At 45.5% G+C, this 216,522-nt stretch overlaps 4 protein-coding genes and 1 long non-coding RNA gene across 47 annotated transcripts in view; 1 reads left to right on the plus strand and 4 right to left on the minus strand.

Moving 5' to 3' along the window:
- Window positions 1–40,496: 40,496 nt before the first annotated feature.
- Drd2 (dopamine receptor D2) lies at window positions 40,497–108,314 on the plus strand. 2 transcript variants are annotated; one of them, NM_010077.3, is made up of 8 exons: window positions 40,540–40,861; window positions 95,722–96,037; window positions 99,873–99,982; window positions 100,881–101,017; window positions 102,202–102,392; window positions 103,331–103,417; window positions 104,889–105,219; window positions 107,038–108,305. In NM_010077.3, exons 2-8 carry the CDS (start codon window positions 95,753–95,755, stop codon window positions 107,229–107,231), a joined length of 1,335 nt encoding a protein of 444 aa, NP_034207.2. In that variant the 5' UTR covers window positions 40,540–40,861; window positions 95,722–95,752; the 3' UTR covers window positions 107,232–108,305. The 2 variants fall into 2 exon arrangements, with proteins under 2 accessions (XP_006510059.1, NP_034207.2); XM_006509996.4 differs by lacking the exon at window positions 103,331–103,417 and having other exon boundaries at window positions 40,497–40,861; window positions 107,038–108,314.
- Gm46111 (predicted gene, 46111) lies at window positions 104,545–111,053 on the minus strand. Of its 4 annotated transcripts, none has more exons than NR_168535.1 (4): window positions 110,991–111,053; window positions 108,401–108,668; window positions 107,441–107,618; window positions 104,545–104,912 (listed from the first exon to the last, which is right to left on the minus strand). It is a non-coding gene; the product is annotated as a predicted gene, 46111 (long non-coding RNA). The 4 variants fall into 4 exon arrangements; NR_168534.1 differs by lacking the exon at window positions 110,991–111,053 and adding an exon at window positions 110,664–110,987 and having other exon boundaries at window positions 108,401–108,642; NR_168533.1 differs by lacking the exon at window positions 110,991–111,053 and adding an exon at window positions 110,664–110,987.
- Window positions 111,054–115,330: 4,277 nt separating this feature from the next.
- On the minus strand, window positions 115,331–127,178 carry Ankk1 (ankyrin repeat and kinase domain containing 1). Of its 3 annotated transcripts, none has more exons than NM_172922.4 (8): window positions 126,908–127,178; window positions 121,804–122,098; window positions 120,462–120,613; window positions 120,128–120,177; window positions 119,503–119,658; window positions 118,798–118,916; window positions 118,180–118,216; window positions 115,331–116,984 (listed from the first exon to the last, which is right to left on the minus strand). In NM_172922.4, exons 1-8 carry the CDS (start codon window positions 127,126–127,128, stop codon window positions 115,777–115,779), a joined length of 2,238 nt encoding a protein of 745 aa, NP_766510.1. In that variant the 5' UTR covers window positions 127,129–127,178; the 3' UTR covers window positions 115,331–115,776. The 3 variants fall into 3 exon arrangements, with proteins under 3 accessions (NP_766510.1, NP_001363880.1, XP_017168875.1); NM_001376951.1 differs by having other exon boundaries at window positions 115,331–116,987; XM_017313386.2 differs by lacking the exon at window positions 126,908–127,178 and having other exon boundaries at window positions 115,331–116,987; window positions 121,804–122,206.
- Window positions 127,179–137,097: 9,919 nt separating this feature from the next.
- Window positions 137,098–186,412, minus strand: Ttc12 (tetratricopeptide repeat domain 12). 5 transcript variants are annotated; one of them, NM_172770.3, is made up of 22 exons: window positions 186,283–186,362; window positions 184,807–184,879; window positions 172,520–172,680; window positions 171,999–172,020; window positions 171,263–171,340; window positions 170,366–170,487; window positions 166,909–166,968; window positions 160,527–160,598; window positions 158,787–158,847; window positions 158,133–158,321; window positions 156,970–157,039; window positions 155,998–156,086; window positions 153,461–153,629; window positions 148,064–148,156; window positions 146,662–146,722; window positions 145,879–146,016; window positions 145,322–145,420; window positions 144,805–144,873; window positions 143,239–143,340; window positions 141,974–142,073; window positions 140,294–140,519; window positions 137,098–138,593 (listed from the first exon to the last, which is right to left on the minus strand). In NM_172770.3, exons 2-22 carry the CDS (start codon window positions 184,862–184,864, stop codon window positions 138,518–138,520), a joined length of 2,115 nt encoding a protein of 704 aa, NP_766358.1. In that variant the 5' UTR covers window positions 184,865–184,879; window positions 186,283–186,362; the 3' UTR covers window positions 137,098–138,517. The 5 variants fall into 5 exon arrangements, 4 of the variants coding, with proteins under 4 accessions (NP_766358.1, XP_030100185.1, XP_011240812.1 ...); XR_003947876.1 differs by lacking the exon at window positions 153,461–153,629 and having other exon boundaries at window positions 138,401–138,593; window positions 186,283–186,363; XM_030244325.1 differs by lacking the exon at window positions 184,807–184,879 and having other exon boundaries at window positions 138,401–138,593; window positions 186,283–186,412.
- Window positions 186,413–202,265: 15,853 nt separating this feature from the next.
- Ncam1 (neural cell adhesion molecule 1) overlaps window positions 202,266–216,522 on the minus strand; it is a 297,265-nt gene continuing 283,008 nt past the window's right edge. For 15 of the 33 annotated variants that reach the window (XM_017313194.2, XM_006510059.2, XM_006510067.2 and 12 more), the window contains 4 exons: window positions 209,842–210,049; window positions 208,726–208,842; window positions 206,990–207,790; window positions 202,271–205,700 (listed from right to left, as the gene is read on the minus strand). In XM_017313194.2, the coding sequence (XP_017168683.1) occupies window positions 205,580–205,700; window positions 206,990–207,790; window positions 208,726–208,842; window positions 209,842–210,049 (1,247 nt within the window). In that variant the 3' untranslated portion in view covers window positions 202,271–205,579. Of the gene's footprint in view, window positions 205,701–206,989; window positions 207,791–208,725; window positions 208,843–209,841; window positions 210,050–215,265 lie in introns of those variants that run through there. The other 18 variants (XM_011242413.2, XM_006510071.2, XM_017313195.2 and 15 more) reach the window with 6 other exon arrangements.

The raw sequence follows: 216,522 nt of genomic DNA on the forward strand, positions 1-216,522 counted from the left end.
CCATGAAGTACAGTTCTGCACATGACATTCTGTTAGACATGAAACAAATATCAGTTTTTACTATAGTGCTTATTTGTCAATAACACTATGCCAAGAAATTTAGTGAGGAGCATTGTCTAGTGCTTCTAATGTTTAATCCATGAGAATTTTGTTACCATTTTGTCCATTAGTATTATCAAATATTTACCAAATTCCTATGATAAGCCCAGTGAGGATAAAATGACCAACAAAGACCTTCTCTCACACAGCTATTCAAATAAAAACACAGAGATAAAAAGCAGAGGAATGATGGGATTTGCGTCGTTAAGAGAACAATTCTTTCCCCTAAGTAGTTGGAAAGTGCAACCTAATGCCATTTTTTGCTTGCTATGTTCTTCTATCAAACTTGGTGCCCCTAGATGAAAAACATGCTCTGGCCTGTGGATTTGGGTTTTGTATATACTCCTGAATATCCTTTTACTCCTGTGTAGCTCTTAGCATGATGTGTCTGCACAGGTTCAAATGCTCCACCAGGCTGTCAGGAATCCAACCAGTGTTCTTTTATTTGTATCACAAAAGGTACAGGTAGTTGATAAGTACTGGTTGGATAAAGCCTGTGAAGAGCAGGTTCAAGGAAGTGGGGAACTCAATCAGACTGCAGGAAGGTGAGGCAAGAAAGACAGGTGAGTCTGGAAGACAGTAAGAAAAGACATATCTCACCAGGGAGAACAGTGAGATGGTGGTAGGTTGATATGGCCGTGGCAGCTGCTCTACCTTGCACACAATCTTGGCAGATAGTCCCACAGTCCCTAGAGGAGAGGAGTCTCCACTCTCAGGTGCTCTAACATGCCCAGGATCTTAGAATCACCGGTGAGTAGAACACAACATCTGTTCCAACACCACTGGGAGTAACAGGGACAAGTAGGTTCCAGTGAAGCAGGAACCATGCCAGACCAGTAGCTAAGGTTTCCTCTGGTCAGTGCTGCTCTAACTTGGGCATGATCTCTGTGGACAGTCCCAAGGTGCCCAGAGGAGAGGAGTCTCCACCCCTGGGTGCTCTAATAAACCCAGGATCTTAGGATTCCAAAATCCCAGGATCCCAGGAACTTGGTCACACAAGCATCTCAGGGTCTCAGAGGCACTTGACTCCCAGGGACTCTGACACACCAAGAATCTCAGGATCACAGGATCTCCGAATCACAGGATCACAGAGAAAGCCAGACTCTGAGGAGTTATGACTCAACCGGGATTACAGGAAGGATATGCTCCAATTAGATATAGTGAGGGCAGGGAGCCCTTGAGATAATCATATGGTGGGAGGCAAGCATAAGAACAGAAGCAACAGAAACCAAGGTTACTTGGCATCATCAGAACCCAATTCTCCCACCATAGCAAGTCCTGGATACACAACCACACCAGAAAAGCAAGATATGGATCAAAAGTCACTTCTCATGATGATGATGATGATGATGATGATGATGGAGGACTTCAAGAAGGACATAAATAACTCCCTTAAATAAGTACAGGAGAACACAGGTAAACAAGTAGAAACCCTTAAAGAGGAAACAAAAAATCTCTTAAAGAATTACAAGAAAACACAACCAAACAGGTGAAGGAACTGAACAAAACCATCCAGGATCTAAAAATAGAAGTAGAAACAATAAAGAAATCACAAAGGGAGACAACTCTGGGGATAGAAACCTAGGAAAGACATCAGGAACCACAGATGTAAGCATCACCAACAGAATACAAGAGATAGAGAATCTCAGGTGCAGAAGATACCATAGAAAGCATTGACACAACAGTCAAAGAAAATGCAAAATGCAAAAAGATCCTAAATCAAAACATCCAGGAAATTCAGGACACAATGAGAAGACCAAACCTAAGGATAATAGGTATAGAAGAGAGTGAAGATTCCCAACTTAAAGGGCCAGTAAAAATCTTCAACAAAATTAAAGAAGAAAACTTCCCTAACCTAAAGAAAGAGATGCCCATGAAAATACAAGAAGCCTATGGAACTTCAAATAGGTTGGACCAGAAAAGAAATTCCTCTCATCACATAATAATCAAAACATCAAATGCACAAAACAAACAAACAAAAAGAATATTAAAAGCAATAAGGGAAAAAGGTCAAGTAACATATAAAGACAGACCTATAAGAATTACACTAGATATCTCACCAGAGACTATGAAAGCCAGAAGATCCTGGGCAGAACAGACCCTAGGAGAACACAAATGTCAGCCCTGGCTATTATAATCAGCAAAACTCCCAATTATCATAGATGGAGAAACCACGGCATTCCATGACAAAATCAAATTTACACAATATCTTTCCATGAATCCAGCCCTTCAAAGGTTAATAACGGGAAACCTCCAACACAAGGAGGGAAAGTATGCCCTAGAAAATGCAAGAAAGTCATCTTTCAACAAACCTAAAAGAAGATAGCCACATAAACAATTTCAATTCTAGCAACAAAAATAACAGCAAGCAACAATTACTTTCCTTAATATCAATGGACGCAATTCCCCAATAAAAAGACATAGGCTAACAGACTGGTTAACAGGACCCAACATTTTGCTACATACAGCAAATGCACCTCAGTGACAAAGACAGATACTACCTCAGAATAAATGGCTGGAAAACAATTTTTCCAAGAAAATTGACCCAAGAAACAAGTTGGAGTAGCCATTCTAATATTGAATAAAATTAGTTATCAGAAAAGATAAGGAGGAACACTTCATACTCATCGAAGGTAAAATCTGCCAAGATGAACTCTCAATTCTGAACATCTATGCTCCAAATGCAAGGGCATCCACATTCATAAAAGAAACCTTACTAAAGCTCAAACACACATTGCACCACACTTAATAATAGTGGGAGACTTCAACACCCCACTCTCATCAATGGACAGATCATGGAAACAGAAACTAAACAGAGACACAGTGAAACTAACAGAAGTTATGAAACAAATGGATTTAACACATATCTATAGAACATTTTATAAAAAAAAAAAAAGGATATACCTACTTCTCAACACCTCATGGTACCTTCTCCAAAATTGACCATATAATAGGTCACAAAACAGGCCTCAACAGATACAAAAATATTGAAGTAATCCCACGCATCCTATCAGGTCACCACAAACTAAGGCTGATGGTCAATAACAACATAAATATTAGAAAACCCACATACACGTGGAAGCTGAACAACACTCTGCTCAATGATAACTTGGTCAAGGAAGAAATAAAGAAAGAAATTAAAGACTAATTAGAGTTTAGTAAAAAATGAAGCCACAACATACCCAAAATTATGGGACACAATGAAAGCAGTACTAAGAGGAAAAGTCATATCTCTGAGTGCCTCCAAAAAGATACTGTAGAGAACATACACTAGAAGCCTGACAGCACACCTAGAAGCTCTAGAACAAAAAGAAGCAAATTCACCCAAGAGGAGTAGACAGCAAGAAATAATCAAACTCAGGGCTGAAATCAATCAAGTGGAAACAAAAAGAAATATACAAAGAATCAACAAAACCAGGAGCTGGTTCTTTGAGAAAATCAACAAGACAAACCCTTAGCCAGACTAACTAGAGGGCACAGAGACAGTATCCTAACTAACAAAATCAGAAATGAAAAGGGAGATATAACAACAGAATCTGGAAAACCTGGATGAAATGGACAAATTTCTAGACAGATACCAGGTACCAAAGCTAAATCAGGATCAGATTAACCATCTAAATAGTTCAATATCCCCTAAAGAGATAGAAACAGTCATTAATAGTCTCCCAACCAGAAAAAGCCCAGGACCAGACAGGTTTAGTGCAGAGTTCTATCAGACCTTCAAAGAAGATCTAATTCCAGTTCTTCACAAACTATTCCACAAAATAGAAACAGAAGTTACTGTACCCAATTTGTTCTATGAAGCCACAATCACTCTGATACCTAAACTACACAAAGACCCAACAAAGAAAGAAAACTTCAGACCAATTTCCCTTATGAATATTGATGCAAAAATACTCAATAAAATTCTCACAACCTGAATCCAAGAACACATTAAAATGATTATCTATTATGATCAAGTAGGCTTCATCCCAGGGATGCAGAGATGGTTCAGCATATGGACAACCATCCATGTAATCCACTACATAAACAAACTCAAAGAAAAAACCCATATGATCATCTCATTTGTTGCTGAGAAAGCATTTGACAAATCCAACACCCCTTCATGATAAAAGTCTTGGAAAGATCAGGAATTCAAGGCCCATACCTAAACATAATAAAAGCAGTCTACAGCAAACCAGTAGCCAACATCAAACTAAATGGAGAGAAACCTCTTACTCGCGTTCGCGACCGGCCAGGAAAGACGCAACAAGCCAGAATCTTCTGCGGCAAAGCTTTATTGCTTACTCAGGAGCAAGAGAGGAAGAGCGCGGCAAAGAGAGGCAGAGAGAGGGGCAGAGAGGGAGAGAGGCAGAGAGCAGAGGAAGAGAGCAGAGGAAAAGACGAAGAGAAAGAGATGAAGAGGTGAAGAGGTGAAGAGACGAAGAGACGAAGAGGCGAAGAGAGGGAGTGCCAGAACCCCGTCCCTTTTAAGGAGAATTATCCTCCGCCTAGGACGTGTCACTCCCTGATTGGCTGCAGCCCATCGGCCCAGTTGTCATCACGAGAAAGGCAGAGCAGGCGGGAAAACTGCCCCTGCACATGTGCAGATTATTTACTACTTAGAACACAGCTGTCAGCGCCATCTTGTAATGGCAAATGTGAGTGCGGCTCCCCACAGAAACCTGAAGCAATCCAACTAAAATCAGGGACTAGACAAGGCTGCCCACTCTCTCCCTACCTATTCAATATAGTACTTCAAGTCCCAACTATAGCAACTAGACAACAAAAGAAGATCAAAGGGATATAAATTAGAAAGGAAGAAGTCAAAATATCACTATTTGCAGATGATATGAAAGTATACTTAAGTGATCCCAACAATTCCACCAGAGAACTCCTAAACCTGATAAACAACTTCAGCAAAGTGGCTGGATATAAAATTAACTTAACCAAATCAGTGTCTTTCCTCTACACAAAGGATAAACAGGCTGAGAAAAAAATTAGGAAAGCAACACCCTTCATAATAGTCACAAATAATATAAAATACCTTGGTGTGACTCTAATTAAGGAAGTGAAAGATCTGTATGATAAGAACTTCAAGTCTCTGAAGAAAGAAATCCAAGATATCAGAAGATGGAAGATCTCCTACACTCATGGATTGGCAGGATTAATATAGCCATCTTGCCAAAAGCAATCTATAGATTCAATGCAATCCCCATCAAAATTCCAACTCAATTCTTCACAGAATTAGAAAGAGCAATTTGCAAATTCATCTGGAATAACAAAAAAATCTAGGATAGCAAAAACTATTCTCAACAATAAAGGAACTTCTGTTTGAATCATCATCCCTTACCACAAGCTGTACTACAGAGCAATTCTGATAAAAACTGCATGGTATTGGTACAGTGACAGGCAGGTAGATCAGTGGAATATAATTGAAGACCCAGAAATGAACCCACACACCTATGGTCACTTGATCTTTGACAAAGGAGCTTAAAACCAAGACAGCATTTTCAACAATTGGTGCTGTCTCAACTGGCAGTTAGCATGCAGAAGAATACAAGTCGATCCATACTTATCTCCTTGTACAAAGCTCAAGTCCAAGTGGATCAAGGACCTCCACATAAAACCAGATTCACTGAAACTTATAGAGGAGAAAGTGGGGAAGAGCCTCGATGATATGGGCACAGGGGGAAAATTCCTGAACAGAACAGCAGTGGCTTGTGCTGTAACCTCAAGAATCAACAAGTGGGACCTCATAAAAATGCAAAGGTTCTGTAAGGCACAGGACACTGTCAATAAGACAAAAAGGCAACCAACAGATTGGGAAAAGATCTTTACCAATCCTAAATCCAATAGAGGGCTAATATCCACTATATACAAAGAACTCAAGAAGTTAGACTCCAGAGAAACATATAACCCTATTAAAAATGGGGTCCAGAGCTAAACAAAGAACTCTCAACTGAGGAATACCGAATGGCTGAGAAGCACCTAAAATGTTCAACATCCTTAATCATCAGGGAAACGCAAATCAAAACAACCCTAATATTCTACTTCACACCAGGCATTAGCGGTGCATGCCTTTAATCCCAGCACTTGGGAGGCAGAGGCAGGTGGATTTCTGAGTTCGAGACCAGCCTGATCTATAGAGTGACACAGAGAAACTCCGTCTTGAAAAAACCAAAAACCAAAAACCAAAAACCAAAAACCAAAAACCAAAACCCCAAATAAATAAATAAATAAATAAAAATAAAATATTAAAAAAAGAAAAATATTCCACCTCATACCAGTCAGAATGGCTAAGATCAAAACCTCAGGTGACAACAGTTACTGGCAAGGATGTGGAGAAAGAGGAACACTCATCCACTGCTGGTGGGATTGCAAGCTAGAAATCAGTTTGGCGTTTGCTCAGAAAATTGGACATAGTACTACCTGAGGACCCAGCGATACTACTCCTGGGCATATACCCAGAAGATGCTCCAACATGTAATAAGGACACATGCTTCATTATGTTCATAGAAGTCTTATTTATAATAGCCAGAAGCTGGAAAGAACCCAGATGTCCCTCAACAGAGGAATGGATACAGAAAATGTGGTACATTTACTCAATGGAGTACTACTCAGCTATAAAAAACAACAAATATATGAAATTCTTAGGCAAAGGGATGGACCTGGTAGATATCATCCTGCATGAGGTAACCCAATCACAAAAGAATACACATGATATGCACTCACTGATAAATGGATATTAGTCTAGAAGCTCAGAATACCCAAGATAGAATTCACAAACCACATGAAACTCAAGAAGAAGGAAGACCAAAGTGTGGATATTTCAATCCTTCTTAGAAGGGGGAACAAAATACCCATGGAAGGAGTTACTCAGACAAAGTGTGGAGCAGAGACTGAAGGAGTGACCAGCCAGAGACTCTCCCATCTGGGGATCCATACCATACATAATCACCAAACCCAGACACTCTTGTGGATGCCAAAAAGTGCATGCTGGCAGGAGCCTAATATAGCTGTCTATTGAGAGGCTCTTACAGTGCCTGACAAATACAGAAGTGGATGCTCACAGTTTTCCACTTCCACTGTACACATGGTGGGACTCATGGCTCCAGCTACATATGTAGCAGAGGATGGCCTAGTCTATCATCAATGGGAGGAGCCTTGGTCCTGTGAAGGTTCTATGCCCCAGTGTAGGGGAATGCCAGGGCCAGGAAGTAGGAGTGGGTGGGCTGGTGAGCAAGGGGAGTGGGGAGGAGATGGGAGTTTTCAGAGAGAGAGACCAGGAAAGGCCATAACATTTGAAATGTAAATGAAGAAAATATATTAAATGAATGAATGAATGAATAAATAAATAAATAAATAAATAAATAAATAAAATAAAGGCTGTGGTGGGGGCTTGGGGTGAGGTGGAATTAGGCTTGCTTTGTCAGATGGGAGCGATACACATGTTCCAATGTTGATGGGGAGGGTCTGAAAGGAATAATAAGATCCCTGATACTTTATTAGTTGTGGAAGCAATAATGTCATATTATAAACTGCTTCCAATCTCAGTGGTGTATAGTAATAATAAATATTTCTTTAGTTAGTTCGTGTGTCTCTAAGCTAGCTGTGTGGTTCTGCATTCCTCTGCAGGTCTTTGTGTATGAGTCTGTTCCACTCTCCTCAAACTCCAAAAGACACATTCTTTTCCTGGTGTTGGTGAAGGCTGAAGAAGGAGGGCCAGAAATATCTGAGGTCTTCTAAGGCCCTGGCTCAGGACCAGCACATTATCACCACTGCCCACACTGCTATCTAAATTAAGTCACATGGAAATCTCAGTCTCAAGCACCATAAAGCAGGGGGAAAAAAAGTCCTCTGCCTGCAGTGAACCATAGCAAAGAGGGGGAGGAAGTAAGAATTGTGGGTTAATAATAGAGCTCGGAATGGCAAGAGAATAAAATGTTGGCAGGGAAGTAAGCAATTCAAACGATAAACCACCAAGTACAAGCTAGATGGCGAGGGAGGAGAGTGTAGGCTCTGGGGAGGACACGGGGAACAAGAGATGGTGACCAGGGCAAAGATGAATGAGGATACAAGTGGCTGAGCAGGAACGGTGAAGTAAGAGACCGAAGGAGCTGTTGAGATGATGCCCAGATTCAGGCTGTAGTTAGAGAGTTGATAGGAGATGAAGGAAGTGGAAGCTAAGGAGAATCCTGGTGGAGGCCTAGAAGTGAGCTAGGTGGTCCATGCAATGGATAGACATGCACTGAAATGACAGCTGCACCAAGGGATGCACGGAGGGAATCAAGAGTACCCAGTGAAGAGAGAGTGTTGCCAGGGGATCTGGGAAGAAAAGATGGGGGTGTGATCCTTCCACCCTGGGATTGTTGGCTGATATTGGGCCCCGAGGGCAAACGGAGCAGGGACAATAGACAGGTGTGTGTGTGTGTGTGTGTGTGTGTGTGTGTGTGTATACACACATTGGGGGGAGTTGGAGGGTTGTTCCAAAGCCTTGTGAGTCTCATTGGCATGGAGAGGCATTCCAGGCATCTCAAGTGCTAGCTGAACAGATTCTTATTAGAAGAAAGGAAGTTGAGCCTGTAATCTTAACCGAGGCTATGTGATATTCCACAGGTAGAGGTATGTGGGCTAAGGTCAGAGAAGGGGAAGCCCTGTTAGTAAAGAGACTCTTCCATTTTGCAACAAGCCCAGAAGACTATTGGGAAAATGATAGATTTCAAATCTTAATTAACAGAGTTGTCCCACATGGAGGAAAGGTGCTACCCTTATCTGAGAGTGGAGGGAAGATATCTGTGCATAATATTGGAGAGGGTAGAGGATGCTACCCTTGGCTCCTAATGGAGATCTCTGTGTTGAAGTAGGAAGAACAGACCCCAGTGTGAAGTCTGCAGGGGAAGCAACAGCCTCAAAGCGAGAGCAGAGTTGCAGTTGAGGCAAAGAAGAGTCCAATTGATGCATCTTCTGGAAGAGCAGTCATTGTTTACCAGAGACTTAGTTCTAAAACAAACTTTGGGATCTGGTGTTGGGACAAAACGAGTACAAGGCAGTGGAAGAAAAGCATTCAGTCATGGGGCAAGACAGCAACGGTAGGAGGCATGGCTGACTCAATATGAAGAACATTCCAGGCCTCTTGAGAAGAAGGAATTTAAGGCCCACTGAGCATACAGACAATGAAATAGTTATTTCCAAGATTCTTACTACACAGGGGGAAACAACAGATAACCTTGGAGGATAAAACTGTCCTAAATCTCTCTCTCTCTCTCTCTCTCTCTCTCTCTCTCTCTCTCTCTCTCTCTCTCTCTCTCTTTCTCTCTCTCTCTTACACACACACACATACACACACACACACACACACACACACACGTGTTTAATATGTACCCCTGTGAAGCTGAGGTGGGGAGTAGAAATGTACAGAGAGGGAAAGAGATGCTTTATATGAGTGAATAAACTAAGAAGCAAATGGATCCATTTTTTGTATTGATAAGTTTGCAGCTCTAATCTTCTGATGGGGCAAAGGGGAAGGTTAGCATTCCACAATGCTAAAGTCATAGAGATCAGCTCCGTAGTCTCCAAAGCACAGCAATAATTACCTGCCCAGAAACCTCAGAATCTTTGCTTATGAGTTTTCATTTCTCATTAACCTTCATAGGGCTTGCCCTGATAATTAAATCACACATATTATGTACCAGTTCATCTTCACCAATTAAGATGATAATTAGCTTTCACATTCTGCCAGGTATTTACCAAACACTCTATGAAAAGGCGCTTAATGAAACAATCACCACGTGTAATCGCATTAGCAAGGGAGGAACCTGTGGGGAGGATTTGAAAGGTCTAACAGTAGAGTGGAGAATAATGGGACTTCAAGGTAAACACAGACTCTGTAAGAGCTGCCACAGTCTCATGGCATTTGAAGAACACGGGACATCTGGGCATATGGTGCTCTGGCAGGTCATAGAAACAGGAAGCTGGTGTCCACAACAGTATAGGTTGTGGGCTTTGACATTAATAGAATGGCAGTCAACAAGTGCCACTTGATGAAGGCACGCTTGTTGTAAGGTAGTGTGCCTGGTGCTCTTCAAGCTTCGTGCCAATTTGTTACCATTTAAATCCTAAATGTTTACCACAGGCACTATCCTCGAGGCTCTGGAACCTTCTGGAGGTAGGTAGAAGTAGATCGCTAGGAGAGAAGTGCAAATGAAGGTTAAAGCCCTAGCCCTGGTCCCAGCTGCTCCTCTGCTTCCTGTCCTACCACAGTTTGAGGATCCTCCATCACATGCTTCCTCCATTGCAGGCTCCAGCCTTTATATCTTCCTCAACACTGTAGACAGAAGTTTCTCTAAAACCCTGCAAATTCTCTAACATCCTTCCAATCCCCTACAGTCATTTGTGGTGTGTCTTTTGTTCATGATGAAAGGAAACTATAGAGTAGATACTATGCATAGCTGTGACTTCCAAATGACGGTGACTCAAAGAGGCTAAAGTGCTTGCCAAGAGTCCTGTGGATGGGAACAGCAAAACTGAGTCTTGAATGCTGATGGGGAAGAGGCATGCTCCTCCTTATGGCGGGAGACTGACGGGAAACATTTTCTGAGGACATCAGTATCCAATACTACCATGTAACATTCTCAACAGCTTAGGCCACAGGGCGTAAATACAGGGCACATATGTAGGCTATCTCTCCATGGAGCTAGCCTACTCCCAGACATCTCTAGTCTATGATGAATTTTTCCCACTTGAGCCCAGATGAGGCTTACTTGCTTTTTGCCACAGCATTGCAGGTAGCCAATCAAGACTGACTTTGGAGGTAAAAACCTCTTTGCCATCACTGACTTAGAGGCTCCATAAAAACATAGATTCCAGCATTTGTACGAGTTTAGGATCATGCTTTTTGCTTTTCATGTGATTCTCAAAGCTGTTTCACTGTCAGTGAACTCTGAAGGACAGCAATGTCTCAATGGGATTTTTATCTGCTAATGAGGGAAACCAGAAAACCTAAAAGCAGTGGTTTCCAGAGTAGGTGCTGCTTCCTTCTCTCACAGTAGCCACTAGCGAATTCAGACTTGGCTTAGAGCCAAGTGTACACTTCATAAGTTCTTAGAATCGCTTGTGTTAGAGAAAGACAGTAAATGAGCCAGTCGCCCAGATTCTAGGGAAGCAGAAGGCCTGGTGTCAGAGACTGAATGTGGCTAGATGTGTACCAAAGAGCAGTCCAGCAAAGGCGTGGAGAGAGGCCCCCTGGAGTAAAAAGGTCAGCAAGTCTATTCTAGAGGACACTGAGAATTCTGAGCCAGGCCCAACCTGGATACAAAACTCAACCTTAAGTGACCTAGGCAGGAGGCCCAAGGAGCCCTGGGATAAAGACTGTGTACTAGACAAATAGAATGTGTCTTGGTTGGCCTTTTCATTATTTTCCATTTCATTATTTTTCTGTTGGGGCTCTGTTTGACTTTCTCTTAGTTTTCCACAGTTGTAAAATATCAACTTCTTTATGGATCTAAGTGGAAAAAAGAACTGCCTACGACAAAGAAGGAAGGCAAGGAGTTGTGAGTGTTGTGGAGGCCACTGGCCATCTTGAGAAGAACCATGGATCTGGAAGGCATGGGAGGACACTTGGGGCTGGGGGAGGGTACTCAGGGAAGAGCAATCAGTGGCCTTTAAGATCTTCCTATGACTATGACTTAGGGTTCTTTATGTATAATTAAATGAACTATTTAGCTTTAGCACTGTTCTGTCTCATTTACCCCCTTGAGGGCTTGGGTCCTGGGGAGAAGGAAGGAAATGGCTGCTTAGAACTAGGTATCAGGGTACCAGAATTAGGGTTATGGGGATGTTAGGCTCCTTTGAGGAAAGGATTGGAGACTTTCTTAAGCCACACCAAGTAAGTGTAAGGGAGGGGACGAATGGCTGAGAGGAAGGACATAGCATTTAGTTATTAGAAATCTCAACCACAGAGTCAGGCCTTAAGGATGCCAGGAAGGGTTCTAACCTAGCCTCATAAGAAGGCTAGACCAAGTTCAAAGGGCTCTAGCTCTTCACTGGCGTGTTTCCTGCTCTGTACAGCTTCCCTTCTGTATTTATCTATTTCCCAAGCCATGGAACAATTCTCCCACTCTACTCTCATCTCTTCCCCATTTATAATTTTAGATTGCTCTGAAATGTCACTTACTCATGTTTGTTCATGGTCCTGGACTTGTCCTGGCTTCCTTCTGAATTAACTTCTGTTCCCATCACCAACAACACAATCCTATCTATAGAATCTCATATTGCCAATTTCTGTGGAGAACACTTTTAACTATCCAGTTTGATTGTAATTGTCTCCGGTGAAAAAATTTTTTGAAATCAGACCATCTCACAAATTAACTGTTCAATAACGAGAAGAGGGGTTTCTCACTGAAGACAGCATGGCTTGCCCGGCTATCTGTCCAAGCTGGAGGCTCCAGAAGAGTGAGTCATCAAAACAGTTCCTCCATCCTAAGTCAACTTCAGATGGTCCTGAAAATGATGAAGTGGAAATAAGAGTCCAGAATCCTCTTGAGGTGGTTGAATAAGAACTGCTCCCATAAGCTTAGATCTTTTAATGCGTAGTCATCAGGGAGTGACACTATTTAGAAAGAAGGTGTGGCCTTGTTGGAATAGATGTGTTCTTGTTGGAGGAAGTATGCTAACGAGGGTGGGCTAGGCCCAGTGGCTCTTTCTCCATGATGCCCACAGATTCAGATATAGAAATCTAAGCTCCTTTCCAGCACCATGTCTGTCTGGATTCTGTCATGCTTCCCACCACGCTGATAATGGACCAAACCTTCAAAACTGTAGGCCAGTCACAGTTAAATGTTTTCCTTCATAAGAGATACCATGGTCATGATGTCTCTTCATAACCATAGAACATTGACTAAGACATCTCTACGAAAAAGAAAGAAGCAGGCAGTGTCAGTGCATTAGTCATCTGAATCATTAGTGCATATAGTTGTTTAGGTGCTGAGACTGGATGCTGGTGGATACCATCTTCCCAAACTTTACATTTCACAGTGTAGGAAGAGATTTTTTTCAGAGTAATAACATTCCCGGGCCATTTCTTAGACTGTCTTACAGCCATGCATCTGAACTGGATCTTCCACCTGTCTAGATTGGCAAGATTTGATCTTTGAGCAGTTCTCAGAGCTCAATGCCTTTATGCCTTCATAGGGCATTCAAATTTGTGCAAAGTCCCTGTGTACACAGAGAGAAGATGAATGATCACCACCATGTGACACAGATGGGCTTAGGACATGGATGCAGCTGGATAAAATAACCAGTGAGGAGTCTCCTCACATAAGTAAAAGGACTCAAGTGTCCTAGGCTTTAGATTAAGTTGGTGTGGTAGACCTATGGTCCCTCCAAGGATGAACTCAGCCTAGCCATGAAGTACCCTTCTTAGGATTCCTTTTCAGAGAATCTGGTCCTTGCTTATGGGCCACAGGGTTTGATGCTGGCCAGTATGAATAGGTTAAGTAATTCAATAGAAAGGTACAGTGACTCTGAAAACAGAAACAGTGGCATGATGATGCTCAGGCACCAAGGCTGTTGTGAGAGAAGGAGACAGATAAGAGACAGTCTGTCTAAAACATTACCATAACCTACAAGGTACCCCCATCAATGGTGTGGTGTTCCTAAAGCACTTCACTGTAGGGTCACTGGCTTCAAAGCCTTGTTCATCCCAGGATACATGGTACTGCCAAAGGGGAGGGAGAGAGAGAGACTCTACATTAGCATGTTTGAGTAGTGAAACCCACCCAATGTAATCATAATGGAAGATTATTCTCCAATAAGAAGCCGAATTAGCCAAAATCAATCAATCAATCAATCAATCAATCAATCAACCAATCAATCAAACCAAATATACTTTTATCTCCAAATTATCTGTTTGAAAGAGCTTTTTATACTGTTGAGTGTTCCAACATTTCTAAATCTTGTTTGGTTGTATGAGGTCTTGACCTTCTTGGTTCTCACTCATATTCTGACTAGGCTCACTGACTTTTTGATAGAAGCTCCTGTCTCTGTACCTTGATCTTCACTTTGAGCTTTCTGTTCCACCTGTCAGATCCCCAGCAGAAAACAGACAACAGACTCAAATGGGAACATTTGGAAGGAATTTAGTAAGAAAGATTACTACAAATGTGTAGGTAGCATGTAGAAGGATCAGAAGGAATAATGTTGCTTTCTGGGGCTAGTGACATCAGGACTCCATTGCCATTTGATGGGGTCAAGGGGGCTGGCAGGAAGCAGTTACTGTCAGAGAGGAAGTTGGCAAGGGGAAGGGGTGAGAGAATGAGAGTTGGGAATAGTGGCCTCATTGATCCAGTGGAGGAGTGATACAAGCTCCAGGAGTGATTGGCTAGTATCCCAGTTAGAGTCCTGGAAGGCAGACGGCAGCATCCTTGATGCAATCCATGCTGGAACATGAGGTGGAGAAAAGAGGGGGTACCTAGCAGGGTAGATAAGAAAACTCCCAATTACAGGATAGTTCTCCCCCACAGCCATCTCCAATCCAGAATTAGAACATGCTTCAGCTGGTACCTAAATTTCCTGCCTTGAATTTTACTGATCTATGTCATGACTGGCAGAAATCTGGGAAGATGGAAAGGAAATTTATATGACAATAAAGGCAGGGTATAGGGGTAAGGGTTGTGCAGTATGGATAGCTGGCTCATCTAACTAGTAGAAGATGATGTTTGGAGGACTAAGAAAAAGGCATCAAGACTGCAAACATGGGCCTAGAGAAGTCCAGATGGAGGGGCACAGATGATCTAGCCAGTGGGTTAGGAAGAGCAATGTGACTCTTGGATAAGATTAATAGACTTCAGCAGATAAATTCAGCTCAATGTTCATAAGTATCTTCTTCTGCAGCTCCATGCTAGACATTAAGAAACTGAAGAAGAAAATTCTTTCCAGAGCCAGGTATGGAGAGGCATGCCTGTAAGTGCTTACTTTCAGAAGATGGGGAAGGGGGATTGAGTTCTAGGCTAGCCTGGGATACACAGTGAGGCATTCTTTCTAATTAGAAAAAAAAACACCCTTTGTAATAATTTCAATATAATATGACGTATGAGAGGTTTTAAGGGGTTTTTGAGGACTTGCTGGAGAGAAATATTCTAGATCTACACCAGAGGATGAGAGTTGTGTCAAGGAAGGAGGGACAGGCAAAGCCTGAGAATTGCAGGGCTGCAGCATGGACAGGCATTGCTGTGGAAGAAAAGGAGAGGTAAAAAATAGTGAGAGATGTGGGTGAAGATGGGGTACAGGCATGCCTTTGCAGCTTGGGTACCTTGACCAAGAGCAAACAAGAAGGAGTACACACCACAGTGAGACCAACAGCCAGGTCTTGTGCATTTGTGTGATCTTCTCTAGAGGCTGGGGAAAACTGGATCTGAGGGGCAACTGAGGACACAAATGTAATAGTACAGGCTGGTGAAAGCGAGGGACCAGGCTAGGTAAGAATGTCCGCTAGAACTGACCCCAGAGAGCCCCAGAGAGTCCCTCAGAGCCTCTTAGAGCCTCACAGCAGCAGCCGTCCTCAAAATCCATCTCACCCTGACACCTAACATGGGGCTGAGATTCCTCCTAGCAAGGCCCATACCCTGCAGCCGCTGTTCTTCATTGCTATCTGACAGAACATCAATTGGCCCTGAGCTGCTTAAGAGTCATAGATCTCAGCAGCTAGTTCTGTGCTGAGCTAATTAAGGATTTCTGAAGTGCTCAGGAAGCCTAGAGAGTTCCGAGGTTTCCAGCCTAAGTGGCAAAGGAATGTAGGAAGCTTAGTGAAAAGGCCTAATTCTTTAGGGAAGGTCTGTGGGATGTTGGAAGGAGCTGTGGATGATGGGGAAGGATTGCTTTCTCCTTAACTGGGGAGCCTCACCTGTGAGAATGTGATACCCATGGAACTAGATAGGTGTACTCCACAGTTCCTGCTACATCACACATTTGAGTTGGTGGATAAACCCAGCCAACTTTAGCTCAGGGCACTTGAGCGTGGATGTTCTTGGACTTCCACTGCACCATCATGTATGGTCCCCACCATGACTTACAAAAATAAATAGCTGCCTTCATCTTGTAGTAAAGGAGGTTGACATTCCATCAGGTAATGTGTTCCACACCACAGAGCCAGGCCACGCCTGTGAGACTGATTAGGGAAGCACAGACTCCTGCTGTAGAAAACACCAGGTCTCCAGCTCTGAGGGGAAGACTAAGACACAGACAAGAAGCTCAGACTACCGAATACATGTCTTCTATGCTTTCCCTTCCTAGCCCAGATAGGCCAGGAGCTGAACTCCTCATGGGGCATGAAGTGATAATGCTGAGAGCAAGGGGATCACATGTCAATAAGAGCCAGCTGTATCTCTGGTCTCATCACTCTTGCCTTTTTACAGCCTTCTCTGATGCTCTGGCTTCTGTCTCTTCTTTCCTGTGATGTCTAGCAACACTAATCTGCCTTTCAAAGCATGTGTACATGGGCCTACTCTGTCTAGACATTGAACTGCAAGTCCCGCATTGCTAACTTTCCATCCCCACTCCCTGTCAGGAGGTCCAAACCTCTAGAGCCTCTCAAGTAGGATGTTAGAAAGCAAGCTCAGGAAAGTAACCACAGGGTACAAAACAACAGTCCACAAATCCTCAGAGATGTTTGCTCATTAAACCAAATGGATTACTAGTTGGGTAGCTTCCTTTTGGTAAATGTTTGTTGAGAGTCTATCTCATGACAGGTTCTGTGTGGACAACTGGGATAAAGGGAGACAGAAGATCCATTTTTTTTTTAGCCAAGACAGAAAGGTAGGTACATGCAGGGTGATGCAATTGATGTCTTGAAGTGGTACATGTCTCCTTTAAGATTGAAATGAGATGAGGAAAGACTTTTTGGAATGTTACTGTGTTTGTGTCTTAAAAGACTTCCAGGTATATATATACATATATAGATATAGATAGATAGATAGATAGATAGATAGATAGATAGATAGATAGATAGAGATGATATAGATATAGATATAGGTATAGATATAGATATAGATATAGATATAGATATAGATATAGATATAGATATAGATATAGATATAGATATAGATATGAGATTATCTTTCTTGTCCTGGTAACTTAAAACCTACCAAGACCCACATTAATGGAGGAGAACTTTTTCTGGTTCACAGTTTAAGGGTATACACTCCACCATGTCAGGAAAGGTATGGTGGTGGGAGTGGCTTGAGGCTGTGATTGAAGGAGCTTGCTCCCATCTGGGCATCTCAGGAAGCAGATAAAAGAAGAATGCTCAATGGACTCCTTTCTTTTCCATTTCAATCTGAGACTCCAGCCCACCAGATGGTGCTGCCCAGTTCAGGGTGGGCATTCTTTTTTTCTTGAGATGCCCTCACAGACACATTCAAAGATGCACCTCAATAATGCCCTAGATGTTTCCTAGTCCAATCACATTGACAATAAATGGGCAATCATACAAGGTGACTGCATTTCAGGTGATGGGTACAGATGGACCTGGAAGTTGTGGTTGGTTCGATCAAAGCAGGGAGATGCTTCTGCTGGACATAGACATAGATTGGGATTCCCATAAATCCCATGTCCCAGTTTACTCTTTGCGTGGAAGGACCTGATGCTCACAATGATGACCTTCTCTTCTCCCATCATTCCTGCCCAGTCTTTAAAAGAAGGGGCCAGAAGGTGTCGGTCATTTGCCACTGTTGCTTGAAGGCTCTCCTTGAAGTGTCCCCTGCCATGCAGTTCCCACTTGATTCAACCCCACTGCAGATGCACCTGACTTTGGATCTGTGAGAATGCAGGTGGCAAACCTGGGTGGCTCTGTGGAGTTTCAGGGCAGCATCTATTCTTTACCAATAGCTCCATTTCCCCTGAGCTGACCTTCATCCCCTAATACTTGGTTTCTATAATGATAACAACAGACCTCACTCTGATGAACTTATTCACCTTTATGCCTAACCATCCCATGGCACAATAAGGAGTATAAATAGCACTAAATGTGTCAAAATAACTTTGCTTGAGTTTTTGTTTCATTATGCATATACCTTCAGCATCTAACCTGCTTAGCCTAAGCTCCCACAAATGTAAGCCAAGAGGCAATAGATCAACGTGTCTTCTGTGTATCCCTGGCAGCTGGAGCTTAGAACCACTGGATGGCTATGTAAATAGGGAGCCTTAGCTTCTACCATTTATATTCTGATATAGTAGATCTGGAATTAGGACACTAATTATGTATACTTTCTTAGTCTCCAGGGTTTTTTTGTTGCCTTCAACCTAATTACTGGCCTTAGGAAAATTCTAGCATAGATCCTCTTTGCTTGCCTTTCCAAATCTCATTCTCTCATTCATGGATTCATCCCCTCACAGGGAAAAGGACTGGTGAGAACCTGGAGATAGGCAAGGTGAGCTTTTAATTCACTTCAGTAAGATTAGAATTTATCTCAGTGGCAACAGGAATGGCTCTGAAGGGTTTTAAGTGGGCGATGCAATCAGATTTATGTTTTAGAGCCAGCATTCTTATCCAGGGCAGAAGATGAGCTAGAGGCCTGAAGCAGTCAGAGACTGATCTGAATATGGAAGGATGCTGGACTGGATGAAAGTGGCAGCAGTAGGCGTGGCAGGCTGGGTGATTGGTTTTCTGTTAATAAAGTAGAATGAACAGGACTCTGGTGTCCCCACTACACTTTGGATTGGGGTGTGTGGTTTGATACTGTGGTACCTTTTGTCCCATTCCTATACTGATAATATGTGGTATGTGGCTCTTGGTGCCATTGAAAGATGCTCACAGCTCAGCTCAGCCAGTACAGGCAGCTACTCTATGCTGCCACTGAGGAGCTCATGAACCTCAGAAGTGCAAGGAGTGTAGAATCAATTACCTATGTAGCAGAGACAACTTTTAGTGTACTAGAAGTACAGAGTGCCTGGAGGATGTCAGCTTCCAGTGCCAGCAACCATAGACATGCCATCTGGAGCCTTCACTTAGCTACAATAACTGACTTCTTGCTGGGTACTGCTCAGATGTGATTTTGCTGGAAATAAGTGTCTAAGCATTTTGTTACTGTCTGCTTTGCAAACCAGGTTCTCTAATCTCCCCTGTGACTTGGCAAGCTACAATGATATTTTCAGTGAAACTCATTTCTGCTCAAATTGCCAGGACTCTTCCCCACATCTGTGGTCCCTGATTACACCCCAACTGTGCTGGAGGAGCAGAGAGCCACAAGCAATTGGATGCTGTGGTCCTCAAAAATGGCACTGCATATTGGTAAACAGGTTTGGAGGGGCAGAATCTCCTTGGCTACTGGTTACTTTATAGACTAAAACCACCCTTGTTCCTTATCTGCTCATTCTCAATAAATCAAGCTGGGATGGAACTTTTCTTCGCAGCAGAAGGCTGTCTCTGAGCTGCACAACTCTATTCAGAACCCAAATAGTTAACAGAGCCTTGTATTTGCAAGCCATTGTGAAAATTGTCCTGTTCTTGCCTGGTCTTACATTCTAGAAGGGAAGACCTTTTATAATGTGCATGGCATCCTCCCAAGTTCATTGTTGACATCATGAGGCTACTGGAAGGTCATGGAAGCATGGATTCGAAGGGGAGTGGAGAACTTAAGCTCTAGGAAGCAGAGTGGTGAATGTAAGGGCTTTGTACTACTCTGAACACAGTACAACTTCTTTGCATCTACTTAGCAAGGTTATTTGATTTTGCTTTTTAAGTATATTGACAACTGTAGTGACCACTGGCACAGAATGTGCATATTTGCAATTGTGGCAACATACAAAGAGGGAGATCAGGCGTGGTGACACACACTTTTAATCCTAGTTCATAGAAGACAGCAGCAGGCAGATATCTGTGAATTTAAAGCTAGCCTTAATTTCACTTTATACACATGGGTGTATATAGTGAGTTACAAAATATCCAGATCTGCACAGTGAAACCTTGTTAAAAAAAAAGATGGACAATGGCTTTGTGGGAGGGTCGAGGTTCTTGATATCACAAATAGGCACTAGGGGAAAAAAGGAATATTAAACACATCAGGTTGTCTCTTCAAAGGGAGAGGCGTATAACCTATTTTCCTCCCAGAAGTGTTGGAGCAGACCTGATTAATAGCTTGGTGACCTTTGCATTATCTGTATGGCAGATCCCACCCAGATCCTCTCCCGGATCCATTAGCATGAGCTTGTTTTTTCTCAGTCATTCTATAGAGACCATCTTTATGGAAGATGTCACATGTACTTTAGTTTTGGTGTAGTCATGTCTTAAACTTTGCTGTGCACACAAGACTGACTTAATTATCACCAGGAACCTTTTCACCAAATTGTACTGTGCTTAAAGATGCCCCAAGTAATCTGCTCAGAGTGGTCAGATGTGAAGTCTGATACAACACCTACCGAGTCATGTTGAACTGAACCAACCACCTTCTTGACTCCTGTGGATTGAGATTCTGCTGATCTCGGTGTTTGCAGAGACCTCCACGACTGGTATCCAATGCGTGAGTCTCAGCCTTCAGAAAAGGTGAGAAAATGTTTCTTTCAATAGAAGCAAAGGGTAGGGTTAGGTGGTGGTGGTGTTTGCCCTTAGTCCCAGCACTCTGGAGGTAGAAACCGGCAGATCTGAGTTCAAAGTCAGCCTGGTCTACAGAGCTAGCTCCAAGATAGCCAGGGCTACATAGAGAAACCAGGTCTGGAAAACCCCAAAACAAAGCAAACCAACCAACCAACCAAAGCAAACCAAGCCAAAACACCCCCCCCCCAAAAATGGAAAAAAAAAGAAAGAGAAAAGAAGTAAGGAAGTAGAGGGTAGGAATTTGATGAGAGAGTGAAATTGCACAGGCTCTCCTCAGCCCACTGAGGCAAAGCATTTTATCCAACTATTGAGGTATTTGTTGGGATCCGCAGGAGCAAAACATTCAGAGCAGCAGCTCTGTATCTTTGTATAAGTGACTGTAAACTTTAATCTTGTTTTCCTGAACAAGAAACTGTAGATGCTGATTTTTGAAAGCACATAGGAGCTAATGTAAAAATAGCCCATGGAAAAAGAGGATAAGATCCCCGTCGATTATTTGCTAAGCCGGACTACAGTAATGTATTGCTTGAACCCTCTCAGGAGGCTCATAAAAATTTCACACTTTGGCAGGTCTTGGCAGAGTGGGCAGAGTGAACTTCAAGGCTGCTCCACCTTACCCATGATAACTGAGCTAGATGCAGCTTATGATTTTCCCTCCCACATGATCTGACTTTAATTCATGGTCCTTTCATGGGGAAAAACTTAAAATAGGTCCAACTTCTGGTACAGAGACAATTGCACCTAGGAGATGGAGATCCTTCAATTAGTCTTTGGAATTCCCCTAGTTTTTGGTAATTAAAAAAATAAATATCAGTGCTACTTGGTCTCAGGCACATAAATGTTACTATGCACACAATGGAGACCCCCTTCAGCCAGTGGTCACCTGCTCCTACTATGATTCCTCAAGGGTAATACATTATAATACTTGACCTTTTCTCAATTCCTTTACATGCTGATGTAAAGGACTTGGGATAGCCTGAGTGGTCAAGACCCCTGGCCTTCAGGAAAATGGGGAAAAAAATTAGAGGCAGAAATGGCTCTTCAAACAATAGACTGTTATTTGTTTAAATTTGGATGGCAGTTTATTGGATGGACTGAGGAGGAATCAGTCTTCCAGTCACAGTGGAGCTTTGGAGTCCTGGTTTATACATTCTCAGTGGGTATCATGAAGCTCTGAGGACCAAATACTGACCACACATAAAAACTAGCACATGAAGGATGGACAGAGAATGGGAACTGGCCTCACCTAAGAGAAAAAGAATGTTGCAGAAGGGTTGTGAATATGGAGAGGATGTCATGGAAAGATGGCAACATTTGGGGTGAGATCCTCCAGTGTGGAATTTAGTAAATGGAAAGTTGGGGTGGGCAGACATGGAGACAGAAATGAGAGAAAGAGTTAGTAGGCTCCTTCAGCTGAGCTGCTTTGCTTTGAAAATAGAAAGTGGATAGAAAAGGGAATGCAATCCTGTGGAAACATGACAGCAATACCAAACAGCTGGTACCTCTGTCTCAAGAACAGAAGCAGAAAGAAACTGCCTAGGAGGGAAGCCATGGACAGCCATGCCTGTCGCTGGGAAGAGACTGCTCCAGAGGGTGGGTGCAGTGAGTCGTCTGCTACTGAGACTGTAGTTGCTTTCTCTGCTGAAGGTTGGTCAAATTAGGAATCCATTCAATGGTATGCTTGCAGTATTAGCTGAGTGCATTAGCAAAATAAGGAATTTCATCTTGTCCTTTATATTGGAAGTAGAGACTTTCCCACTTTGGGCCCTTCATGAACTGAGAGTCCAAACACCACCCAGATTCCCTTGTATTTATGATTACTAAAACTTGATTTTTAAAAAATTTGTGTTTTGGTTAATATAACAAAATTTAAAAATAACAGTGTGAGCAGGTGAGAGATGGGTTTTAAAAGGAAAAAAGGATGAATTGAAATAAAAAAAGTCTTTTGAAATATTTCTTTTTTTTCAGGTTTCAGTTTTTTATTAGATATTTTCTTTATTTACATTTCAAATATTATCCCCTTTCCTAGTTTCCCCTCTGAAAATCCCCTATCCCCTCCCACCTCCCCCTGCTCCCCAACCCATTCCCATTCCTGGTTCTAGCATTCCTCTATATTGGGGCATAGAGCCTTCACAGGACCACGGGCCTCCCCTCCCATTGATGACCGACTAGGCCATCCTCTGCTATAAATACAGCTAGAGCAACAAGCTCCACCATGTGTTTTCTTTGATTGGTGGTATAGTTCCAAGGAGCTCTGAAGGTACTGGTTAGTTCATATTGATGTTCCTTCTATGGGGCTTCAGTCCCCTTCAGCTCCCTGGGGATTTCTCTGGCTACTTCATTGGGGACCTTGTGCTCTGTCCAATGGATGACTGTGAGCATCCACTTCTGTATTTGCCAGGCACTGGCAAAGCCTCACAGGAGACAGCTATATCAGGCTTCTTTCAGCAGGTTCTTGTTGGCATCTGCCTAGTGTCTGGGTTTGGTGGTTGTTTATGGGGTGGATCCCCAAGTGGGGCAGTCTCTGGTTGGTCATTCCTTCAGGCTCTGCTTCAAACTTTGTCTCTGTAACTCCGTCCATGGGTATTTTGTTCCCCATTTTAAGAAGGAACGAAGTATCCACACTTTGGTCTTCCTTCTTCTTGAGTTTCATGTGTTTTGCAAATTGTATCTTGGGTATTCTAAATTTCTGAGCTAATATCCACTTATCAGTGAGTTCATATCTTGTGTGTTCTTTTGTGATTGGATTACCTCACTCAGGATGATATCTTCCACATACATCCATTTGCCCAAGAATTTCATAAATTCATTGTTTTTAATAGCTGAGTACTACTCCATTGTGTAAATGTACCATATTTTCTGTATCCATTCCTCTGTTGAGGGACATCTGGTTTTTTTTTCCAGCTTCTGACTATTATAAGTAAGGCTGCTATGAACATAGTGGATCATGTGTCCTTATTACAAGTTGGAACATCTTCTGGTTGTTTTGATTTGCATTTCCCTGATGATTAAGGATGTTGAACATTTCTTCAGGTGCTTCTCATCCATTTGATATTCCTCAGTTGAGAATTCTTTGTTTAGCTCTGTACTCATTTTTTTAAGAAATCGGATTATTTGATTTTCTGGAGTCCAGCTTCTTGAGTTCTTTGTAAATATTGGATATTAGTTCCCTTTCAGATTTAGGATTGGTTTTTGGAATATTTCTTATGGATAATGCAATGAGCAAGGAATGCCATATAATAGTGTGCTTCTCAAATTCCCTTGGAGGCTAGAAGGGGTTAAACCAAAAGAACAATTAGTAGCAGTTAGATTATTTTGAAGTTTTCATCCAAAATTATTTTAGCTGCAGCCAGAGAACCAGACTGTGTATAAACTGTAGTGAGAATCAGCGCCCTCCAGCGAGTTCTTGCATGGAACGGCTCTGTTTTGGTATCATTCCTGCTTGTGTTTCATTTACACTATCAGCTAGATGTGTAATTTCATGCTTGCATGGGAAACCCCAATTGTTTCCCTGAAATTCTCCCGAAGTGGAAACTTAAGGGTTCTTTGGAGAGTCAGTTGTGTTCAATGGTGTTTTGCTGGGGCACACATGTGAAAGGAGCGTTTTTTTTTTTTTTTTTTTTTTTTTCTGAAGTGGACATGGGTGAAAGACTAAAGCAGACTCGTGAAGGAACGTTTCATTGAAGCAGACACAAGAGAGAGGATGTTCTGCTAAAGCAAGGATGTGAAAGGATGAAGGATTCTTTGCTAACAACATGCATGTATTGGTACACCTTTCATTGCATTAGTTGAGCTTCATTTGTCGGGACTCTGAAGACTCACACTGATGGATGCATGTGCTGGGGCAAGATCTGTGCTGGGGCAAAGCATGTGGAGGACACGTGATGTTTGGAGGGTATAAATCGGACTTGGCAGAGTGACAGAGAGAGAGCTTGGCTTGTGTTGCAGCTAGCTGTGCGATTTTGTGGGTCATGTCTTTACTGATCTTCGCTTCCCTGAGAGAAGCACCGATGAGAACTTCTCCTGGTGTTCCTGTTGGTCCCTCCTGCTGACTCAAGCTGAGGCTGAGGCCTGTCTGTCTCTGCTAAGTCATGTCATCACTGTTGCTAACCTGACTCTACCGAACTGGACTGCTGGTGTATCCATTAAGTGTTTGCTAGTGGATTGAGCTGCTGCTGCCTGCTAACCTATGAACTGAACTGCTGATTTCCAGACAACACAGAAGGAAGATGCTCCAAACAATCTTTTTAATCCTGTATCCTTTCTTTTCCACTCTCTCTGGTGGGTGGTGGGCTACAAGGGAGGTTAAAGCATTTAAGAACCATCATTAAAAGTAGGATTTGAAAAAAATTAAAGTTAGATTTTCCCCCTCAGAATTTTCTGTGAGCATTTCTCAGGTAGTTCTGTGTATTCTTTTACCTACTAGGAGAGTCTCCTTGCATTAAAATTGCTCTGAATACAGAAGATCCCAAATCTTATGTAAATAGCCTTAGGTTTAAATCTTTAGAAATTAATGACTATTGTTCATTAAGTAGGTTTTGTTTGGTTTTTTTAGTTCTGTTCTTTTACTTGGTCTGACATAAATGATCAGACTCTGTCAGGGAAGAAAGTTAGAGGATGCTCACAGGAGCCTATCAGTTACTGCAGACACATTTTATACAGCCTCCCAACCTCCTAGTGCATAATAAGTAGTGGATGGTTCCCACATCTGCTTCACACCTGGAACTAGGGTGTCTATGTCTGAGGCCTTCTCTGCTGTCAGTTATCCAGAGATCTGTGCTTGGAGTTCACTATGTGTGTGCACAGTGTCTCTCCTTAGCTAGTCAGCTGTAGAGTGTGGTCCCAGGCATGGCATGGGGCCCTGGGGGCCTCTTGGAAAATACCATTGGGTCAACTGTGGAACTTGACTTTGTCAAATAGCTCTTCGTGCATTTTCTTTCTAGGACTTCCACTACAACAAAAAACTGATAATGGTCCTGATTATATTAGCACAAGAACTTAAAGGACTTTTGCAATTATGGACATATTAGTCATGTTACAGAAATCCCTTACAATCCACAAGATTAAGCTATTGTAGGACTCGAGACTCGAGCCCCGGGCTACCTTGACAGCAGAGTCTTGCCCAACACCCGCAAGGGCCCACACGGGACTCCCCACGGGACCCTAAGACCTCTGATGAGTGGACCACAGTGCCTGCCCCAATCCAATCGCGCGGAACTTGAGACTGCGGTACATAGGGAAGCAGGCTACCCGGGCCTGATCTGGGGCACAAGTCCCTTCCGCTCGACTCGAGACTCGAGCCCCGGGCTACCTTGCCAGCAGAGTCTTGCCCAACACCCGCAAGGGTCCACACGGGACTCCCCACGGGACCCTAAGACCTCTGGTGAGTGGATCACAGTGCCTGCCCCAATCCAATCGCACGGAACTTGAGACTGCGGTACATAGGGAAGCAGGCTACCCGGGCCTGATCTGGGGCACAAGTCCCTTCCGCTCGACTCGAGACTCGAGCCCCGGGCTACCTTGACAGCAGAGTCTTGCCCAACACCCGCAAGGGCCCACACGGGACTCCCCACGGGACCCTAAGACCTCTGGTGAGTGGAACACAGCGCCTACCCCAATCCAATCGCGTGGAACTTGAGACTGCGGTACATAGGGAAGCAGGCTACCCGGGCTTGATCTGGGGCACAAACCCCTTCCACTCCACTCGCGCCCCGGCTACCTTGCCAGCTGAGTCGCCTGACACCCGCAAGGGCCCACACAGGATTCCACACGTGATCCTAAGACCTCTAGTGAGTGGAACACAACTTCTGCCAGGAGTCTGGTTCGAACACCAGATATCTGGGTACCTGCCTTGCAAGAAGAGAGCTTGCCTGCAGAGAATACTCTGCCCACTGAAACTAAGGAGAGTGCTACCCTCCAGGTCTGCTCATAGAGGCTAACAGAGTCACCTGAAGAACAAGCTCTTAACAGTGACAACTAAAACAGCTAGCTTCAGAGATTACCAGATGGCGAAAGGCAAACGTAAGAATCCTACTAACAGAAATCAAGACCACTCACCATCATCAGAACGCAGCACTCCCACCCCACCTAGTCCTGGGCACCCCAACACAACCGAAAATCTAGACCCAGATTTAAAAACATTTCTCATGATGATGATAGAGGACATCAAGAAGGACTTTCATAAGTCACTTAAAGATTTACAGGAGAGCACTGCTAAAGAGTTACAGGCTCTTAAAGAAAAGCAGGAAAACACAGCCAAACAGGTGATGGAAATGAACAAAACCATACTAGAACTAAAAGGGGAAGTAGACACAATAAAGAAAACCCAAAGCGAGGCAACGCTGGAGATAGAAACCCTAGGAAAGAGATCTGGAACCATAGATGCGAGCATCAGCAACTGAATACAAGAAATGGAAGAGAGAATCTCAGGTGCAGAAGATTCCATAGAGAACATCGACACAACAGTCAAAGAAAATACAAAATGCAAAAGGATCCTAACTCAAAACATCCAGGTAATCCAGGACACAATGAGAAGACCAAACCTACGGATAATAGGAATTGATGAGAATGAAGATTTTCAACTTAAAGGGCCAGCTAATATCTTCAACAAAATAATAGAAGAAAACTTCCCAAACATAAAAAAAGAGATGCCCATGATCATACAAGAAGCATACAGAACTCCAAATAGACTGGACCAGAAAAGAAATTCCTCCCGACACATAATAATCAGAACAACAAATGCACTAAATAAAGATAGAATATTAAAAGCAGTAAGGGAGAAAGGTCAAGTAACATATAAAGGAAGGCCTATCAGAATTACACCAGACTTTTCACCAGAGACTATGAAAGCCAGAAGAGCCTGGACAGATGTTATACAGACACTAAGAGAACACAAATGCCAGCCCAGGCTACTATACCCGGCCAAACTCTCAATTACCATAGATGGAGAAACCAAAGTATTCCACGACAAAACCAAGTTCACACAATATCTTTCCACGAATCCAGCCCTTCAAAGGATAATAACAGAAAAGAAGCAATACAAGGACGGAAATCACGCCCTAGAACAACCAAGAAAGTAATCATTCAACAAACCAAAAAGAAGACAGCCACAAGAACAGAATGCCAACTCTAACAACAAAAATAAAAGGGAGCAACAATTACTTTTCCTTAATATCTCTTAATATCAATGGACTCAATTCCCCAATAAAAAGACATAGACTAACAGACTGGCTACACAAACAGGACCCAACATTCTGCTGCTTACAGGAAACCCATCTCAGGGAAAAAGACAGACACTACCTCAGAGTGAAAGGCTGGAAAACAATTTTCCAAGCAAATGGACTGAAGAAACAAGCTGGAGTAGCCATTTTAATATCGGATAAAATCGACTTCCAACCCAAAGTTATCAAAAAAGACAAGGAGGGACACTTCATACTCATCAAAGGTAAAATCCTCCAAGAGGAACTCTCAATTCTGAATATCTACGCACCAAATGCAAGGGCAGCCACATTCATTAGAGACACTTTAGTAAAGCTCAAAGCATACATTGCACCTCACACAATAATAGTGGGAGACTTCAACACACCACTTTCTTCAAAGGACAGATCGTGGAAACAGAAACTAAACAGGGACACAGTGAAACTAACAGAAGTTATGAAACAAATGGACCTGACAGATATCTACAGAACATTTTATCCTAAAACAAAAGGATATACCTTCTTCTCAGCACCTCACGGGACCTTCTCCAAAATTGACCATATAATTGGTCACAAAACAGGCCTCAATAGATACAAAAATATTGAAATTGTCCCATGTATCCTATCAGACCACCATGGCCTAAGACTGATCTTCAATAACAACATAAATAATGGAAAGCCAACATTCACGTGGAAACTGAACAACACTCTTCTCAATGATACCTTGGTCAAGGAAGGAATAAAGAAAGAAATTAAAGACTTTTTAGAGTTTAATGAAAATGAAGCCACAACGTACCCAAACCTATGGGACACAATGAAAGCATTTCTAAGAGGGAAACTCATAGCGCTGAGTGCCTCCAAGAAGAAACGGGAGACAGCACATACTAGCAGCTTGACAACACATCTAAAAGCCCTAGAAAAAAAGGAAGCAAATTCACCCAAGAGGAGTAGACGGCAGGAAATAATCAAACTCAGGGGTGAAATCAACCAAGTGGAAACAAGAAGAACTATTCAAAGAATTAACCAAACGAGGAGTTGGTTCTTTGAGAAAATCAACAAGATAGATAAACCCTTAGCTAGACTCACTAAAGGGCACAGGGACAAAATCCTAATTAACAAAATCAGAAATGAAAAGGGAGACATAACAACAGATCCTGAAGAAATCCAAAACACCATCAGATCCTTCTACAAAAGGCTATACTCAACAAAACTGGAAAACCTGGATGAAATGGACAAATTTCTGGACAGATACCAGGTACCAAAGTTGAATCAGGATCAAGTTGACCATCTAAACAGTCCCATATCACCTAAAGAAATAGAAGCAGTTATTAATAGTCTCCCAACCAAAAAAAGCCCAGGACCAGATGGGTTTAGTGCAGAGTTCTATCAGACCTTCAAAGAAGATCTAATTCCAATTCTGCACAAACTATTTCACAAAATAGAAGTAGAAGGTACTCTACCCAACTCATTTTATGAAGCCACTATTACTCTGATACCTAAACCACAGAAAGATCCAACAAAGATAGAGAATTTCAGACCAATTTCTCTTATGAATATCGATGCAAAAATCCTCAATAAAATTCTCGCTAACCGAATCCAAGAACACATTAAAGCAATCATCCATCCTGACCAAGTAGGTTTTATTCCAGGGATGCAGGGATGGTTTAATATACGAAAATCCATCAATGTAATCCATTATATAAACAAACTCAAAGACAAAAACCACATGATCATCTCGTTAGATGCAGAAAAAGCATTTGACAAGATCCAACACCCATTCATGATAAAAGTTTTGGAAAGATCAGGAATTCAAGGCCCATACCTAAACATGATAAAAGCAATCTACAGCAAACCAGTAGCCAACATCAAAGTAAATGGAGAGAAGCTGGAAGCAATCCCACTAAAATCAGGGACTAGACAAGGCTGCCCACTTTCTCCCTACCTTTTCAACATAGTACTTGAAGTATTAGCCAGAGCAATTCGACAACAAAAGGAGATCAAGGGGATACAAATTGGAAAAGAGGAAGTCAAAATATCACTTTTTGCAGATGATATGATAGTATATATAAGTGACCCTAAAAATTCTACCAGAGAACTCCTAAACCTGATAAACAGCTTCGGTGAAGTAGCTGGATATAAAATAAACTCAAACAAGTCAATGGCCTTTCTCTATACAAAGAATAAACAGGCTGAGAAAGAAATTAGGGAAACAACACCCTTCTCAATAGTCACAAATAATATAAAATATCTTGGCGTGACTCTAACTAAGGAGGTGAAAGATCTGTATGATAAAAACTTCAAATCTCTGAAGAAAGAAATTAAAGAAGATCTCAGAAGATGGAAAGATCTCCCATGCTCATGGATTGGCAGGATCAACATTGTAAAAATGGCTATCTTGCCAAAAGCAATCTACAGATTCAATGCAATCCCCATCAAAATTCCAACTCAATTCTTCAACGAATTGGAAGGAGCAATTTGCAAATTTGTCTGGAATAACAAAAAACCTAGGATAGCAAAAAGTCTTCTCAAGGATAAAAGAACTTCTGGCGGAATCACCATGTCAGACCTAAAGCTTTACTACAGAGCAATTGTGATAAAAACTGCATGGTACTGGTATAGAGACAGACAAGTAGACCAATGGAATAGAATTGAAGATCCAGAAATGAACCCACACACCTATGGTCACTTGATCTTCGACAAGGGAGCTAAAACCATCCAGTGGAAGAAAGACAGCATTTTCAACAATTGGTGCTGGCACAACTGGTTGTTATCGTGTAGAAGAATGCGAATCGATCCATACTTATCTCCTTGTACTAAGGTCAAATCTAAGTGGATCAAGGAACTTCACATAAAACCAGAGACACTGAAACTTATAGAGGAGAAAGTGGGGAAAAGCCTTGAAGATATGGGCACAGGGGAAAAATTCCTGAACAGAACAGCAATGGCTTGTGCTGTAAGATCGAGAATCGACAAATGGGACCTAATGAAACTCCAAAGTTTCTGCAAGGCAAAAGACACCGCCAATAAGACAAAAAGACCACCAACAGATTGGGAAAGGATCTTTACCTATCCTAAATCAGATAGGGGACTAATATCCAACATATATAAAGAACTCAAGAAGGTGGACTTCAAAAAATCAAATAACCCCATTAAAAAATGGGGCTCAGAACTGAACAAAGAATTCTCACCTGAGGAATACCGAATGGCAGAGAAGCACTTGAAAAAATGTTCAACATCCTTAATCATCAGGGAAATGCAAATCAAAACAACCCTGAGATTCCACCTCACACCAGTCAGAATGGCTAAGATCAAAAATTCAGGTGACAGCAGATGCTGGCGAGGATGTGGAGAAAGAGGAACACTCCTCCATTGTTGGTGGGAGTGCAGGCTTGTACAACCACTCTGGAAATCAGTCTGGCGGTTCCTCAGAAAACTGGACATAGTACTACCGGAGGATCCAGCAATACCTCTCCTGGGCATATATCCAGAAGATGCCCCAACAGGTAAGAAGGACACATGCTCCACTATGTTCATAGCAGCCTTATTTATAATAGCCAGAAGCTGGAAAGAACCTAGATGCCCCTCAACAGAGGAATGAATACAGAAAATGTGGTACATCTACACAATGGAGTACTACTCAGCTATTAAAAAGAATGAATTTATGAAATTCCTAGCCAAATGGATGGACCTGGAGGGCATCATCCTGAGTGAGGTAACACATTCACAAAGAAACTCACACAATATGTATTCACTGATAAGTGGATATTAGCCCCAAACCTAGGATACCCAAGATATAAGATATAATTTGCTAAACACATGAAACTCAAGGAGAATGAAGACTGAAGTGTGGACACTATGCCCCTCCTTAGATTTGGGAACAAAACACCCATGGAAGGAGTTACAGAGACGGAGTTTGGAGCTGAGATGAAAGGATGGACCATGTAGAGACTGCCATAGCCAGGGATCCACCCCATAATCAGCATCCAAACGCTGACACCATTGCATACACTAGCAAGATTTTATTGAAAGGACGCAGATGTAGCTGTCTCTTGTGAGACTATGCCGGGGCCCAGCAAACACAGAAGTGGATGCTCACAGTCAGCTAATGGATGGATCATAGGGCTCCCAATGGAGGAGCTAGAGAAAGTAGCCAAGGAGCTAAAGGGATCTGCAACCCTATAGGTGGAACAACATTATGAGCTAACCAGTACCCCGGAGCTCTTGACTCTAGCTGCATATATATCAAAAGATGGCCTAGTCGGCCATCACTGGAAAGAGAGGCCCATTGGACTTGCAAACTTTATATGCCCCAGTACAGGGGAATACCAGGGCCAAAAAGGGGGAGTGGGTGGGCAGGGGAGTGGGGGTGGGTGGATATGGGGGACTTTTGGTATAGCATTGGAAATGTAAATGAGTTAAATACCTAATAAAAAATGGAAAAAAAAAAGATTAAGCTATTGTAGAATGATACCACCAAATACTTAAATGGCTGACTTTAAAAATAAGAATGGAGCATAGGCACCCACCTAAATCCCCCTATACTATGCTATATTTAGATATATTAACTTTTGTTCTTTATTTTTTACTTTTTCCCTTTAAAGGACAATGCTTTTGCTGTTGCCCCAAAGCATTCTGCCCTAAAGGAGACACAAACTCAAGTATATGTTCAACAAGAAGTTCTAAAACACCATCAGTGAAAAGGGCCAATGTTCTTCTAACATTGGGGCAAGGTTATGCTTGTATTTTTCCAGAAAATGAACAAAGTCCCGGACAGTTTCCACTCGGATGCATCCAACCAGGAGAATACCCTAGAGTCCTCTGGACAGATGAAGCTCCTGAAGACAGACAGCAAACCCATCAGGAAGAGATGTTCCAAGACGAAGAATAAGCCAGTGACTTAGGGAGAAAACAAGGACACAATACTACTGACCCAAAAATGATGCTGCGTTGTTTACTGACCACGCTGCATGCCCATTCTCAGCTTGTCCATGCAGAATCCAAATGCCATTTGTCAGCAGTGATAAAAGGTATGAGTGTAATAGGAGATAGCATGATGTTGTTTTTCCATGCTAAGGATTGTGTTTTTAATCCTTTGGGACCAGTTGTCTGGACAAACTATGGTTTGCAATATGTAGTCAAGTCAATGGTGGATATTTTGGTTTGACTAATCTAATTGATAAGTTCAAACATAATAAATTTTAGGAAAATTCAGTACTATTTAGAAATCTCTGATACTGTATATTATAGTTGTATCAAGATTAAAAAAAGGAATATTTGATATATTGCTTACTCCAGTTGTGTTCTTGAATGCAGAATAGTGTTACCTGTTGCCAGTGGTTTAGAAAATAACCTCTGGCTTCATTTTGTGTAGAACAGCCAATGAGAACAACCCTTTTTGTATCAGAGGAGACCTGTCTATTCCTGGTCTCTTAAAAAGAAATTTATATGGCATACGAGTCACTCATATTCATTATGTACAAACAGAAAGGGACAAAAATAGTATCCTACAACTGCATTCATAGAGCTTACCTGATATTCCTGTCAATATTTTAAAAGTCACATTAATGCTTTCAACATACTTATAACCCTTCTTATTGCAGATCTATATCCAGTCATACTCTTTCCTCTGGTAAACACCTGCTTTTAGGATGGAACTTTGTGTGTGTGTGTGTGTGTGTGTGTGTGTGTGTGTGTGTGTGAGAGAGAGAGAGAGAGAGAGAGAGAGGATGCTATTTATACTGCTCTTCCTGTGGATTATAAAAGTTTTTGTGGGATAGGCCCACAAAACGATTTTGTTCAGTAAATCTTTGCAATCAATCAATAGAATTAAGAGAGATCATTTGGAATATTGTGACAATTCTCTGATCTATTGTACCCTGTTACATCTGTAGCCATAACTGCTTCTTAAAAAATAACCAATCACTTAACTGTAATCCCCAAAGCAAGACAGGAAACCAGCTGGGCAAATTTCAAACTCTGCATCTCACCAATCAAAGAAAACACATGGTGGAACTTGTGGGTCTACTAGCTGTACATGTAGCAGAGGATGATGTAGTCGGTCATCAATGGGAGGAGAGTCCCTAGGTCCTGTGAAGGTTCTATGCCCCAGTATAGGAGAATGCCAGGACCAGGAATAGGAGTGGATGGGTTTGGGAGCAGGGGGAGCGGGGAGGGGATAGGGGATTTTCGGAGGGGAAACTAGAAAAGGGGATAACATTTGAATTGTAAATAAAGAAAATATCTAATAAAAAATCCAGATATTCCCTCATCAGAGGAATGGATACAGAAAATGTGGTACATTTACACAATGGAGTACTACTTAGCAAATAAAAACAATGACTTCATGAAATTCGCAGGCAAATGGATGGAACTTGAGGATATCATTCTGAGTGAGGTAACTCAGTCACAAAGGAACAAATACGGTATGTACTCACTGATAAATGGATATTAGCCCAAAAGTTCTGAATACCTAAGATTAAATTCTAAGACCATATGAAGCCTAGGAAGAAGGAAGAACAAAATGTGGATGCTTCAGTGCATTCTGGAAAGGTGAGCAAAATACTTCATGTCTGATTTCAAAGTGGTCTTCAGATCTCCAACTCCCCTTATCATCTTTGTTGACTGCAACAAACTTCTTTCTCCTGGGCTGGTTCCACTCTCAGCAGTTTTCCTGAGCAGATATACCACAGCTCTGGCACCTCGAACATCTTGGGTCTCTAAGACAACTTCAACATTACAGCTTCTTGTTTTAATGTCTGGGATCCACACATGATTTTCTGAGCTCCTCCAAAGGGCTAGGGTCACTTCTCCAGCTCTGCCTTCTGTAGCACTCTAAGCTCAGGTTGATCCACTCTACTACCACTGCTGTTCTTGGTGATTACCTCATGGTACTGGCATCTCCAATACACTGGAGTCTTCCACTGGAGCTAGGCTTCACCAAAAGCCTCTCATAGGCTCTCTTTATGGTGCCAAGTCTCAGCTCCATTACATGACCCCTTCAGTCCTGGGCCATCAACTGCAACTGAGGCTGCACCTTCCTGTTTTGCTTTGGGGATAACAGTTAAGTGATTGGATGGATCTCAGGAAAGACTTGGGACATTGGACTTTTACCATTGTTGAGACTGCTACAGACTATGTGGATTTTTGAAGTTGTACTAAATGTATTTTGCATTATGCTTTGTTTAGGCATGGCCCCCCACAGACTCATAAGTTTGAACAAGTCTATGGGAGCTAGGGAGTAAAATGTAGTGGTTTGAATATGTTTGGCTCAGAGAGTAGCCCTGTTTGCAGGTGTGGCCTTGGAGTAGGTGTGTTACTGTGGGTGTGGGCTTTAAGACCCTCTTCCTAGCTGCCTGGAAGTCAGTCTTCCACTAATAGCCTTAGGATGAAGATGTTGAACTCTCTGACTGCAACATACCAGCCTGGATGCTGCCATGCTCTTGACTTGACAATAATGGACTGAACCTCTGAACCTGTAGGCCAGCCCCAATTAAATGTTGTCTATATAAGAAAAAAAATAGTCCCAGAAATGATTACTGGAATATAAAGAGAGGTTTCAAATATGACCCTTAGGTTTAGTAAAACTAGTATTAAGCAAAAAATACTAGCAGAAATTAGTCAAGAGATAGGCAAATTTATAACCACAGTTTTACAGAATAGAGCTACTATAGATTGTTGCCCAATCCTAATCTTGGTTGTTAACAACTCACTGGTATGTGTTGCTTTAATGTGTTAGATTTTTCTCATACAATTGATTGTCAAATTAATTATCTGTATACATTGACAAATAAGATCTCTCAGATGACCTTTGAATGGCTGTCATGGTTAAGATGGCTTTCCCCTTTCTTGGTTCTGTTAGCTACCTCTCTGGATCCTCCGCTAGACCCTTGTCATGAGCTTGTTTTTGTCAGTCAATCTCTAGAACCCATATTTATGGAAGATGTCACATGTACTTTACCAAGAGTTTGGATGTAGTCAGGTCTTAAGCTCTGCTCTGCAAACAGGGTGGAGTTAATTATCACCAGGAAACTTTTCACCAAATCATGCTGTGCTTAAATATGTCTAAAATAAACTCAGGGTCAAACTTAGAAGTTTGAACCAACACCAGCTACTTAGTCATGTTGAACAGAACCACCTTCTTGCCTCCCATGAAACATTGTTCTTTTGGCCATGGTGACTGCAGAGATTCCTGCATGACTTAGTCAGTAAAGTGTTTGCTATTAAGTATGAGAACCTGAGTTATATGTCCAGAACCCACATACAACAGTTGGGAAATACCAGAGCTAAAGAGCAGAGACAAGGCAGATTTTTGCAACTTGCTGACCAGACAGACCCCGTCTCAGTAAATAAATAAATAAATAAATAAATAAATAAATAAATAAATAAATAAGTTCCAGGACAGCCAGGGCTATACAGAGAAACCCTGTCTTGACAAACAAACAAACAAACAAACAAACAAACAACATCGTAAAAGGTTCCGGAGAATGATACCAGAGGTTGTCCTGTGACTTCAACATGAATATATACACATACATACACATGTAACCTATACACACACATACATACACATGATATGTCTTTGTTATTTTCCTATTACTCTGAGGAGACACCATGACCAAGGCAACTTAATGAAAAAAAGAGTTTATTGGGGACTTTCAGTTTCAGAGGTTTAGTCTATGACCATCATGGTGGAGGGCACTGCAACAGGTGTGCATGCCTGGTACCAAAGCAGTAGCTGAGAGCTTACTCTGATCCACAAGCTGGAGTCAGAGTGGGGGTGGGGCATAGACTTTTGAAGCATCAACCCCCAACCCCAACCCCAGTAATACATTGTCTCCAAAAAGGCCACATCTCCTAATCCTTCCCAAACAGTTTCACCATCAGGGGAACGAGTATTAAAACATATGAGGCTATGGGAGCTAATCTCACTCAAACCTCCACAGGGTCAAGAGAGATAACTTCCTTATAAATTCACTGTTACATAATTATACATTTGCTAATACATTACTATGTAAGTGTCCAGGTCCCTAACACGAAGTACATAATACCCTTGTGAAGTCAGCCCCACCAACCACCTCTAAAACTTCTTCATTTTCCAAAACTGAAACCATGAGCCTTTCAAACACTCTCCATTCACCTCTGCCCCCAGTCTTTCCATCCCCGTCCACTATCTATATGAACTAGCCTCTTTGGCCATCTTTTATATAAGTGACATCACACAGTATCTGTCCTTTTGTGAATGACTTATTTATTTAGCATAATGTCTTTATAATTCATTCACATGGTGCATTCATGAGAAACTACTCCTTTAAAAGGCTGCATAATATTCCATGTATACACATTTTGTATTTTATCTATCCATGTTGATATCATCTCTCCCTTTTGGCTACTACTATTAATGTTACTGGAGATGTGGTTTAATTTAGAGAGTGCTCACTTGGCTTCTATGCATGTAGCCCTGGGTTCCAAATGAAGTCCTACATAAGATGAGTATGGAAACAGACGTTTTGTAATCCCAGGACTTCAGGGATAGCGGCAGGAGGATTAGCAGTCCAAAGTCTTCATCTACATGAAAACTTCAGGTATTTGAGCCCCCATGAAAAGAAAAAATACTATTTCTGTGAGCACAGACACATAAATAAGTCAACTACTTTGACAACTGCTTTCCACAAGACAAGCAAATAGACTCCATGGGTCTCTTCACTCCAGTTTGTGTGTAGGGGAACAGTTGTATAGTTGAAAATTTTAAAGTGGGTCACACCTGTATTTTTATTGTTTATCATTAGAAGGATGCAAGAAACGTCAACAAATGTCCATTTCGCACTGAGGTGCAAAGCCCCATTAGAATCCTCTGGTAAGGAAATTGGTCTGTCCGGGTGACTTTCACACACAGCTGTTGAAGCTCTCTGGTAACTGCTCTCCCATGTCGGTGAAAAACAGTGCCCTGAAGCTCTGTCCTTCTGGAGGAGCTTTCTTTTCCCTCAGGGTGGTTTGTCTCGCCCACCACCAGTCCCTTCACTAAGTTTTCCCATGGAAGGCTATGGCTATCTCAGAAATTCTAGTAACTAGGAACACTGCGCCTCTCTAAGTGTTTCTGTACCATGACAGACACAGTCAAGCACAGAAGGCTGAGCTCATTGCTTTGCTGCATACCCCTGACCCAAGAAGCAGACCCACCCCAGAAGCCGAATCTGCCAGCACCTTAATCTTGGACTTCACAGAAAGTTCAGTCAATAACATGATTGCAACACTGATAGATAGAAGAGCATTAGCCTAGATTCCTCAGGAATCACACACAGAAGCAAAGTCAACAGCTCAGGCCTGTAATCCCAGCACTGGGGAGGCAGAGACAGGTGGATCACTGGCCAGTCAGGTTAGTCAAATTGATGAGCTTCCGCACAATGAAAGACTCTGCCTTGAAAAATAAGGCGGGGAAAGATTGAGGGAGACCTTTGATGCTGACCTCTGGCATTCATAAGTACACATATGCACAGGCCCACACAAATATGTACGTTATACTTAACCCACACATCAAAGATAGAGGTAAATTAAAGATTTAAGAGACATATATGGTAGAATATCTCAACTCCCAAGCTCTGTAACATACAATTAAGGAGTTAAAAAAACAAAACAAAACGATTGTATCTCTTTTTCCAAGAAGCATATGAGGGTAAAGGGTGTCCCACTCCCACCTGATGTACTTGGGTTGAGTCCAGTTCTGTCTGGTGGTTGGGGAGGCACTGAGTGACCTCCAGAGGGCCCTGGCAGCCAGGAATCTGGGAGCCTGGTGCAGCCATTGCTTAACCACAGATGTTCCCTGCCATCAATCACCCAGAGCATCTGTTTTCTGCACTGCTTGTTTAAAAAAGCAAGGCGTTTGCTAATTGAAAACTAAAAGATCCATCCGTCTCACTCACAGCCAGCATGAAATCACTCAGCCATGCATGATGTGGGTAAAAAAGGCAGCGCAGAGGTGTAGTGTCCATTGAGGTCATTTGGCTGGCTCCTGCTTCTGCCTCCTCAACCAGCAAAGCCAACCTTACCATTTAAGGGCAGCCAGAGAGCTTATTCATATATAGTTCCTTCATCGAGAATTCACCTATTATTCTCGGTGCACCCCAGAGAAATAAGCATTGCTTGGACCAATGTAAAGATATGAACACGGAGACCCAGAGAGATTAAACAATTAAAGTAACATCTACAACTGGCAAGTGATAGAGGCAGGACACCAGATCATGTGAGAATGCATAGAGGTGGTGGGTTGAACAGGACACAAATCCTATCTAAGTGGGTTTTTTTCTTGGGATGAACATATCCAGGGTACATAGGAAAACAGTGGAGATTCAACCCTATCTTAATGTTTGAATGCCTTAAAAGCAAATGTGAAAAGTTCTAATGTTTCTGGTAGTTCTAATACTTCCCTACCATGCCTAAAGGAGACCCACGAATAGACCATATCCAAAGACTAATGAAGAGGGACAGAGGAGGCTACATCATGTTCAGGAAGTTTCCACTCCTTTAAATGCCTCCACAGATGGCCATATCTAAGGAAAACGTGCCATGTATCAGGGCTGTTCCACTGCTCAGTCCTCGTGGGGCTTGGAAGGGCACACCTCTTTGGGCCCCAGTTTCCACCTTTACATCAAACAGTGATTAATTGAATATTAAGGTCTCTGCTTCCAATCCTAATTTTCCAGAATTGTGTGGATCAATGGAAGGAGTTTCTTCTTTGTGGCTAAGTGGCATGGCCGCTTGCTGTATGCAGAACGTCCTCTGTGCTGCTGTCCGAGGAATTCTGTGGTGCCTTCTCCTTGGGGACTTGCGTTGGCCCTTCAATGCCCAGCTCCTGTGAGGTCTCCCTGTTGGTACTCCACAGCACCTGCTTAAGCTACAAGTGTTTGGAAGTCTCTACTCTGGAGTGGCCCCACGCGAACGGGACCCTGTTTTTATTCCTCTGTTACTCCTGAATCTCATATAGAAGCTGGCGGAGGCAGGGCAGAGGGACAGAAAGCACCAGCTGGATCGGAGAGAAAGAGGATGGAAAGGGGAGTAGGTTCCCTGGCTAGGGCCGAAGAAGATCACATTTCTCTTCCTCTCCCTTCTCCTGCTCCTCAGTGCAGAGGGCAGGGTGAGCTGGAACTCCCAGGGCACTCTTTATCATTTCCACTTTATCATTTCCATCTTAGATCTGCTCTGCCCAGGTCTTCCTTTGGGAAAGTTCAACAGCGAAACTAACCGCTGTGATTTTCAGACGTCTGTACACGGACCCTGGATGTCTTTCCGGAATCTATTTCTTCTTTAAAGACTTGATGTACCACTGGTAGTGCTTCAGCTAGCCCTTGGCCCTGATTCCTCAAAGGAGGGGATCGACAGGCTAATGTTGTGAATGCTAGACCAGAATAGGTTTGATGGACAGGGTGTTACTTAATGAGTGTAGGGGGGACACCGGCGAGCAGTCCAGAGCACAGGTTATCCTCTACTCAAAGCCAGAAACGGATGCTGTGTCTCAGCTCTCCTGGGTTCCTTCCCCAGGCCCCGCAGTGCAGAGATAGCACTGGGGCCCTGGGTGGGTGGGGCCTGTCCCAGGGGCGGGGTTCCCGGGCGCCTCGTGGCCAGGGTGACCCCGCCCCCTCCCTCCTGCGCGCGCGGCGCTCTGACTCCACGGAGCTGTCCAGCCTCAGTGCCGGAGCTGGTCGCCTCTCGCGCGCAGCGCCGACTGCCCGCCTCCCCGCCTGGTCCCCGCGCTGCGCTCCCGCCCTCCCGCCCCGCCTCGCCCTGCCCCGCCGCGGCCCGTCCACTGCTCCCCGCGGGCCCGAGCCGGCCGAGCGGCTGCCCGCCGGGGATCTGAACGGCGCGGCGGGGCCGGGAGCCGAGGGACCCGCAGAGGGGACCGGCGGCCCCGGACGGCTGCCGGAGGGGCGGCCGTGCGTGGATGCGGCGGGAGCTGGAAGCCTCGAGCAGCCGGCGCCTTCTCTGGCCCCGGGCGCCCTATGGCTTGAAGGTAAGAACTGGTTGGCTGGAGCCAAAAGCAGTCTGTGGCCTCTGCACCGGTCGAAGCGTCTAGAGATGACCGGCCGGGAACAGAAGTTTGTCCAGCCACTCTAGCGCCGCCTGTCCGGGAGCACCCTTTCCACTGAGTCTCCGTCGGGGAGATTGCGTTCCGGGCGTCGGAAACCTGAAGGATGGCCATCCCCAGTCCTTCTTTCTTAGCGTTCTTCGCGCTTTCCTGTCTGGGCGGGAGTCCTGATCCTGGCTAACAGTCGGTGTAGCTGTGGCTTCAGAGGGTAGGGCATTGTCCTCCTGGTATTCAAGACTAGGACCCCAGGCGCGCACTAGAGTTTCCCACCACCCAAAAGGAAGAAGGGTTGTTTTTGACTTTTCTGTTATTGGTGCAACCGGAGACTTTTGAAAGGGCTAAAGCCAAGGTTGATGGTGAAGCTGCTTCCGGGAGCGGTCTTCCATCCTTAGGCTTTCTGCTGTCCTTGGTGCTGAATCCCGTTCTCTGTCCGCTGCTCTGTCACCCAGTCCGAAAGAAAGCCGGGTATTTTAGACCCATTTTCCCCAGGGAGTGTAGGTGACAGTGGGGGCGGGAGACAGTGATAGAAGGGGACTGTCCATCTCTGGAATGGATCAAGAGCCTCACTAAGTCCATATGCGAAGAAGCTTCTCTAAGCGTCAAACAGAGCACTTCCCTTTTTCCTTTTTTTGCGGCGGGCAGCCTGTGAGGTCTCTCTTGAGGAGCAGAGTTAAGAGAGCCGGTTGCCACCTACACAACAGGCTTTGCCATGGACACAAGGAACAGCATTGCAGCTCCCTGGGGATAGGCCCTTGTTCTCAGCCACAGGGAAACTGCTTCAGCGAGTCATCTTTTTCCTCACTGGGTACCTCACTGGGTTCTTTTCTGGGGCTCCTGAGGTTGGATGAGGTGCAATCCAGTGTGTGCACTCCCTCTCTAGGTCCCTTTGCACACTCAACAATTTATGGATTCTGACTAGGCTGCAAACCTTTGAGGACAATCTTGATTCTCTCTTTGGGAACTAGATGTTCAGCGTTACCCCAAACCCTGCTTCAGATGCAAATACTGTGTTTATGCCTGACCCACCCGGCCGCATTAGAGCTACTTGAGAAAGCATTCTTTTCATCTTTCCTGTGTGCTGTTGTTTGATGAGGGTGGGCAGAAAGCAGCCTACACGAGTGCAACTGATTTAAAGAGAACCAGGAGGCTGATTTACTGGGTCCCTGCCCCCTGGCTTGGACTTTGTGGTTTCATGTTTGCAAATGCACTAAAAATCTGTTTTATTGGGGCTTTGATAACATTTTTGAAGTCAAATGTGGAAGAGGGAAGAGATTTGAGAGGGTTAGCTCCAGAAATAAGTGGAACCTCCCAGCTGTGGTCTTCTTGCTTGTTTGTGCAGCTGGGGACCAGTTCCAGGGTCTTGTATCCACTAAGGAAGTGCTCTACTATTGAGCTAAAAAATCGAGTGTTTCTCAGCTTTGGTCTCCTAAAGAACGCCCTGAGTTCCATCAACCTTCCTTGCTTGGGACATGAAGATTCTGATCTGCTGTAGAGGTCCTAGGCAGTATTTCCCTAAGGGATTGCAAAGAACCCTCTGCACCTGAATCATCCGAGAAGCTGGATAAAAATTCATATTTCTGCCTCTTTTCCAAATAAAATGCTGAATTAGAATCTAAATTTGAGGCCCATAATGCTATGTTTCACTGGGTGATTCATTCATACATACATACACACACACACACATGCTTTAGGGAAAATACCTCTCATGAAAACTAGGATTTCTAAGAGAATCTGTGCACATTTTTAATGGATACAAATTAAAGTCTCTCATTTAATTATCAAGCTGTCTCCTAAAGTTATTCAAGTTAAATTCTTCAACTATGGAGCTGGGAATGGGAGAACCATTCACCTGATTCAGTCCCTTTCTTGGGTCCAAAAGTGCAACCCAATTTCCCCTCTTCCACAATTCTCCTGACTTTGATTTTCTCTTACAAATTTTGTTTTGGTCTTCCTAAGACTCACCAATATGGATGCAGATAGCCTTGTGTAAATGCTATCGTTCTCTGGAGGCCAGCCTAGTGTGTGCCTCTTTCCCACCCTCTCTTTTGAGTGATGGTCCTTTCTGCTACCAACAACTGCTCTTGAAATGCCAAGACAAGATTAGTTCAGCCTAGTAGCACACCCTGCTTCCCAAGGCTGGTAGCCACTCATTCCTTCTTGGCAGTGACTTCTTAAATCTACTGTTTTGAATCTTTGTTCCATAAACTGGAAGGTTTGTGGGGATGAATCAGCCATCAGTCATCTACCTTCCAAGTCAGATTATTTCTGTTTATAACATGCAAACCTAGTCTCGAGAACAAGTTAGAAGAACCTCAACATGAGAGAAACTCAGCTTCTCCTCTGATACAGAGACAGAGGAGACAGAGGGGAGCTCAGAGTCACATAAAAAACCATTGCCTTAAATATTCCTGAGATCAATCTGCCGAGGCCAAATGGGTCTCATGCCACTGTTCTCTGAGAAACAAGGGTAAGGGGAAAGATGCATGGACTCTCATGGGGAGAGCTGTCTCCATCTCCCCTGCTAATGAAAACTGCACTATGAAATTAAGAAGTATGGCTGTGATACAGTGATTCTCTGTGTGTGTCTGTGTGTGTGTGTTGCAAACATTCATACCTACATGAGCACATGGGGTGAGTATGATGTATAATGAGACATCCTTGAGCCGACTCTGTCTCTTCCAGAGAGTTATCATAGGTTTTCAGCTGATGCTCTCTACAAAACATGAGCGTGGGGTGCTTTGGCATCTTCACAGGTTGTGTCGAATCCAAGCTGAGATTTTGCAAAACCTTCTTTATAGAACCTCAGAGTCAGGTTTTGTATCAAACTGCTCCACTGTTACCTAAGATTATAAGTCTTGGAGAAAACTTAGAATATGGCCCAGTCATCCATATTTCTCCCAGATACTCTTAACAGGACTTTAGAGCCTAAGAGTCTTTGGGTTCCATGGAGGTCATCCTGGATGACCTTGTTTCCAAACAGGGCAACTGTCCCCAAATACTGAGTTTCCTTCTATTATTCCCCAAAAGAGTAGTGTCAAGTTACCAATTCCTGGACGCTTGAGTTTGACTTAGTGACCAAAGCAGCTGGATCTTACCAGGTTCTCTGGTCACATAGGAAATGTGTGAAACCCACAGATGCTAGAAAGTGTTTTGCTTCCTTGCATTTCTCACCAGAAACTCTCCTGTGCGCCTGCGTTTTTAGTCACTTAGCTGAACTTCAGTATCACGGTCCCTTCTCTTTATCCACAAACAGGCATCTTATGGCCCTGGAAGGATGCCATGGCTTGTCTTTGGGCCTGTGCACTCCCACCTCCAGATTTCCATGATAATTTATGGAGAGACTGGGGATGTGAAGGCTGTTTATTTGCCAAGTCTGGGTGGCAGACTGATGTTATCACTGTACTTTTCAGTACCTCTAAGAGTGCTGGAGTCTAGTGGTAATACTCTCTGCCTCTCATTTTCCCCCATCATCCATGTAATTGAAGATTTTTTCCTTATTTAAAAAATATAATAGAATCATATTATCATACTATCTACATGCATAGGCTTGATAAATAGCTCGATTATAGTGTTAGCCTGTGATGATGAAAGAGAGAAAAAACCAAGACCCAGAGTCTCAGTTTGCAGATGAGTCCAGAGAAAGGTGAGATACTTGTCTTTTGGACAACACACGTTGCCTCATTTTTGTCCCTTGGGGTAAACTCAATGGGTTAAAATTGACACCCTTGGCAGACAAGCAGCCCCTGGGAGAGAGTGCTCCGTTCTTTCCCTAGGAGACACAGAGATGTTCTTCAGAGGAGCCAGGGCTCCTGTTGGCTCAAGTGTACAGGGAGGAGTCAGAGATGAGTCACTGGGGCCTGGGGACTTCCTTGGATAGAAGAGGCTATATTGTTGCAATGTTTCAAACCCAGAGACCTGGAGCTTGATTGGAATGTTTCGGAGACTATGGACAGTGTGTGTGTGTGTGTGTGTGTGTGTGTGTGTGTGTGTGTGTGTAAAGGTAAGAACAGAGGAGGATTGCTTACATGGGCTGGCAGAATAGGCTGATGTTAAGAGTACACTGAACACATGCATTAGTTTCATGCAACATGGGTGGTTTTGTCCTAATCTTAGGTCACCTGCAAGGACTTCCTCTTTTCCCAGGGGGCCAAGAGGAAAGTCTGCTGTCTGCTCAGGTAAGAAGAGCAGGGAGGACCCCTGACTTCCCCAGAGCCCTTGAATGATGTCAGCTTGGTCCCAGAGAGAGAGAGAGAGAGTTTAGCCTCCAGTGGTTCAAAACACTGCCTATCAGCACAGAACTGCAGCCGTGGCTCCAGGGACCCTCCGCTGTAGATGTCTAGGAGAAGAAACGAGTCCTGGGGCCCCATCTATTCATCACTGAGCTCCTTTAGAACGTGCCTGCCCCCTGTTCCCGCCTCCGCCTTGTTGTTATTGTTTGGGTCTAAGTGGCCCAGCAGGGGAAAGGCATTAGAAATGAAATTATTTCTGTTGCATACTGTATAATTGCCTCAGTTCCTTCCTGTTACCCCAGGCAGCAACATCACGAGTAGTTCCCTAGGAACCCTTGGTCTGAGAAAGAGCTTGGCTCACAAGCTCCCTTAGCATGGCTGCTTATGACAACTGGGCCTGCTCCCCAGCCCCCTTCCTCCTCATTGCTAGCCTAATCATTATAGCAGCCAACATTTAGCACTCACTTGCTGTGGGTAGGACACTGTGGTCATTGCTTGACATGACTTGTCCATTTCAACTCAGCGTCCTGTAACAACTCTGGAAGTGGGTGTTCCTCTTGTCCCCGAGAGAGACGAATAGCCTTAGAGAAGTAAGTGGCTCAGGCAAGGTCACGCAGTTAAGGTGCAGGGTGGAGATTCAAAGCCAGACTGTGTGATGGCCAAATGCTAGGCCTGGCTGACTTACGTAAGAGGCATAAATAATGAGAACGGGAGAAGACTGGGGGTGGGGAGAGTCCTCTTTTCTTTCTTCCATCTGTGGCAGGTAGGGAGAGAGAAAGAGAAATGTGTGTCCGATCATGTGCTCTTGCACACATGTGCCGAGGCTGGGGGAGGATGTGGGTGTCCTGCCTTATCGCTTTCTGCCGAAGTCCCTCAAAACAGTGCCTCTCACTGAAACTAGGGTTTGCCCTTTTCCGTTAGACTGGCTGGTTCCTCCACCCTCACTGCTAGGATTATAAGTATGCATGGATATGGCTGGGTCTTTTTCTCTTTTTTTTTTATTGGGTATTTATTTCATTTACATTTCCAATGCTATCCCAAAAGTCCCCCACATGCTCCCCCACCCACTTCCCTACCCACTCACTCCCACTTGTTGGCCCTGGCGTTCCGCTGTACTGAGGCATATAAAGTTTGCCCGACCAATGGGCCTCTCTTTCCACTGATGGCCGACTAGGCCATCTTCTGATTCATATGCAGCTGGAGACAAGAGCTCCGAGGTACTGGTTAGTTCATAATGTTGTTCCACCTATAGGGCTGCAGTTCCCTTCAGCTCCTTGGGTACTTTCTCTAGCTCCTCCATTGGAGGCCCTGTGATCCATCCAATAACTGACTGTGAGCATCCACTTCTGTGTTTGCCAGGCCCCGGCATAGTCTCACAAGAGACAGCCATATCTGGGTCCTTTCAGCAAAATCTTGCTAGTGTATGCAATGGCTGGGTTTTATATGAGCACTGAAGATATGAACTCAGGTCTTTGTGCTTGCAGAGCAAGTGCCCTTAACTACTGGGCCATCTCTTCAATCTGGACAAGTCTTCTTTAATAAGGAAAGTGCTTGTAAATTTTGCAGATGATACCAGGAAAGTAGAAGGTGTATGAACTTCCTCTGTGGCATTTTTAAATTTGAGGACTACTTGAGAAGTTTTGCTTCACCCTGGATCTGAGCTCCTTTGACTGCAGTGAGCAATGAAATCCTAGGTTCAGGAGGCAGGGGTAGAATGGAGGTCAGAGCAGTCACACACGTCGTCTTCCAACATGGAAGGAGGACCAAGAGACAAGGTGGGGACAGTGCTGGGGCTTGCTGATGGGCCTTCTTTCCCACATCTGAATGACTCAATCTATTTAAGGAATGAAAAGCAAACTCCTGTTGACATTAAGGTCTGTTTGTTATTTTCTTATAATAAACACCTGGATTGAAAGGTCACTTGTATTCAAGACTCAGCTGCTTGACTACATAGACAGCAGAGGGTGGACAGACCTGAGAACCAATCAGTAGAGGAATTTCCTGAGAGCTGCCTTTAAGAACTAACCAACTGGTATATATTTTTTTTCTGGTGGGAAGAGACAGGAGAGGCCTGAGTATCATTGATCGGAACATTTAATCTACACGTGAGTTTCTTCAGGTACAAAAGAAGGGAGCCAAGATGACTCCTAATATATTTGAACTCCCTCAGGATTCAACAGTACAAGAGGCTCCATTAAATGGATAGAAATATGATATTTACCTTGAAAGAAGCTAGAAGGTTTCTGGCCTGTGGTTGAATCTTGCCATGTATTTTATGGATAATGTGGACCAACAGTCTGCTCCCTATTTAACCCCTTAAAACAACCTAGGATAACAGGCAAGCCTGTGACCTTATAGGCTTGGAGACTGGTTCTAACTCTGACACTTTCTTGCCATGTGATCAGAGGCAAACTGATTAATCTCTACCACCTTGGGGATTTGTATGAGTGGTGATAATGTCAGTGCTAATACCAGTGATAATGACTGAAGATAACAGACTCGAGGCACTGGAAAGACCCCTGTTTAGTAATCACTGGGTGATTGCAATAGGTTAGGGGCCGTTCCTGCTGCTGGGTGATCACGATAGGGGCCACTACTGCTAACTACCTTCCTCCTGATTCAGAAGCTGATTTTACATCTCTGAAATGACGTTTCTAAACTGCCACAGAATTCAAGCTTATGCTTCTTTCTTATATTCTACATTTATTCTTACCAAAATTATTTGGCGGGCACCTGTCAGAAACTCTTACTCATCCTAAGAGAGAGGGATTTGAATAGCTTTGCCACCCCTTTGAATTAGGCACAGCTGAGCTCTCATCACCCCACACAAACCAGGAGGAGGCATCCGTCTTCCTGGTGATGGCTTTCCATGGCCTCATTTACCCCCATAACATTCCAAGTCCTTCACCCGCTACCTTGTGGTTGATCCTTCCTAATTGGTAGAGACCTGTGGTGTGATGTGCACCCTGAGAAAGGCCATTTTAAGATAAGAGTTAAGGGCTCAGGAGATGATCAGTGGGTGAGTGTTTGCTGTTCAAGCAGGAGGATCTGAGTTTGAATTCTGGCTCTCATGTAAAAAGCTAGGCATGGTCAATGCTTTATAAATGCCATCAGTATAGGTAGGGCAGAGACAGGAGGATGACTCAGGTTGACTGGACACCAACCCATGTTCAGTAAGAAACTCCATCTCTAAGGAATAAGGCAGAGCACGATAAAGCAAGACCCCTAACATCCTCCTCTGCCCTCTGCACCCACACGAATGGGCATACACCAGCACAAACACACACACACACACACACACACACACACACACACACACACATACATCAGAGTAAAAACAGAATGAAACAATGCCCCTCCCTCCAAAACAAAACAAAACAAAACAAAACAAAACAAAACAACCCATAGACTTTCCATCCTCCGGGGATGTTAGTAGCAGAAGCAAATGCCATTCATGTATTGAGCAGCCCTGCCTGAGAAAGGAGTGGAATTTAATAGCTTCTGGTGCTGATGCTTTCCAATCCAGAAAGTGACTTATCTTTGTGGGCCTTTCTGTGAGTCTTTGCCTAGAAAGGACTCTTGTATGTGATATAACTACAGGCACACAACATGTGCTTGCTTCTTAGTGATGGGAAGAGATTTTTGGAAGGTTAGTTGCAGATCCTGTTCCCAGGTTAGCATCCTTGGCTGTTCCTGTTTTAGATTCTGAGCATCTTCAGCTCTTTCATTCATCTAGGACGAGGAGTACTGACAATCAGAAACTAGCATCCAAGGCAAGGATGCAGGGATCTCTGCGGTGGATCCATGCTCTGATACACAGCATTTTCTCTAGTTATAGATACAGCCAAAGGCCTGCTATGACTTCATAAAAGATAATACACCTGTGGTCAGTGGTCTCTAAGGAGCTGGGGAAACTGGCAATGCCTATAAACCAACACTGCCCTCCAATTATCCCTGCAGCGTCCTTAGTGACAATCCAGCATAGCCAACCTCCAAGGTGGCCTTTAGACAACCCCCCCCCCCACCTCCCAGCATCCATGTCCTTGTTTGATCTGTTCCTACACTGAACAGGGAACACAGGTGTGCTGATAGGACAAGGTCTAAAGGACAGAATGTGCTTTCTAAAGATAAATCTAGAAAGCTTCAACCCGGTTCTCTCTTGGACTGCTTTTTTGGAGAGAGATAGGAAATGCCATGAAGTCATGTCTGGAGCCCTCTGGAAAGGTCTACATGGCAAAGAACTGAAGTTTCAGCCACTGGGTAAACTGTCTTAGAAGGCTCTCCAGATAAGCCTTCAATTGACAATAGCCCACACTGTTGTCACTGGAACCTTTGGAAGACTCGAAGCCAGAACCTCTTATCTGAGAGGTTTACATTCCTGACCCACAGACTCCATGAGGCAACATAGTTATTGTTCTAAGTTGCTAAGTTCTGGGACAATTGATTATGCAACAATAGATAACAGAAACTCAGAAATTATTCTCTATGACTATGCCAACTTGTCTTCTGAAATTGCGTGGAGTCTGTTCACCGTCTGTTGTATAATAATGGCTGATACAGCCTCTTTTAAGCTTCCTCAGTGGCCTCTGCTTGTGTTATCCTGAATATTGGAAGCTTGTGTTTTGCACACCATGGCCCGGAGTCCCTCCACCATCATATTTTCCGACCTGCTTCTGGTTCCTATGGTCTGTCTTTCTGCATCTCTATTCTCTGCGTATCCTCTGCTATGGTAGCTATGCAACGTAAATTCTGTTTCTTATTCTGTCATCAAACTATTATTCTTGAACATCTACTGTGTGCCAGGTATTCATTTTGGCTTCAACTCCATCTGTGAACACAGCAAAGATCTCAGCCTTTCTGGGATTTATACTATATTGGAAGGGGATAATGATATAAAGAGAAAATTACTGGGTTTCAGGAGGTACCACATACCCAGGAACAGAGAAAACAGATTAGGACTACAGCAATCGGGAAAGCAGAGGTGTGGAACCAGAGAGAACTTTTTTTGTATTAAATAACATGTCCAGGATGGACCCTGTGGAGAGAAAGACACTTGAGGGAAAGAGTTAAAGGATGTGGAAGTGAGCTGTTCAGACGTTGAGGGAAAGACAGTGGAATCATCCGCGTTGTGCTCACTTTCAAGCATTTAAAATAATTGTCTTATTCCCTGTGAAACAATAGCGGTGATACTCAGCATTTTGGAATCCTCTTTTAATTTTCAGAATCCATCAAGCAATAATAATCTCTCTCATCTGTGAAGCACTTTCATATTCGCTGTCCTGACGGCTGCTTGTAGTAACTCACTGTGGTCCTGGTTACGTCCTGTGTTGCAGACCAGCTCAGAGAGGTGGGGTGACATTTGCTCAGAGTCATGGAACTGGGACACTAGTCACTGCCCTATGATGTCTCATACGCTTGTGTTTTCAGAGTTGGGGCTGAACTCAGACCCCCCCAGGATGCTCAGCAAGAACTTAACCCATAGCCACACCCCTAGCCCTTCTCATAGGCCTGCATTGTATTGGCGTCTTGCCTTTCCAAAGTTGTGCGTGTGCGTGTCTGAGTGTGTGTGTGTGGTGTATGCGTGAGGGTGCATATGTGTGTGTTAGTGCTCACACTGCTGTGTGTGCATGTGGAGGTCAGAGGTCAACATCTGTCTTCCTCTTTCTCTTCAACTTATTTTTTTTAAGATGAAGTATCACAATGAACATAGAACTCACAGTTCCCGGTATATTGGCTGGTCAGCAAGCCCGGTGGTGGTGGTGGGGGGGTTGTTGTTGGTGGTGGTAGGTGGGATGTGGGGGGGGGGATTCCATCTGTCTTACCCAGCCACTCCAACACTGGAGTTACAGATATGAACTGCCATGTCTGGTTATTCTGTGGGTGCTCAAAAATCTGAACTCAGGTCTTATGCTTGCATAGCAAGCACTTTACCCATTGAGCTGTCTCTCAGATCCTTAAGACTGCCATCATAATGCTAATATTTTGATTGTGAATTTCTTAATTTTCCCCACTAGACCATGAGGGTTTGGAAGTGGAGAATCTGTCTCTTACTTCCATGGAAACATATTACTGAAAGTGACACTAAGCACTTAGTAGTCACTTAAATTGTGGGATGGGTGAGGGATGGGTCAGTGAGCGACGTGTCACACTTCCTGACAGCCTCACCCTCTCTCTACCCACTTGAAGCTCAACAAAAGTCTGGCCATGTGTGTAGTGTTCTCCATGTTAGTGCGTCAGCAGGATGCTTCACGCTTCCCCTTCATCCTTCACCAGTATTAGCTTGCTGCTGTGCCTATGTTGTTTGGCTGGAAACTTTTCATAGTTGCCATAGCCTGTGGGAAGGAGAGATCCCAGGTTGTTAATGCCTGCGTCAGCCAGACGCTCATGCCAAGATGAAGGTACTGAGGAGCAAGGAGACATGGACAGATAGATGTATTAGTGCAGGACACTCAAGGTGGAGCTGTACTTGGGATTGTTTGCAGTGCTCTCTGGGGACCCTATGTTTGAAACAGGAACTTTTGCTGTCTGGCGAGGAAGGTCAGTTCTCAGTTTGCAAGGGTACATTTAACCTGAGACTCTCTGAAAGTCTTGTACCTGTGTTTTTTAAGTGGTGTATTGGGCTGGGGAGATGGCTCAGACAGCAAGCTGCTTGCCATTCAAGTGTAAGAATCTCAGTTAGGCTTTCCAGCACGCATGTAAAAAGCCAGGCATGGTGAGGTACATGTATGCACAATCCCAGAGCTGGGCAGACACACAGAGACAGAAAGCCCTAAAGCTAGCTGTCCAGCCAGTCCTGTTGAGTCAGCATGCCTCAGACTCAGCTAGAGATCAACTCAAAACTGGAGGATTAATAGAAAAAGACATCTGATGTCAACCACTGACTTCTACACACACACACACACACACACACACACACACACACACACACACACACACACACACACAAAGCAGGATAGGTCATCTATCTATTTATCAGTAATTAAAGCAAATCGGAATATGAACTTGGAAGTCAGAGTGATAGTTTTTTTTGTTATTTATTTTATTTTATTGGTCACTAATGACTGGTGTGATGTTGCTCAAGTTACTATACCTTTTTGAAATGCAGAATTTTCTATTTTCCTCATAAAATGGTTTTCTCATAAAATGATGATGACACTTCCTTGACGGGGTTCTATGCGCTGTCAATGGATCATGCCTATCAAGTGCTTGGCTTGGCACACGGCATATAGCAATCTCTGAAATGGCATTTACTGAGGCCCACAGAGATGACTTCGTGGTTAAGAGCGCTTGCTGCTGTTACAGAGAAAACCAGGTTTGACTCACAGCACTCATATCGGGCAGTTCTTTACCACCTGCATCTCCCCTTCCAGGGATCGATCAGACATCATCTCTGGCCTCTCTGCAAAGCTGTGGCACTCACATGGTGCACATAACCTCATCCAGGCACACACATGCACACGCACATGCACCACACGCGCAGTACATATATAAAATAATGTTTTCAAAACATTTACTTGTATTATTCTTATAATTACTAGGATAAATGGGAATGTCCACAGGACCCTTCCTAATGTATACTCTGCATTTTATCTTCTCTTCTGGAGGAAAGAAAGTCATCATTGCAGACAAGGCCCAGAGACAAGTAGGATTTGACTCCTTTCTAGAAGAACACAGTGTTACCCAGTGTATTAGTCAGGGTCCTCTAGAGTCACAGAATTTATGGATAGTCTCTATATAGTAAAGGGATTTATTGATGACTTACAGTCTGCAGTCCAGTTCCCAAAAATGGTTCAGTAGTAGCTGTGAATGGAAGTCCAAGGATCTAGAAGTTACTCAGTCCCACACGGCATGCAGGCAAAGGAGGGAGAGCGAGACTCCCTTCTTCCAATGTCCTTATATGGTCTCCAGCAGAAGTTGTAGCCCAGATTAAAGGTGTGTTCCACCACACCTTTAATCCCAGATGACCTTGAACTCGGAGAGCTCCCTGTCTTAATCTTCTGGAATCCATAGCCACTATGCCTCAAGCTCTCCATACCAAGATCCAGATCAGAAACTTCTATCTCCCAGCCTCCAGATTAGGGTCACTGGTGAGCCTTCCAATTCTGGATTGTAGTTCATTCCAAATATAGTCAAGTTGACAGCCAGGAATAGCCACTACACCCAGCAAGGGAACCCAACAAGGGAACAGCACTCTCTTCTGCCACAGGCCTTTTTTTCCATCCTCTTTGCAGTTAGCCTCAGGACAGGCCATGGATTATTTTATAAACACAGAAGATAAAGAGTTGAGTTTGAATAGAGACAGTACAAAGTATGGCCAGAGGCATCACCAGAGACCACACTGTAAAACTCCAGGACTTAGGATGGAGATAGGTTTCTACCCAAAGGAAATGAAAAATAATTTTGAAGAATTGGAGGTTGAGCAGGAGAATAACTCAATTGATTTGAATTGCTTTTAAAAACGCAGAGGCTCCTGTGTGGGAGAAGTAATTAGAGGGGGTGTACTGGCAGAAGCACAGTAAAGGATTTGCAATCATAGGACAGCGATGTAGGTGACCTGGATGAAGTGGACAGTGGAACTAGGAAGACGCTAAGAGCCTGGCGACTGGTGAGCTGCAGAGGATGAAGGCAAGAGAGAAGCCAAGGATAGTTATGGGATATCTAGGCAAAATGTGTTAAGGATGTTGATAAAAGTGTTTCAGTTCCGGGCTGGAAATCTGAATCAGTGAAAGTGGCTTTGGATACAGGAGCAAGCAGAATCAACAGGTCTGATGGTTGACAGTTGACGGTGCTGGTGGGGACAGGGAACTGGAACAAGCTAGACTTTTTGAGTGAAGGCGCTGGGATGCAGAAGCAGTTGTGGGCACAGTGTAGGGACACAGAACAGATGATCCAGGGCCCAAGGGTGCAGTCATGGGAAACACTGTCCGAATTGGAAGGTCTGAAGGTCACAGAGCTAATGCATCAAGCCGTTTCAAGATAATTACACCCAGATCAATGGAAGGACTTGGAGTTGGGTGAAAACCAGTAGGCTGTGTGTCAACAGCTTCTGTGAGGCAGGGGATCAGACCAGGTATCCATGGACAGCTGTGACACAGAGGGGGTGGAGATGCCATGTTGGGTGGCATGGACCTTTGAGGACCAGGGTCTTTACAAAACTGTGAGGCGGCACAGGGATTGGAATGGGGACAGAGGAAGTGATGCCCTTGGATAAAGCTGAAAGAGATTGGCTTGCTCTGAGGCATGGTCCATACCTCTGCCCTGGGTCATTTCTTACCATCGTTTCCTGCATCCTCAATAGATTATGGGTTTACTAGACCTCATTCCTCTCCCATGTGCAGAGTACAAGAGAAAGAGGAGAGAGGTGATGAGTTGGTAGAAAGACAGGGATGAGAGATGGGAGAAATGGAGGCTAGAAGAGTGGGAAAGAGACTGGATCAGTTGTGTCCATTGCATCTCTGCACCCAGTATATCAAAACTAGTAAATCAACACCATATCTCTCCATTGACCTTGCTTGCTCCATTGACCTTGAATTCTTGCTCCATTGACCTTGAAGGCCGATCCCTGCCCCACTGACTTTGAAGGCCGATCCCTGCTCAATCTTTTTAACTGAACCCATGCATCAACTCTTCTAGGAAGCCTTCTCAGGGTTTCCTTTCTACATTGCCTGGCCAGCCTGGCCTGGGGTCTCTTCCTACATGTTTCTCAGCATGCAGTTAGGACTGAGCGCTACTGCACTGTAAATTGTCTACTGGCTGGCCTGTTCACCTCACTTGATGGTTAAATTCCTTGAAGGTGGTAAAGGGATTCTTATCACTCAAGATGAGGCATTCATCCTAATGCAAGTGACCATACTGGGATAGTGGTCTTTCCCCACAGCACATGTTCAATCCTAAGAGAGCAATGGTCTTAGAAGACCACTTAAGCTCTACAGTTGCTTCTGAAATTCTTCAAGCACTTAAGGCAGGCTGGGAATTCCTCCAGCAAATGGTTCAGTATGGAAAGATCTCAGTATGCCAAGGGTGTAAATAGCCTTGAGGACGTAGGCCACTCTTCGCGTGTAGATGAAAACATCATTTTCACAGAAGAAAGCAATGGGACTGGAGTCTCATAACTGCTTTGCTGATGACCATATCCTGACCCTGACTTTGGGCATGCCTTCCACTTAGGTCATTTTACCAAACCAGCACCACCATGAACCTTGTAGCAAAAGACAACATACTTCACACTCCTGTAAGAACAACCTCTTTGTGTTTCTATTTTTCAGATTTGCCACCTATTTAGCTGCATCATCTATCTTCTGAGAAATCTAGGTATGTGAAACATTAGGCAGAACTAGGCTAGCACTTAGAAATTTGGGCGCGTTTGTGGCATCGTGTCAGGACTGGAGAGCTACCATTGTTTCTGTTATCTCAGAAGATAAAAAAGCACACAATGGACAGGTTGGTGTTCTGTATAGCAAGTGATACAAGAAGTTCATTGGCAGGATTGGAATGTAGCTTGATTGCTGGAGTCTCTGCCTAGCATGCATGAGGACCCGAGTTTGATCCCTATCATCAAATGTAGTGGTGCATGTCTGTAATCCCAGCTCATAGGAGGTAGAGACAGGACGATGGGGGTTCAAAGTCATCTTCAGCTACATATCAATCTCAAGGACAACCTGGGTTATATGAGACCTTGTCTCAAAACACAAACAAAAAACATTCCACAACTAATTAGATGCTGTGTTGCATCAAGTATGGTGATGGCTCATGTCACTAGGCAGATCTTATGGACTGGGCAATAAGGAGAGGACAGGTTTCATGCTCTGCACACACTCAGACATATGTAAGGCATCATTAGATGTTTACATGCATGAGCAAATGAAATTTCTCAAAGACAGAGGGCTCTGGGGGTGGGGGATGGGTAGCCTGGTGCTTGACTAGTATACATGAAGTCCTGGCTTCCATTCCCAACACCACTAAAGATTGAAGAACACATGGGGCAGGACGGTTGTACATGTAACTGGGGAGTTAAAGGACTAAGGCATCAAAAAATATCCAGAGGAGAAGGGGATCTGGGAAGACTCCTGCCAAGTTCACAGTCATGTGCTCAAATGTAGGGCTGGATCAACTTGAGGGATCTATGAGTTTCATATAGCTATCATAATAAAGTACCCCAAACTGGGAGGTTTAGGTAAGAGACAATTCTCTCCCAATTCTGGTGCGGTAAAAATACACTGTCAAGATATTAGCAGGGCTGTTTATCCTCTGAAGTCGCCCGGGGGAGGTGCTTCCTGTGAGCCTTCCAGCTTCTTGTGGTTGCTAACATTTCTTGGCTTGCAGCAACATCACTCCAGTGTCTGACCCCATCTTCATAGTTTTCCTTGTGTCTTTGTTTTGCCTCTTCCTATGGGGATGCTAGATATTGATTTAGGTCCCCATCCAAGTCAACATGATTCCATCTTTGCTAAGTGAATCTACCAAGGCTCTATCTCCAAATGAGGTCCCATTCTGAGGATCTGGGATGTGGCATAGATTTTGGGGTGATACTTTCAACCTAGTACAGAGAGCTTCCTGCTTTCCTTGTTCTTGGTTCTCATAGGTACCTTTTACATCCTCCAGGGTAAGACCACATCTCTCCAAGTCACCTGTTTGGGAACAGCTGCCCGTGTGCCTAACTGAAGTCTCACCTCCCAAGTTGGAAGGCAAATAGGGACAAGAGAGAAAGCAATTAGTGCAACTGGGATCTGGGGCTTAAAGGGACTCACTGACCTGCTGGCATGGTGGCTAGTGTGGAGAAACAAGGTGGGAGAGTCTGGAGCAATATGGGTAGACAATCACTTGAAGGGTTCAGAAAGGAGGGGCCCATGGGACCCTGAGGTCCAGGACATTTAGTGATCCTAAGGGCTGGATGCAAATGTTGGGCTCCTTATACAGTTTCAAAGAACTCAGAGATTTGGGGCTGTTCCTTTAGTATTTATTCTACAAGAATTTATTTAATGTTTTACTAGGCTTTATCTAATACACTCATTTGAAAGATGACCATACTGAGGCTCTAGTAGGCCAGGGCAATTGTCTAAGATCCGAAATTCAGCCCTTATAAATCTCAGTGTCCATTATACGAAGCCAAGCTCTTCTTCAGGCTGCAGTTTGCCAAGGGTACCTGTGACTTCTCTAGGTAACAGTATGGCCCTGTGTCTTTGCACTGTTCTGGCTGTGAGGAGTGTTTACTTCCACAAGTCATTTTACTGTTGCTTGCTCATGTGGCAGGGCTGGGGGGAGGGGGGAGGAACAAGGAAGCTTCTGGATTCTTGTCATTGACTTCGGCTTCACCAGGAGTGACAATGGGAAGGCATGGGACATAAACAGCCAAGAAGAGAAAGAGATTCATAGAGAGATGATAGGACAGGAGGGAATCGCATTAACTGTCCCTCACTGGCCAGTGTGCAAAAACAGAGTGGGTAGTACTGGTGCCAGAGGGAATTGTTTTGTCAGCACTTGAGTCCAGAGAGAATGGCCTTGTAGTGACAAGTGAGAGAAGGTAGAAGAGAGGATTCGTGGATATAGTGTGGGACATGTGGATGCAGGGTGGGCCATGTGGATGTAGGGTGGATCATGTGGATGTAGGGTAGACCTTACTTCAACTCAGTGTTCAGGACTTGAATTCTCAAAGGCTCCAACTAGGATGTGGCTTGCAGCCTACATTGGCATCCCAAAGTTGGCATTCCCCATGGCTTCTAGATTCTCTGGCTCCCATCTCGTCTATATCCCTGAGCAGCTAGCTACCTGCCCTCTTACATCTCTCCATGCCCGGTCTCCATGGTAATGTCATAGCCACTAAGCTTATGGTTCTGGTGGAGGGGAGAGGAGAAAAGGGCAGAGGCAGGAGGGCAGGTGACCAGCAATGCCCATGTGCTGTTTCTGCATAGTGCATCTACAATGGACCACGAGGCAGTGAGGAGCGGCAAGGACCCTGAGCATTTGTCTGCCCAGAAAAACACAACTAGGGTTGCTCTTCGGCAGCAAAGAGAATTTCTGTATCCAGGAGGCTCTTAGAAGGCAGCTACTAGTGTGTCTGCGGATCATCTTCCATAAATGGGAATTGCATTCGGTTCAAGGGGTACAACCCAGGTTCTGTGTGGTGCCAGAAAGCCCCTGGTGTCACTTAGTTTTCTTGTTGCTGGTATCAAATAGCTGCTGTGAAGAAACTAGAGGGACCTAGGGTTTATTTTGGTTTCTGGTTAGAGGGACACACAGTCTATCATGGTGGGGAAAGAGCGGTGGAAATCCACGTGCTGAGCCTCCTCACCGCCACACATCTCTGCAGAACAGGAAGTAGAAAGATTAGTGTTGATACCCAGCTGCCTTTTGCCTTGTCCTCCTTTAATTCAGCCCAGGAATAGCCACTGGCTGCCTTGGTCCCAGGAACAGTGTGACCAAGGTGAATTGTAATGATGACAGAAATAGCTGCTTGTCTGGATAGTCAGTTTGATAGTGTCTCTAATGGCAGTCTCCACGTTTCTGCCCTCCAGACAAAGTCTCTGGAAAATCTAGCAGAATGGAAACAAACAAACAAAAAAAAAATGGAGAAATGACAAGCAGAGGTAGGGCCCATTGCTTATCTTCCAGACCCAAAGCTCTTAGCTGCTCTTCTGCAGGCTCTGCCTGTGTGTGCCCAGCTTGTGCTGTCTCTGGAGTCTCCTGGTTCTAGTTTCAAGTCTCCATCCTAATTGGCAAGCTGTGTGCATTAAACCTTCCTTTCCCTGCTTCCTTATGTCTAGAAGGATGAATGGGACCTGGTTAGGTCCTTTCCAGTGCCAACAGAATTCCATGCCTAATGGTTGTTTGTGTGCCATGTTCTTCCACCCAGAGCTGCAATAGAGGGTCCCAAACCGTACTCATGTGTGGACAATACTAACTGCCAGCTTGAAGGCTGGATACTTCTTACCCACAGAGATATTCTATTCCCATTACTCGGCGTGGTTATCTACAACTTGAAATATATGACAGGCAGAGTGGTACATCCCTCTAATCTTAGCACCCGGCAGAGGCAGCTGAATCTCTCTGTTAGTTCAAGGCCAGCCTGGTTTACACAGTGAGTTGCAGCCTTTCTGAGGCTGCATAGTGAGAACTTTTCTGAAAAAAAAAAGAAGAGAAAAGTACGTAATTAGAGTATTGGGGAGATTGAGGCAGGCATTCTGTCTCTCATTGGGTTTCATGAGTTCCAGGTTCTAGTGAGAGATGGGGTCAAAAAACAAGGTGGATCTCAACTGAGGAATGGCAATAGATTTTACACACACACACACACACACACACACACACACACACACACGGATGAGGAGGGGGAAGGAGGGAGAGATAGGATGGGGGAGAGAGGAGGGAGGGAGGGAAAGAGAAATGAGGGGGAGAGAGGAAGGGAAGAAGGGGGAGGGAGAGGGGGAAAGGAGGGGGAAGGATGGAGAAGGAAAGGGAGGAAGGGGAGGGAGAGGGAGGAAGGGGGAGGGAGGTAGGGGAGGGAGAGGAACAAAGGGGGAAAGAAGGAAGGGGGAGGGAGAGATTGAGAAAGAATGACACTTCCCCCATCCACACTTTTTTAAACTGTTGCAGTAGTCATTATTAAGAATTAGAATTACTATTTTCGTTCTTTAGGAGAGGACGTTGAGAGTCTGAGACCGTATGCAACCACAGTCTAGACTACGCTGGTGGTGAGAACCAAAGCTGGTGTGGACCCTGGACTTGATCCTCTCACCTGAGTCACATTAAATTCTACCACATGCCACCCCACTCTTTTCCATATCCATTGCTATCTATAATACAAAGTATATATGAGTCACCTCTTTCTTCCCTTTGCCCCATTAGTGTTCCAGCACAGGTTAGGGAAGGCCCCTTAGGACCATTTGGAGATGAAAGAAGGAACAAGTTTAAAACACAGAACATAAAAATATGTAAGTACAGCTCACAGTAACATGTATAAGGAGAGTGGGCCGTCCTAATGTGAATTCATGCGCTCGAACATACCAAACACAATAACTGCACTGATTTTTTTTAACAGCAACAATTTCTCCCCAATATCATGAGCACATGTCCTTCCAAATAAACGAAGGCTTTAATTTTGGCTGGTGCTTTGGGAGGAAGCAGGACGTGGCTGATGCTTAGCAGGGCATGGCTGCACCCCATGACCTGCCCATCAGAAACTCTCAAGGGTTGCTGAAGCAGTTTGACATTCCCCCTACAGAAGCAGGTGGACACAACTTCTCTCTCATCTGCACTTCCCTGATGACATCTCTCTGATGGTCCAGACCTGGCATCCCACCTCATCCACATAGGTCAGAGAACATAAAATCCAAGGAGAAGGGAGACAAAGAAGAAATGACTGCATTTATAAAATGACGACTCATTGCAACAGGGATGTGTGTGTTTGTGTGTGGAACCTGCTAAATGCCCAGATTAGACCTACTTACTCAGCTGATCTGTGGCTTCAGGTAGCTGTTTTTCTAATTACAGGTCTTGTTTGTGTCACCAGCTAGCTGGGAGTCTTCGGGGAGCTAAGCTAATCGTTGTTGTTATTATTATCGTCATCATCGTAATGTCTAGCTTCTCTCCACACTGCCGTGCTGAGCTCAAGTCTTTGGTAACAGTTCCCAGTGATGATGGGGCCTGACCTTCCAGATCTCACTCGCTGTGGGGCAGCCCTTGGAGCCAGAGGTTCAGCTTCCTGGCCTTGTCTCTAATGAGTAGACAGAGGTGACAGAGCCTCTGACTGGTTAGAACTGCTGCCTGCAAAGGGACCTGGATCACCATTAAGCTAGTGGCCTGGAGAGCAGCCTCAGACAGCCCATAATTTCTAAATTAGATGCTTCTGAGGTCTGGATTATTTTGTGCTGCAGACAAAGCTCTGAGGCAGCTCTGGCAGAAGCTGGCAAAGGCAGATGTAGAAATCTGACTTGGGTAACTCATTTCATTCACAGTCAAACAGGCCCAACCATAGCCCATTTCATTTAGATGCAAATGGAGCTTTAGTTCCCCAAAAGTCCCCGCTGTTTTGGTCCTGCTTCTGGGAGTGATGTTGTGAGTGTGGTGTGTGATGTTTTGTGTGTGCGTGTGTGCGTGTGTCTGTGTGTCATGTGTGTGTGTGTGTGTGTGTGTGTGTGCGCGTGGTTTCAGAGCTTCATTCTAGCTTCTTAGAGTCTCTGGCAGTAGAAGGAGGTATTTGCCAGGGAAACCAAGCTGGCTTAGAGCTCATTCTACTGCTGCAAGATCTCGCTTGGGGTAAGGATTGCAAATGCTAGGGATTCATCTTTAAGTTCAGTACCTTGGCACAGGCAGGGATGTACAGGCCAGGAAGAGCACGGGACACTGCATCTGTGTGTGTGTGTGTGTGTGTGTGTGTGTGTGTGCGCACTCACACTCTTGTGTATGTATACATGTATGTATGTGGGCGTGACTGCATCAGTGTGTTCATGTGTACTCAGGCTGTGCTGGCTGAGCACAGAGCCCCAGTGATCTTCCTATCTCTACCTCTCCAGTGCTGGGATTCCAAGCATGTGCTCCCACGTGGGCCCTGGGGACTGAATTCAAGTCCTTATGCCTTTAAAGTAAGCACTTTCTTGACTGAGCTATCTCCTCATCCTGGCTACTGTTTTCCTTTAAAAAAATTTTTTTTTGTTTTATTTTTTTAAAGTATGCATATATGTCCGTGTGGTGATACGTATTCACGAGTGCAGTGTCTGTGGGGAACAGAAGAGGGCACCGGATCTTCTGGAGCTGGAGTTAAGAGCAGTTGTGAGCTGCCTGACATGGGTGGTGGGAACTGAACTTGGATCCTCTGCAAGAGCAGTGTGTGCTCTGAGAGGCTGGATCATGGCCATTCAGAGCCCAGCCTCTATGCACTGCTTCTTACTGTACGTGGAACAAGGTCTTCCCTTAGTTCTTTGTCTTTTTCTGTAGTTAAATGAATGAATATTCACGAAATCAGGCCACACTCTGTAGTAGACATTGTTCTTTAATAGCCCAGACTCTGGGGAAAGAGATACTCCAATGTGGCCACCAAGGCTCTCAGCGACTGAGTATGTCATGAATGAAACTCACAGACAGTCAGGATTTACACACAGTCAGGATTCATACGTAGTACTGTCTTTCCAAGTACCAACTACCTCTTTCACTGGACTGAAAGGCACAAGGAGAAGCATTTTGCAGTCTTTACATAACTTACAGGACCTGAGAAAAGGTTTGCACACAGTAGGCATAGGTGCCTATTGTTAAATAAACATATGCATTCATTTTCAAAAAACCTAGCTGCAGAGCTGTTGGGATCATTTGAGATCAAACTTGTATCTCAGTAGCCCCAGTAAGAATGGCTGCCCCTCCTGTAAGAATGGCTGCCCCTCAGATGATGTGCACAGTGTCAGCCACATCCAATCAGTTACACTTGCGTGGTGTAGGGTGGGGTGTGAATTCCACTAGAGACTAAAGTTGAGTGTGTGTGTTGTGTGTGCATGCCTGCATGTGGAGGTTAGAGACCTTCCTCCATTTCTCTCTACATCTATGAAATAAGCTCTCTCACTGAACCTGGAGCTAACCAACCCAGCTGAGCTGACTGGCCACAGCTCTAGGGGTTCTCCAGTCTCTGCATCTCCAGTGTTGGCACTGTAGGCATGTGTGGCTCTGTCCAGTTGTTTACACAGGTTATGGGATGGAACCTGGATCCACTCATTTGTGTGGCAAGCAGTTACTGAACCATCTCCCCAGCTCAGTGATGGGCATTTAAAGTGTGTAGTTGAACAGGGCTAAGACTATCTTCACTGGGGTACATCCGTGCCTGTCACACCATTGAACACAGACTCTGCAGCTTGTGTTCTGGGCCAGTTACCCTTTCAGTTTCTTCTCTGTCAGTCTGACCACTGTGGACACTTCGAATTAGTGCAATTGTAGAGAATGTCTTTTTGGGTCTTAGCATAATGTCCTTGAGATTCATCAGTGTTGTAGCATGTGGTAGGATTTCCCTTAAAACAGTAAAGCAATTACTACTTTTAAAAACACACAAGACTTTTAAACGAGTGTATGAAACAGTTTCATCACAGCAACTGTAACATATATGTAGCCTTATGTTCATGTTTATGTTCCGTTGAACTTTATTCTCATCTGTTCACTTCCCCCATTCTTATCCCCTCCCCCACCATCTCCCCTCCCATACAATTACTTTTATTGAAAGTGATAATTGCACATACTTAGGATTGCAGGATGAGGCTTTTGACACGTGTTTCATTGTAAAGTGAGCAAAGCAGGCAAATTAATGTCTGTCATTTTCCATCACTTCTTTGTGGTGAGAACAATTCAAAGCTACTCTTTCAGATACGTAAAAATACTCAGTGTTTTCCTGTTAGCGACAATCACCTTGCTGTGTAGTGGACAGCTAGAGTGTACTTCTCCCATTAGCTAGGACTTGGCTCTCTTCAGCCAGCATTCATTCCCTGATCCCTCCTCTCTCTCATGTTTTGGTAGCCACCATTCAGACTCCCTATTTTTAAGAAATGTTGACAGAGTGAGGTCACTTAATGTTTATCTCTTTATGGCCATGGCATTATACAATGAAGTGCCCTCCATATTTGTGTTATTTCACTATTTCAAACTATTACATGTTTATATCAGAAGCAAGATTGCTACATCATGTGACAAATTTTATATTTTTGGAGTATATTTGTTTATTTACTTATTCAGTGTGTGTGTGCGTGCGTGTGTGTGTGTGTGTGTACATGCGTGTACACTCATATGTACCATGATGTATATTTGGCAGTCACAGGGCATCTTGCAGGAGTCAGTACTCTCCTTCTGCCCTGTGAGTCTAGGATAGAGTCGAACTGTCAGGCTTATCAGTAAGTACTTTTACCTCCTAGGCTATCTTGCTGGCCCTACTTGAATTTCTTCAAATCACCTTTTTCCTTTTTTTTTTTTCTAAAATGGCTGTACAATACCACATTCCCTTCAACATACAAAAGTCTCTCCCTTCTCTGTCCCTTCAACCCGTTACCGTCCACAGTGTTTGACAATAGCCACCATCCTGAGTTTTAACTTCTTCATGATTGTTTTTGGTTTAGTTTTGGGCAGAGGGTCTCACTTCATAGACTAAGCTTGTCTGAACCAACTATACAGCTGAGACTCCTTGAACTTGTGGCAATCCTCCTGCCTTAGCTTCTTCTTAAGGGCTGATGGCAAGCATGAGAGACCATGGCTTGATCAAACCTTTTCCATTTCTTTCTGAGTTTTGCATGCCTTCCTTTGGGATGTATTGACTCGGGCCATCTCTGTTTATAAATCTGTGTATACATGTGCCTGCATATGTGTGCAGCTGCCTGTGGGGGCCAGAGGAGGGCATCAGATCCCCTGGGACTGGAATGGCAAGAGTTTGTTAGCTGCCCAGTGTGAGTGCTGGGACCTGAACTTCAGTCCTCTGCAAGAATAGCAAACACTCCTCACCACTGAGCACCACCTTCACCAGTTTTAAATGCTGTCTTGTTTTCCTGTTTCTGAAGAGTGTGGATTTCTCGTGTTCGGAGTGTGAACTCCTTGGCTGATAAAGGATTTGCAAGTATTCCTTCACAAAGTTCAAGCTGCCCGTTCACTCTTCCAACCACTTCCTTTACTCTGCAGAAGCTTTCAGCGTCATGTGATTCCGTGTGCCTAGGTTTGCTTTTGCCACCTGTTTTCTGGGGTCTCATGAAAGTGGGGTCTCACTGCCCAGTTCATATCTTGTAGTGGTCTTGTTTTTTTTAAGTGGATTTACAGTTTTAGGTCTTAGGGTTAAATTTTAATCTGTTTTGGGTAGAATGCTAAGTAAAGGGTGATGTAAGTGTCTTAAATGCACAATTGCTCTGCTGGTGCACAGTCAATTCTCTTCAACACCACTTGCTAAAGAGCCTGTTCTGTGTACAAAACAAACCCCTTTTGTTCAAAGTCAGCAAATAATAGCTGGGGGTGTTACGTTTACTCTGATAGCTCTATCTGATTAGGTAGTCTTTCCTTTAAAAAGATGTGTAATAGTCTATCTTATGGATAGCCCACATCTTCTTTGTCGTCTCTCACTGGGTCACTTTGGCTCCTGACATTGTGTGAGTGCATTGTTCCTTCAATTCTTTTGGATCTCTCACCAGAAACGGAATTGCTAGCGCTTACAATTCTAGTTGTCTTTTTTTTTTTTCAAAGAACCCCTTGCTGTTCATGATATAAGCCACACCATTTCACAGTTGTCTTAGGAGGTTTGCAAGGTTCTGGTTGCTCCACATCCTTGCCAATACTTGTTCTCCCACTGGCAGTAACTGAGTGAGCAGATGTTTATACACCTGTCCTGATCAGTGAGGCTTAAATATCTTCTCATCCTTTCTGATGGTTCTGAACAGGTAGCCTCCTAGTAGACAATAAAAGAGACAGATACCGCGGGGTTGCCAGGGACCTTGGCCTAGGTTAGGAGAGCCCTGAAGCTTTATGGGAATCTGGATAGATGTAGATCTTCTCTTCTTTTCCTTTCAGCAGCACAAGGTACAGGTGGTGAGCTGACTCCTCATCAAGCCACTGGGGGTCAAAGGGCGGACCGAGAGAAAAGATGGGGTTCTGGGTGGACTGAGCTCCTGAACGACTCTGAGATTTCATTGCCACATCTGTGAAATAGTATCAGTGGGAGGTGTTTTAACAGCCAACCCACCAAGAAAAAAAAAGGTAACACTATCATGTTTGGCACTTGGCACTCTCGATGTTGTACAAACATCCTAAGTGCAGCTGCTAGCAAACTGTAGCAAACTGCCTGCCAGACACCTGGCTGGGGAGAGCAATTCGATCCCTAGTTAGCATGCCACACCCACACCTGCAAAAATGCCTTTCTAGGTGCTTGGGATGAGAGAAGCTGTTTCTCTGCCATAGCTGAGGGACTTTGTGTGACCTGCATGCCAAGAAAGGTCACCCAACTCCATGTTTGCTCAACAAATATATGCTGACCTTCTGTTAAGTACAAAGCTGTGATCCAGCGGCAGAGCATAAGGGGGTGGGGCGTGGCAAAGAGTCTGCAAGTCACGTGACCCAGCTCTGCCTTTGAGGATCCCTGCCTGGTCTGATGACCTCCAGTTAGTCCTCTCATCTTGTGTTGTGTTAATCACGCCATCTCTGTTTCTCCCTTGAGCTGTGTTCTTCCTGAAGACCAGACTCTGTCTCATTTATTTTGGTATTCACACTTGCTGGCATTTAAAAAAAATATTCAATAGATATACCCGAAGAGGCAAAATTTATAAATCTGTAGCAGGATAGTAGAAGAAAATAGGTAGCCCTGAATAGTTCTCGGTGGGTGCAACCCCCACTGCTTCAAGGACTTTGCAGTTAAAGGAATCAGCACTTTTGCAGTACATTCAGTATTGCAGGCATTGATAGAACCACTCAGCACGCATCTCGCTGTACTGCAGGTAAACTTTATAATGACGCCATCTTTATATATCCCCATTGGTGTCAGCACTGTTCTCAGTACCTTTCCTTCTTCGCACAAGGGCTGAAATGAGCAGCAGCAGCTAAGTAGGCACCCCTCAACCCTTGGTTGTTGACATTGTACGTGGAGAGCTGAGATGCAAGCCTGCTGTTCATTGTTCCTTCATGTAAGGGGGCAGCTGCTATTCTCATTTGATACAACTGGGGCTTTAGGGGAGGGAGGGAGGGAGGGATGTAAGGAGGGAAGGTGGAAGGAAGAGAGGGAGGGAAGGAGGGAAAGAGAGGAGAGAGAGAGAGAGAGAGAGAGAGAGATTGTGATTAAGTGACTAATCTAAACCATATATACTTAACAAAATGCAGAGCCAAGGTGGCACCAAGACCTAATTCCTGACCAAATAACCAGCAAAACCCAGGGTGGCCTGCAGTATTCTAGACGACAAGATCTGGAAGAAAGCACAGACAATCAGGCAACCAAGGAAGCTTGAAGATGTGTGGACATTTGTACTCTGGGGAGCTTGTTCAGTTGGGTGCTATCTCTCACCTTTCCATTTGGACACACACACACACACACACACACACACACACACTTACACAGACACAGACACAGACACAGACACAGACACAGACACAGACAGACAGACACACACACACAGAGAGAGAGAGGGAGAGAGAGAGAGACTTACCTATGGCCCTACCCCCACTCTCAAGTGTGGAGAGCAAAGGAATAGGTCCCATCTAATGGGGTGGGGGGAGCTGGGTGGCTGCTCTCTTTCCTTGTGTTTGTTTTCTAACTGCCAGTGCTTAAAGAAGCCACTGGCCCCAGGCTGTGCTGACAATGCTGGCCTTTCTCATTGTATGGTTGTGCAGCCTGAGACCAGAGAGAGTCTCTCTCCCACATACATGGGCAGGCCCTCCTGTGGCCCTCAGGGTGTTGATGGAAGCTGACACAAGTCCAGTGTGCTGGGCTGCAGGGTCCAGGCAAGAGGAGAAAAAGGGAGATATCAGACTTCTTCTGCCTTCTAATCCAGCCCAGCTGAATCTTTCACAGGTATTTATCTTTTGAGTCACGTAAACTGTTAGAGTAATACTTCTCAAAAGGTTAAAAACCTATTTCTCAAACATGTACGTGCTAAAGATTTGCATAATTCATTAGCTGGGAAGCCTGTGAGATGACAAAGCTGGCTTTATAAAGGAATACAAGAAATAACCTGTGCTGAGTGTGCCTGTAATCCTAGCACTCCAGAGGCAAAGGCAGAGGCAGAAGGACTGCCAGGAGTTCAAGGTGAACCTACATTGCATAGTGTGTACCAGGATAGCCTGGGTTATATAGCAAAACCTTGTCTCATAAAAATCAAAGAATGTCATGGATAAGGAAGGCTTTCTCAGGCCCCAGCTCCAGCTGAGGAGTGACTGGCAGTTAATGGCTCCTGCGGAAGAGGGGGTTCTTTTCATCAGTAGTAGAGCCACTGGGAAGAACCAACCTCATACTCACTTGCAAGCAAACATCCCTAAGGGTCAGGGAGTCACACACACAAAATGAACACATGAAGGTCGGAGAGGGTGTTCTTTGTGGAGAATACAAGGTTCAGAGGAAGTAGAGTGGGTAAGAGAGGGGAATGGAGGGTATGAATGTGGTCAAAATATATTTGATACACAGATGTAGTTGTCAACAGGTGCATAAAATATTTTAAAACGACACAAAAAATCAAATAAGATATGTGTATATTTACATGTATACATGGAAATAAGCTGGAACGAGATTGCTATAAAACTCAGTGTTCTATAGATTCAATACAAGCACAAGGGGTTTGATTATCTTGTCTAATGAGCAGGAATCTTTCTCATGTTTTCTGGTTTTATTCTTGTTAATTCTGGCGTATTGGGCAAACCTTATAGGCAGTAAACTGTAAACACATAGAATGTAGCTCCCTAGGTTGACATGGCTCTTAAGAAGTTTTCTTAGCAGATCTAAGAAATTCAACTGGTCCTGTGGTATGGAAAAGTGTACAAGTTCCTGGATATGTTTATCTCAGCTATGAATTCTGAAGACAGAGGAATAACTAAAGGCTGGTTTGGGGGAATGTCTGGACCCACTGGGGGAAGGATCTAACATAAAGCTAATTGACTGCATGATTATAAGTACGTCAGGGAACTAGAGACCCAGAGAGATGTCTTGGACCACCAGGAATTTATGTCATTCACAGTCACTACCCAGTACATCCCCAAAGACTGGTTGCTTCTGGTTTGCAGCGTGTAGTTATTCTGTAAAGATCTGAAGTCCCTTTGAGGAAGGCTGGCAAATAGCTCACCCTGTGACTTTTGACAAGGAAGCTGTGGCTGTCCTTAAGAGGACCTGGCCTCCCTAGGAATTGATAGAAAACAGTTAGTGTTTTGGTAATTTAAAGTCAGCACCTGTCCATTTGGTCTAGAACTCTTCTGCCTGCAGAGATTGAGTGAGAATTCAATAGACCGCTTCTCCATTTCTCTTTTAAGGATATCAGAGCCAGCAGCCAGTGCCATAGGCTGTCCTAATAATAACAAGGCTCTGCCATCTTTTACAGCCTGGAGACAATTCGGAGTCAGGGGGAAGTACTGTGGAGAGAGTATTGAGATGTGAGTTCTGATCTTCCCTCTTCTACTAACTAGCAGAAAGATTCTGCTCAAATTAATTTGCTTCTTTGAGGACAGTTTCTTCACTTAAAGGGGTCCTTTGTGGAGAGACTTTGGAGAGTCCAGTACCTTTAATTGAGCTACTTATGTGGCTTCAGATGGAAAAAGCAAGCAGGGTGTGCACCATGGAAGAGCTCTGGTCTACAGGATACTGCCAGTCAGTTACAACCCTTTCCAAATAAAGGGATTTCAAATAGGCGCACACATTTCTGTATTCTTTGAAAGTATAGACATTTCTCTCTGTTTTCAACTGTGGGTGACATACTTGTCTGTGAGTCTAAGATATGAAGGCCATTTCTGACCTTTCCTTCACGCTCACTCCAGCTTAACAGCTTGGGTCAAGTCTCCTAATAGCTGTCCCATGAGGGACATCATCTTGATGAGGGCATCTCTGTCACGTTTGTCACTCTGTGTGCTTTTTACTTTATGTTGCTGTGACCCCAAACTGAACATAAACAACTTACATCAAGGAAGAATGTATTGTGGCTTCTTGTTTGAGAGAGGTCTTTAAATCACGGCAGAGCTTTATCCTGGGCAAGAAGCAGAGAAAGGGAACATGGGAAAGGGCTAGGGCAAGATATAGCTCCCATGTGTACCACCCCCAGGAGTCCACTTCTGTTTCCTGGGACCTACATTCTACCTTCTAGCAACACCATAAAATGCCATTAAATTGTGACTGTGCCCAGTGATTAGTTCTTGATTAGGTCAGGGCCTCATCATCTAATTGTTTCTGGAAATGCCATCAAAGGAACTGCCAGAAGTGAGCTTCTCTAATTATCTAAGTGTTTGTCAGTCCAATTGAGTTGACAATAGTATTCAGCATCACACTCCGCCAGCACAGGAATTATTCACCGAGCCCATTTCACCGAATGCTTTTGATGGCCATGGGGAAGAGGGTGCTCACAACTTGTTTTTGCCTCGTGTGTTGTTCCCAGCTGAAAGGAAGCTGGCAGATCAACGCTCATGTACGCTACACCAATGCTTGGCATCTCAAAGCCGAAGGAATGCCAATGCCAAGATCTTCCTTCCCTACCTGCCTAACTTTCCAGGGCACGGCAGGTGCCCCTCCCCCTTCCCAGAGATCTAGGACATTTATTTGCATGACGTTTCTTCTGAGCCCTGTGTCAGACAGAACACAGGGGCCCAGCAGAAGAAGCTCCAGTGAGCTAAGTAGTCAGGACTTCCTTCAAGAAGCCCAGGGACTGACAGGATTTAGATAGGTGGAGAAATAGTGACATTCAAGTTGAGGGATTGGGTAGATGACATAACATGTGGAGGCAAGAAAAGTCACAAAACAGACCAGCCCCAGATAGACTGTGGCCTTTCCACAAGAGAAGAGCCAGACTTGGCTTAATTTAGGAAGGCAGACATGATAATGCAAACCTAACACCGACTTTGGGCAATAGGTAGGAGTGGGTGAAGAGATCTCCCAGTCTCTACTCAATTCTATGGGCCTGGTTTCATTGACATAGGCTACACTTGGCACTAATCAATCAAAGGGGCCAAGAAGAGACCCCCCTGATATTGATGAATTTTTCATACCTGGGGACAACCCACATGCAAAAGTGGGATTGAGGAAGGGATGGAGCAGGCTGCAGTGCCCTTGAGGGAAGACAGTTAAGAACACCAGACCTTGCGGTTTTGCCTCCTTAACTTCTGACTCCAGTGTGCTGGTGCTGTGGACAAGAGGAGATGTTCAGTGCTGCTATAGAAGGACCATCATGGTCCATCACCAAGAGGCCACCTCTGCAGTAGGTGGCAGTGATTTCTAGGCTTATAGAGTGGAGAGCTGCTCAGAGATGACGTCAGTAGTCTTTTTATTCCCAGAGTCACTAGGGAGGACCTCAGGACTTTCAGCTCATCTGAGCTGGGGTGTGTAGCCATGAGCTGTTTGCTTCCAATGCTAGGCTGCCCCAGGCTGAAGCTAGGTTGTCTTTCTTGTTGTTCTGGGATGCCTTCTAGGCTTGGGCACTCTACTGGCCTAAGGACTGGGGATGTCATTATGATTGGAAGAGTGTAAGACTTACGTCCTGTTTGGAGTCTTGTTATTCTTAGGCTTACGCAATGGCTCCTCATTTGGCTCCATTTCACAGACTGATGATTCCCTAGCTTGATTGACAGTCACATATATATTCACATTCTCTGCTGCTAGGTCCACCCTAAAGGGAGTATCTTATCCTCATCACAGCCCTAGACTCCCACTGGATAGGTACAGTGGCACAGTAGACAAATGTTTCCCGACTGACCGCCCAGAAGGTCCTGGGCAATCTATGCTCTCACTGGCTCTTCAGCGCAGGTAGGGATGGAGACCATATCATGGTAAGTGCAGTCTAGAACTGGAAGGATTAAGTCTCCGGCACAGCCATACATATTTAACCTGAGGGTCAAAGAAACAAAGGTGATATGCTTGAAGCCACATAGTTGGAAAGAAGGGCAGAGTTGGGGCCAGACTCAGGTGCTGGCTTTAAGCCTAGAGCTCTTTCTTCAAATCCTGCTCCTGAGCCCTCTGTTTTGTCTTGTGCACCTCTATTGGTCCAGTGGCCTACCTACATCTTGGATGCTCCCAGAGTCTGTGTGGGGTTGTTTGTAGGCAAGGTAAGTGTTCTTGCTGGCAGGCTGTCTTACATCTTCTCTGAATGTGGGTCAAGATTTCCTTTTCTTTTCCCCAAAGGCTCAAATAGGAGTCTCAAATGGGGTCAAACCTTTCTCTTTCTGGCTCTTGTCCTGGGTATGTGTAGGCTCCTATCTGTGAATGCTGGAGACTCTGACATGGGATAGGTTGAGTCTTCCAGGGTTATAAGATCCTTTCCCCAGAGCCAGAGGACTTCCATGCAGGTCTATGTTTACTTAGTGTTTGTTGAGTTGCCTTCTTGGCTGGGTACTAATCCTTTTTAGGCATCAAAGCCACAGGCAGCTCTGCTTGAAGAGTAGAATCAAGTCTCAAGCCCACCCTTTCAACCATGTTTTCTGGCATTCTGGATGTGTAGCGGTACTATGCTATACCTCTGTGCTGTAGAGTATTTTGCACCTGCTTTATAGGGACTATGCTTCATCAAAGCTGTTTTTAACACTTTTACTCAGAACATTTCATCTCCAGATGAAGATTGAGAATGTAATTATAATGATAATAACAATAGCATTATTATTAATAATAATAACCATGCCAGGTACCACAACAATTACAGAACTATTTAATGGCAGTTTGTTTTCATTTATTATTATTTCTAATGGCATAAACTGGTTGTCTCTTTACTTTTGTTCAGACAATTACAGAGCCTGGAAAAACTGTTGTTGCTATTCATGCACAGCATATAGTCAATGGTCTTTATATATATGCATGTAGTATATATGTATATATAATTTCATGATATATAATTTGAATGCATATAATTTGAATATATAAAATTTGTCTCTATATAATTTTTGGAACTTTAGTTGTTCTGTAAATTTTGTAAAAAAACAAAATGTCTCCCAGTATTTTGTGCTGGTGTTTACAAAAATTAACAGCTATATTTGTCCATGTCTTAGTTATTTTCCTATTGCTGTGATTAGACACCATGATCAAAGCAACTTATAGAAAGAAGAGTTTATTGGAGGCTTACAGTGTCAGAGGGTTAGAGTCCATGACCATCACGGGATGCAGCATAGCAACAGACAGGCATGGTGCTGGAGCAGTAGCTGAGAGTTTGCTTTTTGATCACAAGCACAAGACAGAGAGTTAATGGGAATAGTGTTGGATTTTGAAATCTCGAAGCCAGCCTCCAGTGACACATCTCCTCCAACAAGGCCACACCTCCTAACCCTTCCCAAACAGTTCCACCAACTGGAGACCAAGTATTAAAACATATGAAGTTATGGGAGGCATTCTCATACTAACAAATATAGTCTTGAAACATTAAATTTAATCTCCCTTATTTGTACAGAGATAATGCACTATATTAAACATACACATTCTTATTTTTATGAGTTTAATAATAAAAAATACTGTATTCTTGAATTAAAAAAAAAAGTCATAGTCAGGTTAATGGCAGCCAGTTAGGAATTCTGTCCCATCATCTCATACGCACATTTAGCAGACAAGCAAATGGAAAACTGTGATGACTGCCTGAAATCACTCTCTTACTGCACTCGATGACACCATGCCACCACATCCCAACAGGGTCTTCTGACCATCGGTTTACTATAAGAAGGCCAGGCTGGTGGAACCTGCCTTGAAGCTGGTGCAAAGAACACAAGTTAGAAACTGTGGACTATCCATGTGATCAATCATTTCTCCAGGGAACTATCTGTGGAAGCAGACAGCATCCTGCTCTGAGACAGACAGCAGCATGTCTGTACCAGCAGCATCGACACTGACAGATGCTGCAGGGTCTTAGCCTTGTTTCCAGAGGTACCTGAGTCAGCCAACACTGGAAAATTCAACCACTGAACTGATCTCAGAGGCTTATTGTGTAGGTCAGCAGCCACGTGGTTACAATAGCCCCATCTTACTTTCAAGAGCATAGTGGTAGGTGGGTGGGTGGCCCTGTGCCAGAAGAGACCAGAACTTTGCTAGTAAGCTTGTTCTTGCTTTTTTTCCTTCACTGTGGCTCACTAGCTGTATTACTCTGTATAGCCCTGCCTTGGATCCTCTGCTTCATCTGGAATAAGAGGGTTAGTAACATTTACCGCTTATGCCTCTTTTAGGGCTGGAGAGGCATATAGAGTGAGCAACATGGTGGTCACTGCCAGATGAACCGTCTTGCTCTGTTATGGTTTCTTTTGCTGTTGTCCCTAATGTAAGAAAGAATCCATTTTCTCCAGCATTGGTCACTTGGGACTCTCAATCTGGGAGGAAGGGACCCACCATATTTGCAGAAATGACATACCAACCATTCCAATAACAAGGACCTTGTACTTAGAAGCTAGATCCAGGCTAGCCCAAAGGGCTGTCTCATATCTAGCAGCAGAGATATGGAAGGAGTGGGAGAATAGCTGGAGCCAAAGGCCAGTAGGAGCCCTGCCAGGAAAAGGACATTAGTGAAAAACTGACAAAGTGCCCAGAAAAAAAAATCTGTGCTCTTGTAAATGGCATTGAACAACAGTTTCTTGGCTTTGTAAAATAATGCTGTTAGGAAAAGCTGGGTAAAGGGTGTATAGAAGCTCTCTGAACTGCTTTCGCAACTCTCTGCAAGTCTGAAGTTACCTTGGTTAAAGCACACGTATCAAGCTGGGCATGGAAGCGCATGCCTATAATCTCATCACTCAGGAGGCAGTGGAAGGAGGGTCAAAGTTCAAGGCCATCCTTGACTACTTAGAGAGTGAGAGTCAGAGGTATCTTGAGATCCTACTATAAACAAGAAGACAGACACACAGACGCCTGCAGCTGCCGCAGAATGGTCAGGAGAGATGGACAAGTCCCCACGCAAAAGGGGGAGCTTCACAGATTCTTGAATGTCCAGAAACAAGATTCACTCCACCTCCTACTTGTAGGCAAGAAGATGGCTTTCTGTGAAGCCTCCTTAGCCTTCTCTATCCTAAAACAATTCCTCCTTTTTTCCTTGCCTTTCATGACCTTTGAGACTTTTGAAGGGCTGTGGTGCATGGCATTACTGGACATGGGACATCTTCTTTGAACATCTGTGGTGGAGTGGGCAGCAGAGAGCTCGACAGCCTTGCCCTCATACGCTTTGCTTGCTTATATTTTTGTGCTGTTGGAGATATTGCTTCTGCCAAGAATCTGCCCTATGGAGAACGACAGATCCTACGCAGCTACAAGAGTGGCAGCGAGTTAATCTGTTTAGCTTGCTACATTAACCATGCCACCTTCCCTTTGCAGGAGGTGCTCACCCTCCTTTCCTCCTTTCCTGCTCATCCTGGCCAGCTTGTGCTCACAGCCATTCTAACTAGACAGACTTCTTAAGGGCAGGGGACTGTCCTGTCCTCCTTAGTGCAATACTTATGGCTCTTAATCAAGTCTACAGACAGTATGGGTTCAATATGACGTGCTGAGTCAATGGAGAGCCAGAATAGTCAGAATCAGCAGCCACCTCACTTAGAGAAGTCCTCTGTATCCATTACCTTTCTAATTACTGTTACAAAAATACCCCACAGGAGCAATTTAGGGAAGGAGTGTTTTATTCTGTCTCACAGTTTTAAGGATGCAGGCTATTGGGGTGGGGAAGTCCCCAGCTGTAGCTGAAAGTCAGTGGATACATTGTATCCTCAGAGGGCCAGGAATGCCTTTGTGCTGTAGGTGGAAGTCACTGGACACATAGTACCCTCACAGGACCATGAATGCCTTTGTTAAACTTGTTTCCATCCAGTCCAGGACCCCAGCCAATGGGATGCTATTGCCGAAACATTTAAGATTGGTGTTCTCACCTCAATAACTCAGTCTAGAGGTTTCTTCCAAATGACAGCAGTCTGTCGCCTAGGTGCTTCTAGTTCCTGCCAATATTGCCTGTCAAGCTGGCAATATTTTTTCCCACATTTTTAAATTAAATATTTTCTTCATTTACATTTCAAATGCTATCCCAAAGGTCCCTTATACCCTCCCCCTGACCTACTCCCCTACCCATTCACTCCCACTTCTTTGCCCTGGTATTCCCCTGTACTGGGGCATATAAAGTTTGCTAGAACAAGGGACCTCTCTTCCGAATGATGGCCGACTAGGCCATCTTCTGCTACATATGCAGCTAGAGACACGAGCTCTGGGGGTACTGATTAGTTCATATTGTTGTTCCACCTATAGAGCTGCAAACCCCTTCAGCTCTTGGGTACTTTCTCTAGCTTCTATATTGGGGGCCCTGTGTTTCATCCTATAGATGACTGTGAGCATCTACTTCTGTATTTGCCAGGCACTGGCAAAGCCTCACAGGAGACAGCTATATCAGGGTCCCTTCAGCAAAATCTTGCTGTCTTATGCAATAGTGTCTGGGTTTGGTGGCTCATTATGGGATGGATCCTCAGGTGGGGCAGTCTCTGGATGGTCCATCCTTTTGTCTTAGCTCCAAACTTTGTCTCTGCAACTCCTTCCATGGATATTTTATTCCTTATTCTAGGGAGGAATGAAGTATCCACACATTGGTCTTCCTTCTTGATTATCTTGTGTTTTGGAAGTTGTATCTTGGGTATTCTAGGTTTCTGGGCTAATATCCACTTATCAGTGAGTGCATATCAAGTGACTTCTTTTGTGATTGGGTTACCTCACTCAGGATGATATCTTCCAGATACATCCATTTGCCCAAGAATTTCATAAATTCATTGTTTATAATAGCTGAGTAGTACTCCATTGTGTAAATGTACCACATTTTCTGTATCCATTCCTCTGTTGAGGGACATCTGGATTCTTTCCAGCTTCTAGCTATTATAAATAAGGCTGCTATGAACGTAGTGGAGCATGTGTCCTTAATACCAGTTGGAACATCTTCTGGATATATGCCCAGGAGAGGTATTGCTGGATCTAGCAGTAGTACTATGTCCAGTTTTCTGAGGAACCGCCAGACTGATTTCCAGAGTGGTTGTACCAGCTTGCAATCCCACCAGCAATGGACGAGTGTTCATCTTTCTCCACATCCTCGCCAGCATCTGCTGTCACCTGTCATTCTGACTGGTGTGAGGTAGAATCTCAGGGTTGTTTTGATTTGCATTTCCCTGATGATTAAGGATGTTGAACACTTTTTTCAGGTGCTTCTCAGCCCTTTGGTATTCCTCAGTTGAGAATTCTTTGTTTGGCTCTGAACCTCATTTTTTTTAATGGGGTTATTTGAATTTCTGGAGTTCAGCTTCTTGAGCTCTTTGTATATATTGGATATTAATTCCCTATCAGATTTAGGATTGGCAAAAATTCTTTCCCAATCTGTTGGTGGCCTTTTTGTCTTATTGACAGTATCTTTTGCCCTACAGAATCTTTGCAATTTTATGAAGTCACATTTGTCGATTCTTGATCTTATAGCACAGGCCATTGCTGTTCTGTTTAGGAATTTTTCCCCTGTGCCCATATCTTCGAGGGTTTTCCCCACTTTCTCCTCTATAATTTTCAGTGTCTCTGGCTTTATGTGGAGTTCCCTTTTCCACTTAGACTTGAGCTTTGTACAAGGAGATAAGAATGGATCAATTCCCATTCTCCTACATGATAACCACCAGTTATGCCAACACCATTTGTTGAAAATGCTGTCTTTTTTCCACTGGATGGCTTTAGCTCCCTTGTCAAATATCAAGTGACCATAGGTGTGTGGGTTCATTTCTGGGTCTTCAATTTTATTCCATTGGTCTACCTGTCTGTCGTTGTACCAGTACCATGCAGTTTTTATCACAATTGCTCTGTAGTAAAGCTTGATGTCAGGCATGGTAATTCCCCCAGAGGTTCTTTTATTGTTGAGAATAGTTTTTGCTATCCTAGGTTTTTGTTATTCCAGATGAATTTGCAAATCACCCTTTCTAACTCAGTGAAGAATTGAGTTGGGATTTTGATGGGGATTGCATTGAATCTGTAGATTGCTTTCGGCAGGATAGCCATTTTGACTATATTAATCTTGCCAATCCATGAGCATGGGAGATCTTTCCATCTTCTGAGATCTTCTTCAATTTCTTCAGAGACTTGAAGTTCTTGTCATACAGATCTGGCAATATTTTATTAACCATCACACCCCTTTATTCAGTATGCTTGGTGGACTCATTGGAAAAGGCCTTTAGAGAAATGATAGATTAATCATTGCATTTTACCTTGGAGCTCTCATGAATGTGCAACTTCCAAATTATTTGAGTCCTGCCTTTGTGTCCGAGACCACTCTTTGAAGCAGCATATCTTTTTTTAAATTCCAGTATTTTAAAAGAAAAACAAATATTTAAATTTCCAAAAGTATAAATACAGATTTCAACACTTTTTTAGAGTGACCTCATTTCTTTGTGACTAGTCAGGACTTTTCCCCTTTAGCCTTTGTTGTTGTTTTTGTTGGTTTTTTTTATCTCTTTTTTTCAGTTTTAATTAAAAAAGAATTTTATGTCCAATTTTTCTTTGTCAGAAAACTTCTATTTTGTTATTTCGTTTTCATGGGTCAATAACATAATTTGGTACCTGTATACCATGGTGTATGAAAGAGTGAACTGAATTAATGACAGTTGTCAAAAACAACCTTCTGGCTTGCAAAGAATTAGCTATTATTGGTTGATTGGTGGAGAGAGACCAGGCAGTCAGCAGCCTTGACTTTTCCTGCCTGCCATTATTGGCGTCCATCTCTCCCTCTCTAACAGCATGGCACCATTCTGTGTTATGGGCTATTCAAGGTTGCTATTCCCCAAGAACTTACTGCAAATGGCTAGCTCACCCTAATCTTGTTTCCTACAGCCCTCCCAGTACTGAAATGATGGGCAGAGCTCTGAATCCTCCCAAGTACTGTGCATGATGGACAGGGCTCTGCATCTTTCCTGGGGTTGTTTATGATGGGCAGAACTTTGCATCTTCTAGCAATAGTGTACCTCTGTGGTCGTCCTTCTTGTTTCCTTCCCTGAAATAATGTTTGGAGCGTGATAACTAGTCCTCTGCACCAAGAGATCAGAGGTCATTGGAGACCTTCTCACAATATGGTCTTTCATTAGCTGTTGCTGAACTTCTACTCCACTCCAGCAAATCCTAGGTGCTCACATGGCTAGAATATCTATAACGTAAATTTTGCTATTGATGAGCCTAGGAGATAGAAGAGATAGACATGTGGATTTTAACACCCCAGCACCAATAACAATCATATGCCGTGATTCAGAAGGGGAGTAAGAAAATAATTCTTCCCAGGAGAGATCACAAAAGCTTCCTGGAGAAGGTAGGCTCTGATGAGCAATAGATCTGGAGAGAAAAAGGAACTTGGCATTGTTCCCTCAAATTAACCAGTTGTATTAGTGAGCATGCTCATGGGTTTTCTCCCTGGCATGGAAACTGTAGGTACTAGTTGAGTGCAAATTACGTGTTATATCACCAATATCCCAGAGAGGAAGTGGAGTTCTTGGACCCTGTGCCATCCAGCAAACCTTAGTATGTGTGTTAAAGGGGATGAGGTAGCAGTCTGCAGTTGTCCCTCAGGGGTTTCAGGGCGTGCAGAGTAAAGACAACAGGCAGGGACCTGCTCTAGGTCACCAGTAGCCTTGCTTATTGGCTGGTGCACCAGGCAGATACAGCTCTCTGTTACATCCAAAGAAGATGGAATGTCTTATTTCAACCTGCAGTGTGCACCCCAGTTCCTGGAGAGATAAGCACTTTCTGGGCTGCTGATGTAATTAGATGATCAGTCACAGAAAATCTAAAGCTAATACGACCTTGGAGGAGGGAGGTTTAATTATTATTATTATTATTATTATTATTATTATTATTATTATATGGTGTGATGATGCCATTTATATTATCATTAGGAAGGAAAGATGCCCAAAGGAAATACTCCTGAGACCAGGGTCTTGTCTCCACAGAGGGCTGGCAAGGTACACAAAATCACGCTATGCTCAAAAGGCAGAGTTACCTCCAGCCTTTCCCACCCCATCCTTCTGCTGGTACCCTGTGATGGAGAGAAGGAGGTCAGAGTCTCATTCACACACACCCTTTGTTGTTCATCAGCTGTTCAGCTTAGTTACCCCAAAGACATAAAACAGGATGCAGAAACTTAGATGCTTTCTGGGATCTGACAGTAAATATGAACTGGATGAAACAGTTGGCTGTAAGGTTACGAGGATTGGTAGTATCTATGATACACTCAAGAGCTTGTGTTCCCAGCCAGCCAAAACTGGGTGTCATGACAGGTGGGAGGACCTTTTGCCAAATGCTTGAGGTCTAATTTCTTCCAAGATGAGGCAATTGAAGAGAACATAAGAGGGATAAAGGGTAGAGATGGTGTCCCTCCCCTTCTCACATCCTTGGAACATCATCATAGCTCACACTCATCCCTCTCTCTGCCTTCTTCAGTCTTGCGTGTCTTATATAAAGCTCTCTGGCTCCAGCATGTTACTGTCATGCAAGGATGTTGGGCCCGAGCCAGGTGTGGCGCATTCCGTAATCCCAGCACTGAGGAGCTGGAAGCAGGGAACACCAGGAGTTCAACATTGGCAATTCAAAGCCAACTCTAGGCTACATAAGACCATGTCCAAAAATAAATGAAATAAATAAATATGCTGACCCTGGGTTCCCAAAACAGCATTCTTTAAATAAGAAAAGCTAGAGATTCATATCTTTTTTTTTTTTTTTTTTTTTGAGACAGGGTTTCTCTGTGTAGCCCCATGCCCGGCGAGATTCATATCTTAATGTGAAATCTACAAATGTTAAATATTGGCAACAATTTTTTCCCACAATGCTGTGTGAGTTCAACACATTCCATGTTCAAAACTAAATGTGGCCCAAAAAGCTATCAGGTTGCACATCTGAGCCAAAGAGGCTTAGCGAGCATCACCAAGTTGGTGGAGACTGACCAGGGAATAGGTCACCTTGATTGCTGCAGCCTGCTATAACTGATGTCATAGATGGTTCAAGGTTGCTACTGCCTGAGGGCTTATGACAAGCGGGTGACTCAGTTTCTCAGATCTACGAAGGCTGGACCTTCTTGGATACCAACTTCCTGCATTAGGGAGGGTGCAAGATTTACAGGTGAAGCTGAGGGGCATGAACTTGGTGCTCTGGTGCCTGCAAGGAGGAGTCTCCCTCCCTCCTTTGTGCCACAGCCATCAAAGCTCTCATCAAACCTGTGCCTCAGGGAGCTGTCACAGCCTCATTACTGCTAATTCATCTTCACTTAGTGCATCAAAAGACTGATTTATAAAATTGGGTGGGTGCATAGGAAGTTTGATTAGCAACATCATGTTGTTTGCCACGGGCTCTGGGAACTTAGCTCATCTGTGTCCCAGGAGCTCAAGATAAGACCCAAGCGTCTGTAATGCCTCTGAAATTCTCAGGATCACAGAACAGTTTGGCAATTCCCCTGGGAGCACATTCTCCATTTCTCCCTTACCCCGTAAGTGGGTTTCTCAGGTTCACTGTTGGCTTGTTATCAAAATAAAGGAGGAGGGTGGGAATGTGGATGGCTCCGTGGTAAACTGCTTGTCTAACACCAGCAAGGCTTAACATAATTCTCAATAACAGAGGAAAATAGAAACAACACAATGTTACTCTCATTCGTGGCTGTTGAGCTGGACATGGTAGTTCATGCCTGTAGTCCCAGCAATCAGGAGGCTGAGAGAGGAGAATCATTGTGAGTTTGAGGCTAGCCAGAGCTACATAGGAAGTTTCAGGGCAGCTTTTGCTATAGAGTAAGAATCTGTCTCAAAATAGAACTGGGAGGTTGGGAAGAAGGCTCACTCGTTAAGCACTTGCTGTTCTTGCAGAGGACTGAATTCCAGTTCCCAATACCCACACTGGAAAGCTCACACCAGTCTGTAACTCCAGACTCTAGGTATCTAAAACCCTCTTTAAGCTTCCACAGGCACTTGCACGTGTGTGCTCTTCCGCAACAGAATCTTAAAAGACAACAAAAACAATACAAGACCTGACCCCGCCAGATGGCTCTGCAGATAAAGTTGCTTGCCACAAAGCCTGAAAACCTGAACTTTTGATTATCTTGCTTCTACCTCCCAAATGCAGGGATTGTATTATGGGCTTTGCGCATGCTAAACAAGCACTCCATCATCTGAGCTTCATCCCTGATCCCCCTCTCACCTAGTGATGATAGGCATCGTCAATGTGGAGATATTCAAAAGAAGGCCTGAATTGGAACGCCAAGAGAACACTACTTTTTTCTGTAAGACTTTCGAGTTTGCAACTTACTTTGAGATGTTATCCTTTTATTTGATTCCTCTCCTACTCTCTGAAATTAGAAACAAGAGCACTCATTATCAAATTCTTATTGAGTATTAATTATTTAAATGAGAATTGGGGACATGGCTCATCAGGGGAACCCACTTAAATGGCTGCATATCAGACATCTCCAGTTGGGTAAACTAATTCATGGTTGATGATGCCCTTATAGATCACGGAGTCTAATGGTCCTGATTGAGCTCTCTGCTTGGCCACCTCTGCCTTCAGGGGAGGTGGGTGTCTCATCTCCCAGTGTCTTTCCAATTTACCAGAAAGGCTACAGGCCAGGTATGACTTAATTCTGTGAGATTCAAAAGGAAGGGTCAAGGTTGCTGCAAACTGCAAGGTACACATCAAGAAGACCTTAGGGGTAACCACGAAGTACCCCAGAATCTCAGACTTTCAGCTCATGGCTGCTGGTGGGAATTTTGTAGCCTTATGGCTGAAGTCTGTAGTATGAAGAGGATTGGGAGCTATGAGGAAATCACAGGGTTCTCTCACAGCCCTTTATCCCAGGACTTCTTTTTGTTGCTTGTTTCTCTCTGAGATCCTTGCATAGCTCAGGATCACCTGTCTCTCTGTCAGTTGTCATATTCATCTTTATGACACTAGCTGGCAGCTACTGGATTATTGCTGGTGGAGTTACATGTTAAGTTCGTTTCAGAGCAATTCCAATGAGGGAGGGATTATTGCCCAATTTTCCCGATAAGAAAACTGAAGCCCAAAGTCAGGAACAGTGGCACAAGTCCTTTAATTCCAGCTCTTAAGAGGCAGAGGAAGCTGATCTCTAAGTTCAAGGCCAACCTGGTCGACAGGGTGTCAGTGCATCCTGAGCTACAGAGTAAGATCCTGTCTCAACACAACAAAAATCCAAAATAGCAATACAAATCAAAAACCCGAGGCATACAGTTCTTGGAGTGTTCAAGCTGAGACTGGGGTCAAATGTGTCTCTGCGGTGAAAATAAACATGGGAGACATCAACTCCTGTTTGCTACCTTGTGCTGTGGGTCTCACTCTCTAGAAAAATGTGAAAGACTGGAGAGGTTGGGATGAGGAAACCCTGTGCAAGGCGCCAGCCTGTAGTTGGGATAGAGTCACTGCCTCCATGTTTCCTTGGGCAAATTGTACACCTTGATGTCCTCTAAGTAAGGATCTCACAGCCCAAGAGAACAAATGGTTCATACCAATAGAACTGCTGGGATGTAGAGGGGCTGTGGCCCAGGGAAGGACTCACAGAGAGCCCTGATGGATGGGAGGAAGTCAGGCTAACTAGGCCTGAGGGAAGATCTCTGAGTCTGCCCAGGGAGAATGAGAGTCACCTAGGTTTTAGAATCTATTAGTCCTACCCAGAATCCCCCGGGCTCAGTACTCCCCAGAGCTCACTTAGCAGAGCAGCTTAGTACCTGGGGTAGTCTGAGAATGTTGTAGTTTTGGAAATATACAGAAACTTGGATGTGGCCTTGGTCTTAGCCCTCCAGTCTCCAAAACTGTAAGGGTTTCATCTTGCTTCTTGCGGTCACCTAATGAGCTGGTGGGATCTGGGGTTGGCTCTCGGACCTGAGGCCTGGAAAACCTTCCTCCCTGGTTCATTCAGAGGCCATATCTGATATGAGGCTGAGTCTTGATTCAGGTGAAGCTATACTGATAACTGTCACAGCGATAACCCACTCCTGGTATGTTATGTGATATGTCCTTTATTTCATCCTACAGCATGCGGTCCATCAACTAGGGAAGTCAGGGTAGGAACTCAAGGCAAGAACTGATTCAGAGGGCCTGGAATAACTCTTCGGACAGGATTGCTCCTTGTGACTTGCTCAGCTTGTTTTCTTATAGGACCATTATTGCCTGCCCAGGAGTGGCACCACCCCCAGAAGACTGGGCCTTCCCACATCAATCATCAGTAGAGAAAATGTACCATAAACTTACCCACTGGTCAGTATGGGAGGAACATTTTCTCAACTGAGGTTCCTTCCTCTCAAAGGACTCTAGCTTGTGTCAAGTTGACATAAAACTAGTCATCACAATAACCCAGTCTACTGAGGTGACCTTGACCAAGCTCTCACCCTCTCTGGGCCTGTATCTTTACTGGTACCATGGAATAATCTAATACTACAAGGCTGAAGCACAAAGCCAATGGAATGCACAGCACCTTCTATGATCCCTGGCACACAGAGGAGCTCAGGAGCTGTTGATTTGCATTTAAAATGGGAATTACACTCTGTCTCCTGCTCTGACCAGCTGAGCTACCATCCTCTATGAAAAGAGGACACGGTCCATTAGTCTGAGCGCTGTGCTTTTGAGGAGGCATTTCAGATTGCAGCGTGTGCATACCAGCCTTCCTTTTTGCCAGTCCTTGAGTCCCACAGGCTCTGTCTATACTGGACAAGGCCAACAGAAAAACCAATCAGCCAGCTTGGCAGGAAAGGAAGCCAGCATCTGTAATGAGTGACTGAAAAGAGAGCTTGAGTTCTGGTGTGTACCCATCATTTTTAGTGATGGGGTTGTGCTAAGGAAATTATAAAGAGGTGATTAGGCAAACCGTTTTGTTAGAGAAAATTCCAAACACACACAGAAGCAGGAGGAGCAGCAGCAGGAACACAATGCTTACATCGCCTACTTTCTTTCTTTCTTTTTATTTAAGATTTATTTATTTTTATTTATATGAGTACACTGTAGCTGTCTTCAGACACACACCAGAAGAGTGCATTAGACCCCATTACATATGTTTGTGAGCTACCATGTGGTTGCTGGGAATTGAACTCAGGACCTCTGGAAGAGCAGTCAGTGCTCTTAACCGCTGAGTCATCTCTCCGGCCCACATCATCTACTTTCAACCTCAACTATGGCCACTTTTATTCACACAACACCTCCGCTTTCATAGCATTTTCAAATAAATCTCAGACATCATGGAACTTCATCTATAAACATTTCATTGTGTATCTCCAGAACCTAAGAGCTCTTCAAAGGTTAACCTGAGTGTAGCCGGGCATGGTGGTACACGCCTGCCACTTCAGTGCGTGAGAGGTAGAAGCAGAAAGGTCAGGAGTTCAAGGTCATCCTCAGCTATACAGTGACCTTGATACCAGCCTGGGCTATTTGGGACCTTGCTTCTAAAAAAAAAAAAAAAATTCAACCAGAACACCCTTGTTGCAACTAACAAATATTACTCATGACCCTAATATCAAAAATCTCCTACCAAGGTTCTCAATTGTCTCTGAAATGTCATGGACTTTGAAGAGCTGGTTTCTTTGAGTCAGAACCCACGTATGTTCACACATTGTAACGGGTTAACGCAGCACTGGAGTGGCTTCTATTTTAGATGCTTCTCTGTCTTTTGTTTTGTTTGCTTGTTGCCTTGGACTTTATCTCTCTTCTTTTTTTTTTTTTTCCTTTGCCTTGTAGCGTGTTCTGCTTTCTGGATTTTGTAGTCCCCTTTGGTCAGGCTTACTGTCAATTGCTCTTTGAGGTCTTGAAACTAAGTTGCTATTTATTTGGGAGTCACAAAGTTCAGTCTTGCTTGGCTTATCTACTCGGTTGCAGGAGGGGTTCTTTCTCCTTTTCCTGGGACAGAAACGGCCCTCGGCCTCTCTTGCTGCATCCTAGGAATGAGAGGTCGGGAAGAACTGCTTCCTGAATGTTCCGAGCAGCAGCAAGATAGCAAGCAATCCTGCTCTTTTTTTTCTCCACTGAAACCACGGGATCCAGGCTATGCAGTCTGTGTGTGTGTGTGTTTTTTAAAGAACAGGGCTGCTTTTTCATAAAGCAAAACAAGTTTCTGCCAAATAGCCAGGACTGTTTTCCCTCTTTCTAGAGCAATAAGGCTCAGGATTTGTTTCCCTCTTGACTTTCAAGAGCGTGTTTTCTCAATTCTGTCCTGAAATTAAAGTAAAGGTCAAGGAGGCCTGTCCGAGGCGAGACTCAGCTCCAGGGAGGGGGGAGGGGGGCGGGGAGGGGGGTTGGTCTGTCTGCATGGTGAGCTCAGGTGACTAGCCCAGCCCCCTTGGGAAAAAACCAGACTCACCTCCCCAGGTCTTTTCTTGGTGGTGGGGGAGACAAATGGAGGGACTGGGAGGGGAGGAGGGAGAGAAGAAGGGAGAAGAGAGGAAGGGGGAGGGGAGAAGGGAGGGAGAGAGAGACAGAGAGAAAGACAGAGAGACTGAGAGACAGAGAGACAGAGACAGAGACAGAGACAAAGAACAGCCAGTCTGTGGGATCCTTTCTGATTTAACTCAGAACAGTTTCCAGAGGCTTCACCCTCCTCTCCGTGTTCCCTTTCTCAAAGAGGGGGATCTGGGCCCCACCCCCTCCGCCTGCATCCCACCTGTCAATACACGTGAGCTGCCCCGGAGATTTGCCCCTTCCCTCGCACTGTGAAGATTTTTAATCAAAAGGCGGGCGCGTGCTGAATGGTACCTCGCTTAGCACCAACTGAAGCTTTTCTCCCCGCCCCTCCCCACACTGAGTCACTCAGCTAACAGTTAATTAATGTGTGACACTTTGACAGTTTGTGCAGAGACTTTTTTTTTTTTTTTTTTTTTTTTTTTTTTACGGAGCCATCAAAATCCACAGGGATGAGACTGGGAGCCACACATGCCTGCTTCCCTTTACTGAGACTCCAGGTGCTGGCTAACTATGATGCAGACCTCGGGCCTGCAACCAGGGCAGATGACAGAGCTCTGACATCAGTCCACTGCTGCCTGGGTCTCCTGGGGGACCAGCCACATTGCCAGGGTCATCTGGATGTCCCTGTGACACCTGGTCACCTTGAGACGAATACAAACAGGGACGTATGCCAAGGATGAAAGTCCCAGAGAAGACACGCTAGCCACTTACAGCTGGGGGACAGAAATGGCCCTTACAGTCAGACACATTCAGCTCCCTTCTCTTCCAGAAGATTCTCAGTCAGGGGTCCCTCTGTGACTGAGCAAGGAGCTGTGTGTGCTGAGCCCAAACTCCTCTCCATGTTCCACAGATAAGCTGGCTCTCAGTTCATCTCAGGAACGCTTTAACATCCTACCTGGCACCATTCTGAGGTGATAGCTCTGGGGACAACTTTACTTCTTCAGTGGGGCACTAATGAAGAGGCTAGGAGACCCTGGGTACCCTGGCCTTCAGTAGCCCAGAGTCCAGCTATGGGCTCCTTTTCTACAGGATGCAAGTTATCTTGGACTCAGCTCCATCCCCTTCCTACCTGCACACTCCATTCCTATTACTATAACTTTGGGTGCTACAGTGTATACTTCAGGGATACCCCAGAAGGACTCTGACAGCTAGGCCTCTGTCGCTGGGGCCCAGAATGCCAGAAAGCCAGGCAAGTTCTCAGGAGTGTAGTCCCCAAGGAGAAGGATCCAAGGGACATGACTATGACAAGGTGGGTAAGCACCAGAGCCCAGAGCCCAGTGCCTACTGGCCTTACCCTTGCATGAGCTACTAACTCCACAGATGTCTCCTCATTTGTGAATCACCTATTATTGCCAGACTCTGTGTAGAGAGGTAAGCACCCAGAGCAGACAAGGTAGAAGCCATCCTTTTAGCAAGTTGCTCGCATTTGATGAGATGCATGGATACCAAATCATTAGGCGAATAACGACCTCCTTGCATCTGGAGATGCTGGAAGCAATGTGCTGTGATAAAAGCGTTAGGCTACCTTCCCTGGAGAAGGGCTGGGAAGACAGTCCAAGGGTAGGGGCTGCTGGACTTTGAATGTGATAGGCCCTTGAGTTGATGCTGAACATCTGGTTCCAGGAAGGCAGGGCAGACAGCCAGAAGGTGAGAAGGCTAGAAATTCTTCTTGGCTTTCCCACACTTTTTTTTATTAGATATTTTCTTTATTTACATTTCAAATGCTATCCCGAAAGTTCCCTATACCCTCCTGCTGCCCTGCTCCCCTACCCACCCACTCCCACTTCTTGGCCCTGGCGTTCCCCTGTACTGGGGCATATAAAGTTTGCAAGACCAAGAGGCCAATCTTCCCAATGATGGCCGACTAAGCCATCTTCTGCTACATATGCAGCTAGAAACACGAGCTCCAGGGGGTACTGGTAAGTTCATATTGTTATTCCACCTATAGGGTTGCAGACCCCTTCAGCTCCTTAGATACTTTCTCTAGCTCCTCCATTGGGGGCCCTGTGTTCCATCCTATAGATGACTGTGAGCATCCACTTCGGCATTTGCCAGGCACTGGCATAGCCTCACAGGAGACAGCTATATCAGGGTCCCTTCAGCAAAATCTTGCTGGCATATGCAATAGTGTCTGGGTTTGGTGGCTGATTATGGGATGGATCCCCGGGTGGGGCAGTCTCTGGATGGTCTATCCTTTCATTACACTTTTAAAGGAGGCCTTAGCAGCAAGGGATGGGCTTTGCTGCTATGCTCTGAGGTGTGAGGTTGAATGACCTATGTCAGAGGTGGGGTGGGGAGCGTCAGAAGTTGGGAGACATAACCATATGCTGTCAGCATGTAGTCTCTTCTACTTCCTCTACAGAAATCTCGATCACCCCAAAATGGTGGGTCAGGTCGTGGAAAGGAAGGCCTCTGCTAGACTAGGTATCTAAATAGTATAGACCCATTACCCCAAAGTGATGCTGAGCCTGTGGAGTGGGCTAGTTTGGAGCCCAAGAGTAACACCAACTTCCTATGGCTGTAGGTGGAAGGGTTTGTTTAGAGAGGAAGATGGCAGGCCTTTGGTTCTGTTATCTGGGCTCCTGTGTGGAGGTGGCACATCATGTTAGGAATCTGGTGGAGGAAGCTGTGCTCTCCTCACATCAGCTGGGAGGCAGAGAGAGGACAAGGAAGGGTCAGAGTTTCTGAGGGCTCACCCAGTGCTTGGAGACCTCCCACATGCTCTGCCTCCTAACATTGCCACCACTTCCCAGTAATGCCAACCTGGGGAGTAAGGCATTAATCAGTACACAGGGGGGGGGGGCAATCTTGGGGGACTTCTAAGGTCCAAACCACAGAGCATCTTTCCTTCCAAATTCTTCACTCAGATGTGACTTGCTGACACCAGAGAAGGACCCAGTTTCTCAGTGTACCTAGGTTTGGGTGTTGAGAAAGATGTTCAGGGGTGAGGAGGGGGTCAGCCTGGAGATGACTGCATACACATGCCCCAGGCCTGTCACCATCCCTTGCCATGGCTCTGCACAATCCTAACATTGCTTCATCTTTCGTTATCCTTTGCACAGACACCCTAGACTCTCAGCCCAGGATTTAAGAAACCCCGCCATTTAGATAATGCTAGTGTCTCCAGCCATCATTCCAGGTTCTTGGAGTCTAGATCTAGGGGATCTCAGTGGTGGGTACCTTTGGGGTACAAGCCTGGTAGTAAACCCCTGGAAGATGCTCCACTTAGGACTCTTAGTGTGAGGTCTTTCAACCTGCCCCCCCCCCCCAGGCTGAAGCTGCCTTTAGGTCAAGAACGAATCACTTGATGGGAGAGCCTCGTCCCTTCCCAATCCTCGTCCCACACTGCTTTCCTAGAAAGAGTTTGTAGGCTCTAGAGAAAGAGCCATCCCTGAACCACAGCCTGGCCCTCTACCTAGAGGAGGGAGGCGTTGGCTTGGGTTGCCAGGAGCCCTGAAGAAGAGCACCCTACCTACTCACTCCATCTCCAGCAAATCACTCCACCAAGCTGCTTTTGACATGTAAATGAGAAATTCTCCCCCCTCTTTACTTTTTTTTTTCATTGAAATGCTTAAAGTCTTAGAAAAGAAGAAGAAGAAGAAAAAAATTGATGTGTTTAAGACAGCAGTGTCTCACCCGCCATCGAGCCTGATAAGGGATTGTTAAATTTTAATTAGACAATTAGATTCCTTCAAGTGCCAAACTTCAGAGGAGGCAGCACACGAGAAGCTGAGGAAAGCACAGGAAACAGGCAGCCTGGGTTCACGAAACACTGAAGGTGCTCTTCCCCCCACCTGCCAGCTCTGTGCTCCCTGGAACAGAGAGCAGAAGGCACAGAGGCAGGAGTCAGCCATGAAAGGGCATCATCCCCTTCCTGGACCAACCAGCTTTCCTTTGGCAACCCTTGATCACCCCCACCTCAAGTTCTTTCCCTGAGAAAACACCTTATTTCGGAGTCACCCTTCAATTGTGGCACCTCCAAGCAACCTTTTCCAGCCCTACCTGCTTGTGAGGAGCCCTGACTATTGTTGTCAGGCTGGGAGCCTGCCTGTGTCTGATGTGTGTCTGGGAGAAGTGAGGGGACCCTCATGTCCCCTCCCTGTCCCACGCTCTGGCTCTGTGTGCTCCCAGTCTTCCACTCAGCGATGGGTGGTCTCTATGGGATGTCAGTCTAGGTTGCCTGGGGACTCAGTTCAGCACACCAACTTGTCTCTCAGCTTCTCCATGGGAAAGATGGCTTATTTCCAAGTTCAGGAACACACAGGAAGTAGGCTTTGTGAGGCCCATGGGGCAAATGGCAGAAGTTGCTGAGGTTGGATACCCTAGCTCCATTATTTTTGGCTTGCTATTTCCATCTACCTTGGCTCCTTCCAGACATCTGTTCTAAGCTTCTGAAGAGGGCCACTATTAACACAGGCTGGAGCTAGGTTGGGTGTGTGAGGGAAACTTGACTGGGATAGGCTCTGAGAATCAAAATAGAAGGTTCTGGCAGGTTTAGTTGACCTTGGCCTTTCTAAGCAAGGGCAGAAACAGTGAATACTGGGAACAGATGAGGGGCAGATGGTTTTTGTCTCTGTTGATTCAGTAGCCCAAGGCTTGTAGGCCACCCCCAGAAAAGGTCTGCCTAGGACCCCATCTGCCACAGGGTCAGCTGAGAAGAAAGCTCAGAGGTTCCACAGTGGACACTGATCCTTTTCTCCCAGTGAGGTGGGTGGGTGACAGTTGTCAGCCCCTTTGAATGCTCAAGGAGATATAAGGTACTTTAGGGAGACTGACTCAGACACTCCTTCATTGAGTCCATCTCAGGGTTAGAGCATGCAACTATTTCTCAGGGGACACAGTCCAGTGGCTACATCTGTGAGGCTGAGCTTTGGCCATGACCAAGTCTGCCTGTGTTGGTCTCTAAGTGCTCTTGGACTGAGAATTGTGATTTGGGAGTTTTTGTATTTTTTTTGCAGGAGGGAGGAGCCACCTACGGGGAAATGGAGGCTGGTGAGCAGTTCTTTTGCATTTTTAAAAACCCCAACCAAAAAACTTTGTTATTACATGTGATCATTATTTATTTGAAAATTCTGATGGCCAGAAGAATAATTCACTCTGAGCAGATTTCTCGGATAAAAAAGAAAAGAACAAAAATTTTGGTTTTTCTTGGCCAATCCAGGGTCCTGGCTGCTCTGTGGTTTCTCATGTTCTGTATACAAGCCTGGGAGCAGACACTGACATCATTTGACTTCTTTGCAGTCAAAACCAGCTTTCCTGGATACCTGGAGGATTCCCAGCTTTCTGTTGTCCATCCCATATGGATAATCTCTGGCAAGGACATGGGTTGGAGGGGAATCCTCCAGGTACTCTCATGTTTCTTGATATTTTAGGGGTTGAACATTCTGCACAATCCAAAGGTTGAAGGGAAATCGGAAAGCGATGGATGAATGAAGGAACCTGATCCTGTCAGGGTTTCTCAGGCTTTCTGAAGGTACCAGAGGGGAGGGAGCTCTGCTTTGCCCGTTCTAAGATGCAATGGCCTCCCTTCCATTTCAGTGTCTGATAGAGTCAGAGTGCTTTTTGTAACTGAATGCATCAAGGTCTGTGCTCGAGTTTAATGCTATTCTTCTGGTTTCTTGGTGTTGCAGAAACCAACAATGTGGTTAGTCTTACTGCAGTGGACTATAGCAGGTGACGTGGGAAAGCAGAATCCTCTAGTCTAGCTGCAACCTTACCTTGAGTGTTTGTATGTCTTGCAGCTAGGACAAGCTTTACCTCATTTTGGAACATTTTCCCTTTATGCAGCATCCCCATGTGGTCTTTCTTCTGTCCCCACAGCCCTGGTAACTCTTTTTATGTTCAAAGTTCCTCTTTCTATGGCACACAAGACAGCTTGGAGTGTGGTCTACATTAGTGGCTTCATTTAAGTTAATTCTTATTTAAAGGTTCCATCTCTAACCACGTTCTGAGACTCTGGAGTTAGGGCTTTAACATATGGATTCTGTAAGGCAGATGTGCGGCACACAGTGCAGCCCATTTCTGGAGCCCACATGCAACGTATATGGTGCTCATGAACTGTAGTCCTCTGGGCATTTGTGAATCTAGTGGCCTGTGTTAGCCATCACGTATCAGGGACAGAAGGGTTTTCTTCTCAGGTCTATTAGCAGAGCCTTTGATTCAGTTCAGAAAATGTGTGCTTAGTACTCACTATCAGAAGACCACAGAGTAGGAATTCAAGAAAGAACAAAACAGTGTGCTTTTGATGTGTTAACTTCCTCAGAATGAAGCAGGAGCCACACATGGTGCAGCCGTGAGAGAGCAGACACACAGATGGGGGTATTCCAGGAAAGAACCTGGAGTGGAGCACTGGGAGGCCCGAGGAGGGTGGGACACAGTCCAGGCTGATTCCAGGAAAGGAGAACTCTGAGTCAGTCTTTCTTTGAAGCATGTGTAGGCTCAGACTAGAGTTTCTCAGATGCTTGCCTCCTTTATAAAGTGGGGTAATACTGAAAGCTTGCAGGCAGTTGTTTTGAGGTTGAGACAGTGCATCTAAAATCATTTAGCAAACTCTCAAGCCTCTTACAAGTATATAGTTCCATCATCTTAGACCACTATGGTGTTGCAGGACCATGACTCTTGTCTGATGTAAGAACAGGTGGTAGAGAGGGGGAAAAGGGGAAGACAGGGCGCTGGGGATAAAGGGAGGGAACATAGGAAGCTGAGGATCATGGGAGGGGACACAGGGAGATCATGGCAGATATCACTGGCCTGACCAGGAGAAGGAGCAAGGCAGCGAGAGAGGAACAGAGAGATCTGGGGTAGAGCCAGGCCTAAGAGTAAAGTCCTGTTGTTCTGGTGACTGAGAAGGCTAAGGCAGGACGAATGCTAGTCAAAGGTCTTTCTGGATTAGTGTGAGTTCAAGGCTAGCCTGAGTGACTTAGTAAGACTGCCTCTAAATACAAAGAGAAAGGAAACTGGGAGGTGGCTCAGGAGTGCTGCTTAGCAGGCAGCAAACCCTTAGTTCAATCCCCAAGTGCTGAGTAAAGAAAGCAAATAGAACAGAAGTTAAGAGCTCCTCCAGACCCCAGTGCACTGCCTAGTGCTTCCAGTGTAGCTGGTTCAATAGATGCTGATTGAATAAATTAATGTCAGAAGCAACCCAGCTGCCTGATCGATATGTGCATGCAGGTATCCTGCTGTGTGCTCCAAGTGGGAAGAAGGACCCATTGGCTCTGCTGAATACAGCATCAATAAGACCTGATGCTTCGCTGCCATTGAATTGGGAAACTGGCTACAGGATTGCATTCCCGTGTCACCCCACACCGAATCCTGAGTGGCGGTGCCAAGTAGGAGCCCTCCATCTTCGTCTTTCCCCTTTTCATCTCCAATGCCATTGACCGGTTGCTCTCAAGCCCATGTGGGTGGCAGAGCCCCTGGAGGTCACCGTGCTTTGTGTGCCTTGGAATGCCAATAAATTTCATTGCATCCCGTGAGATAGGAGCACCTGTGTTAGCAGTGCTGAGACCACATCATGTGTGCATTGTTTTCACAAGCCAAGCCAAGCCTGATGCCTCCCAAGTCTGCTCCTAAGCACCCCTTCCCCATCTTCTCTGGGCATCTCTCAGAGCCCTAGGGAAATTCATAAGCTGCCATAGGGCTTTCTTTCCCATTGTAGCCTCCTTCCTTCTCCCGTTCCCATCTATGTAACCACCAGGCTCTGTGACACCGACTTCTAAGGTCTATGTCAACTTCCACTAATTCCAACTAGTGACAGACCTCTCTTACCTGAGTTACAGTCACCTCATTCTGCTCAAGGCTCTTATCCACCCTAAGCAACCAGTGAACTTTCCAGAGGGATCATTCTTTATTTTAAAAAATCTATCTATCTATCTATCTATCTATCTATCTATCTATCTATCTATCTATCTATCTATCTATCTAATCTGTCTAATCTATCTCACCTATCTAATCTATTTTACCTATCTAATGTATATAAGTACACTGTCACTGACACACTAAAAGGGGCATCAGTTCACATTACAGATGTTGTGAGCTATCATGTGGTTTCTGGGAATTGAACTCAGGACCACTGGAAGAGCAGCCAGTGCTGTTAACCATTGAGCCTTCTTTCCAACCTGAATGGCATCATTCTTTTACTCCTAGATTTTCATGGGTTCCCAAGCTGACAAGACCCAGTCATTTTGGCCTATGAAGGTTCCTCTGGTTAAGTTTTCCTCAGCTTCATTGCCACACCCTCGCTTTTTAGCTGAACAGAATCATATGCTGTTGGGACTATGCTATGTTCTCCTTGGATGAAACATCTTCCAACATTTAGTTTCTCAACAGGCTCTTCCTACTTCACCTCAGGGTTCCATGCAACCTCATCATTTCTTGCTTAGATTTCTGTAATGGCTTCCTTCAGGTGTCCCATTTCTGCTGTGGGCCTCTCCAGTCACTATGTGCTCACCATGTACTATCCTCAGATTCATCATTCTGTGAGGCAGATCTAAATGTGTCGCAGGGTTCAATAGATGCTAACTTTTGCTCCCTGTGATATAACCTGTACTGCTGCTTTGATTCAAATCATGCCAAGACCCTCTAGGAATCTGCTCTCTCAAATCTCTATTATAGGCCTTGCTGCTTACTGGCTGGACCCTTCCCATAATCGCCAGCTCTCTACATGTCTAATCCCTATATATCTCCAGTTTCAGTTGAATGTCACTTCCATCAGAAAGTCTTGCTTGATTACATAAACTAGGGTGTGTATTTCTCTGCCCAATTCATTTCCTAATCCCTACTATCAAAAGGTTAATTGCTTGATTAATTGGCTATTGCTTTCATTCTTTCTATTACCTAAGATAGGACACAGGGCCTTCTGTATACTAGGCAAGCATACTATACAACTGAAATATACCAAAACCTCTCTTTTTAGTTTAGTTTTTATTTTTTTTTTGGTTTTGAGACAGCGTTTGACTAAGTTGCCAAGCTGACTTTGAGTTCACTCTGTAGCTCAGGCTAGCCTTGAATTTTCTCTCCCTGTGCGTCAGCATTTGGAGCAACTGGAATTACAGATGTGTGATGCTGAGCACAATAGCTATTATTTCTTCTAGAATGTAAGATACAAAACCATGGATATTTTGTTTGCCTGTGTTTTTTAGCCACATGTAAAGTGATTAATAAATGTTAAAGCATCAAGAATTAATGAATGCTCATTTCTGTTTCTACCACAAGACTCTGGAACTCCTAACTAACTGTGCATGTGAGTGTGTTGAGCAAATGAAAGAATGGATGAGTTAGCTCTTTTGAAACTTATGTTATTACACTTGAAAAATGTAACTTTCATTTATTAAACCATCTGCTAGAAGAACAGAAGCTTGTCCTAACATTATAAGATCGCTAGAACCAGGAATAAAAAAAACATAGTTTGGGGAATTCTCAGCTCTGCTAGCTCTTGGTTTTTCTGCAGGGAATCCTCTTTAGGAGGAAGCATGCCTTGAAAACACTCCTGCTCACTCCTTGTATTCATTTCTCCCGGCCAGAGCCGTGCCACCCAGTGGCCCCACTGCCCCAATGGATCCACTGAACCTGTCCTGGTACGATGATGATCTGGAGAGGCAGAACTGGAGCCGGCCCTTCAATGGGTCCGAAGGGAAGCCAGACAGGCCCCACTACAACTACTATGCCATGCTGCTCACCCTCCTCATCTTTATCATCGTCTTTGGCAATGTGCTGGTGTGCATGGCTGTATCCAGAGAGAAGGCTTTGCAGACCACCACCAACTACCTGATAGTCAGCCTCGCTGTGGCCGATCTTCTGGTGGCCACACTGGTTATGCCCTGGGTCGTCTATCTGGAGGTAGGTCTTGGGCCCTGCCTTCCTCAAGAACCTTAGACTGGAGTTTGGATTCTTAAGCCACCAGCAGTTTCTGCCTGTTCTCTCAAGTGGTCTCTCCCTCATCTCTGGACTCAGTTTCTCTCTTTATGGAGCAGACAGTGATCATAATCATGACTGTGTGCTTCACAGTGTGCTGCCTAAGTGCAGGGCCCATGGTAAGTATTCTGTACACAGAATCTTCCTATATGATCCTCACAGCAGCTCTGGGGACAGACCTGGCACTGTCACCATCTGGCAGATGATGGACCAGCTGGTCAGAGAAAATGTATGTCTTCTCTACTCACATTGCAAAAAAAAGGTCCAAGCTGGAATTCTGCCTTGCCCTGGAATTGTTTCAGAAGATTATACTAGAAGCAGGGCTAAATGGTGAGAATCCCTAAGGAGGGGACAATGCCTGTGCTCCAAGGCCTGAAACTCCTGTTGCTCTCTCCCCATTTCAGAAACAAGGGCTGCTATTCTATGTTGTCCTTCTTTCCCCTTTCCAGTGTATTCTAGTGCCTACATCTTGGTAGAGGCAGCAATGGGCAGCCCATGCTGTAGCCCTTTCCCAGGGAGGATGATGCAGTCTTGCAAGACAGAACCTGCTTGTCATCTCAAGCAGGAGGGTAGGCAGCCCCTGCTGAAGGCCCTGTGGTGGATACATTGCAGACACTGATGGAGAAACTCAGAGAGCTGACCCTCCTCTGCTTAGTTCCTAGAACAGGAATCAGAGGCTTTGAACAGAGTCCGTCCTGATCCAAGCCATACAGGAAAGGGAAAAGCTGTTTTGGGGGGAAGTCCCAGTTTGGAGCCCTTCTCCTTGGGGAAACTCTTCAGGTCTAGCATGTAGATATGGGGAACTGGGGAATTTAAGAGGCACAAGTGAGGTGCTATTGCTTTCTCTGCCTAGGAGCCTGGGGTAGCCTGTCCAGTGCAAAAGGCAGCCTCAAGCCTGGGTACATAGGAAGTTGATTAGTTATTAAAGATTGTTGTCATTTTGTTTCTGTTGCTGTGATTTAAAAAATACTCTGACAAAAAGCAATTTAGGGCAGAAATGGTTTATTTTGGCTCACAATTCCAAATTACAGATTGTTTAGACAAGTGAAGGCAGGAACTTTGAAGCAGCTGGTCACATCTCGTCCATAGTCAAAGGCAGATAGAAATAAATGTGTGTGTGCTCAATGCTCAGCTTGTTCTCTCTACTCTTATACAGTCCAGAGCCATGCCCATGAAATAGAGCCACTCACACTCATGGTAGGTCTTCCTACCTCAATTAACCCATCAAAAAACAAATCAAACAAACCATTAACAACAACCACCAAAATCCTCTCAGACACTGACACAGGCCTGCCCAGTTCTCAGTGGGACTCTTTGCAGGTGACTCTAAAATCCATCAGATTGACAACTGAAACTCACCACAACGGGCCCCCACTGCAGTTCCTCCACAACCCTCTTGTTTGTGAGGACCCTCGACTCTGTCCATCCTCTGAGCTATATGCAGAACTCTCCTTGAAGAATCACTTGATTTTCAGGCTTGGTCAGCTCATGGTTCCTTCAAAAAAAGGGCCCTATGCCTCAAGCTATCACAGAACAATGATGGAGGAAATAGGATCACAAATGACCTTGTGTGCCTTGGCTTTCTGCTTATAAGTTCAAAAATCCATTGAGTCACTATACAAACACTCAGAATGGTCCATGGCTCATATTATATGACAAGGCTGATAAAGAAGAAACAGTGACAGATATCCAGTATCTCTTGACTTAGGGATGATTCCCCTTCCTCCCCTTCTTTTCCCTCTTCATGCACAGGCAAAGAGGCACCCCTTTTCCAGAAAGAAAGATGTTCTGTTCAGGGTTATGGATATGGGGTCTGGTAGCCTCCAGCCCCCAAGTCCTCATTAGACTGCAGGATAGGACACATCCCTACAGCAACTGTACTGGGATCTCTGGGACCCTCAGTCCTTCAAGAAGATGTCTTTTTCATCATTTTCTGCCATTGTTTCAGAGGTGTAGAGGAAAGCTTCAAGAGTCAAAGTGGAGAAAGCCTTTCTTGGCTCCACCCATTTCCACTTGGATATCTAAGGGAGGCATTCCTGAGAGAGGACAGAGAGGGAGCTCCTGCCTTCCTGGGGTCTTCCAGGTCTCACATCCTTCATAGTGAGAGTCACTGTGAGCATTTTGTAGAAGTGCAAAGATGTTTCTGAATCATCTGTTACTTACTCAGCACTGACTGAACAGCATCCTATCCTCCCCCTGGGCCTGGGGCCTGGGGAATTTTGGTGCCCTGGATGAAAAAAACTGATGAAAGATTAAACAACGCAGTCTGCTTGAGGCAGCAGGGATAGAGCTCCACAGGAGATTGGGACCCTGCATCCAGGCAGGAAACATTGAGAGGGCTTGTGGCAAGGAGTCCTTGCTGTTCCTAATTACTTTTCAAGGTGGAAGAGAAGCAGTGCAGGGAAGACGAGGAAGAGGTCCTTGGTATTTCAGAGCTGGATCCTCAGGAACACGAAGGCAGCTTCCAGACCCCAGTCCCAGGAGGGATACCTAAGCCGTGAGCCAGATGGGCCTAGTGCTCTGCCCAGTGGTGCCTTGAAAATAAATTCTGTGTCTTGGAAGACCTGCTCATGCTTTACGGTCTTCAATTCCCACAGTCCAGGAACAGACACTCATGAACCCCCAGAAGATGTATAGAGGAAAACACTTGCTTTAGCCATGGCTGGCAGAGGCAACTGTATTGCCCCTCATGGAACTTGTTGGGCTTTGGAAATATTTGGTTTTGTTTCTGAGATGGGAAGAGAGGGCAGTGTTGGTGAGGATCGATATGACAGTTAGTATGGGACCCTCCTGAGCTAGAGCACACAGTGTATGCTTTCCTGCTTTAGTCCATCGGTGGGCATTTTTCACTCCTCTCTCCTGTGAGTAGAATCTAGAGATTTACTATATGGTTGGGGCACACCAGACTTGCAAATTTAGGGAGCCCTGGGAGGGATAACATCACCCTAGCTCTGTAAGTTGCCTTCCCCCTCTTGCTAAAAATCAGCATCAGAAAGTATAGCAACTAAGGTTGCCTATGTGGTGAATAGGTGTTAAGTAGATAAAACCAGAATTTTGGAAAACTTGCCGAGATCCTCACCCAGCGGCTTTACAGATTAAGGCTCAAAGTTGAGGCACTCAGGTGAGGTGAGTCATCTTTCTCCTAACACAAAGTTCTTGCCACAAAAGTAGATCTACATGAGGCAAGGGGTACTGGCCCCAAGTCCTCATAGGATCTACTTGCTCCCCACTGCTACTCATAGAGACCTGTAACGTCTCTATGATGGATCATAGGGAGTCAACCTGACAGGATCCTGAACTACCTAGGAGACAAACCTCTGGGCTTGTCTGTGAGGGGCTTTCCAATATTCAGTTTACCTGAAGTGGGAAGAGCTACTCTATATGTGGGCTTTGCTATTCCATGCTGTTGAAGACATAGGGTGAATAAAAAAAACAAATAAATAAACTCAAGATGAACCCGTCTTTCTTTGTTTCCTGACTGATGACTCCATGTGACCAGATGCCTCACGCTTCGACCACCACGACTTTCCACCATCCTGGACAGTGTCCTACAGCTGTGAGCCAAAATAATCCCGTCATTGCATTGATTTTTGTCACGTGTTTTGTTACAGAGAGGAGAAATGTGGCTGACACATGTACTTGGTTTGTCCTCCGAGGTTGTTTCCATACCTCATGGACATGGCTCTCTTGGTAGAATTGAGCCCTGGGTAAATAATCTCCACAACCATGCTTTCCACTTATGACATTGTTTTATCTCCAGGTGGTGGGTGAGTGGAAATTCAGCAGGATTCACTGTGACATCTTTGTCACTCTGGATGTCATGATGTGCACAGCAAGCATCTTGAACCTGTGTGCCATCAGCATCGACAGGTGAGGACATCCATGTTGGGTGAGATGAACTTGGTCATTCTTGCTCAGTGCCTTACCTCTTCTCAGCATCAGGCTTTGTAGTGACTGGCTGTGTGTATGTGAACCTCTGTGTGTATGTGTGTGTGTGTGTGTGTGTGTGTGTGTGTGTGTGTGAGATGTGGCATTTGACTAAATAGTGCAGACTACCTAGCTCATACCTTATATGAAAGAGTTGGTTCTGACTAGAGCCCAAAGCCTGTTGCTCCCTATTTATATGCCCATGGGAAGATTGTAGAAATTATTTGACCCCCATGGTTCATTTTCACTGTCCCTTAAGCTACAGTGTTGAGTTAGGAATTTGGGTCCAGACATCTGGTCAAGGGGGCCCAAGCCATGTCCACTTTACTCAGCTGTACTCTTAGAATCTTTCACACACACACATAACATGTTGTGAGGCTTCCAGAGAACCTGCATTTCCCTCTCACAGGACTGTTGGAGGATGAGATGTTGTTGAGTGAGGAATGAGTGTTTGGTAGAGGAATGTGAGGGGGGATTAATAATGCCACTATTATCAGAGCCAACCTCAATTATTGCTAAATGAGGCTACAGCCTTGCTCTGAGGGACAAAACTACCAATTGTCAACATATTCTTCAGCCTTCTGCAATCTAGTGTAGTAAGGATGGTTTCAGATGTGCAAACAGCTATCAGGAAGTCTACAATCCAGGTGGAGGAAGTTAAGTAGTGAATTGCCTAGGACTACAGAGTATCTGCTGCTCATTAAGTGTTTGAATGTGAGGACAAGGGGGAAGGTCTTAGGCAGGCTTCATAGAGCCAGGCAGACAGAGCATCTGTGGTGCATGTTGTAGAGTGAGGGCTCTGATGGCCAGCAACCCAGACTTAGTATCCTTGCCTTTGCAGGTACACAGCTGTGGCCATGCCTATGTTGTATAACACACGCTACAGCTCCAAGCGCCGAGTTACTGTCATGATCGCCATTGTCTGGGTCCTGTCCTTCACCATCTCTTGCCCACTGCTCTTTGGACTCAACAACACAGGCAAGTCTGGCCATTGCCTGGGGCTCAGATGACTCTATCTCTCTGGTTTGTTTAGGACAATGAATAGCTGAGTCTTTTATACAGATATGGGTGGTTGCTCATTCCTAACTCTAAGGAGGCTGGAGGCATCACACAGATCCAATCCAACTTAGAGTTGTTCCAGATTGGGCAGGAGAAAAAAAGAGTGCCACCAGGCACATTGGGACTGGATGTGGAGAAGGGAAAATGTCTAAAGAGAAGATTTGGTCATTTTTCAATCTAATTTAATGTGTTGGTGTAATACAGACAGCTTTACAAACTGCACATGTGTGTATGTGCTCATGTAGGTTATTTCATTTACATCTGATACTGGTACTTAGGGGATGAGGTTGCAACCCAGTGGGTCAGTTGATCCATGGTCCCATTCTACCTGGAGCAAGAAAACTAGAAACAAGTAGGAGGTGAGCCAACCTCAAGCCCCTTCTTGTAGGAGGCAGTGTAAAGAGCAACTCAAACAGAAGACGAATAGAATACTTACAGTATGGATCTGCTTCTCAGCAAAGAGACAAGAGCTATATGGGTACTTCTCTAGAGCATAGGCTACATAAAAGTCCAGGAAGTATATAATTCAGAATAAAGATACCATAGGAATTCTCAGAAGTATGAAGAAAGCTAATTATATTTAAATTAATTCAGAATGAATTTGATATCTACAGACATCTGGTCTACCTGGAAGGAACTGTAGGTGAACATTAAACAATAGAACACAGGTGAGTTAGTTAAATAAGTGGGTGAAGTTATTCTGTTGCCAAAATTATGGAATAGCAGAGCCTCTTCTCTTGAAAAACTAAAGTAATGGATTTCTTTTTTGAAAATACATTTTATTGGGTCATACCCTCTGAATCATGGCTTCCCTCTGTGCGTAGAAATGGCAAAATTAATGAGCAAGTAATTAGAGAAGAGGAATGAGAAACTTGGAAGCAGTCAGTCCCAGGTTTATTTCTTGATCAACAGTTGGGGATTTTATACTTTGATTTTTTTTTTAACTGAGCATTGATTTGCATCTACCATTTCCAGGCAACATTCGGTACATAATCTATATGATTGCTTCTGTTTCCCAACAAGAAGATAAGTATCTTCTGGTGCTGCTATAGCCTGGTGGGCCTGATGACACGTTGCCCATCTGAGTTTCTCTATTCCCCTAGACCAGAATGAGTGTATCATTGCCAACCCTGCCTTCGTGGTCTACTCCTCCATCGTCTCGTTCTACGTGCCCTTCATCGTCACCCTGCTGGTCTATATCAAAATCTACATCGTTCTCCGCAAGCGTCGGAAGCGGGTCAACACCAAGCGTAGCAGCCGAGCTTTCAGAGCCAACCTGAAGACACCACTCAAGGTCTCCAACCTCAGCCCCAACATGGGTCTCTACCTAAGCATTATCAAGAGAGCTAATATTACACATGGGTCGGGCCTGGAACATTACAGTAAGGTGGAAGTCTAGGCTGGAATAGTTTCCTGGGGTGAGATGAGGGTGTAGACCTCAGTGGAGTGACAGAATTTTTACAATGGGACTATGGTCCCTGGTGGGAGCTAAGTAGGATTCGCCATGTGAAGATCTTTGTGGCTGTATGAAGCAATTCTTACTTGATCTGATCCTTAGTTTCTCTATTCTTTCTCAGGTAGTTCTGCCTTTCTCATTATGGCCTCCATGTTTCCTTCCCCCTTCTTCCATCTTCTCTATACCATTCTTTGTACCTGCTATGCTCAGCTCTACCCTCCATGTACACCCCTGCCTCCTCTTCCCCCACTTTTTCCTCTGCTTTTTTTTTTTTTATCATAAAATCTCTCTCTTTCACTCAACATTCTACAATGAAGGCAGTAAGTGGGTATGGAAATATCAAGAACTTATGGGTTAGATACATCAGGTTCAAATCCTGGTCCTTTCACCTTTTTAAAATTGTGTGTCCTTAGGCATGTTGGTTAGCTTCTATGAGCCTTGGTTTCCTCTTCTGTTAAGTGGGAGTCATGTGCAATTCACAGGGTTTTCCTGAAGATTTGATGTGAGAAAGGATGTGAGCATGTGCCTAGCATGATCTTGAGTAGGTCCTCCACAAAGAACAAGCTCCTTTTGCCTCTCACCTTGCCTGCCTCTTCTCATCAGTGTACCAGCCTTCCCTCTTGCCCGACTGTCTTCTGTGGCCCACACTCCTCTAGTTGCTGAGCCCCTGACGAGAGTCTGAGTTCTCCATGGACTCCTTTGTCTTGGGTTTCTATTCCCTTACCACTTCTGCTCTCCACTGTCTTGTGTGACCCATGTGCTGGCTCACTCCACAGGGCAACTGTACCCACCCTGAGGACATGAAACTCTGCACCGTTATCATGAAGTCTAATGGGAGTTTCCCAGTGAACAGGCGGAGAATGGTAAGTGTTCAGGTCAGGGACACAATGCCATCTTTCTGCCTACCCCCACCAATGGAGCCCACCATCCCTGATCCTAGAATCTCAGCTATTTTAAGGGAGAAGTGTCTCCTGGCACCCCTACTTTGCTTCAGCTGAGAGCACATTTACATTGTACACTTCTGAGTAGAGAGAGATGCCTTAATTCTGCAGGGCACAGATATGTTGAAGCTTGTTGGGGAAATAATCTACTCATAAAACCTAGCAAAAGTGACTATACAGGCTAGTTCCACTCCTCAAACACCTCCATGCTTCCTGATATCACATCAAATCCTCAGGTAACCCTGGGGAGTAATTCTTACTGGTCTTCAGCTCACAGCAGAGGTAGCCAAGGCTCAGAGTACAGGTAGCTCACCCAAGTCTAAACAGTTAGTGAAAGAGTGCATATTGGAGCCAAGATCTGTGTGACTTCGAAATCCACATCCAAGTTTTTCCATTCAGCATGCACCACCTTCTAGATAGGCAGCTTCTGAGGCTGGGAGCTGGTGGCCAGCTGTAGGGTGGGGACAGAGCAGAGCAGCCGGGGTAGACAAGAAGCATATTGTGAACATAGAACCTATAAATGCAGACTTATAGCATACTTGAGCTCTCCATGGTGCTAGTTACAACCAGAGTTCAAGAAGCAGGCATTTCATCCCCCAGCTAAGTTGGGATACATAAAATCCAGCAATATGTCTCTTAGATAGGCAAGGTCCCTACAATTGGCTGGATTCCAAGGACAGGACTCTAATGAACTATGTGTAATATAGGTACTAAAACAGATCTCAAGTTATATTCAAGGCAGCAGCCCATTTTTCACCATCTGGGCATATAGACTGTATTTCAGAGGCTGATCCTAGATCACAAAAGGTCTGGGACAGTGGAGTCTAAAGAGGAACTGGGAAGCTATGTGTGGATCCATGTTGGAGCTTCTGGGTCAGCCTACCAAGGAAGACCATATGGCACTTCCAGATCAGCTCTATGCTTCGGAACCAAGCTAGTCAGCCCACATATCCTTGGTGGTGCAGGTGCCTGTACTCCAGCCTGGCAGGGAGGATGGAGAACATGATTTTTATGTAGTTAGAATTAAGTTCTTGAAGGTGAAGCAAGACTGAACTTCAGTCAGGGTTTATCTTAGCAGCTGAATTGGTGTCCGGCCCTTAGCACTCAGGAAGTGTCACTCAGGTTATTTAAAGAGAAGTGGATGGGTGCTAGCATCCAAGCATTTCTAGGGTATTGAGGCTTCACAGATTGCTCTGGGCAGTGGTCCAGGAGTAACTGCCGTGAGTTTGAGTGCTGTATTCAGATGGTCCCTGCCTCCCAGTGATGGCTCTCTTTGTGTTCCTGGCAGAGAAGCCATGCTGTTTGCAAGAGTGTGCAGAGGGGCAGGAGGACCGAGGAGGCTTGGTGGCTTCTGCCCAGGAATTTCATCCTAAGTTCTCTCTCTCTGCTTCAGGATGCTGCCCGCCGAGCTCAGGAGCTGGAAATGGAGATGCTGTCAAGCACCAGCCCCCCAGAGAGGACCCGGTATAGCCCCATCCCTCCCAGTCACCACCAGCTCACTCTCCCCGATCCATCCCACCACGGTCTACATAGCAACCCTGACAGTCCTGCCAAACCAGAAAAGAATGGGCATGCCAAGATTGTCAATCCCAGGATTGCCAAGTTCTTTGAGATCCAGACCATGCCCAATGGCAAAACCCGGACCTCCCTTAAGACGATGAGCCGCAGGAAGCTCTCCCAGCAGAAGGAGAAGAAAGCCACTCAGATGCTTGCCATTGTTCTTGGTGAGTAAGCTCTGGGTGATGGCCACAGCCCTGCCGTGCCCAGCCCTGGCAACATCCCAGCAGGTCCTAGACTCTGCCTTGTTGACCATAGTTTGAAGGTCATGGGTTGGATATTTCTGCAGTAACAGGCCACATTCCATACATACAGTCAACATTTAGTAGAATCTCCTGTTGTGTCTGCTGTACAGAAGGGCAAATCAGGATTTGTGTAGTTAACTAAGGCATAACTAAGGCAGTTTGACTCAGTGTCTGGGCTTTACTAGTCTCTGGTTAAGAAACCATAGCCTGTGTTCTAGGTATGTGCCTTCTCCTTCTGCTCTCCTATATGTAGAGTAAGTTGCCTCTCAGGGTGGTTATCATAGTCAGGATAGCACAGGGTGAGGAAAGCATCACATATGAGAGTTCTTATACATTTTGTTACTACTACTACTATTGCCGAGGAATTGGAAAATATGCATTTTTCACTCAACCAAGTTCCTATATGAAATATAGTCCCCTTGTGAAAAATCAGATAGGTATTTGAGAGGTGGCTACAGATTTGCTAGGCAAGACTTTTGAATAAAGTTCTATGGGCTGGAGAGATGGCTCAGCTGGTAAAAGCACTTGCCACCGCCAAACCTGACAACCTGAGTTCAACCCCTCAGTCCCAATTTCCCACAAGCGGTCCTTTGATTTCCATGTGGCTTCTCTCTCTCTCTCTCTCTCTCTCTCTCTCTCTCTCTCTCTCTCTCTCTCACACACACACACACACACACACACACACACACACACACACTAAAGTGCAATTATTTTTTTTAACTTTTAGACAATTATGTAATGAAGGACACAATCTAGGAAGTAGACTGATCTAGGCAGTTGGGAAAGGAGGGCAGGGTGTGAGTTCTCCATTCTCATGACACTGGGACCCTATCTGATGGAAAACCTGTGCTATGAGTAGGTAGGCTCTGATGCCCCCCTGTTCAGAAGCACAGGCCCAAGAGAGGTAAGGGATTATTTTCCAATACATATCTAGGGTGTGGCAGGATGGGTTTGGAGCCAGTTCCATGTGACAGTCCACTAGTTCTGCACTTGATACTCCAAGATGCTGCTCTGTCCTAAAACATCCTCTGTAGCTACACACTGAATGTCCAACTGGAGCAAGTGATCTTGAAGCCTGCCTTTATAAGAGTGCATGATCTCCAGGTAGGACAGACAAAGGCTATGCCTACCAAAACTGAGCAGTCTTAGGAAAAGCTGGAGCAAGAGCCTTGACATTTGAGGAGTCTAGTCAGATGGGAATCAGATGTCAACTGTGTCAGTCAAGAGCAAAGTGGTCTTGGGGACATTATGGAGTCAACATAAAAATAGTTTCCCATTGAATTCAAGGAGCCACCATGAAAACTTCTCTTTTGCTAAATTTTATGTCCCACACTGCTGAGAACAAATTCTGTCCAATGTCATCAGCTTGAGGATAGCATTGCCCACAATGATGACTGGGAATGTTGGTGTGCCTATTTGCAGAGACCTACTAGAGTCAGACAGTTAACATTTTCCATTCGTTTTTAAGCAAGTGGATGTCATGTCCTTTGAGCCAATGAGAAAAAAAATGAGGCTGAGGGCAATGCAGGGATCCTTCCCCACAGATGTGTGCTAAACGAAAGATATTCAGATCAGAGACCAGAGCTCCTTTTGCCACAACTCTGGGGAGACCACCAGCAGTTAGCGGTCTTAGTGCCCCAAGGAAGCCTGTGGCAGTGTAGATGGGTGGATGGGGAGTGGGGCTCACCTAGTCCAGTCTCTCCTTCACCCAGTGCCAGCCTGACCTTGCCCTCTTCCCAGGTGTGTTCATCATCTGCTGGCTGCCCTTCTTCATCACGCACATCCTGAATATACACTGTGACTGCAACATCCCACCAGTCCTCTACAGCGCCTTCACATGGCTGGGCTATGTCAACAGTGCCGTGAACCCCATCATCTATACCACCTTCAACATTGAGTTCCGCAAGGCCTTCATGAAGATCCTGCACTGCTGAGTCTGCCCCTTGCCTGCACAGCAGCTGCTTGCCGCCTCCCTGCCTAGGCAGGCCAGACCTCATCCCTGCAAGCTGTGGGCAGAAAGGCCCAGATGGACTCGGCCTTCTCTTGACCCTGCAGGCTCTGCAGTGTTAGCTTGGCTCGGTGCCCCTCTCTGCCCACACACCCTTATCCTGCCAGGGTAGGGCCAGGGAGACTGGTATCTTACCAGCTCTGGGGTTGGATCCATGGCTCAGAGCAGCTCACAGAGTGCCCCTTTCACATGCAGATCCTGTCTCCTTGGCACCAAAGAAGCAGCAGCCTTCCTTGACCTTCCTCTCAGGCACGGAAGCTAGCTCAGTAGCGGAGCACACCTTGATTGTTGGCTTGGCCTGGCCCTTGCTTGCCTATGTTGGATCAGGTGGTAGAAGAGAAGGACAGTTCTTACTTTACAGGGACCACATAGGAAAGCAGGGAACATGCCAAGGCCTCCAGGTGACGTTAGTGTCGGGAGACACACATAAACACCAGGTAGCTCCACGGACCCCAGAGAAACTGAGGCTGAAAATCTGTTTTCCACCCCAACTCTAGTGTGAATCCCTACTTTCCATAGCAGTGGGTATTGCTATGTTCTCCACTGTTATAGAATCCCATGGGGTTTCTGTACCCTTCGGGGGAAAACAACTCTAATCCTCAAGGGCCCCAAGAGAGACTGTAAAGAGAAAAATAGCTGATTTCCCTCTACCCTCCAATCCACTCCGCCACTTCTTGACATACATTGGACATAGCCATTCCCCACAGCAGATGCTGGACAGCCTGGGAAGTTGAGCCTTGGACCAGTGTTGGAGCTGAAGTTGGAGGTGGTAACTTGGGGCTCTTGGGCGGGGGGTGTTGATATCTTCCCTCTCCCCAAGTCTCTTCTCTGCCAGTGCCTCTGCCTTAGAGGAGGCTGTGGATGGGGCTGCTGGGGCTGCTGATACCATTGGGTCTGGCCCTGAGTGAGGGTGGGGAAGCTGCAGCTTGGAGGGGTCTGGGCTCCAACTCTGTAACATCACCATACATGCACCAAACCAATAAAACCTTGACAAGAGTCATTCCCACGGGCACTTGGGTGGCCTGGAACACTGTCAACACTACCCTTAACATTTAGGTATAGCATATAGGTGACAATAATAGGGAATCCAGCTACCTCAGCTCCCTGGATCGTGGTTCCTCTTGAGGACTAATCTTAGCCACCAGGGCAGGGAGAGCTTCATGGTAAAGGTGGCCCCTGAGGTGTTAGGTTTGCTCCTAGCTGTCTGTTCCTTGTCTGGTCTCTGGCATGGGCAGTGTGAGACAGGCAAAGCCTGACGACAATGGCCTGAGCAGGTGTCCATCTTCTCAATCCCAGGTTCATTCACAGCTCCAGGTTCTCAGGGTCCTAGGCGGGCACTGCCCCAACAACAGAAAGCTGACTCCTTAAAAGTGAAGTAGAAATCAACCCAGTGAAAGAGGGATGTTCTTGGCACCTTACAATCAGGAATAATGACAAACAGGGTAATAGCACCCACGGGCTCAGGCTCTGGGGAACTGTCAGGGCATAATTTGCATGCTAAATATAATATTTTTAGCATCAAAGTTTTGAGCACTTAACTTGCCCTGAACATTTAATTATGGACCTTGATCTTCTTGCTGAACTTGGATCTAGCACTAATCTTTGGGAAAGGCTTTTGTCCCCAGGAGCACCCTGGTGCCAGAAGGTAAGCTAAGCAGGTGCCCTAGGGTAGCTCACAGCTACCAATGACTTGGTAGCCATCTCCTGGAAAGCATTGGACCTTCATTTAATCCAGAAATCTTAGGAAACTCTGAGCTGCTGATACCCACCCAACAATCAACCAACAAAAGAGAACAAAACACACCCCCATATACATACATGCATACACACACACAAACACACACACACACACACACACACACACACACACACACACACACACGACATGCTGTTAGCCTAACGACAGATGGATGATCTTGACCTGGCTGGGAGATTCAAAGTTTGTCTCATTAGAAGTTTTTTGAAGGCACGCAAGTTTACCAGCAGCAAAACCAGAGGAAGAGGAAAAAAAGAAGGAGCAGCAGGAGGAGGAGAAGAAGAAGGAAGAGGAGAGGGAGAGAGAGAGAGAGAGAGAGAGAGAGAGAGAGAGAGAGGGAGAGAGAGAGAGAGAGAGAGAGAGAGAGAGAGAGAGAGGGAGAGAGAGAGAGAGAGAGAGAGAATCAGAAAATGGGTTGGAGAGGCAATCCTCAGAGCAATCAGAGAAGAGCCCTGTCAGAGAGAAAAGGGGAAGAGGGCAGGGCAGGGGCGGGAGGCGGGGCAGGAGAGAGTTGCCCACAATTGTCAGGAGGCTTCAAGTCTTTTTTCCAGACAGCAGATTGACAGCTAGAGTGGGCAGGGGGAGGGCTGGGCCCCACCCTCTCCCCCTTAAGCTCTTGGAAGCAAATGGATGGGAGGAAGGGGACCCAGAAACACATAGCAGAAATGGGGATCCCAGTCTCTGGCTTTCCAAAAAAGGCCCACCCTTTCTCTTGATGGGTTTGGGAAGGAAGCCTCAGAACTTTCCCTCCCCATTTCCTTCCTGGCATTTTCAGCATCCCCACCTACGGGGGAAGCCCATTCTTAGACCATCTTTGTCTCCAGAGACTGCATAGCTTCCTTTGCCTGCTGCCCAGTTTTCCCTGAGCCAAACTGTTCACTGTCCTGGGAGCAAGGGTAGAGTCTGTATCTGATTTTGAAACCTGTCAGTACAGAGCAGCTTTTGGCTTTGTTTCCGTGGATACCCTCCTCTTAGTCCCAGGGCGCCTTTCCAGTGCTCTGGCCTCACTTGAGGATGGTTTGTCTGGGTGACAGACCCAGGCCCCTGACCAAATCTTATGTCATCTGTTCTGTGCAGTGTAGTTGGAACTGGTAGTGTGGGCAAGTATATATTTTACTTAGATAGAGAAAGAAAACCTATTTGAGACTAGACCTTTAGGGTGGTACCCAGGGTCCATGCAAACAGCAATAGCTTGCCCAGGAGCAGGTGGTGGGGAATGAGCAGGGACAAAGTTACTGATGGCAAGAGGCTGGAGTCTGAGGCTTTCATGCTTCTGAGGGTCCTTTCCTGTAGCTATGCTACACCAAGTGAAGCCAAAGCTGGCAGAGAGAAAGCGCAGCATCTTCTAAGTGAGAAGGCATACGTGGCCCACCCCAGCTTTATGGGTGAAGCCGAGAGGCACCTCATCAAATAGATCTTACTGCCATCTTCACTCTGCCAGGTGACTTCTGGGGCAAGGAGCAGAATGATGGCTGCCACTCTGTCTAGAAAGCTCTGTTACTGCCAGGTGGCATCATATGGAGCAGAAATTCATTTAACAGGCCCCATTATGTGCATGCAGAACCCCTTATGTGCATGCAGAGTCCCGTGCCTCCACCCTACCTTGTTCTGAGCTTGATCTACATTAAGCTCTGTTAGACTCCTGGAGCCTCTTGTACTATATAGTCTGCAGATCATCTTCACCACTGTGTCTCAGTGGTTACAGCCGGTGACTCAGCATGACTCCAAGGTCACAGTCCACCTCAAGGCCCACAAAGAATCTTCCATCCCTTTCCAGAATGTGCTGGCATGGGGAATGAGGCAGCTGTGTCCTAAGGCATCATTCTCACAAGACCCCCGAAGCCTGATTATCTCTGCCTTATTCCAAGAGGAAAATTCCTCTTGATTAGGAGAGATGGCAAGAAGCTGAAATGCTGAGTGCTTACTCACTGCCTGGCCGTTTCAGAGGCTTGGCATCAGACTCAAGTGTGACAGCATCCTAAGGTCACAAGTGCTGCTAAGTGGCTTGACTGGAGCGAAGGAACTTTCAGCAGCTTGAGGTCATAGACACTTGTGACCCAGGCAGGCTTTGGAACCAAGTCTCCTTCCCGGACCCACCCTAGCGACCTTTTTCAGCTTCCTTCTTCAGGTTGCCTCCCCTACTACAGGCTAGCCTGGCTTGCGTCTGTCATCCTTTGTACAGAATTGCACAAAATGCCCCAGCCCCCATTGCCTATAACCAGACTCAGCACTGTGGGGTAGTACGTGTGTCCTGGGTACTAAGAGGGGAGAGAAGGGGATATAAAAATGGCCAGGTTGTATATCTGAGCAAGCAACAGGGCAGACGGTAGAGGGTGTCAGTTCAGTGCCTTCAAGAGGAGTGGCCTTCTCCAACAGGGCAAGCAGAAAAGCTTCATAGGTAGAAATTAATGGGTTGAATCTAGTGGCAGAGGGGGGAATATGTAGGACTCCATCAGGCACAGATAGAGGAACTCAGCATTACCATGAAGGGGTTGTAGTGTGATCCTGCGGCTGGCAATCACCATAAAGGGATGCCCCTGAACAGATGACTAGAGCAGCCATCTCTGTGTCCAGAAGCCCTGGGGCATCCCCTGCCCTGCTGCTTTCTCTCCTCTCTCCCACAAGCCTAAAGACTGGCTTCTCTTTTTGGCTTCACTCTGTGCCCTCCTGAGTGCATCTTCTAGGGGCTATAAGGTGTTTCTAGCCCCTTAGAGTTTTTTTTTGCAGATCACTGTATGTCCACATCCAATCTGAGAAGGTCATATAAGCCAAGTGGAGCTTCCCATCTGCAGATTAACTCCCTTGGCTGTGGCTTGCTAAAATGCACTGCTCCTCCTGTTTCCATATCTGGGAGGGTTTCACCACCCACTGACTCCTCAAAGCACAAGAAGCCACCTAAGCACAAGTTTAGAATAGGAAAGAAATTTGACTCTGTAAATGGCAAGGAAAAAGCAGGTAAGTGGAAAGGTGTTGATGAGAAGGGACAAGAGCTGGAAGACAGAAGAGAAATGAAGTGAAGGTGAGTGCTGGTGCATGCTGGGTTCATGTGTGGTCCAGTAGCATTCCCACATCTAAAAGGCTTCTACATGCAGGGGCTGGAGCATCCCCAGGCCTCCCTGTCTAGGGAGCGCCTACAGTTAATAAAACATAAAATCAAGACTCTAGCCCAGGTTTGTCTGGCCACCTTTAAATCCTCTGTCATAGTTTGGAATTCCAATTTCCCATCACAGCATCCAGCTTCCCCATTGCACACAGTTCCCTGGAATCTTTAGGATGCACTGGACAATCAGACTCTATCTGCCCTCTGCTTGGAAAGGGGGCGGGTGGGGGAGGCTCTTCTCATTCTCTCACAGTGAGGCAAAGCTCCAGGCTCAGGATGGACATTAGAGTTTCCCGACTGGAAACATCACACTGTCTGACCATAGAAATAAGCTGTCCCTCCCACATTCTGGAGCTGATGGAATACCTCTTATGCTAGCCTCTGGTCCTTCTGAGCTCCATCCACGTCGCCTCCAACATTTAGATCATTCAGGAGGCTCGCTCTGATCAACCCAATGCTTAGGTTGAAAATTGACTTGAGGGGGGTAAGAATGGAGAGGTCAGTGGCTGCTTCTATCCAATATGGTTAATTCAGCTTAGTAATACTAAAAACCTGATCCCTCAGCTAACTCACCATGTTTCAAGGACTCAGCCCCACAATCCGATAGAAGTAGTCTACCTACTAAGCAATGTGGATCCCCAAAATTCCTTTCCTCTTTTACAGTCCTATTTTATTTATTTTTTAGTCCTATTTTGGGGAAACCTTCAATTAATATGGAAACAAAGGGTGAGGAGCAGGTTTGTTGGATGGGGGGGGGGTTAGTGTTCAGTTTGGGATGATTTGAATTTAAGGGTTCTCTAGGACCTTCAAGTAGAGATGCCCAGAAAGAAATCAGGGTTCCAATTTCTAGCATCCCAACTCCTAGGCACTTTAAACATAGTGGAAACCTACTAGTGACCTTCTTCAAGCAATTTCAAGGACCTCGTTTAAACACCACCAAAAATATCCCTGTATAACTGAGAAGGCAGGTGTGTCCAAATGAAGCTTAAGATGGACACTATATCTGTCTAGGGCAACTTGAGAATACAGCAGACAGCAAAGTCTTGTTGCTCAAGCCTGAGTCCAAACTATCACCACTGTTAGTTCTTGGAGGAAGTGATTCAAAGAAGCAAGGATCTGAGGACCTTCACAAAAGGCCATGGTCATTAGAGCCAAAGTGCTCCACAGGCACAGTCCTGACTGTCCCTCCATGACTCCCTTGCCTTGGGTAACAAATGCCAATGCATGCCCCCAACACTTTTATTCAAGGATTTCCTCACCCCCTCCTAATGTGATAAACCATCTTGTGCTGTGGTTCCAACCTCACGACTCCCATTGGCTGCTCATGCTCACTTGTGTGTGAATATGTAGTTCCCACCATCTCCTCTGGTTCTTCCAGGTTCCTAGACTTGGAGCTACATCAGTATTCCAGGGTTCAAGACAGGGCATACAGACATGATCCTCCCTTCCTCCTGCTCAATGCTGTAGGAGACAGAACTAGGGGTATTTTCTTAATCACAGCAGGTAGCTGGCATAGAATGGGGAGATGTGGCTGGCATAGAATAGGGGGATGAAGCTGGCATAGAACAGGGAGTGAGACAATTTGCTAAATGGTTCCCTGACCCCAGGAGTTTCTACTATTCCTCCTGGGGAAGACTTCCAACCCCACAGTGCCATAGGCATTGTTCTGTTGAGAAAGAGTCGAGAGAAAGCCTTGGGTACACCCCCTGTGGTCATCCTTAGCCCTGGCTGCCCTGAGTCACAGAGCTCCCTCACATCAGGGTCTGCCCTGCAGATTCTGCTTTAATTGGTTGAGGATATATTTAGAGAGTCCCTTATTAAAAAATCCTAATGAGTCTGATAGCTGCTTCCTGAAGACACAACCCACCCAAATACTGACCTGAGACTCATCCTTGGCTGTCCCAAACTGTCTGGAGCCCAGCTGGAGCTGGTCCAGAGACCCTAGGACAGAGGAAGTAAGACTGCCAAAGTGAACTCATGCCCAATGCAGGGTGGCACATAGGGCAGCAAGTCTCCTTTGCCCTATCTTTTGCCCCATGGTGATACTAGAGTGCTGATGGGGTGGGGAGATGAGGCAGCAGGGAGAACCTGCCCTTCTGATATCCCTCAACAGCCACTGCCTCACTGACTACTGAACCAGGTTTCCAAATACACATAGTGAATATGAGAAGCCCTGGGGTTTCTCCATCATGGCCACGACTGGTGCTTAGTCCTGGGAGTGGATGGGCTATATGTGTTCCTAGAGAGCACATCTCTGAGCAGCTGATAAGGAGGAAAAGAAGTTCCTAGTGCTGAAACTCCACGCCAAGCCTAGGCAAACCCCTCTCACTACCAACTCCCTCCTCGCTACTCCTCACATGAGTTTACACACATATTACACACACACACACACACACACACACACACACACACACACACACACACACACACATGCATTGTGCGTTCATATCTCTATCTCTTCTTACCTACTCTGCCCTCTCCTGTGAATGAATTTACAAAGGCACTTTGTATACATCCAGGCATCATGTATACACTTGCAGCTTCTCTTAGCTACCCTACCTCCTTTCACATAAACTGACACACAAGCATTACATAGGCATATAGACCACACCAGACAAATCACATATGCATGCAAACAAGTGACCCAACTCTCCTCTGCTGTCCCTGCCTCTGCCCTGTGAGCTCACAGACACATGTTATATACACATATGATGCATCAGTTACTACACACACATGTAGTAACTACCAAGTTAACCCCCCATCCCCAGCTCCCATGGGTACCCATCTGATCCATATCTAGTTGGAAGAATTAGATCACCTGCTTTATTTACTCCCGGGTTGGGAACCTCATATACTGGTCAGGTTATAATAGAGAAGTGTGGGGTTGGAGACACGGAACTGGCATCCCGTAGATGAGCGCATAGCTGCAGTTTGAGAACATCCTTCCCACATTCCCAAGAGAACGTATAGGATACCAGAGGCTGAGACCAGTGCCAGCAGAAGCTATGGTCATTGTGGTGATAGGAGCGTGGCTGAGATTAACAGTGAACAGGTAAATCCTCTGTCCTCCAAGAGCATGTTCCCCGTGTAATGCAGACATTTGACTCTCCTCCCTCAGCCTAGGGTAAAGCACCTAGAATACAATTCGGAGACGAGTGAAGACTCCTTATTTTGAGTTTTTTTTTTTTCTTTATTTTGAGTTTCTTGGGAAACAGGGCTCCATTATTCAAAGGAAAGCAACAAATGGTGGCAGACGTCTTGAGACTAGAGATGAAGCTTATCTGGGACACATGAACTCATCTAAAGAAAAGGGAGAACATGGCTTGTCTGGAGATGACTGGACAGGAGCTAGGATCAGTTTCCCAGGCAGTCAGTAGCTTCTCCAGCTCACTGGAACCCCTGGGCTTTCTTCTGTCACTTAGGATACTGGTTCCTCTCAAGGTCAAAGGGGCAGCTGGGAAGTGACCCCTAAGATGACAAGTTTCACTTTCATAAACTTCTCTCCTTCCAAGCAAAGGAACCCTGGTCCACCTAATCTTCTGCCTGGGGTTCAGGCTTAGAAACTTCCAGAATGGCTAGTGAAGGCTCCTTGTCCTGCAAGAAGGTCACTATGCTCTACTTTGGGCTGTGGATGGCCAGCTGCAGGGGTGTGCAGCTAACTCCACCCTTGACATCCACCTGTGCAGCAGCTTTAACTAGAACTTTGAGGATGGCTGTGTTGCCCTTGAGAGCAGCCAGGTGGGCAGGTGTCCAGCCCACCTTGTTGCAAGCATGGATGTCAGCACCATACTCCAGAAGGTGGGTGATGCCCAGGAAGGTTCCTTTATGCACTGCCAGATGGAGAGGAGTCCAGCCTGACTGCTCAGCAGCATTGGGGTTGGCCCCACACTGTAGCAGTGCCAGCATCACCCCCTCCTCCCCTTGGAAGGCAGCCAGGTGCAGGGGAGTCCATTGCATACTTCCAAGAGCATCTAGGTCTACATGGCTCTTGGCCAACTGATGGATGATCTCCAGGTGACCCTTGTAAGTGGCTAGGTGCAGGGGTGTCCATCCCTGTTGTGTGCGTAGCTCAAGGCTGGCTCCATATCTGAGAAGCATCTTAAAGATAAGGTCCTTGCCCCTGGCTGCAGCAATGTGCAAAGGGCTGTAGCCGCTGTGGTCAAGGGCATCAGGGAGTGCCCCACATTTTAGCAGGTGCTGAATGGCTCTCACTTTCCCCCTCTCCACTGCTAGGTGCAGGGGTGTCCTCAGGTTTCTCTGCTGAGCATCCAGCTCTGCTCCCTGTCCTGACAGAAGCTTGACCAAGCCAATGTGACCAAAGTAGGCTGCAACATGAAGGGGAGTCTTGCCTTCAGCCTCGTGTGGGCTGAGGTCAGCCTGACGGGAGACCAGAAGCCGTGCCACATTCTCAAAGTTGTTCTGTGCAGCCAGGTGGAGTGGGGTCCAGCCCTCGTGCTCCCGTGCATTCACCAGGGCCCCGTGGTCCAGGAGCAGACGGGCAGTGTGGTCATCCCCATTCTGGGCTGCAAAATGCAGTGGGGCCCAGCCATCTTCGTCTGCCAGGTTGGTATCAGCACCATGTGCCAGGAGCAGGGCACAGAGGTCAGGCTGCTGGTCCTGGGTGGCAATGAGGAGTGGCGTATAGCCAGAGGCTGTCTGGCAATCTACATCAACGTCGTGGGACAGCAGCAGCCTCACCTGTTCCAAGCTGCCTCCGGCCACTAGAAAGTGTAGGGGAGTCACCCTATTCTCGTAGACATCACTTGCGACCAAGCTCTTGCTGTCAGAGAGCTGTAGGATCCACTTCAAGGAGTCACTTGAGACTGCTAAGAGAAAGAGATAGATTGAAAAAAATTATTATATCCTAACCTGTTCAGAGGTCACCTTATGCATTCCCCTGCCTCTTGGAGAGACTTTCCAGAAACAGCTTAGGCTTGAGGGTAATGGCTTTCATGGTATCCAGGATCACTGATTCTGTTAGGGCTTTGAATCTGTGTTTTTTGTTTGTTTGTTTGTTTTGTTTTATTGCAGAGGAGGCAAGATGAGCTGAGGCAGGGAGGCCTGGTTGAAAATCATAACTCCACCCATTAAGCATCCCCTGGCCTATGCCTCTCTGAGCCTCCATGCGAGGCTCTTTAAAAGGGAGGTGAACAGTGCTGGCTTACTCTACCAGTGGGAAGACGGATTAGGTGGGTAAGAATGTTCAGAGAAGAGCCTGGAAGGAAGGCAGGCTGTGGAAGTCAGAACTGCTCTAGAACTTGGGTTTGTGTGCTGTAAGATCTTCAGGTCTTACCACCTCCTGATCCATCGACAGGTGCCTCAGAACTGAGAAGTGTCCACTGCTAAGAACCAATCCCTACAGATTCTGATTTTTATGGGGTAGGCACTGGACATATCTTTTCCTCATTTTTCTCTTCTCTTCTCTTCTCTTCTCTTCTCTTCTCTTCTCTTCTCTTCTCTTCTCTTCTCTTCTCTTCTCTTCTCTTCTCTTCTCTTCTCTCCTCTCCTCCCCTCCCCTCCCCTCCCCTCCCCTCCCCTCTCCTCCCCTCCCCTCCCCCCTCCCCTCTCCTCCCCTCCCCTCCCCCCTCCCCTCTCCTCCCCTCCTCTCCTCCCCTCTCCTCCCCTCCTCTCCTCCCTTCCCCTCCCCTCCTCTCCTCCCCTCTCCCCTCTCCCCTCTCCCCTCTCTTCTCTTCTCTTCTCTTCTCTTCTCTTCTCTTCTCTTCTCTTCTCTTCTCTTCTTTTCTTTTCTCTTCTCTTCTTTCAAATAAGTGTAATGAAAAGACAGTACTCAGAGCCAGGGTTCTATCTCTCAGGGCAGAAACAGGGAAACTACTCTTTTAAGAGAACAACCGTGAAGGGGAAACTGACCCAGAACTCCAAGAGTCTGGGTTTTTCTGAGCCACCCCTTATGTGTAAAGCCTGAGAGAGAGGGGGGACAAGGAAAATGAGTTAGGAGAATGGATTACATCCTTTCATCCATGTGGAGTCTTTGGTCCCTTCTCAGCACTACAGACTCACCACTGTCTGCAATCTCCTGGTTGACCTCCTTGCTGACCTGCAAAGTAATGTGCAGGGTAGATTATCAGAGATCAGCTCTGGTCCTCCCTGCCCTTCCTCCTTCCAAATTCACATCCTGCCCTTCCTGGGAGATCTTTCTATACCTCTGCCCCACCAGTACATGTACAGAAGAAATCACTAAGCAGCAGAGTTCTGAGGCTTGGCCTTCATTTACAGACTTCAAGGTAGATCTCTGGAACTCCTGATAATCCCTGCCAGTTCCCACATCAGAGTAGAAACAGGAGACTTGAAGAATGATGCTGACATCCAACTGTGACAGCTTAGAATAAGGTCCTTCCCAGGGACTCTGAGCCATAGCACCCATGGCCTTTAGAGAACAGTTGGGTAAATAAGGGAAGGTTTCTTCCCCTATGGATACTGGAAACCTCCAGCTAGTCTCCCTGGATTAGAAAGTATGGGCTAGCTTCACTTATGGTTCCCACACCACCCTGAGCAATCAAGTGGCCTTATAAATCAAGTAGCCTTTGTATATTCACTCTCAGGCTATCGAGAGACCATGGATGTCACACAGTGGCTTCCAGTATCCCCACAGTGACGTGCCTAGCCTGTCAAATCCACCTTGTGGGGTTGGCTCAGCGATGGCTTGCAAGACACCTTCTGGGTCAGGGCTTCACACCCAGGGTCTGTCATGGGGCTCTGGAACAGGGACAGTAGCATGTCTGTCTCGACGGCCACATCTGCTCCACAAGAAGTAAGGGTAGGGGAAAAAGGAAACAGACAAGCTTAATGGTAATTACTACATTTCAGATATTCTGATGTTTCTCATATTCTCTTAAACACATTCCTAGGTTTATGTACGTTTCCATTTGCCCACAATGACATTGGAAACTGAGCCCACTCTTGACATGGCTGGGGTACACTTGACAACTTGGTGACTCTCTGAATAATCTCTAAGATGTTCACCCCTCTGTGTGTTATCCCTAGAGAATCAAATAGCCTCATTCCACTCAACCTATGACTTTATAGATTCTACAGTATTGAAAGTCCCAGGAGACAGCTATAGAGCTCAGTGGCAGGACTGGGTCAGATGCTATGGCTTCTATTTGCTGACTCTACCTCCCTTAGGCACACAGAGAGCACTGTCTAACAAAGTCCATCCTCAGCTATGTAGCTCAGAGAACCTGTCTCCCAGCCCCACCCTGAAGCTGTCTTATATATCATTTTGAGCTCTAATGCCAAGAGTGTCTCTGCATGTGTCTCAGGAGAAGGTTGTCTTCTGTCTCTCCCCCTCTAGTTCCTGGGTAGGGAATAATGAGCAGATACTTAGGAAACATGGCCTCTTCTTGGGGTCTTGGTCCCAACAGCGCTTCATCAGGTTCACCATTTGATGTACCTCCTCTGGCCACTCATCAGAGACATCCTGCAAGGAGGGCCTCATGCCTGCAGCTACCCGGATGATAATAGTCATCATATTGAGCCCTGTAAGAGAAGGGTCAGGTAGTGTGGTCAGATGACTGGCAAGTGGGTGGAAGCTGGGAGGATCCTAACAGGATAGGAATGCAGTGGGTGTCCTACACCTGCTCAGTGAGTAGACAGTTGAGTCTAGGACCTAGCTGAGGCTCCAACTGAGCAGCTTTGTCACCGGTCCAGCTCTAGCAAAGACTCAACATGATCCCTGCATCCTTTCTCTGTGCAAAGGCAGAAAAATAGACAAACAGGCCCAGAGAAAGGCTTTGGCCTCCCACACTGTAAAGTGTAGTGGCTTGAGTGTTAATGTCTTGAAGTGAGGTCAAGGCTGATGCTTGCTCACTATTTCAGGAGTTTTAGCACTTGGGGACAGAGGGAGCAGAGTAAGGTAGAAATCCATAAGAGCTCATACTGTGGTTCACACATTGTCCTGTGTTCTCCAACCTCAACCTCCCATAGGTGTAGACCAAGATCATGTTACCTGCATAGGGTTTCTTCTGAGTGAGAATCTCCCAGATGACAATTGCAAAGCTGCAGTGGGGAATATAGTAGCAGAGAGACTTAGTCTAGTATCCATGATCCCTAGCCAGGGGCACCCCACAGTCTCCTTGATCTAGTACCCATAATTTTTAGCCATGAGGCCCCACAGTCTCTACAATCCTAGGTAAAGTGTCTCCAGGTCCCCCTCATCTTTCCCTTTTCATTAACACATGGAGGAACCAGTCTCAGTCCTTATTCTACCATGCCTGTTAGCAGTAGGGATCCAGCCAGGGTAGCAACCTGCCACATGACACAGAACCCAGCTGCCCACTCACCTGTACACATCATATTCAGGCCCCGGAGCCTTGTTATTCTCCAGGAACATTTCAGGAGGGATGTAGCTGAGTGTCCCCCTCAGAGCTGATCTCTCAATGTACTGCTTCTGAGTTGACTGCTCCATCCACTTGGACAGGCCAAAATCGGAAATCTGGGAGAAAGCAGGACAGATGTCAAGGACAAGGCAGCAACAGACACCTTCTAGAAGCCATCTGTGGCCCACTTCCCACTCACTGCCATTGTCAGTATATCCTGTTTTAATATAGGACATGTGGGTTTCAAATTCACTGGCTCTCAACTCTACTGACCACTACTAGATGATCTTGAACCAGTCATTCATGTTCACAGACCTCGGTTTTCTCATCTGTAGGCTGGGGATCTATACATCTTCAATCCTTGTTCTTCACATTTCCATGAATCCTGAAACACTCACACCAATCTGTTTATCCTATGCTTCTAGCCTGTCAGACTGTCATCCATTAGGGGACAATGAGATTGGGTATTGAGATACCTCTTTAAACCCCAACTCTCGTGATGGCTCAGCAGTCACGTAGCATATACATGTGCATTAAAAACATATCTCACTCATGTTTGAGACCTCTTACCTGCTGTCTCTACAACTTTGCCTAAGCTTAAAAACAAGTTTTGTAGAATGCCCATATATATTGCAACTAGGGTCAGAAAATGAAGACCCAAAGGTGTAACTAGAGGATATAAGAGGCCCTGATGGGGAGATCAAGAAAGATCTCCCCAAGGAGGTGACGATTAATTGAGCTGAGACATGATTAGGACTTTGCTAGATGAAGAGAGGATAGGGGAAGAAAATGTACAAAGGTCTCGTTGGCATAAAAAATATTATTGAAGGTTTGAGCACTGAAGCAAAAGGCCATCACCACTTACTAAAAATCTCCTTTATACACATTCCTTCCTCAGACAAAGAACATGAGGGGAAGAGGTTATTCTATCAGTTTTAGAAGTGTGGCCAGCAGGCGGATTTCTGAGTTTGAGGCCAGCCTGGTCTACAAAGTGAGTTTCAGGACAGCCATGGCTACACAGAGAAATCCTGTCTTGAAAAACAAAACAACAACAATAACAACAACAACAAACAAAACAAACAAACAAACAAAAAGAAGTGCGGCCCAGAGAGCATTGTGACATCACAGCTCCTGTCTCCTGTCCCAAAGTTGTCTACTCATCCATCTCTGTTTCAGACTTAACCCCTATGTTCACTATTTATTCAAACAAAGAAAAATGGCTCAAGTTTTTGGCTGGTTCAATGATTGGAACATAAACAATCCTGCTATATGGAAGAGGTCTAGCGTACATCGTCAGGGCCCTCACCTTGACATGCATGTTGTTGTCCAGCAGGATGTTGCCTGGCTTAAGGTCCAGGTGGAGCAGGGGTGGCTTAATGCTGTGGAGGAAGTTCATGGCCAAGCTGGTCTCATGGATGATGCGGAGCTTGAGTGGCCAGCAGAGGCTGTGGGTAGGTAGTGTCTTCTCCAGGGAACCACTGGCCATGAACTCCATCACAATGCCCAGGGGCTGCTTACAGACCCCATAGATGGACACGATGTGTTGAAACTTAATCTTCTCCATTTTGACTGCTTCTTCAAAGAGGCAGGTCACCTCAGAGCTGTGGAGAGCCAGGAGTGAGATGGAGGAAGAGGGAACAGGAATTACCAGGGCAAGTGGCAAAATGCACGAATGCAGCATGCTACAAGCTAACTAGGCCCAGAGAAGCCTCAGGAGCTCCCAAGATAGTGGAAGAAAAGTGAGAGGCCTGTAAGAATGTCAGCAGGCAGCCAGGCCTGGGGCTCAAGCAGTTATCAATGAAAGGGTGAGATGTTTGCAGGCTTGGGTGTCTATCCATTCTGCAGAGCCATTCACAATGCCCAGAACACAAGCTACCATTTATCCTGCCCATTGCTTACACGTTCATCTTCCCTAACAGCTGCTTTCAAGCCCTTGGAAGACCGGAATTATGCTTCCTGATTCTGTTTTAAAATAGCATCTGTTACCATTTTGATTATGAAAATAATACATGCACCTTGTAGAAAACCTAAGGAGATGCAGAGAGCTATAAAAAAAAGAGAAACCTTGCAGAGTTGGCCTTGGCTAACATTTTAGTGCGTTCTTTTATGACGTTTTTCCAGGAGTCTCTCTTTTTCTATGTTCTATCACTTGCCTGCACTGTTTTTCTCCTGAAGCACGGTCTTTCATGGAAAGTAGAGTAGTCTGTGTTATGGATGAACTATAATTAGTACTCTTTGCCTCCCTCCTCACACACACACACATTGCCATGCACTGCACAATACATCTTTGTGAGAATGAACTGAAATCAGGACCGAAGGGGAAGCCCGTAAAAGACAACACTGCAGGTCCTCTCGCTCATTGCACTGTGTGTGCCCACAGAACTGTAAATATGCAAATTGCAAGAGACTGTTTGGGGATGGAGGGGTTAGGGATTAAGGAGGAATGGCATTTTAAAAAGCTGAGTTCATGCTGCAGTGGGGTGTTCCTGACACGTGCTCTCAGGGTCACCCTGGGAAACTAGTCATGGGGTCTGGCCTCCAGGAACAGCTACGACTCTCCAGACATCTGAGAAGCTGGCGACTGCAGGGCTAGCCTCCTCTAGCCCTTCTCTGCTATACCAGACAGCTCTGGGGTCTTTTCACTGTCCACTCTCTCTTTCTTGGGTGTGTAGAAAATAAAATAATGTCGGCCCCGAGGCAGACAAATTACTGGGACTTTAGGTAACACTGTGCTGCCCTCACGGTTTAGTTCTTCCACTTGAGGATTCTCTGAGCCTCAGTTTGAACCTGCAGAATGGGAATAATAGTACCTGCTCCACACAGCTCCCAGCCACGTCGACTTCTTTGGTAGGTTTCTGTCTCTCTGGCCTCGGCTCCCATCGCCCCAGCAGACAGTTCCAACAACTTTTCTCTTATTACGGTCATGTCCACGTTCTCCTGCACCTCTCCTGCAGTCTCTGTGCTCCCCTTCTCTGTCTCCTTGCCTAATTTAGAATGCTTGGCTCTTGTGCTCATCTCAGATGCTCTACTCATCCTACCCTGTATCCTACTTTCTCTGCTCGCCATCACCATCTCCAATCAGACATTTGGTGCTTTGATTCTGCACATGCCAGAAGCTTGTCTCTCAGTTTCCCCATAAGACTGTCTTCTCCTTTAGTCTCATGCATCTCAGCCAGTATGCTTCCCATCCTCCAGGCCCCATACCCGTCCTGGATTCATCTTTATCTCATTCTCACCACCAACTCCATCACTGACATTCAGCAAGTATCTGGCTACTTCTGTCTACCTCTGCCATTTACCCTTTACCTCTGGACCCAAGCCTCCTAAATGGCCTTTCTGCTGTTGCCCCAAATACTTCTAAATATTAAATGTACATAGTAGGGAATAGAGAGATGGTTTGTCAATTAAGCATGCATACTTTCTTGCAGAGTATCCAAGTTCTGATTCTAGCATCCACGTGAAGTGGCTCACAATCACGTGAAACTCTAGATCCAGGTGGGTCTGGCACCTGCTCTATCTGTGCATCTGGTGGCCTTCTTCTCCCTCAGCATTGAAGACAAGGGTCTCTTAAATCCTGACAAAGGTCCTTGTAATCTCCTCACCCTCACCCCGTCAACGCTTTCTGATCTCATCACTTCCTAACCCATCCCTCTCTCTCTCTCTGCCCATGTGCAGAGTGTGTTGCCACTCCAAGATCTCTGCATGTGTTGTCTCCTCTGCCAAGACACCTTCTCTCACAGAACCACATAGCCTGCTCATTCATCTGCTCCAAAGACAACTTGGGTTGTCTTAATTAGTGAGCATTTCAGAAACAAGCCTGTATGATCGGCAACACAACCTCAGCTCTATTCCTTCCGACGCCCACACATGCAGATGGCCCACAGATTAATATTTCTAGATCAAATCTATTCTTGGGAGATCCCACTACTCAATTCTCCTTATTCTTAAACAGCTGAGAAAATGTCTAGTAGCCCTTACAGCTATAAATAGAAACTGTACTTGCTCAATTGCTCATTGTTTCCTTCATTAGAATCTAAGCCCCATGAGGGCAGGACCTCAAGCATTCAGTTTAGGTTTAGAACCTAAAACACACAGAATGTGAATGTTAATTGTAGCATATGCTTACCCTTGTAAACTCTTTTTGATTGAAGGCTCTCTTATGCTTAGCGTATGTGAACTTCCACAAACCTGGTCTTTTTTTTCTACCAAGGCCATCATTCAACAAATATCTATTTGATAACTATGTGCCAGACACTAGTAGGACAGAAGGTCCCATTGTCATCGAGTGACATCCTGGTGGGTCCTGTCTTCCTCTGGCATTCTAGGAAGTGTGTAGACCTCAGCAGCCTTTTTTGGTTTGCCTCCCACAGTCAACTAGCACAAGGCCATGCCACTCCTCAACACCCTTGCTTTCCCTCTATCTCTACTACCAGCACTACATTCTGCGTCTCCATCATCGCTGGCCTGAAGATGTAAGTCTCTTAACAACAACAGCATCCATTCTCCCGTCTAGTCCATTCCCTAACTGCACATCTGGTTGATTCCTGTCCACACTTGTTCAGCAGCCTGGTTGCAAACCCTTCAGTGGCTTTCCCCTGCTCCTTCACATTGCCATTTCCAGCAGCAAGGCCTTTTTCTTACCTCTGCACACACCATGCCCCTCCTTCACAGGTCCTTTATATGTCCCATTGCATGTAAACTTTCTCCTCACCTACTTAAGTCACACTCTTTCTTCACATTTTAGCTCCAGGGTAACTTTCTCATGGGGAGGTTTTCTGATCTCAGGTAAACCTTTGTCAGGAAGAGCTCAGAGGACTACACACGATTTGTTTCCTGCCTGTGTCACAGGAGTGCACTCAGATTGTGCTTAACGTCTTTCCTCTGAGCTGCAAGATCCATAGAGTGGTAACATGTCTGCTTCACTCATTATTTCCTCCCAGGGGCCATTATTGTGTTTGGCAATAGTAAATAGTAAAGAGCAATTATCCTTCATCAAGTGCATGGATGGATGGATGGATGGATGGATGGATGGATGAGCTAATAAAGCAATAATCATAAAGCTCCAAAGACAGCCATCCACAATAACATCCACTAGCTACACTCAATGAATTCCTCAATACTCAATGAGTCTTAAGAGCTAGGGAAGGAAAACTGGCTGTAGTTTTTATCACAATCACAGACAGGCAGGTCAACACCATCCACTTTCTCATGCTATTTGTTAAAAACATATTTCCTTGTGTGCATGTGTGTGTGTGAATGCAAATGTGTCACCATTCATGTGTGTGTGTGTGTGTGTGTGTGTGTGTGTGTAAGTCACAGGATAACTTGCAGGAGCCCATTCTCTCCTTCTACCATGCGGGTCCTGGGGGTCAAACTCAGGTCATCAAGCTTGGCAGCCAATGCCTTTATGTGCTGAGTCAGCTCACCAGCTTTCCTTGTGTTCTTTATTTCAAAGACTCTACATGGTTTGGATAAACCTAACATTCCAGAGCTAAGAGTCCTCTAGGCAGAGACAAGAACTAATACAAAAGCTTCTCTTGGATGGGGGTGGGGGTGGGGGTGGGGGTGGGGGTGGGGGTGGGGGGTGTCATCAAATCACAGGAAACACAATAAATAACATCTAAGTAAGCACCACTGTGTGCCCAGTTGATGTCCCAAGAGGTGCTGTGGTGGACATGTCATACTTGGGCCTAACATCCCAGAATGTCCCCTTCCTGGCTGTAAGCAGAAGCACTTAGCAGGAACACACAACACACAATAAGGCCAGAGGCGCTAACAAAGAAGAGGCTGTAGCATAAACTCTGACAGCCAGGATCCAATGCAGACAGATAGCATGGGGTGATAGACTTGACTTCCCAGCAGGACTTACATAAACTGGCAAGTGACCTGGGCTCTGCCTCAGTTAATCCCCTATGGAAGGCCAGGAGTGTGGCATCAGCTTCCTGTTGGTTCCTACTGGGGCAACGTCTAGCCTCGCAGCCCCTTTAGCCTACAGTTGGTGGCATGGAAAAAGAGAAGGTGACACATTACAGGTCACTGAGCCAAGTGTCACATTTTTTGGAAAGCTCAATGCTACCCTGAAAAGATGGAGTAAAGAGCGGTGTCCAAGCTTCATTATATATGCAGAAGGAGGCAAAGTAAGGTTGAGAGGCCAGGCCGACAAAAGAAATTTTGCAAGTCAATTCCTACTCACGGTTGACTTCTTAGGATGCCAACAAGCAGGCATTGTTTGCCTATTTATTTCAGGTTGAGAGAAAGAACCTCTTCTGAGGAAATTCAGATCGCAGGGCTCATTTAAAAGCACCTGGACAGTCAACCCCAACCCCAGCTTATCCCTTTCCTCTGAGCTCCCTAGGCCAAAAACTTGCTCTACCTCAGTCTCTGCTCTGTGGAAGTGGGCCATCAGCTACCTGGTGGTTTCCTTCTGGAGGCACGGGGAGCACTTGATGGCGTACTGGGTCCTCCAGCGCTTGTGCCTCGCCTGGAACACCTTGCTGAAGCCACCACTGGCTACTAGGTGCCATTCTTCCTCAAAATCATCCCTCGTGAAGACGGTGAGGCTGCCCAGCTGCTGCGCCAAGGGACCGACTGCCATGGGGTTCAGAAGCCTCCTGGCTCTGTGTGGCACCATACACTCCCCTGTGCCTCTGCACCGCACCTTACTCTGGCAGCGAGCTGGGTGGCTCCAAGAGCCTCTGCTTCCTGCTCTTCAGGTCTGGGAGGGTGGGAATGATGAGGTGAGGCAGTCCCCCCTCCTTCTTCTTCCGCCAAGGTGGGGAAACCCAGCCAGCCCAGAGCCCGAGGCTGCAGAAGGGAGGAAAAGATCTGGTCCTGGAAGAGGGCATGCCCCTCTCAGGTAGCTTTTTCTTCCTCAGTCCCAGCTAGCTCAGCCTAGCAGAGTTAGGGAGGGCCAGAGCTGTGCTTGCAGCTGGAAGTCAGATCGCAGCAGGAGAGGCTGGCCTGGCATTGTGGTCGAATATTAAGTGGGAGCAGGCTGATTCATATCTTTCTGCTACCCCTCCACAGAGAACTTGAACATGGGGCAAATGACAGCATTTGCCTATAGCAACTATAGTGCATGTGTTCTTCCTTTAGTCATGTCAGGACAATGTCTTTGGGTGAACTCTAGAAAATGTCAGCATTCCTGAGTATATATGGTCACAAAGGTTGAGCACCCATGAGCGCCCTAGAGTCAGTACAGTGACCCAGCAGTTCTGTCATAGCCGAAAGCCAATGGAGACTTTCTTTAAACCAGGACAAGTTATTTGCATAAAGGGAAGTTCCCCAGTCTGTCTCCATTTTCCACTCTGCAAACGTGTTTCAGAAGGCATGTTGGGCATGTTCTGACAGGCTCCAACGTCAGCTTGGATGCTGAGGGGACGACTGGTCACTGTAAAGGAATGAATGCATTCAGGAAGCTAAGGCAGATGATCCATAGTGAGGAGAAAAGGAGAAGAAGAGAGGGGGAGGAGCAGGGGAGAAGGGAAGGGAGGAGCAGGGGAGGAGAGAAGAGGGGAGGGAAAGGGAGGGAAGGAGAGGGGAGGGGAGGGGAGGAGATGTGTTCTACTGATCTTGAGCTCATATGGAAACAAGACTGACCTTGAACTCATGACCCCCTTGCCTCTGTCTACCAAGCATTGAGATTGGAGGTATACCTCCAATCATTACACCTGACCCTATAAGGAAATGTTTATGGCCTAGGGTAAGGCAGAAACAACAAAACAAAACAAAAACCCATGAGGACAGACTTAAATACTATAAGCATGACTCATAAATTGAAGATTAATAAACTGAACGTTATAAAAAACACCCACTCTGGGGAGGACCACAGGAAGATGATGAGATGATAAAGTGCACACAGGGAGAGAATATTTGTGAGCTGACTTCTGGATAATCATGTCTTGCTGGTTCCTAGGAGATATAAGGATGTCTTCAAAGTTAATGGCTAACAAGTGAAATAATTTATCCAGTTAGAAAATGGAGAAGAGACTCGGGCTCATTTTGCTGGGGAAGCTACACAGATGGCAAATAAGGACCTGAGAATATGCTCAATGTCATTAGCCAATACACAAATGCTAAGTGAAGCTACAATGAGATGTCAATGTACACATAACAGAATTATTAACATAAATATCAAGGACAAATACCCATGAGAAAGTGAACCATATAAGCATTGCTACTGAAGTTATAGACGACCAGCTACTTTGCAAGGCAGTGAGTCAGTCTCTGAGAATATATAACATATATAGGCTAAATGACCTAGCAATTGTCCTTTGGGAAAATAAACCCCAGAGAAATGAAAATCATGTTCACACAAAAACCTGCACATGACTGAGTTGTAGATTCCTATGGGATATCAAAAATGTCTGGAACAGCTGAGCGGGTAAAAGGTTGAACACATTGGAACGATTCTCAGAGACTGTTGCCAGGCACAACTGGAGAATTATAACAGTTTTCCAAACCAGATTTAAAAGGCATATATATTGTATGTCCCCATTCACAGTCTTGAAATGACACAATTACAGGGATGGGAAACTGGGTGACGGATGTCAAAAGTGGAGAGTAGAGAAATGTGGACGCAGCTGCAAAATCTCTATGAGGAAACAGTTCCCTGTCTTGACCACATCGGAGGTGGCCCCGTCGGCAAGCAATAAAATATGTCTCATTTTCAAAGATACCAAACCCACCTGAATGTGGGTGCTACAACCCTCATGGGCTGGAGTCCTAGAATAAATAAATCAAGGAGAGAAAACAAGCTAAGCATTCATTTCTCTCTGCATCCTTGCTGGTATACAATGTGGACAGCTGCCTAACACTCCTGCTGTTAGGGCCTCTCTGTCATAATGAGCTAGATCTACCCTTAAGTCTGGAGGCCAAATAAATGCTTTTGCCAGGTGGCTTGTTATAGTGCTCAAGGCACCTAATACATGTGCTGGTAGAAATGTGTCTAGTAAAACCACAGGGATGAGATCTCAAATAGAGATGGAGGAACACTTAGAACAAAGGCTCATCTTGTTATAAACCGGCAAAGAATTTACTCGGATTCTCTCTGGGTCCGAGGAGCTCGTGCAAGATCCAAAGTAGGAGCAATGAACTAGGAAATCTGGCAGAAAAACTGTCTAAGCAGCAAACATTCATGCTGCTCCAAGCTGCTGGTGGTCACATGCAGTGATCTGTGAGCACAAAGGGGCTACTTAAGCCACTGTGTTTGGATGAACCTAGCGCAAAGCCAGAGGCAGAGGTATAATGAAAAGAAAAACAAAGTAGAGAAACCTGGCAAACTCAACCCTGCCACACAAAGAGAAAATGTGTGCAAGTGTGAAGCCAAGAGATTGCTTTCTAACTGTGAGATTAGTGCAGAAGGAAGGGAGCCTGGTGTGGTTCATCAGAAACATGGTGTGTGTGTGTGGGGGGGTGGGAATATGTGGGGGCAGTTCTGAGGTCATTTCAGAGATCTCTGGGGTTGTCTCTAGCACCCTAAGTGCAGGATGAAACCACTGACCACCTCAGGTCCCCACTCCTTAAACCTGGCATAACATCCCTTGGTTAATTCAAACATGGCTTAAGCAGTTCCAGCCCCAGGTGTGTCATGTGACTCAGATATTGAGGTGCAAATTGTATGCTTAAATGGCATGTATGTATGGTGGGGCTTCTGTAGGCAGTAAGACAAGATTTATGGAGGTGTCACTTTTGTCCACCTAGATCTCAAAAGATACATGCATAGACACAACGCTACAGATGTGAACCCCTAAGAGGACCACACTGAGAAGAAATGTGGCATTTGAGCCCCTGTCGGGTCCCCAGGCCAGGCTGTGGCAGAGCTGCAGTGACTGGGCTACTGTTGAGACCTTGGGACTCTAGAGCCATCAGAATGTAAACCCTGCATGGAAGAGCTGCAGTCATCAGTTTACAACCTCAGAGGACAAAGCCCAGAAAAACCAAACCATAGAGTCCCGCTAACTCACATTTAGGGGTCCAACCCACTAAGTATCTAAAAAAGGGTGCCTTTGAAATGAAAGATTGTCTTCCAGGTTTAAGATTTAATATCTGCTGTCTTGGATTTGGGACTCGTCTGGGGAAGGTGTTCCCTCTTTCTACTAGCCTGTCCCTTCCCTGCATTAGAAATACTTACTTTACACCTGTTTGGCCATTGAACTTTATTTTTTAAATGTCTATGTGTTTACATGTACACGCATGTACAAGTGCAAACAGAAGCCATGATTTGGTGTCCTATAGATTTCCTGGAGGTAGGCTTATAGTTGTGAGCTGTTTGACACGAGTGCTGACAACCAAATTCTGGTTTCTTCAAGTGTAACAAGCTCTCTTAATCACTGAGCTATCTCTTCAGGTCCCTGCCATTGAACTTTAAAAGAGAAGTGCTTTTTTAAAAATTGATTTTACACTCTCACAGCTGGCCTCCAGACTACCAAGCTGAGAATCGGTGAAGCGTTGAGCTGAAATCGCTGTGTTTTGTATTGTGAAAAAGATGAGTGTTTGCGGGCTGAGTTTCTATTGTTTATGCCCTCTGAAACTCATATTGAGTACTGGGAAGTGGGGGCAAGGTGAGCATTAAAAGGAGATCAAGCTTTTAAGAGGGGATAATGCTACTCACAGAAACTGAATAAACCCATGCAAGAGTGAGCGCATGCTCTAAAGGACTTGGTAGGTTACCCTAGAAATGAGTTTTGAAAGTGGCCGTGCAGAAAGCTTTGTACTCATCACTGAGATCAAAACACTTGACAGAAGCAACCTAAAGCAGGAGAGGTTTATCTTGCCTCCTGCTTTCAGGGAATTCCAATGCCTCATAAGAGAAAAGACATAGTAGAGGGCATCTGTGGCTCCGTGGCTGTAGGAGCACTTGGCAGTGCCCAACACAGGATGTTCAGACCAGAAAGAACAGTTTACTCCCAAACCAGAAGGGGACCCAACCTTCAAGGCCTACCCTTCAGTGAACCACTTCTGCTAGCCTAACTAGGCCGTATATTCCAAAGGCCCAAACCTCCCAAAACAGCCCCACCTACTGGGGATTAACTGTTCAAGTTCATGAGCCAGTGGGGGGACATTTACATTCCAACCCTGACAGCTGTTGTATCTGTTTCCTCAATGTGTGCCTGCTTGCCTTTCCATTTCCCATCCATGTTATGACTCAGTACAGGGCCCTGACTAGATGTGCCAGCACAATCTAGTCTCCAGAACCATGAGCCAAAATAAGTCATTATTCTTCATAAATGACTTAATCTTCACTATTGGTTTATAGCAGCAGAAAATGAGCTAAAATAGCCAAAAACACCCAAAAAGTGTGGCTTAAACATGGAAGAGGTATGGTTCCTCATGGTTTCCCATGGTTCCCCATGATTCCCCATTGTTCCCCATGGCATTACTACCAGAACCAGGGGAATTCCCTTGTAAACAGGAGAATCAAGCCACTCATTGGTCCTGCTCCAAGGTAATAGAAGTCAAAGGTCCAGATCCAAAACAGCAGGCTGGTTGTGTGTTTTGAGTTTGTTTTGAGAAAGAAAACAGAAGGGGAAGCATTATTTCTTTGTTGTTGTTTTAGTGATCTGGAGACTAGATAGGCAATACAATCAGGACTACAGGACTAAACTCAAAGTATTTAAATGCGGAAAGGTGCCTAGATAAACAGTCAAGGACAAGAGGGGACCAGCTCTTCTTAGAGGTTATTAATGGCTCCTTTAAAGAGTTCCCTTCCACTTGAATGGCTAGACTCCAGGCCTTAGGTCCCCAGTTGTTCATAGGCAGCACAAAAGGACCCATACCCTCTCAGATAGGTTTATGAGAGAGAATCTGCTAACAACCACATACATACCAGGAATTGGGCCACCAGTGGTATCTAACCGTAGCTTTGGGAGCCCACAGGGACAACGCCAGAATGGAGAACAAAGTCCCTCTCAATCAATTGGACGAATCAACTGATGAGTTATCCAATCATTTCTGTGGGCAGGGTGAAGACAGAGTCACGGTCCTGCCCCTCAGATCACCTGTCCTTACAGCAAGGTTATTGCAGTTATTTGAATGCTTGGCCCATGGGAAGTGGCACTATTAGGAGGTGTGGCCTTGTTGGAATAGGTGTGGTCTTTTTGGAATAGGTACATCACTGTATAAGCTCTGCCAAGTGCGGATGATATCCCACTCTGAGCTACCTGCAGAAGAGAGTCTTCTAGCAGCCTTCAGATCAAGGTGTAAAACTCTTGGCTTCTCCAGAACTATGAATGCCTGACTGCTGTCATGTTTCCTGCCATGATGATAATGAACTGAACCTCTAAAACTGTAAGCCAGCCTCAATTAAATGTCCGTTCTAAGAGTTGCCTTAGTTATGGTGCCTCTTCATAGCAATGGAAAGCCTAAGTAAGACAGTTATAAAAGTTTTTCTCAGTCTATGTCCATTTCTCTTTTTCTAGACCCTAAGATTTGTCTAGACCCCTTAAGAAAAAAAGTATGCACCTTAGTAAATTTAACTTAGGAAACAAACAGCAAACAAAAATATTTCAAAGTACATCACACTGCAGAAATTAAGACAGTGGGAAATGTGAGTTGAAGAGGGTTTCGTGTAAAGTCGTGGGGTGAGGGAGGTAGGGATGGGATGCAGCTTGGGCTGGGTGTTTAACCTTGGTGTGCCTCAATTCTCTCGTGAGTAGGGAGAGACCAGCACCAGTCTTCACTTCATTAAAGAGAATTTATACTTGCTTAGTATTATGGTTTGCATATGCTCCGCTCAGGGAGTAGCACTATTAGAAGGTGTGGTCTTGTTGGAGAAGGTGTGTCACTGTGGGTGTGGGCTTTAAGACCCTCATCCTAGCTGCCTGAAGGCCAGTATTCTGCTAGCAGCCTTCAAATGAAGATAAAGAACTCTCAGCTCCTCCTGTACCATGCCTGCCTGGATGCCACCATGTTCCTGTCTTGATGATAATGGACTGAACCTCTGAACCTGTAAGCCAGCCCCTGTACAATATTGTCTTTATAAGAGCTGCCTTGGTCATGGTGTCTGCTCACAGCAGTAAAACCCTAACTAAGACACTTAGTATTTTACCAAAAGGTGCCTGTCACTTTTGTTGTACTGGAGCTTTGGGGTGTGTGGGATTTATAGAAAGAGAAGGTCTTTTGGAAGAGAGCAGAGGACAGCAGGTATGGGAGGAAAGGGGACGAGTAGACTGTGTGGAAGATGAGGGAGTACTATGTATGCATGCAAACAACAGAAAGATCTTGCAGTGGGGAGGGGCACAGTGGGCAGCTGTCAATCAGCCAATAATGCCCAAGCTTCTTTCAAGTGTTGAAACATGTCAGTGAACCCCAAAGATGTTGCATCTAGGGTTAAAATAGAAGATAGGCTGGCCTAAGGGGGAGCCAGAACAAGACTCTAAAACTATATTTTAGGGTTTAGTGGGGCTACACTGGATGATTTATGTGCAAAAGCAACATAAAACTTTCTCAACATTTTTATGGGGAAAAATAATTTGAGGGACAATAATAGATGTGCATGTTTTATATTCAACCCAAGTCTTAGGAGTCACAGCTCTTACGTGCCGTCTGAGGACTGTATAGGCATCTGATGGTAGTCTAAGGAAAATAACTTGAGAGCCTTCTCAGTGGGGCTTGAGGAAATGCTAAATTCTCCATTATCTTATTAGTGCCTGTACTGGCTAGTTTTGTGTCAACTTGACACAGCTGGAGTTATCACAGAGAAAGAAGCTTCAGTTGAGGAAATGCCTTCATGAGATACAACTGTCAGGCATTTTCTCAATTAGTGATCAAGGGGGAAAGGCCCCTTGTGGGTGGGACCATCTCTGGGCTGGTAGTCTTGGTTCTATAAGAGAGCAGGCTGAGCAAGCCAGGGGAGGCAAGCCAGTAAAGAACATCTCTCCATGGCCTCTGAATCAGCTCTTGCTTCCTGACCTGCCTGAGTTCCAGTCCTGACTTCCTTTGGTGATGAACAGCAGTATGGAAGTGTAAGCCAAATAAACCCTTTCCTCCCCAACTTGCCTCTTGGTCATGATGTTTGTGCAGGAATAGAAACCCTGACTAAGACAGTGCCCAACTATCACACACACACTCCATATACAGGCATATCTCATACACACACACACACACACACACACACACACACACACACACACACGTCAATTGTGTAAAGGTTTGAAGAGGGCACTGACAATGGTTACAAGGGACAGGGTGTTGTTGATCCTTGGAAGGGAGTTGAGAAGCTTTGTGAGGTGGCTTTTCAAGTGAACCCCAAACTTGTCTGTTTTCTTATTCCTGCCTTGTTCAGAGCATCTGTGTCACTGGATGCTAATGCCAGCCTTTCCCACTCCTCTGGGGTGTTATAGGCATAGCTTGGAGTCCACATGATACCCGCTGAGGTTTCTTCTGTTTCCTGGAATAAAGAATGGGATGAGCAGCCCATTGATAGTGGTAGAAATAGAGGCACTGTATCAATGATGATGGGAACCACAGAGCATAGAAGCAGGTCTGCAAATTGGGAAAGGTCAGAGGCTAAAAGCAAGGTCCTGATCCTTTATTGGTCCTCTGCATCATGCACTTTTTTCTCTGCCAAACATGCTGTTTTGGGACAGATGATATAGCAGGGTTGAGAAAGTGGAGTAATGATATCTTCTCTCTATTCCTCCTTTGCCATTCCTTTCTTCACGTGTTAATCATCTGCCTCAGCTATGCTAGATGAGTACTCTCCCATTCAACAGCACCTTGATGCCTCTCTCCAGCCCCACCTCCCTGCCACACAACCTGCTCCTCACCTCATCTGAGTTTCTATAGGTCCTTCCCTTCTCCAGGCTCCTCTATATCTGAATAACACCGAGCATGGACATCCTCACCTCTAAATACCACCTTCGAGATAGGTTCACACAGGACTCTATCCAACTCTGATCAAAATCCTCGAGTTTCAGAACTTCTGAGAAGATCCTGCAGGGGTTGCCCAGCAGGGCCATCTCTGGAAGTAGCTACACCAATGTAATGAAGTAGCTCCCCTTCTTCAAAGCCTGTTGTGTGCAAAGCCCAGTGTGAAGAGCTTCATAGAATTCACCCTAGCTAATTCTCATGACAAACCTGTGAAGTAAGTATCCTGCCCCTCTTTATGAACAAGACAGAGGGTGTGTGTGGATTAAGCTATCTCAACAAGGCTCTGAGATCATGAAGGGTGTAGAGCAGCTTTGAACCTGCAGTCTGACCATGGAATGGCTACTTCCCAGGGTCTCCTGGTCTTTCTTTCCTTAGGTCAGGCCATTGCATACCTAGGGGTAAATGTTAAAGATTCCTCACTTGGTTTTTCTGAGTCAGAGCTTCCTTGTTGTATGTAATACAAGAAGGTATGGGCTGGACAACATGGCTCAGTGACTTGCAATAAGCAAATAAAATTAGAGAGATTCCAACTAAGCAGAACCCAGAGGGATGAACCCCAAGTAAATTTCAGGTTGGGCATAGGAGTCATTTTTCTTGCTGTACCTACCAATAATTCTGAATCTCTGTTGTACCTCAGCTCACCCTGATCCATGTGAGCACTCATCTCTCAGTGTCAGGAGACGAACTGTGTGGGTGTGTGCACAAATGTGTGTGCTCCAGCTGGAGGGCAGGGGAGGGTCTGAAGGAACAGAAGGAGAGGCTGAAGACTAAAAGCACAAAACTGAGGTTGGGGGTGGCCATGCGACAGCAGAGCGATACCCAGGCTGAGCTGAATCTTCACTGGCAGAAAGCCCCAGACATGGTGAGCAGTTTGTTGGAACTGGCTGGTAGCAGGAGTCGAGCTCCAGCATTAGGAAGACCTCCCAGCTTCACATATAAGGAGGTCTGAGGCTTCCGGGTGGCTGGCAAATATTCTCAGCAGTGTGTCCTGTTCTGCGCTCCTTCACACACACACACACACACACACACACACACACAGAGCAAGAGAAATTACTCTTTGTTTTGTGTTTTGGAAACTGAGATTACATTAGAGATCTTGGCTAGAAAGATGAGCCATCCAGCTGGTGTCTACCTGCCTTGTAGCTGGTGTGTGGTCAGGAGCTGAGGCGGAGTGATGGTCAGTGGGATGGACATCCCTCACTGTTTCCATGGCAATGCGAAGGTTGAGGCTAATGACCTCCTGATGAGCGTGTGGTTGGAATGACAGTGCTTGGGATCAACAGGGTTTTTCTTAGCTTGAAATTAGGACAAAGGGGAAATAATAGGTGAGTCTGTTGGGAAAGGACCTGACCCTAGCACCTTGCACTAGAGCAGTCAGAGGAACCTACAAATAAATACTCCACTCCTGAGTTCTGAGCACCCAGAACTCCAGCCCCGCTAGGATTGGCATTCTTAGACTGACAGTCTCATAAGTATACAGGGAGGCCACTGTTGGCTGGAGGTGGGGTTTGGGAGTGTCTATGTGCATACATAGGATGGGGGAATGGTAAACGTGGATCTTTTGGTGGACAGGGAAGGGAGGGGAGAAATCATTTCTAGTATATCCGTCATGACCATTAAGCCACCCTCCACCCTCCCACCCCTGTGCTATATAAGTCTTGAGTATCCAAAGTGGAGAAGGTCGGATGGAACTATTACTCTCATTTTACAGAGAAGAAAGAGACTCAGAAAAAAATTAGATGTTTCTTGCAAGCCACATTCAACAAGGAGAGAAATGTTTTACATTAGAAAAAAGTTAAAAACAAACAAACAAACTTTTGAGTCTTTAGTTTGCCCTTAACTTCTGACTCCTCTATTTACAGAATACATGGCCCCAGGCATGGAAGTCTTGGTTTCTTTACATCTATAGTGAAGACAATATCTGCCTCATGGTATCCTTGTGAGGTTACGAGATGCGAGATGGCTAGTTTGTAAGGCATGTCTCTCCACCTGTCGAGTGTGTGCAACCACCCCACCGCCAGCGTGAAGATTACAACTCTGTGCGTGAACTCTCAAGCACAGTGGAATGTGACAGTCCCCACTCTTTGGGGATGGGGTTCTACCTACGGCAGCCATTTTCAGAGTCAGAGAGGAGGAATGTAGCAGCATGAGAGAGGCATGAACCTTGCAATGGAGACCAGCCTGTTGATTCTGCACCCCGATGCCACCTTCCAAGCCCTGCCGAGTTCTTTGAAAGCTGCAGATTCTGCAACCTCTACTTTTCCTCTCTGCTCTGTTTACCGTCACACATCTCCCTTGCAATTTGGCTGCTTGAAGGAGGTTTGTTTGCATGAGGCCATGGAATGGGCAGGTCCCACCTTCTCTGCTGAGGCCTGGCACCTGCCTGGCACCTGGGGACACTGTTACAGCCCCATTGTAGAATACTCCAGTGAGCTCTTACCAGCTGCCCACAGTGCACTGGTCCCACACAGAGGGCTCCAGGTTAGTGATTTTCATCCAGACTTCCAACTGGGTTTCTGCAAATAAAAGCCTGTGTTCTCTCACTTTCAGTCCAGAACCATCTTACACCTAACATGGGGTACTTGTAAGAAAGCAGCCAGATGCTAATGCTGACCCCCAGGCCCAGGACTAGAAACAGCTCCCTTGTCAGGGGAGCCACCCATCATCACTTAACCCACTGGATTCAAAAGCACATGCCACAGATGCAGTTGGGATTCAGGTAGCTGCTGCCACCCTGGTGCTACCACCAGTCTTTTATAGGGCTGAGTGCTGCAGGCAGATGCTAAGGTGTCAGTACCAAACACCCCTGATGCTTCCCTCAGGATCTAGTTCTCATCTAGTGGTGTTGCTGCAAGGGTGCCTGGGAAATGAGGCTTTTGATAGGCTGTTTTCCAGCCTCAGTAGAAAATGAAGGAGCAGGTCAAAGGCATGGGAGATGGATGCTAGAGCAAGCATCAGTTGTTAGAGCAGCAGTTTCTACTGTGGTAGCCACCTGCTCTCTTCTTCCCAGCAAAAACCCGGCAGACATCCAGTTTTGGAGCTAAATATTTAAAAAGAATTTATTAGCAGAGCAGTGACCCCTGGCCCAGAGTTGTGTGTGTGTGTGTGTGTGTGTGTGCTCACAGGCTTTTACACTGGCACCGTGTCTTTCAAGAATCATTCAAGTGTTTCATTGTAGAGTTGAGAACTTGTATCCCGTGAAGCTCTCGCAGTTGGGCAGCAAACCTGTGGTAAGTCAGGATGCAGAATCCAGGTTAATATACGTCACACTTCACAGCTACCTTCTGCAGATGGATGCTGGCCATGCACTGATCACTCGAGGGAAAGGGAAAGTGACAGTGGCACAGGAGAGCCTTAAAGATCAAAGAGAGTAGTGGGACTCTAGGGGAACCCACACAATACTGGGAACACTCAGTGTCAGGTGTGACAGGCCGGTCAGATGAAGCTGTGCTCTTAGGAAAGCCCTCCATCCCACCCCAGCAGGGGGCCACTTTGAACTTATCCTAGTAATGGGTTTCTCTTTTTGTAGAAAAAAAAGCTTTTCTCTTTTTCTTCTACTTGATCAATCAGAGAGGACTTGAAAGAGCTTTCAGTGACAACCAAACCAGCCTTCTCATTTCGGGGGGATGGGGGGGGGGAGAGATGTGTGCAGCTGTAAGGCAGGAGCCATATTGAACCCCATCCTCAAGGTCTCCCTTACTTCTATGCAATGGACCATGGCACAGCCATGGGGAAACACCCTGAGACATACACCATGGGATGGTTAAGCATATAACAGGTCCAGGACAGGTAAATGATGCTCCGGCTTGCTGGCTGGTCTCAGGCATGCTGTTCTGTAGCCTTGTCTCTCCAGCAGGAGACTGTTACTGGCACTGACCAGTCCTCCATTTGCTTAGAGTCAAGTCAATCAATAAACGAGCCAATCAATCAGCAAAAAAATTAGAAGTCTGGTCCAGAAAAGTAAAGAAAAAGATGAGGCGCTAAACATGGTAGTGCACAGCCACAGTCTCAGTTTTGGTGAGGCAGAGGCAGGGGGATTGCGATCCACCTGAGCTATAAAGCAAGTTATAGGCCAACTAGTGAAGAGAGAAAAGAATGAAGTGAGGGAGGAAGGAAGAGTGGGAGAGAGAGGAGGGGAGGCAGAGATATTGAAAGAGAGATGAGAGAGATGGGGAGGGCAAAGAAGAGACAGGGGCAGAGACATACAGAGAGACAAAGACAGTATGTGTTACAGATTGCATATTAAATGTACTTCAAAGGTCCATGCACTGAGGCCTTGGTCCCAGTCTATGGCACTGTCAGAAGATGACAGAAGCTTTAGTGTGCTTGGCCTAATGCGGGTGAGATTTAGGTCACTGGGGTGTTCTCAAAAGGGAGTTGGGGAATCTGTCCTTTCTGGTGTCTTTCTTGGCTTCTTGGGAACCGTGACATGAATGGCTCCCCTCTGTGCTATGTACCTGCCATGGGGCACAGCCTTGCAACAGGTCCAAAGACACATGTGAGCAGAGGCTGAAGAAGCTCCTGAGACCATCAGTCAAAATAAGTCTTTCTTTAAATGAACATTCTTGTCACAGTGACAGAAAGCTCAATAATAGAGGAAGAAGAAGAGACAGGACTGGATGTGTGAGAGAAAGAAGAAAATGAAATGGAGACAGTTGAAGGCAGGGTGGATGAACAGATGGTGACCATGTGCCTGGAACCAAACCCTGTCAAAGGCATTTCCTTTCTCAGGCTGGAAGTTGTGATTTCCCCCCACAGGAAGGACCCTTATCCTAGAGACGTAGCTCATGGGGACCCCGAGTGGCCTGCACACAAGGCAGGAGGTGGTACCTCTGTGGGTTCCTCCCACAGTGCTTGGTTTGCCCTGCTCTTTCTGAGATGTTATCACCACTTGGGTGGCCTGGCTCAGCGTGACCACAACCGACCTGGGCTCAGCAGTGCACAGCTTCCCCAGAGCGATGCCTGCATTCAGCTGTACGCCTGTCTCCTTTGAGTCGCTGCCTGCCAGCTTCAAGAGCACCCTCACGATGTCCGTCTTCAGCAAGGAAGGGGCTGCACTGGGCACTTCCATGCAGTTGCCAAGGCAGAGGGCAGCATTGCCCGCCAGAATTTCATCCTCAGAGGCAAGCAGCAGCATCAAAAGGTCAAACTCTACAGGGAAACATGGGTAGAGGGAGCAATTGCAACAGACCGGCTGAAAAGGCTGCCAAGATGGGCAGGGGAGGTTGACGGGGTGGATGGCAAGCTTCTTCAGAAACTTGGGGAAATGTGTGTGCTCTCCCTGTAGCTTTGTACTGTGGTATAACTTGCTTTGCATAGCTGGACATGATGGATTAATCCCAGCACCCAGGAGGCAGAGACAGGGAGATTTGTGTGAATTTGAGGCTGGTCTGATCTACATAACAAGTTATAGATCAGCTAGAGCTACATCTGAGACTGTGGTCATTTGAATAGGAATGGCCCTCATAGACTCATGAGTGTGAATGCCTGGCCCATAGGGGGTGGCACTGTTAGAAGGTGTGGCCTTGTTGGAGAAAGGGTGGCCTTGTTAAAGGAAATGTGTTGCTGTGGGGTGGGCTTTCAGGTTTCCTATGCCTAAGCTTTGCCCAGGATGGTATGTAATCCCTTTCTCGTGCCTACAGATTGAAGTAGAGAACTTTCAGCTTGTACTCCAGCACTGTGTCTGCCTGCGCCCTGCCATGTTTCCTGACACGATGATAATGGACTAAACCTCCGAAAACTGTAAACCAGGCCTGGTTACAGGTTTTCCTTTCTAAGAGTTGCTGTGGTCATGGTGTCTCTTCACAGCAATGAAACCCTAACTGTTTTTTAAATGGTTTGGAGTGTCAGAAAAGTCTGTTCTCAAGACCCCTCCCCCCACTCTACATCACCTCCCTGCCTGAGTGAGAGGTTTGCATCTTTTCAGATGGAAAGTTCTTGTCCTCTGTGGGCCCCATCCAGTCAGTCAGTGTGTGAGGAGGAGGAGGAGGAGGAGATATAGAGAACATTAGGAATCTTCCCCTGCTTGGACCATTGCCTCCCAACGCCCCATGAAGAGCTACAGTGGATTTAGAGTTTAAGTTAGATTGTGGGAAAATTAAAGTAGTGTTTGGTCACGTGGTAACTCTGTAGCCTTCACATCTATCTTATGATGGAGTGACATCAACACTCTTCAGGCTAACTGTCTAAAGCAGTCTTAATGAATTCAGTTGGCCTCAATGCTGAAAGTCCCTTTGCTCTCATCTTAGGATTGAAGGTGCTTCATTTCTGCCCTCCTTCCAAGAAGGGAGAGAGCCGGTGCTAGGCCGGTTCCAGCATCACTATAGAAACAAGTCCAGGTTAGCGTCACGGGTGGGGGAAGTTGTCTAGCTTCTGCCCTGTGATCTTTGAGCTGCCTGGCATTTTACCGAAGGAAGCACAGACCGAAGGCCAAGGAGACACTTTGTGACGGGAGGTGAACTGACATCCGGTTGTGGAAACACTACAAGGGAGGGAGCCCCGCTGTCTAGATCTCCCCACCTCCTCCTCAGCCTCCATTCTCTCTGCAGCTCCCAGGGTGAATCCCTCTTTGAGGCCTGGGCTCCCATAATGAAACCATCACTTACTTTTATCAAGTCTCACTACTTCTTCCCGAGCTGCATGACAGCTGTTCGTGCAGATAGCCAGTATCTTTATGGCGTAACGTGATGCAGTCTGGCCTCCCATCTAGGTTGCAGAACAAATATCAGAAACGTCAGATCAAGGGTCTAGCCATTCTTGCTCAGATACCTCAGTGACTATAACAGTGCCAGTGGCCTCCGTGGCATCTGTAAGAGGATTAGATGAAGTATGACATATGCTCCATAAGTGAGCAAGGATGGAGGTCACTTGAACCCAACTGTCCACCTAGCCCATGCCCAGGGTGACGACGTAGGCCTGTTGCCTGTACACCTGACACCACTAAGTGAAAGGCTTTACTAGAGACTGTCTTAGACAACAGTGATGCTGTTCAGTAGCTGATGTTTTCCCAAAAGGAAGCAAATGCCCCCCTCCCATCCTTTGGCTTTGGAGAATAAGGGTTGATAATCTCTGTGAAGAGTCACCAACTGAGATCATCATAAGAGGTAACAATTATGCAAGCATAATTCCATAATATCAGGGTCTTTAGGATGTATGTGGATGCATCCAGCAGTCTCTGGCATAGTGCCAAAGCTGTAGGGATAATGACAGGCACTGACCAAGCGTCGCTCTTCACTGAGATCCTTCACCCTGCCCCGGTGTCATCTGCCCTGCCTGGTGGCATCTTCCCCAGCTTGAGCTTGCTTCCTGCCCCGCTTAGCAGTACTACTGCATCAGTAACATGAGTGACAGTGCATGGGTAGGATTTAGAGGCAACAGTCTGATAATTCCCTGTGCCTTTCCAGGTGGATCTAACTCCTCACTTGGATTCTTTGCACCTACTTCATTCGGGAAATTCCAACATCCTCTGGTCACATGATAACTCTGCAGCCTCCAAAGCTCACAGATGGAGTTAACAACTGGTCCACTCCGGATAAAGACAGAAAGTACCAGAAATCCATGAACAAAATAATTGCCTTATGGGACCTTGCCAAAAGCTGTTCAGTACACCTTTGTTCAAGGACAGAGGCTGCACATTTCAAGCTGGGTATGGAGGGCAAGCCCGGTTTTACCACTGTAGCCAAAGAACAATTTGCTTATTCATTCAAGGGTCTTTGTCACTGCTCAGGGACAGATGGAAGACTTGGCTCTCTATTCAGGCAGAGATGACATCTTGCCATGTTAACTGAACAGCCCACCTTCCTCCTGCCCTCTAAGTTGTACAGGTGATCTCTAGATAGTTAAGAAGTTGTGAGTAGTGCCATAACTTTACCCTCAGGAATTTAATCATTTTCTTGACCACTCCTGCTGTCAGGGCCTCCTCCACAATGGTCTGAGAGGAAGAAAGGGTCCGGCTCAGAACACCTGCCGCTCTCTGAGGGGACACAAAGAGGATGCTTAGACACCCCGTCCAGAAATGCTGGCGACTTTCAAAGTTAATGAGGGGGAGTTTCACAGGTAAAAGCAATCATTAATATTGGAAGCAAAATTTTATTCCTCAATTTTTAAATGATATAATGGGCAAAGAACACATAGAGAACCTAGTTCCTTTTTAATAAACCTGACAGGCAGGCAGCTCAAAGGGCTGGAAATAAAGCCTCCTGGCACAGAGGCTCAGTGTAGCTCAGCTTTACACAGGGCTCAACCCTGAGAGTCAGTCCTTCCTGGGTGCCTCCCAGACCTCAGCACCAGCACGGTCCTCATTAGAGGATGCCCCACTTCCAGGACTGACCCGTGGAGTTTTCAGTTTTCATTTAGCTTTATCTTTCGATAGCTCTGTCTTTTGGTTTGACTTTCTGGGAGATTTCATTTGCTTTACTTCCCAGTTTTTATTTTATTTAAAAAAAGTTTTTGGAATTATAATTATTTATGATTATTGGTATGTGTCTGTGTATGTGTGAGAAGAGAGTGTGTACGTTTGTGTGTGAGTGTGTGAGTATATGTGTAAATGTGTATGTGAGTGTGTGTATGGTGTATATGTACCACCGTGTGTGTGTCAGTGTGTATATGTGTATATGTAAGTGTATGTATATGTGTACGTGAGTGTGTGTGTGTGAGAGAGTGTGTATGTGAGTGTCTCTGTGTTAGAGTGTGTATGTGAGTGTGTGTATGTAAGTGTGTCTGTGTGTTAGAGTGTGTGTATATGAGTGTGTGTGTGTGTGTGTGTGTGTGTGTGAGAGAGAGAGAGAGAGAGAGAGAGAGAGAGAGAGAGAGAGAGAATGTGTGTGAATATGTGTATGTAGACATGTGCCACAATGCTCAGGTGGGTGACAGGTCATGAGAAGGTCTGAAGCCAATCCCTCTGCCGCAGGTCTTAGAGGGTTGTTTTTTGACCCCTGTCCTGGATGTCACCTTGTCTGATTATGTGTTAGATCCTGCACTGATACAGTAGGTAAAGAGTGCATCCTAGGGTGACAGCCAATGACCTCCTGAATCGTGTTAACTTCTTCATGTCCTCTGTCCTAACCACGGGACCATCTTCATTTTCATAGCCAAATATCAGAAACAGAACTAAGAAGGTCATTCTAGCATATGTCTCCAAAGGATCTCTTGAAATAGTGTAAATGATGTAGGTTGCATTGTGTCTGCTTGTTAAAGTCTAGACTGCACAGTCAAGAGATACTTAATTTGGGCTCCTGGACTCTACAAGGCTCACGTGTATATGTGGAGGGGTCACCAGATGCTTTCAGATTAAAGGCCAAGTTTGGCATTTGTGTGTTTGTGGGCACCTTAGAGTCAATGAGATTTCAAAGATGGTGACTACAAAGAGAACAGGACTTATTAACATGAAATTGGTTCTAGGGCAGGAACAGTTAGTCCACTTTTTGGAGAAACTTACTGTTAAGATTCCTCCATCCTTGCTGTTCAGTAGAGACAGGCACTTCCGGCTCATCTTCACAACCCACATCTACAAACATGGGAATAAGGGAAAAGCAACTTTAAAGCCCTGACAGTTAGAATCCCCTGTAGAGTATTTTTTTAAGCAATCAGACAGAGCCACCCACTCTCTGGGAACTACAACACCCATGTTCATATCCACAAGGGCGTATTTTATTGCTTCCATATCTGTCTCCTCTAGTTGTGGACTAGCAGGGCACATGTTATTTGACTCTATAAATGCAGCCTCTGGTAGGCTTGGCATGTTCTGTGCATGTGGACAGTTTTCTGAATGAATACGAGAGTGAGTCTTGCCCTTGGCAAAGCGACAGTATATTCCTCCATCCCTCCATCTCTCCAAGCTGTTAATGTTCAGGGCCACATGCTTCTGGTCACCTTATGAACATGGGAGCAAATCAAGCAACTTGATGTGGGCAGTCCATCCCAGGGATCCAAGGAGGGTGACAAGAGCGTTGTACCTCAGAGAGGAAGGTGATTTCAAGACACAAGTTCATGATGAGTCCTAGGAGGGTATATGTGATCTCTCTGAATAAGTCCATGTCCTCTTCACACTTGACCTGGAAACAAAACAGGGTAATCATCTCACTGCCTTGCAACTTTTCATGGTCACCTTTTCCCTTAGATGAATGTCCTGAGACACCCACACTCCTTATATTGTTAATATCACAGACTCGGATGGCGGTAGAAGTACAGATACCAGCTCTAGGAATTGGCATTAACTTAGGAGGAGTAGAAGGTGCCTCAGATACCTTGGCTATGCCATTCTGGATTTGCAGTCCCTGGGTTTGCACTGAAATCTGGGCTATCGAAGTGGATGATCAGTTCCATCAGAAAAACCTCCAAGTCTCCCTAGGTCAAGGAGACTTAATCTAGAGAACTTTGGAGGTTTCTATCCCACCAAACCTATAGCTATAGTAGGGATAAGTCAATGGGGCCCTAGAAACAGAATTACGGTTAGAAGCCAGTGCCTTACTAGAGGACAGGAGACCAACTTTGAATAGAAAGGCTGTGATACCAGGAGGTCCAAGCAGGCATTCCCAAATTCTTCATGAGCTATCATGTGTTTTCTGGCAGTTGGCTCAGCGCTGATGTTTCCCAACAGAGCAATGCACTGGCAGAGGGCAGAGGGGCTGGTTATCTTGGGCTCTCGATTCTACAAGTGAATTCAGAGGTGTCTCAGACAACAGATAAGCAATGCCACAGGATTTTCTAGAAATATCTCTTGCTCACCAAAAGGCTAAGAGCTAGGCAGCTAGCTCAATGTCACACCGTGACATCAATAAAATCACCCTGGTAACAGGATGGAGCCATACACTTGGCTTCTCCACCAACCAGCTTCACAATGTTGGGGTGGGGTATAGCCATGCTCCTCCAGCGTCTCCTGAACCTTCCATGGCTCAACAGACATAGCCTGCTCTCCAGGGAGAACCCTTGCTCCTTCCCTAACAGTGCTACCCTTCTCTCTATGGGGTGATTTCCACAGGGGACAAAGCCACATCCTGTCCTGAAGAAACTACTTTGTGCTAGGAGGACTCTGATGGAGAGTGGCTCTCTCTCCCTACTGTCAAGTAAGATGCAATCCACATGCAGTGTTTCCCTGCGCTGTCCATAAGCCACTCCTATTTGTCCTGCCTGCAGTTGTTTTAATAACTGGGAACTGTGTAAATTCCAGCTGTGAATAAATGACTAATCAGGCTGAGAGACAACAAGGGTGCTGGGATATAAATTGTCTTTCAACAGCCCTGTCCTGGAAAGAAGGAGGAGCTGTCATGGAGGAGAGACTTGGGGGTTTGCTCACCAGAGCTCCCGTGAGAGCAGGGAGGACATCTGGAAGGTTGGTCTGGAACCAGACTTGGAATCTGTTGAGAGAACATCAGCCAGGCTAATTTCGAAATGATACAAACTATGCCAGGAGGCTGGCATCTCAGGTGATACCTCAGAGACCTACGTGACTTACAGTACACATTTACAATTCATTCTGAGTGCCTAAAGTTAAAAGTCACTGGGTTTGTCACATGGCTTTAATTTTCCTAAGCCTAGAGAATCATCTTTGATATCAGACACAAGGGCTCTTGTCCAGAGAAGTTGCTGGAATCCTCCAGTTTCTGTTGACTTGGCTACATCCCTTCCTCCTCACTTTGGGTTTGTGTGTCCCATGTGCCCAGTGCAGGTGGGAAACACATGTTCACCCATCACAGCCTCAGGGATATTCGCTCGTTACAGCCTCAGCGAAGGCTCAGATGCACAGCACCATACACTGGTGCCGTATTCCACGCTCCCAGCCTACCTCAGCATGGTAGCTCTTTCTCCCATGGCTATTTCCAGGCAAGATTCACAATGTATTCAATGAATATTTTAAATGCTCATAAGAAATGACTTAGGAATTTGTAACTATTCCAAACATCTAGGATTTTTACCATCTCCTCCCCAGCTGCTAAAAGCAAAACACAAGGCAGGAAGAAGAGATAGCTGCTCAGAGCCAGTGGCAACCCAAGAGGAGGCAATGTTTCCTGGTACCTTTTCTGCTTGCTCACCCATAGTCATTCAACACAGGTCTGCCAGCAGTCACTATGCACCAGGCCAGGCACTGACCAAGTGGCAGGAGGCTTCCCTGAGCCACAGCTGATACGCTTACTGCAAGAAGCAGTGTTTTCAGTAGCCATCCTCCCCAGTGTCTGTATGAGACTGGCCCCAGGAACCTATGAATATCCAGCTGCGCAGATGCTCAAGCCCCTAACATAGAATGGCATAGTATTTGCATATAATCTATGTATAACCTCCAGGGAGCTTCGAGCCATCTCTCATCATTTGTAGTTATGGTCCTGGAACAATGCAAGTGGTATGTAAATACCCACCATATGTATTGTTTAGGGAACGGTAAGGAAAAGGGTCTGTCCATGTTTAGGACTGAAGTAGTTTTAGAAGTACTCTTGATCTGTGGTTGGTTGAACTCACAGATGCAGAATTAATAGAACCAAGGGGTAACTGTGTGTTATGGCTTCCAAGCTCACTGAGGACGGAGCCACCCTCCACCTGGAGGGACTAGGATGAGAGTGGATGGTGACAGTCTCCTTACTCAACCAATCTTGTAATGCTCATGTGGAGGTTAGTCTTGTCTCTGTAGATGCTGCCATTTTTCAAAGACCACACAGCTTAACACAGGTTAGAGAACTGTCAGTTTGTATAAACAAGACCATTACCTTTCTTCTAGAGCCAAGTCTGTGAGTATTCCGATGGCTGTATTGGCCTTCTTATCAGAGAAGGCAAGAAATGACAGCAGTGCTTCACACAGTCTGCAAAGAGCCATTAAAACACCAAACTCAGAATGGGATGTCTTCTGACCCTCAGCATCTCTAATAAGGTGCCCTTGTAAGGAGCCCAGCCCAGCCTCAGCATCTGGGAAAGAAGAGTTGAAAGGATGGATCCACCACCATGGCCACCCAGGACCCGTAGACACCATCGGTCCAGGATGGTTCCAGCACTCCATGTAAATCCCCAGGTGGACAAACAGTTTTAATGTAAGTTCACTAATTAATCAGACACCAGCTTGGAAGGAGATTCTGGTATTCTGCCCTATGGCTGAGTCTCAGTTGAGTTCATTAACTTGGACGACATCTAAAAGGCAAACTTCTTAATCTACTCATAACTAAAGTGGGAGGATCCTAATAAGACAGATGATGGAATAAATATTTAACAAGATCTTGACAGGCTGCTGAATATAGCAGATGGATTTAATAGAGTTAGAGTCCTCTACTGAGAGCTGGAGATTGCAGGTGAGGAACAGAGTTGCGAGACTCACTTGGGTTACTGGTTCATACAGAAAAGTTTCAAGGGTTTTGAGTGGATCCTAAACAGAGTCTGGGCAAACAGTCCAGTGCAGTTGACAGAAAAAGCTATATAACCCCAAGATGCCCAAAGAGGACTTACTGTCAGCACACCAGAACTAAAAGTGATGAGTCCCCTCCAGCAAACCAAGTATCTCTGGAATGCCGTGTGCGGTGCTCAGCACCTAGCTCCTGGTCTACAGTGACATATGGACAAAAAATGAAGGAAAGCATTAGGAACGTGCTAGAATAGATTCTTGCTGAGGGCCTCAGAGTCTCCCTGGCAGGATGTATGTGTGTGTGTGTGGGGGGGGGGGGATAAAGATGAAAAGGCTTCAACAATATGTGTTGTCTAAGCTGCATCTTCAGAGAACACTGATGCTTATTATCATTTAGTCATTCATCTAATTGGGCTAAACTATCACTGATTACTGTCCAGGCAATGAGGTTGGTTCTAGGACCACAAAGATGAAGTGAGACACTCTTCTGGCATCAGGAAGCTTGCAGGCCAGTGTCAGGCACGTGGATACAGGGCACATCAGACAGAACACCCTGAGGTACTCTCAGACTGCAAGGCATCTTTGGGATACCTATCAGCTCCTTACCATTAGTGCTTAGTGTGCAAAAGGAGAGTAGATAGCTGGGAGGCGAGAGGACTAGACAGAGCTCAGTTCATGATGAGCCTTCTGGAGTCTTCTACAAACTTTGGGTTTAACCCCCAAGGTCCACCTTCTCCCACACGTGATGACTCTCTGAGTGGTAGTGGCAGGGGTAGGATGGTGTGTTGACTACTCTAAAATTACTCTTAAGCCCCAAATCTCTGGAAGATTGCACTTTAGCCAGGCCCCAGATGACTCTCATGAGTTAGTCTTAAGGGCAATGAAGAGTCACTGTAGGATTTTCAGTAGGAAAACAGGACCAGTGTGCATTTTAGAAACATCTTTTTTTTTTTTTTTTTTTTTTTGCTGGTTTAATGGAGGCCAGATTAAATGAGGTAGGACACAGGGAGGGACAGAGAATCCCATCAGGGAGATGTGTGGTTGTCCTGACAACAAAGGTCATGAGACTGGGCTGAGGCAGTGGCAGGATGAGAGGTACTTTAAACAGGAGGAGGTACAACAAAGACTGAGAGGGAATGAGGGGCAGAGGAGGAACATGGCTAGGGAGAGCCAGGAGATGCTAATGAGCAAGGATTGACAAGCTATGGTCTTATGACCATAGTGAGGGTGGAAGAAGTCAACTCTAGAATTCAAACTTAGCAACTGGATGGTTAGATTCTCTATGCCAAAGCAGAAAATTCAGGTGAAAGAGACTGGCCCAAAAGAACCACATTTTATTTGTTATGCTATTCACAGACAAGGAGGCAGGATCTAGCAACAGAAGTGTGTTGTTATCTTATCTTTAAGACATAGACTCTGTTTTTTCAAGTCACAGACAAGAAAAGAGCTAGTATAGGGTCCTGGAGTCCCTGGCTTGGATGATGGTACAAGGTGGGAGGGGTTAGTAAGGAACCCTAGAAACAAAAGCTATGACAGAGGGGGAGGGACAGGATGGATGATATGGACAGCCACAGTATGAATTTTGAGAAGGCTCTGATCAAGAGGACCAGATCTTAAGGGCAGCAGAGTGACAGCAAGACTGGGAAAGAGCCTATGGACTGGATATCTGGGAGTGTAGCAAGCACCCACTTTGAAGGTATAGAATCTGTTTAGCAAATTGTTCTGGGAAGGGCTAAATCTCCTGAGAATTGGTAGAGGCCATTGTATACTTGAACTAGGAAAGCCTAGTGTGGCGCCCACAATCCTGGGAAGAGGCAGGATTTGATGCTTGTTGCAGACTCTTTATATTCTGGGCTGGCCTTGGGGCAGAGAGTGAGATAGGCAACATAGTCCTAGTAGCTCTGGCAATTGATGGGTTACCTTGGTGGGGGAGGCAGGGTGACTCACACCCTAAGTAGCTGGGAAGACCTCCTGTCTGGTGAGCTGTCCTGTGAGCCTGGAGCAAATCTAACAGAGACCCTGGACATGCTGGCTTTTCCCCAGAGGGGAGCATGCATGGATTGGGTTGGGCTTTGCAGAAGGACGCTCATGCTGGATGGGGCGGGGCTACATGATGTCTAAAGCTCAGGTGTCTCCAAGCTCCTGCAAATCCCTGACTTCTTCAGGAGTGCACTTGCTTTGGAGGTAGTCCAGATTCGTCCTCCACCAATTTAACTGTTTTCTTGGTCTTGATGATGAATGCTGATGAACCCAAATAGCATCAAGGACAGACACCAGCCAGGGTCATTCTGCTTTAGCCTTAGGAGACATGAGCAATAAGCTTCCTCAGCCCATGACAAGACACTTCTCCTAGCTGCTCTCATAGCCTACAGAGGACAGTGTGTCCATTTTCACCTCATCTTGCCCTGAGGCACATTTTCTGCTCTCTTAACAAGCTGTTGTCTCAGTGGATGAACTGCAGTTCAGAGAACTGGCTCATGGAGTCCACCTTTTCACTACGGTCTCCATTTAAGACTCTGAACAATCTACCTTAAAGAGAGAAAGATGATCATTAAAGCATTATTAGGGTCTTACCAAGTATCAGATAGGGATGCCCGGTGGCTCTTTATGGTGGGAGCAGTTGTTAGTTGGCCAGCCACACTGACACGATGTCCCCCTTCCAATTTTCTGACTCTGCTACAGAAGCCTACATAATGTTCCTGGGTAGTCCAGGACACAACTCTACCAAACAGAAGTAAGCACTGGCTTTTCTTAACAAAAAGGGGAGATCCGACAGGATCTAAACTGTGTGAAAGCACATACTCGAGGCTTGGCATCCCGCCCAGGGATAAGGAAAGGGAAAGCAAAGACCTCGATCTTGACCATGGCATCTCCAAGCTAACTGTTGTTGTGTTTAGTCTTTCATTTTAAAGAAAAGTAAGGAAGACAGACCATGCTCTCTTACGCTTAAGCTCCTTTTAGTCAAATTGTTTGCATCAGGCTGGAGAAAAGGCTCTAAATTCACATAGACATACCTCTGTGCCTTTGTTTGTTTGTTTGTTTGTTTTTGGAGGGTAGAGGGTGGTGTGCTGAGAACTGAGCCCTAATATGTACCAGGTAAGGGTTCTACCATAAGCCATATGCCTAGCCTACCAAAATTCTTTTAAAATATGAAGAATTTATATTTATATAAATATAAATGTTGCTCTTAGAGGCCAGAGAAGGCATCCGATTTGCAGCTAGAGTTATGGGTAATGGTGAACTGCTCAATATTGGTGCTGAGAACTGAACTCAGGTCCCCTGCAAGAGTAGTGCACGCTCTTAGCTGCCAAGTCAGCTCTTCAGTTCCCCACTGTCTCTCTTCAGTGCCATTCCAAGTGTGCAGAACAAACAAGACAATGTACCACTCCCAGGCCAAAAGTGGCTAACAAAACATAGGAGGGCTAAGCACTAGACTGTGTGAATCTTAAATCCCAGTGCTTTCTACAAAGTGGGAGACCTGTTCCTGCCAGTTCACAACATCTGGGGAGGAAGGCGACCTGCATGCCTCTATGAGGCATGCAATGCTCTGTCCTGCTTCAAACAACCTCACTCTAGCCCAGAGAACCAATTATACCTCCATCCCACCTATCTGAAGAAAGGTATTAGCAAGACTAAAACTAGTGGAGCTGAAGGCAATGTGCTGGGGTCCCCCTCAGTTCTCAGGACTGTATGGACCAAGGTGAGCCACAACCCCCACTGATCTCCAAGATGCTGGAGAAGTTCAAGTTGAGACTGTGACAAGTCAAAGATAGTTTAGGGCAAAAGTCATAGAACAACTACAGCTATAGTTGTTCAGAGACAAAAGATGGTTTCAGAGAAAATCAGGCTTGAGATGATGGCTGTAGAGTCACCTGAAAAGTCCAGGTGTTTCCGGAGGCTTTCACTAGCAGTCCACCTGCCTGGTGGGTGGAGCTTCAGGGTTGCCAAGGCACTGGGACTATGACTGAATGGGAACAGGGAGAATGAGACCACCCTGTCCTTGGCACACAATGAATTCCTCACCAGATGGACAGCTAAGAGGGGTTCAGCCTGGTCCAGGAAGATTTGGCCCCTTTTCTTACAGAGAACTGAGAGTGGGGGCTGGGCTCCAATGAATAGGAACCAAGGCAGAGTTGGGTGATGTGGCCTTGTTACTTGGTGTGGCTTCTCTTGTCTACTCTGTGAAGAGGGCAAAAGCACAGACTCTTTTAAAACATTTAAAAGAGTTAAACTTTAAAGAGTCACCGTGGTTCAGGTAAGCTGTGGTTCAAGTAAGAGTCAGGCAGACATGATCCCTATCTGACTCTATCTCAGAAAGAGCCTCATGAAAAGCATTTGTTTGACTAATCGATGCTCTATCTTTCAGAAATGGCTGAAGGACAGGACAAACAAACCAGTAATATTGCATCAAATAGAAGAGCAGATGAAAAGCAAGGGGGAGGGGGTCAGGATGGAGCCTGAGTCTAACAATGAAGCAAGTGGTCCGTTTCTAGACTGGGTTCTCTGTCTGCCTACGGAAACACTGCCTCTGGCAGCTTCAATGGTCTATATTTGTGCAGAAATGAACCTGGCCGTGGTTCTGAGCTCAGCCAGGAGTTGGTCTGAAGACCTTCCTGATAGGGTTCCCCTCAAAGGCTCCTTCTGTAGTTGTTTTTTCATGAAGGCTTATGACAATCTGATGGCGACTAGACACCAGAGACAGAAGGGGGGATGGGCAACCTTGTCTATTTCATGATAACCCCAGGGTCATAAGTTAGACCCCCCACCACCTTACTGGGTCATGTCAAGGTGCTTGATCACTTGGTTCCGGCCATTCTCCGTCTGAGTGAGCTGCAGCAGTAGGTCCAGGCTCTGCTGTTGAATCACCAGGATTCTGGAAGTCATGAAGGAAGGCAGCAGCCTGGCCATATCAGGGTGGGTCACAAGCAGGCGCTGGTTCTCCTCTGCCGAACACAGGTGTTAGTGGCCTCGAGCCGCCATGATGGCATTTAAGCCAGTTCTGTCGGCCACCACCCAAAAGAGCGGCTGGCTCTTAACACATTTGCCAGGCAGCATAATGTTACCCATAAGAATGGGACTCCGGGGCCAACCGTCTGTGTCTGAATAAGCAGAGTGAATAAGTTTGCTGATAACTAACTTCTGAGGTTCTCAGCTTGACAGTGACCTACCTGTTAGGAGTTTTAACCAGGATTCAGGGGGCCACTGACCGATGGCTAGACAGAGACTGCCTCTCTTAGATTAGCTAGACTGTTATCATTGTTATAAACGCTTTCTCCGTGAGGGACATGGAATGGGATAAAGGGAAAGCAATTGGCTTAACAAGACACCAGAGCATGTCCAGACACTGGCCTGAGCAACCATTTGTCTTCTTCCCACGAACCTACAATATCATGTGAGCAGTGTTCTCTGTCCTCGACAGGGAGCTCTTTCCAGAGTACTAACATTGAAATCCAATGACATTGACTTTTGCCTGCTTTGTGTTCTGAGCGTTCTGAGCAGGTATGTGGACACAGACAGAGCATGCGCAGGGGAATGAGAAGAAGTAAGGAAAGGCAGCATAGCACACTGGAGGGATAACATCATGGTTTGAGTTGGAAATAATACTCAAAGGGTCCTGTGTTAAAGCTTTGGTTGCTTGCATTTGGGGGAAGTAATGATTCCCAAGATGTGAGGATTTGAATGCAAGTGGCTCCCCCTAAGGGATATATTTGAATGTTTGGCTCCCAGTTGGTGGAACTGTTTGGGAAGGATTAGAAAGTGTGGCTTTGTTGGAGGAAGTGTGTCACTGTGGGTGAGCTGGAATTAACCTCTCTCCCTGACCAACAATACGCCACTGATTTCTTCTCATGTTTCTGCTCCTGCACATTCTCTGGTTCCTTTGTAAAAGGCTTTGTGCTTATTGAGTTGGGCAGCCAAGATTCCATGAGCTTGACACACAGAGGATGCATACCCCAGGGGAAAACAGTTTTCAGGTATTAAAATGACATACCTCCAAGACTTACAAAAACAAAAGTATCTGGGCTATTGTGTCTGATTCACACAGAGATATCGAAGCCTTCCTCACCTTCCTTCAGGAATCTCAATAAACACACACCCCCGAGCGAGGGACTTTGATAATTCATTTTGTTTTATTTTGGTTTGGTTTGAGTGTGTTTGTGTGTGTGTGTGTGTGTGTGTGTGTGTGTGTGTGTGTGTGTGTGTAGGCCAGAGGACATCTCACATGTCATCCCTAGGCATCATTTAAATCTAATCCAATTTAATCTCTTCCCCTCCCCTCCCCTCCCTTCCCCTCCCCTCTCCTCTTCTCTTCTCTCCCCTCTTTTTCCTCTTTTTTTAATGTGTCTCTCACTGACTTGGATATCACTGACCAGGCCAGTCTGTCTGACCCTAGAGCCCTGGGGATCTACCTGTCTCCACATTCCCAGCATGCCACCATACCTGTTTTGGGCTTTTCTGTTGTTAATTCATTCGGGTTCTGAGACACAAGCCTTGGTGCTTGGCTTTACCTACTGATCCCTTCCAATAACTGGGCTTTCTGATAAGCTAGCTGTCTAGAGCCTAAAGGAATGGAGCTTGCTTCCTCATTCTCGGCTGGACCTGTGAGTGTACACACCGCTTGCAGGCTCCACCCTGTCATTGTCTTCATTTCTAGTGTTTACCATCTCAAAATCAACCCCATTCTTATGAAACTTTTTTTTTTGGAGATGAAGGAAAAACTTAAAATCTTGATATACACGGAAGCCATAAAGGTGACTAAGATAGATTATGCAAGGACTTAATAAACTCTGGAGGATGCAGTATGAAGAAAGGTATGAGTTGACAAAATAAAATCCCTCTGGCCTTTTCCTATTTCAGTGACAGATGCTCATCAGTGTCCAAAGAGGATGGCTGGTAGTGCTTCAAGGGCTGCTATGGTCAGCAAAACCAAACATCTTTAAACAGACGAGAAAGGAACCTATCCATCCCCAGTGCTCATGACATGAGCAGAAGTCATGAGTCTGCAGAGCAGGCAGAGGCCCTGGGGGCAGGCACTCATTAGGCTGACAGTGATCTTGCCCACCCTCCACTCTAGTGTCTGAGTCAGAGGAGGAGGAGGGAGGGGAGGAGGACAATGAGAAGGAGGAGGAGGCTGGGAAATGAACTCAATACAGAACTTGCTTTTGATCCATGTACTTTCTGAAAGGAAAAGGCAAGGAAGCATAGACACCACTCCTCCTGGTCCTGACTTTTGGGAGAACTGCCATAGTGGACCACACAGCTTTCATTTCTGTGGCACACGACTAACAAGCAAGGGTGAGGGGCCAGGCTTACCGTTGTCGACGCAAACCTCCTGCCAGAGTTTTAGAACAGATACGCAAAGCACCTCCTCGACTGCATCCTTCCCTGTTAAGAAGAGGCACCTGAAGAAGACAGGGAGAGGAATGTGGATCCTGGGAATCGCTTTGCTTTCTTTTCACTGGGGTCTACTCCCAGACTCAGCAAAGGAAGATTTTAAGAGAATTTTTTCTTATGCACACACAAGCTGGACTTGGTGGCACACACCTTTAATTCCTCATTCTCAACTGGAAACAGGTGGATCTCTGTGGGTCAAAGCTAGTATGGTCTGTATAGAGACAGAGTGGCCATCCAGGACTACACAGTGAGACTTGCCCCCTCAAAAAAGGCATATCCACGGGTGACCAGAACCAAGGAGCTGCCCATCACCAACTCCCAAGTTCCAGGTCCACAGCCAAGGCCTGAAAAGGCAGGGATGGATGCACAGAGGAGAGTGGGCAGCTAGGGGCTGTCGGTGAGGAGTGAACATCCAAGTGTCCAACACACGTTAGGATCCAAAGCCTTCTGGACCATCTCAGCACAACATACAACTAATGCAGTGCCTCCCCTCCTACCATGTAGGTCTGGTTTTAGATTAAATTCTAAATAAAATCATATAGGACCCAGCTGCTTCTGCTTCCTTAAATGACCAGTAAATTCCAAAAGGAAAAAAGAAATAAAGGAGACTCTTACAGACGCTGGTGGCAAACCAGTGGGACCTGTGGCTGTCTCATTGGGAAGGACAGAGAAGGCCTGTGGGACAGGCTCACTCCGTCAGCTGCAACATGGTGCAAAAGGCTCTGAGCTCAAGGGGGTTCACATGTGTTCTCTCAGGGGTCGCCCTGCTACCTGAGGAGCAGGGACATATCGACCACAGAGCCTTGCCTGTGAGGTCAATATCTGTTTTCACATATGGCTATCTTTCTTTCCTTATGAGACATCCATCTGGCTGTGTCCGAAGATTCCTACCTTCTGATGACCTCATGGTCACTGATGGTGCTGAATCCACCGTAGGTTCTGAACAACGTTCGCTCTGTGCCTGAAACAAGAACCAAGTCAGGTTCCCTACCTACCAGGATGGAACTGCAGCGTAGCCAAGTCCATCAAAAGATCCCAGTGGGAAAGGCTGGACTTGGACACCCAGAAATGTAATTGTCATCTGTCACTCAGTGGGTTGCTTTCAGAGGGACTGCTTAGAAAATGTCGGCATCTTAATTCATAACTCTGGAGGCTTTAGAGAGCTGTTTAATCTCTGGAAAGAACTGGGATGCCATCTGACTCTATATATTTATTTTGAAGCTGTTTCCGGGCAATGGAGAAGAACTTAAAGTTTCTAAGAAGCTGCTGAGGGGGCAATCTGGGATGCTTCTGTTCTATACTGACTGACGAGAGACCAGAGGTTCCATCCATTTGTACAGACGATGCACTGTCACTGGGCAATCAAAGCTGTTTGATCTTTGCCATCAGTGTGTACAGGGACTGGTCACAGAATGGAGTGATCTCATTAGGAGACTGAGATGTTTCCTCTGAAACTATTTTTTGTTTGTTTGTTTGAAGCAGCTGCTAAGTGCAGCTGGGGTGATTTCTATAGTTTATCATAAAAATTTCTTCTGTTTCTACATGGTTTAGGGTGTGTGCGTGGTATGGGATGTTAGATCGGATGTGCGTTATAAGCAAGATGTGTCAAAAATTTATAAAATAGATGCACTGATGTATTCAATATTTATATTTATGAATATACATATAATGTTTAATATACTAATATCTTACTTAAATAATATATTCACATATGCATAATATAAATAATAATCCATATATATTCATATAATAATATGAGTATAAATATGAACATAAATAAATACACCCTGTGGTTTGAGTACGCAGTATAGGCACACATGGCACAGCAGCACACCATGTGTGTGCCTTGTGCTGTATGTGTGGTGCTTCCTGCCTGAGCACTGAGTCGGCGCATCCCCTGAAGCGGGTACAGGTAGAGGTTGGCACCTATATTAGAGTAGATTTCCCATCACTATTTGTAGAAGGAAGGGGATCTTCGTTTCACGAAGCCAGATCCCCAGCCCCATGCCTGCACACCGACAATGCTCTTCAGACCCTACTCGTATCTAACTTACAGTCAGCCATCATTTCTGTCAGAATCTCAATGCCTCCTGCATAGAACAAGGGTGTCTGGCCAGGCTTGGATAGGGTTTCCAGGAGATTTTTGGTCGTCACTGCTGTGTTCTTTCCTGAATCCAGAGATTCTTGGGCTTCCTTCTCTTGAAGATCTGCTTTCTCTCGAAGAGTTACTTGATTTAGGTGTTCTATCAAAACAAGCAGGGAAAAGTGAACTGAACAACACCCTAATGACCGACAGAGGAGTACAAGAGGCTCCTCTCCTCTGCATCTCTCTCTTGCCCCTGCCCATCCCCTTTGTTTCTTCCTTTCAAGGATGTGTTTAAGTATAGAGCAAGAAAATAATTCAGACTCTCCTGCTAGAAGAGACTGTTTAGAAGTAATGTAAGATCTAAACACGGAGCCTAAAACATTTAGGAGCTTGGGGCATTCTAGGAATACATTGGAAGATGGCAAGGAAGAAAGAAATGAATCTGAACATGGGCAGAGAGGGAGACTGAGCAGAGCAGGCCTGCTAACAGAGGGCTGGGCTGTGCAGGAAAGGCAAGACTGTGTGTGGCCTTGGCTAGGGCAGAGAAGGCAGGGAGGGCATCCCAGGGAAGCACAAAGAAAAACCAGGTTCAGATGCAGCTTAGCAGCAGGGACCTCCTCACCTTTCACCTGTGCCTTCAGCTTGGGGTTTATCTCTTCAATCTTCTGATAACATTCTTTAGCCTGGAAAACAGGAAGAAGACCTTGAGAGGTGATCAGGGGTACCATGATTACAGGGCAGGCACTGGGCACCCCAGGGCTCGGCTCCTTCATTATCCCTTCCTATCCTCCCCCTGCTCTCAGCACAGAGGCAGTCAGGGAGAGAGGTGAGCTTTTGATATTTTTGCCTGGGCTTCTCTTCTCAGGTTCTGTGGCACTACAGGTACTATTTTCAAAATTCATTTTTTAAAATGTGTTTGTTAAATACAAACTGTGATGAAAACTACCCGGTCTTGGCTTTTCTGTGGCTCATGTCTGCCGGAGGTTAGAATAATCACAATGTATATGCTAAACTTAGATTTGATATTTGCAAGAAGAACCCATCAGCTATGCCCAGGGGAGTCAGGAAATAAGCAAAACTGTAGGCTGGAGGTTGTTGATTGAGGCCCAGGAACAGGAGAATAAAATACCCTGGGGCTTAGAGGTACAGGCTGCAAAAACAGTGAAGACTCCAGTCACTGGCCACCTCAGACTCAGCTAGAGAACTTGACAATGGGATTTTACTGAGGGAATGGTAGAAAGACTAGAGAGAGAAAGACTGGTACAGGGAGAATTGGGGGCTATGATTGTATCACTCGTGTCTTAGTTAGGGTTTTACTGCTGTGAACAGACAGACACCATGATTAAGGCAAGTCTTATAAAGGACAACATATATTTGGGGCTGGCTTACAGGTTCAGAGGTTCAGTCCATTATCATCAAGGTAGGAGCATGATGGCATCTAGACAGGCACGGTATAGGCAGAGCTGAGAGTTCTACATCATCTGAAGGCTGCTAATGGAAGAGTGACTTCCAGGCAGCTAAGGTGAGGATCTTAAGCCCATACCCACAGTGATACACCTACTCCAACAAGGCCACACCTCCTAATAGTGCCACCCCCTGGGCCGAGCATATACAAACCATCACAGCTCAGAAAATATATAAGAAATCCTGAGAGAACATCCAACCAATCTCTAAGAGAAAAGAAAATTCTAAGGAAATAAACACTCCTATCTTCAAGGTTGATCCGGAACCTTCTAGAAAACAGGGTAAGGATGGCTAGAAGAGGGCTGGCGGGACGGATGGCTTACCAGGTCCCCCAAGCCTGCTGAGCTGAGACTTGAGTCCTGGAACCCACATCAAGGTGGGAAATGACTCTAGAGTTGTCTTCTGACCTTTGCGACATCGAGTCTGCTCCCCCAACCCCCTCCCACATCATGTTCACAAACTCACAGAATAAAAAATAGAGATTGAACAAAATACAAACTATCACATTTTTAAAAATAGCATTATTCCAGGTTAGACATGGGTGTGCTGAACCCAGTATCTCTTCAGTCCCACATCCAGTCTAGGAGTTACTGGCTTGGTATCTACGCCCCGTCACTGCCTATCCGCCTCACCATCACTGACACTGTGATTGGTCATGTGATGTTGCGGCGGTGTGGATGCTCACATGCTTGGAGTAATGAGATTACGAGTGAATCTTGTTTTCTTGTTGTTCATTCTCTCTGAGGAAATTGAACCAGCGCTAGTAAAGGATTCTCTGACGTGACTCCTCCAGCTGGCGGGGCTGTCCCAGATTCCCGACTGTATTATCTGGGAACTTCAGAAAACCCTAAAGGGTGGATTAACACCTAACCAACTCTTCACAGAGCTAGGAACTTACCTTGCTGTAGTTCTTCAGGGCCACGTGGGCTTTCCCCATGTGGAAATAGGCCTTTGTACAATTCTCATCACACTGTGTAAAAGAGAATGTTTGATCAGATGTCTCAGATCTGAAGTCATTAGGCTCTGGCCTGCCTGCTTAGTTAAGGGAAGGAGGCCAGTGCTTTGGTTCTCAGGATAGCTACCAGAGTTGACAATTAAGACATTTCTGTGCATCTGTGACCAAGCTAATTGCTGCCCGCAAGGAGTCTGGACACATGGGTGTGCTCTCTTCCAAATTAGTGATACTGTCAGATCTCACTTTCATGTAGAGACTTGCTCAAGAAGTAAAGCAAGGCCCTAGGTCTAAAAGAGTCAGCATTGGCTTCATGCTAGAATCACTTGGAAGGCTCATATATATCTGGGACTGGCTGCCCCTGGACCAATTAAGTTATTGTCTAAATGAGGTCCAGACAGAAACAATTTCAGCTTTCTGGGTGATATAACTATAGAACTAAGTTTGGGAGTTACTTGCTCATTAGCAGACAGAATTCTCTGGGAAGGCAACCGTGGTTAGGAGCATGTCTTAGTGGGCAGTAAGTCCCTTCTTGAAAATAAGCCATAACATGAACACTGGTGTAATGCATGTTGTCACGTGTCCTTGTAGGTCACTGAGAAGGAATCTGGGACTTGAAGTGGGGTTGCTTCCCACTCCATTTCTGACACAAGTATGTGTGTCAGTCACAAAGTGTTCTCCAAGACCTCCTGTCTGGGGGTGGGCTGGCCCTGCTAACTCTGTGGTAGGGGAGAAAGAACATCAGAACAGCCCAAGAGTAAGAACACTGTGCCCTCGAGAGCAGCTGCAACAGAGCTTACTGATCCAAGGGTGCCTATGGTGGAAAGGGAGGGAGGAGTTGAGCCTTGGGAAGCTTCTCTGTGGAGAGAAAGCTCAATGGGGAACTCCAGGTGACTGCCTCAACTTCCCCAGTCTGTTCCTGCTGGATGTTCCAAGTGCCTGGGTTGATGATGTAAACCCTACCTGCTGCTACTTGTTCTTTTACCAGATACTATGTTCTGCTTGGGGCTGTCTTTGAGAACCCCAGCTCTCACGTGCTCACTCTCCCTCCCCTCCCCCCCCCCCATGCTCTTTTCCCCCTCTCCTTGTTTCCATTGGTTTGCTATGTGTTTCATAAACTCACCCATCGAAATCAGAAAGTATGGCTTTGGCAGATCATTCTTTGGACCGTACAGAACAAACAGGAATTCCCATTAGTATCACTTAAGACCTAGATGGATGACCCTCTACAATAGGGAGGGTTTAAGTGTACAGCTAAGGCTTTACCACTCGCAGAAGGGCCCTGACTCTGCCTGGTCCTCCTCATTGTAAGTCTGCAGGGAGCCACCCAGCACAAACATATGAACTAAAACTTGAAACATCAGTTAATTGATATACACTCATCACCTTTATAAGCAAGTGATTGAGCCAGGTGAGATATCCTTTAGGGTTTAGATTTAGAAGGTTCAGGGGGTCAGTCTCAGGAGTCTAAAATGTTCTAGGTGAATTAACAGCTCAGAATGGTGGTTAGGCCACCAGCTTTTGGTCAAGCGTTTTCTTTATCCGGAACGTAAGGAGAGTAATTCACAGTCTCCTCCGCCGAACCATTGTTGGGAGGGAGAATTGGGTAACACTTAGCACTCTCCTAATACTCCATTAGCTGCCGTTGCTGTGGTTACAGCAGCAACAATACATTTCAGAGCAAATGTGATTTATAGAAAGGCTAAATAATAGCAAAAGAGGAAACAATAATTGCTAGAGAAACTCTTACCAGGAGTTTTTATGTATAATATTTCCTGATCTATTATGAAGTGAATAGGACTAATACAGAGAATAATAAGAGCCCAGACTGATCAGTCTGTTCCATGTGGTCAGCACTGAACTTGATAGCTTGGATGGATGATCTCTGTGAACCTCATAGCAATGCAGCAATACAGGCCTGGGTATCTCCATGTCCCAGACAAGGAGAGCGCGGGAGGTGTGTGCGTGGGGGGTGGGGGGACTCGAAGTTGCATCATCACTGTATGGAAGAGCTAGAATTTGAAATCTGGCCATTGAATTCCAGGACACAGGGGCTTAAAAATGTTATTAGGATTGAGGGGCATAGTTTGCCTAATATGCTCAAATCCCTGGGCTCAATTCCCAGTACCAGAAACAATGACGGCAAATAAAATCAAAAGCTCTTTCTGAAGTATGCTATGAAAAAAAAATGGCTGTAGACTACAAGGAAAGCTTTCCCCCAGGTTCAGTGGAGGAGACCCTACAATGAGAGGAGCAGGCAATGTGGGGGTATTTGAACTGAGTCTTGAGTGAAAGAAAGCATTAAAGGGAGGGTGATGATAGAAAGGGAGGGGAATGGGAAGAGAGAGACCAGAGAGAGGGGAGTTCAGGATCCTCATGGATGGTCCAACTGTAATTGAAGTATTGGGTGGAGGAAAAAGACGGGGTGGGAAGGAGGAGCTAAAAAGATTCCACACGAAAGTCTCAAATGGCAAGTGGGAGGAGGGTTGCACTATCATTGTTGGCAAGAAGGCAAGATGATCTGGAGGTGGCATGCAGAACTGGCCAGAGCAGGGACAGGCAGGGAGATGAGCAAGGGGTCCAGGCAGCCACATGGAAGGAGGGCTGATGCCTGAGGTCCTGGTGACAGCTGCAGAAAGCAGAGTGCAGACATCAGAGCTATGTCAGAGGAGGATGAGCGCTGAGGACTAACTCCGCGTGCTGAGAAGTCAGAGCCTAGCCGAGATGCAGGGAAGGCACAATTGGCTCTAGCAGAAAGGGGTCAGGAGGGCGGGTAGAGGAGAAGCTTTCTGAGTTTGGGGGATGCCAAGACAACCAAATGGAAACCTGCATGAGGTGGTGGAGGTGGGCCTGGAGCCGGGAGAAGGGAGAAGCTGAGGAAGCTGGTCTGCAAGGGACTTTCAGAGATGACAGGTGAATCCGTGAGGCTCACGAGAGGAGATGAGGAGCCTGGACGGAAGAGGGCAGGAAGCAGGGTGGTGAGCGTAGGGAACTCACAAAGGATGCAATCCAAAGGATGAAATCTAGGAAGCAGGAGAGGTGTGGCCAAGGGGAAGAGAGGATGCCCTGCACCTCTGCTCATGAGAACCAGGGATTCATAGCATGTCCATGGCAGAATACTAGTGTTACACAGCTGGGGGCATCCAAGTCCCTGAGCTGAAGCCCATGACCTTCATAGGCATGGCAAAGAGAAGTGGCTATAGCTATGACATCCTCTCTCCACCCACAAAGAGCAACTACCTTCTTATGACTGGACCTGTCCAGTCTAACCAGGAGTCTTCTGGCACATGCATTTACTCCAATGAGCCCCACACTGTCTTTGATGGGGTGTGGCCTTCAAAGCAGGATGGATTTCACTGGGCAGGAAGTGGTCTTCTGATGGTGACACTCGTCTGCTCCTGACGGAGAGCAGCTTTGCCGCCCTTATCTTCTTTGACAAGGGACATCAGCCCTGAAATATCACTCAGGCTGGTCTCTTCCAATTTATAAGTGTCAAGAAATGTTAAATTGCCATGAAAGTCCCTATACTATTAATAATAGAGTGCCAGAGATTGTTGCTACTGAGATTATAAAGACTTTTTAAAGAGAGCAAACCTTTTCCTTGGAATCTGTGGCTTCCACAAAGAGCAGAAGTTAACCCGTTTTCAAATTCTTTTTGTGTCGATCCAAACCTCTCCCTGGGAGCCTCACTGGGCATTTAACAAGACTGGGCTCTGAGTGCTGGCGATTATTTTGACACCGCCTCCACTGGGTCTGCTCTGCTTTGGTGTCTCATTTAGTTCATTATGTTGAGCTTCATTCAACATTTGGGCAGAGGCCAATGTGTTAGCCTGGGTCAGCGTGGGCTGTGTCTAACTCTTTGGTCCCTTGTCTGATTAGAAGACTTGTACTCTGGAGCTCCTTACAGGAGATCCGTTTCTATCTCAGAAAGGAATGGGATCCTTTCCCACGGGTCCCGGAGTTTTGGTTTTCAGTAGGGGCTTTGTTATAGTAGATAGTTAAGAGAGTACAGGCTGGCAGTCAGTGTGCCCTCTGGCTTTGCGAACCCATGCAAATGGCTTAATTCATCTCTGGGGGCTCATCTTTTGGTTGGAAAAATTATGGAAAATAGTGGCACTGAACGGAACCTGTGCTGTGAGCCTGCAGCAAATGATCGATTTTGCTGTTATGTTTGAAACAGCCAAGGAAACCCTCCTGAGCTCTTTTCTGCTAACGACTGGTGCCAGAAGACAAAACAAGCTAAAACAACAAAAAACAACAAGAATGACAACACTGTGAGCAAACAAGGTGACAGCGACAGCGTGGGTGAGCAGGAGATCCAGTGCTGCCGTCAGCGTGTGGTTGCTCTCATGATGACTGGCCTAGTGTGGCAGAGCTGGGTCCCTCCACGCTGTGCCTTCAGGGGGATGACATAACCAGGTGCTTCAGGCTACCTGCAGGTTCACAATGCTTTGTGAACCCCAGAATCAGGGGGGGATTTTCTGATTCATTCCTGTTTCCCTCACTTATATCCTCAGTAAAAAAAAAAAAAAAGCAAGAGGAGCCATTGAGATGGTTCAACAGGTAAGGGCGCTTGCCACACAAGCCTGGAGACAGTAGTCAAATGTCTGGAACCTGCCAACTCCGTGGGGATTTTTCTGACTTCTATACATGTGCTATGGCATCCACACACACACACACACCATGTATACAAAACACACTCACACACACTCACATACACTCACACACACTTACACATATATCATGCACATGTCATGCACAGACACACATGCACACACAAATAAGTAAGTAAAAACAAAGAAGAGCAAGAGAATATGGCCAGTATGTGGCTGTGAATGTTTATTCTTGATTTAGGCCATGGTCTTTGGGTGAGGTCACAGGTGCTGTCCTGGGGAATTGGAGGCACCGATACACCTGGAACCTTCTCTTAGGATTCTACCTTATCTGACTGTAAGTTGTTTCAACTAATCAGGCAAAATGGCATATGGTCCGAGGTACTCTGTTTTCTTTGCCTTTCCTCTGTCAAACCTGTCACATTACAACACATTACACACACACACACACACACACACACACACACACACACACACACTCCTCTGTCAATCCTGTCACTTTACAACACTTCATGTTCTCTTACACATTACAACAAAGAGATGCATTTTATAAAGTTAGGCCTAATGGTGCAGGGCTATAATCTTAGCTACTTGGGAGGCTGAGGCAGGCAGGAGGATAACAGGTTCAAGGCCAGACTAGTCAGTTTAGTGAGACCTTGTCTCAGAATATAAAGGGCTTGGAGTTGTGGCTAAGTGGTGGGATTCTTGCCTAATATGTGAAAAGCCATAGGACAGACAGAATGAGAATGAGCGAGAGAGACAGAGAGAGACACACAGAGAGAGACACAGAGAGAGAGACAGAGAGAGAGACACAGAGAGAGAGAGACACACAGAGAGACAGAGAGAAACAAAGAGACAGAGACAACGAGATAGAGATAAGGCAGATGGAAATAGAGAGAAACAGACAAAGGGGGAGAGAGAATAGGATCATATTTTTATGGAGTACCACAGAAAATATCAAGCATTTTTAAAGATAAAAATGCTTCTCATTTCTAGACCCTTTTGGGGGGGGGGCTGATGTGCACTGTCCTCAGAGAAGAGTTTGTTCAAGTAAGTTTTTAAAAAGATCATGTGACAGTATGTAACAGGGAAGCTTGGATTTAGGGTTATTTCAACATTAATTTAGTCATATGAAATACTGTCACCAAGGAGTAAATGTGGCACCTGAGAGCTGAGCAATTTTTTTCTTCTCTACAGCCTTGATTCTCTCTCTGCTTGTATGCTCTTGGAGAGAACATGAAGGAAAGCATTGCTCATGTGCCCAAACCCAACCCACGTGGGACAACAGCACATTATCATTCTGATAACCATCCACAAATAGAAGTGGGGTGCAATCCACTTCCAAATGATCTCCAGGCTGAGGAGGAAGATGACATTGGAGAAATCGTGGCTGGTCCTGGAGGAGAGGAAAGGATATTTTCCCCATGACACCAAGTAGAGCATTTGACAGGAACCAAGTGAAGAACGAGCTAGTGTAACACAGGACCTTCAAGGACCAAGGCTGATACTGTCTCTGGAGCACATGTATGAGCTAAGGGCATTGTGTGAATGTTCCAACTCTCACAGGAATTCGATTCCATCCCATTTCACAGATGAGGAAACTGAGGTCAGGAAACTCAGGTGACACACATGGAGCTGCTATCTGTGCACTTCAGGACTCAGACACAGGCTGGAGTAAGATCAATAGTCATGTGGCAAAAGAAGGAGCCTCTTACCTTCAGAGCCCAGTCACAATCCACAAGAGCCTTCTGATAGTCCCCAAGTTTTATAAAAGCCTGAAATGACACAAATACATGATACTCAGACACAACTCTGTATCAAAGGAGTCCTCAGTCGGTACAGAAAGGGCAGCTAATATCACCAAGTAAGCAAATAACAGAAAATGGAATCAAGGATATGGGAAGGCTAGGAACCTTACTCACTCACGGGTAAGAGTCCAAACTGGTGAAGCCATTACGGCAATCAGTACGGACGATCCTCTAGAAACCACATACCTCAGCTAGAAAACGTCTGCGCATTTACCCAAAGGATTGTACATCCTACCACAGAGATACCTGCACACACATTTACCAAGGAAATTGGACCAGTCAAGATGTCCATCAACAGGTAAATGGGTAATAAAAATGGGATATAGACACACAATGGAGTTTTATTCAGCCGTAAAAAAAACCAAAAAACAACAAAAAAAAAAAACATGAAATTTGCAGGGAAATTCATAGATCTGGGGAATATATAGAAGAGGTAAAAAGACAAATACCACATGCTCATTTTCATATGTGGATCTTAGCTTGTGTGTGTGTTTGTGTGCATTATGTATGTGTGTGTGTGCACCCATGTGTGTGTTTGTGTGTGTATGTATGTATGTGAATATGTGTGTGAGCACATATGTGTTTGTGTGTATATGTGTATATGTATGTATATCCGTATCTGTGTGTGTGTGTGTGTGTGTGTGTGTGTGTGTGTGTGTGTGTGTGTGTTTGTATGTGTATATATAGGAGTATGGGCATAGGTCATTTAATCAGGAAACCATTTTTCTAAATAATTAATATTTACTAATAATAAAAATGGGTGAAAGATAAAGAATATATTTATATATGTTGTCTTTCCTCTTCCTCCTAATTCTCCTCCTCTTCCTCCTCTTCCTCTTCCTTTTCCTCTTCCTCTTCCTCCTCTTTTTTTCTTATCAAGAAGCACTGCATAGATTTTAGACACTTTTGGAAAGTTCCAGGAGAAACGGTAATCATGATCCCATGTAAAAAAACAAACAAACAACCCCCCCAAAAAACAACAACCTGGGTTCCAGGGAATGAGTGATTTCTCTGAGGCCCCCAGTCTCCAAGAACAATGCAGCCCACATCTAGATTTACTCATGACCCAAATTTTCCCAAGGAGCTGTAATACTCTTAGCAGTAAGATGAGCTATTTCCATGAAAGAGTGGCATTGTAACTCTTGGGGAATCAAGGCATCCAGACAAACTGAGGAGGGAAGCAAGCAGCAGCCCGGCAGTGGCCTTTGCAGTATAGATCTGCTCCTTCTTCTTCAGGTCTTGAGTTGCACTTGAGAATCATACGGGACGAAGAAATCCGTGTCCCCCTAGACAATTAGACAACTAGATCATGGCAACCATGATCTTATGCTGAGACTTAAGGTCCAAACAACCCCGAGGACCTCATCACGGGCTTCAACAATTTCTCTATGTAGCCTTGTACTTTTTCCTTTCCTTTTCCTTTTTCCTTTTTTCCGTTTCCGTTTCCTTTTCCTCTTTCCTCTTTCTTTCCTCTTTCCTCCTTTCCTTTCCTTTCCTTTCCTTTCCTTTCCTTTCCTTTCCTTTCCTTTCCTTTCCTTTCCTCTCGCCTCCTCTAAGACTTGAGTTTGACTCCCTGTCCATTCTCTTTTGCCTCTCCCCATTTTAAGAAGAGCTACTTTTCTTAATGGCAATTAAACTAGATTTACCTATCGGGCATCAGCCATCTTGATTTAACATCTTGAGAGATAGAAAGGCAAAGCAGGTGCGGCTTTTAGTTCTTTTCTTTAGCAAGCAATATTCAATTCCCAGCATCCTTACTGTTTTCTAGCACCGCATGCAAATGGGAGAGGTGTTTTAAAAATAGTCTGCGGCTCAAGTGATTCCTAATACCAGGCAGCATGTTCTGTGTCTATTTGCCTCTGAATGTATGCTCTGAGAGAGAGAGAGAGAGAGAGAGAGAGAGAGAGAGAGAGAGAGAGAGAGCTGGAAGAAGTTGCTTCCCCAAAGCCTTTCACCGCATTGCCTTATATTTATTCACAGCCACTTTTAATGAGATTCTTATAACTAATCAAAGGGTGGCTTAAAATTGAATACAGTTAAAATGCAAGTAACTAATTTAGATGAACTGGAGTGGGGGACGGACAGCCTGCACTAGATATGAGTCTGAATTACATAACATTTTAAAAGCAATTCAACTCCACTGCTTTCTAATCACTTCAGGGAGACTAGCTCGAGTGGGCATCAGTAGGTAGACATTTTCCAAGACCAAATTCAATGCCGAAAGTGAAAGAAAAGTAACCATTGTATTAATAGCTTACATTTAAAAGATCCTTCTGAATTCTTTAAATGGACTTATTACGACTCCAGTGTTATATAACTAGTGGGGCATTGGATAGCTGTGACAGACGGAGCTCTGAGGGAAAGTATAACGGCAGGTTTTGTCCTTAATAACTTCATATTTATATTCTTGTTAGGGCAATAAGGGGGGGGGGGCGCTGCTAAAGCATGCTCCTGGCCATCTTTTTTATGGGATTCCTTTCTTATAACAAGTTTTTGACACAAATGAGGGTAGGAAAAAAACACCTGGCCTCTTGTCGGACATATGCAAACTGCTCAGGTAAGGAGCTTGTATTGCTCTCAGATTTATTGGCCATTAAATCACTGTCACCCCACAGACTCTCCAGCTTCGGATACCCCGTGTCTGGCTTCGAATGCTTCTCCTTCACCAAGCCCAGACAGATACTCTTGATTTATGGAGATCGGAGCTGACGAGGGCTCTGCGGCTGCCTCCCTTTCTGGTACGTGACATGGCATCAAGTCTGTCACACAGAGGTCCAGCTGACAGGTCCTGTCTATCATGAAATCACATCCATGAATCTGCCACGCCAATCTTCACTGTATCTCAAAGATAAGGTGACTAATGGCATTTTTGTTTCAAGCAATAGTTAACCAGCTCCCTGACTTCATTAAGCAGCAGGTAAGAAACATCAGGCAGTCAGTTATGGCTCAGTTTTGAGAAACTGAGGTTCCCTGTAAAATAAACCTGAGGGGAAAGGGCTCCAGAAACCCTGACATTCAGAGAAAGTGCTGTCAGTTTTCTGGCTACCCAATCTAACCACAGTCATAGAATCAAAAAGCAGGTTTGACATAATAAGCACAAATTGGCATAATGGCCTTTGAGAGTACCACCAAAAACATTAGTGGAAGTTTTCAAGTTCTCAGAGGCTATGAGGCTGATTACGGGACGTGTTTATACCATGGAAACTGGCACTTGCAGCCTGTTGGTAAACATTTGCCACCAACGATACTGTCTACCCTTGCCTCTGCTTTGACGGGGTTCCCGACACCTGTTCCCGGAGTCGCCACTGTGGACGCCGGGCACCGGTTCTCGGAGTCGCCACTGTGGACGCCGGGGGTTACCCACCTGGGCTCGGTTGGTGTACAGCACCTTCATGTCCTTGAGCTTCCCCAAGCCCTCACTGTAGAAGAATATGGCTGTTTCATAGTCGCCCCTGACAAAGGCCTCGTTCCCCTTCTCCTTCAGGGCTGGGAGAGAAAAAAAAAGGCACAGAGTCAGCCCTCAGTGTACGTCGGAAGGTCCTTCTAGATCGCCGGTTTTCTAGTTTGGCCCAGCGCTGCTTATTTTTCGCTGCCGTTAATTGAGGTCCAATTTCCTTATATTTTCCCCCTTCAAATCTATGCTGAGGTTTTCTATGCAGCCTCTCAGAGAAACGATTTTTTTTTTCTGAACTGAGGCTTATATTTGTGCCACTAGTACCCTTGACCAAAGCAAGGGTCCCTATGGTCTTTGAGCAAATGGGGAGTGGGGAAGATCTGCATTAACACACCATCCGAAATTAAAAACAAAAAAAACAAAACAACAACAACAAAAAAAAAAAAACAACCAGAAAACACACTCCACACATTCATGCATCCGACCCCAACACATACAACACCATTTTATCGATTTTTCACATACTTTGTCTCCCCTTCCCCCTCATGTCTCTTTTCCTTCTGACTCTAGCTCAGGCTAGCCAGTGGAGCCTCTCTTCCTTCCTATTTCCCAAGAGCCATTCAGGAATCTGATTGGCTCAATCTACCCAGGGGGCCTCATTAAGGCTGTGTCCTGCTGACTGTACTTTGAGTAAGGTCAGAGGATGGACCTCCAATGGTTTCTGCCTGGCCAGGTCCTCTGGCTGCCAGCCCATCATGAACCCACTCCCTAGGGAGCTTTGTACTCCCACACATCTGCACACAGGCTCTCATGGGCTCCTTCAGCTGAAATCATTCCAGCTACTGAAAAGTAAGGACCAACAGTTACCATCTGCCAGGACTCTGTTTTCTCGTCTTCTCTTGGCTCGTTCCTTGGCGTCCTTCTCCACGGATGCCAAGAAGGCATCTGACAGCAGAGCGATTCACAGCGTCAAAAAGAGCAAGCCAGATACTCTAATCAGTCCTTTAGTTCAGATTCCAGAGGAAGCTACTTTGGGATGTTACAGCTGTACTTCTTATGCATACATATGTAGGCACACACATGCATGCATGTGTGTGCGTGTGTACATGCATACATGAGCACAATTCTGAGGCAGCTGAACTGTCACCTTCTTAATGTGACTTTAAAAGCTAACCCGTGAGTTGTATTATTACGTGTCTTGGCTGTGTCTATGCCTCAGATTTGAATTATGTCTCTTAAAAGAGTTTTTCCTTTGAAGAGAGACTTTTCATTCTATTTAGCATAGTGAGCCTCAGAGCTGAGCAACACAGAAAATAACTGCATGCCCTAAGCAGTGAAGGGTAAATTGGACCATAAAGAAGAACTGAGTTCAGTTTACAAAAGACTGGTCAGGAGAAAACAAAAAATAAAATAGAAAAGCCTCTGCTCGCTGCCTCTCGGGCCACTGGCACCAGACCTGGGTCGTCAGCAGGATTTTGTTTGCGGGTTGTTTTTAAGCCCAGGGGCCATAATTTAAGGGTCTGGAAGTTACATTCTATATAAAAAATACTGATCCTAAATGAGCACAACACAGTGGAGAAGGAGAGAGAGATGCTTTCCTTACCTGGGCTCATTTCATCTGCATTCTGCAAGATATGGGATATCATAAAAACAAAGAAACAAATTTTAAAAGTCAGGCTCTGGTAAATGTGTATACAAAGCCAAGAGAGCAAACCTTGCAAACGAGGAGTCGGGTCATTTCCTTTAACCACCAATACTGATTTAGATTTTAAGGGGCTTGCTTTAAAGTTGGAGATGCTATGGTGGGCACAATTATGGGCCTGCTCCTACAGAAGCAAGATGGCCCAAGCCAGGGGACCCCCCCAACCCCACCCTGTGGCTTGTTACATATGAATTGTTAAAGCATGGGACCGAAATACAACACTCGAGCTCAGCAGGCAGAGAGGTCGAGTCTCCACTACAGGAAGAGAAGAAAGCTAATTCCATAGGGAAAACCCATCAGGAAGCCCGGGGAGCGACACTGTTCCAGCCCCATCCGGTGGTCTGAGATCACATCAAGTTCCTGCCTCAGAGCAGGTCTCCCGGGGACATCTACGTATAGACCTCCATAGCAGAAAGGGAAACCTCGGGAGTTTGTGGAGGACTGATCATGGTCTTATTCAGAGTGGTCCTGCACCCGTCCTCCTCTTGCTCTCTCTCCATCAGCAGGAGTTTCTTTTCCGAGTCCAGGACAGCTTTCTGCTGTATGAAGGGATCATCAGAATTCATCTCTTGGATTAAACTGGCTAGAGGAAAAAAAAATCACACGTGACTCAATCAGGCAAGTTCTTCGAAAGAAAAGACTCCATCCGCTGGAAAGGATGGTGTTGAAAATTAATAAGGATGATCCATAGAAAGGAGAAGAAGGTACTAGGAAGACCAGTGAATCGCTGGGACTAATGTGAGACAATTAGGAAGAAAAAGAAATAGCAAGAGAATTTAATACTGGGCTTCCAGGAACAGAGCTTTAAGTCACTAGCCAACTCTAGTAATTTATGGACGGCTTATCAGGAGTTGTATGCTTTGCTGAGTATCAGGGAAAGTGGTGAATAAAAAACAAAATCCTTTTGTTTTGTTTGAAAAGCTTGTGATCTTGTGTGGGAGACAAACGTTAACACAAGCAGCTCTGAGATTCCTAAAACAGAAGCCTTCAGCTGTCTCCCTGCCTCTCTTCACTGTGTTGTCTACGCAGATTGGCATTCATAGACTGTCCTTTAGAGGGATCACTCTACCCTCACACCCCACCTAAACAGATAAATTTGTTCACCTCACTCCAATTTCAGATCAATCTAATTATCCATATCTAGCAGCCTTGACTAGGGAGGCTAAACATTGATGAAGAAAAATGGATAAATATCTGGGGGGGGGGGGACTTACTGGTCTGTCAGTGACCCTCACTCTCCCAGATCCTTTACTATGTCATCCTAGGTAGTCTATTATCCTCTCAAACACTTTCAAGTTTTGGACAATCTAAACCTGACGATTCCAAATAGAGGATTCTGCTTATTCATTCGGTGAGGAAAGGGATGGTGTTAAGAAAGAGCTCTTTCAAGGTCATGTTTTCAAGCTCACATAGCTGCCCACACCTGCATCCACCTTCAGTTCTCACCACAGAAGGATGCAGTGTCTCTTGTATGAGGTTTGAGCTTCCGCTTGTGCAAGTCATGTGGCCAATGCTGACTCAAGGGGTAGAGAATAGTAAAGAAAGTCATTTGTGACAAGTTTTGTTATGTACCTGAGCGTGATGGCTACATGGTTTTATGAAATGTGCACTCTAGTTTAGCCTGCATTTTCTTTGCAATATGCCTAAGAGGTCTGCTTGGTACAGACGGTTTACACACCATGAGTCAAGGGCAATTCAGTTGAGTGTTGCCAGAAACACATGCGGCTTGTTTTAAGTTTCAGACAGTAGATAAATGTCCAGTTGAATACCCATATTTATGTGTGCTTGTGCATGTTATACATTCTTCAGGATATGACTGTAAGTAACCATATCCTATACGTAGTTTATAAGAATGAGTTTCTAGACTAGCCATATAGCTAAGCAGGTAGAGGTGCCTGCTGCCAAGGCTGACCACCTGAATTTCATCCTCAAGACCCAGAGAGTGAAAAGAAGGGATGGACTCCTGAAAGTGGTCTTCTGCCCTTCATGAGTGCGTGTGCACCCTCCTTACCCTCCTCACCCTGATAATCAAATAAGTGTAATTTTAAAAAGATGTCATGATGAATCCCAAAACCTTGTATGCTAACCTAAAATTTTATAAAATAAATGGAAGGATAAGTCCAAAGAAAGAAGAAAGGAAAGGAAGGAAGAGAGGGAGAGAGAGAGAGAGAGAGAGAGAGAGAGAGAGAGAGAGAGAGAGAGAAGGGAGGGAAGGAAGGGAGAAAGAAAGAAAGAAAGGAAGAAAGAAAGAAGGAAAGAAAGAAAGAGAGAGAGGAAGGAAGGAAGAGAGAGAGAGAGAGAGAGAGAGAGAAAGAAAGAAAGAAAGAAAGAAAGAAAGAAAGAAAGAAAGAAAGAAGCTATACTCTTTCCCATTATTGCCAACATAATTGCTGATCACGAACAGCGCTGAATATCTTTTTAGTTTATGGGTCATTTGGTTTTTATTTTCTATGACATGCCTATTCTTATCCTTGGCCCAATTTCCTCTGGGTCATTTGTCCTCTTTGCATTGACTTAAAAGGCTTCTGGATAAATTCTGGACTGGACACATGGATTTTGAAAATCTCCTTGGCTACGTGTCATTTGTTTTATGGAAGCATTGGTTGTTTGAGCATCCTCTTCCAGCCTGTTGGGCATATGTGTACGCACTCGCAGACACACAGACATACACAAAATCGATCTTCAGTTTTGTTTTCTCCTCAGTTCATTAGATCCTCATGTAATTTGAATTTTGTGCGGGTTGTGAGCATGGCTTGCTGAGGACGAGAGACACTGTGAAAGGCTGTGCTTGTCTGCTGTTATCCACTGTCCAGTTACTTTCCATACCACATTCTTGGCAAGCAAGCCTTAACCCATCTCTCATTTAAGGGTGGAGAGGCACATTTCACCTCCCTAAAGGAAACGCAAGTTATAAAGCATTCACTTGCATAGGGCATTGGTTTTATTCATTTACCTACTTATACCTATCCAATCTCATTCATGTTACTATGGATTCCTGGATATTGTTTTTTTCCTACTTTGGATTATATTATAAGGCTATGTTGTTTATTTCGTTGTTCAGATTGTCCTGTTTCTTTTCTACTGGGAGTTCTTTCAATTAAATTTTTATAATTTTCTCCAAAGATCTTAAATATATTCTGACAGATTTATTTCCATATTTAAATGCAGTATTCCTGAGGCACAAATGCAGAAATCTCATTTCTAGGTATGAATACAAGGGAAATAAAACCAATCTATGCAGAGCTATCTGTACTTCCATATTTATTATGGTGTTATTCCCTATAGACATGTAGAGAATCACTCTGAGATGAGACAAAGAAAATGGTGCCCCTTCCAAACTCATAAAAGTGGGGTAGAATGGTGGTTACTGGAGGTTGTGTGGAGGCTGGAGAACCAAGAGGATACGGTGGATTGTAGCCAGACAAGAGGAATACATGCTACAGTTGGACAACACAGAATGGTAGTGAAAATCATGTCCTGTACACTTCATAATTGCTAGGAGGGCAGACCTTCTAAGTATTCACCAAGAAAAATGCTCTGAAAGGTTTATTTGAATGGCTTAGTTCATAATGTATACTAAGTCAAAATATAATATACATTATACACATGTATAATTTTGTTAAATAAAGCTTAATAAGGCCTTTGTTTTAAAGTCTATTTTGTCTGATATTTATGTTTGGCGTCTATTTTCTTTTGCATAGTACTTTCTTGGTAAATATTTCCACATTGTTAAGAATTTGATCTACCTCTGTCTTACTGATGTGTCTCTCTAGGCTCACACCTAAAGGCTACTGAACACAGAACATCTTTCTCCAGGTGTCTTCATCATCAAACTCGACAAGCCCATCTTTCTTCTGAGTCTGTTCTTCAAATGCTCCCATCTCAGTAAACCACCAGCTTCCTGCCTGTCACTCAATGCTCAGGACCTTTCCGTGAGTTCTCATTTTTTTTTCTGAGCCCTCACAGGCAAGAACACTACAGTTTGTCAAGAATAACTTCTAAGTGTGTTTGTCACTGTATCAATCAGTACACTAATCAGCCTACACTAATTAGGGTATTGTCTCTGTTCCCACTGCCTCACCTCTGCATCCAGCTGATGAGTTCCACCCTCCACTGTACTGGAAACAGCCTCTTGACCAACCTCTCAGCACCTTCTTCTCCCCTCTAGTCCACATTACACACCCAGCACAGGACTTTCTTCAGACATCAGTGTGCCTGGTCTAAGGATTCCCCTCAAAGTGCCTCTGGAGCACTGCTCTGCATTCCTACAGACTTTCAGACCTTCTCAGTCCTTCTGTTTCTAGAAAAGCAGTGCACTCTCCCTTTCGCAAACTGACTTTCTATCTCCTCACTTCCCAACAGGAACATTCCTTCATGTCCATCACAATGGTTGACTCCTACTGACTCTTAATGTTTTACTTAAATGTCACTTCTTGAGAAAAATGTTAACATCTGCCACAGTTTGGATTGTACACACTTCCTCAAAGCTAGGCTGAAACTCTATGCCTCAATATGACAATATTTGGTGTTTCAAGAGGTAATTAAATAATATTAAAAGAGTTTGGTTATAGTTAAATATCATCAAGTGAGGCCCCAATTCACTATGACTAGTGTCTTTATAAGAACATACACAGAGTACAGAAAGAGATGTCTATAAACATACAAGAAGTTTACAGAACACCAAACAGATTTGACCAGAAAAGAAATGGCCCCCTGGTACATAATAATCAAAACACTAAATGTACAGAATAAAGAAAGAATATTAAAAGCTCCAAGGGAAAAGGACAAGTAAAATATAAAGGCAGACCTATAAGAATTACACTCAACTTCTCATCAGAGACTCTAAAATCCAGAAGGTTCTGAACAAATGTCTTACAGACCCTAAAAGAGTACAGATGTCAGCCCAGACTACTATACCCAGCCAAATGTTCATTTACAATAGATGGATAAAACAAGATATTCCATGATAAAACAAAATTTAACAATATTTACCCACAAATCCATCTTTACAGAAAATACTAGAAAGAAAACCCCCAATCCAAGGAGGTTAACTATACCCAGAAGAGAAAGGAAATAAATAATTCTACAGTAAAACAAAAAGGGAGGCAAAAACACACACACACAACCACCACCAACATCAAAATAATAGGAATTAACTACCACTGGTCATTAATATCTCTAAATGTCAATGGACTCAATTCCCCAATAAAAAGACACAAGCTAACAGAATGTATGAGAAAACAGAATCCATCATTCTGCTGCACACAAGAAACACATCTCAACATCAATTATAGACATTACTTCAGTGTAAAGAGTTGGAAAAAATTTTTCCAAGAAAACAACACAAGAAACAAGCTGATATAGACACTATAATATAATTCCAACCAAACTTCATCAAAGAAGGACACTATACAGGGGAAGGACACTTCATTTTCATCAAAGAAAACAATCCACGAAGGTGACATCTTAATTCTGAACATCTATGCCTTAAATGCAAGGGTACACACATTTTAAAAGAAACATTACTGAACCTTAAATCACAAACTGAACCTCACATATTAATAGTGGAAGATCTCAACTCCCCACTCTCACCAATGGATAGGACATCCAGACAGAAACTAAACAGAGAAATAATGGAGCTAACAGATGTTATGACTCAAATATACCTAACAGACATCTAGAGGACATTTCATCTAAACACAAAAAAATATACCTTCTTCTCAGAACCTCTTGGAACCTTCTCCAAAACTGACCATATACTTTGTCATAAAGAAAGTCTCAACAGATAAAAGAAAATTGAAATAACTCTCTTTACCTTATCAGACCACGTGGATTAATGCTGGACTTCAACAACAGCATAAACAACAGAAAGCCTACAAATTCATGGAAACTGAACAACTCTCTACTGAATGACCGACCACTGGTCAAGGATGAAATAAAGAAACTAAAGACTTCCTAGAATTCAATGAAAAATTATGGAACACCATGAGAGCAGTGCCAAGAGAAAAGTTCATAGCACTAAGTATCTTCATAAAGAAATTAGTGAGATCTCATACTGGTGACTTAACAACATACTCGAAAACCCTGGAACAAAAAGAAGCAAACACATTCAAGATTAGTAGAAAGCACAAAGAATCAAACTCAGGACTGAAATCAACAGACTAGAAACAAAGAAAACAATGCAAAGGGTCAAAGAAACAAAGAGGTGGTTCTTTGAAAAAAAAAAATCAACAAAATAAGACAAACCCTTAACCAAAGTAACTAATAGGCAAAGAGACAATCACCAAATTACTTAAATCAGAAATGAAAAAGGGGGACATAACAACAGACATGGAGGAAATCCAAAGAATCACTAGGTCTTACTTAAAAACCTGTACTCCACAAAATTGGAAACTCTAAAACAAATGGACAATTTTCTTGATAGATACCACTTACCAAAGTTAAAATGAGACCAGATAAACTATTTAAATAGACTTATAACCCTTAAGGAAATAGAAGTCCTTATTAAAAGTCTCTCTACCACAAGAATCTCAGGGCCAGATGGTTTCAGCACAGAATTCTACCTGACTTTCAAAGAAGAGCTAATAGCAATACTCTTCAAATTATTCCACAAAATAGAAGCAGAAGGAGCATTACCAAATTCATTTTATGAGGCCACACTCTTTCTGACACCTAAACCACACAAAGACTCAAAGAAAATTTCAGACCAATTGCCCTTATGAATCTGATGCAAAAATACTCAATAAAGTACACCAACCTGAATCCAAGAACACATCAAAAACATCATCCACCATAATTAAGTATGCTTCATCCCAGAGGTGAAAATCCAAAACTGTAATCCACCATATAAGCAAACTGAAAGAAAAAAAAACCACATGCTCATCTCATAAGAGGCTAAAAAAGACTTTGGCAAACTCTTACACACCTTAATGGTAAAAGTCTTGGAGAGATCAGGGATACAAGGTGCACACCTAAACCTAAAAAAGCAATGTACAGCAGGCCAATAGCCAACATCAAATTAAATGGAGATAAACTTAAAGCAATTCCACTAAAATCAGGGAAGAGACAAGGCTGCCCACTCTCTCCCTATCTATTCAATATAGCACTTGAAGTTCTACCCAGAGCAATAAGACAACTAAAAGTGATCAAGGGGACACACTTTTGGAAAAGAAGTCAAAGTATTGCTATTTGCAGATGATATGATAGTATACATAAGTGACCCCAAAATTTCTACCAGGGAACTTTTACAACTGATAGACACCTTCAACAAAGTGACTGGATACACATTTCACTAAAAACAACAATCAAAAAAAGAGTAGTCCTCCTATATACCAACTATAAACAAGCTGATAAAGGAATCAGGGAAATAATACCCCTTCACAGTAGCCACAAATAATGTAAAATACCTTGGTGCAACTCTAACTAAGTAAATGAAATACCTGTATGATAAGAACTTCTTCTAATCTTTGAAGAAAGAAACTGAAGAAGACCTCAGAAGATGGAAAGATCTCCAGTGCTCATGGATTGGCAGGATTAATATAGTAAAGATAGCCATTTTATCAAAAGCAATCGACAAACTCAATGCAATTCCCATCAAAATTCCAATAAAATTCTTTACAGGCCTTGAAAGAACACTACGTAACTTCATATGGAAAGGCAAAAAGCTCAGGATAGTTAAAACAATCCTGTAAAATAAACGAACTTCAGGGGGTATTACCATCCATTATTTTAAGCAATGCTTCAGAGCAATAGTAATAAAAAATTGCATACTATCACCATAAAAACAGACAGATTGAGCAATGGAAATGAATTGAGGATCCAGAAATAAATACACACACCTGTGAACACCTGATTTTTGATAAAGAAGCCAGAAAAATACAATGGAAAATGAAAGCAGCTTCAACAAATAGTGCTGGTCTAACTGGGTGTCCACATGTGGAAGAATACAAATAGATCCATACCTATCACCCACACAACTCAAGTCCAAGTGGTTCAAAGACCTCAATACAAACCAGATACACTGAACCTGACAGAAGAAAAAATGGAGAATAGCCTTCAACACAATGGCCTAAGAAACAACTCTCTGAACAGAACATCATTCGTGCAGGTACTAAGATCAACAATTAATAAGTGGAACTTCATGAAACAGAAAAGCTTCTATAAGGCAAAAGACATGGTCAAAAGGATAAATAGCAGCCTTCAGAATGGGAAAAGATCTTCACCAACCCCACATCTGACAGAAGGCTGATAACCAAAATATATAAAGAATTCAAAAACTAAACATCAAGAAACCAATTAAACCCAATTAAAAATAGGGTACAGATCTAAACAGAAACTTATCAACAGAGAAATCTCTAATGGCCATGAGGCACTTAAAGAAATATTCAACATCATTATCTATCAGGGAAATGCAAATCACTGCAACTCTGAGATTCCACCTTACACCCATCAGAATGGCTAAGGTCAAAGATACAAGTGATGGCTTATGCTGGTGAGGATGTGGAGCAAGGGGAGCACCTCTCCATTGATGATTGGAGTGAAAATTTGTACATGCACTTTGGAAGTCAATATGGCAATTTCCCAGAAAATTGGAAATTGATTTACCTCACAACCCAGCTATACTACTCCTATGCATATACCCAAAGAATGTTCCATCCTACCACAAGAACACTTGCCCAACTGTGTCCTTAGTAGCTTTATTAGTAATAGTCAGAAATGACCTAGTTGGAAACAACCTAGATGTCCCTCAACCGAAGAATGAACAAAGCAAATGTGATACATTTATACAATGGAATACTACTCAGCTATTAAAAACAATGACACCATGAAATTGCCAGCAAAAGGGTGAAACTAGAAAAGATCCTGAGTGAGGTAATCCAGTCCCAGAAATATACACATGGTACTTCAAAGTAAAGGATAGCCATGCTACAATCTGCAGACCCAAAGTAAAGGATAGTCATGCTACAATCTGCAGACCCAAAGAAGCTAAGTAACAAGGAGGGCTCAAGGGGGGATCGTGGATCTCACTGAGAAGGGGAAACAGAATAGACATCATGTGTGGATCAGGAGAGTGGACTGCACAGCAGTGGGAAGTGGAGATGGGAACAAGAGGGATCAGGTCTGACTCAGGACTGAGGGAGAGAGGACTGGGAGAGACAACTGGAATCAGGAGACATCTTTGGACAAGCTAGAAACCTTGGGCAATGAAAACTCCCAGGAACCGATGATATTGACCCCTAGTTAAGACTCCTAGCAATGGGGGATATGGAGCCAGAACTGCCCACCTCCTGTAACCAGGCGAGGCTTACAGTGGAGGGATCAGGACACCAAAACAACCACAAAACCTTCAACCTACAATTTGTCCTGCCTACAAGACATGCTGGGATAATAGTGGAGCAGAAATTTGGGGAGTGGTCAAACAATGACTGGTCCAGCTTGAGACTTTTGCCATGAAAGGGAACCTGCCCCTGACACTGCCTAGAGGTTTCATAGCTAGATCTGTGATAGAACTAAACGTGAATAGGAAAAAGTCAATGAAATGGGTCCTAGTAATATTCTGCTATACTAATAGATTGGTGTCTAGTTCAATTGTCATCAGAGAGGCTTCATCAAGCATTTGATGGAAACAGATGGAGAAACCCATAGCCAAACATTAGGCAGAGCCCAGGGAATCCTGCAGAAGAGGGGGGTGGGGAAGAATTGTAGGAGCCAGAGAGATTAAGGACACCACAAGAAAACCCACAGAATCAACTAACCTGGACCCATGGGGGCTCAAAGAGACTGAACCAACAACCAGGGAGCCTGCATGAACCTGATCTAGGCCCTCTGCGCATATGTTACATTTGTGTAGCTTGGTCTTCTTGTGGGACTCCTAACAGTGGGAGCAGGAGCTATCTCTAACTATGCTGCCTGCTTTGGGGACTCTTTCCCCTTACTGGGTTGCCTTGTCCAGCCTTCATAGAAGAGGAGGTGCCTAGTCTTAGTGCAGCTTGATTTGCTGTGGCTGGTTGATATCCTTTGAGGCCAGCCATTTTCTGAAGAGAAACAGAGTAGGAGTGGATGTGGTGGTGGTGGAGAGGGGAGGTGGAGGGGAGGGACTGGAAGGAGAAGAGGTAGAGGAAACTGTGGTCAGGATGTAAAATAAATACTGTGTGTGTGTGTGTGTGTGTGTGTGTGTGTGTGTGTGTGTGTGTGTGTAATACACAGAGTGGTCTTAATGAAGAGCCACACTGAGCCATAGTCTGCATCAGAGATAACTTTAGGAGTCAGCACCATAGTCAAAGACCTCAAGAATATCATCATCAACTCTGAAACTGCCCCCCCCCCCAGACAGCCATTTCCATAGCCAGGACCAGACTCAGAAACTGCCTGGACTTCCATGGCTGGGAGAAGGCTCTGATGGAGAAAAGGGAGATGCTGCAGTGTGAGTGGACCTGTGCATATGCAGGTCCCACTGCTCCGTTCCCTGGGTCTCAACCTGGGACAGTGACTGATCAGGAGAGGTACGTTTCCTCGTAAGCTCTGACTTGGGTCTGACCACCTCTCTGCTTTCCCTGAGTGGTAAAGGGAGATTTAGGTACATGAAGATCCCTACTCACTGGAAAAGAAAAAAAAAATTCCCCAAAGAAAGGTATACAGAAGAAGCTGGGGAGAAAACTTTCGTGGTAAAATGCTTGCCAGCACACGAATCTGAGCATCCGAGTTTGATCCCCAACACCCCTGTAAAAAGCTGCATGTGGCAGTACATCTGCAATCCTGGTGCAGAGAAAGCAGGCACAGGTGGATCCCTGGGGCTTGCTGGTCAGGGACCCTAGGCTAATCCTCGAACCCCACCTCTTTGTTCTTACAGTCTATTTTCAAGAGCAGTGATAAAATACATTTTTAATTTTAATTCATCTAGCTTCTGGTATTTTGTGATAGTCTCATGAGACTAATACAACTACCTAAACTGGGTTAGGTTCTTCTGCACTTTTTCAACTCTCTCTTCCTTCCACATATCACCTTGAAATTAATTTTTTAATATCTGTTTTCAACACTGAACTCAGCTTAGCCCAAGGAGTGACACTACTAGGGCTAGCCTTGTTGAAGTAGGTGTGGCCTTGTAGGAGTAGGTGTGTCACTGTGGGTGTGGGCTGTAAGACCCTCATCCTAGCTGCCAGTAAGCCAGGCTTTTCCTGCTTGCCTTCGGAACAAGATGTAGAACTCTCAGCTCCTCCTGCACCATGCCTGCCTGGGCTCTGCCACGCTCCCCACCTTCAAGATAATGGACAGAGCCTCTGAACCTGTAAGTTAACCTCAATTAAGTGTTGTCCTTATAAGAGTTACCTTGGTCATGGTGTCGGTTCACTGCAGTAAAACCCTAACCAAGACAAAAGTAAACTGCAAGCCGCTTGTTGCTGCTCACGCATGAGATGTGGAGAGATGAGGGGGCTCGGGGAGAAGGTCACGTGAGGACTTAGTCCGATGAGAGCTCCTGAGTCATTGTGACTAAGAAGAACACAAGCAGAGAAGTGTCTGGCCAGATCTGCATTTTAGATACATTACTCTGTGGGGAGTGTGGGCCTGGCGGCAGAAACAACGATTACAAGTTGTTAAGAGAGTCTGCAGAGAGGAACCAGAACAGAGGGCGCCTCAGAGAAGCCGGACAGGGCGGTGGGGTGAGGGGAGCCAAAGCTGAAGGCTGATTGGACACAGATGGAAAGGTGGGAGGAGTCCCACTGACTTGGAGATTTGTGGGTGGCAGTGCCACCAGCTGAGACCAGGAGACAGCAGAGAGAGGAGTTTGGTTTAGGAAGGGGAGAGGAGAAAAAGTGAGAGGGGATGACTCAATTCCGGACACATTAGGATGGAAGCATGGTGGTAGCCTTGGCAATTGACCATAGAGCCCGAGACTCTGAAAGAAAGGCAGGGAGGCAATATAGAGGCCAGCAGGCAGGTGGGTTCACATGAAGATAGCAGTGTACCAAGGCCACAAAAGCATTCAGGAAGGAGCTCAGGGAAGGCTGGTGCGGGCACAACTGGATACCCAATTACTTATCCCCAGGAGGTTACCTTATTTCTAAATCTGTTTTGTTTCTCTTTCACCCATACAGCCTGCCAATTTAACATATTCCTACTTGCTAAATAAGGTGTGTGTGCGTGTGCACATGCACTCTTTTTAGCTACAAACAAGCTCCCTAAAGCTGGGACAGGGATAGACTGGTTTGGAGTCTCTTCAATGTGCTGCATGGCTCAATGGACATTCTCTTAAGTTCTACCTCTTTGAACTTGGGAAGGGTGTTCTTGGGTCAGGGGGTGCTGAGAAAGAGGATGAAACTCATAAGCCATTCACGTAACTGACATATCTGAAGGGAAAGCCACAGACTCATGTCCCCTGCCTACAAGAGGAACACAGATGACTAAGTAGGCTCTCAATAGATCTCAAAGGGAACAGACAGACTCACTGGCAACCAGGAAAGGTGCTTGGAGGAGAGCCGTCAGCCTGAACTTCAGTTAGACCATGATAACTTCTATGATACCAATTAACAGCCAGAAAATACTGCCCCAAGGCTGTAACTGAGACCTCAATAGCCTTCTGTTTAATTTCAATTACATTTTTTTTCCTTGAGAGTCATAAACCTGTCAAACAAGCCAGGGAGCTAACTTCGTTTTTCTTCACCCACTTCACCGCTCCAAGGCAGAACTCAGCCTGTGACTTAATGCGACTTACTTATTTCATCCACATTTTCCAGAAATCTCTGCAAGTCTCTCTCTTGATCATCAGCCATCGCAGACACAAATCTCTAAGGGAGGCAGTATAAATTATGAAATTAATAATATAAAACACTAAACAGAACCATCGGGCTTATTATCTGTCTAAGACTAAGTGTTTGTAAATGTCGTGAATAACAGCAGGGTGAGCCATTTCCCTCTGACTGCTGTTTAAGGCCAAGGGACAGTTATTATTTGTGGCCACACTTCCGGAGAGCTGCCAGCCCTGCCTCTGCTGGGGGGAAATGCTCTACAATAATTCCTCCAAAGCTAACCACCAACCACTGTGATTTAGGGACCTGATGGCAAAGGAAGCTGGGAGAGGAGCCGACTTATTGCCAGGGCTGGGGGACGAGTGTGGTCTTCCAACTTTGGCCATGACAGGTGTGCCTAGTCGGAAGCTTGGGCCAGGCAAAGCACAGGATAAGTAGGGAGAAGACTACCTTCATGAACATGTCCACACTCCATTAAAACCGTTGCCTCCGCCCTGTTTCTGAGGATGAAGAGGAGGTGCCACAGTGCACCAGCGTCTGCTTTTCAGTACTCTACCAAGTACATTAGCTTTATTACACTTGATTTTGAATGTGAAGACTACATGATAACCTCGGAGGTACCCAAAGGCGTATCCACACAACCTAAAGATCACCAGAAGGATAAACTTCCCCAGCCTTGGCCCACAGCGAGCCGCAGCTCGTTTGGGAGCGCCCCCTAGGTATGCATATTTTAAATACACTATACTGTGGTTCCAGCTTGCAGACAGGCGGCTTGGTAGTGCAGTCAGACAACTGCGAACTAAAACTTTGACATGCACAATTAGCCCGTGAGTCCCAGTTTCTCCGTCTACGTTATGGAAATCATAATGCGAACCCAGAGGACACCACGGGTCTGACTGTAGCACCCTGAACGTGGATGCGTGATTAGTCAGGCTTCTTTTATCTAGAAAACAGCCTTGGCATATGGCTCAAACAGCTAACACTCCCTAGGAATGAGATTCACATCGGGGGTGGGGGTGGGGGTGAGGTGGGGGGTGGAGGAGGGAATTAACTCGTGCAGAGCTACAGGCTGGCCTGAACCAGGCGCTTCATGGACGGAGAAAGCCAGTCTTTCTGGAACAGTACACCCAAGCCAGAAGGGTCAGCAGGAACGCAGAGCCAAGGCTCCCTGGAAAGGAGCAGAGCGGCGGTGGGGTGGAGGACCCACACCCGAGCCCCACCCTTCGGTACTACACAACTCCATGGAGGGAGGGCGGGGACAGCTGTACTGTTGCCAGGCAACCGCTCCCCAGCGTCCTGGCCCTGTGCTTCCAGGGTTGGTCTCAGCCTGCAGCTGGTACTGGATCAAACTCAGGGCCCGAGTCAGTGGCCTCTGTCAACTCTAAGCCCAGGCCAGGAACAGTTCCAAGATAGATTCCCCACGGCCACCCGGCTAGACTGACCTTTAGTGCCCAGGATCGGACGGGAAGTGGAAGCTGAGGACAGGCTGTGACTGGCTTTCGCTGGGGAGAGGCGGGGCCTTGGAGAGGGCGGGGCCTCTCGTGACCCAAAGAACGCGCTGCCCCGTTTGAAGCTGGGATGTCCCACCCAGAAGCAAGTTGGTGCCGGCTGGTCGCTAAAGCAACGTCAGTGAAAGCCCTTCCACTCTGGAGCCGCGAGGGTTCTCCCAGTTGGTTTCATATCTTTAGTCCCATAATGTAAAGGCTCCATCCAGCGTACTTCGGTGTGAGTCCAGGTTTGTTTTTAATGACCAATGTATGGCCTCCAAGGCAGTACCGTCTCTTTGATTCTCAATTTTTCTCGTAAATGAAATGGAAAAACGACACTTTTCCGACAAAGCTATGGTTAAGGGGGCTGGATCCTATCTAGCTACAGAAGTGAGTGATATACAAACAACAGTAGGATTTAGGGTAGAGAGAGCACATCACAGGGAATGGAAGAGTGGTGAGTCCTGAGCTCTAAAATGTGGGTAATGTAGATCAGTCAAAACCAGAATCTACAAAAAAGTGCCTGAGGCTAGCCAGTGGCCAGGCAAGAACCCAGGTAAGAAGAGGCGATGGGAGTTCCAGAACTACTGGCCGAAGAAGGGACAGACTCACTTGCACCCAGGACTGCCTTGGATAGTGATGCTCAGTAGCCACAGACTGGCTGGCTGGTGCGTCTTCAGAAGCTCTTTCTGTCTGACGGCTTCCATTCCTGTTGCTATGGAGTGCAGCTCTGCCCTCCCCAGTCCCATAAGCCCATGTGTTATAGGACTAGTTCCCATTCCTTAGGACCAGAGGTTTGCCTTTGTTTTGTCTTTTTGTTTCTAGCACGTGGACTTAGATGAGCAAATGTGCCTACAGAAACTGTCAAGTATGCTATTCCGGATGGAGAAAGGATAAGAGAGTTGACAGTTTGCATCAGGCTTCCAAGGGCCATCTGTCCTGAAGAGTAAGATTACAGTGGTACAGTCACAAGCCACTTTGCGGGGACAAATCTTACACTTGATAGATTACTAGGGTTTTGTTTTGTTTCACTTTGCTTCTTTAGCTGGTCTGTGTGTGTGTGTGTGTGTGTGTGTGTGTGTGTGTGTGTGTATGTGTGTGTGTGTTTTGGATGCTATACCTTTCTGTGGCCCTGCATAGCCCAAAATTCACTTTGTGGCCCAGGGTGTCCTCGAGCTCAAGGTGATCCTATTGTCTCGGGTGCTGGGATGGCAGGTGTGTGCCACCAAACTTACCTCGGATTGGTCAGAAGTCCTAAGTGACCCCAGAAAGTCAGTCACCTGGCAGCAAAGAGTCTCATGCTCTTTTGTCCAGGCCTATGTAGATTTTACTTTTGTGCCCTGGTAACTTGATATGGCCAGTGTGGTATACAGATAAGCAACTGTGAACAAGAACCTTCAATAACCCGAGTGTGACTCATTGACTATGCCCCCCCACCCACCCAGCAGTTAGCCAATGGAGGCCTGTGTGAGCATTCACAGAACCCAGTCTACCTTTGATTCATAGAAGAGTAAGCAGTAGACCCGGCTGATAAGGGGGTCAACATTTTGGGTGGCTTTGTTGCCTCGGCATAACATGCTCAGCCACTCTGACCACGTGTTCTTCACTTGATGCTATGCCAAAAATCTAAGGGTGCTGTGGGCGAATCTATGCGGATCAGGATGACTGTTGTTAGATTTTAAGGGTCAATGTCTGTGTGTCCTCCCTCCAGCACAGTGGTTTACGTGTGCAGAGACTTTCAAAAGCATTAGTGAGCTGTATTTCAAGGATGAGTTTACTTTACGGAGCTTAAATCCCTTGCGCGAGACTCCAGTTTTGTGGTTTATGCCTTCAATAAAAAAACGGGGGAACATTTGGTCATCTTCCACTGTATCGTAAATCTGAGACTCAGATTAATAGAAACCATTGCTACTCCTTCCCTCAGCTCGCTCCCCACCGTGCAAACCATCCTAACTCCTTGCATTTTCCCATCAATTATATTATACAAGCTCAGAAGAGAGTGGGAAAAAAAGTTCTCAGCCTCATGCAGAATGAAACAAACTACCTTTGCCTGTGGAGACAAGTCCACCAGAATCCAGGAGCCAAACTACAGCCTGCCAGACAAGACCCTCGGCTGCAGGAGCCAGCTAGCCTGGCAGCTTTGGTTTCAAGATTCTGAGAGAAGGGTTTGTCCAGGCCTCCCCAAGAAGAATCACTAAATACTGCCTCATTTCTTTCTCCGAACCACGTGTCCCTACAGGGAAAGAATCTGTTAAGCTGAAAATCCCTGCCCCTTGGATTCCCCTGTTATCTTTTCTGTTCTAACTCGCCACTGTAGAGGAAGGAGTAGTTTTCAGGATCGCAGGTTCATGTGTCTGCAGGAGACAAGAGTATCCCTTGATATTTCTGTGCTGAAATGATGGTGTGGAAAATATTTGCAACAACCACAATAGCAGTCCCGTGTGCCAGGCATACGTATGACTTCATGTAAATGTTTTGTTTATTCCCATTTCTTAAGTCAAGAACACACAGATAAAAGGGACCGAGATTTCTCAGGGGCCGAGCAAGACCTGAACCTTGGTCTGTGCCCTCAAAACTCCCCCACTTGACTGCCCTGACTCCTATGTACACCCATGTGGCAGACAATGCTGTCAGCAACCCCCCTGCGAGTTTCCACCTAAGCTTATGGTTTCCTCCCTGGGCATGCCAAGCAGACTGCTCCATGCTTGTCAGAGACTGGTCTAGCTTCCCCTCTGCTGGGAAGTGTCTGTGACTCCATTAAGAAAGCAAGGTGAATCCACCAGTGTCTTTCTTTAGAGACTTTACTGTGGATCAAGGGACTTATATTCTAGAAAAGGCCAGCAGGAGCTCCCATGCCAGATGGGAGTGGCGCCCTATCCTGCCTGCTGTGGAGTAGCACTGCCCTCTTGTGGGCGGAATGGGTATGACTAGCCAGTGCAAGGCAGGACTCGGCACAGGGTCGGTGCTCAGGTGTTCTTGTGCTTCTCCTGCAGTTATTTAGTGCTAACCGAGCACCTCCTGTGTGTGCACACCTGGTGTCCTAGTTTGGGTTTTATTGCTATAAAGAGAGACCATGACCAAGGCAAACATTTAACGGGGGCTAGCTTACACGTTCAGAAGTCCAGTCCATTGTCATCATGGCAGGAAGCATGTCAATGTTCCCAGCAACAAGGCCACACCCACTCGCGAACAAGGCTACACCTCCTAGTAGTGCCCCTCCCTGGGCCAAGCATATCCAGCCACCACACCTGGCAAGGCTCTTTTTTTGTATGGCTGCTTTGCTGAGACTGCTTCTCTGGAGAGTGAGCTAAAGCCAGCAGTTCAGGATGTTGAGAAATTTAAGGGTGATTAATTGCTTATTTGAGGCACAAGTCATCCATCTAAGGTGAGCGTTCACACTCAGAAAACTGAAGACACATCGCCTTCGTTCCCTGGAATTTTCTCCACCATCGAGGTTTGTGGGACAAAGGCACTTCACAGAATTGCCAGATGCCACAAGTCACACATAGTCCGGATGTGGGTCCCCTTTCAGTTGCCAGGGACGGTTGGAGACAGGTGTTGCCAGGGAGCAGTGTCTCTTGACTTTGTGTAAGAAGTTTGATATTACATTAGAAGCACGTGGCAGAAACTATCCCTGCTTCATTAGTTAGAGCCAGATGCCTCTCCTTTCCCATCTTTTTTGTCTGTGAATTTCTGCAATGCTGCCATCTTGCTTACATATGGTCTTAAGTTACTTAGTCCGGCATCATGTCAACACCCAGCCGCTGCCACATTCTGAGGACCCCTTAGTAGGGGCTCACACATGACACTCTCGGGAGATGCTTTCCCCATCCTCCCAACAGCCGACAGCAGAGGCCCTCAGGGATACTTATGTATACGCTTGCCTCGGATAAGTGTGTATTTTCGAACCACGTTGTTTTCATAATTATTATTCATTATCCTCCCATTTTTAAGCCAATTTGCTGTGCCGTGCCACACACGCTCGTTAGCGCAGAGAAGCATGCGTTCTTCTGTGTGTGGCATTCCCACTCACTCACTCAGCCACACCATCTTAGAGCCTTAGTTCCCTTTATACTTTGCAAGAGTTTACTCTCCTAGGTTGTTAAAATTTCCGAAGTGCTCCTTGGTGATTCATAAACGTCGGAGCAGTTGGCATTCTAACTGGCAACAACGCGTGAGAGCACCAGGGTCCTCGCTACCGCTGAGGTTCAGACGGTGAACGGTCTGAAAATGCACCCAGGATAAATTGTTCTGCGTGGGTTTCACATTTAGACTGAAACCTCTTGTTTCTCCCCACACGGGTGCTTTCCAGATCGCTCAAGAAGTGTTAACAGAGAACAGCATGTTCTCACGCAGCGCTTCTTTCCTTTTTGTACAGTCCTGAACCATCTGCGCCATTGGGGCCGTTAAACCAGGGCTCTTAACCTGGGGTCTGAGAGTCTGTAGATACAGTTGAAAGTCTCTGAGCTTGATTATAATTATAGGTGATAAAATTGTTCAAATTTCTGTTCTTTTAACAATATAACTGCTGCTTAAGGATTTTTTTTCCCAAGCAGCTCACTGAAGCCTAGCACTTGTAGTCAATGTCAGTACTGGCCCACCGCACAGCCATGACGTCACTAAGGCACGGCAGCTGGTTGACTCACCCTGGTTACTAGACAAGCTGCTACAACTTGCATTTGAATGTGCTGATTAGGAAATCTGTGTGTTACTATGCTGCAAACTCCACTTAAAGTTTTTAGTAATTGTAAATCAATATGTATACTTCCCTATTCGTTCCAGGTTATCTTATTTTAAAATGAATATATTAAGTTAAAAATATTTTTTCATTTTCCCAGCACTTGGGAGGCAGAGGCAGGCAGATTTCTGAGTTCGAGGCCACCCCAGGATAGCCAGAGCTACACAGAGAAACCCTGTCTTGAAAAACAAAAACAAAAACAAAAACAAAAAACAAAAAAACAAAAAAAACCCCAAAACCAAAAAACAACAACAAATAGCAACATATTTTCAAGAAAAGGTCTCTATACACCACTTGGCATCCAGAGAGCCAAAGCAGGAACACTGTTTAGGATGCCTTGGTTTGCATTACAGGTGAATTCTGAATAAATGTGTATACTACTCACTCTTAGGGTAGAGCCAGATACCCTTCTTCTTCTTGGAGTCTATTGGTCTATACTATCGCTATTCCGATTGTGGAAAGTAAAGAAAGGTGATAGATAGTAATTTGATAGGGAAGAGACTTGGCCCATACTAGGTTTGCAAGGGGCCTGGTCAGTGGCACCAGCAGTCATCTGCACTGATATCACACAGCTGTGAGAAAGGCCCATCACTTCTAGAACATTCCTAGAAGTTCTAGGACATCACTTCTAGAACATTCTCTAGAATCTGTAACTCTGGTCCAATTAGGAGGGAATGAACCCGGAGCCCAAAAGGAAGGTCATTCTATAGATCTCTGACCAACGTCTTCACAGATGACAAGTTCATCAAAAGCAAGAAAGAAAAAAAAAAACGGAGAAACGAGGGCTAAGGGGATGTGACACCATGCTCTGGCTTCCACCATGACACTGGTGGACAAGCTGGTGACTGTCCCACGAAACCTGGAGTTTACTGTGTCAGTATTACAGCCACACAGTTTTCCACTTTTCAAAAACCTTCCCTGGTTTATGTGAGCATTAGAAAGATCCAGGCGACCTATTAGAAGACTGCTCTATTATTGAAGTGTCTGTAAGTCTTTTCCAAAATTAAAGTTTGGGGACAGGGCGAAGGGAGTCTTTAGGCTTCTGGTCCTACACTAGCATCTCTCACAACTTTGACTCATTCATTCATCTTTCACTCATTCAACAAAGGTATTAATCAGCTCTGGGGCACACCGGAGACTCGACAGCAGGGAGAAAACTGTGCTGAAGATCTGAGAATGATGGCCCAAGGAGACTATGATCTTCCGTGCAATCCTGGAAGAGGTGGTGTTAGAATGTTAGGGAGTGAATTCTTCAAAAGAGTTTTGTTTGCACTCATTCAACACAGCAGGAAAGAGAGAAGAGACTTGGGAAACTGCAAGAGAACAGGGCAGGACTCTGTGGGCCGAGAGGAAGAAAGGGGATTCTGGGTAGTGTAGTCCTCAGTGAACCACACCATTGGCCTGTCTTCTGATCACTCTGTGTAAGGAAGCCTCAGGGTTGGAGTCTGTCGTGTCTCTGCTTCTAATCCTCAGCAGAGCTGCTGTGTTCCAAATTGTTTCCTGTGACATCCCCAGGAGAAAGTTGGGCCAAGAGAGCATGCTCAACTGTCACTTTTGAGTTTCTCTGCTATACTTATAGCTCTTAAAATAGTGCCTTAGCTCAAATGGTTATTGCGAATGAGTGTAAATTGAGTAGTTTATAAACAAACCTGTGTTTTTATGATTCTGGAGACTGGAAGTCCACCATCAAGGCCAAAGACATGGAAGCTTGTGAGGAGTCACTTCCTGGTCCCTAGACAGCCACCTTCTCCTCACGTAATAGGAGTGGAAGAACACTCCTGGTTCATTCTCATGACTGATTTACCAGCCAAACGCCTTACCTCCAAATGCACAGCACTGAGAACCAGGGTCCCAACCCATGAACTGCCCGCAGCACACAGGGATCAGAGCACTGCATTGAACAACTTTGCCCCTAGACTTTGATAACTCTGCATATATCTGTTGCGACAGCCTATTTCTACACCCTAGTGTCTTTTCTAAGGGAAGGGGATTCATAGAGCTATTTTGGTTTTAAATACATCTTCTCCAGCACACTGACTCTAGTGGGGAAAAGTGCAGAGATGATTGGTTCTAGAGAGTTCTCAGGCCAGGCAAATCCCTGGGGTTCAAGGTTGAGTCGGGCTTGATGTGCATGCCACCTGTTGCTTTTAGCCCATGGAAACTCAAGACTTCTCTTTCTATGGGTTCAAATATTTTCTTTTATACTAGAAGTTTCTGTAACAGTCATAGCTGTATGGGGCTAAGGAGATGGCCCAGCAGTTAAGAGCAGGCCCTTGCTGCTTTGGCAAAAGACCTGGGTTCAGTTTCCAGCACCTACATGGTGGCTCACAGTTTCTTATAACTCCAGTTCCAGAGGATCTAGCATCCTTTTCTGGCTTCCTTGAGCACTGCATGATCGTGGTACGCATACATATATGCAGACAAGCATTCATATACATAAACACTCCCTCCACAAAACTAAGAGTAGAAGAGCATCCTCAAAGAAAATAGAAAGATTACTAAGAGAAGGAATAGGAGGGATCCAGGTTGGTACCCACCCAGAGTTCTGGGGATTGGGAGGAGAGGTAGAGATGCCAAAATTGAGGGCAACTCAAGCTGAGTAGTGAATCCAAGACCATCCTGCGTTATAAAACAAAACCAAAGAAACTCAACATAACAAAGAGAGGGAGAGGGAGGGGTAAGAGGAAGGGGAAGGGGAAGGAGAGATGGAGCAAAAGGGAGGAAGAGAGCAAAGGAAAGTAAAAGGAAGGGGGAAGGAGGGAGGAAGAGGGGAGGAGAAGGGGAGAGGGAGGCCAGAGGGAAGGAGAGAGAAACAGACATCATGTGGGTAAGTGAATTTGTCCACTACAGTAGTTTGTTGTGGAAACTACGATGGAATTTTGAAGAAGCAGAGACACTAGAAACCCTCACTGGAAGCCCTCCACAGGAATTACTGTCGTAATAAAGTGTTCATATTCCATGCAAGTGTGTGCTCTTTTATACCGGGATAAATCAGCACAGGATAACATTACCTCTTTTGGAATCATCAAAATACACAGCTTAGTGGAGGAGGAGGATGTGGGAGAGAGGAGTAGACAAGGAAGAAAGGCATAAGGGGAACCCTAATTTTCAGGTTTCCTGCAAGACAATGGCTTTCCCCATTGTGCCAAAATTTCAGGCTAGGCCTTGTATTCCTGTGATTCTTAACATAGCCACTAGATGGCAGTCCCAGTCTGCTCTGTGTGCTTTCCGGTCAGGCCCCAGCACTGGAAATGGTTGCTAAGATTTCCCCCAGGGAGCCTTAGCCTCTTTGAGCCTCCTGCCCGGCTGGGAGCGGCTGTATTTTGAACATAGAGGAGCTCTCTGGTAGATCATTGCCTATAAAGGACTTCAGCAGTGTGTCAGGATTGCAGATTTTGGCAAATCTGCAGTTTGTAGAACTGCAAAGAGAGAGGGTGTGTCTTTATTGTCTAGCTTCAGTGGGAAACACTAGTGGACACTTGCCATACTCTGGCTGTCCAGACGTTGTTGAACAACTTTATTTAGTCTTGACCAAAAGGTGGCTTTGCTGAGCCTTTCATAAGTGTGGGGTTGGGACTGAGGGGTGGTTGGGAATGGGGGCAGGGCTGGGGCTGGGGCTGGGGCTGGGGCTGGGGCTGGGGCTTGAGGCTTTTGGGGCTTGGGGCTTTGGGGGCTTGCTTGGGGGCTTCCTTGGGGACTTGCTTGGGGGGTTGGGGGCTGGGGCTAGGGCTGGGGCTGGGGCTGGGGCTGGGGCTGGGGCTGGGGCTGGGGCTGGGGCTGGGGCTGGAGAACAGTTTGGAAGCACTAATGGAAGCTTTGGGAAGCCTGTTCCTTTGGAAAGCTGATGTTAAGCACATTCTCCAGGCCTGGAGAATGTTCCCTCCCACAACCCGGCCATCCCACCAATATTCACTTAGTACACCCCTTGTTTAGTATAACTAGCCCAAAGCCACTTGGACTGCTCTAAGCTAAAATCCATTGAGCAAAACAGATGTGCAAGCCCCATTCCCCTCTACATCTGGAGCACTTCTATGTAGCAGGGGCCTTTGTGTTATGGACGAGGTAAACATGTTCAGCAAAGAAAAGTACTTGGCCATGATCACACAGCTGGGCAGTACCATAGCCAGGACTCCAGTGGGAGCCGTGTTTCTCTGCAGCCCACAGTCATTGCAAAGTCCGTCAAGACAAGGACAGTGTTCACCAGATTCATCACTATGCCCTCATTACCCAACACAGTGCCAACCTATAGATAAATAAGGCTGTGGCCTCTCTGGGGCTAAGTGCTGACTAAATGGCTACTTCTGTTCTTCAGGCCCCTCAGGGTCACGCCCCCTGCTCACTCCAGCCTCCCTGGGCATCCTGACCTTTACCAATGACCATTTGGAACTGAATTAATGTCCAGGACTTTGGCAGGTGGCCTTGAACAATGGCCGCTGTTACGTTGGCACCTGCTTTCTTGGATTCTGGTTTCCAGGCTACAGCTCAGGCTGGATGCTGTCAAAGGATTCTAGAATCAGAATAAAGCCTTCGGTATATGATGGGTCAACCTCTTCTCGATTCTGAGCAGTGGTCACCGCCCTCTGCTTAGAGACACTGTGTCCTCTCTTACAGCCATGCTGACTGCTGGTTGGTGCTGAAACTTCAGTCTTGGGCTGGTGACATTACTGAAAGGTGATTGATCATGCCAATGACATCAGTGGCTTAATCAATTTAATAAAGTAATTTGCAAAGCGCAGCCTTATGAACTAGAAGTGAAGTTAGCAACTATGAAGCCCCTGCTTTGACGCAGATGCTGTGTACGGTGGTAGTGGATCAAATCCGAGAACAAGATGGATTCAGGACGTGCCCTGGGGGAGTTTGGAGTTCAGTAGGAAAGAGATACATCAAGTCATACATGAAATACATAGGGTGCTTACGATGGGCCCAGAAGGTGTGCTAACGGTATTTTAGATCATCCATCTGACACCAGACACTGTGCCAGAGACAAACTTTGGTGCCTTCTTGGCCTAGGTGGGGTCTTGGAACTGCTTGAAGATTTATCTTAGTTAGGGTTTCTATCACTGCGATGAAATACCATGACTAAAAAAGCAAGTTGGGGAGGAAAGGGTTTGTTTGGCTTATACTTATAGACCACAGTCCATCACTGGAGGAAGTCAGGACAGGAACTCAAGCAAGGCTGGAGCCTGGAGGCCGGAGCTGATGCAGAGGCCATGGAAGGATACGGCTTATTGCCTTGTTTCCTATGGGTTTCTCAGCCTACTTTCTTAAAGAACCCAGGATCACTAGCCTAGGGATGGCACCACCCACAATGGGCTGGGCCCTCCCTCATTGATCACTAGTTGAGAAAATGCCTTACAGCTGTATCTCAAGGAGGCATTTCCTCAGCTGAGGATCCTTCCTCTCTGATGACTTCTAACTTGTGTCAAGTTGATACACAAACCCAGCCAGTACAAAGATGCTTGTGGTAGGAGGCAGGTAGCTGGGGCAACAGCAGCTACATACAACTGCAAAGAAGCATCTTGATGACTTAGCAACCTGATAACATCAGCCTGGAAGGTGCCTGCCTGCTGTATTGTCGGAGCAGAGCCTGGATCAGGTGACAGGGTGGGCTAGCATGGATCAGGTGACAGGGTGGGCTAGCATGATAGATGCTTAGACTGAAAGCTTAGGATGGAGCCCAGGACCTGTGTGCGCACTGAGAGATCTATGGACTGTCTTCGACACAAGAAGCAGCAAGTAGGCATATAAGACCCCAGATTAGGGGTGAAATCAGGGCACCATCAAATATAATCGTTGCTGACACAGGGTGAGAGGGAGAAGAGAGTGTGACAGAAACAAGCTTGGAGAACACACTGATTTCATTTCTGTGACTGCGGTAAAAATCAACCCTGACAAAAACAACTTAGGGAAGAATGGGTTTATTTTGGCCCCAATTACAGCCCATCATTGCTGGAAGTCAAGGCCAGAACTCGAAGCAACTGTCAGGAGCAGAGAGAAAATCACACACACACACGCACACGCACACGCACACACACACACAAGCACATACATGCTCAGCCTGATTTCTTCATCAGCCCATGAAAGCCCAGATTCAGGCTGGACTTTCCCACTTCACTCAACACAATGAAGAAAAATGCTGAATTCTCGTAGGCCAATGTAATCCCGATGAATCCCCATTGAGATACTCTTCCCAAGGTGAGTCTAGATTATGTCAAGTGAACAATTAAAACTAGCCATCAGAGAGAGGCAGCCTAGGTCCTGTCAACAACAGTAGAAAGGGTTGACCCTCGGTGGGATGCAGGCCTGTTCAGATCTCAGGAGACTGAAGCAGGGGGATGAGTTAAGTCCAGGTTGCTCTACAGATTAAGATATTGTATAAATAAAAGAATAAATAAATAAATAAGAAAGTTGAAGTGTGGAATCAGTTTGATGGAGATTGAATTTCAAACAACTGTGTGGAATAGCTGGTTGGGGCAGAAATTCAATGAAATATTAATAAACCACAGTTCATAGTCAGTCGAGAGTCTTCCTCACCTTACATGATTGAAGGACAGGGCCAGTAGAGAAGGGTTCCTGGGCCAATGGTGTCCTTTATCTATGGGGACTACATTCATAGCCTATCCTCAATCCCCTCTATGGTGTCCACAGGTATCCTAGACTCAACGTTTCCAAACCTGGCACCCAAGTCTGCCTCTCCTTTATTCCTCTTATGATGTAAATGGCAACGCCATCCAGCCTTCAATGGTCAGAGCCTTCCGTTAAAAGTTACCCTCCATGCCTTGCTCCAAACCCACATCCAGTGCATTATCCAGTGTGTCTGGCTTTGCTCTCGGCGAGTAAATGAAGTCTAGCCATTGAATAACTTCTGTCCTCTTAGAACCCCCTCATCCCATCTATATTGCTATCCCCCCATTATCCTCTCTTCTGAAGTGTGTTGCCCACCTAGAAGTCAGGGATCATTTAAAAAACTCAAGTCAGGTCAAATGTGCCAAGCATAGTCTTTGGCTGTCCATCCCACTTGAAGGAAGAAGCAAACATCTAACCAATGTCTGTGGACTGTGCCATTAGCTCCCGGTGACCTCTGGGCTTCTTGTGTTTTTATTCCCCACCTCAGGTCATCAGTTGCTGTCTGATCTCACCACAATGGCCACCTTGCTTCTCTTCAAAGATGGCAACTAGGTCCCCACTGCAGGCCTTTTATATATTCTGTTTCCTCTGCCTGAGACACTGTCTTTTAAATGACTGCATAGTCTTAGTCCTCTCTTCCTTCAGGCCAGTGTTCTAGGCCTGCTGCCCTGAATAAAACAGTGACCTTCCCCACACAGCCCCTCAACTTCAGGATTGTTGTAGTCTGTAGAACTGATCCTTCACAGAATAATAGGTTAAATGATGCCATCCTAAGAAACCCTCAATTTAAGTAGATTACAATGTGGAGGCTATACACTTTTGCTGGTTCCTGAGAGCCAATTGCTTAATTTTCAGGAAATTTGTGAACCACTTGTTATAATATAGCTGTTTTTTTATTAAAAAAAAAAACAAGCTAAATGAAATAAATGTATAATTAGCTATACATTTCTTAATTTTTTACTACTATTAAATTATTATTGTTGCATATTGCTGTAATCTACACCCTTGCACACATTTAGGGCTGCTGTATCTGTGTGAGGGAAATACTGCATAGTGACAGTATACAGTGCAACTATACCTAATTCAAGACTAGTAATGGTGCATCAGCCATCTTGATGTAAAAGTCACAAACCAGTTGTGTGTGTGTGTGTGTGTGTGTGTGTGTGTGCTTAAAGTGATGATGTAAATATTTACAATTTTAAAGTAGAAATTGAAATGTGAATAACACACATGCATATGCCCACTCACATACACACTTGAGATAGTAGCCAAAAATGCATACCGCATTCAAATCTGATGCTCAAACCAGTGACGTCATTCACACCACTTATACATAAGTGGCATTCTGAAATGTATCTTTCCTGTTTCACTTTCCCTCACTTAATAAAGTGTGATGATGGTCGGTTTGAGCTGTCAGCTCGATGAACTAAGAGGAACCTAGGGTTGATGTAATACACCTGTGTGTCTAGTGAGGCGTTTCCAGAGAGGGTGACTGCTGGGATGAGAACAGGCTTGACTAGGGGAGGGATCCTCGACTGTCAAACAGATGGGAAGAAGTGGGAAGGAACAAGGAGAGCGTGGGCAGGCCAGTGGGTCTTTGTCTTTGCTGAGTGACTGAGTATCCTGCTACTGCCTGCTGCCTCCAGACTCCAGCTTCCCTAGCTTTCAGTGTGAACTCTGTACCTCGTCAGGGACCCTTCAGGCTGTCAGCATTGGATCGGAATAGCTGAGCATCCTGCTTCCTCAACTGCACATCTGATTCTCTTCTCCTCCAGTGTGCAGGTGGACTTCGTGAAGTCTACCCAGTTCCAATTGTTTTGGCCAATCCAATAAACCCTGTGTGTGAAAAAAGAGGGGGAAGAGAGGGAGGAGAAGGAGGGAAAGATGAAGGGAGGAGACTAGAGAGAGAAGGATAGAGACAGTCTGTTGTTTCTGTTTTTCTAGTAGAGAACCCTACCTAATACGAGTGAACAAATCAATCAATATTCAGGTTGGAAATACACCCATTAATGAATTGGAGCCATAGGCTAACTATAGATATACAATGTCAACACAAATAAACCAAAGAATTCTCTATCAACATGGTGTAAGCAATTTCTATACAGTATTTTCATACCACACTCTTTATATCAGCAAAACTGATAATAAACATAAAACATACACTCCTACCCAGATCTGTTCTCATTATTTGTGGGCCTGTTGCCACACACTTCTGCTTATATTTCACCAAACAAAGTAAGTCACATAGTCATACCTGTTGAAGTGAGCAGAGAAGTACAAGGCCACCATGTGCCTGAAAGAAAAGTAGAGTGATAGTGTATGTAATTCTGACAACCACTCCATTATGTGTGTATTCTGACAACCATTCCGTTATGTGTGTGGGCATGTGTGTGAATGTGTGTGTGGTATGTGTGTGCATGTGTATGTGTTAATGTGTGGTGTGTATGTGCATGTGTGTATGAATGTGTGGTGTGTATGTACGTGTGTGTGGGTGTGTGGTTTGCATGTGTGTGTGGTGTGTGCATGTATGTGTTCATATGTATGTGCATGTGGTGTGTGTGTGTTTGTATGTGTTTGTGTATGTGTGTGTGCTGTGTGAGTGAGGTATGTGTATGTATCTCTCTGTGTGTGGTGTGTATGTATGTGGGTGTATGTGTGTGTGCATGTATGTGTGAATTCTTGTGTTGTGTGTGTGCACATGTGTATGTGAAAGTGTGGTGTGTTTCTGTATAGTGTGATGTGTATGTGTGGTACGTGTGTGTCTATGATATGTGTATGTATGTATGTGTGTGTATATATGTCTCTGTGTGGTATGAGTGTGTGTGTATGTTTGTGTATGCGTATATATGTATGTATGTGTGTATATTTGTGTATGGTATGTTACTCTCATATATAAATGTAGCTTACACCAGAGCTGATTTGCTCACTGGAACATCTTGGAGATGCTCAGTACTTCAAATGGGTTTGATAGAAAAATAACACAGAAGAAAGTTCTGGAAACCAGCTCCCATGGGTCAACAAAGACAGTCTTCATTGCATGTCTTGTCCAGTTCTGAATAAGCTGTGGGTTTTTTGTTTCCCACCCACCCCTGCCATTTGCAGCTGTGACTCTGTGGTAAAAGAAATTGCGTGGATTCATATGACTTGGTATTAGGATGTAGAACAGAAGAGGCACAACTCCCCTGCTCCCCATCCCCAAAGATGATTAATCTCATCAGAGTAAGCAAGTGAGGCAGTTAAACTGGGCACAAAAAAAGGAGATGTCACCATCAGCTTTGTACAAGGGCAAAGTAATCCCTGAGTAGGTACCGGCTTATATTTTATGACCTAGATACCTCTCTCAGTAAATACTCTCTCAGTATTTACATCAGTGTGAATGGAAACAAAGGTGGTGTTGATGTTTCACTCAGTAAAAAGTTTTTAATAACAAGAGAGAAGGCTCCGGAAGTACAGAATGCTGGGTAAGGATGTTAAAGGGAAGTGTGATCACCACCATCCAGACGGACAGCTGAGGGTGAGACCCTGGGACACGGGAGGGTCCGTAGAAAATGAGGACATCGAATCCCATCCTGAATCTGCATCCAGGGTTCCTTCAGGAATCGGGTTCAGAGTTTAATGGACACTTCTAACTGTAGAGGTTGTTTGCAGAGAGCCACGTGGTAGCAGATGCCAGAGAATTTAGAGTTTGTACTCCTGCCACTTTAACAAATCCCTAGGGCTGAATTATGGCTCCAAACACAGACAAAGCAAAAGGGAGGAGGCATTTATTGTTCTGAAAAAATGCTTCAAACATCCGCCTCACAGGTGTGACTCTGACGCTCAGGTGTTGGCTATTATAATTAGCTTGATGGTGCTGCCCCTTGGTGATGGGAACAGCACTTCTTATTTTCTGAGTTCCTGTTATGAGTGAAGAAAACACTATCCTAGACACACACACACACACACACACACACACACACACACACACACACACACACACGTACGTACGTTGTGTTGTTCATCAACTAGTACCAACACCTATGCCCTGGGGACTTCCTGTCCAGCAACTGAGAAAATTGAGTCTTGGGGAGATTAAATAATTCTTCCAAGGCCATCTGGGAAGCGACAGAACCAGGATCATAATGAAGTCTTTTCCAATCTCAGGTTTGGGCCTTTTAAACAGGAGCCTCTCTACCAATCTGTACAACATGAACTCAAGATGGTTTTATACCCATACACCCATACATATACACACATACACTTTGGTTGTTGTTGTTATTGAGACATGATCTTACACTGTAGCCTAGGCTGATTTGGAAGTTATTGTGTAGTTCACAGCAATGAACTGAATTTAAATTCAAATTCATGGTAATTCTCCTGCCTCAGTCTACTGAATACTAGGATTACAGAGCTGAGCTATTACGTGTGTCAGAGACACACTAATGTCGATTACTAAGTGCTAAAACCAAAGCAACCACAAGCTCTGCCCCAAAACCAACAAACCAACCAAAGAAAACCTAAAACCTAGAACGCAGGCATGCCTATATTTATTTGCACACTACTCTCACAGAGCAGAAAGAAAGCCCAGTTGGACTAGAGTTGCTTTTTTTTTTCTTTCAACTTTTATTGAACACAAGTATTCTGACAGAATGCAAAGTCAAAATTCTCAGTTAGTACTCAGTATTTACAGCAGTGAGAATGGAAACAAAGGTGGTGTTGATGTTTCACTCAGTAAAAAGTTTTTATAACAAGAGAGAAGGCCCCCGAAGTACAGAATGCTGGGTAAGGATGTTAATGGAGGTGTGATCACCACCATCCAGACGGACAGCTGAGGGTGAGACCCTGGGACATGGGAGGTTCCATAGAAAATGAGGACATAGAATCCTGTTGGATACACCTTGGCCCTTCAGGACTGGGAGACCCCACTGGTGGCACCTGGGTAACCTTCCCACGGAACTTGGCCATGCTGGTCTTTATGTGATACAATGTATGCCACATAGACATAAGACACACCGACACTGACACTGGTGGAGTCCATCCCTCCTTCCAAAAACTAAAACAACAAACAAACAAACAACCCCCCCCCCAAAACCAAAAAACCCTACAGAAAACTAAATACTTATTTCTTCACATAAAAGAATAGGGGGGGATACACTGTCTCCCTCTTTGATATCAGAGAGACTACTGCTGTTTAAAAATAAAAAGAAACAGAAAAAGGAAGAAAGGAAAACCCATGCATGGCGAGACAAACATATGTATAAAGAGAGAGGCATATCAAAGTGTGGGCGGTCTTGGCTTCCAGCAAATGTGTGGCCAGTGTTCTGAGCGTCAGCTACTCTGGGCCACATTATTTTGGAGTTGGCCATACCTCTGTCTCTTCTTATCATCAGAGTTGAGCTCAATGTATCCAACCACAAACAGTGGAGTACACCATTTCCAGGAGGTACAGTGTGCCCTCGGCAGAGCCGGTCCAGCCGCCGACTTCACCATATGGGAAAGCGATTCCCCGGAACAGGCTGTGGCCCAAGGAGTCTGCCCCTCACCGCAAGGACCTGGCTCGGGTGCTACCCAGCTCTCCCATTCTGCTAAGTGCCCTCAGAGTTGTCTACCCGATAGCTCTTCCTGAGGACCCGTGTACGTGAACTGTGGATCTGTGCAGGCCCTGGAATGAAAGGGGCTGGGCTGGGCTGAGTGTTCTGGGATCCTCCATTCCCATCCCCGGGAGCTGAGAAAATGCAAAATAACCCCACACTGAGTAAAGGACGAGACCATTATTTTTCACAGTTTGAAATTATAACCTAGCATCACCACTGGTCACACTGCAGAAGTGTCAGAACCCTGGGGGATGTGGCCCACAGAGTGAACACGGGTGCGTCTGGCCACCCTAACCTCTTGTCACTTTGTACTTGGGAAAGGAACACGTGCTGTCGGGGGACGTCTGTTGGCTTAGCGTCCTCTTCATCAGTGTCACTCTGTTTTATTGCCTATTAAAAGGCCTTGATTCCTTTTTTTTCCTTTTGGGATTTGTTTGTTTTGTTTTGTTTCCTGAATAGTTGTTTGTGTTTTTTTTTTTCTTTTCTGAACTATCTGCTATACCTTCCACAACCAAACTATGTTGAAGTTTTATTTCAATACTATGACAAAAACACGTTTCACACTAAAATATTCACGCATCCACAGTGCACAAGCTTGCGTTCTAAAGCAGAATGAAAAAACAAAAGCAAAATTTCTATACAAAGGGCTGGCTTTTCCCTTCTCCCCCCTCCCATCCCCTGAAAGTTTCTGTATTTTCCCCCCACTTGGTTTCCGATCCAGGAGAGTTGTATTATAACTCCAGACGATATTTGTTTTTTTTTTACAAATGTTGCCTAACTGAACAGAAGGCCGATGTCACTTTACTTCCATAGATTTCCAAAAGGAGACACTACTTCCCTGAAGCACACGCGCTCTTCCGTTCAAATCTAGATTCTGGGCTCTAAAGGAAGTGGTATGTATATATTTTATTTGGCTTTCTACAAAAAGGAGGTGTCTGGGGTAAAAAAAAAAAAAAAAAAAAAGGAAAAAAAAAAGAAAAAAGAAAAAAAAAGAAAAGTGTGTTCACCAAGACCAGCCCCAGCCCCAACTATACAATCTTCTCTGCTTCATTCAACAAAGCCAAAGGAGTCCTTCAGAGGAAGGGTGCGCAGACACCTGGGCAGTAGGTCCAGTGTCACAGACACAGGCAGGTGGCAGCTAATCCAAAAGTGGTCTAACATCCCCCATCTCCCCCTAAGAAACAGAATTAACAAAAAAAAAAAAAAGGCAAAATCATTTCAGAAGGAGGGGCTCTCGCCCCAGTTTGACACAGGTAAAAACTGTAATGAATCAGAATCCTCAGGGGTAGGGCAGGGGATGGTTAGGGGGATAGAGCCACTGTAAACAATCATCTTTTGTAACCTTCACCCATGCTAAAAGCAACCTGTGAGGATTCTACCTGCCTCTACGGGGTACCTGTTGCTTAAAGAAAAAACAGGGGGCGGGGGGGGGGGGGAGCTATTTTATACAGGGACATTAAACACAACCAAAGTCAAACGTAGTCTGTCAACTTGTAAACACTGGAAAGCAAACTTGATAAACAGGGAAGAAAGGGAAAGAAAAGAAAGAGTAGAGGAAAAAAAATCAAAAGCAAAAGAACTGGAATAAGCTGGCATTTGGCATGCTTCCTAAGAAACAGGAGTCCCCGTGGGAACTGAACTCAGCTAGCCAGAGTGCCACACTCCGCATATGGAACAAACACAAACTGAACGGAAAGTATAACTTATTTGTGAGGTTCGACAGAGTTCCAACTTGACTGAAAGTATAAAAATAAACTGTGGGCTTGGTTCATTCCTTAGTCTAAGTTCTTGGAAGCATTTTTTTCTGAAACTGATCTGTGCCAATTGGGTAATACCAATTGCAGCCTCCCCGAGCCTAGATCTATCTTTCTTTCTTTCTTTCTTTCTTTCTTTCTTTCTTTCTTTCTTTCTTTCTTTCTTTCTTTCTTTCTTTCTTTTTCGATCTGAGCTTCCTAGATTCTTAATCTGGGGCCCTTTTGTCTGAATTTTAAATGGTTTCAGGGAACGGAGTGTCCTAGTTTGGCTGTGGGTTTAACCTTTTTGTCTCTTTTTTTTCTTAACAAGTGAGTGTAAGACACAGGAGCCCTTTCTAGAACCCTACAAAAAGGCATTCCCGTGTTGTTTATCTGGTTTTGTTTTTAAAGGCAAAAGACACTAGAGGAATGTGTTTGTGTGTGCGTGTGTGTGTGTGTGTGTGTGTGTGTGTGTGTGTGTGTATGTGAGAGAGAGAGAGGGGGGGGGATTATTTGGGGATGCTCTGGTGAAGCCGCTGTGTCACTTTTCATTTTGATCTTTGCTTGTTGCTTGGTACCCATCATGCTTTGCTCTCATTCTCTTTTGTTTGTGTGGCATCGTTGGGGACCGTCTTGACTTCAGTTGGCGCTGGCTTGGCTTCTGACTCCGGGGGCTCAGACTTTGTTTCTACAGGGCCCTTTCTGCAGAGAAACAGAAACAGTGTTGCTAAGACCACTTAGTAGAGCTCTGAAAATACTGCCCTCCCCCTCTGAAAATACCACCCTCCCCCTGCTCCCCGTGCCACATGGGATGGAGGAGGCCTCAGTTGCAGCTTCAGCATCTAACCTTGCATGAACATTGAAATCACCTGAGAGCTCTCCAAACCACTCACACCTGGGGCATGTCCCCAGAAATCCTGGGTATAGTGACTTTAAATGCAACCATAATTCCAAGGTGCAGATGGCTAGGTGGAGATGAACTAGCCAAGAACAATCGTCTCCTCTTCCAGACTTAACTTTCCCCAGCCCATGTTAACCTGGGAGTTCCTCTCTCCCACTGTGACAAGTGGTAGTAACGCAGTGAGGTGCCCCAGGCTCTGCCTCTGGTACCAGTTCCAGGGATTCCTACCATAAACCACTTCTCTTTTGCCTGCCCCAAGGCTTCATCCCATACTGTTTCAGGATGGGGTCTTTTTGGTGGCTTGAGTAGGGTGAGAGAATACTGTTACCAGGGTGGCAAGAGGCTAGCATGGGCCTGCTTGCTGTAAGAGACTGGAAGGGACATCCACATTAACTTTTGTAAAAGTCCAGGTGTGCCTCTGTCTCCACAGGTCTCCCAGGACAGAGTCAAGCCTAAAGACGTGGTAGAGCAAGTGCAGCTACCTGTTCGTGCCAACGCATTTGGTTAGCATCACACTACCGAAAACTGAAGGATGAGAACTTGAGTTTGGAGACACACATGAGTGCCTGAGAGTCTTGGGTAGGGGAAGAGTGAGTCTCGCAGCCCGTGTGGGAAAGAGCTGTCTGTGGCTACATCCTCCTTGCACAAGCACCTCACCAGAAGCTAGCTCATTTCTTTCTGAATACCATGTTGCCATTCTTAGGAGGTCTTGGCTGGCCCTGGATAACACACACAACTATGGGCCCAGGATGGCAGATAAAGGCACATTGGCCTCCGAAGTGCCTTCTCAAACTCTGCTCATCAATGGCCCAACTGCAAAGACATCCCCTGGTGGGGGGATGGCTAGGATGATAAGGATGGAACCTAAGGAACATGACCTAATTATGGAGCAGAGCCGGGCTTCGCCCCTGCCATCGCCCATCCCATTGCCTGCCCCTGTTCCTGCGTCATCCCAGGCCCTGGCTGACAGTGGTATCACAGAAGCCCTGCAAGAGGCTGAGGACACATCGAACACGGAGGACATAACACAGCACAGACACACACCACTACTGGACACAACCCAATGACAGTGGACAAAGAGAGGCCGTACTCGGTCTTTGCTGGTGCGGGAGGCACAGCGCTGTCTGCAGTGGAAGGAGCAAGCTCAGAGGCTTGTCCACTGGCCCCAGTGGCGGGAGCAGGAGAGCCCAGGGCTGCAAAAACATCCTTTGCAAGGTCAATATCTGGGGTCTTGAAGTTCCCTTCGTCCATTTTTAAGTCCTCGCCCTGGGAAGGGTTTGTGGTTGCAGCCTTGCTCTTCGGGCTAGCAGGGGCTGTGGCTGCCTCAGGTGGGTTCTTCACGGTGCCAGGCTGGGTGGGCTCTGGGTCCGGACCTTTGGTGCTGGGGGCTTCCTGCTTGGCCTGGGGGGCATCTGTGGCAGGGGCGGCTACTGCTGCTAAGGGGCTGGCTGCCCCAGCTGGAGTGGGGGTGGGAGCAGGGGAGGCCTTACTGGCTGGAGGGGCCTTGGAGGTCTCTCCCGCACTGGCAGGGGTGCTAGGACTGAGTACAGCTCCTTGGTTAGCCAAGACAGTGGAGGACAGATTGCTAGCAGAGGGAGCTGAAGTTGGAGTATCACTCAGGTCAACCAGAGGAGCAACTTTGGGGGCTGAGGCTGGGGACGAGGATGAAGCAGTGACACCCTTGGAAGGGGTGGCCTGACCAGCGGGCACAGAATTTGAGTCTGGCACAGTTGTGGCCGGTGGGGCAATACTGGAGGTCAGTGTAGTGGTCTCACTGGTAGGGCTGTTCTGAGCAGTGGCAAAGGTTTCGGTGATAGTGTCAGAGTTAGTGGTGACGGTGGTGACAGAAGGCAGCATGTCCTCGACAGTGGCTGTGGTGTCGGCAGGCAGCCTGTGGGGAGGACAGGAAGTAGAAAGAGAATAGACAATGAAGCTGAGACATGACAGAGAAGCTAGATAGGAGCCGAGGAGAGGAGCGGTGGGAGGGTGGGCATGCAACCATACACGGGCAGGAACATGGGCCCACGGAGAAACAAGGACAAGAGGAAGTACATGCCCCAGGCGGGCGGAAGAGGACACAGGAGACAACAAAGAACGTGGCAGTCTCAAAGGGACCTGCTAGCCTTCTTCCATGCTGACACCCCTTCAGCTCTCTGTACAGGGCTCCAGTTCCCTACTGCTCTGTCTAGCGCTCTCTTATGCTGCCCTGGATCTCCACTCCAGGGAAGGCAGCTGATGTCTATCATCTCTAGGTTTCTGGAGCCCCCTAGGGGCAGGTCCAGCTATCTTACAATCCTAGGCAGGCATGGGGAGAGCCAGAATGAAGAGGACCAGTGCTCCAAATGGCTCCTATGTGCCAAGGTCTCTTCCAGCCATAGATTGGTGTTCCTGTGAGACGTATTTCTTCCAAGGCTATCAGCCATGGCTGGTCAGAACCCCTGAAGATCTCCAAAGTTTCTGAGTGGAAGAAGACCAAGGAACCTACCCAGGTCCTGAAGATTTTTCAAGAAATCCTAAATGAAATGGGCTAGTCCTCTCTCAAAATGAAGTTAAGCCATTCCTAGAATATGTGTGGAACTTTGGAACACTCCAGGGGAGCCCACTTATGCAACGGGCCTGGCAAGGCACCCACTAGGATCCAAGGAGAAGCCAGAACGTCTTCTCTCTCTGGAGAGTGGGTTCAGAAGGTCTTCTGACCCAGGGCTCCAGAGCTCTGGCTTCCACCTTTGGCCAGGAGCCGAGGGTGAGAAGTGGGGAAGGTTGGGGTAGGGTGATAAGGTGGAGTTGGGGTTCTACTGAGGCGACAATCCCTCCTACTCCACGTACTCGGGTTCTGTCAGCGGCGTGGTCTCGTTGGGCTCTGTGTGCTTCCCCCCATCATGGTTTGGAGTCCGTTCTTCCTCCGTTCGGACCTCCACAATGGGTTCTTTTGACTCATCTTTCCTGTGGAGAAAGTTCCACTGGTTAGATCCCAGGATGGCTTCCCAGGAAAGTCATCGAAGAAAGAAGCTGTAAGGAGGTGCATTGGGGTTTCGCCTGTGGCTATCAGAGTGGGCTGGATGATTGTGTCTGCATCAGTGCAGTCCCTATACATAAGACAGTTACCTCACCTCACCTCACCTCACCTCACCTCACCTCACCTCACCCCTCCCTCAGTACTCCCACCTGTACATTAGGACAAGTAAGCATATACCTTGACTAACTATGAGAACTAAATGAGAAAAGGTTTTAAGCACAGTGCTTAACTGCTCAAATGCAAACTTATGTGCACACATGTATATGTATGCATAAAAATGTATTTGTAACTGTGTATACACAAACCTGTGTGTATGTATGCATATATATATATATGTATATATATGCATCTATCTATCTATCTATCTATCTATCTATCTATCTATCTATCTACCTATCTATAGAGTTACTTGCATGTGGGGGTGTTATGCAATTTATCTTCTCACTCCATCCTTTCTCAGCTTGCTACAACAGCCTCCTTCACCCACGGACTTCGATATCTCCTACTAACTAGCTAACAGATGCTGCTGGTGGGAAGAACATACACACTGTGCCTTGTTTCTCTCCCTTTGGTGCCCTAGAGCCAGGATACGGGGTCTTGCCTTCAGTAGCTGAAGCACTTGAGCAGTAAATGAAGAGAGAGGTTAAGTGTGTTTCTCCAAGGCTGGTTCCTTCCACCACAGCTCCTCTCCAAGTTTAAATCTGACAAGTCCCACCTTTTGACATCATCAGAAAGCTTCAAATGTTTATGAGGCTTTAGAACCTAGGGTGGGCCAAAGGCGCTGCTCTTCAAGCTGTCACCCCACCTGGCCTTAAACCCATGCTTCAAGTCAGGGAGGTCACTAGAGCACTCTCAGATAGCACAGAGCCAGGCCCTGGGCTGGGGCAGAGCCTACACCGCACTGACAGGACGGGTTTTTTACTCACGAGAAAGCAGCCTTGCCCTCCTCCATGTCTTTGCCCTTGGCTCCGGGCCCAGCTTTGCCACACAGGTTAACAGCGATGCACATGAGCAGGCCACACTTGTTCAGGAAGTAGCAGGTGATGTCCATGACCACCAGGAGCAGGACGAAGATGACAATGAGGATGCCCACAATGGCGCCTGTGCTCAGGCCTGCGGTGGGGCTGCCATTGGCTTAAGTGGGAAAGAAGTGGTCTGTGGTTAGCAGGTTTGTGCATGAGTCCCTGGCCCTATAAACAGCCATCCCTGGGGTGGAGTAGTGCCCTGAGCCCCAGGCCCTATGAACATCCATCCCTGGGGTAGAGTAGGACCCTGAGCCCCCTGAGACTAAGAACAGCCATCCCTGGGATGGAACAGGGCCTGAGCATGAAGCCAAGGCATTTGTGACCAACGGCACCTTCCTCGAGGCCTTCTTATGCCTGGGGTAGGGACAATAGGTTCTCTGCACTTTTCAGATGGGACACATTGCCTCATCTCATGCAGGAGACGGGGTTTGAGTACTCCCACCGATTAAGATGAGAGAGGAGATTGTGTCTTCATTCTTGCCTCCCAACCCACTCTGAACCTCTTCCCTAAGGCACGTGCTCAACTGATCTTCACGAATCCTGGAAGCCCAGTCAGGTAGTCTTTGAGGGCACTGAGTGAGGGCAAATCCAGGCGGGCCCTGATGTATCTCTGGACCAATGCAAAATATTTTTCCTGGTTCATCAGGCAGTGATTCTTGTCTTCAGGCTATGCTATGGCTCTAGGCTCAGTGACAGACAGGGTCCCATATGGGGTTCCCAAGACTGCCTTGGGTCTTGAGGAGATGCCAGACCCAGTGGGATGCCCAACATATGATTCAAGTTCCTCTCCACTCTTGAAGAGTAAGTCCAACGGACTTTAACTATGAGGGAACTGGGGCTCAGCTTATCATTTCTCAGGCCTCAGGAGGATGAATGTGGCCTACCAACTCTGGAGACATGGCAGCCTCCCCAGGCCCCACAGGTAAGGCGAAGGGGGTCTGGGAATACTCACCACATGGGAGCCGGGCATTCTGGGAGCAGACTTCAGGAAAACCTGTAGACTTTCCCAGATCTGAACATTCTCACAGACAGTCACACCCACACACAGGACAAGTGCCCATAGACTCACAGTCTCACATCCCGACAGCACCCAGCCTCCTAACTCTGGCTGGGGCTTCACTGCCTAGTTCCCTTGGTGACCATTAGTAGTCCTCTGAGGCCTTGGCCTATAGATTTTTCCCACAGAAGACCCTGCCTGTGTTCCCTGTGTGGCGTCACTCACACCAGTTTTCTGGGAGGGACCCACTGACTCTAGATGACTCCCATCAGTGCTGGTATTGTGGGAAGCAAAGCTCTGCACAGAGTTCTGCCTATGTAAGTCATTGTGGGGACAATAGTCTCAGATGGACACAGGGCACTTCTTACTCATTGGTCCCATTCCAGTCTACCATTCTACCCTGCCTGATGTGTCCTGTGCTCCCAAGGGACTAAGAACACTTAGGTTTTCAGAATGGCTGCAAGAACCACAGATAACAGCACTTGGGAATTGACCCCAACTGTCTTCATGGTAAGTATACTATAATTTGCCAAATGGCTAAGTCCAGCAGCTTGACAATCTTATCTTAGGTCATCCCTCCAGACAAGGGCAGGAACGGTACTGCCTGTGGGCTACTGTCTCTCTTTTAATACTGTTGGATATTTGCAATGGGATCTCATTGGCTAGGGGCTCTGATCCCTTTGTCTTTAGTTCCAGAGAGCTGTGTTTACAGGTGTGAGTCACCACACCAGGCCACCATGTTCCACTCCTGGTGTAGCCTGTGTTCTGCTGTACTAGGACGCCTCACTGAGGTACTGTAGTGCTTCTTAAGGGTTTCCACTGTTCCTAATTACAAGCTTCAATTCTGGCCCAGGATGCCAGAGAGGAACCCTCACACCAACTCCTCTCGGGGCCCTAGGCCCTGAGCTGGAGGAAGCTCCAGGTTCACAGATGTTTTCACTCATTAGGACCTCGGCTTGTTTCCCATTCTCTCTTCCTCAGGACTTTGGGCTGGTTCCTTCTAATCCTTCACTGGGGACCCCAGCTGCTGTCTCTGAGATGCCCCAACATGAATAAAAGACAGGTGTGTGGCTTTGGCACTGCTCCTGGCTTCAGCCCTCAGTTGGAGGGACTCTTTCTTCCAGTGCACACTTGAGAACTCTGTGACCCTCACACTTGTATGGGGACATAAGGAGATGCCTTGATCTCCTTGATCTTTAGCATCCCAAGGGGTTTCCTTGAATAGGAAAGTTATCTTAACCACAGTCTCTGACACCTAGTTGGTGTCCAGTGCAGACTTCATGAGGAAAGAGCTAAAGTATCAAAGGAATTTTTTGGGGGGATATTATGAATTTTGGTACTTAGTGGCATTCATAAAAATTCTTTTGAGAGCAAGTTTTATTTCTCTATAGCCCAGGCTAGTCTGGGCCTCTTTGTGAAGCTCAGGCTAGCCTCACATTTATGAGACTCTTGCTGCCTAGGCCTCTTGATCTGATTATAGACACAGGCTACCACATCCATCTCAGCAGCAATGGTTTTTGTTTTTATCTTCAGCTCCATACATCAAAGAAGTCCTATGTGACTGCTCATCTCATAACTCCTGAGCCATGTCTCTAGCCTCATGACTGCTCATCTCTTCAAAGAGGGAAAATAAACCACGGGAAAGCTGTTCTGAGGGTGCGAGTACAGTGGCAGGACAGCATTTGCTCTGGGCCCAGCAGAGCCAGCTGAAGGTTTCACCACCGGGTCTAAGCATATTTGAATGGATGTATCCAAGATTGAAGAACATAATGCCATATAAGGAAAAAAGTAGATCAAAGTTTGAAGCCTTGCTCAGCTGATCTGGTCTCACATGTGTCGTGGCCTCTGTGTAGAACCCCCACCCCCAGACCCTTGTAAACTAGGGTCTGACTTTTAGTGTTGTATTCCAGCCCAGGCTGGTCTGCTTGCTTCCCCATGGACATGGTATCCTGTCATCTCTCCAGAGCTTGCTGACTGTATAGCTATGCTGTCTTACAGCACCTCAAATTTCACATTATCTTCTTGGATATCTACTATCTTCTTTATCGTCTTTATCTAACAAGCTACTCTGCTCTACTCTCCTCTTGCTCCCATCTGACTTAATTCCCCTGAACATTTATAGGCACGTATGCACACTACTCCTGCATGGGTTCTCTAGAACATTCAAGCAGGCAGGTGCCCACTCTCTTCTCTGCCTCCCCAGCTGCTAGTGTGACTCTGACGTTGGGTAAATGTTCACAGGCTATTTGTTGGGTGACTGAAATGAGTCTTCAGCCTGGGGATGAAAACATCATTCCAAGCATTCAATTGTGTGCTATGGGGAGGAGATGGACCTGTATTCTTCACAGCATCTTTCGGTGCTACTATAGGGGGAAGAGCAGACGACAGCCCCTCAGGAAGGATTAGCAAGCATAGGAAGTCAAACAGAGTGAGCTGCCTTGGAAGCTCTGTTTCTTGCCAAGTGCTGTTTCTGGAAACCGTTAAGCAGAGACCAGACAAGCTCTTTAGAGAGATGTTGTACCTCTGACGATGATCCTAGATGAGGTACCTGTATCCGGAAGGGCCTTGGATGGGGGATGGTCTGCAAATCTTTATCAACCATAAATACCTCATCTCAAACTCGACTTGTACAGTGCACCACACATGACACTGTTCCCAAGATGTCAGTCAGTCTCTATAGTGTGCATTAGGAAGACTGCAACTCTAGTAGCCATTCCTCTTTGCAATTTAGATTTTGCACAAAAGTCAAATGCCTTTTAACATTTAGCAGTGATTCTCAGCCTGTGGTGGGGTTCCTGAGGAGGCTTCTTTAAATATTTAGCACTGGGGCTCTTCATTCTAGAGCCAGAACCAGTTGGGGGTGAGGGTCAGGAACTGGGATTTGAACAAGTACCCAGGTCACATGAGGGTCACCATTCCTAACCCTTGCCTGCCTGTCCTCAATCCCAGTGGCTTATGCCTGATTCTAGGGTTTGTCACCAAAGGGGTCATGACTTGCTCCATGTCTCAGACATAACAAATTTGATCATAGATAAATAGATAGATAGATAGATAGATAGATAGATAGATAGATAGATAGATAGATAGATAGACAGACAGACATAGCAAAGACTCTTTCCTGAAAAGGGCCCACCACTTCCAAGGACTGATTCTTCTACAGGAAGTGAGTACTCCTGAAGTTGGAGGGAATGGTGGTGACCCTGACAGAGATGGGAACAAGGAAAGGCTGTGTACAAATTAAAGGGTACTGGAGTCAGGAGACATCACATCTTTGTGGGTATTACAGAGTAATTTAGTTCAGGAGAACTAGTGGTACCAGGTCTAGATCTTGCATCTTACTGAACAAACCGTCAAAGGAAAGGCAAAGGAAACCCTTTCAGATGTCTGTCTTAGCCGTGATCTTCACCTTGCCTCCCTGACAAGCCCAGCACAGAGATGTCTAGCACATAAAGAAGACTTCTTGGGGGCAGCTTTCACATGTATCCCAAGTAAGAGCTGCCTTGAGCAGTGCCTGGCTGGGGCTGTCAACTGTCTGTGGTTCCTGGCTTGAGAGCTTGGTATTCCAAGCAGGAACTGGCTTGCCTTAAGGCTGAGACTCATATGTGTGTGTGTGTGTGTGTGTGTGTGTGTGTGTGTGTGGTTTCTTATGCCCTTAAATGGGTGTCACATTCCATGTGCCCAGCTGGATCTGAGTTATTGTACCATGACCCCAGGTACAGAAGTCCTGGCCCCAGTATGACTGTCAGATTACCAGAATGGCTGAGCTAGGGAGCTCATTCTCTCATTAACCCCTTGTACGTTTGCTTGCTCCTTCCTGGAGTTGGCTAGGCAGAGAATGCAAGCTGTCAACAGAAGATCCCCTTAGTTTCTATCTATCGTGTGTGTGTGTGTGTGTGTGTGTGTGTGTGTGTGTGTGTGTGTGTATACACTCATGCGTGCACGAGCTCTCATGCACAAATGCATGTGTGTGTATGTACTGTTAGGGGGATTTTTCTGCATACCCAGAAGACCTTGCTAGAGAGCTCTGCAGCTGGTGGAACATGCCACCCCTGATGCAGGCTTCAGAGTGACTACACTTTTGCAAAGGCTCATTCCTCTCTTCTCAGGATTCCCAGGCAGCAGAGAACCTGACCACCTCGGGATCCCTTAGGAAGACATAATGATTTCCACAAGAAAAAGCCTTCAACTAGAACTCTCCTTCTCACCAAGTGTGGGGTAGAATTTAAGTGTTTCTCCTGGTAATCAGTTGCCAAGTGCACATGAGGTGGAGGGAGAGGGTTTATATCACTGTGTTGGACACAAAAGTCAAAGAAAATCAAAACACGCTGTTGGGTTTACACGAACTGTTATATCCTTTAATAATGCAAAGGTGTAAACTTCATAAAGTCTTGCTGATTATCTACACAATGATGTTAGCATTCTTATTAGTAGAAAAATGTGATCTGAACCTGCTGTATAAATATTCAAAAAAAAAAAAAAAAGAGCAGAGAACCCTCATGGTAGATACATGGTGTACGGACTGTACTAATACACAGTGCAGAGGTGGGGGTGAGCTCACTCCCTTGGGGATTCCTGGGAGCCTCTCTCTTAAAGACTCCTGGCTGAGCCAGGAGCCACAGCCTTTAAATGGAGGGGCCCAGTGTCTGGCAGGGGCGAGTGCACAATAAAGCTGTGTCTGGTAGGCCATAGCATTACAAGCCACAAGCTGGCTGGGCCTTGTGTCTGCGAAGAGCACAGAACCATGCTTGGTTCTGGACATTTAGGTTGATCTCCAGAGGTCCCTTTAGAATATTGACACTGTCCCTCTCCTGTGAGTAGGTCAGAGACAAGGCTGAGGCAGACTCTCTGAACCAAGTTGAATGCATGTGACATCTGTCTAGGGCCATCAGAAGAGGACAATGGTGGGGCCTCTTTTGCCCTCCCTGCTGCTTTCTTTAAATGACCTGTGACTCTCATGGCAGGCCTCGAGGCCCGTGTTATTTTCTCTGCTGTACTGCCCCATGTCACCTTGCTTCACTGAGCTGGTGCGAAGAGGCCACGGGGTCCAGAGCAGAGGTTCATATCGGAGAGAGGGAGAGGCACTGTCATTTTTAGCTGCTGAGCAGTATGAAGCCTCTGTGTTGAACACTTGGGGACACTGGCAGGTGGCAATGCACCACACTGGCAGGGTGGCAACAGCCTGCAGACCACCATTCGGAGTAATTTTTCTTCAAAGGCAAAGGCTTGTCTTTGAGCATTACAAAAAAAAAATGACAACAGAAACAAAATAGGTGAAAAACCAAAGAGAACATAAAGAAAACTTGTGTGGAGATGGTCAGAAATGACATAGGTAGAATGACGGGTGCCACAGGAGGGGAGGGGGTTTTATTCATTAGAAGGTCCATCACACACTGACACTATTGGCTGGGTTTCAGCCGTGGCTCTCCTGCATCCGACTGTGGCACACCCACCTCCTCTTCTCCCTGAACTGCCCGACAGCAGCAGAAGTTCCTGGCTTTTTCATAAACATTTAAAAAGTGTCGTGGAGGCCAGTAGGCAAGCTGGGGCGCTGTGGGAGTACTGTCAGACACACTGCCTGATTGATG

This window comes from Mus musculus, chromosome 9 (assembly GCF_000001635.26).
Source record: "Mus musculus strain C57BL/6J chromosome 9, GRCm38.p6 C57BL/6J".
Classification (NCBI taxonomy): Eukaryota; Metazoa; Chordata; class Mammalia; order Rodentia; family Muridae; genus Mus; species Mus musculus.

What these genes read in the sequence shown, in the direction of transcription:
- Ttc12 (NM_172770.3), bottom strand. Translation starts at nt 184,864, where the DNA reads ATGGCTGATGATCAAGAGAGAGACTTGCAGAGATTTCTGGAAAATGTG. An exon ending in GTCCTCCACAAACTCCCGAG is followed by an intron (nt 172,021 to 172,519) that starts GTTTCCCTTTCT and finishes CATATCTTGCAG; the next exon opens with AATGCAGATGAAATGAGCCC. An exon ending in GCTGAAGGCACAGGTGAAAG is followed by an intron (nt 158,322 to 158,786) that starts GTGAGGAGGTCC and finishes TTGTTTTGATAG; the next exon opens with AACACCTAAATCAAGTAACT.
- Drd2 (NM_010077.3), top strand. Translation starts at nt 95,753, where the DNA reads ATGGATCCACTGAACCTGTCCTGGTACGATGATGATCTGGAGAGGCAG. An exon ending in ACCTGAAGACACCACTCAAG is followed by an intron (nt 102,393 to 103,330) that starts GTCTCCAACCTC and finishes CTCACTCCACAG; the next exon opens with GGCAACTGTACCCACCCTGA. An exon ending in GATGCTTGCCATTGTTCTTG is followed by an intron (nt 105,220 to 107,037) that starts GTGAGTAAGCTC and finishes CCCTCTTCCCAG; the next exon opens with GTGTGTTCATCATCTGCTGG.
- Ankk1 (NM_001376951.1), bottom strand. Translation starts at nt 127,128, where the DNA reads ATGGTGCCACACAGAGCCAGGAGGCTTCTGAACCCCATGGCAGTCGGT. An exon ending in CCTGAATATGATGTGTACAG is followed by an intron (nt 120,178 to 120,461) that starts GTGAGTGGGCAG and finishes TCCCCACTGCAG; the next exon opens with CTTTGCAATTGTCATCTGGG. An exon ending in TCAGAAGAAACCCTATGCAG is followed by an intron (nt 119,659 to 120,127) that starts GTAACATGATCT and finishes CTTCTCTTACAG; the next exon opens with GGCTCAATATGATGACTATT.